This window comes from Lonchura striata, chromosome 1 (genome assembly GCF_046129695.1).
Source record: "Lonchura striata isolate bLonStr1 chromosome 1, bLonStr1.mat, whole genome shotgun sequence".
Taxonomy (NCBI): Eukaryota; Metazoa; Chordata; class Aves; order Passeriformes; family Estrildidae; genus Lonchura; species Lonchura striata.
The window spans coordinates 151,317,229-151,605,586 of NC_134603.1; the positions used below are offsets into that span (position 1 = coordinate 151,317,229).

The 288,358-nt window shown below is 43.7% G+C and overlaps 2 protein-coding genes and 1 long non-coding RNA gene across 3 annotated transcripts; 2 read left to right on the forward strand and 1 right to left on the reverse strand.

Annotated features, from left to right (window-relative positions):
• Nucleotides 1-82,739: 82,739 nt before the first annotated feature.
• On the reverse strand, nucleotides 82,740-86,042 carry LOC110484532 (uncharacterized). The gene is made up of 3 exons (XR_002467783.2): nucleotides 85,834-86,042; nucleotides 83,073-83,207; nucleotides 82,740-82,894 (listed from the first exon to the last, which is right to left on the reverse strand). It is a non-coding gene; the product is annotated as an uncharacterized LOC110484532 (long non-coding RNA).
• Nucleotides 86,043-86,136: 94 nt separating this feature from the next.
• On the forward strand, nucleotides 86,137-191,054 carry ACVR2B (activin A receptor type 2B). Its single transcript, XM_021555327.3, has 11 exons — nucleotides 86,137-86,601; nucleotides 163,479-163,686; nucleotides 167,655-167,764; nucleotides 170,009-170,160; nucleotides 171,478-171,621; nucleotides 172,708-172,851; nucleotides 173,692-173,840; nucleotides 177,430-177,544; nucleotides 179,166-179,304; nucleotides 181,669-181,799; nucleotides 184,392-191,054. The coding sequence occupies exons 1-11, from the start codon at nucleotides 86,550-86,552 to the stop codon at nucleotides 184,584-184,586; spliced, it is 1,539 nt and encodes a 512-aa protein (XP_021411002.1). The 5' UTR covers nucleotides 86,137-86,549; the 3' UTR covers nucleotides 184,587-191,054.
• A 4,382-nt stretch (nucleotides 191,055-195,436) lies between these two features.
• Nucleotides 195,437-214,859, forward strand: EXOG (exo/endonuclease G). Its single transcript, XM_021555284.2, has 6 exons — nucleotides 195,437-195,590; nucleotides 196,725-196,874; nucleotides 198,453-198,592; nucleotides 200,304-200,380; nucleotides 203,411-203,525; nucleotides 214,282-214,859. Exons 1-6 carry the CDS (start codon nucleotides 195,446-195,448, stop codon nucleotides 214,741-214,743), a joined length of 1,089 nt encoding a protein of 362 aa, XP_021410959.2. The 5' UTR covers nucleotides 195,437-195,445; the 3' UTR covers nucleotides 214,744-214,859.
• Nucleotides 214,860-288,358: the final 73,499 nt, after the last annotated feature.

The following is a 288,358-nucleotide window of genomic DNA, read 5'->3' on the forward strand; positions in this document are numbered from 1 at the left end:
AAATCATGAACATTATGACTCTTGTATCTTTCTTCTGAACTTCTATTTATCCAATTAATACCCTTTAATGACTTTTAAATCATCTGAAGCTATTAATGATGCAACTCCAAAACACCTTCTCCTGCTGTTGTTTCCCATATGGATTCCAGAAAGGGACCCATGAGCTTAAATGGTGTCTGGCTATGGAAAATCATTCCTACATCACTGCGAGCTCTTCTGTCTAGGAGAATGGGTGATGGATCAGGCTGGATGAACTTGTTACTCATATTTTTGGGCCATTCATGACAACAAAAACATTGAGGCAGTGGAGTGAGTCCAGAGAAGGGCAATGGAGCTGGTGAAGGGTCTGGAGCACAAGTCTGGTGAGAAGCAGCTGAGGGAGTGGTAGAGTCTGAGTCCCTGCTCAAGGAAGAGTCACTATTCCTAGAAGTATTCAAATAAATGTAGATTTATAAACATGGATATGGCAGGCTGGGGGGCACATAGCTGACCCCTGCAACTGTGGATTGTGAGGCTTTAGTGCACCCCATTAAAAATCAATTCACATCCTGCTACTTGGAAAGATTCTTGTCTGTTCAATAGGACAAATTCATTCTCTGCCTGATTTCAGTGAGTTTTATAGCAGCCCTGGATGTAACTCCCTGTGCTCAGCTGAGACAATCTGGGTAAAGCCAGCAGTGAGGAGAGCTGCTCTGTCATTTGCTTAAGGATCACTGCTACAAGCACAAAGCACCATCAGCAAAATGTCCCTAAATGTGAAATCCTATCACATGTTCTGCAGAATGATTACAGAAAATACCCCTGTGTCAGCTGAGATTCCAAGTACCCAAGATCCAGTGTCCTGAGTTCCAGGCCCTTGTGTGGTGCCCTGGAGATATTTTAGCCCAAAATAATCCACAATGGCTTCTGTGAGCCAGGAGCTCTCCTGTGTACAAAAAGCCTGTGCTAATCTGTGACATGGAGAATAAATTCAGCCCATGGCTTGAATGCAGTGTGCAGTCTCTGGGTTTCCTGAGCCTCTGTGAAATTAGGCAAAGCAAAGCTCTGACAGCCCCAGCACTCAGTGGTCACTCACCAACAAACTTATATGGCCCTTGATAGGCCCAAGATACAGAAAGGTCCCAAACCTTTTTGTCCCAGTCTCAGCAAGAGGAGAAATGAAGTTTAGAGCCTGCCTTCGCTCTCTCTAAATCTAGTTCTCTTGGCAAGATGGGTAAAATTCATCTCCACTATAAACATCTTCAAATATTTACATACAATAACAATTATGGGCATTTTGATTTAAATGATTAAAACACCAGGCTTGACTAGACACTAATTGCTATTGATTGTTTAATGATATTGTGGAATGGTAATGCAGGCTTCATATTGACAGTCAAAAGCAATTGACCGAAAAGTCATTATCCATTTTTAGCCTTACAAGTAAATTGCCTGAATTTTGATTGAAAAATATTGCACTAAAAGTAGAAGACTTCCTAAAGAAAAAGGATGAAAACTCTAACCTCCATATTATTGAAAGCATTTAAATTACTCTCCTGACCACACAGCAGGAATACAAGAAGAAATGTAACCTTCATTTCCAGAAGGAAGTTTTGACTACAGTCAGTGGTTAGAGCACTAATCTTTTGGTTCTGGGACTGGGATTTAAGCTCCTTCTCTGATTTTTATGTGCAGTATGTTTATGGCTTCATCTCACTCCTATAATTGGCATTGCATTTCATCACAAAACCATTATACATAATTTAGCTGTGCTCTTCATAGGTCAGATCTGAGTAGAAGGTCACATTGGAGCTACCTAAACCATATGCATTCTGAAGATAAACACTTAATCTTGATTTTCATTCTGTTCCCAATTCTTTTTCTTTTTTCTTCTCCTTTTGTTTTCTCTCTCTTTTTTTTTTTTTTTTTCATTTTATGGGAAGGGGGGAAGGGTGAATCCTGAAAAATGCTGTATTTTCTCAACAGCAGTATACTTTTAGTGTTCTCTGTGTATGTTGTTATGCATGCTGCTAACAACACAATATGGAAACCTGCTGGGTAAGGTTAAGGGTCCACAAATTCACTGTCTTTCTGATCATGGCCAGTATGGGAACTGTGATGATATTATTTGAGTCAATGTCCCTCAAGATGGATGTGAATTAAGGCAGAGTCAAAGCAGAGTCATGGACTCCAAGATGCTAAGCCTTTGGGAGGATCAGAGCTAAACAGCTCCAAAATAATCACCCTGATGTTGACCAAGCCCAAATTCTGCATCTCATCTCTCCCAATCAAGTAAATGTTGGTCCAGGTTTCAAATCAGATCCAGTTTCAAGAACCAGATTGATTGTCCCAGATAAGTGACTTCGATGAATTTCAGTTCAGTGGTGGAATTCTGCCCCTCCTGAAAACATAAAGTCAAAGTTGACATGTGAAACAGGAATGAACCTTGAATTAAAGGAAGGATTTGAGGAAATGAGGATTTGACCATTTCAATTGAAGGGTAGGCATCAGATAAAAGATCTGAACGTCCAGAAACCTTCAGAAATTCCCCACATAGGTGTTTGTCTGGATTTCTCTACAAAGTGGTCAAAACAGGGCTGGCTGAATTGCAGTGGTGAGGTTATTGGGCAGAGCCATACCAAAATCCAGCCATGCCTACAGCATGGAGCCTGGCATCCACAGGGACATATCCTGAGTATTTTTTGTCTTTCTTTGCACTGGGGTGAGCCATCTACCATGGCTTAGACTGTCCTGGTCAAATTCCATGGGGAAAACAGAACAGCTCCACCGGAACACTCAGAAGAGAGAAACACAATTTATGCACTTCAATTGGTTAAGAAAAACATGCCTTTTCTGTACCACTTATTGTGATACTCAGAAATCTCTTCCAAGGAACTGAAAACAGTCACTATTCTGAGAGTACACAGAAATCTCATCTTTTCTCCTTGTTCGAAGCACAAAGCTATTTCATTACAACTCTGAGAGTATGGGCTGCTAAATAGGATGCTTCAATCAATATTAAATCACAACTGCTTCTCAGGCTCTAAGAACAAAAATACACACTTTGATAATGCTGCTGTGACCCCATTATATGACAGGTATAAACCATGGCAACTAATGAGTTGTCACAAAATAATGTGAAAGGAACCAAATAAACATATAAATAACAATTTTGTTTTGAAACTATTCAGAATGTATTTTTTTTTTAATGAAATACTCAAAAATAGCTTTCAAATAGTGGTCTTCAGCAAATGTGGAAATATTTGCACATGCTACAATTTAGAATGGATATTAATATTAGAGGGTATTTACCTGCCCACCCAGCACAAATCATGACCATCCAATATAGGAATGCACTGAAGTTTGCTTCTATGTAAGACAAATATTTTCAAATGTTTGTTTTCACTGGCAGATACCTAAAATCTAAACATAATCAACTAAAATGTTTCTGATTTTTATAAGACCATTGAAATTTGAATGGCTGTAGAACCTGAGAATAAATTTTATTCATTTTTAAGGCCAGAAAACCTTTAGAACAGCTCATGAAAACAAAACTAAAAATCCCATGGTTACTCTACCAGTAGTATATCCTAGTGGTACATCCAGCTAAGTATTCTTTTCCTGAAAAAAATCTTTTTTCTGGGATAACAGCATCCATGGGGAATCTTCCTTTTTTCATGGTATTCTGCTAAAGTTTTACATTATTTGACTTTTAAGAAAGGAACATGGGCATTTTTCTGTTCAAAATAAATTGGACCTCCACATGCTGAATCTAGCAGACAAAATTTCTTTGCTTAAAAGCCCATTAGGACCTGGTGTTCTCTCAACATGAAGATGCTTGATGATGCATAATTACCATTGAGGTTGACCAATTTTAGGCTGAGTTCTGAGAACTTCAGTCCTTTCATGCAACCTGGCAGACACAATTGCCCTGTCTGGGAATTAAATGGGGAAACCAAACTCCCCTGGTGTTTGGGGGCACTGAGAAGCTGTAGGTTAGGGACTCTGCTCCCTGATTTTGAGTAACAGAAGAGGTAAGCCTAATCTGGCATGACAGCTTCCCTGATGTGTGCAGTTCTTCCCTGACACTGCATCCATTCCCTGTGCTGTTCCTGCATGAAGAGCACACATGAACCAGATGGGATTCTCATGTCTACTCTTGATATGGGAGTGGAAATCCACTGGCCAGGCTTCACTGCTTGATGTTTATTATGCTGTTTCATTGGAATCATAGCTGCCTCATCCTGGGGAAGAATGGAGGTGATCTTGCCCAGTTCTCCTAAGACACCTCAGCCCTGGGTGCCACTAGCCAGCTTTAACACATCCAGCCAGGAAGAACACCCTGGTCTCTAGGTTGTGCTCAGCAGGAGGGGCTTGGACCCCTTATGTATACCCCAATCAGTGCCCAACAGTGCTGGGACAATCTCTGCCTTCACTGCTCTCCTAGGGCTGCAGGACAGCCAGGACTGGCAGAGGGGAAGGAAAAATCTAACTTTAGCCTGACCGTAAGGACTCTGAGCTGGAGGGAGTGAGAGCTGGGCTCCAGGCCCGGCTTCCTGGCAATCCCCTGTCATTTTCCTCAAATCATCAAGGGAGGAACAGTGGAGAGGTCTGTAGCAGGGACCACAAGCCCAGCTGGTCTTTTCCCTTGACCACCACTCACTCCTTTCCCCAGTCTTTACCAGTCCTTGGGAAACATCCAAGACATCTTACTGAGGATGAGAATTTAATTGCTAGGAAAATTAGCACCACAAACACTGACAGATAGAATCCACCACTCCATACCACCATCTTTGCTGCAGCCCTGATTACATCTTTGTACCTTTAGTCAAATGAGAGGCAGCCATCCTGTATTAAATCAGGAATGTCTGGTGATGGCTGGGGACCACACCTATGCAGCCAGCAAGCTTTGAGGCTTAATGCCCTTAGACAGCTCCAGGGAAAGACAGTCTTGGTGTGTACAACACTTTTGATGAATTTCAAGTGTTTAGGTCTCATTTGAAGCAGGATTTGAGCTACCTAAATCCTTTTGCAAATAACTAAAAATTGTGTATATGATTGTGCCTTAATATATGGTCTCTTGATAGGATTCACAAGTATCGCTTTGCAAATTAAATATTTTTGAAATGTCAGGCTAAGAGAATGCAATGGCTTTATTTCAAGTCACAAAGACTTTTGCTGTTTACTTTAGGACACTCAGTCTTCACCTCTGTATACCTTGTGCACGCTGGAATTAGAGATGAAGTTTTATGTGTTTCTTTGTAAGATCTATTTTTTCTTAGGTGATGGGTCCTCTACCCTTAAACTTAAAAGTTTCTATTTGAAACTGTGAAGCTCCAGTTATGGGCAGTGCTGTCTTTTGCATATACATTCCATCTATCTTTATATCTGACCTTTCTGGTGTTAGCAAGAGACTTACTAAACTTCTAATAGGTAAAGCACCCTGGGGAAAAAGAAAACATATGGGCAGTTTCTCTACAGCTTTATTTGTATTGCAGGTTGAATATGCTGGAATGCAATACAGATATTAATTAAAATCCCTTTTGCTGTGCAATTAGAATAATATAGGAAGTACTTTCCACTCTCCTGGCAGTGACCCTGACCCAGCAAAGCACTTAAATGTAGGATTCTGTTCAAATGGACAGGGATTTTATAGGATATATCCAAGGGATTTTTTGGTATGTATCTGAGAGCATGTATTCATACACACACGTATTTCAGATTAATTTATTTTTCTTGTTAAATACCTAAAATAAAATTCTATATTTTCTGAATATTAAGGTCAGATCTAAAAGGAGGAAAATGCTGCTCTTCACTTCACAGCATTTACTTGAGGCATCTGTCTGTTTGGTAGTACTCCTACTAACCCACATGCAGCACCATGCCAAGGTGGCCATGTATGACCCTGGAGAAGAGCTGGCTCTTCCCAGGGATGAGTGGGAAGGAGTTGTTCGTCCATCCATGTAGACATACCCTTAGTCATGCCGAATGAATCACTTTTTAAAGAAAAAGAAATGAATTCCTAGATGAGAACATCCAGTTCTTTGGAACTTATGATAGTATAGTCTGAAGTTAGATCCAAAATTCATGGCTGACTCTTCCCGCCAACAATCCAAGCCAAAATTCTCGACAGGAATAAATATCCTGGAACTCTTGGAGAGTCTGAGATCCAGACCCAAATTCTGCAACTCGCATTCCTCTCCAAGGGATTGCAAGGTATTTTTTAATTGAATTGTTGTTTTCTTCAAATAATATAAGGCTTAGAATTTGTCCTTTCACCTTCAGCTCTGTTCTGTCACTTGTGAGCAATCCATACTAACATGTCCAGGTCAAGCGTCCAAGGTTTACAAACATGGATTTACATAACTCTCTCTCTTTCCTTGTCTCAAGAAAGGGCAAATCTCATGTGCACTTTATCAACAAGCAGAACTTTCATTCCTTTTTAAGTTTTCAGCTAAGAATGAAAAAAATAAAATTCTTGGTGCTTATAAATGTTAACCAACAAGGAAGGGCACAAGCACTGGTGATTAGGGGATCGGTGCTGTGGCTTCCTCCCTACATCTCTTCTGCTTAATTTTAAAGACATTCCTTTAGAGTCTTCAGGCCTCAATCCTCCAAAATTACATAGCTTTGCTTAACATTGCACACAGAAACCTGATATATGAGGAAATCTGCAGAGTCAGGCCCCCAATAAACAAGGCATTGACCAAGAGAAGTGCAGGGAAGGAACAGTTTGCTTATGGTCAAAATCACCTGGAAATAACACCAGAAACAAAATCCTGCTCTCCTTAGCATCAGCCCACCAAGCCCTCCTGAGTGGCTCCTTCAATGAAGAAGCTGTTGCTGTCCTCTCTGAAGGACACTTTGCAGTACTACTGCAGGTGGTTTTTCACTTGGGAATGTGCAAGCACAAGGCCTGAAGAGGTAGAGGCAGATAAAGAACATCTAGAGCTCGAGAGAGGCTGCAGCTGATGGAATGAGAATGCAGGAAAGCTGCTTTCTCACTTCTGCTGAAGAAAATCCTACAAGACCAGTTGGAGTCCCCTAATTCTATAACACCTGGCAAAGAGTTAAGTACTACAAAGGCTCCAGCCTAACAGCCACACTCTTTGTGAGTAGTTAGGAGCTCTCTGGCCCATTCTTCACTCTTTAGGAGGCCCCCTCAAAGCAAATATACGTCAATAGTTTAGAGGCAGAAACTATCAAATCATGCTGTGTTGCTCAGGAACAGAGAGAAGAAACTGGTATAATGGGAAAAAGAAATGATCTCACCTGCCTGGTGGTAGAGAGGCATTTCTCACAACACTTGATCTAAGAACCAGCTTTAGCTGCTGGCCATGTCTATCATTCATCATGACTTAATGAGAGAGGAATTGTCTCACATTGGGCGCAGAGCTGTGCAACAGCAACAACAGTAAATATTTTTGTGCTTGTAGTGGAGTACTCTTACCTTTCTTTTTTTTTTTTTTCCTTTTTTCCTTGCTTCTGACATATTCAGCACCACACAGCAGGGAATAGTTTGGCTTTCTTTAGAGCTGTACACTCACTTTGTGCTTTGCAAAGTAATGGATTGGTGTAGTAGCAGCAATGCAATGTGCCACTTGGGCTGTCAGCTCAGCAAGGGCTCACTGGTGGATGTGGAGCCTATAGAGGTGGTGTGATGGCCAGGGCATCACAGAGATCCTCCTCCTTCAAGATTTGCAGTGATCATTTGCCAGCAGGATAAAAATCTCCAAACGTCCCACTGGACCTTAATGATCCTTCGCATTTGAACACTGTTCCTGAGGCTGTGGTGCAATGAGCACACAACTGGATTTCCAAAAAGGTTGGTCAGACACTGGGTCCATTTTAGCTAGAGTGATACCAAGGTCCACACAGACCCATAAACACTTGCTTCTCCATCTTAGCTCTGTGGCACAGTGTCTGTGCAGGGTCCTGGTTTTTCTCTGCTTTACTCAGGAGAAGAAGTGAAATGTCATCTTTTGGCCACTTCTTGTTTTCCCTCTGCTTCCTGCTCATGTCAGGTGAACGTGGATGTGTCTCCTTTTGTTTGAGTGTACTTGACTTCCAAAATTTTCTCTCTGTCCAGCCACCATATCATAAAGGACAATATATGCTGTGTCCAGTTCTGGGCCCCTCTGTTTAGGAAGGATGTTGAGATGCTCGAGCGCGTCCAGAGGAGGCAATGAGGCTGGAGAGGGGAACACAAACCCTGTGAGGAACCCCTGAGGGAGCTGGGGGTGCTCAGCCTGGAGAAAAGGAGACTCAGAGGCAACCTTATCACTCTCCTCAGCTCCTGAAAGGTGGCTGTGCTCAGCTGGGGCTGGGCTCTTTCTCCAGGAACTGACAGAACCAGAGGACACAGCCTCGAGGTTCACCAAGGGAAATACAGGTTGGAGATTAGGAAAACATTTTTCATGCAAAAGGTGATAAAGTACTGGGATTGTCTGCCCGGGGAGGTGGTGGAGTCACCATCCCTGGATGTGTTTAAAAAAAGACTGGATGTGGCACTGGGTGCCAGGGTTTAGTTGAGGTGTCAGGGAACAGGTTGGACTTGATGATCTTAAAGGTCTCTTCCAACCTTGTGATTCTGTGATTCTGTGATATATTCAAGGCTGAGCCTACTGATGTGAAAATCTGGAAAGGCAACCCTAGCCAAGTTACCATGAAATTCTATGGAAAAATGTTTCCCACTTGTCCAGAGAACAAAAAATTGCTATCGAAATTTGATTTTAGATGTGTTATTTAGTGATGTCAAATGCAGCTCTCTAGAGATTTTGTTTTCTGGCAGATGAGTGCAATTAGAGGAATGACAGCCTCAGGTTTTGGTAGAAAAAAACACTTGGCAAAATAGTAAGAAAGTGAGTGTTTCTTAAAACATACAGCCCATTCTGGGAAGGGAAAGGCATTCAGAGGACTCATGGGCTCTTCAGGAAGATGGCTTTTCTTGCCTCTGCTGTCCCTCCAGGGCATGAGGATCACAGTGTTTGCCAGCTCTGTCATTCACCTAGACCAAAATACAAAGTGCCAGTTGAATGAACATAGTACAAAGTAAAAAATATTCTTTCTCTCCCAAAATCTACTCTCCTCAAGACAGAGATTGTAACAACATATCAAGAAACAATAGTACACTAAAAAATCACAGTGAATTATGGGCTGTAAAAGATGCTATGAAAAATTACACCCTTCCTCCCAAATATCAAGTCTCTCATCCTAAGGTAAAAGGTGATGGGATATTTGGGGGAAAAAAAAAAAAAAAAGGATAGTGATATTTAATAGTAGTAAGCTGGACTTTCACCCATTCTTTTTCCCCAAGAGTGTTATTAGAAAACCCTAGACTGCTTTTGATTAGATTGAAAAGAATCCACCTGAGGCAAACACTCAATGTGGAAAACCTTCTCTTATACAGCCAAAAATTTGCAGAGTTACAGGAAATGGAAAGCAGAACATTTTAATGAACATCATTGGTTTAGATTAGTAATAGGCAGTATTAGCTTCTGTTAAAACAGTATTGCTTATCCATGGATGAGATTACAAATAACCACATTTCTAAGAACAAATTATGGCATGTTCATAGGAGCTGCTTCAAAACCCCTTGAAGTCCACGCAAGCCTTTCCACCAATTTCACTGGATTTTCACTTGGATCAAGACCAAGGGCCTGAATTTGTTAAAACAGCTTAAGACAGGACTTTGAGCTAAAATTTGCAGCTAATTATAAAAATAGTTGGCCGTTGAAGTAATGTACAGGAAAACCACTGTTTGTTAATGAGAATAGCAATGAGCTTAATATGTCTACCTAGAGGTAATAAATAAATGAGTCTCAGATTTAAAGTCTGGGTAGTTACCTGAAGTCAGGGTGAAAGAAGCTGTAACATTCTTACATATGCTGTATAATAGGCAGTGAATTTGAAAGGATTTTGGAGATATGTCTAGTGAAAATGGGACTTTAGTGGTTGAGTGTTTTTTTTGTAAACCTTCTTCCACTAACACCAGCTACAGATACACTTGTGAACAAAATGTCAGATTTAAATAAGGACTTATGTCAAGATTCCAGTCTCATATTGCTTGATACAAAGCATCAAAACTCAGACCTTTGCATGTCCTGTTCCTATATGTCTTGTACATCCAATCCTTTTGAACTTTTAGGTGATTTTGATCCAATTCAAATAGCTTTCTTCCTTCATCCTATAAATTTCAGTCTGTTTGATCACACTAGTGGAATAGTACAGTTTTCTTCCAGCAGATAAAACAACTCCTTTAAATTCTTGTGGGTGTTAAATGTCTACTACCCCAGTGCTAGTTGTTATAAAAACTGATTCCAAGTTATGTTCCACCTGGAAATGCTTTCGTTGGAAATTTCTTCAAGTCTTTTTACAGTGAGCAGGTTATTTTAGAGTTTTTCCTTCTCATTGCCTGTATAAATTCATAGACTGTGAATCTAGTTCCTGTCTGAAGGCAGATACAGGTTTTGCTCTGAAGGTGCCTGGAACTGATTCTGTAGAGCATCAGCTAAGTCTTGGACTGGGGTTGCCAGAGGAAGTTCTACACTATAACCTATCCAGAGTCTGACTTCTCATGTACATTTTTTTAGACTTTAGAAAAAAATGAAGTTAAATAGTAGCCAGAACATTGAGCAGCTCTGGGTAACAGTTCAGTGCAGTGTGTGGTCGTGGACACTGGTGAGGACCTGGTCTGCATGTGTGAGTTAATTTGTGAATATTGGGGTGGAGAACAGAGGCTCACAGTTCTGTGCAGGTGTATTTGGGGTGGCCACTCAGGTGGCTGGATGCAGCAACCATGGCATCCCCAGCTCTCTCTTTGCTTGCTAGGCACAGCTGAAGAGTCTTTTTGGAGCATGCCACCATTTCAAGAGTGGTTGGGGTTTATAAGGTCACTGGTTCTTGGTCTGCGAGGGCAAGCAAGGCTGCTTGGAGCTAAGGCAGAGCACAGAAGGGACTCAGGACAGCCTGTTTTTCTGGAAAGCTAAGGGAAGCTCTGTGTATCCAACAGATGCTGCAGCCCTTGTCGTGAACAGGAGATTAATTGAGAGCTGCTTGGCCTCAGCTGAACCTGAAGGCAGCCCTCCTTCCTTCTCCTCTGTCAGTCTTGGCCCAAAAACAGCGAAATACTTGTGTCTTGGAGTTGTCCTTTCCACTTGCGAGCCCTACACACACCCCCACAGGCAGAAGTATGGGGAGTACTAAATCAGGAATGTTCTCTCTTTGTAGGTGGGAGAAAGAAATGGGAAGGGAGAAGATGTACCTGGAGACAGAGTGGGGAAAAGCTACAGGGCTAATTTAGGAAGGATGGCTTACTTAGCAAAACATACAAACACTCAAAGGGACAGTGTGCAGAAACACCCACCGTCCTGGGGTGGAAGAAAGAGCTCACACAAAAGAGCATTTGTAAGTGAGGACATGGAGATGTCCTTCTTCCTCTGCACCCAGAGTACTTCCCTTGCCGTCATCTTCCACCTTCACCTCCACTGGGGATTTTTTAGGGTAATGATTAAAGTGGGAAAAAAAAAAATGTAGCAGTTGGAATGGTTCAGAAAGTAAAAGATATCCCTTCTTTTCAGAGCAATAAGTCAACATTGAGAAGGGCTGAGGCTGGTGGTGGAAAGGGATGAAATTTTTGCATCTGCCCCAGGCCAGGGAGGTGGGAGGTGAGGCTCTTTGGGAGGGATCTTAAGGAAGTTTTTGGGCACAACTGATGAGGGGTGAAATAGAATTTAGTTGTAGGGATGGCAGCAAGGCAGGTGAGGCCCAGCTGCTGGGCAAGGAGACAGGCAAAGTGGTGGGCACAGAGAAGGATGGGAAGAATGGGCTTTCTCTGACTTCCCAGATGAGTCTGAAGGTGCATGCTTTAATAAGACTGCCTAATTAGAGGTGACAGACTGACCTTTGTGACTCAGCCAGTCTTTCCCATCCAAACTGGCCCATCCCACTGTATAGCTAGGATATTTGAATGGAAATAGGTGAAATCCACAGCTGCCAAGAGGATCTTGGCACAGCCCCACCAAGGGCAGCCTTGAAGCTTGTTGCAATCCTTCTTCCAAGGGAGCATGCTGCTGCTGAAACATCTGCAGCCTCTCTGATGGTCATCTGTTGGGAAAACAGCAAGCAAGTGGTAGACTGAGATTTGAAAATTAGAAGTCAGGAGAAAGACAACTTAGGAAGATGGGTCTGATCTGAATGCTGTTGAGTGAGGAGGCACCAGCACAGAGGATCTTTGAAGACCCAACTTTCCTCCTCCTCCTCCAAGCTACACGAGCATGGTTCACATGTGGAGCAGAGAGGAAACCCTTCCAGCTCCTGGTCTTGTTCACAGCAAAACAGAAATAATTTTGGCTTTCAGTGAGTATAATACTCTCAGACATCTTGAAAAAAAACAAACAAAAAGGGCTCTGGTAGCTGAGAAATGTGGGAACAAACCCTGAGTCTTTCTGTCATTTCAGTTTTCTTTATTAAAAAGTAAAAATACTAATGGCCAAAATGCCATGGGGGTGGGTTGTGTCATTCTGCTCCATCATTTCACCAAGGCTAAAAGGACACAATGAGGGACAGTGACACCATACAGCATCCAGCATACTCTGATATTATTAATATTACATTTTGAGAGGCCTTTATCAGCTAGATTGCAACGGCAGTAGTGATAGCACAAGAAAATTCATGTGCATTATAGTACAATAATAATTATATAATTGTGCCCCAGAATTATGCTGTCATTAAAGAGGGCTCTGAGATACAAAAAATCTCAGCATCTCAATTCAAAGGAAATTCATTTGGCCAAACTCCCTCTCACCAGTAACCTCTTTTTCTGCCCTCTTCCACTGAGGAAAGAGACTGATGATCTGCCTGCTCTGCTTGTTTAAGGATCCAAAATAATGTCCTTTATGAAAAATTTCAATCAGGTTTCAGACCTTATCATATTGCAGAGGCAGCTCATCTCAGGGTCAGGGACGATTTACATATGTATGATTTGCTGATCACAACTCACTGTCAGCTGCTTTATTTTTGGATTTCTCATCTACTTTTCACAGGACAGACCACACAGTCTTGAGCTCAGCCTGGGGAAAAGCGACTGTACGAGTTCCAGCATGGCTTTTGGTGAGTTCAGTCCCTACGTTACCACATCCACCAACTGATTTAGCAAACAAGATGTTTTTTTTTTTTTATCCTCCCACAGCTTTGCCTACCAGTTTCCTGAAGATCAGAGCTTTGGGTTCATGCTTTAGCAGAGATAATATCTTTTGTATTGGCAATTAAGCAGCATTAGAACTGAGCCATGTGTGTGCCTCACTGACACCAGGGCTAATCTGTCATTGAATTCCTCTCCTACCAAAAAAAAAGCAATATATTCCTTAAATAAGCCACATAACAGCAGAGAAATGGGTCTGAATTTTCCTTTTAACTTCTATTACTCCTCTCCTTTTCCTCCTTTGGCACTATGCAGCAGGAAGAATAGAATCACGACACTGAAGCTTGTGTTTGTGTTCAGGGAGTAATTTGTTTTTTTAAAATGCCATTAAATATAAATTTTGTAATCAGAATTGAAAGCAGAATAGGGCCCCAAAACACCTTAGCCCTTCCTAAGTGTCCAAATCAGGCTACAAAAGAAGCATTTCTTTTGGACTCATTGAACTTAAACTCCTGAAAAGTGGCCAATTTTAAGCCATTTTCCTGGGCCATGTGAACTTGTGTATTTCAGCACCTCATGTAGGGAAGGCTCTTCTCAGAGGTCTTAACCCCACTGCTGTTTCTGAGAGAAAATAGTTATAAACTGCCTTATTTTTGAGAATCTGGGTCTTGTTGAAATGAATTAGGAGTACTCAGACCTATGAACCAGGGCCAGGTATGTACCCAGCACAGAGCTTGTTGGCATGAGTGGGGTTGGGGCAGACATCTGATATTAAAATCTCTTTTTGGGGTCTGGTCTTTGCTTTCATTTGCATCATCTGCACTTCTTGAAGGTGAGATAATGACTTCAGGGCACTTCAGGGTCTGAGAAAGTCAAGAGCAATTGTTCTTTCTCTTCACTTAGAGGAAAAGAAAACTGATGGAGAATGAAAATGTTTTCCCTCAGAAAGGCTCATCTTTGTGACATCTTACAGTGATATCAAGCAAGACATGTCTTGTATCAACCAGAGTACACAACCTCTGATTAATCCCATTAACTTCAGCATCTTGCTCACGTTCTCAAGTCCATCCACGTATCTAAGCATTGTGCTAAACCAGGACCATGGTGCTCTGCTTCTCTGCTCATGAAGAAAAATTGGTTTAATGCAAAGTTCACCTGAACTTTTTGAATCCATTTGGAAAACAGCAGCCCACTCTGGAGCACTTTGCTTTTTATTTCCTATGTTTCTTTGAGTTGGGTAAGGAATCAGGCACAGAGAATTAGTGACCACGCAGGATCCAAGTGCAAGACATCAGACACTTTAACACTGTAATCAAAAACCTGCATGAACCTGGTTTGCCTGGTTTTTATTTTCTATTCTTAAACCCCAGTTTTCCTCTTGCTCCTCGTGTCTCATGACAGCACCTCAGGGCTTCAGTCATGACAGATGTCTCTCCTGCCTATACAAACGCTAAGAGAAGATTCCTGCCTTGAAAAGATTGTGATCTAATGGAAGATAATGCAGCAAAGATGCAGCAGAGAAAGAAGGAAAGGTAAAGAATCAACACTGAGAGCATGAGAAGAGCACACAGTGGCTTAGTTGGATGATTAGATGCTTTAAAAAGGCCATAACCAACAAATATAGATAGTGTAAGAGCTATTACATCTCATTTCTTTCAATATTTGTTCCCTTTAAAATATATTGAAGCCAGGTTTTGAGGATGTAATACACTAAGTTTTGTAATTTTTTGAAAAGCAGCATGTTGTTCTTTTTTTTTTACCCCTTCATCTTTTTAACACCCTTCCATGTGTCTAGAAATTCTGAAAAAATGAGTCAGTAGGACAGCAAATTCATCAGTGAAGCTCCCTTTGATCTCCTCAGAATAGATGTCTGCAGATATTCCCACAAGTCCCCTGTCCACTTCTTACTGACAGATTTGACTGCAACTAAACAGTAGGAGGCCAGAAACAATCTGTCAAAACTCCTTTTTATTTTTAATGTTTCAGTAAACACAGCTCTTTAGGGATAACATCTGCTTCCTGAAGAAGACTTCCACTTTGGCAGAAAAGCACTGGCATTTACACACAAATTTCCTTTTTCCTCCCTTTTCCCCCCTTGTCCTGCCTTGCCTTCTCTTCCCTTTATGAATTTTTCTCTAAAGCTGATTTTGTTGCCCATTACCTGTCAAGGTCAGGTTGGATGGGGCCCTGAGCAACCTGGGCTAGTGGAAGGTGTCTCTGCCCATGGCAAGGTGGTGGAACCAGGTATCTTTAAGGTTCCTTCCAGCCCAAACCACTCTACTATTCTCCAATTCTATAACACCATCCTTACACAAGAGTTACTTGCTAAGTGAAGCAATTCAGAGGAGGCTACAGCTCCAGATACTCTGACTACAAAGTAATAAAAGGGAGTGGAAGATGAAGTTGACTGGGATACAGTCCCTCAAATAGATACATAAGCAAAGTTTGGGAGCTATGACTCTTTGACTCTTCCCTTACTTTAAAATAGGCAAAATTTGCATTTAATCTAAAAGGCATGATTATAAGGTGGACTCTTATACCTTATGCATGTCAGACTAATTGCCTGGATTTGGCTGGTCACCCTCAGCTCTCGCTCTGGTCAGTGGAGGTCTAGCCCGGGGAGCCAATGATGCATTTCATCATAATTTAAAAGGCATTTAAAATGGATGAAAGAATCCTGCCTTAGCACTTGTTTGTCTCCATTGACTGTGAGGCAGCAATTTGCTGAGTGACCAGCTCACCTGTGACATCTGCTCACAAGCACCTGGAGGTGGTCAGGGCAGACTCTGCCTTCTCAGGCTGATTCCTCAAGTTCCATTTCAGTCTCTCTGCTTTTGTGCCTCTCCCTCCTTTGTTAGCTAATGAACCTAAATTCTGTCTTCAGATGCCATGAATTGGGCCTGGGAGGATTGGATTTAATTATCACAAAAGTTGCAAATATTTACATTTCTACTGTTGTATACTGGCAGGTGTGCCTTTTCTTGTGGAAATACATCACTGCATTTGTTTGATATAGACATCAAAAAATCTGTTTCATATCCAAGTGGGTTTATTTACACCAACTATTGAGAAAATAATAATTTACTAGAGAAATAGTTTCTATCAATATTCATTATCATATGCCTTGAAAACCCATACACAAAATGTAATCACAGCCTGTATTAGTTCTGTAATTTGTGCACCCGACATGCAATTGTCTAAGAGAAACTTTCCCCTTGCAATATTCTGTAGCATCCAGATGGGAAAGAAGAAATGCTGAAAAGATGTGTGCTATTTCAATTGCAGTCCAAAAGGGCAAGCCAGGTTGAGCTCCCTGTAAAAATGGAGAGTTTTAAAAGCTTAACATAGAAATTGGGCGAGGAAGAAGGTCCTGATGCAGTGCTGAGGTGTGTACACACCAAAGGGCTTCACTCAAACTGAGGAAGGGTTAGAAGATTTGGAGCTTGGAGTTTGGAAATTGAATTTGAAAAACAAACATCAAAATGTTTTTATTGTGCTTCAGTTGGAGATGGAGGAAAAGTGAAGTAAAACCTAACTCGAGCAACTGATTTAGTGCTATAGCACATTGGGAACTCAGCAGCAGACACAAAAAAAAAGAGGAACAAGACATAGGGGTGAGATTCATCTCTTCTAACTTCAGGGATAGGATCCATCTTGCAGAAATGTGGGTGTACAGAGAGTGATTCACTGACCAGACGTAGGAGTCTGCTTTACAGTGAGACAAATCGCTTCCTAGGCTCCGCCGACCACGTTAAGCAGATCCCTGGAGCTGGCAGTGGGAGTGCAGACTTCCAGCTCACATGTAGACTCTTGCATTACACCATCCCACACTGCCTCCTACCAGGCTGGCTTTGGGGACGGGATTTACTTCGTCTAATTTCAGACTTCTCCACAGCACACATCTACACCAAGCTGGTCACCCTGGGCTCCCTGCACAGTCAATGGAGAGACGCAGATATTTTTAGGGAGTGAGTCATGCCAATGCAGATCTGTCCCTCCCAACTGCTGGGCTACAAAGCCAAAGCCCCCCTTGCTTGATCTGTGAATCCTGTGTGCTCGTCTATATTTAAAAGGAGGAAAAGGAGAGGCTGTCACCTCAGACTCGTTGTAACCTATAGAACAGGGAGCTGCAGCCTCAGTTTTGCAGGAGGCTTGGAAGACAGGGTTTCCCTTTCCCCACTCCCTATCTGCAGATACTCTTCAGCTCATACCTGTGCCTACAGACAGCTCCAGGTCTTCATCCAGGGGACGGCATTGCTGTCACCTTGACCATGGCCCTGATTCAAGCATCAACATCTGCAGTTCAGTGCCATTCCAGACCTGTGGTGCTCCAGTCTGTGTGTGCAGAGCTTGATGTACCTCTGGCTTCTACCTAGGTGATGTTGAAGCCCAGCTCTGCACTGTCCACACCACGGCCAGGTAGCCAGAGGTGTCACCATCACCTCAGCCATGAGCACAGGTGCTCTCTCTGGGTCACAGGCTTGCAAACACTATTATTTCAGCAAGCCGTTTGCCAGGGGAAATTGGTTATGGCAAAATTCAGTGTGATTTTTCCTTTCTTTTCAGAGAGTTCTGAACTTGGGAAAATGCTGCTTTACATCTTGTCAGCTTCTAAGATCTTGTGCCACAGCTGCAAGACCAATAACAAAGGCAACAAAACCCATCACTTGCACATTTCTTCTCTCCTTTGCCCAGTTCCTCAGGTCCCAAGGAGCCTTTCAAACTGCACAGAGGAGACTTGCAGCCATGATTCAAAGGACAGTGAGTATCCAGCAGACAGCTGGGCTGTTCAACTGCTGTTTTGGACAGGAAAGGAAGAAAATCGCTAAATGGCAGGGAAAATGGAGGAAGAAATTTAGATAAGTGGGAATAATTACCTGAGCTGGGACAGAGCCAGGACATTGAAGCAAAATATCTTCATTGTTTGGGTTCCCCAGTGCCATTAAATCTTATGGAGCAGGACTTTGGTCTTTTGCTATGCATGACAGGGGTCAGTTCTCCCTGAGCGGTGGCACTGTTGGTGGGCTACACACTGAGCCAACAGTGTCAAAATGTTCCCCTGTAGGACTTTGTCCCTGCCATTTCCAAATTTACTTAGCTCTAAGAGATGTCTGGAATTGCTTCTTTGAAGCAGGCAACTGTTGATTTTGTAGTGAGCCACAGTTTTTCCAAGTGCAAAACACAAAATATAACGAGCAGCACATCTATCTCTGCATGGAGAGCTGCAGTCCAAATCCACTGGAGACAGGAAGAGCTAATTCAGCACTCTTGCTGAGCTCCATTAATCCACAAATTTAATACAAACACAACATTAGAACTAATTCAGGCTCTGATGTAGAAAGCAGATGTAAAGGGTTCATGTGTGTCAGAAAATCCAGCTTTTCAGATTACCCATCATTTGTGGTTTGGATGTTAATATGGTAGTCAAACCTCTTAGGATTATCTACCTGTCAAGAAGAGAAAAATAGTAGTATTTTCTGCTAAGCAAATGTTAAACCACATAAATGAAGTTAGTCCATTGCCAGCTGCCTTAGACGATTGTCTAAGGATCCACTGTGGTTATCCTGTTTCAGAACTAAAACTCATTTATCTAGCTAAGTGAATTTAATTATTTGGATTATGTATGGAGGGCAAGATCACCAAGGATGTCTCCATTCTCTCTACTTCAATGTCTGGGTGCTCAGCAAGGTTACACCAGAGGACAAAACTTGCAGCACACCCAGGAGCACTGCCCTGCTGGCCTCTCTAGAGGCTCAAATGCTCATGCAGGTAACCAAAAAAAAAAAAAAAAAAATTTTTCCTGAGACAAAGGCACTCAGAAATGTATAGGGCAAAGACTGGCAGTTAAAACCTATAAATTTCTTTCCCATCCTTGAGGATGTGACCTCCTGAATTCCTTTTGTGTCTTACCTGTCAGGTCCTTACTGTGACATATTCCAGTTTGCCCTCGAAAGGGAGATGTCTGCTGGGGGCAAGGCTGGGCTGGTGCGAGGAGCAGTCCAGAGGAGAGCAGATAAAAAATATTTAAAGGTGGCCACTGTGCAGTTTCGTGAAAATTCAGTGGAAAGGTTTCCTTTCCCCTGGGCAAAATCTGTGAAGCCCTCCTGGAGCAGAGGGAGCCCCCAGAGCAGAGCCTGGCTGGGGCAACAGAGGTGTCCCCGTGCTCTGGGGAAAGGCAGGGAAAACAAAGACCAACCTCACCATAAGGTAAAAACTCTTCGGTGGGGGAGGGATATTTAGTGCTGGTTCTTGTGATCTTTACCATCTGTAGAACAGATGGAGCTTCATTATGAGGAAGGGAACACCTTGAGAAGCATTATAATCTCACACCGGCCCGGGGAGAAGCAAAACCTGACTGCAGCCGGGATGTCTCTCAGGGAGGATTTCTGCTTGTGTTTGTGGAGGTTTAGGGAGCAGGGGAAAGAGACTAATGAGTGATTGGCTCAAAAAACCCACTGCCATTAATTTTGTTAGCATGTGAGATGAGAGGAGCAGGAGTGGCTTTATTTAGTTCTCAGTCTGAAATAGCAGAGTGTGCATTTATTAATCCTGGGAAGCAAGCTTGCACCTCAGAGTTTAAGTGAGCTGGGTGGCTTTTGCTCACAGGGTTTGGTGCAAATGGTTTTATTTCTGCTTGTTTAACCTTTGTGCCTTCACCCCCTGTTTGCCCTTTGGAGTGTCTCTGAATCTAGCATTCTTGCAAATCCCAAACTCTCAGCAGCAAATCTCAGCCTTACCCTCTGTGTTTTTTCTGCATTGGCATGCAAATACCAGGAAACTGTGAGATTCATCCAGTTTATGAGAGGTGGATGCAGCACTGATCCCCAAGAGGCTGTGCAGACATTCCTGCCTCACACACCCGGGGAGAGCTGGCTGCAGGGAGCTCTGGACTGGGGGAAAAGCAGATCTGAACCCCCTGGCAAGTCTGACCTGGCTTCTGCACCCTGGAGACATAAATCAGCATCAGCAGCCCCTGGGTTCCACCACCATCCTGACAAAACACAGCTGAGCTTCAAGTGTGAAACGAAATCCAGGTGAGTTGGAGAGCAGCAGAAACAACACCACGAAGCTTCAAATCTCATGGGGTGAAGGAGTGCAGCTTTGGGACAATATCCTTTGCTCTTGATGATGTCCTAAGATTCCCCTCTGCAAGTCCTCATGGTCAGGTATTCCTGATCTCAAAAACTGTAGCCATTAAGAAAACCTGGCATGTTCTTACCACTCTTGCAGTAACTGTGATGTTTGCCTGCAGGAGGTCTGAGAAGCTTTTTGGTGAAACATCTGGTCAGCTGGGTAGGGAGACCTGGGCAGCAAGACCTCAGCTACACTCTTTGTCCAGCTTCTTCTCACAGCTTTTATCTGTAGCTGCCTCGTGTCTCCCCTGTGTTTATGCAGTGCCTGGCACCGTGGGGCTGGGGGCTCAGCTTGCCTGCAGCAAGCAGCCCCATCCCACAATAAAGACATGCCTCTTTAGGACCTCCACCACCCTCCGTGAAGAGCTGCAAGTTTGGTTCTGATCCAAGCAACCTTATCCACAAAGTACAGAGAGAACCTGTCGTGGTGTGAAATCCTGAACTCTGCCTCTCTTTGGAGGAAAGCCATGATTTATCAAGCTGAACACCACAAGGAGCAGATCCGTCTGCCTACCTAAATCTTCCTTGCTAGTTAACAGCTAGGCAGGGAGTTTTGTCTTAAACACTTTTTTTTTTTGTTATTTTTTAAAACTCAGATCATTTATTCAAAGTGTAATGACGGCAGTAGATGGGGCTCATAACAGCTTCAAAATTAACATAATTATATTTGATAATAATCATAACATTTCATAATATTGATTGCTGGAGAGAACTGACAGTGAAAGAATGTACCAGCTGCCTGTACGTGCAACATCTCCCAGCTTTTTAACTTTTTGTCTCCTGATAGAAAGTGTCTAACAGAAGATTTGTTAATTTATTTATTTATTTATGTGGGGCTTGTTCCTTCATAGAGAGGGAACAGAGAGACAGCAGAAATACAAACTTTAAAGTCTCTTTTGAGAGAGACCTAAAATCCTTGATCTGGGCCCAGATGTACTTGCTGACCTCAACACCTCTTTTTTGACCATTTTGACCAACCACCTCTTGCTTGGCCATGCTTGAGCATTCCAAAGAGAACATCCTAATCCAGCAGCTCTGGACACCCAGTGGGATTCCCTGGGCTAGCCCATGCCCAAACCCATGGATGGTGGCTGTGGCTGAAGCTGCTCACAAGAAGGAACTGCTCCCTCACCTGAAGCCCGGAGCAGTGGCACATTTTATACCTCTATTTCTAAGCCCTCTTTCCCTCTTTTCTCCTTCCAGCCTCAGAGTGGCTGTGTCCAAACTGCTTCCTGCCCATGGCCAGGTGCACAAACCCCTGACAGGGACAGGGACAGAGAGCAGGAGCCAAGAAACACCCCAGGAACAGGGCAGCCATGTGGGTCACTGCAGGCCAGCCCAGGATGTGAAGCTGTGATTTTATTTATGGGTACACATGGAGCCTCAATGCTTTGCTGGTCCTAGTTCAATGGCACATTTAATCCTTTGCTGGGCAGAGCTCCTGTGGTGCTGGTGTGGCATTTCCAATGGCCAGATGCTTTGAGCTTCTTCATTTTTTACCCTAGAGGGTGCCTGCAGATGCCAGGCAGAGATTTAACTTCCCAGGTGCTTTCAAGCTCTGAAAATCTGTGTATGTCAAGAGGAACATTCAAAATCACAAGTCACATCAGCCAGCATTGTCTGGGGAAGTGAAGTGTTTCTCGAGAATATGCAAGTTTGAAGAAGAGAAATCAGCCTACCTCTCTCAAGCCTTATTCCAGCTCCTTAATTATAAAATCTTACAGTTTCTGAGCTTCTTTTGACCACTCAAAGGAGAATGAATTACTAAATTTGTACTGTGGGGAATTTGTATTGTGGGAAATTAGTACCACTCCTACCACAACTTTAGGGTATAAACTCTTCTCCATGCTAAGGAACAGCTCAGAGGATCTGTGCACTGGGATGTTTGTGTGTCTGAGATCTCCTTAGCTCCCTTCCCCAAGCTTTAACTCCTCTCCTACGTTATGGGATAAGTTATAATGCAACCCTGGAAATTTTTGGTGAGGAATTTGTTATGCACATAAAATATAACGAAGTGTAGGCAACATCTGTGGCAGGCATTTTCCATCATGCCATGGAGTTTAACAGTGAAATCAGGGCTGAGATCCATTATCTGAGAGAGAAGGAGGGAAGAAGTGAGGGAGGGAGAGTCTGTTGACTTAAGAATCCCTCCAAAGAGCATGGGATAAGGAAATAAGGAGACTGGTGGAACATTCAGTCCTTGTTTGGTTGGCTGACTGCAGATTGAACAGATCAAATATTTACTGGTGCTCCCAGTACAGAAGAATAGCTGGATCTCTGAGTGATTGGAAGCAAAGTGATACTGAGCCCTGTTAAAATATCATAATGCCTAATGCATAATGCAATTTTTCAGCCTCTATGCTGCTTTTCAGCTATGTCCCTGCTTGGGAAATCTGTTCATCGCTGCAATAATTTTCTCCTTAGAGGAAGGTGAGCTGGGGAAGAAAATACACATTAAGATTGGTGTAATGAGTGATTTTGTGAAGGGAAAAATGTGCCACTGGTATGAGTGGAAAGAAACCTTCCCAGGGAAGAACTCATCTGTTGCTGGCAATTCAGTGTGCAGTAGAGGATGGAGAGACCCATGTCTCCCATTCCTTGCTGTAATTCCAGCAGCTCCAGGGCTGCTCCTTTGCTCCTCCCTGAGACTCAGGCACCAGGCACAGGACCAGCCTACATGGAAACCTGCTTTTGGCAGATGGCACTGGAGAACTTTAACCTGGCTTTTGTTGATGGGTTGTCCAAGCCCATGAAAACAAAGGGTTCATGGGTGAGAGCACTCCCCAAATAATTGCACTGCCTTTAGGGACACCTGTTTTAGGATGGCAGCAGTGCCCAGGTCCCCGTCTGAGTGCTGGGAGATGTGCACAAGGCAGCAGTGAAGACCTCCTTTATAGCAATCAGGGAGGCAAAAGGAAAGAAGACATAACCTGAGTTTCAGAATTACTAAAATCCTTCAGTCTAATGACTTCAGCTGGGTTTACAAACACTTGGCACCCCTACAAGCTTTTCTTCTTGCAAGATTGGATGTAAAACAAGGGTGACTGCACTAAGTGTGGTAGGTGAAAGGAGAATAAGGCTCAAAAAACACATGTGCTTTAGCTTGGTGCTCTCCAGCCTTTTAAAGCCTCAGTAAAATCCTCAAGCTTTTACCTAATGTTGATTCATCCTTGCTCTAGGAAAACATTCTCTTGTTGCAGCAGAACAGTCGCCAGAGGAAATTCTTAAGGATTTGTCTGATAATGAAAAGATGATCGGAATGGCTGAGTAAAAAGCATAAAATGGTGAGAAAGTAGCAGCAGAGTGGTTTGAAAATAGCACGTTCACTTCTCTGTGTGTATAGCTCCATGAAATCTTTTGTGTAAACTCTCAGAATTCCTGGAAAAGAAAAATATCAACCAAAGGTGGCATTTTCCAGGAAAATCTTTCAAAAGAATCATCCTCATATTCATTCAGTAGACTCTGCCAATAAACTTGTGTGTGAAATTGTAAAGCCTTTTGAGATTTGAGTTGAATTCAAGTTTGCAGTTGTTGATTTGTAAAACAGAGGATTTCCCCAAATATATTGTGCTATAACGCTCTCCTCCTTTTATTCCTTGGTGCAAAAGTAATTTTAAGTAATTGGTTTGCCCAAAACAGTTTTTTCTAGTAATAAGAACTGAACTAATTCCTAAACATGAATAATGGAAACTTTTGAAGTGCTTAAAATGTTCAGCAATCATGTATCAAAGTTTAATGTAGTGATTCTTTCAACTGCTGAAATGTGAAAATCACTTTAATAAACATTTCCTGTGTTATTTATCTGTGGATCTGTGGATCGAATAATTGACCTGATGGTGGTAGAACACGAAAATGAAGGATTAAGGAGTGAGAATTAGTAGAAAGTGAGCAAACTGCTCAGTGCTTAAATTCCTGCAGGAAGTAATTTAGTCATGGTCTCTGCTAATGAGCTACAGCCCACAGTTTTTCATCCAGTGTGCTTTTAATTCCCATGTGTTTCACTTCTCTGGAGGGCCCATGGAAGAGCCAGGTGAGAAGTTCTGCTGCCATCCAGCCTGCATGCAGCTGCAGGCTTCAGTCTGAATTGACCCATGCAGGAGACACTGATTTATTGGAGAGGATTGAAAACATTAGAGATGGTCTGCTGGAGAGGAAAGAATGCACTGAAACACTGAGAGAATCCTCAGGGTCAGCCAGACTCAAAATGGAAATCACAGCTGATATTAGTTAATGAACTACTGGAAGAATGGCAGGAGAAAAGATGATTTTTGATCTTGCCACGCATGTCAGTTTGTTGGTAGGATGGCTGAAGTGCCTTAGATGCTCTCCATAAATGTCAGAGAGAAAAATGCACCCACTGGGGAAAAATCTGGGGTGGGTGAGATCAGAATGCCTTGTTGGGGAGAACTGACCCCCTCCTTTACAGAAGCAGCCTGAGGAGATTAAATTTCCAGCTTAGATTCCCCAATGATCTGCTCTGTGAGGAATCCTGGAATTGCCTCCCAGAGCTGCTTCTTGAGGAGGGTGGATTTAGATCCCTGCTTTTCTGTGGATGGCTCCCCAGGAGAAGGAGAATGGCTAAAGCCATACAAAGGAGAGGGAGGTTTAGAGCTCCTGAATGCATCCTGCTCTCTGCTTCTCATGCTAAGAAGCAATTGAAATATTAAAGGTAATAAAATGTGATTTAGTTCATGCTGTGAACTTCAGTTATTTACTTCAGTTCACGCTTTGCATTTTATCTGCTGGGCCCCAGACTGTCTGTGTTGATAAATCACCATGTTCCAAGTACAGAAGGGGGAAAGAACACTTTATTTCATAACTGTTCAATTATGAAAGCAGGGGAGGAGGGGAAAATGCATGGATCAATATCACTTTTTCCAGGGTTATCAATATCTCTAGAGTCACCATTGTTTTACCCTTTCTTAGCCAGGGATCCTCACCCCCATTTTAAAGGCAGGAATAGCCACTTGTCCAAGAAACCAGGGATAAAAATGAAGTTTGAAACAGAGGTTAACTTCATCCATTCTACAGAACTGCTGAGTAAGACAGTGCTATGATTAAAAAAACATTTCCTCCACCCAGGGAGCCTCTGGACCCAAATCTTAGCATGAGGAGGTTGTCAACAGCAGCACAGTGATGCTCAGAGAGGAACTGGTGTTTTAGCTTTAGGGGACGACCCTTAAAATTACTAATTGTGACACTAATTGACAGAGTCTCCCATAATTAAATGGAAGGTTGAAAATACTTTTTGTTTTCCCCCTTGCATTTCTATCCTTTTGCCACTCACAACGAAGGACAAAATGCCAGTCAGGCCATCAGAGTTTGTCACTTCATCTCAGTTTTAAATGTTATTTGAATGTTAGCTCTTTACGTTAGCTTTTCTTTATTTGATAAAAAAAGCCAAACTGATCATAATAGGCATAAAAGTATCATGAGAAGGTCATAAAATGCATATTGCTCAGTTAAATGAACAGGGCATCTCCCATCCTATCTCTCTGGTAAATAAGTGCTGAAGGAAGTTTCTCAACTTGCTGTTGTTTACACATTTTTAAGTGTACCCTGAATAATGTGCCAGATTGACAAGTCTGCTTGTTGCCAGAATAGTGACAGAATAGACTCCAGGCAGGGTGAGACACCATCATGCAAATATGTTCCAAGCCTTTTTTGGACCAGACTGGGATGAAAGAAAATGTTTGGGGTGAAAGATCCTGTGTGTGGCCCATAAAATCCTTTGTCTGTCTCTGTAGTCTAGCATAGATGGTAGTTGCATGTGTCAGAATACAAAAGAGGGGAAAAAAAAAGGCAAAAAGAAAATAAAATAGCATTAAAATATTTACTAAGCACAGACTTGGCCAAGATTCACAAATGCAGTGATTTCAGTGGGTTTTATGGCATTATTTGTGTGTATGCACATTAAAACACCTTAGAGAGGTGATTTTCAGAAATCACAGAGCACTTCTCTGTGAAAACTCTGCTTCTAAAACAGCAATCCTCTCCCTCAAAACCTAAACAATACTTCTGAGTCTCCAGCTGACATATAAACAGGAGATGAAAATGCCAATAGCTTGTGGCAAGTAGGAAGTTTCACTCTGTAAACTGCCTTTGGGTTCTACCCAACCAAGCATCCATTAAAATGGAATGAAATCCCCAGGCCCAGACATTGCAAGGAAGTCCTTTGTAAATGGGAATAATTACCTGGGACCTGTATGCATTCCCAGCCCAGGAGGTGAATAGGTGCTTTTCCTGATGATCCTGATTTTGTCAGACTGGGGGGGATTTAAAACTGTCCAGACCCTCATCACTTCCTGCTGATCCATTGTGTAACTCTGGCACAAAAATCAAGCCCAACCCGCTGAAACTGAAGGCTGCACAGCAAAGTGCATGCATGGATCTATAAAATATCTTCATCCCTACATTATAGCTACCAGTGGAAACAGAAATTTCCTTAAACTCTGTGCTCACTGGGGGAAGAAAAAGGACAAAATTGCTTTTCTTTAAACAGAGAGGTAGCACGGCTCATAGGAAAATTGTTGTTTAGAGGTTTGAATAGGATGTCCTCTTGAAATAGAAGGTGAGGTAAGATAAACCAATACTTCCATGTTTAAACCTGCAGGTGACACATCTGATGGACAAAGCAGCAACGAGGGTATTTTTCACCTTGCAGTTCAAAGGCAGTAGATGTCATGTCATATTTGGGGGTGTTTTGCAATAAACTCCAACCTGTGGCTGGAACACCTATAATTTATTGCCTCCACAAGAGCTGCTGCCAGGGCAGAAACATCTCAGCAGAGGTTGGTGTGGCCCAGGAGTTGGTGCTGGTGTGCTCCTGAGAGGTCTGTACACACCAACACAGCCACAGGGAGGGGAACCCAACTGTGCTGCTTCATCAGCTCTTGCAATTAATTGCATTTAATAGCAGGACCAAACAATAGCAATTGATGAATTAATGAGCTAGCAAGAGATGATTAAGAGAACATGATGTGACTTTCAGAGCCTTAGGACTGACACTGGGATGTGAAAGGGAAGGAAAAACAGGAATGAACAAATGTTTCCATCCACCCATTTTGCCTTCCTGTCCTCAGGAATGGGAAAGGCTCATGGGCAAAGAGCTCCTGGAAGAGCTAAGGCTCATCACAGGAAACAAACCTGGAACAGAAGACCCTGCAGTAGGTGAAGGAGCAGGGATGGATGGTATGGGAGAAGGGCAGAATCATTTTTGCCAGAGCACCCTGAATCCCCAGTTGGATGCATGAACTTGGAGTTCTCTGTGCAGGAAGCACACAGCAAAGCCTTGGACCAAACCCACAGCTCTGCATTTAGGACAACTCAAAGATGAGTGTTTAACTTTACACTTGGGCTAAAGCTCCCTCCAAAATGGTCAAGAGCTATCCAAGAACACAGAAACAGCAAATGTCTTTCTCTGCCTTTTCAAGGGCCACACCTCTTTTAGAAACTGATTTCAAGCCATTTTCAGCCCACTGGGCATTTTGCTTAAGTTCTTTCTTGGCCACTACTGACTGGCTGCTTTTACATCAGGAATGTTCTCCAGCTTACCCTGGACATCAACACAGCCCTGAATTGTGACCATGTGATCTTTATCATAAAATCTGATTAATTTCTGTCCTTTTCTTCTACATGTTACCCTTATTTCCCTTATTGCTAAGCTTACACTGCTGGGAATCACTCTGGCCTGGGACATTGAAGACATTTATATTGTGTTGTACATCTCCTTCCCTCTTTGTGATGCAAGGAGTCAGGGAAATTTGTAACCAAGCCTGAAACGAAAAGCAACCCATTGCCACTTCAATTTGGATGAGGAGCTGTAGGCAAAATTCTACCCTTTGAAAAGCTGTGAGCTTTTGAGACCCCACAAGGCTTTCTGTGCTGCAAACCACGTGTGTTTTGGGGAAAGGAAAGTTGGGGTGCCTTTCCTGGCACATGTCTGGGTGATTCCCGTTCAGATGTTGCGTTCGTACCCGATGGACTCTTAGCCAGGTTCAGCAAGCCAAGGAAGTGCTTGGCTGAGCAAAAGAGTTATTTGGGGCTTGAGTCATGGTGGAAATTAGCCTCCCTGAACATTGAGGCCCCAGCTAGGATTGTGAAATCACAGTGTGTCTGGAGATCTCTTCTGTGAATAACAGCTTTGCTCAGTTGACTTTTAGAATCCCTCTTTTTGGTCCTAATACTTCTACAACAACATCTTGGGGAAATTTTTCTTAATCCACAACATGTTTTGTTTCTGTTCGTCATAGCCTAAATTTAGGCAAAGAGAAAACTACAGTCCACTTACTTTCCCTGCTGAAAAAAGAAGCTGAGAGGGAGCTTTTACTATTTGCACAAGCTAATGGAGATACATCTCCTAATTCCCCCTTTGTCTCACAGATTTGAAGCTGCTTCTTGCTTGCTGTTAGGGCTGGTAACTGATAATAAAGGTAGCAATTATTTTTACATTGCAGGATGCTCAGTCGAGAGGCTATGCAGGAGTGTCATTACTAAACAGTATTTGATATTTATTCATGTATGTAAATTCCACTGGTTGAAATCTTGACACATTCACAGCATCACATATTTCATTCAGTTTATCCTCTGTAATTGTTCCCAACTGCTCAACAGCTCTGAACGATGAGTCCCATTGAGAGCAGGAGGTACAATGAGTGTAGTGGCTGTTGCTTCATAAATAATCTCAGAACCCTGAGGACTGCAAATGACCTTCTTGCATTTCAGATTGGAGAAAGGAGTGCACTGCTTAAAAGCTGTTTGGTGGTTTTGACTTTTACACTCTGAGTCACAGACGTGCTTCCTTACTCTGTCCTCTTGAGGAGAAGGTGGATGACACAAAGGGGTATAAGGAACATGGGGTGTGAGAGGTGTGTAGGAGTCATTGCTGTCTGCAAAGTTTATAATTTTACTCTGTTGTTTTTGTTTTTTTTTAGTGTTTATTTTATAGAATCAGATTGTGCAGTTGACAGGAGCTTCTTGTAACTAAGAAGCATTTTAGAAAAAGAAATTTTAAGGTGGATGCATGTAACAGCGAGTGGAGATGGAAGAGCAGAAGATTAGGATGCTATAGCTTTTTATTTAAATTTTTTCTTCTGATTTTTCATCTCTGTCTGGAAAGCATTTTGGCATGGCTGACTACATTCAGAAGGATTAGTTCACTGGAACTTCTGAACGTGACATAGTGGGCATGTGCAACACCCAGATTTTTTCCTAAAATTGCTCACACTGATGGCTCTGGCATCACTGGAAATGCTTGGGAGCTATTCCTGAACTACCTGGCATTTATACTGCAGAATCAGTAGTGCTTTTCAGTGGTCCAGCCAAAGATAAGCCTAAGAAAATGGAGTTCTGACATGTTATTTGGGCACTGCTTTGTTTACTTCTAGATACATCAATGCTGAAATTTCACTCTCTCCTTGCTGCTTATGCCCCAGGGTGCTGCCTGCCTCTGAAAGCATCAACTAGTTCAGCTGAGGGAAAGAGACCCCTCTGAGAGAGCTGAGCTTTAATAACACAGAGATTATGCTTCTCACCTTCACACAGGGCAATTTGGAAGACACTGCTAAACATGTTGAAAGACAAAATCAGGAGGTGAATATTTTCACAAAGCAAATCAACACCAGCATGGGGAAAGGAGGAGAACAAAACACCCAAGATTTTTTTAAGGTATCTGCATGTTGCTTGTTGCTTTAAGCAACACTTGAGCATTGAAATGAAGCCCAGAGAGGAGGTGGAAGAATACAAACATTATTACTATGTGTAAATGTGGATGTTTTTGAAGAAAGACTCGCCACAAATAATCACAGAGTAGAAACTTGCACCGGGGAACAAAAAAAGTGAATGGCTGGAGTCCCAAGCCCAGACAAGTGAAAGATAATCAGCAGGCTTGATCTTGCAGAAGGAAAATAGTGAGGAGACTTGAAGTCCCATTTAAAAACAAACAAAACTGATCTTGGCACAAAAACGATCTTGGTCTTATTATTACTGCCTAAAGTTTAAGAACTGCACAGTAGTGATTATCATCATAGATGGGGAGAGAAACTGCTCCAGGCTGAAATTACAGCATCTTGTCTTCCACAAACCACTCCTCTGCAGCTCCAGATCACTGCCTATGTGGCAAGAGGCTGTCACTAAACCCTTGGCACGGACACTGCGTGCTACAGACAAGGCACACTTGCTGAGCTGATGTTCACAGTCCTTTGACATTTGTCCATTTTATTGTTTTCTTTGAACTAGGTGATGTTAGACTGAAGGCATATGTTGGCTGCTTGTACAAAGAAAATCGTGACCAACCAGCACATATAAATTACAGCTGGTCTTGTTGCTTCTTATTAATAAGAACAAATTTGAGAGGATGTGGTTTATGCTCGCTCTGACAAGGATCTTACATCGTGTCTGTCTCCAGAGCAGACTTTGGAGATTCAGAGTTTTGTATTTCTGCTCTTCCATGATGTAACCTGGCCCATCTGCTAAGTTCAGGCTGCATCACAAGCTTAGCAGGAGTTACTGTGGAGAGAGCAGAGTATGAATGATGAAAAGAAGCCTTGACCAGCTAAGCTGCAAAGGCATTTGACAAAAAAAGTCTGTGTCACTGTCACAGTAATTAATACTGAAGAGCATTTTGGTGCCATGAATATTGTACTTAAGGAATTATATCAGCATGTTAAAAATGCATCATGAGAGGGCACATTTCATTTGACTCAGTTTCAAAAAGGAGCAAGTAATAATACAATTACATAAAACCATGCCAGCAGGGAAAATCATCCTTTCTTCTCTTAGATTGCTGTAACCACACTCTTTCAATTATTGAGATCCCAAGAATGTATGCATTTATTAAATTCAAGCTTATCAAGACTCCAGCAATACTGCCCAGTGTTGCCAACTACTTATCGGGTGGTCTCGACAGAAAAATGAAACCTTTCCAAAAATTGCATGCTGAACTAAAGGTGTGACCACATCATTTGTGCAGTGTGCAGCTTTGGTCCTCCAAGCCAGAAAAAATCCATTAGAACTACCAAAAAAAAAAAAAAAAATTAAAAAATGTTGCTAAAAAGGTGAGGAGGTTGCTTGCAAATATAAAAAGGCATTATTAGAAGAGGGCTATACCTGAGCTAGTAAATAAAATGGTCTGGGGCCCTGAGGACAGGTAGCCCAGCACAGCTTTCTTGTGCACAGCTAAAGCCTGCAACAAAACAGGTGGGTCTGCTGCCTCCTGGCAATCCCTGTTTGGATCTCTCCTGGGGAAGGTGTAGCATCTTCATTGCTGGAGAGTTTAGAGGTTAAAAAACATCAGGAATTGTTAAGCTCTACCTGAACCTGCCCTGAGACTGAGACTCGGTATCTTTTTTCCAGCACCAGTGCTTTCAGTTCTGTTGGTTTATAAATATAACACTTTTTGCCCTCAGACATGCTACAGCTTTTTGAGGCACTTTTCAAGCCTTACCTTTAACTCTCTTCTGAAGTGGCTGCAGGAGGTGGTGAAGTAATCCTTGTTCATAACAATCTTTGTATTGTCTGTCTGCACACAATGTCCCTTGGGATCCAGCCCCGGGATTGGATGTGTACTGGACGTGACTATTTTAGCTATCACCTTTCTCTTTAAGCTGTAGGATGCTGCTCTGCTCTTCCTTTCATTTGATGGCGTCATCTGTCCTATTCTTCATCCAGCTTTTTTGTTTGTTTTGTATTTGCAGAAAGTTCCTTGATTCTGAACTAAATAGAGAGGTCACTAATGGAAACCCCGAGTCTGAAACACTGGGAGGTGAGAGAAAAACTCTGTCCAGCTTTGAGGGACAGCTTCTGGGTATGTTATGAAATTTGCCTTCATTTTTGTGCCTGTGGCAGGGGACACTACCCTGGAAGCACAGAGACGTGGACTGCTCTGCATGGATCAGCTCCTGGCTCCATCTCCAGTGACCTGTACCCCGAGCAGTTGTTTGCACCAGGATGTGCTCGAGTTTTACATCCTCCCCCTGCAGTTATTGATCTTCAGGGGACAAAGAGCAGCAGGGAGATGGGAAGAGAGGACAAGTGACACCAGGGGACAAGGCTGCCATCTGGGGACTGAATTCCCAGGAGAATAAATGTTCCAGCTGAGCTTTGTGCTCTTCCCCACTAAGTGTTAGATGCCAAGTCTGATTAATTCAGCTTCTCTTGCTTTCTCATTGAAACCTTCTTCGCAGTCTAAATTAATGAAAAACATGTTTATTTTACCAACAAATTGATTTTATTTTCTTTGATTAATTATGAGTTATCATAAAAGAAGAAGTACTTTGTGTGCCTGGTGACAACTTCCTTTGAGGTAGAGCATATTAATCTACATCCTGCATTTACTTTGAAGTCAGAACAAAATCCTAAATCGTGATGTGTGTGCATGAAAAAGAGACAGACAGCAAGCTCAGTTCTGTTCTGCTACATCTGTGTAAATCTAGATCAATGCCAAGGCTTCAACAAGGATAAGAATCGGGTCCAGTATGTTATCTCCATGTATATCCCATGCTTGGCAGGAAGCAGGAGACAGGAAAGGGAGAAGTGAAAATTCCCCATTTTGCCCAAATGTCATCTCGCTGGTGAATGATGTGTTGACCGAAGGATGATCTTGCACATTAAAGGTAATATTGTGTATCTATATAGAACAGCATAAAGTGAACCAGTAATAAAAAAAGTCAAAGGAAGCAGTTATGGTGGTAAATATCAGGGTGGCACAGACAAAATAAGTCAAAATGTTTTTTACTGACACAGTGTCAGGAAGACATAGAGCTTGTTTCTCCACTTGTACCAGTTTTACAGCCACATAACTCACTGGATGGCAACAGAATAATCCTTGATTTGTGCTAGTTCAAGAGGGTCAAGCCATTACCCAAATTCTTAGGCCAGCATTCTCATTTGCTTCTGCCATAATACAACTTCTTCCTTCCAAATCTGTCCTTACGAAGCCTACGAGTCTCCTGCTCTGACACCTGCAGCACTGGGGGACTGGATATCTGCAGGAAGATCCTCCTGCCCTGTGTCAGCATCCCATTTGCAAAAACCTTATTCAAAGGTAATCTGCATAATGCTGAATGCAAGGCCTGTAGAAAAGTGAAGAAAGGGTTATGGTGCAAGGGAGATATTTTACCTTTTGTTCATCATTCATTCCTTCCTCTGGTTTCCTCTCTCTTGGAATAAGTATGGACCTCACTATCACCCTTGAATTTGGATATATGTATATTAATGTGGCTTAAGATTTATACTTCCCAGTTATGTCTAAACACACCTTGGTAAAGGAAAACCACTGGGTAGGAAGAGGTCAATACAGAGAGGGTAATGGATCAGGAAAAGAAATCACAGGCATCTGTGTTCAGATAACATGGGAATACCACAGAATAAAATAAAGAGGTAGTGAAATCACTGGAAAAGAGTGGTTTTATTGTCATCATTGTTGGAGTCTGCACCACAGCCTGTAACATCCAAAACCACAGAAGCAGCTGGTCCACTTCTAGTGAGAGAGAGCTCCCTGCTCTCATGAGGTGGGGATTGCTCTGCAAGGGCTGGGGGCAGTGCACCCCACTCAGAAAAGGGCCACTGGGGCAGGCTGCCCAGGACCTTCTCCAGCTGAGGTTTGGTATCTCTGGCACACAGTCTCTGGCAGCCTGTTTCAATGCTTGACCACCCTCACTGTAAAAAAGTTTCTATTTCGTTTAAATGGAGTTGTACATATTTCAGTGTATGCCCATTGCCTCTTGTCCTGTCCCTGGACATCACTGAGAAGAATCTGGTTCCATCTTCTGTACACCCCACATTAGATATTTGTCCCCCCTCTTCTTGTTCTTTAAGTGTTTGGAAAAGGCTTCCATGAAGATTTGCTCCATCATCATCCCAAGGATCAAGGCAGGGCTGACTGGACTGTGTTGAAGACCTTGGTGACATTTGTGTTCTTTAAATTCTCAGGAACCAGTCCCAGTTGCCATGACCTTCCAAAAATAATGTAGAGTGACATTTGTCCAGGTCCTTCAGTGCTCCTGGGTGCACACCACAAGGTTCTAAGGTTTTCTGTATTTTCAGATATTTCAAGTCTTCCCTAACCAGATCCTACTCTACTAAGGGCAATCCTCCTTGCTTCATGCTTTGCACAGAGTTCTGGGATTCCTAAAGGCAAGACTTATCAGTGAAGTCAAGAAAAACACAAATACAGCCACAAAATCCAAGGCAGCCTCTCATCTCTTTTACCTTGTAGATAATTGCAAGAAATGGTGTTTAAACTGAGATAAAATAATGTAGAATGTAGAGGCTAAGTAGTGTAGTGACTGAAGAGGACACTAATGCAGCCCAGTCCTTCCTACTGTTCATGTGATTGCCAAATAAATTTTTTTATTTTTTATTTGAATATCAGCCTCTTTGACCTATCAAGTATGTTACAACCACTAATGCCACAGTTTACTCTTGTGCATCTTCCTTATGAGTCTATAAATACTGCAGTCTTGCTTATAAATACCTTCTTAAATACACAACAGGCTTTTGGGGTCTTCAAATGGCTTCCCTTTAAACACACCTGGCTAAAGAATCTGATGTTCTTCTCAGTGGGTGATTTTTGGTGAGACAACCAGAAAGGAAAATATGCAATCTGGATGGGTTTGGATCCCTCTCAACAATTATTTTAGTGTGTGTTATATATGAAGGATCATTTGCATCTGTACAATCCTTGGCTTTTCTTAAAAAAAAAACAAACAAACAACTTTTTTTTGTTTGTTTGTTTTCTGTGAAGGCAGGGTGAAAGGGGAAAGAATTGTTTCTGAATCTTATCAAGAAATGAAATAACACAAAGTACATTTTACGAAAGAAGAGGCACACTGTGCCTTTTTTTTCCACTGGCCTACAGCCTAAGGGAAACATTCACTGGCAAATCTAAAACTTGTTCAAAACCCTTTGGAGAAGCAGACTATTATTAAATTATTTATTTTATCTTTGAAGTGTTTCCATTTTTATACTGTTAAGGATTTCTCTGTAAAAGCCAAGGTGCCTGAGAATATTTGGCCTGTAGTGATCTTTGAAACATAAGCCTCCTTTTTTTTCCTCTGTCTTTTCTTCTCCCCCACTCTCTCCGTCCCAGTTTCTTCCCAAAATGAATGAGGATCTGTCTATTGCAGAGAATCTGTACTCATTGGGGAAATTTAAGGAGATATTAGTAGCTGGAAAGAACTAGACCCTGGTTTGTGCTGTTTGCTCAAATTTATTTTAGGAGAAACAAACCTGGCAGAATCAGAAAGGGTGGGAGACATATCCAAATGCTCTCGAGCACTTATTAAAATGTTATGTAATTAAATGTTAAGATCATGCCTGTAGCAGTGTCTTTTAAAATAACTGTACTAGCTGGGCCTCCTGAAACCAGCACAGGAAAATAATTAATTTAAAATGTTATTGGCCATTGAGACATATGCCTTGAGGACCTAATTTGGTGGGAGAACTCCCGTTGCCTTGCATGGGCTTGGATAGATCCTGCTGTTATTTCCCAACACGATCCTTGCAAGGCTTGGAGGGCAGAGAAATGGAGGTGCCATATGAGAGCACAGAGCTGGGTGTGGGGGTGAGGGGCTGCTGTGACCCCGAGGGGGCTGGCAGCAGAGCTGGGGGGCTGAGCCTCCATGGGAGGTGGGTACAGGGAGCAGGAAGGATGCTCTGCTGGGGGCTGGAGGGAGCATGCTGCCAGCAGGAGCTGCACTACTTGAAGACACAGGGACCATCATTGTCTCTGCAGGATTCCTTACTGGATAGCAGAAAGGGGGAACACAATACACAGGCTGGCGTGTGAGCTTGGTGGAAATGTGCTTTTTAAAACAGCACGACAGGGCTTTCTTCTCAGTGTTGGTTTCCTGGTTATTCCAAGGAGGATGACTCTGTTCTCAGGGAATTGGAGTGGTCTGAGTGCTGGGGGAATGGATGTGGAGGTGCAGCCTGGGCACTGCGAGCACCCGTGTGTCAGCAGCTCCATCCCCCAGAGTGGGACATCCCACACTGAGAGGGTGAGCTGTGTGGAGCTGTGTGTGTGGAGGAATTAAACAGGAAAAAGGATGTGCTCTCCAATCAGTGGGGTGGGGACTGGATGTGTGAGGCAGAACTTCTGTGCAGCAGGGCTACAGCTGAGCTCAGCAGTGAGGAGTGGCAAGGGCAGGGCAGGTCCCACTGCCTGATGAGGCTGTTGATGCTCCTCCCCACCACTAAGTCCTAACACATAACACTCAATGACCATCGTGGGGAATTTCTAGCTCCCAAGACTGCTAGTAGAGAGAGGTTTTTCCCTTTTAGCCAGATCTCTGATTAAAGGGCACAGCTAAAATGCATTGAAAGCAGGTGCACAATGCTCCATTTGTGTTGTTGAATTTATTCCACAAGGGAGGTCTTCTGTGCTGGTCTGTTTTGTGTTGTGCAACCTCCTTTGCTGTTTTACCTGCATATGGTGACTGGGTAAATGAGTCTCTTCTTTCTGGGGAGTAATGGGCCTCTTTCTTTAGTGCAGTCTGAGTGGCAGTGGCTCATCTCACACTTTTATCACCCAGCATATTGCCTGTCATTAGAAATCTGCTCATCTTTCCTTCATTTCTAAGGCTGGTTAAGTGCACTTGGCTGCAAATGCCTTCAGGTGCTGCCCCTGCTCCCACACCTCTTCTTTTACAAAATATTTGAAACTTAACATGTTGGAAGGGCATCTTGTGAAGGGGAGCTCTGCTGCTGCAAATTCAAAATCATGCTTCCATGGTCTCTAGAGTCAGGTCTCTGCAAGGCCAGATCAGACACATCTACAGACCTGAGTCTGGGCAACCCCATACCTCCATGGACTTGCAGAAATGGGATAATTGTGGAAAGACTAACAACAGAACAATTCCTCATATAGGGTGAATCTCTGAATACTTCTGAACAGCTAATAAGCCCCTACCAAACAAATTCTCTCTGCCACGTGGTCTTTTAAATCCAGAACTTTGACCCCAAAGCCAAAAGCAGTGTGTCATCAATCCATTCCTTATGTTTGCTTCAGGATCCAGGTTATGATGGGAAAACATAATAAGTCTGATGCTAAGATGTCCACATTTTTTGTGAAGTAACTCAAGTGAATGCAAATAATGATTATAGGACCCAAAAGAAATATCAGAATACTAATAATTGAGAGGTAGGTGTTGTTCTGGGTAGCTGGGAAAATGGGTTGGCTTTTGGTTCCAGGTAAACCAGTGAAAGTCAGTGAACCAGCCACATTTCAAATGGGGGGTAAGTTTGGAAGAGCCCCACTCAAACAAGGAATTCTGTATGTCTGGGTGTGCCCCTGAGGCAGCTCTTCTGCCAGACTGAAGGATTTACTGAACAGGGTACAAGGAGAGAAGGAAAGACATTTTCCTTGTGTACAGCAGAAAAATCAGATCCGACAAACAACATTATTTTTATGTCCCCTGAACACACTGTGGGTTTTTTTTTTTCAGTTTTTTAACATTTTCATCTACTACTTGCAAAACCCTTCAGTCCGGCTTCTCTCTCAGCAGATGGAAATTGGAGGGGAAGAGAAAAAAAAAAAAAAAGGCTGCATGTGCTGACATATCCATATGGCATTCAAGTGAGAAATCACTTGGAACATGGGGCCTCCTGTGGGGTCACAGCCTCCATACGTTCTCTGACGGGTGCAAAGGGTCCTGAAACTTGTTGCTGCTGTAGCAGCAAGGGAATGGGGCTGGTGCAGCACAGGCTGAAAATTCCTGACAGAGACAGAGGGGAAGGCAAGAGAGATGAACATCCCCCAAGGTGTTTTGTTGCCTATCTGCTCCCAAAATCCCAGGCCCCACAGGGAAGCCAGGCTCCTGAGTGATTTGCAGCCTCTTGCTGTAAAACAATAATTGCAGCAGAGCAAATGCACACTTTGTCATATGTAATAAACTCCATCTGAGAGAAACCCTCTCCAGCACAGAGGATGCTGCAAGCCTTGTGGGGAGGGTTCCAGTGCTGCAGGAGGCTCGTGTGGGCTTTTCTGCCTCTCCAGGAGGACATGTGAGGGCTGCACGTGCTACAGCAGAGCACAGAGAGATGTTTGTGCATTGTTCTGAGAGGCTCAGTGCCTGCTTGAGCTGTCTGAGCAGACACTCTAATGAGCAGGGTCTTTTTCCTTACCCCTTCTGTTACCTGAACCTGTTCTGAAGTCATCTGGTACATCCATCCCTGGGTTCTCATTGATTTCAACAGGTTTGGCATCAGCCCTGTGTATTCCTGTGCCTGTCTGTGATTCTCCTCTCTGTTTACATATCTGTCTGATGTGTTTATTTTCCCTAGTACCCAACACTGCAGTATACAAGGCAGGAATCATCCTCCACAATGCCAGTTTCTTTTGGCTTCTTTCCTGTGCGTGTCTGGCTTTGCACTTTCCCTCTGAAGTTACTGCTGGGATTCTCAGTTCTTCTGCAGTGTAGCTCAGACTCTGCTGAGATGAAGGGTCTCCCACCAGCTTCACTGGGAGCAGACTCAGAGCAGGGCTGAGTTCTCCTGGATATCCTGCCTTATCCTGCAATAGAAACAGCCTGGAACTGCTGTGTATCCTCCAGCAAACAAAAGGTAGTTGACTGTGATTTTTCCAGAAAACCCAGAAGGGATTTGGACATTCTTTCTCCCTGTCCAGGCTTAAGAGTTAGTTGTTGCATCTCTAGTAAAGAGTTAAAATAGAAGAGATGGAAATAGTTTTTAAGAAAAGGATAACATATGCAAAAAGGAAACTAGCTGTATTCAAAACACATTCAGAATTATATATATAGATGTAGAATCAGAATCCTGTACATTTATATATATATATATATATATCTACACACATATACACACACATATATAAAATTATACAAATTCAGAATCAAAGCAATGTGTTCTTACAGCCTAGAAATCCAACTGTCTCCTCAAAAGAAGGGTGGCCAGCAGGTCGAGGGAGGTGATTCTCCTCATCTGCTCCACTCTCATGAGACCCCACCTGCAGTGCTGTGTTCAGCTCTGGGGCCTTCAACACAAGGAAGACGTGGACCTGTTGGAACTAACCAAGAAGAGTCCACAAAGATTATCAGAGGGATGGATATTCACCTCTCCTGTAGAGTCAGGCTGAGAAAATTGGGAAGAGAAGGCTCTGGGGAAACCTTGGAATCCCTTCCAATGCCTCAAGAGGCTCCAAGAGAGCTGGAGAGGGACTTTGGACAACGGCATGTAGTAATGGCACAAGGAGGAGTGGCTTTAAACTAAAAGAGGGTAGGTTTAGTTTAGATATTAGGAAGATTTTTCCCTGTGAGGGTGGTGAGGCACTGAAACAGGTTTTCCAGAGGATATCCAGGTGATCCAGGTGGATATCCCATCCCTGGGAGTGTTCAAGGCCAAGTTGGAAGGGGCTTGGAACAACCTGGGGTAGTGGAAGGTGTCCCTACCCACAGCAGGGGTTGGAAATGGGTGATCTTTAAGGTCCCTTCCAACCCAAACAATTCTAGGATTCTATGATTTTATCCCCCTAGCCCCAAACTTCCACGTGTGTAAGTAAGACAAGGGCACAATCCCCCTGTTCATATTCAGAGTGGCAAGAGGGGTCTGCAGAGAAGTCACAGGAGTGCAGCACTTTCAGTCTTCAGGGCCCTCTGAGGGCAGCTCTGGTTCAGCCTTTTGCCAGTTGATTGCTGTGATCCTTCCTGGGCTTTTTGCAGGGAAAACCAGACAAGAGATGCTCCAAAACTCACAGAAGTGATGGGAAGTCTTGGGCTGAAAACCAGCTCTGTGCAAGACCTTCATGTACCCAGTGTGCCTGATGCTGCTCCAGGCCAGCAAACAGAACTAGATTTGTGCCCCTTATAGCTCTTTACCAAAAAACCTGCCCATTTATGTGCCCTTATTTTATATTAAATATTAATCTTAGTTACAAGCTCTGAGATGGGCCCCTCATTAGTAACTATCTGTGAACTTCAACTGTTTCAGATCAAGTCAGTTTTTACTTCTAATTTTTCAAAAGAGTTTTGTGGCATTCCACCCTTCTCATAATTTCCTTACTTGTGCCTCAGGAGTCCTTGTAGGGCCTTATAAGAGGTGTGCACCCGTAAGAATGTATTCTTGTAGCAATAAAACAAAAGATAACCACATTTAAATGCAGCTAACACTCATTAATCTATTGTGGACTGGAAGTCCAAGAAGTCAGTCATTATGCATGGACAGTTTTATACCAGGCATGAGTATTGCTTGGCATGGGTCTTTCTTTAATTGCATTATACAAACATAACAGAAAATTGACCCAAAGGGGGAAAACAATTTTATCCTTAGAACACTCTTCTGACTAAGTACAGAGCTTTTAATTAAATTCCCTATACAAAGTGACTGCCTGTCTCTCATGTTGAGCCTAATTGATATCAAAGCCATCCTTAAAATCAATATTTTTTTTCTGGAAAAAAGAGCAAATACCTTCTCTAACCCAACAGAATTCAATAAATAATTTGATAGTACTTGACTCCTAACTGTAATCTTTGTTTCATTTGAGCAGAATATAAAGTGAAAATTTGTCCCCACTGCCCCCCAGCATCCCCATTGCATCACAAATCAGGCACCACAAAATGTCACTATTCCTCCTCAGCAGGTCTGCTGTTTCCATTTATTTTGGTGCACCACGCTGAGTAAGGGAGGAATGTGAAACCTTCAAGTTGCAACACATTTATGTGGCTTTTGTTACCTATTTTATATTTTTCACTTATTTACGATTATGGTTGCAATTGGATCCCATTAGAACTCTCAGGAAGATCAAAGGCTTGTTAGAGCAGGCAGTAGACAAACCCACACTCCTCCAAGGCTGCTAGGGAGGGTTTGCAGCTGCAAACCCCTAAGCAGGTGCCCAACTCTACCCCTAGAAAAACTGGTGTGAAAAATGGGACCTCACTTGGAGATGGCAAACACCCAAATCAAAGAGCAGGTTTGTTCCTCACCTTTGCTTTCTCCTCTCCTTCATCTGTCCTTCTTGCTTTGTGCAGGAACCTGTCAATCTATCTCGTCAGAGCTGGCAGGAGAGTTGGTTCCTTTTGCCAGGAGCAGTTTATAAAACTGATGGAAAAGAGCAAGAATATTAAGCTAAATAATAGGGCGGCTGGTTTGGGGGTTTTTATAATTATTCAGCCAGATTTAGTCGAGTGCAGAGTTGAAAGCCTGGCATTGATTATTGCCCCACCAAAAAAGATGGTCTAACCATAAGTCAAAACAGAGTCACCATGTGCAGTCCTTTTGCAATGTTTGTTCCTGATAAAAGCAGGAATAATCTCTGCAGAGCCCATTGCCTAGTAAGGGAGCACAGACTTGAAAGCTCAGCCCTGATCTCCAGTTTCTGCCTGTAATGTCTCTGTTGATACTGGCCCTTGGGGACTCTTGCTACAAGCACAATTTTCTTTCAAGAGCGTATGCTAATCGTGGCATTAGGGGTGTATTTATGATCTCTGGCTGACTGTGGCAGGTGAGATTGGGAGGGAAGTGATACTGAGTCTGCAGACTGATCACACTCATAAAGCATGATTTTCTGCTTCCTCTGCACTGTGACACCCTGAAGCACGGGGGATTAGCATAAAGAGAAACCCTCCTCAGTGTTATTGGAATAAAATTTCATCCACGACCCAGGCAACTGAGCCATCTCTGTAGACCTGGCAGCACGTTTGTGCATCAGAATAATGATCTGGGAGCTGGTTTTCCTAGGCAAATAGCAAGGCTGTCCTGTGGTTTGGAAAAGGAGCAAGGCTGGGGAAGACTGGTGGCATGGAAAGTTTATGTTCTTTTACTTCATTGTGCCCAGTCCTTTTTTTCCAAGAAAACATCATTCATTTAGTCCTGAAGTTTACTTTGCTCCCAAAGTGGTTTCATGCCCTTGCACCTTCCTGTAGTCCAAGTCAGAAGCAAAATCCGCTGGTTGCGAAAGGAGATAGGAGCCAGCTAGACCTGCTGAAACATCTCCTTTTGGGAGTGGGGGGGTTTCTCTTTTGGGATCTGCATCCCACAGCCCTTTTAAAGCTTTGCTGCTGTCTTTGGCAGGGGGTGAGGGTGTCTGTGCACCCCTGGGGCTGAGTGCACAGAAGGGCCTTGTGCACGGCGTGTGTTCAAACACAGCCCTCAGCCACACACAACATAAATAAAATATTTACCAGAGGCTGGCCGTACCTCTGAATGCCAGAGGAAAGTGAGGAGGGCTGGAAATAAATATTGACGTGGAGGTGTCGAGGCTCGCGGGAAGCCAGGTGGATGCGTCGCTGTTTTATGGGCTCTGCTAAATGGTCAGAGCCTGACTCTGCTCCCGGCTGCCATGGTGTAAATCTGAAATAACTCTGCCAGGGTTAGAGCTGCACCACCTCAAAACTGCTCTGCACGAGCCTCTGTCCAGTGGGGTTGAGTATTTCAATGCTGTCAGACCCCCCCCTTCCCATTAATATTTATGCAGTGGTCCTCAGGCATCTTCGGGAGAGCCACCATAAAATTTCTGTTGCTGTAGGGAGAGCCCTGAAAGAACAATTTGCAGGCAGTTATCATCATTACTAGACATGGTAATTGAATTAGTAGTTATTTAATTATTATTATTAGTGTAATAAATACTCCTCGCCCTCTTTGGTCCTTCAAAATGAAGCCTGAGGAAATCCCCAGTGAGTGGGAAGAGCTCCATTTGGAGACAGTTATTAGGAAAACACTGCTGTGAAGGAAGAACCAGAGGAAATACCCACAACCACCCAGAAGGTGATTTCTGTGCACTCTGAAATACCACAGAAGATGCCTTTTCCAGAGGTGTTTTTTTGATTAGGGGAGGAGTTACACTGGGATCCAAAACTGCTGATTTATATGTATGTATACATACTGGGCTTTGCTTCATCAGTGCATGGTATATATCTCCCCAGTGTAACCAGTTAACATTTTCAGGGACAAGTTGCTTGGAGTTAGGAGAAACATTTATTCCCTGATGGAGGCTGTGTGGTGACAACACAGCCTGTGAGGGAAAGTAGGTGGGAAGAAGGGTCCATCTTGGCCAGTCTTTACCCCAAGCCCAAGAGATAAGTGTTTGCAGTGCAGCATGCCAGAGCCATGCGGGGAGATTTGTCTCCTACCCAAGCTAATGATGGAGCAATGTCACCATATGTGTGGTTAGTTTCCAGCAGCTCCTCACTTTTCCAGCACGAATGGAGGGTGACAGATTGTATATTAGACAAATTACTCTTCTCCTGCAAGCAGCTGGCTCAGTGATATCCAAACGCCTTCTTCGCTCTCTCCTCACTGAACAATTTCTGCCCCATCATTCAGAGCTCTGTGCAATAAAAAGGTGGTTGGTGAGCAAGACTCACAGTGCTGCTCCTTACCTCCCAGACAGTGCTTCCCAAGGCTGTTCCTGGACCAGCAACCACAGCAGGCTGCCATCCATCCCTCCTCCCATCTCCCTGCCAAGTGGCAACCCTGCAGGGCCAACCCTCTTCTTCTGAAAAGAAAAGGAGGCCACATCCCAGCTGCCTGCTCAGAGCAGCCCTGCAGGCTCCAGCCAGGGATGGGGAGGACAGCACTGACATCTCCTGGAAGGGGTTTGAGCCAGGCTGTGGACCTGGGTCTAGCCTGGGATGGGTGATGGGGGGCATCTCCAGGCATTGCAGGTTGGATTGGTTTTCTCATCTTAGGGCTGCTCCCAGGAAAGTTTCCAAAGAAGCAGATCCATTAGCACTGTGGGAAGGTGATGGGGAATTGATATTCTCAAGGAGAGCCTTAGAGGTTGCCTGAGACAGCAAATTCAGTAGTTGCCCTGGGGGCAAAAACTGGAAGGCAAACAAGCTCCTTAAAAAAATCATATCCCTAGGAACACTTTGGTAGAGATGAGCATTCTTCACTTTTTTCAAATTTCAGAGGCAGGTGGTTGTTCCCCTTGCAAGCTCAAAATTTCAAGGCCTTTTAGATATTAAAGACTGATCTCCATTATCAGTTGAACTCCAAGTTCCCAGTGTTCATTCCTGTGAATGCTGCATGAGGGTCACCCAAATGTCCTGTGAAGAAGAGCCCAAGCTCCTCTTGGGCCACCCTCCTTTGAGGACACACCTGTAGGTCCCATCAGCCAAATGTTGTCAGGGTCTGACAGGGTGCTTCTTGTTAGCCTCTCTTCATCTGCGTTTGCTTTTGGCTCACATCTTCCAGGCACCACCCAAGCTCTCATTCTTGGATTTTCTCTTTACCTATCACTTCTGCCCCTCTCTGTCCCCTCCTGAAGCTCCTGCTGCTGCTCTGTCTCCAGGACATCACTGTGGATAGTGCATTGCCCTCTAATGGATGATTGCAAACTCCTCCATCCACCAGAACTTTTGGGAAAATCCTTATAGCAATTAATGAGACAGGAGGCTTGCTAGCCACATCCGATCCCTTTATATACCCTGATCCCTTGAATCAAAATAAAATACCTTTCTTTTATTTCTTTTCTTTTTTTTCTTTTTTTTTTTTTTTTAATAGCACAGACATCAGACTGGATCTTCCAGCTATTTTTATGAAGAGGCAGAGGAAATCTGTGCCAGTATGAAATCTGTTTCCTTCATGTCCATGAATGCTTTAATTGGCTTCAGAGTTAGGAATGCATTAACAAAGCTGATTCTGTGATTCCACACATCTGGATTTCAGGGTGGGTTTTGTTTCCTTTTTTTTTCTTCTGTTTGCCTAATCCTGCTTAAAGTCTTAAGATTTATTTGTATGTTTATAAGACACAGCTTTTCTCATTATATGTATGTTATAGTCACCATTAAAGTAATACAAACAAAAGAAAAACAGAATGGACTTGCAAGCAGCTGATAATTAATTACGGAGGACTTTTGAAAGGGTGGCTTAGCATCTTAAGCAATTCCTTTTGCTGCCAGATACATGAGCTTGTTTTATAAACTACAATCAATCTGCCATTGTGGGGGGAAACTGCAAAATGAACTTAGTCATCTGAGCTCATTTTCAGTTTTAAAACTGAAAGGCTTTGGAGTATAAAGTACCCTCTTCTTTTAATGTCAGTAAATAAGTTGATTTGTTTATATGGTTTTCAATACAAGTAAACTGCTTGCCATTTAAACAAGTTCAATCAACTGTGAAAATTGACATTTTTAACCATAAAATCAGACTTCATCCTACCATGATATTAAATATTAAGGAATCATTTAAAGGACAGTATACATTTCAGAAACCTGCCTGGAGAGATGAATGCCAATTTCTGCCATTCAGAAGTATGTACAAAAAAAAAAAAAAAAACAACGCCCCTTGGCTGGAGGCCTGCTGCTCTGTAAAAGCCACTTTACAGACTTATTCCAACATGGTAAATCATCACTGCTCTAAGGAGACATTCAAGCTTCACATTCAGCCCTTGCATGGCAAAAACACATCCTCAAAGAGGACAGATGGAATATGGGCATTGTGTGCTGATGCCATCCCTGATGGCATGTCCAGGGCTGTGGGAGGCTCAGGCAGGGCTCAGCATCCTCTGCTCCCTGGGGCCAGGGGTTTTGCAAGCGTGGGAGGCATCTGTGGAAGCGAGCACTGGGATTTCCATCTTCCCTTGCTCATCCATATGGCTGCATTTGCAAGTGGCACTTGGAAATGGGACATCCTTACTATTATCAAATCTTCGGAGTCTGTACATGCTATTCTGGACCCTGCATTCTTTTTTCCTCCCTGTTTCAATCAAATTCTGGGAACAAAAACACCCTGTGCTGGTTCTGACCGGGCTTACAACTGAGTTCTTCACAGCTCAACACCCCTGATGTCCTGCCTGTGCCAAAGGGGTCTCATTGTCTGAGGGGTTTCCTTCTGAATAGGACAAAGCACAACAGCAAAGCACTGGGATTACTGGGCTGCTGAAGGGAGACAATGGGGAAACAAAACTCAGGCCAGAGAGACATTTATTTTTTGGAGGGGCATGGCTGCCCTTACACAATCCCTTTTAAAGCTCTGGGAAGTTTCTCTAACACAATCCAGTCCTGCAGCCAGGCAGAAATCCAGAGCGTTCAAAACCTTTTCATTCCATCTTTAATATAAAAAACATGCACTCATTTACTACTGCAAACTGCAAGGGTATTTAAGGTACAGGAAGTTTTAACAGCAGGCTTTGGGGTGTCTCTGGGCATTTCTGGATGCTTCAAGCACAGAATGATGATGGCAGTCAGCTCTTTCCATGCTGACGAGCTACTGCAGAAATCCGAGTGGGTGCAGGCTTTGGTGCTCCGACTGAGCACATCTCTGACATTCCCAGTCCCATACCAGCTTGTTTTTGCCTTCCCACCTACATTTTGGCTCTTTTTCCCCCCAAACCACCTGAGGTTTTTCTGACTCGGGGCAAGGAGCAGGTACATCCCTCTCTTCCTGGCTGTGGTAGGGATTTGCATCCATGGTGGGGTGAAAAGGGGATGTTAATTCCGGTGCTGCTGATAGGGTCAGGGTTTGCTGCCTGTCGTGGATTCAGGCTGTGACTGTTTTTCCTTTGTTGACATTTTCTCTGGACTCCCCCCACCACCTCCAGTGCTGGAAGTTGACCTTGTACCCATCCAGCAGCACTGAAGGCTGTCTCACTTGTCACAAGGGTTGGGTATGAGCCCCCCAGATGACCCTGAGGGATTAATTTCCTCTTAGCTTCCTCATGCCAAGCTGTGACTCTCTCCCTGCCCTGGGCATAATGGGAAAAAAGCTGGAGAGAGAGCACTAACTCATCCCTAGGGGCTGCTTGCTATAGGGCTAGCTCTTGGCACTCCTTTGCTCCCCTACAAAGTCCTGTGGGATGGGGGGAAGCCAATCCCATAATAAGTAAACAAATGTGTTGAGTTAAATTTTTTAAATGGAGTCATAAATAAAGAACTATCACTGGAGAAATCCCTAAAGACGCTGTTTTTGCTAAGGTCTTTTTTTAATGTTGGCAGCTTCAGCAACTTTTGCAGAGATGTCAGAGTAAATAGCCTGCGATCCTACAGCATCTTATAAAAGTCTTTAACAACGAGATGTTTATGCTTTCATATTATATGTGTTCCTAATAGACATTCTGTTCATGTCTCCTCGTTTTATGTAGTGTAGGAAAAAAAAAAATAATCCCTGTCTGCAGCATATCTCAGAATGTACATCTTTAGCAATTTCTGACTTAAGAAAGAAAGAACTAAATGCCTTTTGGACTGAAGATAATCAGGGTTTTCTGGAATTTGGAACATCCCGTAGCTTCTGCACCAGCCATAAAAGGGGAGGGAGGGGGAAAGAGGTTTATTCTGTTTAACTTAGCAAACAGAAATTTACTTGAGACTTAATCACACTGTGCAGGTAAATTTCCTGATACAGTATTAGAAGACTATTTCATCTCACAGATTAAAGGCTACCAGGGGAAGCTGTTGTACAGTGAGGCAAAAGGTGCATCAACTCTCCTGGCAAGTACAAGGAGGCCCATTCCACTTGCAAAGTAGAGTAAATTTTCCTCATGAGTAGAATTACTACAAGCAGCATTAGTACCATGTACTATATATTTACAACTTCTATTTGGGATAGTGTTGTTTTCCCCCCAACAGCAGAGATCAAAACCATTATGAAATACAGTAGCTGAAAGTTGAATATCTCAAAATTCAACCTAAAAATGAGCATACACACATAACCATAAGAATTTTTAGCTCCTGGAACAACTTACCTAAATTCCCCATCATCTGACAGCTTTAAATCAAGTCTGGATGTGTTCCTAGAAAATACACTAAATTAGCTAAAAGTCAAGAGTCTGATTCGTGATTTCCATAGGGAGAGTCTGCAGTCTGTATTATGAGGGAGGTGAGACCAAATGGGCAGAATGGTCTTAGAGATGCCAAAGCCAAAGAACAATATGTTCCACACTGCTCTCAACCAACTGCATCTCACTGCAGAGGGAGTGACTTCATAAATCTCATTTATTTCCTCGTGTTATCAATCCCTTTTTCCAGAGATGAGTTCCTTCACCAAGGCTGGCAAGAAACTTTTGGGCTCAGGGTAAATAGAGGTTTTCTTGAACTGGTGATCCCATTTCCTGCACTGGTCTAGCTTGAGGGATAGGTGCTGCCAAAGGTGCCCACTGCCTTGGACCACATAACTGCAGGAGCTGTGCTGGCTGTATAGGACAACTCAAGCAGAGCTGCCTCCAGTCCTCTCTGAAAAGGGTCTTTCTCTTCCTTTCCATGTTTGCAAACTGTCACCAGAAGCTCAGTGTTTCCTTTAATGCTGTAAATTGTCAGACTGCTGCTCCCATGGCTGTGTTTGGCCTGTACAACATTTTCAACTTTTCTTTCATGGATATCTCTTGTCTTCATTTCAGGCCATTATCAAATCCTTGCAAACTCACAATGGAGGTACTTACAGCACTTTTCAATGAGGTAGGAATAATTCCAGCTGCAGCTGCATCTGGTTTTGCTGCAAAGGCATGTCCTTTATCCCACATAGATAGCCTTGGAGACATTGTTATGGCAGAGTAGAAGTTTGGAAAGAGTGCCTCTACCAAATCTGGAGCAGTGACTGCAAGTGAGATGGAGGCCTAATGAGGCCTAATGAGCTTGGGCAGATCTCCATGCTCCTGTGGGTTCTGGAGGCTTGATTCAAGCCAGGGCACCAATGTGGTGCTGCACAGTCCAGCCAGACCATTCGGAAGTAGATCTGGCATCTCTCATTACCCCACATGTCAATTTTATAGTGTTCATGAGACAGTCTAAAAAGGGCAAAGTCTGGGCCAAAGGAATGCCATCCTGGAAAGCCATAAAGATAATTTACTCACAAGGCGATCTCTTATGCTATGGAATGATTTCCAGTGGCAGCTCTATTGCTTGGGGCATTTAAATCTAGATCTGGAAGGAATAAAAATCAGCCATAGGATATGACCCTCCAAAAGACAACCTCCAGCTCCACTTCCATTGTCACCATGAAAGGAAAAATGATGCTGGATTTGCCATCCTGAGTAATTCTGAGGCCATTCCTGGCAGATGTCACTAGACCTGCCCTGCAAGACTCTACCCAGACACCACCCTCCCTATTCCACAGCTTCTGACTGCTACCAGCTACTGGGTGAGACACTTTTCTCAAGCAAGCTGAACAAAGTTCTTCAAATCTTCTGCTGGGCCACGAGGAAGCCATTGTTCCACCAGGATGTAACAAGGGATGATTTAGATTATCCTGTTCATATCTGTGCTGGCCATGCTAGTTTGGCATCCAAGGGCACTTAAGCATTAAGAGGGCTTTTTGCACAAAGAGCAGAGTAATATACAGGGGTATATTTAAAAAAAAAAAATCACTGCAGACAAATTTATATCTTTAGAGCACAGAGCTTCAGGAATTATCTTGGTGGTGATAATGTCTTTGAAGCGCAGAACATCCTGGATACCAAAAGCAAAAGGCAAGTACCAACTGGAAGTAGATGGAATTAGGGTGGCTTGGTTGTGTGGAGATGTGAAGCAAGGCTGGGTTCAGACAAGGACCTTCTTGTTGGATCATGAATTTCTTGTTTACACAGTTCTGCATTAGCACTTTCTGATCCAGCAAATCTGTTGCAGCTAAGGCACATATCTGCCTACTTTTAAAGGTTGGTGAAAAAGAATTAGGAGTTCAACAGTAACCAAAAGCACAGATTTGCTCATTCCCAGAACTGAGGAATATGCAACTGCAGCAATACACTGGGGACCCAAATTTACGTTCCCTGGACAACATAACTTTTGTATATCATAGTTCTAAAAGTTACAGTCGGCAGATCAAGAAAACTCCAGTGGGTCTATAAAATTCACAGAGCTTCTTAAAGGACCTTTGAAGACAACAAAAACAAATAGGTTGAATATGGATTGACTTCCTGATTTGTCTCATTTTTGTTTATCAGGACCCACGCCCTGTCTCATTCTCTTTATGCTCTTTATACATCAAATGGCTAAGCAGTTACTGTGAGTAAATCTGTCATTAAGACCTTACTTACCTTTTAGACCAACTTTCCTGTTGGATGCAATTTGTGGGATCCTAACTTTGCCAACCTAATGCAACTTGGGTGAATTGTGTTGATATGAACCAAAGCTTGTTCATTTTGAAGTGCTGCAATCAAATAATCCCATCTGTGTTTGGGAGCCTGCAGCAGGCTGACTTACTGCTGTCTTTTTGCAGTAATTATGGAAATGCCTTGGTATGGAACTGCATTTTGGCTGAGCTAAAGCTTAGTCCCCATAGCTTTCAGCTCCCTTGCAAGACAAGATTTATAAAACCATTGGAAAACTGCATTTTGCTTTTTAATGATTTCTAGGAAGACTGAACTCTTAGTGACAGCATCTCCTACTGTTTTCAAAACATCTCCAGTCCTCTATACTTCAATACTCCTGTAAGCTTCCAAGCTGATAGGAAGGTATTTTTATCTAGCTCTTCCCTGATTTTCAGGCATTTCAAGTTTTTTGTTAAACACAGGAAGACCAAGAGAAGGTTGCTGTCATCTTCCAGTTCAAGCTTTGCCCAAACTTGATAATGAAATGTGGCCTGGTTTCTTCCTGCCCAGCATTTAAGTGGGACACAAAGAAATCTTCATCAACATGAAAAATTAAAATTAATTTTCCCTGCTGCTTATTTGTGCTGTATTTTGAAGGTATAGGCAAAGATTTTTTTGCAAACTGGATTTTCAAGGATTTGGGTTTTAGATCTGAATACAGGTTAATAAAGGCTTTCTAAATGCTAGTTTCCTCTTCCTGTAACTGGTGAGGTTTTTGCTTAGTAGTTCTGAAAAATCAGATCCATTGCTGAAATGTGCTGCCAGACAGAATTTGATATCTATTGTTAAAGTTCATTAGACTGAAGCCAAAAAAAAAAAAAAAAATCCCTGTCTGGTTTGGTGCAAAGCTCTTTTTCCCCTGAGTGCCTTTGGCTATGAATTCTGCATATTCTAATTTTAAAGTATCATTCATTTTCTATTTGGTGATAAATGCTTTCCTGTGTAAGAGTCTTTTGATTGCTCTGCTAATTAAAGTGGATAGTTTCCTTTTATGTTAGGTGGCTGAGCTTCTGGGTAACTGCAGTTTGCAGGGAACAGCCAAGGTTACATGGCAATGTTTATTACCTTTACTCTCATCACCGATGAGTACATGTTCTGCAGCTCCAAATTCTCAGTGAGAAAATGAATTAAGAAAATGAGGAATTTGTCATTTTGGAAGCTTTTTGGTCTTCCTTTCCTAGAAATGGCTTTTTATCTCTTTGCTTTCCCAGCTTCATTACACTTTGAGAAAGTTTTGATGACTTAAATGGCACAGAGACAGAAGTGGGAACAGAACTTCCGTGATGTCTTTTTTTTTTTTTTTTTTTTTTTTTTTTTTCTTCTGTTCCCTCTGAGCCTATTTTGGCCAGCATAGATACTTGTGATAGTGGCACATGAAAGTGCTTGGGAACTCACTCTTTTTGTGAATGCTGTTTTAGTTGCCAAATGACACTGTGCCTTCTTTTCTGCACAAATTCCTTTCTCTTGATCTGAACTGCTCTGGCAAGAGCAGGGGACTTGATATGAAATATTAGAAAAACACCCAGAACAGGACAGAAAGTGAATATCTATGACCAGTCAAGGCAGTCTATTCAGAAGAAAACCTCTGTGGGTGGAGATCCAGCTACCATCCAGGTTATTCTTCCAGGCTGGATTTCCTCTGTGGTGGAAGGTGGCCTCAAAATAGCCCAGGTGAGTATCTGACAAAGGGCACTGTGATAATCAATGTATCAGCAAAACTCTTTCCAGTGAATGGGATTACTGAATGCACAACAAAGGATCAAGGGGAAGATGTGGAAGCTTTGGGGTCTTTCTGGAAGGATGTTACCCCTATTTTCAGGTGTGTGTTCCTGCAGGTCTGTAACTGTGATGGTGTGTCTGTGTTGAGTGGACACAGGATTGGGATCTTTAGCTGCTTTCACACTGCCAAGGTAACCAGAAGAGTATGGAAGGGTTTTTGGTGAGGGGGAAGGCTCCTGTTGGATTTAAAATCAATGGCAGCTGATCTTCAGGAATCACATGGTGCAGGAAGGGGTACATATCTTAAAGACCTTCTCCAGAGCCAGTGACTAACAGGATCACAGTCTCAATATTATCAAAATTTGGGTTTCATCTTGATGACAGCTTTTAAGGAAACTGCCAATTGTCTTCAAGAGAAATTTGGAGATATCTGGAGGCCTAGACTGCCCGCTCTTCTCTGCATGCTAATTATCCCTCTCAGACCCCAGTTTGTCCCATCCTGAGTAGTGGCAGAAATTGCCAACATTTCAGGTCACTTCAGCAAAGGAAAACCACCATGGATATCTGTGAATAGGGCAGCTTGTTCAGATAGACTCCTCAAGCAGCATGAGCCATAAACTGAAAACCCTGTCAGAGCATCCTTTTCAGACTGCATGGGAATAGAGAAAACTCAAACTGAAACTCTTTAAGCTTGAATACTTTGATCCTCACAGGCCTTCAGATAACCTGAGCTATCAACAATTAAATCACCCTCCCAAACTGAACAGGCTTTTGAGGTTAAGAGTTTGAAAGACAACGTGTGCTAATACCTCCATAACCATGTCTTCTGGTTATCATGTGAGGGGAAAAAATAAATCTAAAAATAATTTTGCCCTGTTATAGCTCTCTACCTGCCCAGGTTAAGGTTTCTGGGGTGGAAGGTGAGATCAGTCCTGTCCTACAAGCAACTTTCCCCTTTGTACCTGCAGCAGCAGACTGTGTGGCACGTTGCATTTGATATAAAGCTACACTACTTTGATTTGTCTACAGTAACCAGGATTTTCCTTTTAAAACTCAGACAGTACATATTGTCTATATGATTTCCCTAGAACCATCTCTCCTGTTCTCCCTGAGGCAGAGCCACTGTGTGAATCACCAGCAGATTAAAGAGGCTGCATCAGTCTTCATGTTCTTCACTTCTGCAGATGTGCCCCTTCCTTAGGAACAGAAACAAAGAGCTCAAACCTCAGGAACTGCACAGTGCAGCCTCCAGTCTTGTTTACACAGTGTTTCCCATTTCTAGGAGCTGAAAGGAAGCTATCACCTCCACCTTCAGGGGTGCCAGCACATTTAAACAGAAGGGGTCATGACTCTTACTCCATGTTTTGTATCTGCAATTGTAGGAACAGATGAATGTTGCTACATCTTCAAAGCCAGGACACTCTCAGGTGGGTGCCTTTGAAATTCCCCTCCTTACACACTGGGGACTGGAGCTCAGGACCATCCCTACCCGCCAGCTGTCATCACTGAACAGCGAGTCTGACTTTTTCTACCTTGTTCTGAAGCCTCCTTTGAAATATGGAGGCACCCAGGGGAAAAAACCACACTGCAACAGTCATGAGCCCAACACCCTTTTGCTCTGTCTGTAATGCCTCTAACAAGCTGCCATTCATTATCAGGCAGTCTTACATGGAAAACAAATGTTGTTCATTTTCCAGGTATCCTCTTGTGGGCAGGATGCTGTCTGCCCTGTGGAGGTTAATTTGCTATTTTAGAAGTGCCACTTCAGGGTAATACACTGCTAATGGGTAGCCAGCAGGTCCTGGAAACAAATATTCAACCAAATAATTCTAGAAAGCAGAATTTCTCTGGATATTATGGCATCTCCATGAATTCTCCTAATAATGCATTTTAAGCCTGGCTGTGCTGGTTCACTGCAGTCGTAATTCCAGAGCCCCTGTAGAGCTGATGTGGATCAGGGGAGTTGTTTAACAGATGGTTTCATTCAGAAGCTGGATAAGAAGAGCTGCTTGTTAGGCACAGGGCAAGCATCTGTGTGAGGATTTTTTTGAGTGTTCAGGTAGCCTTTCAGCTGAACACATCCCTGTCTGAGGCTGCAAGGTTAGGCATGGGAGAAGAGACTCAGGCCAGAACTCTGCCAGCAGCAGGTAGATGAGAGGCTCTTGCAGACCCTGGGGAGGGAGCTGCTCTCCAAGTCCTCAGCCAGGGTTAGAAGTCCCTTTCTGTGATTCCCTGATGACTCCTGTAAATCTAGGAGAAACATTTTATTGTTCCCTGTTTCTTTTTAGCATAGCCAAGAACTGCTTGGTATGTTTGTTCTGAATGACTGACTCCCAGGGTCATTGGGTAAAGCCATCACAATCACCTGCAGCTCTGCTCAAGCCAGAAAAGTTGGGTTTGCACAAACCAGCCTCAAGATTTCTTGGTCTTGTAATGAGTAAGTGAGAGGTCCCCATGGGAATTCCACCCTCCATCAGTGAGAATTTCCTCAGAGGTTGCATGAAAATTTTTGGCCTATTCCTGTCTTGGGAAGTCATAGGGTCATAAAAGGATTAGGTTGGGAGAGACCTTAAAGATCATCAAGTTTCAGCTCCTCTGGGGTGGGTAGGGACACCTTCCATTATCCCAGGTTACTCAGAGCCCTGTCCAGCCTGGCTTTAAACACTTCTAGGAATGGGATACACACGACTTCTCTGGGAAACCTCTGCCAGGTCCTCACCACCATCACAGGAAAGGGTTGAACTTACCTTCATACAGCTGTGCTCTTATCTCCTCTAGTTCTGGTAACCACTGGCAATGAAAGCCTTGTGCCATTGTGGGGATTTTGCCTCCTCTGTGAGAAGATGAACTCATGGTCAGACCCACAGCTGTGTGTTTGTGATCAAGGGGAAAGAGTTCTCATCAACTTTGATGAACATAGGATCGTGTTTCCTACCATGCAGCCCCAAGAGTTAAGAAGCAAGTTTTGGAAAAAGTGATATCACATCAGTAATTGTTCACTGTGGCATACAGAACAAAGTGAGCTGGATGATTTTCCCTTGATGTGGACAGTTTCTCTATAGGATTCTTGGTGACACCCTTGCTAAAGGTCAGACAGAGCCCTTAAATGCACAGCTAATGCTATGAGCAGCACCATGAGGAGCAGGTGAGTTTGCTGTGCCAGGAGTGCAACTGTAAAGAATTTCAAATCAATATAGGTCTAATCTGAGTTGAACTGAGCTTTAGGGATTAATTAAATCTTAATTACAGATCAAACCACACAGCCACAGTTATTTCTAAATTCAGAGGATGAGCATTGATGCGAGTGCTGGAAACTAAATATCACCTTTTTGCATTACTGTTATTAAACATTACACATTCATAACCTTTTCAGTTGTAAATTTTTAATGTGTGTAGTTATACTTTTAATTAAGACAAACTCTTAGGGACACATTCTACTACTGTTACCTACCTTGGGCCCTTTTCCATCAGGAGTTCTCTTAACATCAGTGGGCTGGTTTGTGTGATTAAGGCAGTATTAATTTATATTTATTTTTGGAAGAGTGTGTAGCACGTTAGACCATATATTCAACAAGGGAACGTTTGAATCCAAAATAACTCAAAATGTAGGACTGACAGGCAAGAAGACACAAACTAATAGAGAAGAAAGAGCGACACAGGAAAAGGATGGAAAACAAGGTGATAAAATTTATGGCTAACATCACTCCTGTGTCCACAATAGGTGATAAAGTATTTCTGAAGGTCATAACTGAAATAGGCAAGTGGACAGCGTGAAAGGACCTGACAAGTCAGTATTAGCAGCCTTATTTTGTGGGCTTAGCTGTGGATCAAGGTCTTACTTTGTTAGGCACCACATAAACCCATATCAAGGTGAGAGACCTTGCCCTGCTATCCTTCAGTTAAACCATTGCTGTTGAATGGAAAATAATCCATATACAAGGGGTAGCAAGGAATATGAGACTGCTTATCAGTTGCAGATGCAGCACTATCATAAGACTGCTGCAGTGATGGATGGCACCATGTCTCAGGGTAATTTAAAGGGACTTCAAAATGTTTACACAAACTTCGACCAATCACAAAGAATTTAATTAGGGGAAAAAACAAATCCTGAGTTATGTTAACTTATATTGGCTCAATACCTGTCCTCTATGGGGGCTAGTGAATGTTTATCTCTGCAGCTACTAATTACAGGTGCCTCCTCCATCCTGGAGGACCTGAACTGCTGGCAGCAGTGGGAGGCAGCTTGCAGCTTCCAATCTGGAGCATTGCACTGGAAATACGAGCTCAGAGGGGCAATGCCCTTGCAGAAAGCTTTAGAAACAATGAATTATCTTAGTAACAGCACTGACCAACAGGGAATATCTCTGAATCATTATTGCACCCTTCTCACTTAAGTTTTCAGCTCGGGTGCAGCTTCTGTCAAACAGGCAAACAAAAGGTTAGGATGTGTAAGAAATGGGATGGAGTAAATTTCAGTGTGGTATAAAACCAAGGCTTCTTTCTCATCTGGAATGCTATAAGTCACTGCCAAGGGAATTAAAGGATGTTCAGATAAGGATGACAAGAATAATTTGAGACTTGGGGGGGAAAAAAATCTTATATGGAGAGAGATTGAAAAGATAAGTGGTGTTTACGGTGGAAGGGAGCTAAATAGAAGGGCTGTGATAAAAGCTCCTGCTGTCAAGCCTGTGGCAAGGGAAAGAGGGGGAGTGGTAAGAGCAACCCAGGAGGTGTGAAAGTGCCTGAGCCTGCAGGCAGAGGGGCTGAGCCCACTGGGGAAGGCATCAGGCAGGGTGCTGGGAGAGCTGGGAGGGTCAGGAAGGAGCCAGAAATCCTGCTAGGCTGGAGGACACGAGGGCTCCAAAGGGAAGAGAGCTCATGTTTGGGTTTTGGGTTTGCCTTTTTTTTTTTTTTTTTTTTTTTTTTTTTTTTTTTTGTGTGTGTGTGTGTGTGTGTCTTTTTTTTTTTTTTTTTTTTTTTTTTTTTTTTCCCTTGTATAGCGCAAAATAAAAAGGAAAAGGCAGGAAATTCAAGATTAGATGTCACCATGGAAAATGTGGTGGGTCTGTGGAGCTCAGTTCCACCAGGTGCTGTAGTGTTCAAGGAGATTTAAGGAAGGACTGACCATTCCTGTGAGGAGTTAAAACCCAGTTCTGCCACAGTGAACATGAACAGACTATTTAGAGTATTTGGCCATCAATGAGTGCCACCAGCCTTACTCCAACCAAGAGTTAAGCATTTCCTCTCCATCTCATTCAGAAACCATTTCAACAGGAGGCCAAATTAAGTTTATCCAAAAGCATTTAATTTAGCTTCAGTAAGAGAGCTATCCTATATTAGATAAATACACACTGGATTTTAAGAGCATATTTATTTGAAGATTAACTGCAAGGCAGGGTTGTTTATCCAGTGGAACAACTGGATTAATGATGTGAAAACTGAAGTATCTATCCTATTCTTCTACAACTGATGACCAAGCTTAGATATTTCTGTTTTAATTTATCCTAAGACACTTTCCCTTGTACTTCTCCTGCTCCTCCTGTCCAAGCAAATCTGCTGACCTCAGTCTGTCCAGATTCAGAAGAAGGAACTCAGTTAGAAGTGGTCAGTAGGGTCAATTATGTTAAAGAATTCTTTGGGACCCAGTCTGGGGTCTTTGTTACCCTTCTTGCCCTGCTCCCAGCACCCATCTCTTCCTATTGTTCTGCATTACAGGATGCCTACAGACCTCAGATCTTTATTTTTCAGCTTCTTTCAAAACTCCATTCTTTGTTTTGCAGTGGGCTTGCACCCATTTGTCCAACAATGTTCCTCAAAGCTAGTTCATCCAGTTAGCCACAAGAAGCATGTTCAGTTCCCTGGAGATATCTGTCCAAAGCCACCAGAAATGGTCAAACTTCTCCCACTTGCTGCTGCAGAGGAGCACAAGTAGACTTTATATGGTACTGACTTGCCCCAAGTGTCCTGGATATCTCTACATCCATTTACTAACATAACTATTTTAACAAGCAAATAATGCATTTTTTGTGATTAATTAGATGCCTCCCCCTTCATTTTGGGATATAAGAAATAGAATTTGGGATGTGAAAGCATTATGGCTTTGAAACTTAGACTTTCAAAGCAGAGGAACCAAGTTTCAGGTCCTGTTGATTTTTCAGCATATTCTCTGAATTTGTTTGAAAATACCAGCCTTGTTCCTTGCAAGGCCACAAGTAGCAGAACTACTCAGAATCAACAGCATCCCAAACTAGCCATGATAGCCTTGCCTGAGCCAGCTCAAAGAGCTGCTTTAATCACAAGAGCAGCAAAATGTTCACCTCTACAAATCAGTGACAAGGAAATCAAAATCTCCAGCATGCCTCAAATCAGGGAAACATGAGAGGGTTTGTTGCTGTTTTCACAGAAAAGACAACAAATATTCAGATCAAAGGTGTGCAGCAGACTAGTCCTTGTGGGTGTTAGTAAAATGGATCTAATTTTAAATTTGGTGCTAGTTTGACTGGAGTTTTCATCATCATTCTCCATCCACCTCTCATTTTTTATGCAAGGACACATAAAGTGACTAGTTGGCAAAAACAAGAATTAAGCAGTAGGCTCTGAGAAGGGCAAGGAATTAGCCTGGGAAGATATGAATCAGTTGAGTGGAACAGTGGCTTCTTTAGGGGACAAAAGATACAGATAGAGCTTGGCACCAAAGGTAGAAGGGAGGGAAAGAAATGTGTTGGTGACACCAAGCTGAGAGGCATTATCACTCCTGAAGGGCTCCAGATATCCTACAGGAATGTCTCAATGACCTCACAGATTCAAATAGCAGAAAGGAGGTGAAACTGTAAACCCTGAATGCACTTTGCATTAATTCTGTGAGAATCCTTGGCTTCCCTCTGGCTGCCCTGGAAGGTCTGGGACCCTGGCAGGGGTCAGGAACCCCCCTGGACAGAGCCCCCAGAGACACTGTCTGTGATCTCTGTCCATGGAAAAGAGTTTTCAATCTTACAGGATGAATTACAGGCTCTGAGTGTTTGATATCAGTAATAATTAAGTGTGGCATGGGTGCAAAAGTAAAATTTTAGGATTCTAGATTAGGGGTCCAAAGGGGACAAGATGGAGGAAATTGGGTGTGTCTTGTCCTTTTTCTCCTTCTTCATGCCCTCCATGTCTCACTGTGGTGTTGGCATTTTTCTGTTGGTTCAGGCTGGGGACACACTGTCCAACGTAGGTGACAGATCTTGGCACGTTATTGTAAATCCAGCCCAGGGAGTTTCTGGTATTTAATGTTTGTCACATCCCACTGAGGGCAGAGCCCCACACGCTGCCCTGCAGGACAGAGCTGGGCAGGGCAGCAGAACATGTGAGAGATAAACAGAATAAACAACCTTGAAACCAGCACAGACCAATTATGGCTTCTTCTTTGGCAGCGGGGCTGACAGACAGAGACTTTCTACAATCTCAGAATCATCAATACCTCAGATTCTGACAAATTCCTCAGTCAATCAAAGATGCTGTGGGTTTGCTGGGATTGCAGACCCAGATGCGTGGGTTCATCACAAGATGTGTGAGTTACCAACATCACATCACATCACATCACATCACATCACATCACATCATGCCAGGCTAGCACGAGCCTGTGATGCATCAGGAGGCATTTCTAGCAAAGCTGCAGCTGCATTAATGCCACTGCACACGTGGCTGGTGCAGCCTCCTGTGCAACAGCATCTACAGTTCTCATCCCTGGTGCTCAAAACTGATGAATTCAGGTGCAGACAGGAAGGATCACTGAGCAGCATCGAACTGCAGATTACAGATGTGACCCCTCCTGCCTGGGAAAGACAGATGTACATAATGGTGGCATACAGACCTATCAGGAAGGTAAACATTAAGGGGGAGTAGATCTGTTAGCCTGAAGGACAACACTATCAGGAGAACAAACAAGAATGAATTGCCTATAAATTAAAGGTAGTAAGGAGGAAGAAGAGCTCAAGCAGCAGAAGAAAGTCTGTAGCAGCATCTTCTCTAAGTGATGGAGGGAAACCCCTGGCTAGGTATAATTTGGAGCATGATCATTTCTGAAAAGGAAAATATAGAATATCTGTTGCTGTAGGGACTTGTTTAAAAAAAGCAAAAAACAAAAACAAAGAACCCAAATAGAAGCACCTTTAAACCTTAAATAGCTTTCTTTCTTTCTTTTCATTCTCTTTTTTTCCAAGCCCACTGCCCACAATTATGTAGCATGGATGTGAAGGGGAAAGATAAGCAACCTTCTAAGCAGAACTCCAGAACCCACACCAAAAGTAAGTCCTTACTGACATGCAGTGTTGCTGTTGCTTATCTCTTCTTCATACACTGAACTCAAGAGATTCATTTCTCCACACATTCTACAGTGCATAAGTGCAGTCCCAGCTCCAAAATCTCACAGACTAAGGCAGGACCTTTTGTTTTGTTAAAAATGTTTTATGGTGTCTCAGAATACTTCCCACAGGGGGGCCAGAGCACTGAAATAAATTCAAAATATGCTTTTAGTGTTCAACTGATATATTAAACTGGATTATAGAGTTGTATCATAGGAAATTATCCTTGTGCTTTAGTTCCATTAGCCTACTTTAAACATCGGTATTAAAAGCAGATATTTACTTAAATACCAAACTGTGCCTGGGTTATAATCTGTTTCTCTGATATCATAGATCATTTGCAAGCCACAAAGCCCCTTTGATCTCGCAGAATGCTCAACTGAACTTAAAAGGAAATTAAATGCAGAGCTCAATTTTTCATTAAATTGTCACCCACTGTTTTAGAGTTATGACTCTTCAGATCTGTCTCTTCTAACAGGTGGACAAACAGAATGTTAATACTGTGGTATCTAAGGACTTATAAAGTCTGCACTGGCCAGGAGATTTTCTAATCATTATCACTTCTTTATTAGCAAGGCTAGAGCCTTATTCTTCATAACAGTCCCAGGACACCCTAAAACACGACTGAAAAATCAGGTCTTAAAAAAACTGGGGACAATTCTGTAACCTCTGATGGGTTAAGGCAATGAGAGATGAACACATTTTATAAAATTGGAGCTACAAAGATCAGGGCTTATGTGCAATTAAATAAGTCCTTAATGGGTGTTTTGCCTTCATAAAAAATGGTAACAGCTCCTTAAGACCTGCAGTACACTCGGCCTTTGACTGTAAACTCAAAACTGCAGCGTGAATTCTTCCAGTTGCTTTTGCTGAGGGACATTCACAGGTAAAGAACCAACCTGTCTGAGAATTCCCAGCTCTCTGTGTCTCACCCAGCAGGAATGCAGAAATTGTTTTGCACCCCAGGACTGCATCTCCAGCTCCCCAAAACGCTGGCTGGGTGACAGAAGCCATAGGTATGTGTTGCATGACTCCCTCGCTATCTCACCCTCAGAGAAAAGATCTATTGCAGCTCCACCAAGACAGCCTTTGCTGCCTTTAATCCAAACTGTGGCAGCTCCCCATTTTAGGCTTGAAAGCCTGTGGGCTTTGGCCAAGATTGTGGTGTAATAGATGGGCTCATCCAGCTGCCTATTAAGGGCACAGCGAGATGCTGCAGATGCAGCACAGAGCGGCTGGAGGGGAGAGGAGATTGGAGCTCTGCCTGTTGAATGCAGCCATTAGAAACATCCATCCTTTTGGATGACCAGGGTTAGGGTCAAGATGTGCTGAGAGCAAAGCAGAATTAAAAGCTGAGTTGGATCTGTGAATTGCCTCTTCTCCAAACTCCAGTTTTTACATTCCAGAAAGATGCTGGTGCAGGGGAATGACTGCAGTGAGTGAGGCTACTCTCTATAGCACTTTGTCTAAATTAGGCACACTTCTCTGCTTTTCATTTCTTTGTTTACAGTTGGACTTTCCTTCAAACTAAGATTTATATTTTTTAAATTTAGTTTCTAATTGCAGCAGTCTTTAAATTGGAGGAATTTGGGGTGGCTTCTGTCAGATCCAACAGGTCCTGTTCTTGGAAATCTGGGGTTTCACGACACAGTTTTTGATAAATCTCACTCAGAGATTTGAGAAAAAAACTTCTGTTTTGAGAACTTGGCTGAGCTTTTGTTTGTTCACACAGGCATCCCTCTCTCCCAGGAAATGGGTTCAGATCTAACATCTTCATCTGTGCACAGCCTGGCTGGCTCCTGGGCTGTCAGGAGCAGCACTCTTAGCTGTGTTTATTGCTTTTGTACCAGAACCATTAAGAAGTAAAGGGCAGGAGATGTTTTCAAACAGTGCAAGGAAAGAAATGGTGAGGATGTCTGGGCCTAGGTGGGGAGACAGACAACCCTTTTCATCCTGAATTTCAGTGAAACAGTGAAAGCACAGCTGTTATTTCCCAGAAGAAGACTTCGAAAATACCAGGTAGATGCTTTTATTATAGGAATACAGTCAGTGCTGGTACAATAAAAACTGAAGGCAACCATTTCCTCTGAGCCAAGGAGAAAGAAGAGCTCTTTGTGTGTCCTCTTTACACAGAGAGTGTGGCAGGAGCAGTATTTTTAGGATGCTTTGGTAAAATTAGGATGAAGGTGTATGAATTCCATGTCCAAGGCCTGTTGGGAAGGACTGTTAGTTTAGTATCACAAAAGATTGCAATTGAAGACTGCCAGCCCAGGCTACTTTTAGCTGAACTCTGGAGCAAGTAGAAAATTCAGCTGTAGCCTAGTGAAAGAAAACCTCATAAAGTTGCCTTTTCCAGATATCTATCTGCAAGATTGCAGCTGTACTGGAAAAAAAAATCCTAACCAAAGGTTTGTAAGTGGATCACCACTGAGAATTATCCTCTCTTGGCACAGGACACCTCCACATTTTTGACAGGATGAGAGGACATAGCATCAAGCAACAGCAGGGGAGATTCAGGTTGGATGTGAGGAGAAATTTCTGCTTGACAAGAAATGTTGCTAAGGACTGGAATGGGCTGCCCAGGGAAGTGGTGGGGGTGTTCCAGGAATAGCTGGACATGGCACTCAGTGCCATGGTGGAGTTGACAGAGTGCTGGTCAGTCAAAGGTTGCACCCAATGGTCGCAGAGGTTTTTTCCCAACCTGAGTGATGCTGTGATTCTGTGACACCTGAGTGAGGCCAATTCTACTGACATAGGTTTGGTTGATTCTGATGGATTTATTTGTGTGACTGGTTTGGAAATCTTTCCTTAATTAGTAAACTAGAGTTAAAGGAATAACTCTACATGCTTTCTACAGCTCCTGAAGGGAGGTTTAGACAGGTGGGGTCGATCTCTTCCACCAGGCAGCACTGACAGAACAAGAGGTCACAGTCTCAAGCTACGTCAGGGAAGGTTTAGGTTGGATATTAGGAAAAAAAATTTCACTGAAAGAATAATAAAATACTGGAATTGTCTTCCTAGGGAGGTGGTGGAATCACCATCTCTGGATATGTTTAAAAAAAGACTGGACTTGGCACTTGGTGCTATAGTCTAGTTGAGGTGTTAGGGCATAGGTTGGACTTGATGATCTTGGAGGTCTCTTCCAACCTCGTAATTCTGTGATTCTGTGATTCTGTGAATAGCTCCAAACCACTTTTGAGTTTCCTAGGACCTGGATCAGGCTCCAGGTGACATTATCCTCCAGCAGGGGTGAAGGTGTGGCAAGAGTTTCTGTTGAGGTCTTTCTCCTGACCACCCATTGAGCCTTATCAGGACATGCACTCACACAAAGAGAACATCCCTGGCTAGAAGGCAGCTTTAGGAGGAGGCTGAAAAAAACAACAGGTGGGTGCAAACATAGCAGAAGAGCATGAGGTAACAAGAAGATAGCCAGAACTAGCTTGAAAATACCTTGGACCTCCAGACCCCTGCCCTATCCCCACTGTGGTGGTTTAGATGTTGTGTGAAAACAAAGAGAAGAGAGGAGCAGCTTAAAAAATGGCTCTGCAGTCAAAGGACTTTAAAAAAATTCTTTATGCTTAGTCTCCATTAGTCTTGTAATGTTAATTAGGTCTCCTGGGAAGTAAATGTTCTTCCAGGACAGCCTTTTGCTGGGAGGCAGAGTATGGATGGGAGGGAAGATGATCATTCTTTGGGAACAGAAGGCTCAGAAATCTCCTCTGAAAATTGGCAGGTCTGGCTTACTCACAAATTTTCCAGGATAATACCTGTCTATCTGGGTGGGAGAACCAGAACCCAGGAAATCCTCTAGTAAGGGTTAAATCTTTCTTTTTGTGGTCATGATTTTTTAACTTCAAAAAATGATGTGCCCTTACAAACCAGCCCTAGTTGGAGAACTCTTTAGGGTTCTGACTAACATCAGTGATGTGTTTGATATGTTTAATGCTTAGGTTCAACTAGCTAACTGCCAATAATTAGCAGAAATAACCTAACTAGAAATACTTGGCCTCTGAAAGTGAGAGGAGATACTCATCACACAGAGATGCTGCAAGCTTCCAAGTGTGTCTCAGTCAAGTACTTCAAACCCTGTGACAGCAGGAAAGGCTCCACCCAAGGGGATCATCATTTGCACCGTGGTGCTTGGAGGGTCTTGATCCATTTAAACATTTCCAAGGAACAGTTTACTAACAAATCAAAAACTTTACACCATCTTCCAGGCTCAGGAGAGCAAAGCTACCAGTATATTATATGACTACACCACATAACCTCCAGACAGAGTACGTTATTAGGATTTATTAGGTTATAATCCTTTTTTGATTAAAAATTATAAATCAGCTCATGTTTGATGTTAACCCATAAATGCATAGCACATGTCAAGCAAAGCACAGTGTACATGGCCCCTGGGCATGCATGGAGGAGCCCACCCTGCTGCTTCCATCACTTTGTACAGAATAATGGACCCCATCAAAGGATTGTGGCCCTCGCTGTGTCGGGGCTGTGGCTTTCAAGAGGTTAACTCTCAGAGATGGAGCATGCTAAGCTGTTGTGTTTGATTTATTGTCCCTCCTTTGTTCTTGTTTCTCCTTGAAACATAAAAGCTTGCAGCCCACAGACTCTTGACATTTCTTTTAAATGCTCTTGTCATTCAGAAATTGCCACAGTCATCTCCTGCAACTTTGCACTGAGTGTTCCCAGCCTGTTTGGGGTTACTTGCAGAAGTTGAAAAGGAAATACAAATAGATTATAGGGCTCAATCCAGCAAGGTGGAGAGTGTCCTAGCCCTGAACCAATAACACACTTAACCATTTACTTAACTCCCAGGGTGGGAGTAGTCTGACAGAACTGTGTGGCCAATAACTGAATTACAACATTGAGAATGAGCTGCTGAAGAAGTCTGCAAAATAAACAGCTACTGGTGATGCTGTGTGGGATTCTTACAGGATCTTGTTGATTCAGGAGCACAATTTTGACTTGCATTGGAACCTGCCACTTCAATGCTTTTCTAAAAATCTCCCTCTCTGGGGTCTGAGGTCAGATCCCCGGGCACTTTGAATCCCCTGCTGCATAGCACAGCTGCTCTTCTGCCCATCCTGACCATTCCAGGCAGGTCTCCCTTTCTCTGGCAGGTCGTCATGAGGGATGAAGAGTCTTTCAATGTGCAAGACAGTTCAAAAAGCTTGGAACTTTTAATACCAGACCCAAACAATTCAATGGGAAACTCATTCTCCAGGATTTGTAGGGTTTTATTCTAGGGTTTTATACTTTGGGCTTTATTCTAGGGTTAAGAATAAAAGTTGAAGGCTAAGAATAAAAGTTAGGAAAGTCCTGAACTTTTTGGAAAGCACGTTTATTTGCTTCAAGGCAATGCAGGAATACCAGGCTGCCAGGTGGAGCTTTCATACCTTTATGAGCCATTGAACTAACAGCACATTTTTTAGCTCTATTAGCTACATATATAAACAGCGATGGAGCTAATCAACTTGTAAATGGCTCCACACTCAATATGAAAACAAGCATAATATCACCTTCAATATTGCCTTCTGAGAGACAACCAAAGAGAGGGAAAACACTTATCAGGACCTTCACCTATCTCCTGACCTGTGTGGTGCTGTTGATCCCAGCTGTTGGGTTTGGTTTCTCATCTGTTGTAAACCTTATCCTCCAAACATGCTCATGTCCAGGATAAATTCTCTGTGATCTAGTCCCTGTAAACACTTTCTTTTTCTTTTCTTTTCTTGGATATTTTCTTCCTTTGTCCTTTTTGGTGAAATCTTTACTTTTTTGACTTATGCTTCCAAAATCTTTACTTTCAGCCCTGAGCTACAGGGAGCTTGAATACCAGCCAGCTCTTCCAAGGACACATGAAACTTGGATTTCCTAGTTGAATCCTGATGGTTCACTGGGCAAGAAAGTTGGGGGTTTTTTGTCTCACACACACTTTAAATTGGAACAAAAATCTAAAGTTTTTCAAGTTGCTTGTGGCTGAATGTAGCAGTTGTTTCAATGAAAAAGTCATACAAGAAAAGCAGAATGGTGGAGATGGTAGTTTCAGGCATCCCCTGACAGGTGAAAGGAATGGACCCAAGTTCTCAACTTCTTGGGTAGGTGATTGAAGACAAGCTATCCATGGGAAATGTGGTCCCTTCTCTTTTCACTCTAGCCCGTCAAATGCAGTGCTGATGGAGTCCAGAGACCACCTTGCTTGTGGCTAGGGCATCCTGGACATTTTGGGCAGGCATTAGCATGGGTTTGGGACCTGGATGGGTCTGGTGAAGGCAGGGACATCCCCAGGCACAGGGGACAGCAAAACTTCAGAGAGACTCTTTGTCAGGGAAATGGAGACACAGCTTTGCAGGCACCTGAGTGGGATGGCTTTATTTTTTCTGCAGATCTCTCAGTTCAGCTGAGGTGTCTCTATTCTGTGACACTGCTGTTTTGAATGTTGCCCTTTGGGAGTTGCAAGATGAGGCCTCAGGTGGCTTCAGGAAGCTGCACTGAAGAGAAAGAGCTTTGTCTCAGAAATCCTGGGTAAGATAGCAGCGACAAGTGACATGAAAGGTGTGTTTTGCATGATGTACGTGGAAAAGCCAATTACATGTAATTAATGTTGGTTAAATGCTTTGAAGATGAAAAGCTTTTATAGAAGTGTGATTAACATCTCTTCTGTCAAAATGATTGTCTTTCTAATGTTTTAAGAAGCTTAATAGCATGCTTCAGCTTTTCAGTGTTTATCTCTGAGATGTGATGACCCCATGGAAAGCATTCACTGGAAAACTGTATAAGAAAGGCTTCAGTGGGAGTTGATGTTGGCCACAAACCAAGAGTAAAGACTGAGACATTGTGGGATAGAGATGATTTGTCTGCTGACAGCTCAGTATCTTACAAAAGTCCCTAAGCACCAAACCAGTTGAACAATACTAAAGTATTGCTTGATACAAGACTTTAATTGTGACTGCTCACTGCAGGATGACTCGTGGAGCCTATGGAAAGATGGTCTGTGTGTGCTGGATCCAGGTTTAGAAGGTGAATGGTAAAGTGTACCAGTTTAGGCTTAGCAGGAGCCCAGCACCTGGCACAGGACTGAACTGACACCTCCAAGTGGGAATTTTGCCACCAATTTCAATGAACGCAAGAAATTACCACATTTTAGCAGGCACGAAAATCAGCTGTTATTGACTGAAGGCTTATAGTAAATTGTCTTGCTCTGACATATTTTGCTTTCCAGTGTAAATAAAGTGGATTTGATTGTAAACCACTACAGGAGATGAGAAACAATAAGGGCCGGACACTGAACAATAGACGTTCTGAGAAAATAGTGATTTCATACATTGGCAGTTGTTGTTATTTTCTGAAAACAAGTGCAGATGTTTTAGTGTGCTGAAATCACTCAAGACTTTTATGGCAGAAAGAGGACACGGAGTAAATAAACTGGTGACAGGTATAATGAAAGACATTCCATTTATTTGCCTGTTCAGAGCTAGTTTATTCAAGGGAGCCCTGTTTTGCCTACCACAGGAAAATCCTTGAGACCATCTTCAAGAAGTATCTTCCTGGATAAAAAGAATTGTGCAAGATCATTTAGAAAGCCCAGGACTTCTGGATGACAATCAAATAGATTACTTAATTATTTGTAAGCAATTCCTAGAAAGCATCAGTTCTCAGAAAAGACATATATGAAGGCTCTGCTCTTTATTTGCTGGTGGGGAAACACAAGAGCTGTGCCTCCAGTAGTGAAGTGAATGTCATTTGTTCTAGATGGTGTTGCCAAGAAAAGTGTCCAGATATCACTGAACATCAGCCAGATAAAGGTCAGGAGGTTTGCAGGCCTATAGGAACAGCACAAACACTTTTCCTGTCAGTAAGTTATCTTCCTGTATCAGTCAATCCATGTGGGTTAGGATCAGCCCCTGCAGTTTTTCCCTGTTCAGTGAGGGTTGCCAGATAGCTCTGAGTTGCTGGGACCACCTTCTCCTCCAATGTCCAGCCAAGCTGGCAAAACCCTTCCCTGCACTGCCCTCCTGTCTGTGGTGGGTGACAGGGGGCTGGGGTCAGTATTGGGATCACTTGCAGCCCTACTTGCTCTTGAGCACCAGGACAGTGCCACTCTGAGCTGTCATCCTTCAGGACAACTCTCTTGAGGTCCAACAGATCCCTCAGAAGCACCAGTGATGGGAAGTGGGGGCATTTGGGATTCACAAGGTGCCATCTCTACCCAGTGCAAGGTCTGTGCTTACTTGTCAGTCTACACAAGGCAAACCAGGTGAGACAACTTCAGCTTCACTTGGACCTGCTAACACACAGGGAAGATAGATGAGGTCCTCAGGGCTTATCTCTGTCAGTTCACATTTATTAATACATTGTCTGCTTTGCCTTCACTGGGATTTTACCTCAGGTTAATTACTCTGTATTTGCTAATGCCGTGTAGGAACATGCATTTCTTTCCCCCGGTGAAGAGAAGCTGGATCCAGAGAAGAGCTCACTTTTCCTGCAGCTTGCTGGAGCACTGGCATCTTTGTCTTTCAGAAATGCATTTGGAAAAAATACTAAAACCATTCCCACGAGGCTGTTGCTGCAGGTGAGGATTTACACCCTTTCCCATCAGGCACCAAGCAATATTGCTGGAAATCAGCTTTGTACCTATCCCTGGTATTTATGGTGATCAGACTTTCAAATCCTAAACACCTATCCTAAACACAAGATGCCCAGAAAAAGAGTTTTAGAGAGAGAACTGCAAGACAACCTCTCGCTCAAAGGGAGGCATATGATAACTCCAGCTTTTGTTCTTGTGACCTGCCCTTGCAAGACTGAAAAGAGCTTTGAGCACACACCCAGGAGAGCAGGAAATCTCTCCTAGGGATCACTTGTAAAATAGCCTGGTTTGAAAAACATTCTGCAGAAAGAATGAAGCCTGACTGCAAAGGAGAGCTGTTTTTTTTTTTTTCACCCATGAATAGGATTTCGAACCGGCAGCCAAAGTGAATCATTATACATCCTTGCCATATGCCACTTTCAATCAATAAGGCCTTATGCTCTGCTAACAATCATCCTAAACTATACCTATTAACAAGAATGCACATTTTTGCAGTAATATTCCGTGCACGTCACCGCGCACAGACTGCAAACAGTCGCGAGCGCTCGCAGCCGAAGGGAGATGGCTTCAGAAACAACGTGTGGACACACACCACACTGTAGAGGCTGCCACTCTTACACGTGTGGGCTGCTTCTTTGCTTTTTGCTCCTACAGTCTGATGGGTTTTTTTCCTCTCTCTTTCAGGCGCACGCTTTCTTGATGACCCAGACGGTTTATTTCCTGATGGCCCAAGACTTCCTCAGAAGCAGCTGATGCTCTGAGGATAAGGAGCAGCAATAGCCACGGGGAATGAGATGTGGCTGCAGCAGGACCCCTTCAGTTTGGAGGGAGATGACAGCAGTCATCATGAACTAATCACCAGGATGATGAGTTCACACCTGAACGAATCTCTCAGTGAAGATATGAAAACCTGCTGTAAAAGAGACACAGGTTTTGAGGCGTGTGGTGCAGGAGCAGGAAGCACAGACTTCATTTCCTACTGAAAACAGGCCACCTCTGTTTCCCACCTGCTGTTTCTTTTATCTACTTAATGTTGCAAACTACTCCTGAGGGGTGTCGTTTCTCCAAAAATACTGAGCTTGCTGAAGCAGTTATTGACTGAAATGCCACAGTTTGAGCAGCCAAGTCCTACACCATGGGCACGAAGCTCTCGGCAGGTTCACCCCAATAAAGCAGAAATCTGCTCTTGGGCAGGTCACCTGTGGCTCACAAGGGAGAGAGTGGAGAGCCAGTCAATATTGCTGGTGGAGTCTACAGTGATTCATCTCTTCTTAAAGGAGATGCTTAAAACAGAGCAGATGAATGGCATAATAAACCCACTTATTTCTTCTTGCTGCCTGGAAAGCCCAGCCTGACAGCTCCCACTTAGAAGTCTACTCTGTGGATATCTGAAATGAGTTGAGCCTAATCCCACCAGCACCCTCACAACCTTCCCCTGCCCTGATGCTCTTAGTGCATCTCAGACATTTGGTGGTGCAGCTCTCCCTGCACCCCACAGTGCACAGAGATTTACAGCTGGAATTAAGGATGCCACAGCAGAAAGGGAGTCCCAAACTCAGGTAGCTGGAACATTCCAACAGCTCACAGCCCCTGTGTGCTCCTAAGACCCCAAGGCCCCAGTTCCATGCAGGGGCCAGGGCCACAGCACTGTGTGAGATGAGATTGCATCAGCCCTGGGTGTCTGGCAGTGCAGAGCTCCACACAGACTATACAAAGTCCTGGTGACTAAGGAGCCTGGATTAGTAGAGCATGTACAGCATGGCAAGTCCTAATACAATGCCCTCCAGATGCTACCACATCAAAACCCCTCCTATCTTCCTCTCAAAGAGTGAATTTAAGCCTTGCTTATTCCTGTTTTATATCTAAAGGCTGTTTCTGCAGCCCTTGTGTAGATAATTGCACATGGTCTATGTGACACTCTTCTTGAGTAATACTTGTGTGTTTTGCAAGGTTCAACATAAAAATTCATTGCTAATCAAAAGGCATTGCTGCTCAGATTCTGTGTTGCAAAACAACCCCCAGTCAATCAAAACTCCTTCAAACAAACCCTGTCTATGCTTTTTGCTTTGCAACCTTGTGGGCGAAGGTGGGAAAGGAGAACATGCTTACCTTTGAGCACAAAACTGTGCAACTTTGGGGGTTGGCGATACCTCCAAAATATAGCTGAGGTGCTGCAGTGCCCTTTTCCTGGCTTTCTGTGCAAGTCCATGTCCATTATAGCATCATCTCTCACAGAGATTTCACTTCGTTTCTTCCTCTCTGACACAGCGTGCACCCATTGAATTGAGAAATCCTTATTCCTCAGACAATTCTTCTTGCATTTGATGAAGATTTGCAATTCTGGAAGGACTGTGCAAAGTTAATGCTACTAATTTATCATACTTGGAGATATTAATGATGTACAAGCTACTGGATCTGGTACCAGAGAACTGGCCAAACTGCTGCAGTCTATTTTCTGTGTGAACTAAATATACATGATCAAAGGGTTACCTCTGGCTTGAAAAGGCACTAATACTACTCATATCAGCTGAAGTAATTAAACCACATGTTTTTGTTTAAGTGTTTAGTGCAGCTGTTGACCCTATGGCATCCTCTCCCTTCTTCTTAACATCCACAGACATTTTGACATTGGTGAGATCTTTAGGAATGAGAGTAGTCAAGGTGGGCAAAAAATAAGTTTTGTCATCACAAGAATGCTCAAGATCACGAGGGATGAAATCTCAAAATCACAGCCCCAGAAACAAATGCCCACAATGACAAATCCAGACAGTCCCATCCAGTTGCACATCTGGAAAACACAGACAAACACCTCCTAACACATTTGGCTGCTGTTTCTGGCCGATACAAGAGGCACCTGCTCCCAAAGCAGCCCTGCATCCCTGGGGATGCCGTGAATGCATGGATGGGGGTGTACCTTATGGTAAAGCTCATACCTTATGGTAAAGCTCACACCAAAATAGATGGCTTTAGCTGGGGCTGAGCAAACAAGGAGGTGGGTATTTCACATAGAAAGGTTCCTTTTACATGACTTCAAAGGGCTGTGGCTGGTTGAAAGATGGATTCTGCTTTGCCTGTGGCGATTTCTCCCTGTGGTGTCCCCAGGCAGGACACGTTGAGTATTTGGGACACAGGGCTGCTTTCTCACACGTGTCCTCTCTGACTTTGCAGGAAGGATGGCACCTATTGAGATAATTATTCCATTTCTCCACACTACACCCAGAAATGCAGCTCAGTCTCCTACATTAGTGTGTTTTTTCAGACACAGCCAGTGGGACTGACTCTGCATGGACTTGTTGGGCTGCATTTGGAGCAAACTCAACTCCCTGAGCTGCAGCTAATTAGAAGGTGCTTCCAGTGGGTGAGAGAAGAGCTTTAGCCAAACTGTGATCTCCAGCCACACTTCAAATCCACACCCCCAGTAACAGCACAAGTGTGTTTCCTACCCTGTGCAGACATTTATTAGTATTTTTGTGTTGTCAGTTTTTTCATTCCTCATTTCCCTTTACGTGGTTTTATTTTTCCCAGTCAATAAGAGTGATTTTATTGTTCTTAATTAGATTTCTTTAGGTTTCCCATAGTAATTAATGCACTTTTCTTCAGCAGTATAACCTATTACAGTAGTTAAAATATTAAATCATGACTCTTGCCAGATGTAAGGGAACAAGAAACATAGGTTTTTCAATAACCACTTTGTCTTCATCTTTTGGATTAGTTTGCAGCCTGCTTTACATTTTTGGGTAAGTAATAAGATTTGTTGATTTGAATGAAGAACAATATAAAAATAAATTGCATTGTACTTTTAATTACATAGTCTTAATTTTTTGTGGTGACACTCCAGGCTCTCATATAATGTTGTTTAATGTTTATATCTCTTTATTGATTTGATAATTTAGATACAGAAATGTGGTTTAATTTGCAAATTTCTACATTCATTGTCGGGGTGCTGTGCTCATTAAGGACTCAGGGGAATTGTGCATTTTCCCCCATCTCCTTCACACACACCCAGGGATGTATGTTCTGCATTTGCTTTTTCTTAGGCAGCAAATCTCAGCTACAGAGAGGTTTTTCTTCTGTGACCATGAACCTCCCTGTGCTCGACATTTCAAGCCAGGGGGCTCAGTGTGAAATGAGTGTTGCTCCAGGGAGCCCATTTTTGGGGATTTCTTGGAGGTGGTTGAAGATAGTGGTGGGCAGTGGACACATCAACCTTGGTGGGCTTTTTTCTTCACCTGGGGAATCAAATACCCTTGCAGAACTGAGAGGGGGTTGAGTCCACCCTCCCCACTGCATGGTGGAAGCAGATCTTGCAAAACTCCACAGGAAATGTGGGATGAGCCCCAGCATCTCTAACTCACCTCTTCCCTCACCTCAGCTCTCCTGGAATGGAGCCTCGGGCTTCTCTTCATCCTACCCCAGCACCAGCAGCCCCTTGGCTAAATTTCACTTCTACAAATTGTTTTTGAGGTGGTGGTAGTTTAAATCTAGTGTTCCAAGCATATTTCAGAGTTTCTATAAGTTAGGCAAAATTAAACTTTTCTTTCAAAAATCCATCACCACAAAACTGTTTTCCCCTCCTCTTCATTAATGATTTACTTTCTGTGGAATAAATGCACCAACTGAGGACAGAATCATTATTAAAATCTCAGTTAACAACACAATATTACTTTGGTCCTTTCATTTCCTCTGCTATTATAAAATTCAAGATTCATTTCACGTATTAATATTAGCAATCTATTTTTTTTTAATTTTGATCAGGCACAAATTAAAAGGGGAATGATATTATGGAACTGGAACTAGAACTTATTCCTTTTTATTCTTTTTTGTAAAATTTGCTTTTCCCCTTCCATCAGTTCTTTGCATCTAATACTGACTTCTTTTGCATTAATATTTTAGGTGACTTTATTTGATAGCTGGCATTACTCCCATGGAAGTAAACTGGAAAGGGCGAAGAGAATTTATTGGAAGGTAATTAAAATTAAGGGTCAATGAAGAGAAAGGCTGGCAAACGGGTTTGGGAGCAAGGGAGCTGGACTCTGGTCTGAGCCCTGCCATGAAATTGCTCTGTGACTCTGTGCAAGTCATTTTATTTCTCTGTTCTGCAGTTTCCATGTGTTTAAAATAGGAACAAGAGTGTTTGCTGCTCATTGTTCAAGTCTCCCAGCAAATAAAACGTGATGTATCAGGGCTAACTGAGCAGGCAGGCACAGACCCTTCTCTCAGGAAAGCTGAGCAGCAGCAGACAGTGAGGACAGGGCAGAACAGAGACACACTCTTTTTTGAGGGCTTATAAATTGTTCCTGTTCCCTTTATAACTGATCATTGTCATTGGGCTCTAATGAGATTTCCCTTGTGCCTCTGTAACACTAAATATAACCTGTGATATTCCTCACGTGAACATCTCCTTGTGAAAGAAAAGCTGGATTTTCAATCCTTTAGAATAACCAACTTCTCCAGTTATAGCACACGTACTTCTCAGCTTGATTCTGTGCCCCCACAATCCTGGGAGCTGCACATCAGCTCAATATGCATCTGATTGCTCTTGCAATCCTCTTGATTACAAACAGGGGATTGCTATTGTGGCAGGACTTCCCAAACGCTGAAGAAACGAATTCCAATTATTTCAGTGGCAACTGGAAGAAATAGGAAAAAACCCCAGATGGATAAATCCCTTTAAGAGGCTCCCAATAATCAACAACACCTCAACAATCCCTGCCAGAGCTTTGTCTAACAACTTCCTGCAGTGCCAATTCCACAAGAGTCTGTGGGAATATCCCTGAGCTGAACTATCCAAAACGATGGAAGATTTTTCCTGATCTTTTACCTTTGTTGCTCCTGCTGCAGCTGAAGCCCATTACTCACCCCACTTGCAGAAGGTACAAGGACACATTGTGCCACTCCTCTTTGCATCAGCCTTGCACGTGTTTGGCAACTTGTTCTGTCTCTGCTCAGCCCCTCTCCAGGCCACACACCTCTCTCTCAGCTTTACCTCCATGGCAAGTGTTCTGCACCTCCAGCCACTCCTTATGCACCTCTCTGACTTTTTCCAGCTAAGCCATTTGCTTCCTGAGGTGTGGAAACTGTGCTTCACCAAGACCATTGCCAAGTGAGATGAAGAGGCTGTCCCATGTCTTCTGCAATATGGCCCTGAGAACAGAACTGTTGGGTTTTTGCAGCACTGGGTTTGTGCTGTACTCCCAAGCATCACAGTCCTGCATCTTTTTCCCCATGGCAGAAGCCTGGCCAATTGCTCTTCATCTTGCATTTGAGAAATTGATTTTAACTCCCCTGCCAGGGAGTTCAACATTTTAATTACTTCTGTGGATAAAGTCTGTTGTTCCCATTCTGATCTGGACTTAAGAGATAAGTAAAGCAAAGCCTATCAGAAATTCTGCAGAATCTTGAGCTGGAACCCAGAATATCAGAATACCCCAACCAATACCTCTGCCATATGTCCTTCACCCTTCTCATCCTTGCCTCAAGCTATCCTTTTTTAAAAAAAAAAAAAAATATTCTTTCTCCTTCCATTTGTATTGAATTATTTTCTCACCTGGTATTAGTAGCCACTTGCAAGCATTTGAAAAAATGCAGGTGAGTAATTAAGGGTCTATGCACCATCCCACAGCATGGATAGGCCACAAGAATAGAAAACAGGTTGTTTGTGTACTGTATTACTGATAATTTCCCAGCAGCCAGTGCCTGTTTCTCAACACAAATGAGTGGCAAAAATAAAGGACAAGATCAGTGGCCTTTGGGAGCAAGAGAGGCCTGGGTGCATAAAGGCCCAGGAAAGTCAAGAAATATAATGCATTCTTCCTTCCGAAGGACCTAATCCTTATTTAGGGAGCACCAAGACACCTACAAATAGATAAAAACTTGAGGCTGGCTATAAAAATATTTCTGTTTCATTTGTCTGAAATCCACAGAGAGGCACTGCTGATGCCAAGAACCCATAATACCCTGGCATCACAACCTGCAGGGCTGTCTGCTCTCACTTGTGAATACATTTATCACTGATAATGTGCCAAAACATCCAAGAGCTGAAGACTGGCGAGCACTGGGAAAGAAAGCAAGTTCTCATAGGCATGATTGGGTGCAGCAGGAATTTTTCTACATCTGTACTGGCAATGTGTCACCCTTACATCCCTACAAAATGGATGGACCAGTTACTGGGATCTTAACAGAATACTTTTTACACTTCATATCTGCTATGACACATGGAATGTCCCATGCAGAAAGTGCACTGAGACAGCTTGGCAAGAAATAGCTGGTGGGCAGGTAAAGAGACAAGACCAAGGTGGGAGAACATGAAAGGCAGAAATGGCTTGGGTGAGTCCATCAGAGAGCTCTTCAGCATCCCAGTGACCTGCAATGCACTGGGAGGGATGAATCCAGAGGAATCCCCCAGAGCTGAGGAGAGGATGACAGAGATGTTGGCATGGGGAGCCCAGGACTTCAGCAAGGAAATCTTGCTCCTGAGATATGGGTAAGCAGCCAAGGGATGGAGTGAGGGTCACGCTGCACAACCAGAAATGCAAAGAAGGGACAAAAGAACTGGATTGTTTGGCTTTGGCAGGATGAAGAGAGACAATCTTCCCATGTGAAAAAGGAGGAATTGTTTCCCATGTGCTCAATAAGGACCAAATTACATCAAGAAAGGCTGAGGTTACACAGGAGGAAAAAAGTTCTGCAGGTAAAACTCTCAATGCCCTGGAGCACTGCAGGAAGAGCTGGATGAGCATTTACCAGAAATGCCATAGGCCAATTAACCACTGCCAAAGGGAGGAGGATGGATGGGATGATATGTGAAGATCCCTCCCAGGCTTAGCTCCCTGCTTGCACACTGCCAGGATGTGGGATGAACTTTGTCCAGGAGGGTTACACCAGCACTTCCACACAAGACAGGCACTTTACAGTGTAAAAGCCAACTCTGGTCCCAATAAAGAAAAAAAGGAAAACTACCTTGTTATAATGCCCAATTCATTACTCCATACCACGTAACACAATAATGTAGCACTTCCAATCTTAGTGCATCTGCCTTGCTCTATTTATACTGTGGTCTTGAGTGTTTATCATCTCCTGCTAATGGCAATAGAGGATTTGCCACAAAAACTTAATTATTTGCCTTCTCTGAGAGGGTATTTTTCCTGATTAAAGCCTTCCTGAGAGCAAGGCAGGAAGCACTCAGCCCCACCGGGCATTCTTATACCCTAACCACTGAAATCTGGGACAAAGGCCAATAATCTGGGACAAACTCTAAAAATACACCAAACACTCCAGGACATATTTTATTGGTCCTTCCACACATGCTTTGAGTGTGTCAGGAGGCACAAGGCCACAGGTAACAGTGAAAGTTAACCCTGCAGTGCAGTTCCAGCTGGCTGCAGCAGGGATATGGATGATTTTCTTCAGCAAAGCCATTTCAAAGGGACATGGCACCTCTGTAGGAACTTTCCTGTTGTTAAATCTTAATTGCAACCAGTTTAAAAACCCCGAATTGAGCTTTTAAAATAAAATAGTGTAATTTGAAAGATGTTCTTCTGCCAGCTAAACACCTGGGGAGAGAGGAAGGCGAGGCAGTGGGAGAGATGACAGGCTTTGGCTCTAGGCTGCTGTAGCCACCATATGTGCCTTAAAAGACCTGCATTGCATTTCTAGGTAAAACACCAACACCTGAACACGATGTGGGTGAGTAACTCCTATCCTCTTTCACAGGGGATGGTAACTTAAGCAGAAAAGGTTGAGGGGCACTCCAAGGGCTCTCCTAACTCTGCAGGTTCAAGGGTTGTTGTATTCCCAGGTTCTTTTTCAGGTGCTGCAAAACACCAGAGGTTCTGCTGGCAGCCACCCAAAGGCATTCAGCACTTCAGGCTGCCCTGACCTGGCCCAAACACTCTCCAAGCTCAGAGCAGGTTTCACACCTTGCCTTTGCCCCAGGGTGACCAGGGCAGCTCAGCAGCTCCATGCCTGCAGTGTCACATCTGGGCTGGCCTCCTGCCAACCATGGGGACATTCTCTTTAGCCCTTCTGCCTGTCCCTCTCACACAGAGGCTTTTGCAGACAGCAAGAATGCAAGCAAAATGATGGACCTGCATTTATTTACCTTCGGCTTTTAATGGAAGGAGGACAGGATGCTTTATGGCCACAGAGCAAGAGATTAATAGATTGCCATTACTGGAGGCTGTCAGTCAATAGGGCTGTCACCAAGAAGTGATTCCAGTGTTACTACACCAATTTGAGAACACATTTTCCTGCCAGGCAACCAGGCAGTCTTAAACAGAAGGAATTTTGCTGCCGTGGCACTTGGTAAACTGTTTGAATGGTCACGTACCACCAGCTGGTAGAAATACCTTCCTTCCACTGAATTTAACCTGCATTAACTCCAACTGGTTGCAACACATACTCTCAGAAGCTAGAAATATTTACTTTTTTATGAGCTACACCTCATCAGTGCTGTTATTTGTATTTTACAGGGAATCTGAGGCAGAGAGCTTAAAAGCCTGAGATGTCTAAAGTTTAGGATTGCAGTTTACATATATATATATATATATATATATATATATCTAAACTGTGCTTTTCCTGACTTCCTGACTCCTGGTCACTGACTTTGGAGCAGCCAGAGCTTTTGTACCTGAGGATGAGGGAAGGCCCTTTGTGAGCTGTGAAAGCAGCACAGCCTGGCGTTTCAGGGGAATTTGAATACTGGTTTCTCAATACTAAAAGGCAGAGTAGTGCTTGAAGGCATAAGACAAAGCTGGCAACCACAGTAGCCTTAAGAACAGTGCATCTCAATGAAGAAAATACCTGAAAGGAACCTCAAACATCAGGCAGTCCTTTGGCACTGTGACCTGGGTTAAAAAAGGATAGAAAATGCAGTCCTCCACCAATGAAACATATACTGTCATTGCAGAATTAGTCATGTGGTGTCCCTTACCCTCCTTGTCTGAGCCACAGGAGTCTCCAACTCCAGTGTGGGTGTGCTTTGGTACCCAGCAAGCTGGCATGACTTGGGGGTATGGATTAGAGCCTGGATTCTCCTTTTTGGGGGCAGGTAACACGCCAACAGCACAGTCACTACCCAGCATCAGCCATCCTCCAGAGCCTTCATGCAATTAAGTTCCCCACCCAAAAGGCCAGACAAGCTGTCCTGGATTTAAAAAGGAATAATTATACAACAACTGCTGGTTACAGTGGTAAAAATAATGAGCTATGCCTCAGAAGTCCTAACAAAATCCATGGACGAGTAAAATGACACTAAAGCTCTGACCTGAACAAAGCTTTGGCACGTGGCTCTGATGCCAGCTAACATGTGCCAGGGGCTGGTATTTACACTCTAATCAAAATAAAGCTGAAAACCAAGGGAAAACTTCAAATTCTGGGGGACAGCAAAACTGCTGGATTGTGGGCATTTCAGTAACAAATCCCTTTGCTCCGTATATTCCCTGCTAATTTGTCAGCATCTGATGCCTCTCTCTTTAGTCTGGAGCTAAGAAAAGCTATCAAAAAATATAGTTTAGGGCCCATTCTGTCTGCTGTATCACTTGCTATTTTTGCCAGCCCACTGAAGCCAGACTGCAAAGGGCAAATTTGTCAACATGGGTGGGCTTTTTTAGTGTGAAGCCCAAGGGCTCCTACAGACAGCAGCAAAGACTATCTGCAGCCACGTCTGGAAGTTCAGGCTCTGATTTCAAGCTGCTTCAAATATAGAAATTCCAGCAAAGTTAACTGTAGCTGCATTATGGAGAGGTGACAGCAGCGAGTCCTTAGAAAGCTGGAGAAGATCTAAATCTGCCTCAGTCGTGTTCCCTTTGGAGTTAGGCAAGTCCACTGGGAGCAGAGGCTATTACCCAGGCTGATACTGGGTAAAAACCCTACTGGGAAATTTGGCCAGTGAGATTTGATTTTGTTGACCACACAGCAGCAGCATTCGTTGACAAATAAGGACAAAGCTCTTAAGCAAACCCACCTTTTCTCCACATGTTGAGAACTGTGCAACACCACCCTGCTGTATCAACTGGTCTCTGCATTTAAAAGCTGCCTAATTCTGCTCACAGCTGAGAACTTGCCTTACAGCTCCATAGTGTGGGTTGGTTATTACGGGGAAGCGCTTAATTACAATAAAATGTGTAGTTAAAGTGACAATTTATTTACTCAGGGTTATGAATATAAATTGGTTTTTCTTACCCATGCATTTTAAAATGGGGGGAGGTAAGAGGCTGGGATCCCAGGAGTTTCTTTAGGCTGGGTGATTTTCTGCAAGAAGCTGTAGGGACCAATGTGGAAGTGAAGCCTGTGAACCAGTTTGCTGCCTCGAGGCCACAGCACACAGCTCCCACCTGTTGCAAGTAATGTGAATTTTGCTTAAGAAGTGTCTGGAAATGGGTCCCTTTAACTACACCAGAACTTCATAACCTGCAATGAACCAACACTGAGCTGAAAAACAAATCCCCGTTAGTGAACACTGGAAGAGATAAAGAAAATGCTGGGTCCTCTTCTCCCAGTATTTTCCATGTTTTATAACACCTCTGTCAGTATAAATTTCCATTCACTGAAGAAATTACACTTCATGAGCACTACAATAGGATTTTAAGATAAATGACATGCGAGCACTGCAGTTTTGTGCAGGCTTAAGTGATCCAAGTATCTTAATCACGTGCGCAGTATCAAAAAAAAATTGACTTGTTCCAAGAGTCACACGAGAAAGATTGAGTGTCATATGAGGCTGCAAAGCATAAACTACCTCAGCTAAAATTTATTTTAGCACAGGAGAGTTTTTTAACTGTTAAGTATAATTATTTAAAAGCAGTCTGAGCTGTGCAGCTCTAATGATAAGTGAAAATAAAAATCAGTTCCTGAAAGCATTGCTGGTAAGGGCACTTCTTGCAAGCACTGCCCGCTCTTAGCACTCACTGCCTTTATTCACCACTGTCAGAATCCGTGGTATTGATGATCCCAAGATTGTAAAAAGTCTCTGTCTTTCTGCCCCGTTTCCAAAGAAGTCATAATTGGTCTGTGCTGGTTTCCAGGTTGTTTATTCTGTTTATCTCTAACATGTTCTGCTGCCCTGCCCAGCTCTGTCCTGCAGGGCAGCGTGTGGGGCTCTGCCCTCAGTGGGATGTTACAAATATTAAATACCAGAAACTCCCTGGGCTGGATTTAGAATAACGTGCCAATATCTGTCACCTACGTTGGACAGTGTGTCCCCAGCCTGAACCAACAGAAAAATGCCAACACCACAGTGAAACATGGAGGGCATGAAGAAGGAGAAAAAGGACAAGACACACCCAATTTCCTCCATCTTGTCCCCTTTGAACCCCTAATCTAGAATCCTAAAATTTTATTTTTGCACCCATGCCACACTTAATTATTACTCATATCAAACACTCAGAGCTGGTAATTCATCCTGTAAGATTGAAAATTCTTTTCCATGGACAGAGATCACAGACAGTGTCTCTGGGAGCTCTGTCCAGGGGGGTTCCTGACCCCTGCCAGTGTCCCAGACCTGCCAGGGCAGCCAGAGGGAAGCTCTGGATTCCCACACACCACTATTTCCAAAATTCTTGGAAGGCTGATGAAGTTTTTAAGTGTCATCTTGTCAAGGCTGAAACATTATCTCCAGTGACAATACTAATTCCTGAGTTTTTGTGTTGCATGAAGAGAAAATGTTTTAGCTTTTCGGGTAAACGCCACAAACAAGACCGGAGGGAGTTCAATAAATGGAATTTCAGGTTGTCATAAACCCCTGGGCAAAAATCCCCGGGGGTGCAGCTCTGGTGGGTGGGTGGCTCTGCCTGTGCCACGCAGCAGGAGCTGCCCTGCTGCAGGAAGGCCGGGCTGTGCCCGTCCCACCGGGTGGCTTTAGGACAACATCCGAAAGGAGCTGGGCGCGTTTCCTCAAAAGCGACGACAGCCGCGTGACAAACGCGCTCGGGGTCCTGCCTGCAGAGCAGCCATCCAGGTGCTGGGGAATGGAGCTTTTCATAGCACGGCTGGATTAAAAATAGGAGCAGCTCTGAGCCCGGGCAGGGACGCAGCCCAAGCCATCCTGTGTTACTCACCCCGCCTGCTCCCGAAGGCTGATGTTTTCTTGGATCGAGCTAAATGCCTCGTCGTGGGGATGCTGGTACACTGAAACACCAGGTCGTATTTTATCACCCCACTTATTTCTCCATACTTCAGCCACGTGGTAGCTGTTTAACAACTTATTCTCCAAATGAAATAAGCAGAAATATTGACCCATCATTTGCTTTCAAATGAAATAAGCAGCTTTATAGGAAATATTGAACCATTATTTGTCATTTCTCTTAAGGCTCCAAATGCATCCTGAGCTGCTGCAGCTCACAGCCAGGACATTTACTTCTCCTTTGACAACTGTTTTCCATTCTCTTTTGCATCTTGCCTGGTCTTCGCAGTGATTTTTTGCCACAAGCAGGTGACAAACATTTTGGTGGCAAAAATTTTGGTGACAAATGTCACCTCACTGTGTGCAGATTAAGAAGCAACAAACCCAAACCCTACTTGTGTGTTCCTGAATAAATAGTGATCACCCCTGACCCATCCCTGTGACAGACACATCTCATTTTCTGGTCTTGGTTTCACCAGCTGTGTATCAATATCCACCTTGCTTTTTCTGTGCCACAGAACCAGCTCAGAACTAGATCTTTGCAGGCTTTTGCTTTAAAAATTATTTTCTTGAGCCTTTTATATAGTTTTACTAATTGCACTGCCCTTCAGTGCATGTGTTAGCAGTAACTTTTCCCCCCAAGAGTATCGTGTTTAAAGTCACAACCACTGTGTTCCTGCCAATGTATTCCTCTTAACTTACAGGAAACTTATGAATGAGGTATGATACCATGAATGATACTATTAATCACTTTATTGCAACTGCACCCTGGAATCCCATTCACTGTCGAGACCTTGTTACGCAAGTGCTGTACGTATATAAAAACAGTCTCCAGCTTCAAAGTGCTTACAAGCCTTTGTAAAAGCCTCCTGAAGTTTTCTGTGAACTTGTTACTGTAAGAAGAAGAAAAAAAAATTACATATTTCTTCTTGGAACAAAACGCTTTTCAAACTTTTAGAAGAATGATTCATGTTTACTCTTATCTCCCTCCAGAGGAAAAGGAAAATGAGAAAATGAGTTTAGGAATATTTTCAGCCTTAGTCCCCATCGGACGAATTTGAGGGAGCTGACCTGCGATTCACTGCTGTGCACAGCATCCGTCCATGCCACACTCCTTTCTCTGATGAGTCAGTGGACCTCACAGACCCAAAGTCTTGAGAATGACCCAACTTCAGCATTTCCCCCTTAAGATTCCTTTGGTGCTCCCTGTAGCCATATTATTTAGTTAGAATTAAAATAAATTGTGGAGAACGTTCAATTCCTGTAATTCTGCCAATGGAGAAACCTTATTAACCCTGAAATGGCCTAAAAATGGATTCTGCTGAGGTGTCCCTTCTCTCCTGGGGACCCTGGACACTGGTTCTGGGGCAGATCCCAGGGTCAAGGGGCTGTTGGGGTGCAGGGGGCTCCAGGACATGAGCAGGGAGCACACATTCCCGCTGCCTGGAAGAGGAGGATTGTTTTTTCTACAAGGACACCTTTTATTCCTCACCCTGGTGGGGCTGTGCTGTGCTCTCCACTGGAAAGGCAAGGGGCAGAGAATTTCTTCAAGACAATGAGATGGCTTTGCCCTGTGCCACCCCACCTCCACCCCATCCACAGCCCTGCCCTTCACCATTCCCTGACCCTAATACCACCCAGCCACTCCCTGCCCTTAAAACCTCCCCTGCCAGCCCCCTCTGCCACCCCCTGCCCCTGTTTGCACCTCCCACTCCCTGCTCCTAATGCCCCCAGTCATTCCCTGACCCTAAACCTTCTGCCCTGCCACCCCCTACCCCTAAACCTGCCCCCTGCAGCCTCCTGCCCCTAAATCTCACCACAGTCCCCTGTCCCTATCCACACACACCCTCTGCCACGCCCTGGCCTGATCCACTTCCCAAAATCTTGCTCCCCAGCTCCCTCCACCATTCCCTGTCCTATTTGCACTTCTCAGAATCCCTACCCCTAAATCCCCTAAGCCATCTCTGCCCCATAACCTGTCCCATCCACACACACCTTCCACCACCCTTTTCCCCTAACCTTCCACTGTCCCTAAAACTGCCCCCACCCCTAAACCTCCCTTCCACTCCTCCCTGCCCCAAAATCTCCCCCTTTCTCCTAAACCTCCCCCCTGCAGCCCCTTGCCCCAAAACCTGCTTCTACCCACACTGCCAAGTTCTGTCCCTAAATCTCCACCTTCCCCCACAGCACCCTGTCTGCAAACCTGCCCCTATCCACACATATCCTCCACTTTGCCCTGTCCCTAAATCTTCCACCCCCAAGCCTTCTGTCCCCAAATTTCTCCCACCAGCCTGCTCCACTACCCCCTGCCCTATTTGCATTTCCCCCAACCCCTGCCCCATAGTCTCTTCCTTCTGTCCACATGCCCCTAAACCTGCCCCTATCCACACACGCTCTCTGCCACCTTCTGCCCCTAAATCTCCACCCAGTCCCCTACCCCTAAACCTCCACCCCCTGCCCCTAAAACTGCAGCAATACACCAATCCCCTCAGCCACCTTCTGCCCCTAAACCTTCATCTCCCCACAACCCTCTGTTCCTAAACCTGCCCTTGTCCATAGAAACCCTCCACACACTTTCCCCCTAAACCTCTCCCTCCAGCTCTTGCCCCTACACCCTCTCCCAAACCTCCCTCCCGCCCCGGCAGTGCCCTGCCTGTACCCCCACACACCCTTCTGGCCCCATATGCCCCTAAATCTGCAGTTCCACCTTCTGCCCCTCTCCATACACCTCTGTCCCTAAATCTGCACTCCCACCTTCTGCCCCCTCCACACACACCTCTATGTCCCTAAATCTGCACTCCCACCTTCTGCCCCTCTCTGCACACACCTCTGTGCCCCTAAATCTGCACTCCCACCTTCTGCCCCTTTAGGCACACACCTCTGTGTCCCTAAATCTGCACTCCCACCTTCTGCCCCTCTCGGCACACACCTTTCTGCCTATTTATGCCCCTAAATCTGCACTCCCACCCTCTGCCCCTACACCTCTCCTCCGCAGGCCCATACCCCTAAACATCTCCATGTCCACACTCATCTCCTCAGCTCCCTTATGCCCCTAAACCTCTCATCCACAGCCTCTGCCTCTAAACTTGCCCATGTCCACACTCATCTCCTCTGCCCCCAAACCTCTCCTGTGAAGCCCCCTGCCCCTAAACCTGCCCATGTCCACACTCATCTCCTCTGCCCCCAAACCTTTCCTCCTCAGCCCCTGCCCCTAAACCTGCCCATGTCCACACTCATCTCCTCTGACCCCAAACCTCTCTGAAGCCCCCTGCCCCTAAACCTGTCCATATCCACTCATCTCCTCTGCCCCCTTATGCCCCCAAACCTCTCCTCCGCAGCCGCTGCCCCCAGACCTGCCCACCCACCCTGGGCAGCCCCCGGCCCCTCTCGGGCGCGGGGCGCGGCCGTGACGGGCAGCGCCGCTCCCCGCTCAGCGCCCGCGCAGCCCCCGCGCCGCACCGCCCCCTCCAGCCCCTTTGTATCCAACATCCGGGTTTCCCCGCTGGCTTCTCCCTTTTTTTAGAAGCCATTTTGGACGCGGTTCAGTTTTTTTTTTTTTTTTTTAATTATTAAAACAAAACCCCAAAACAACAACAACAACAACATCAAACCCCATCCAACCTCCCTTTCCCTCCCCCCTCCACGCTGTGGGATTTTTTAAAAAATTTTCCTCTCCCTCCTCCCCATCCCGCACATAGCACCTCCCGCCGCGCCCCCGCGCCCGCCGCCCCGCGCAGCCCCGCGATGCCGCGGCCCCCGCCGCTTCCTCCTCATCCTCCTCCTCCTCCTCCGGACCCCGCGGCCGCTCCGCGCCCCCTCCGCCGGCCCTTGCCTGCCGCTCCGCAGCCTCCCGCGATGCGGGGTCCGTACAAACCGCGCACGGTCGCGCTCCTGCCGCCGGCCGGGGAGGAGGAGGAGAAGGAGGAGGAGGAGGAGGAGGAGGATGAGGAGGAGGAGGAGGAAGAAGAAGGGGGGGGATGCGCGCGTGTGTGCGGGGGGAGCGCGCAACGCGCGCGCGGCTGCGCGGGCACTGCGCGGGAAGCGGCGGGGGAGGGGGCGGGTGCGCGCTCGCCCCTCGCTGCCGGGGGAGCCGGAGGGGCTGGGCTGGGAGGAGGAGGAGGAGGAGGAGGGGGAAGGGGAAGAGGAGGCGGAGGAGGAGGAGGGGGAGTCGGTGTGTGGTGCACGCCGCGCTCCCAGCACAAAAGCCCAGGGAAAGAAACTCTTGGAAAGCTGGGAGCGAGCGGTGGGGCCGGGCAGGAGCAGGTCGAACCGTCCGGGTCTGTTCGTCTCCACTGGATAAATTTTGCAGCTGCGAAGGAATTAAATCCTATTTTCTTCTTCTTGTTGTTGGTTTTTTTTTTTCCCAACCCCTGCCCCCAAGATTTTTTTCTTATTTTTCTTTTTTTTTTTCTTTTTGAGAGCGAGAGGGAAGGCAGAGCAGCGCTTCTCCCCCCGCTCATCTTTTCACGCGCTCGATCTTTTTATTTTTATTTTTGTTTCCCTTGGGGTAGAGGTGCACGCAAGGAAAAAAAAAAAAAGTAAAGGACTATGTTTGCTTCGTGGCTGACTTTCGCCGTGCTCTGGGGAACTTTCTGTGCAGGTAAGAACCTTTCGGCGTGTTTACCTCCCGCTCGGGCTCTCGGTCGCGTCTCCAAATGCAGAATTGAATGGGCCGTGCGGTTATTTGCAGCCACCCTCCAGCACCCTCCGAAGCAAAGCACCCGAGCTGGGGAATCCCCCCACCGCTGCATCGGCTTCATTTCCTTTATTATTATTCTTATTATTATTATGGTTTATTTTTCTTTTCACTCCCTCTCCCTCCCTCTCCGTTTTCTCCCTGCTCGCAGGACGAGCCTTCCCGTGCTGCTTTTTGTTCCCTCCAGGCAGCCTGTGGGAATTCATGGCAATGTAAACACGGCGCGATCTCGAGGAAACTTTGCAAAAATGGGCATTTACTTCTGGGAGGGGGCGTGGGGGAGAAGCCGAGGATGTTGCTGGGGGAGGGGGACAAGTTGGGAGCAGCGGGAGGAGCGCTGGGGTCCCTCCGGAATGGTGCGGGGTCTCTCAGGTAGTGGCCATGTGTGCGCTCCGCTCCTGCCGGGCTGCGGTTGTGTAACTCGGGGGGGTGTGCGGGACTCCCCCTCCACCACGAAGGTCCCCCCCGATTCCCCGTCTGTCCCCCGGGACCCGCGGTCCCGTAGGGATTAGCACGGACCGAGCCTATTGGGACTGGCTGGCTCCGCGGGGAGAAAGTTGGGAAAAAGGGGGTGTGTGCGGCGGGGGCTGCCTGGGGAGCATCCCTCCGGAGGAGGATTCTGCGGCGGAGGAGGGTGCTTATTTGTATCTTCTTCATCCCGTTTATTTTACGGACATGGACTACAAACTTCATCTCCAACCTGCGCGGTGCGCGTCGTGCCGAGGGACGCGGGTGGAAGTTCGCCCAAAGCCCGAGCACGGCCGGGGGAGTTGGAGGGGACACCCGGGCATAGCTCGGGGAGGTGGGCAGGGGTCTCCATGGGGTGCCCCATCCCGCAGCCCTCGAGGGGGCGGGAGCGGCCGGACCCGCCGTGCTGCCCCCAGCACCTGAAAACGCGGGCACGCTGGAAATCCCCGCGCTCCCCAATTTACCTCCTTGTTTTTATTATTCCTTATATTATTAGTATTATTTCCTCTATTCTGTCCTGTTATCGCTGCATTTTCCTCAGGAGAAGCCGGTGCGGCAGCAATTTTGCCTTCCCCTCTTGCCTGGTCACCACGATCCCCCCAGGGCTGAGCCCCCCGCCCCGGCTGCGGGCAGTGACTTGTTCCGATCCTTCCACCGCCCATCCCGGGAGCTGCGGGGACCAGGGAGGGGTACGGGGCGGGTGCTGGGGGGGCTGTTTGTGGCCGGGGGTTCCCGGGGGCAGCGTGCGGGAGGCAGCGATGCTGCGGCCGTGCCCGCTCCGCGCTGGGCAGCCGGGGAGTTCCCGGCGGCTTTGCCATCACCCATTGTGCGGGTGGGGGGCAGGGGGGGTTTCCCCGCGTGTGCGTGGCCGTGGCCGGGTCCCCGGGTGTCCGGGGAAGGCGCTGCCCGGCGGGGCCGCGGGGGGAGCCGGCCCCAGGGCGCTCCTGCAGCCGGGCTTCCTTTGTTCCGAGTGCCCATTAAATATGCGCTGCCACCGCCTGCCTCTGCCATTGCCGCCGGTGCCAGCGCTTCATTTATTTTTTTTTAAGTCACACCGAAAGTGCGTGCGAGCGGCAATTAAAAAAAAAAAAAAAAAAAAGGGAGCGGACAATAAAAATTAAATAATAAAAAAAAAAATGAATGTCTTAGTGAGCCAAGCCAGCTCGGGATTTTTTATCTGATGGCTGGGACACTTGTACGCAGCTTTGTTTGCATGTGTTGGGAAGGGGGTTGTGCGGGTTTGTATTTACATAGCAGTGCTGAGGAGAGCAGGTATTTTGGAAGGGGGGGCGGGGGGGTTGTGTGTGTGCCAGCAGCATTCCTGGTGCTCGGCGTTGCTATCATCACAACAGCTCTCCTGGCTGGAAAATTCTATTATGTGCATAAAGGAGATTTATGGTCAATGTATTTTCTTTCCATATATCTTGGAATCCTTTTATCTCGGGTGATTCAATAAAAGAGATGGCTTCCGGATTTAGTTTTTGGTTTTGTTTTTTGGGTATGGCGTTGGGTTTTTGTTAGGTTTGGTTTTGGTGTTTAACCTGATCCTATGTCTCTGTGCACAGAGTGGCTGAAATCTAAGTTGGAGAGAAAAAAAAGCAATTGCTTTTAAAAAAAAAGCACCCTGAAAGCTTCTTAATTGCATCATGTTATGAAAAAGATAATCTGACAGGGCATACCTGTGCTGAATTTTTCCTCACCCCCCCCCCCCCCCCCGCCCCCGAAAATACAATAAAGAAACTCCAGAAAATGAATATAATTCTGTTTATTTGGAAAGGTCCTTTTGAGTCACTAAATCAGTGCATGAGCCATTCTGTAAATCCCTCCCTCTCTTTTAAAGCCTTTCTGCCTTTCTTGTGATATTTATGAGTGTTTATCAACGTGATCTTCATTGTCCAGTTTTCCCTAAAGCTGTTCAGTAAAAAAAAAAAAAAAAAAAAGAAAAGAAAACAAGCTGAGATACCCAAAGTTGGAATGTGTTGCTGGGATTCAGAGCACTGGGCTTTGCTCAAAGTATGCCTTTTGTGTGTGTACATGTTAGGGCTCTGTGAAAGTGGTGGGCTTTTCGAAAATCACTTAACCTCCATTGTTGATGCTTCTCATCTCTACCTTGGCTGGCTGTAACAAAGCAAGCACGGGCTGCTGTTCTTTAAAAAAAATATATCTGTTATGCTTAGTTTTTTGGAATATTGAGGATTCATTGAGGAAAACATTATGTTTATTTTTAGCCCTTTGTTTGCAAATTCTCTGCAGCCCAAATGTTCAGAAATCATGTTTTAATCGATGAGCTTGAGAAAATACAGAAGGTGTAAAAGGATTTGTCTTACAGAATGCATTGCTAACATGTTTTCCAAGCCATTACATTACTTTTATTTCGATGCAAGTTTAAGTAATGCCATGCAACATTGAACTGTGCTGCAAATGGATCTGGTCTCCTCTTTCACTGTCTTGTATTTATCCTCTTGTGCTCGAGAAAGGGAATAAAACCGGCTTCATTAGCTTGCTAATTAAACACAATGAAGTGCGTGGCCCAAGGTTAATGGCAATGGCCTTTAAAAACACAAAACTCTTGAACAGGTGTTTAGGATATATATATTTTTTAATCTGCTATCAAATCTGGATGATTATACCACCAACATAACCACTGTCAGAGTTCTGTGGAGAAGAAAATGCTGTGTTAGAGATGCCAGTGATCAGTGCATTATTTTTAGTGCCATTATTTATAAACACCTCTCCAGGTCCTGCACAACCTGTGGTTTAGCTCCCCCCTTCTCCCCCCTCTCCATTTCGAAGCATCCTCCCTTTGGCTGCTGTGGACCAAGCAGCATTAAAAATCCTGGATCTCTGGAGCAGAGTGAGGGTCTAACCTGAGCCTGGGGAGTTAACTAAAGTATTTTCAGGCTGGAATTGCTGCCATTGCTGGTGCCTGTGAGCAGCCCGTGTGGCTGGATGCGGTGGGGAGGAGCGGCCAGTTAAAGCGGAGGGCTCGAGCTGTCACCAGCCTCCCGTCCGCTCTGCTCTCCATCAGCCAAAACGCGCTTGTCAGGCTTTTTTGTGCTCCATGTGACGCAACAGTTGTGGACCTCCCCTGCTGACACTGAATAGATGGTAGGAAAGAAAAAAGCAGGCCAACCTCGCTGTTTTTTTTTTTTTCCCCCTCCTTTTTTTTCTCTTTTTTTTTTTTCTTCTCTTTTCTGTTTTGTTGTTGTTTTTATTCTCCTCTCTCCCTCCCACCATTCTCCCCCTTCCCCATGCACACAGATCAGCCTAGGAGGGCTCCCTGGCTTCTCCAGTTCTGGGGCGCAGGACCAGTGCACAGGCTGAGGTGGAAGAGACCATCTTTTGAGATGTTTGGGATGGGATGATGGGACCGGCCCAGGAATGCTGCTGCTGTGATATCCATGGGGTGGGTCCTCCTGCAGAAGTGTTGCAGGTGTAAAAGGAAACAAGGGATGCTTATCTTTATTTATCAAGGGTAAAGGAGGTGGATGGCAGAGATTTTTTGAGGCTGGGCACCTGTCAGGGGTGTGTTTGTGCACCCTGCCCAAAGGCAAAGTTGCCTGTTCCTAGAAAGCCATGACACCTTTAAAATAAAATAAACAGAAGTCAAAGTTACTCCATGTCTGGGGCCTTGTAGCAGAAGGTATTTTGGCTGTCATGTTCCAGGACCTTTTAGAAACATTTCTAAAATTTAGTGTTATAGTAGTTGACCTTGCAGTGCTGCACTAGAATAATCAGAATCAAATGGGATTTTAGGAGCACAGGCTCTTTCGAGCCCCATGAAATGTAAATTGAAATGACCTTTCTATCAAACACATGCAGGACAGTTGTCTAAAAGTTGTGAAAGTCTCTTGCTAACCCCCTGCTCCTGGCTCTGCAGGGCCCAGGCAAGGAAGGACACTGATGCCCTAATCTCCTTACAGTGCTTCCCAGCCCTTGCCTGGAAATGTGTGTCCAGCCCTGTCAGCTGGCACTGGAGAAGTGTGGCTGAAATTTGGGAAGGGTGCAGGTAGGGGAGAGCACCTGCTAGTGTCCAGCTGTGATGTGAAAACCCTGATGGGTTCTTGCCCTCAGGCAACCAGAGAAGTGCTTGTACACTGAGAAAGTCTCATGGAGGCAGCTTGGAAAGTCAGGCCTGCTGCAGAATTGGCGTTTTCTTGCTGCTGGGCTGGAGGAGTGGTGTCACTGAGGCGGGTGGCCAAGTTTTCCAGGTCCCTTGGTGGGCAGGGAGGGATGCAGGGAGGTGGGCAGGGAGGGATGCAGGGAGGTGGGCAGTGAGGGATGCAGTGAGGGATGCAGTGAGATGGGCAGGGAGAGATGCAGGGAGATGGGCAGTGAGGGATGCAGTGAGGTGAGCAGGAGATGGGCAGGGAGGGATGCAGGGAGGGATGCAGTGAAGGATGCAGTGAGGGATGTAGGGAGGTGGGCAGGGAGGGATGCAGGGAGATGGGCAGTGAAGGATGCAGGGAGGTGGGCAGGAGATGGGCAGGGAGGGATGCAGTGAAGAATGCAGTGAGGGATGTAGGAAGGTGGGCAGGGAGGGATGCAGGGAGATGGGCAGTGAAGGATGCAGGGAGGTGGGCAGGGAGGTGCTATGCCTTGGCACCACTGCAGCTTCAGTGCTCTCCCTGCAACAAAACGTTGTGGGAACTCGGGAAATGGGAACCACAGAGTGTAATCTCTGCTTTAAAGAGGTGTTGTCTTTCTCTTTTATCCCTCCTTGGCCTTTGATTTTAAAACTAGCAGGGGAGTGTGATTTTCCTGCCTGGCCAATAGCACTGCCTGGGTCTGAATTATTCAGTGTAGCACTTGGCATTCTGCACCCTGTTCCCACTTAAGCTCTTTTTCGCCTGTTCCTTCATGTGGAGATTTTCACATCAGTGAAATTGGATGTGTTTAAGAGAGGTGTTTGTGGCCCAAGTATTCACCAGTATAAGCTCTACTCTTCCCCTTCCCTTTCCCCTCCGTTAACTATTGAGGATCAACTAATGTCTAATCTCTTCTCTTTATTATTACTTCATTCTGAAATAATTTTTTATCTCATTAGTCATTTATTCCTTTAAGGTATATTAGAAAAATATATATCACTGCCCCTCAGCCTTCTTTGTAAGGTTTCTTGGAGCTACTGAACTCAGCAGGGCAAAGAAGTAAATTAAAAATGAAACACCCTGTCTGTGTTCTGCAGACCCAGCACATTTTATGCTTAGATTTGAATATACCTGTTGGTCTTTTTCATCAGTTTCATGTTCTTTTCTCTTTGTCATCTTCCTCCTTTACTACGGTATAGCTTCAATTCAAACTAAAAGTTAAGAGCAGCAATTGTCAGTGTACACTATACACTAATAATATGCTTCCCTCCAGCACAAAAGTGCCTCTTATTTTGCCAGTATTTGAATCTTTTAGTCTGATTAGATTATTGCATGTGGCATTGGTCCATCATGCTACTTAAGAAAAAAAATCTGTTGCTGGTGTCTAGAAAAATACAGGTACCTCAGAAAAATACAGCTCCTCTTTTTGCAAAGTGCTGTTTGTGTAGAGAGAAGGTCCCTGCCCCAAAAGCCCTGAGCAGAGGGGCCAAGAGGGAGGAAATTCTGCCTGCAAGCACTCCCTGCTGCATCATGAAGTGGTTCAGCCAAGGTCACACCCAAAATTTTGTACCTGTAACTGAAATAAGAATATGATGAAGAACTGTTTCTGTAAGGGGTAAAATTTGGCTTCAACCTGAGTGTGCTCTGTCCACTTCATGGGATTTTTAAAATTTCTTTTCTTCTGATGACTGTGCTGGAGGTGGTTGGTGTATGTTTAATTTTGGAAAGATCATTTTCTCTTAGGTTGGGCTGCCTGCAAGCAGGGATCGGTTCATAGAGGTGTGCAAAAAGCAGAAGAGAGGAAGGAGCAGCTTGTTTGTGCCTGGCTGGAGGAGGATGTGAATGACCAGTGTGAATGATGTGTTCCTCATCAATAATTCCACAATTTCCACCTCGGTGTGGCCTTTCACCACGGATTGGGTTTCGGACTTTGGGGGAGCTCTGCTCAGAGGATTGCATGGCCCTGGCTGCAGAGCAAGAGGCAGTCTGGGCCTGGGGCATCCTTTTTTGCCTTCATGATGGGTTTGGGGTATATTAAGGAGCTGAAATAAACCTTTGAAAGTGTTTTTTCTAGAAGTGAAACTTCTATCTCTGGATGTTTAATCTGGGAACATAGCAAAAATTTACCAGTAATTCCCTGGTGGGAGTGCCTTCTCTGAGATCTTGAAGTCAGTGGCATTGCCCCCCATCCCCTTGGGTCCATGGCTGGTGCTCTGACCACCTCATTATCCTTTTTTGTCCACATGGAATTAAATTTGCTGGGGAAAATAGAATATTTTTGGTAATTTTATTAAACCAGAGGTATCATTTTGGGTTTTTTTCTCCTGTCTCAGTCATGAAGATAGTAATGTATAGTGTATGAGTGCCTCTTCTTTAAATAAAGAGAATAAAGCACATGAAAAGATGCAATCTGAGCTCCATTAATTTTCACAGAAGTGGGTACTCATGCAAATTTAGGTGTGGATTTTGAACTGGACTTCTTGTGTCTAATAAGTACTTCTGTGTGACAAAGGGAGAAGAAAAAGGTGCTCCTGGGAGCAGAGGGGGTGAGTTAATCCTCCTCCAGTAAAGCTGGAAATGGAATGTATTGCTGTCAGTTTTATAGAGAAATAAACAAAACCTGGGGGAAATGAGTGTGTCTGGCACTTTCTGGACCAACCCCAAATCCCAGACCTGTGCTGAATGAGTCCCAAACCACAGCAGCAAAGGCTGTAATTTTAAAAATTCCATACTAGCTGACACTCTAGGGTCTTAGGTGCTGTGACTGCCTCTGCCTTTTTTTAAAAAAAATTACTTATTTGTCTTATTTAAAGCTTTTTCCCATTATAGAACTTGCTTTCTTAGTGGTAGCAGAACTTTAAATTTTCTGTGTGGTGCCAGTAGTGCTAATGCAATGCTTCTTTCTAATTTATTTCTCTAAGGTGTGAGATGATAAGCCTTTGAGTGGATGAGAGGGATAAAGTTAGCTCCATTTGTGCTTGATCTATCAAATGGTCAATCTAGGTCACTAACTGTTCTTTTCTTCGACATTTAGCTATTTAAAAATGCCTTGTGTAATGGGTGCAACCTCTAAAATTTGGCTTTTAGGAATATTTTGCTTATACATAATTTACCTCTGCTGACTGCTTTGAATTCCTGGGGAGGGAGGAATGCAACCATGGGTCTGAAGCGAAGAAAAGTTCAATCAGAACTCGTCTCCTTGTTGTGACTTTTAAAAAGTATTTCAGAAAATGAGAATATTGCAGGTGTTTTAAGCCCTTTTAGTGGTTTTCTTATGTTTTGCAGTCTCTGGATTGCTTCTGCGGGCTGGTGGCTGTTGCTGCAGCTTGGCTGAGCTGTCTGCAAACTCCCCCCTCCAGCTGCTCTGTTTGCTACTGATACTTTCTTCTTCTGGGAAAAGAGGGAATTTGAGCTTTGCACAGTCCATGTCCAGGCCTTTCTCTGAGGCAGCAAGCTGAGCTTTACAATGGGGAAGGTGTGAGGAGGCTGTGGCAGTGGGTTTGGAAGAGCCAGTGGGCTTTGTAGGCACTCAAGTGTGAGAAGGCTTTGCTTCAGACCTGTGCATTGCCACATGGATTTGCAGGAGTCCCTTACTCAGCAGAGAGAAACTGCTTTTGACTTGGGATGCAGCTGCTCAGCAAAGTCCAGATTTGTGGTTATCCTGGTGGTAGCCTTGTCCTCACCCTTGGGACAACTGAGCCATGGCAATGCGACCTCCAGGCTCCCAGCTCTTTTCTTTCTCCAAGACTTTATGTTTGGGGGGTTTTATTTCCCCTCAGTATGGCAGCTGGAACAGTGGGATTTATATGGCCACTTTAGTTCCTGAGAGTAATTAGTGGGTTAAGAATGCTGATTTCCCCTGTATATTTGCAGGCTGAGAAATTCAGTTGTCCTTGGGTTTTTGTGGTGAGAGTATCCAGTTACAGCCCAGCAGCAGCTATTGGGCAGCTCTTGGGTGCACAAAAGTTTGAACTCATAATCCTTTTCTTTCACATGCACCCACAGCTTATCAGGCACTTTTAATTTTATAGGAAAGCTGTTAAAGCACATTCTTACACCTGGGGTAAGGCATTTTTCCAAATACCTATTGCAGTTGTGCTGGAAAACACTCACCTGTCTGGCTCCTAAAAAGTGAGTTTTTGTGATGGGCAACAGGCACTGGTGCTGACACACCTGGAACAGTTCCCTGCTATGAAATTCCTCTTTATGTGAGGAGCCTGGGATGCAGACAAAGCTTAGCACAACCTGAAGCAGGATGGTGTTTTTTGATGCTTTGTGCTGCTTTCCTGGGATGCTGCTGCCAGGTGTGGTGTGGGACTGAGTGCCCAGGAGATGCTGTCATGGGGTGTGCCCTGCCACTGAGCTGTCTCAGCCCTGCTCCTGGCCTTCCTTTGAAATATTTCAAAGACAAATGTTTTTTTAAAAAAACCAAACCAAAACACGAATCGCAACTTCCTCCTCCCAAAAAAGCAAACCTCAGAAAAAAGCTGAAGAATCCCCCAAACAACCCAGAACTCATGGAAATGAATGTTTTGATCTGATTGCTGTTGTTTTATTACCATAGGCTCTTCCTCAAGCTCCTTGAGCATAGTTGTAAAGTGAAATCGTGAAGCTGGGCCCTGTGGAAGGGCTCAGAAATAGCAATAAGTTCCCGTGTAGGTTTTAATCACCTTTTACAGTCTTTGAAACAACACAGGGTCCCTCCAGTCCCAATTTCCAGGCTTCTTTGGGAATGTGGTAAAGACCAGCAATGCCTGGTGGAGCCTTCTGATGAGCACACTTGCTGTCCCTGGGTGTTTCCTCTCCTGGGTACAGCTTGGTGGCACAAAGCTCATTCAGCCTGGATTTTTCTGGATGCAAAAAAAAAAAAAAAAAAAAGAAAAAAAGGAAAGGAAAAAAACCCCACCCATTGAATGTGCTGTCCCCAGGGCTGCTGTCTCCTGATGCCCTGAACACTCTGCCTGTTCACATTTGCTGGAGATTGGCTGCCATTCCTGGAGGGTATTTTAACATTTATATCATGCCTTAGATAACTATGGAAGTCTTTTACAGCTTCTGTCATCATCTAATGGGACAGAGTTAGTGTTGCTAAAAGCAAACACGAAAAACTTTTTTTTTTTTTTTTTTTTTCTTAATTGGCAATATAATTTCCTTTCCCATGCAATCGCGTAGGGATCGACTGCTTATTCTGTAGCAGCTAAAAAGAAGCCCTCCAAGGTAACTGTGAGCCTGGGAGGTAAATGAGATGGAAGTGTATCTGTCTGGGTAACTGTGTCTCTAGGCTCCTTCTTAATGAATCCCTGGTGAAAGAAGAGACCCTGGGCGAGGGCCGTGCCCTTCTCCTGCCCCCCTGAGCCCCGCTGACGTCCCCGATGCTTTTTGTACCTGGAAATGATTTTGAACGAGCTAACATGCACAGCTTTGAAGCGTGGTGCCACGAAATAAAGCTGGCTAAAAATAGGTCTGAGTATGAGAGACAGGCAAAAAGTGGGAGAGGGGGGAGCTGAGAGTCGTTTTACAGGCATTGTTGATAGAATTTCAGGGTCCCGAGGAGGGAAGATGAATGTCTTTCTGTTATAGTAACAGCTGCTCTCTGTCCATCGGGATCCAGTGTTTGCCTTTCCAACTCATAATAATTAAACAAAAGAGTTATTTCATAGCAGCCTTGGTGGAGGATTTATGTTGGAATTTTATCTTTTTCGGTTTATACTTTTCTTCGTCTAATTCAGGAAAATATAAAGTTAACCTCTCACCTGGGCTGGGGCTCACCCCTCATCAGATCTGTTACAGCTGAGGGGAAGCTCTCTGGTGACTGGGCCATTCGGAGCTATATTAATTAAACAAACCAAAAAGGAAAAAAAAAAAAAACATTAAGCTTCTCTATTGCACTTGTTCTGTGTGAGCTTACTGTGTCCTGAATGTGCAATTCAGGTGTTAGTAGCTCCCTAGTATGGCCACTCAATGCAATATGCAGATTTTTTTTTTTCTTCTTTCTTTTTACTTTTTAGTGATTTTCACTCCCCTCCCCATCTTGAGAGCTAGGAGGTCTCTTGTCTCAGAGGAGAAACACAAAGAAGTCTAAGATGCAAAGTAACAGCATTTTGGGAACTGATCTGCATTTTGGGAATGGATCTACCTTGTGTGGCTTTATTCTGATGCATTAACTCTGCAAAACCCCTTGGTGTGGTCAGTCTTGGAGGCAGAGAGGTGCAGAGTGAGGCAGAGCTTCCTTCCTTGGTACCTTCTCATGTATTCAGCCACAACTTTTAACACAATTTGGGGTTAAAAGCCTCCTTTTTGCAGAACTCTCCCACCGTGTTCTGTCACCTGCCTCCATGGAGGGTTTCCAGAAGATTGCACCTGGGAAAAGCTGGTTTGTCACTTCTTTCCATCACAGTGGCACAGCTTTTTTAAAAGGCACGCTGAAGCTACCATTCCTTGAAGTTGACAGGCTAGAATTTATCCACTGTTGAAGCTCCACAAGCAGCTCCCTGACGTCCAGGGCTCCTATCACAGGATCCTTTCCCAAGCCTTAATGGAATCCATGCCTCCATGTAGCTGCCTTCTGAACCCTGCCTCTTAATTTAATACCATTTACCTCTCTCCAGAGGAGAGTAGACCTAGTTGGATGGTAAGGTTAAAACCTGAGCTGTGCTATGTTTATATTTATAATTTCTGCTGGTGAAATATGGACCTGAGACTTTGCGAATTCATTTAAACCTCATAGTTAATAGGCAATAGTGGAAATGTACCATGTGCATGATTGTTGCAGTGACCTGATTTCACATGCATATCTTATCTAACTTCTGATAAAAATAAAAAAAGAATTATATATGAAATTGATTTTGGGAGCCCTGTGAAGGAGAAGGAAACCATTTATTTCAACCCCCAAATTCCTCTGAGCTGTAGAAACATTGTCAAAGTAATTGTAGCCTTTTCAATTTTTTTTCTACGTAGATTTCTTTCTGTGTAGTCTCAGAAAAACTGTGCTCTGTTGATGGATGTCACTGTTTTTTTACTTGAGACAAATATCTCCCAAGGTATTGTTTGAGTGATGTAGAATTGGTTCATGTGTAAAATTCTAGCTTTTCATGAATATGTGCATGCCAGGTTTTTCTGGATTAAGGTGTTATACCTTTAGAGGTTTGCTGTGGGATATCATCTTAATCATTTTTGCTGTAATTTAATCATCTTAATTAAAACTGCATTGAATTGTGGAAAGTAATTTGGGTCTGGAGAGCAGTGGGGTTCGTATTTGTATTTTTTTTGTCTTGTTGGATGATGGTCTTGGCAAGTTTCTGCTAAAAATTAGCACAGTGTATAAAAACTCATGTTGCCAAGTTAGTCCAGTATTTCTCCAGCTAATTGTGGCCTTGAAGGGTATAAAATAAAAGGTCATCTTTGTTAGTGAACTGCAGGCTTCTCCTGCGAGACAGAAATCCATGTCCTTATCAAGGATGAAATCTTGGCTCCTTGGTTACCCAATTGAGCTTTGCTATAATTTGGACATCATTAGGCTCTTTATTAAAGCAGAGGAGCACTCTAATCAATCTTGGTGCTTTGCTTTCTTAAATGTACTTTTGTATCTGCATTCATGTTATGGCTTCCCTTTCTTTTCCTGCTCCATGTACCCCAGGAAGGAAAAGGGTCTGAAAAATGGCATGGCATGAAAAGTTGCTGGTTTCCTCTTTTTGGGGTGTTTCTTTCCCAGAAAGCTTCTGATTGTGACAAGGGTTATGAGAGCGTGATGTTCAACCTCCTCATCTTGTGTTGAGAAGTGTGAGAAGACATTCTGGAAAGATACCACTCAGTTTGGTTTGTGCTCTTAAACAATAAAAAAAAAACCCCATAAAACTCCACAAAACCAAAATTTATTAGTGGCTGGCATTACTTTTGTTTAAACACAAACAAAAGGGATTTAATTGTTTTTTTGGTGGGAATAAAAGCCTTCTACCCAAGCCAGATTTCTGTTTCTGTGGCACACAGTCACGGGGCAGAACTGTGGGGGAAAGAAAGAGGTTTGTATTGTGCTTTTATCCTTTTTTTTGTATTCTGGGATTTGTTTTCATTGAGTTGTTGGCACTCCCAGGAACGTGTTTCTGTGGCTCTGACTTGTGCATTGTAAAACATAGCCAACGCTTGCCATTTCTTTGTTCAACTGCCGTTTCTTTCTTTAACCAGCAGATATTTTTCTAGTTGGATAGACAAATGGATTTTTCCCAGCCACTGGCAGTTAGATCTGACTTTGCACAGCTATAATAGTTAGATCTGTGCTTCAGCAGAGCTTCCTTCTCAAGGTTTTGGATAGTCTAGAATTTGGTGGCTTCCATCACCTCTGTTTGGATGGATGATGTGACAAACGCTGAATAGTTTTGCAGTCCATGTATGTGCTCAGATAACACATTACACTTCTAAAAACAAGCAAAACTGGAAAAGAGACTGTGTTGTGCTTGCAGGTGGAGAAAGCTCTATCCAGAGACTTTGGTATCTAGCAACTTCTGTTCAGGAGTCCTCCTTTCCCCTGGATCTGCTTGCAGGGGCTCCCAGCCCAGCTGGTCACAGCTGCATGCTGTGTTCTGCATGCTGAGGTGCTGAGTGGCATCAGGAATGGGCTGTGCACCACCTCATTTACAACCCCCTGGCTGCTGCTTCCCCAGCTCCTGCCTAATGCATCCACGTGCTCTTCAGGAGCTCTCCCCTGCACTCCCTGGTTGGTACAAAGATTTGCTCTTGGAGTCATTAGAACCCAATGTTTCTGCTCTGGAGGGGTGAGCTTCCTTGGGCTGTGAGTTTTTAATGAAAACTTTAGGTTATGAGTGTGTCATCATCTCATTACTGTTCCTTACTGCGTGGCATCCTGTTGGGCTGAGGTAGTTTAACTGTCTCCAGCCTAAATTGAGTGCTGCTTTTGGTGTTTATAAACTCTACAACTGTTAAACCAAGCCAAAGCCCCGTTTCAGCCATGGCAGAGGGGTTGAAGACAAGGAATAAAGTCTATTATAGGTTGGATATAAATCAACCTCTGACTTGTGGGTGTTGGGAGGAAAATTTCCTTGGGGACTAGTAATCCAGAATCAGCCTCCTATAAATCTGCTCAGATCTCCTGAAGTGTGCGGAGGTGCTGGAGAGCTGATTATGGATGTAGACCATGGATCTGGGAGTGTGAAATACTGCTGCTTGTCCCCTTCCATCACCACGCTGGACAGACAGGTCCGAGGAGCAGATTGTTTTTGGTGTGGTAGAAGTGATGAGTTCATTGTTCTGTTCCCTCCCTCCCTCCCTCCCAGTAAAATCTGCAGACTTGGATATTGGGACTTGAAAGCAGACAGCAACAAATATAACAAAGCTGGTTTTGTTTTCTGGGGTTTCAGGTGCAAGAATGCACTTTAATCATGTTTTCTTTTCTGTATTTCTTTTCCCCTTAATTGAGGGTAGAAAATATATTCCTTTAAATGAAAAGCAATGTTTTACATCTTCTAAATGACCCTGAGGGATGTAGGAGCAAAAATCCAGCTCCTCATGGGGTAGTGAGAAAGCCTAGGAAGGAAGAATAGGGCATGAAGCGATGCTACCATATCTGCAGGGACAGGTTGGCTCTTGTCAGCTGGACAGAGGCAGTGTTTGCCTGTCATTGCTTGCTTTCTTCAAACAAAGAGTGTTTTTGTTGTTTTATGGTACCACTCTGTTGCCAGCAGCTCTCTTGGTGCTGCAGGATCAGGCACCTCCTTTAAGATGTTGAACTTCCCCTGCCTCATGTTGGTCACCTCCTTTTCATACCTGTGTCCATCCTGGTTTGCTCAGTGCTCAGATGCAGTGTTTACAGGAGGCTTCTCCTAATGGGAAACAAGGCCAGTAGCAAGTGATACATCAGCTTGGTTTGTGAGTCTTTATTAACCTTTTTCTTTTATCACTTCTCCAGCAACTTGCCTACTTCTCTCATTATTTGGGTTGTTTTGCTTTTTGTTTGTGTCCTCTCCACCTCTCTTTCTCTTTACAAGAAGTTGTCTGTTCCAGCTTCAGTAATTGTTTCCTCGCTTACCAGAACAAAAGAAGCTGAGCCTGGTGGATTTTTTTGCTTGTATGTGTGTGCAGGGATTTTGCCAGGGTATTTTTATGGACACTGCTGCTGAGCTCATCAGCAGTGCTGGGCAGGAAAGCCAGACTCTGGTAAAGATTATCTTTACAGATTTTTATCTCCAGTTTGCGGGGAAGGATATCCTGAAGTGGATCTTCACAGTTCAGAGGAGGAGAGGAGTGGTGGGGGCTGTGGGCAGGGACCCTCTTGCAGCATCTCCATCACTGGAGAGATCATCCTGCTGTGATGGTCCTGTCAATCCTTCTGTGATTGCAATGAATTCTTCCCTTCCTCTCCCCAAGTGCGTCCTCACAGCTGGAGGAACCCACCTAGAACTGGAAAACCTGTCCCTGCTCATCTTCCCCACTGAGGGTGTAAATCTTCTCCATTACCCAGAGAAGCTGTGGCTGCCCCTGGATCCCTGGAAGTGCCCAAGGCCAGGCTGGACAGGGTTTGGAGCAGCCTGGGACAGTGGAAGGTGTCCCTGCCCATGGCAAGGGGTTGGAATGAGGTGCCCTATAAGGGTCCTTTCAGCTCAAACCATTTGGGCATCTTCTGGCTCTCCCACTGGGCTGCTGGTGACAATTTGCAATTGGTCTGTTCTCCTTAAACCATATCTGATAAAGCTTATTTATCTATCTTCTAAGTAGGTGTTTGTGGGTGGATGCTTGCAATGCTTTTTGCTTATTTCTTTTCCTACTCCTTGTCTTCCAAGAGCCCTGGAGGGGAGCTGAATCAAACCTTCTGGCTGGAGCATCCTCTGTCCCGAGCTCATCTCCACTTCCCAGCAAGACCATGCTTGCCACTTTTTTTTTTTTTTTTTTTTTTTTTTTTTTTTTTTTCTGTACCTGCTGTGATTAGATCCATTTTGGCTGCATTTTATAGACATTGCAAGGTCCTCTTGTGTGACACTCATCCCTCCCCCATCCCCTGGGTATCTGGGACACTGTTATCTTGTTTGGAGCTCTTGTTTGGTGGAGGATGAGCTGTCAGGAGTTAGATCCCAAACAGGCAGCAGGTAGCTGGACTGAATTAAACTAGGAATGCCCTACTAACCTCCTCGTGTCTTTGGAAATGTCTTTTATCTGGACTGTAAATTAAATTGTTGTTGTTGATGTGGCTTCAAAGAAGCAGCAAGAATGAGTTGATGGGAGCTCCTGAGAGAGGTCTTCCACAAAAGCCTCCTCTTAGTAAAATATTCTGGCATCTTTTTTCCTTTCTTCCCTAATTTTTTCTAAGTTAGAATGGAAATAATAATTCAGTGTTTTCAACTTTCATGGTGCATTTATAGATAAATAAAAGTCCTATAAATGTCTGAAATATTATCTCTTCTTGCAGGCTTCATTGTAAAAATATTTATTGAGGTTTCATGGGCTTAAAGTGTTGTGGTCAGCACCATAAATGTAATGGTTTTGTTTTAGGTATTTCTTCTTCAATAGCACTTTAAAAAAAGCCCCCAAACCAAAACAAAGCAAGAAAACCCTCATAGCTTGTTTCACTGGCTTTCTGCTATTTATTTACCACAGATTAATCTGAAAAGGAAAAGCAGCATTTCCTTTCTCTTGTCAGAACTGATCTAGCACCAGAAAATAAGTGTTTAAAAGAACACTTCAGTTTAGTGGCATACAAAGTTTGTTTAAAAAGATAAGGTATAAAATGAATAGTTTTGTGAAGGATATTTTTTTTGCTTTGTTATTTGTAGGGGTTTTTTTGGAGCGGGGAGGAAGTGTTGGTTTTTATTCGTGTTTTTGTTTGGTTGGTTTTGTTTGGGTTATCACAGTTTTGGAGCTTTAGAGGGTCCAGTTCCCAGGCAAGAGAAGGAAGGGGAACATGGAGCATTAACACGATTTAGAGAGGAAGGAATGGAGTGATGGGAAGATTTGCAGGAAGAGAGACAAGGCAACCTGTCAGTGCTTCATTATTTTTTGTTTGTCCTCTTCTGCCTCCGGATCTTGATATCATGTGGCTTAACAGTGAGAGATGGAGCATTGATGTTGAAGGATGGAGCACTTCTCCTATGGGGAAAGGCTGAGAGAACTGGGACTGTTCAGCCTGGAAAAGAGAAGCCCTTGGTGTGACCTTATGGTACCTCAAGGAGGGCTGCAAGGGAGCTGGAGAGGGACTTTTGGGGAGGGCATGGTGGGATTGGACAAGGGATAATGGCTTCAAACTGAAAGAGAGGAAATTTAGATTAGATAATAGGAACAAATTATTCACTGTGAGGGTGGTAAGGCCCTGGCACAGGTTTTCCAGAGAAGCTCTGTGGATCCCACCTCTGGAAATGTTCAAGGCCAGGCTGGATGTGATTTAGAGCAACTGGGTTTAGCGGAAGGGGGAGGCTGGAACTACATGGTTTTTAAGGTCCTTTCCAACCCAAACTGCATCTTGTCTGCATCTTGTACATGTCTGTTTATCCTTCTGCTAAAGCCTTCCTGTTGAAATGTTGGCTTTCACCCCTTGGGGCTAGACAAGGGTGCAGGGAGGTGGTGGCTCACACTGGGGTGTGGACATGCCAGGAGGTTATTGCAGCTTCCCTGGGATGTGAATTAGTGATTATAAAGTAACAGGGAGGTGTTCCTGAACATCCTCAGCACTGATGCCCCTTTGAATTTCCCTGGAGATGTTGATGTTTCTTGTCAGACGTGTAGCTGAGAACATGCACGGGGCATTTGTGGGTACCAGAGCAGACCTGGAAATCCTCTGGAAATACAGGGGGGAAAAGCAGCTTGGAAGTTATGTAAGTGTCTCAGGCTGATATCCTTTTATGAGATGTAGCTACCTAAATTTTTCTTACTATTTTCTTCTGTGTAAAGGCATGAGGTTCAACTCTCTTGTGAGCTGTGGTGGCATTTAGCCAGGCCTGGATGCTGGGGCTGATGCAGATCAGATTTTGGTGCAAGAGAGAAACTTTCTGGAAGTGACTGATGAACTAATTCCCCTCATTTGTCAGTAAAAGTACAAACTTTGGAAATCTTGCCTCTGCGTTGGCCAAGAAAAGACAAAACCCAGTTGTGGAGAGTTTCTGTAACAAGGATATTGCTCCAAAACCCAGCAGTTGTTTCTTGTTTCTTGCCTCTCCAGAGCACATTGCAACTTCTCCTCCTCAAGTGGTTGTGGTGGCTGACATAAATATTTTTCAAGTAAAAAAAATAATCTTTCCTGCAAAACATGGAGGTGACTGTGTGTGTGTGCAAACCTTCCATCTGCAAAGGGAATAACGTAACCTGTGTCCTTCCAGGCTTCACCTCAGCTGATCTGCAGCACATGTCCTTCAAGGTAAGCTGGGTAAGTGGCTCCCAGTCAGAGCAGGGGAAGAGAAATCCCATTTGAGGCTGACCTGATGCCATCTGACATTTTGCTTATTTGAAAGGAGGAGGTTTGAAATGGAAGTGGCAGGGCTGGTTCGGAGTTGTACTTAAGGCCCTTACAAAATATTAATCTTCAGGTTGAATTACAGACATGTAAAATGAGGGTTTTTTCACTGTGTGGTGAAGACTTATTCTTCCATGGGTCTCCTAAGTTTGTTTTGGTCCTTGACATGTTTGGTGCCTCACTTGAACCATGTTGGGATGGTGTTGTGTACTTAAACTTGTGCATCCATTCTGTCAAACAAAAACCTCCTTAATGACCCGTCTGCTTAGGTTTTATGGATGATGTGGGGCATGTTCCCATGTAAGTGGGCCCAATAGATTCTTGCTCCCATTTTAGCCCTCTGTCGTGGAGGAGCTGCAAGTTTGCAGTGTGCTTCCAAGAGGAGGGAGATACCAGTGCATCCTGCCTTGTGCTCCAGCAGTCTCTCCCCTAGGAAGCATTCAGCCAGAGGTCATAGAAAATAAAGCACTTCTCCATACTGTAATTTTTTTTCAATAGGGTCTAGTATTTTTAAGCCTGGGTAGGACTTTGCAACTGCTGCTCTGCTTGGGTTTTTTGGTCTTTGTGTAACCACGTTGGCTTTGAGGCTTAAGTGGTGATACTTCTGTTGATTTTGTGCCAGGGTGAGGATTTCTTGAGCCTGCCACCCAGCTTTCCATGACTGTATAGCCTGGGCATGCCATCAGCAGGCAGCAGATCCGAGCGGCCCCACCTTGGTGTGGGAGCCATGGGATGCCCCGCCCTTATTCCAGCTCCTGGTGCTTGGACTGGCAGAAAAGGTGCAGAGATGTTTGAAGCAATGAAATGCCTGCCATTGGGAGCAGAAGTTGCTGAAAGATCATGTTTTTCTCAGTTTTCATTGGCACGTGTGGTGTCTCCAGGAGGAAAGGCAGCAACTTGTCAGTTCACTGCGCTTCCCAAAATCCAGCATCTGGCTGGTGAGCTGGCTGCTCCTCTGTCCCATCCACATCCCCTGGGCTGGGCTTGCATTTCTCATTGTGCTCTCTGCTGTGTGCAGCCACAGTGGGAAGAGCCAGAAGAGAGATCTGATGGTCCCTGTCCCACGAGGATGCAGGGAGGGGAGCTGTGCAGCCACGAGCGAGTTCTCTGGGTGCTCTGCTGTGACTTTCTGCCCACAGCCCCTTCCACAGTTGCATCTGGTCCAACATTCTTGTCCCAGCACTCACGTCCCTGATTCCCTTCTGGGTGCCCTTTGAGCCACGCTGTAATCCAGACCTTGGCTCCGTGTGGTCTGCAGGCACCAGCCAGGCTGTGGACAGGAGCCACTCTCCATGGCACCACTGTGGCCTTAGGGACACCCGCACAGCCATCCCTCACAGATGGACACCAGGATGGGCCAAAGGGCTGTGGGGAGCAGCAGGAAGGTGAAGAACATTGGGAATCTTCAGGAGGGTCATCCCAGGGAAGCAAGGAGGCTTGCATGCATTAGGGGGATGAACATGGTGGCTCTCCTGTAACCCTTGTTTCCAGGCACTGGTGTGTATTTAGGAGAGGCAGTCAGGATTTCCCTTCTAAGAAATAACTGCTTTGAGTAAAAAAATCCCTGTGTGGAAAAGCTGCTGCTGCCCTGGTAGAATCACGTTTGAGAGTGCCGTCTAATGTGAAATCACAGCTGAATCAAGATTTGCATCTCTCTTTTTTTCTTTTTTTCTTTTTTTCTTCTTTTTTTTTTTTTTTTTTGGTTTTGTTTGCATTCCTAAAAAACATCCAGACATTTTCTCCTCTTTAAAAGCAGCAGTGCTCAAACCTCTCCAGCTGCCGTTATGAAATGAGTGAGTTATTCTAGCTAAATTGAGTAGATTGGACTGGAAACACTTCTGGAAATACCATGCAGGTTGTGGACCAGCTGTTGGCAAAACCAGCCAGGGTTTCATACACATAGTGGGTCGCTAAAAAAGAAACAGTATTTTGCCATAGTGATTTCCCCTCGCTATTTATTCTGCTACGAGCACAATCCTGCATTTCTTAATTAAAATATTTGAGCTGTGTCAGCACCAGGAGAGGGCTGTAAGTCTGCAGCATGAAAGGGCAGTGATTTCCTTTGTGGTGGCTGGTTCTTGTGCCTCCATCAGGTGACCTGAGACAATGGTGTGTGAGAGGGCACCGAGTGGAGAGAGCTGCTTTTCCTCTGATAGAAGAGTTCTCCTTGTTTTTCCACCCTCCTGGTGAGGTGACTCTCCCTCTGCTGTGCTCAACTGGTGGCCCAGCAGCAGAGGGAATAGAGGAAAAGTTTTCAGTCATTGAGATAACTCAGCAGAACATCCAGCGGGGAGCAGGAGGGGTCCACTGGGGACAGGTACACCCGTACTGATCCTAATGCATCTTGGCACTTGTGAACATTTCTGTTTCCCCTAGTGGTCTCTCCACATCTGCTTCAGTCTAATGCTCTCAGGCCCAATCCAGTGTCTTGGAGATTTTCTGCCTTCCCAAGAGTTTATCTGAACCCTTAATTGAGGGCAGTGGTTGTGCACTGGGGGCTCGCCATCCTCCTTCCCTGCCCGAGCATCTGTGGTGGTGGGCTGGATGGGGGCTGAGCACAGGACAGCCACGGAGGTTTCTGAGTTACTCTTCTCTTGGATGTGTTGTCAAAAATTCTCCCAGCAGCACCTCCTGTGGAGTTTTATCTTCTTTTTGCTAGGGTTGGGATTAAATGTGTGAGATGGTATTTCTTCTTTGGACTTTGATGTTTATTAGTTTTTATCTATATTACGTTCATCTGTATTACATTCTCACTGGGAAGAATATTATCATCAAGAAAAATGGAGAGAGCCAAATTCTTGTTTGTGAAGCATATGTCCTTTTTGACTCCTTAAATATTTCTTCTTTCCAGTTTGAGTCGCGTCTTAATCCATCAGGTTTTCAATCAGGCACACACAGATAGGGATTTTGTTCTTGTTTTCTTGCTGCACTTGCTTGTTTTCTGCTGTCAGGTACTCACCCAGTTCAGCTGGAGGCAGACACTCTGCCCAGGAGCAGCAAAGTCCAGTCACAGCCTTGCCACCACTGCTGGGGTGATCTACTGAATGAATCCAGCTTGAATGCTGTGCTCTCAGGGATGTTTAGCTGTTTGGGTAGGGCCACAAAGATGATTGAAGGGATGGAACACCTCCTCTCTGAGGGAATTCTGAGAAATTTGGGATTATTCAGCCTGCAGAAGGCTCTGGCATGACCTTCGGTACCTGAAGGTGGCCCTCAAGAAATCTGGAGAGGGTCTTTTGATGTGTAATGATAGGAGAAAGGCACATGGTTTCAAAATGAAAGAGAACAGATTTAGGTTGGATATTGGGAAGAAATTCTTCACTGTGTGGGTGATGAGGCACTGGAACAAGCTGCCCAGAGAAGGCCAAGTTGGATGGGGATTTGAGCAGCCTGATCTAGTGGCAGGGAGGATTGGAAATAGATCATCTTTGAGGTCCCTTCCAACCCAAACCATTCTAGGATTTCTATGATCTTTGAACATAAGGGGAACCTTTCCCCCAGGTTCTTGTAAAGGGAAAATCTCCAAATGCCTTAAAGTTGTGTTCCAGAGTCTGTAACTTCCTACACCAGTTGACCAAGAGGGTAACAGAGCTGGGGAAGTGCTGCTGGTTGCATCCCACCTGCTGAGTTCCTAAAGAACTTCTGAGTCCTTAGAACCACTTTGAAACCGTCTCTGCAGATTGAGAGGTTCCTGTCTGTGCTGAACATGGCATTTAAAACCAAAAGAAGAGGTAGATGCTGGCTCCTCTATCATTCCACAGAAAACCTTGGAAGTGCTACAGGTCCTTGCAGTCTTGGCCAAAGACTTCCATTTTGATGCACTTTAGCAGAATTGGGATACCAGGACAGCTGGCAGCTCATTTCTTGTTGCGGAGTGGCAGCTGTATGGGGCAGGCTCCCAGAGCTGACCCTGCAGCATCAAACTAAGGTTTTGAAGTGTTGCTCGTGGTATAACAACACGTGGCTTTCAACAACATCTTTAAACTAGGCCATACTCTGATTTTGGAGAAGGCCAGGTGATGGAGAGCTGTGACAGCATCCAAGTAGGCGTGTTGTGCTGGGAAGGCAAGAAACTGCATCTTCCTTCCTGTGCTGTGAAGTTTCCTGGAGATAAGACGCACACAGTGTTCCTGGTGACACGGTTAGGTGACCTCCCTGTGGGTGAGAACCCCCCTGCTTTGCCTCTCCGGTGATTTCAAAGGGGTAGAGCTATCATGCAATTGTTATATTGCAGTTAAAAAAAAAAAAAAAATTGGGGAAATTTTACTCTTTAACTGCTTTACCTTAGTTTATTTTGTGGTTTGAATGAAAACACCCTGTTTCATTCTGCTGTGCATGGGGTCAGAGACCCTGCATTCCTTGTGTGGAACCCAAAGGCACTCAGGAAGCTCCCAGGAGAGCTTTTCTTGGGTGTGCTTGGGACTGTGGCATGCCGATACCCTGCTTCAAAATGCCATGTGCACTGGGGCTGGGGATTTTTGCTGGGGACTCCACGTGCTTTGGAAAGCACTGCTCTGCTCTAGGCAGGAAAACAAGGGCCTGAGAGGGCTCAAATTGCTGTGATCGACCTCGGAAATCCTCTGCCTGGCTGTGTTGAGTGAAAGCCTTGCTCTTGGCATCGGTGGGGAGGGATTTCACCCTTTGGAAATGTTTCAGAAGCATGAAATGCTGTCCCTCCCTGGGCTGAATTTCTTCCCCCCTGCCCCCTCTCACCAGGGGAACTTTTACACCTGCTAAAATTTTCCCCTTGTGTTTTTCAAATCTGCATCATCAGCACGAATTGCTTTCTCTTCTCTCTCTCAGGTGTAAAAAACCCATTTTGAGTGGCCGGTCTTGCTTTCCAAGGAGTTATTTAAGCCCAGTAGGTCATCAATGTATCGCACATATTACGGCCATGCCTTGGCATTTGTTGTGCGTTTGTAATCCAACACCCAGCTGCTTCGGCCTCAGACTCCAGGCAGCTATTTAGTGCTTCAGCTTGTGCTGAGGAATGCATTGTGGTGCTGTTTACTTCATTACGTGCAAGGCTCAGATGGAGTACAGTGAGCTTCGGCTAAAAAAAAAAAACCAACAAACCTGACACGACAACCAAAGCTGAAAAACGAGGGTAGAAAGCTTAATATAGATGTTAAGTCAGGGTAGAGGGACCCAACAGAGAAAATTTGGGTACATTCTGCAGTCATTGCAAGCATTCTTGCTGATGAAAGCAGAGATTACTTACAGTGCAATAGGGAACTGGACCAAAAAAAAAAAAAACAAACCAAAAACCAAACCCATCTACTCCTCTGCTGCAGCTGTTCTGTTGCTTCTCCATCTCTGGCGGAGCAAAAAGAACTGGAAAACCCTCCTCCAAGCAGTAAATTGGGCTTTCCTCTGGGATTACTCAGGTTTTGCTGGTCTTGATTTAGGTTAACGTTCCAGTTGCAGATTTTGGATGGCTTCAGCCAGCATTGATGGGGTCAGTCGCCCAGCTCCCTAGCTTGTATCTAGTGAAAGTGTGTGAAGCCAAGGCGAGTTGAATTCATTACGTTTAGCTGGATAATTAGGATGCTGCTGGTTACGTAAGGGGTGGTAGTAAGCAAAGCTTTTGATCAGCTGATGAGGATTTTGCAGGTATTCCTGCTGAGGCTCTCTAAGTCTCCCCGGGGGTGAGGAGCACCGGTGGCCCTTAAGCGGATCTAGGCTACGGAAACCTTGGTGCCATGGGAGAAGGGGGAGAGGGCAGAGCTCCTCCTGCTCTTCAGCAGGTGAAGATTGTCACTGTGGGGTTCTCTTGGTTGCAGAGTAACTTCTCATGGCAGAAGAATTTGTTCTCTCTGAAACGAGGAGTGATTGATGGGGGGCTATTCCCGTCCCCGTGCTGCAGCAGCTGGCATTGGAGGAGAGGTCAGAGGATACAGAAAAATTCAGGAGGCTGAGCTCCTGTCCCTGACTGTCACTCTCATGGATGAATTTGGTGGTTAGCTGGACTCTCAGCTTAGGCAGACCACAGCAGGGGTATATACTGGTGTTGCAACATAAATAAGTGCTTTTCTGGGCTGGAGGCTCAGCAAATACATGTGTAAGCTCTTGGAAGAGCCTCTGCACTTCACTGACACCTCCAAATGCTCCAGCTGACAGGGCAGGATGCTCAGCCATCGAGCTTTGGTGGTCCAAAGAGGTTGAGTCACTTCATGGTTTTACTGGAAGTGAGTGATAACCTCCTCCTCATGCTTTATAAAGCATTGAAGTGCGATTTCTTTAAAAAATAATGGATGGCCTGAAAAGAAAAAATGTGTGATTAGGATACAAATCTCACAACAGCTTGACTGTGTGAACAGTGGTTTTTTAGATATTGGTGCCAGAGAACAGTAATTCATGTTTTAGGCTTGGTCTGGTTTTGATTTGTTTTTATTTCCCTTGTTTGATTTACCCATTTACCACTGGGCTTTATAAAGATGAGATCATCTCCAACTTAAACCAGTCTCTGACTGTGTTTTAGCTTCTCACTCTTTTTGTGGTCAAGAAACAAGTGACATTCAGTGTGATGGTAGAGGAATATATCCAGGTAGGCCTGGAGTGCTGGATGGACACAGTTATCCAACAGAGCAGGTTTAAAATGCATTTGGCTTTATATCAGCAAAATGTCCCTTGACATATATAGCTGCCTCTGGCTTGGCATTTGTTTTTTGGGTTGAGAGATCTGCTTTAAGGCTCAGGTGTCACACATTTTTGAGGGATGCCATTATATCCAGTAAGCAAACCATGCTGGGCTCTGGGAAGGATTTAATGAGTAAAGGTTGGATCAGTGACCTTTTCCATGTGTATTGTTTTGGATGTGATCCTGCTGTAGAGCCTGGTGTCTGAATGTCCTGCATTTGTTCCCAGAGTCAGGGCTTTATCAGTTGAACCCAGCCTTGCTTATCAAATCCCAAGGCAGGAGTTCAGTTTCATTGCTAAAAGGCAGTTTTCTTTTTTTCCCTTTTATTTTTTTCCTTTTTTCTCCTTTTTTTCCCCCTCCATCTCTTCTTTTTCCCTTTCCCCTTCTTCCCCTTTTTTCTTTTTCTTCATAGGCACCTTCCTTTAGAAACTATCTCTGCACTGTGTTCCCATGTTGAAAAGAGAGGAGAGAAAGGAAAGAAATCTAAGCCTACTTATAACAAGGCAAATAAAAAGAACCAGTATTTCATTGAGAAGAGACTAAGACATCCCTTAATTCCAATAAGCTCTTTGTCCTTTGCAGTAGCAGTAAAGAAGGATCTCCTGCCTCAAAGCTGATGCTTCTAGAAGGGTTTCCTTCTGTCTTTAGATTCGGAGAGGTGTTGGCTCCTGCAAACGTCTCGAGCTGTGAAATTGTTATTATCCAGCTATTTCTGTAGCGGAGGGCAGGTAGAAGTGGCTGTGTGGATTTTCTTTGCCTGTTTTCCCTGTCAGGGTATGTTCAGTATCTTACACTCTGCAGTGGCTTTCATTAAGGTGGTTTCCAAGCAATAGCACTTCAGTGGTTTTGTTTTCTTTCTTTCTCTCCCTACTTTTCTGTCGGCACATCTCAGGTTTGAGAAGAGTTGAAGAAAGCTAGACACATTTTCTGTGTTTTCTCACCTAACCTGCCAATCTTTCCCTGCAACCTGAGACCAACTCCTACCTGTGCCCCATTTTTCCAGACTCCCAAACCTTTGCAGTACCAGGCTTAAAAAAAAATCCCCTAGCTGATGCTTTCTTATATGTTATGGGATAGTCTAAAAATAGTGCTCTGCCCTTTTTAACAGAACTATGTATTATTAAAGAAGGAATGAATAGGCGATGGAACCAGAATAAAATCTCCCTTCTTCTCACTGAATAGAAGCTTTAAAAACCTCTAAGTGAAAATATTTGACCCTTTTGAAAACCAGACCTTCTCCTTGGGGACTGCAGTGTAAACTTTGAATTTCTGAGCTTGTGGCCAGGTGCTTGTTTACTGTCGCAAATTCAGTACCAGGTGATGGGTTGAATTTTTTTTTTTAATTTTTTCCACCAAGAGGAGCAGCAGCAATGATGGAACTGGAACAACCCTCACTTCCCTACCTCTGTGCCCTTGTGCTTCTGCCAGGTGCTCGTAGGTGGTTTATATATAGTGATAATGGGGCCAATTGAATTTATCTTGGGATGCAGCCGTATGAAACACTCCTAAATCGGGCTGGTGGCACCTGACACTGCAGAGTCACTCACGGGGGTGCTGCGGTGTAAAACAACACCGTGCTGCTGGATTGGATTGGCTGCTGGCACAGATGGAAGTGAACAAGATGCCCTGTGCCTGTTCTTGCCTGAATGACCGGTTGGGACAAATTATTGCAGGGTGTTTCTAAGCAGCAGACTCTTCTCCTTGGCTCGGTTTTCTCTGTGTGGTGCTGGTTGAATAACAGTGTGTGTAATAAGCAATTAATGTCTATACATTTAATTTTAGAGGACACTGTAAATAACAGGTTTTACTTCCCTCCCTCCCCCAACTGTTGCATTGAATTTCATTCTCTTTAATTATACTAACAAATGTGGGGAAAATTATAAATATTTATAGTGGAATGAGTGGCTTTATTCCATGAGTGAGTGAATGTCCCAAGGTTGATTATAATCTTCCATTCAGTCACAAATCAAAAGTATCTATTATACAACTTCAAGAATGAAACCCCAAACTTCTGCCAAAGGCAGAATGAAGCAACTTCAGATGTCGGGAATGTTGTTAATATGAACCATGGTGTGACTGGCCAATACATTTTGTTATCCTTCTTTCTTAGCAGCTAAAGAGTGAATTATATGGCTGTAATTCTGGTGTGACAGTGCATTTTAGATGCTGCCAATAACTAATTTTTGAAAAACAAATGTCAGGCATTGTGCTTTGACATTGACTTTGATTCAGCGCGTCTCTTTTAATTTGTTAAAGGATATTTAGCCAGGCATATGAAATGATGGGAACACCAGTATTTTTCCCACGTTTTTTTGTGTTTATTGTAAAACCCCTTCTTTCAATATCGCATTTATTTCCCAGGTTTCTCTTTGGCAATCTGGGTTTCCTCCTGCATCCTTTACATACATGCTGGTCACAGGAGAAGCCATCCTCCTGGCAGACCAGGGTATTTCTGGAAATGCTGTTTATCCATTCATCTCAAAGAGTAATTATTAGCAGCATAACCCTTTGTATCTCCTCAAAATTTTTTAAACTTTTTTTTTTTTTTGCTTTTTTTTTCTCATTTAAGAAGTGCTGTGCCATTACAGGGATAGTCTTGCTGCAATAAGAATAGTTTCAAGTGGAGGTGTGGATGAGTGGAAATTGATTGCCTGTTGGAAAATAAGAGCTAAAAGTTTGGCATAGTTTAAAACTAGTTAGTTTGCATCAGCATGTTCCTGCTTTTGTTTTATGACTCTATGGCTGAGAAGAAAGGAAGAACATCTCAGCTTTTGCTACTGAATGTTTGATTGTCACTTCAGTGTTAGTGCTGTGAGCAGCTCTTGGTGGATGAATTCCTCAGACTGTGTTCTACATCTCTGCTAAACTGCTGGGACTGCTTCTGTGGGCTCTGCTTGTCTATTTACATCAAGCTGCTCCGAAAAGGACCTGCCAGAGCTTTTTACAAATGAAGGAAAAAAAAAAATATATATATCTATATGTGCATGTGTATGTCTATATATATACTTATATAAAAATATAAAAAAAGCATTGCAGCTATAACCACTGAGTAATAGTCTGTTTGATTAAAGTATTCCACAAAAAGAAATATAGAGAAGACTTTCAAACCTTCTTTCAAATCTTTATTAGCTATTCTTCTTTGTATCATCCAACTGCTGTAAGAGAGCCAGGTAGATTTTTAATGGTGTGGATTGTATTTTATAAAGAGCCCAGCATAATAGAGTCCTAACTGGAGCCTGTAATAGAGACAGTGATCATTATTGGCAATAAAAAGTGGCAAATTTGCTGGAGGTGTCTTGTGATTTTATAACTTCAGATGTCTGTCTTAACACTGTGCTTAACTAAACGGGTCTCAAATTAGGAATTTTAAGTTAGCCTAATATTCCCACAGGTTTTGTGATTTGTTTTCACTTTGAAGAGCTGAAATAAATTCTCTTTGGTTTATCACTCTTCTACTTTATTATTGAAGCAGACAGAAGTGGCAGTATTTTCTAAGTGGTCAGGTGAAAAATTGGTTGTGTAACTTTTTTAATAGGTGCCTTCAGCTACAAATAACAGGTTTGAGTTGAAGCTTGAGTAGAAGATGTCAGGCATAAATTTCTACCCTTTTTATTGTTTTTTCCTAGTTTTTAGTTTTTATAGTTAGTTTTAGTGATGGACAAATGGTGTATACTCCCTGATGTCAAGGCTCCTGGCATCTGCTCCTTTGGCCTTTCTTCTCCACCCACAAACACTCCAGCCATCCCTCACTTCTTGGAACATCCCCCAACCTTTCCTTTTCCCCTCCAACATTGTCCTCCATCTCCAGTATCACACAATCTGTTTTTAAACTCCTTTTCCTCATCTTTCAAGCTCCATCCAAGGTCACTTAGGTGAATGTGTACTTTGTCATGTCACTTGGATGATTCTGGCCTTAATCATCCATTTACCTGGCTCTTCTGTGGGTGTCCACAGCAGCTCTTTCATGTGCTCCTTCAATGGGTCCATGGAGATGCTTTTCTTGCTTCTAATTCTTCTTTAGGACTCCAAGGACCCTACAGAGGGTTGGTATTCACACACACTGGGAAAAAGGCCCTTTAGATCTATTCAGAGAATCCTGGAGATAAAATTCCACAGGATGATAAGGGATCTTTCCAAACCCGATAAAATCGGTAAAATCACATTATCTGTTTGTCTCCTGGATTTCTGTTCTTATCTCTATTGCTCTCCCTTTCCATTGTTTCTTCTCAAATTAAATTGCAAATGACAAGGTAGCAGAGCTGAGATGGGGGAAGAGCAGGAACCCTTCATGGGATCATGGGATCAGGAGGAAAGGCTGGAAAATAGCTTCAAGATCATCGAGTCCGACCATTAACTCAGTATTGGCAGGCCCACCATGTCCCTAAGCACCACATCAACACATTTTTTGATGGTCCCTACCAGTTTGAGAGCTTTGTCCTGTTTCAGACCTTTGGATATGTCTTTAATTCCATAACATAACCAATCCCTGGCACCTCCCTGGGACCACTTGGTGCTCCCTGCATGGGCAGGCAATTTCATGTATTTTATAAGGACCACAAGGACTTTGTGATACTCAGCAAGAACTTCCTTCTTTCCTAAAACTAGAGTAAGTTACTCATGGGGAATAATTGCTGGTAAGGCCCCTGCTAGCCCAGCTCCATAAGTCAAACAAAATATTGACTGTGAAGTGCTTCCCTTGAATTTTCACCTCGCGTTGTGTCACACTGGGTCTCGACGGCCGCGCCATTGGGAAGAGGACGTGTGCTCACCACAACGGGAAGACTCGGCGTGCTCTTCTGCGGGCCTTTGTCGTGTTTAATAAAGGTGATGTTTACTGATTGGTAGCACACACTGTCCCATTCCTCAGTAGTGCTGATTTGCACTTCCCTCTCCAGGAGGCACCCAAGTGTGTGCCGAGGTGAGAGCCGTCGAAGCTAACCCGGAGCCAACTGCAAGAAGGAGTGGGGGACAAGCAAGGTCCTAATTTTTCTAAAGGAAAGCATGGCTGAACACCTGCTGTTCTCCAACAGAATAATATGAATTTGCATGAAAAAAGGGTCTCAATCAGTTGTGCTGGCTGCTTTTGAGGAGAGCAGTTGTGTCTGGGGGCATTCTGTTGGGGGAGATGTCTTCCAGTGAAAGCATTTTCCACACAAGGGCTGTGGGGCCCACCCCGCGCGGGCTGGCATTTACAGAGGGGTAGAAATGCTATTTAAATTTCAAATGGCCTCAAGTTTTCACAGTTGCCATGTCAATAGATCAAGTTCCTTGAAATACATTTTAAGCGGAGTTTACACAGAGCCGCGGGAGCCCGCATTGACTCCAAGGGCTGCCTTTTATTGTGCCTCCAGCAGCGGTAAGTCAATATGGCACATTGAAAGCAGCCCTGCTCTGCCACTGAGTGAAAGTTAGCAAATTCCCTCGTCTCCTTCCAACTCTTTTTTTTTGGGTAGCAGCATGTTTAACTAGCTGAAATAGTCTTTTTCTTCCCCCCTTCTTTCTTCTTTCTGACTCGTTTTGGGAAGGCAGTAATTAGATCAGGCTACTGAACTCATCACGTCTTCCAAATGCATGTCCAGGCATGGCTGGAAAACTGGAGTGATACAAGGAAAGGTAACAGGAAAACAAGTGGCACCAGGACAGTGCTGATAAGGGCAGGCAGTTGCTTAGCACAGAACAATAGAAAATAAAACTTGGAAAACAAGACAGGCCAGAAGAGTGGTCGTATTTCATTGTAGGAGGTGATGAAGGTTACAAAGCTGTTGTTCCAGAACAACATCCTCTGGGAGTGACCTGATCTGACCCTTCCTCCAACTGTTACCCATGCCTAATTGTAATTCTCACTCATTTATCTTCCCTTCCTATTCAAAATAGCTCCAAGCAGGTTTGGGTCTTGCAGAAGATGTGAGTTATGGGCAAAGACTGCTGTAGATGAGGCTGCCTCCAAAGAGAGGTGGGATGGATGTGGCTGCTCCTGGGAAAGGTTTGGGATGTTGCCATTAACTTCCCTAGCTGATCCATCAGGGTATGAGTGTACCTGACACAATTACTGTGGGTTAAAGCTGCTGGATTTTTTCTGGAGGGATGGTGTGTGGAGCAATGCACTGTGCTTCTGCACTGCTGCTGTTCATGGCTGATGCTGGAATCCAATTTTCTCACTGGTCTTCATTTGGAACATGCAGAGAGTTATAACAGGGAATAAAGACTGGAAACTGTCTTCTTTGATTTCTACAAGGCACGTTTGACACACTTCTGGAGATGCTGTGTTTGCTTCATCATCCACTCATGCATGAAAAAGTGTCATTTCTCCTTGGTGTGACCACCATACAGGCTGTCCCTTGTAAAATGCTCTTTAATTATTTCTCCCTATGCCTTCCCAATGGATAGGTGGATCTGGACATCCCCATCTGTGGTGAGCACATCTCAGCACATCCTGATTTTGAGTTTGGCCTGCTTTGATATTTTACTGTCTGCAGTCTTCCCCCTCGTGCTGGAGTAGCCAGTGAGAAAGCTGCAGCAGTCTGGAAGCTGGAGTGTAGACTTTGAATTTTAAATGATGTATGAGCTGTTTTGTTTCTGTTTGGATTGTGCCTACCACTTCTATCCCCTCGTCCTCCCCTGCCAGGATAAATCACTCCTGAGGTGACCACGCATTTCCTGGGGAATGCCATTAACTTGAGCAAGCAAAGGGATGACCTGGCATGGCACCATGTGGTGTTGGGTGCTGATGATTGATCCTTTCATTCTGCAACCCAGGGAATGTTCCTCTCCCTTTTCCAGGGCTCTGATAAAGCTCTGTCATTATGGTGCCCAAAAAAGGATGGTTAGATTTACATTCTACCAAAAATAGAGGGTAGCATGGCAGAAACATATGTCTTGATGCTTAAATGGGAAAAAAGAAAATATTTAGGAAGGAAAAGTGGTTCTGTGACTAATTATTTTTAATTGTTGTCTTTTTTTTAAAAAAAAGATCAAGATTGTTAGAGTGCTTCTTTCCCTCCAGAACATCTACAAGTGATCAGGCTACCAAACACACTAATTAGATGTCAAATAGACTTCAGTTCTTAAATTGGTTTAGTTACACAATGCAAAACATCACATTGGGAAGCAGATGGCGTGTCATTTCTAATATGTCTTGTAACTTGCCTGAAACCACTTCAAAGTTTCCTTAAAGAAAATATTGTTACTACTGACCAAAAGAGATGCTACTGAGTATCTCTCAGCATAACAAGAAGCTTTTGGGTCAGTGTTGCAAGTATTGTCAGTGCCCTCAGTGGCTGAAAAATAGAGATATCAATTTAAAAGGGTTTATATTCAGTGGATACAGAGCTGGTGCTGTCTTAGAAAGTCAGGACCCTTTAATTGGGACCCACAGAAAAAATGAAGGCTATGATATAATTACTTTTGAAAAATTCTTTCCCTGTGCCCAGACTGTATAGTTCAATTGGCAAATCTGTAGTGCCTTCCTTAGGAATGCCTTTGTTGCCCTGGAATCTAAATGATCCATTGAATAGGAATATGGGGAACAAGAAGCCCTGCAGCAGTGGGGGGAGCCCTTACCCTCATTTGCAAAAATATGAAAATCGCTCAATATCTTGTAACTGGAGTCATTACAGCATTAATAAAAACAGCATTAAGTGCTGCCAGGCTGTTCCATTACAACCTTAATTACAGAAAGAATAGGAAATGAGTGTTTGGGTGAAAAACAGCTTTAGGATTTTGATGGGGATTAAGCAATACCAAATTGGAGGGAGAGCTGTGCTCAAGTGATCAAAGCTGGGAGATAACCTCGGCTATATTTCAAATCCATCCCCAAAGCTATAATTCAGTGGCTTTGGAAGGGTTTTTTGTCAAATGGGTAGAAAGGTCTGTGAGATACCAACAATAGTGATGAAAACAAAGCCAGTAGTGTGTAGAAGGATGAGATTTTTTTATAAGCTCTGATATATATGAAAGGTCAGTTCAAGTGTCCTCAGATGATTTAATGCTTGAAGAAACACTTCTTTCCATTATAGATTTCACTAAATATTGTTAGAGGAGTATTGGTTTGGGTTGGGGTGAAAAACAGGAAATAGATCAGTGTAGGCAAAATAAGGTGGAGAGTTTAATTTTTCTCTAATGTTCTTTTTATACACAGTTATTAGTTTCTTCTTAGTTACTTAAAATCCCATTTTCTAAAGGAAAGTGATAAATGCAAAGAATTAGTTTGAAATTAGTATCTTAACGAGTTGTGCAGACTTTGGAAATATCTTCTTCTAGCACAAAATAATAATAAAAACTAATAAAAAAAAGAGGAATTTCTTCCCTCCCTTCCATCCCAAGTTCTTAAATGGCAGGAGGAGCAGGGTAAGCTTTGCCACGGGGCATCCTCATATCAAGGATGCTTAATTGCCTCAGAGTCTACTAATCTAATATATGAACAAATACCAAACCCATTAATTGTGTTGATTTAAAACCCATTTCCCCTCTTTTCTTTCTGCTTCCCCCTCCCCAAATCTCTTTATATATCCATCCTGTTGGTGACAGATCATTCATTACTTGTGAAATTGGGTGATGTATTGACCTTTTTTGGGGTTGTGAGGTTCTGTCTTGCAGGGCTAGGGCTGCTTTAGGAGGAGTTTGGATGCCTTGGTGGTGGGGGATGCTATTGGATGTGGGACTTTTGGTCGTCCTCATGTGGAAAGAGGAAAACCAGGCTGGATAACACCTTCCCTGGGAAGGGAAGAGGGGAGATGGCCCTTTTGAGTTATTTTCACACCCTTTAGTCTTCCTGCTGGTAACACAGTTTTTAATTAACCTCATTAATAGGGGTATACAGGGCCTCAATCAATCTCTGGGTGAGGGCTCCCGAGGATGTCTCGCTTAGGGACTCTCTGATAAGTGCCTTTGGCACCAGAACTGTGCTGAAGATCTTTGTCTGTGATGCTAATTGCTTGTGTCATCCCTCTCCCTGCTGCCAGCTAAGCAAGGTTCTGGAAGTTTTCCTGAGCAGCAGAGAGTTTCTTTGGAATGAAAACAAACCTTGACTGTACTTTGGATTGTTTTACGTGGCAGCGCTTGGAGGAAGCGGCAGAAGTTTGGAGAGGAAGCACATGGGGACTTAGTGGGGAGCTGGGGAGTTTGGAAGGTACTTGTATCTTTTGGGTTCCTTAGAAAAGTCTGTTTCTGAAAGAAATAAAACAAGCAAACCCAAGATGTAACTCAAAAGGAGCAATGAGCAGGATTGCTTGACTTGGTTCTTTGTGGCTTCCCCAAAATGACAACATGGAGCTGCATCAAGGTCATGAAATTTTGCAGAATAACAGCCAGGTGGAAGAGAAGGCAAAAGTGAAGCAAAAATACTGGAATTAGTTTTTGGTGGAAAATGCCCATCCATGGTGTTTTTCTTGCACTCTCCTTTCTGTTGAGTGCAAATCACATCATAACATTTTATTAATCTTTTAGAATTACTTTGTTTTTTAGTGCCTGATTGGTTTCATCCAGCGTGGCTTTTTGGGCCCATCCACATTTTTACTAAGGATTTACAGATCTTGGGGAGCACTTTGTAATAATATTGGCAATAGATCAATAGACTTGTTTTTATTTGCTGCTTCCCTAGACCCTTCATAGACAGTCTGTGCACCAATACCTTCAAAATCGTCGTCCCTTGATTTATGGTTTGGAGAATTTGGATCAAATAGATTTTGATCCATTCTGTTCTCTTTTTTTAAGAGCAGAGCAAAAGTGGGAACTTTATTTTTTTACAAAGGGGTTGCAGAAACTTTCAGCACAATCATGGTTTTTTACCTCACTCTGGGAGTAAAGATGCCAGAGCACTTAAGAGAAATTGAGGAGGGAGAAGCATGTGGGTTCTGGGGGCCTTTGCTGATGGATGTGGGTGTTTTCTCACTTTCCTGGTGGTATTGGATTATTGGCTTTGTGTGATTCTGGAATGGGAAACGTTGTTTGGAGAGGATGCAAGGGGCATCTCTATTGCCCATCTCAAATGTTGTACCCTACCCTGCTTGTTATTCTCATTACAGATGTTTTACTTTGCTGTTTGTTTGCATGGGACTACTCTCACAGTAGCCTCTTGACCATACTCTCAAATGAACAAGAATCACCCCAAAAATCTTTAATTTGCCAATATTTTCAATAACTAATTTTTGTTTATGCCATATCCAAAAGAATCCACCCTTTTAGCAGCCTCTCTTGGTGGCCTGCAGAAAAATGGGAAGGTCCCCTAACCCCCATTTTATATTCCATGAAATGCAAGAATTTTGAACAGAAAACTGACAAGTTGTTTCCGATCATGCATTGTAATTATCTGTTATAATAGGGAATAAAGGATTAATTAGTTTTCAAGCTGCAGATATGATTTAATTAGTTTTCAGGCTGTATCTGAAACACCTGTCTTGGCAAAATCAAAGTGTTTTCATTTGGGGAGGAGGAAAAAATAGGGGAGTGGGAGGGAAGGAGGGGTCTCTGATGTTTGCTGACCTGTGGGGTTGCTCCCCCATTTTCCACCCTTATTGAGGTGTGATGTGTGTTTTTAATGGCAAATTTATAATGTGTTCAATTGTTCTCATGTGCACACACTTGCTCAGTACACATCATTGCTAGTTCCTGCCACTCTTCCCCAAAATCAAAGAAATTTTGAGTGTTCTCTATACAATGCATGTTCTGTCTCCAGGGATGTCACAACAGAGAAGAAAAGAGAAGCTGCTCTGCCTCAGAGTGAAACTGCAGCCTCTCTACTGCCTTTCCTTTCCAAAACAATAATAATAGTAGTAATAATAATAGCAACAACAACAACATCAACCACAACAATAACAATAATAAAGGATATATTGTAATATGTAGTGTATATTGCATCTATGTGATATATTTTATATAGTGTTTTTAATTACTGCTTTTATTAATATTATAATCATAATTATCATCAATATCTGCAAGAAACTAATCTGGTTCTTCCTCTGTCCCACCACAAAATCATATTTTAGAGTCACTCTCTCCTCTGACAAAACCACATTTCTATCACTCTTTCCGAAGAGGTGTGCAAAGAAATGAGAATTTTCCTTTTTGGAAGTGAGAAAAACGGACCATTTCTGAAGGAAAAAAACAAAAGCTGCTTTTTTTTTTTGTTGTTGTTTTGGTTTTTTTTTGTTGTTGTTGTTGTTTTTTTTAATTCAGTATCTGTTTTCCCCTCCTCCTCCCCACTTTTCGTTGGAAGCCTTGCCTGGTGGAGCAGCTCTCCCTCCGCAGGCAGGCGCAGGGTGCAGCGTGCTTCCCTCCTGTAGTAGTAGTAAAGGTCACGCTTCCCTGCCGTGGCTTTTTTGGCTGGGTTATTTTCAACTCGGATCAGCCCATCCGAGCTTCTCCCTCTCCCTTGCACCATTCTCACACACTTCAGCATCTGCAGGAGCAGCACAGCGAGCTGGCTCCACTTCAGTTTATTTTCTCGTTGTTGTGTTGTTGTTAATATTATTATTATTATTATTATTTCTAAATTATTTTTTTTTTGGGTTCTTCTTTTTTCCTCTCTCTTTTTTTTTTTTTTTTTTTTTCCTTTCTGGAACCGCTGGAGCTCTGCGGTTGGGTTGTGCCTGGGTGCTCGCCAGCAGCTATAAATAGCCTTGTGTACAAGCAAGAAGTGCCTGAATGAGGTTGAGCGGCAGGAAAGGAAAAGCCCCTTTTGGCTTCCAGCTGGCCGCCGGCCAAGCAGCGCATTGCTTCAGCAGATGAGTGTTTTGAGGTGGCGTGGGAAGGAGAGAGCAGTGAGTAAGATGGTCTTTCTCTGGTTAGAGGTGTGTGTGGATGTCTGGCTGTGTGTGCCTTTTGTTGGGCTCTGATTTTATGAATGGCTGCCTGCAGATGGGGTGGCTGCTGATGCTCGGGGCAGCTTTGGTCCCTGGAGCCTCGGGAAGCACGTGAGGATGTGAGGATGCTCTGGAGGATCGCCCGTGAATGATGATGGGCTGGGAGTCAGGTAGGTTTTGGGAGGATTTTACACCTGCTTCTGGCATCACTCCAGTTTCTTCTGCCTTTTAATCTGGTCTGGAAATGCTGTGTTTGAGCTGGGGCGTTGGGTGTCCCAGCTCCAGGGCTTCTCAGGACAGCTCAAGATCCTGATGGGCTTGGACTCCCAAATTCAGGAATTGGGAATGGTCCCTCTGCAGCAGAAGTGATGGGACTGTCATTGCTCTCTTCTCCCCCATCATCTCTGGGGCTGAGCTGCTGGTTGACTATCCCAAAAAGCACCCACAACCCCAAATCTGCTCCTGAGGATCGTCGTACCCAGGGGTTGGTGGTGATTTCTTGGATTACACCCTGGTGCCTGATTGGTTTCATCCAATGTGGCTTTTTGGGCCCATCCACATTTTTACTAAGGATTTACAGATCTTGGGGGGCACTTTTTAATAATATTGGCAATAGATCAATAGACTTGTTTTTATTTGCTGCTTCCCTAGACCCTTCATAGACAGTCTGTGCACCAATACCTTCAAAATCCTCGTCCCTTGAATTATGGTTTTGAGAATTTGGATCCAATAGATTTTGATCCATTCTGTTCTCTTTTTTTAAGGGCAGAGCAAAACTGGGAACTTTATTTTTTTTTCAAAGGGGTTGTGCAAATACTCAAAATCAATGCTTCAGAACTACATTTTTACCCTCAGTGCATAGATAACTTATTTTTAATCATATTTTTTTTTTAAATAAGACTTTTATCTCTTTTTCTCTTATATATATATTAAAGAAGCAAGTAAAAAGTGCCCTTAAGTGCTGTATAGAAGCATGGATTAAATGGCAGTTACTATTGAATTAAATGAGTTTTTATCAGAACACTTAGAGGTGCTTTTTCAATAAAGACTGAATTGGAATGGGAGAACTTGTGTTCCTTCTGTCCAGTTCTTTCAGCTCCACTGAAAGGCTTTCTAGGGAAAGCCACCACTCAGCCTGGAGAGCCTGCCAGGTTTGTGGGAAGGAAAGAGGATGAGGAGAGTTTGGGGTCTTTGTCTTTCAGGATATAAATAAATAAACCAATAAAACCACCACAAAATTTCCTCTTTTGAATTTGCTGAATTTTAGTCTGAAGCTTGGGTATTTCAATGAGTTATGAAATACTAAACCAGGTGAGAAAAGTAGAAATTAAGGAATTTTTTTTGCTTTTCCCTCTCCTTATGATAGTTTGTTTGCAAACTCAGCAAGAAAAAAAATTATGCTAAAGCAATACAGTGTTTAAGAAGTACAGTTAATGATTTACTCAAGTGGGTAAGATTTCCTTAAATTTTTCTACCTCATGAATTAGCACTGCAAAAAAATGAGCAGGATATTAGGGATCTTCTGATGGTGGCTGCAGTGGATTTTAATAGTGATGATAATGAGGCAATGATTGCTTGTGTGCAGGACAATAGAATCAGATGTTTGTGGTCCCCTGTGCTGTGTCCTGATATGATTTAGCAGTTATTGTCACCAGAATAGACTCAGATCTTCCCCAGTGTGCCTCAGAAAAGCCATACACGGTGGGGTTTGCTCTCTTAAATATTTTGGGGACTTGCTTTCCACCTCCCCTTTTTTATTGGAAGCTTCCTGCTAATTGTGTTGACCATCCTGCAATGCGGGTAATGCAGTGTTAATTTAAAAAAAATAAATCAATCTCCCTCTTTCTGGTTTCATAGCTGTTCAAATGCTATAACTGCATTGTATTGCTGGATCATTTTATCATTTTTTCTTTTCCTTCTGTAATTGAATAGTCTCAAAATGCAGGAATGACACTATTTATTTGAACTGTTTAGAGGAAAATTAATAGGGCTATTTTTATGATTGGTCTTTTGTGTCATGGTCTTATTTTTCACTATCTGATTTATGTGGCTAGAGTAAAAGGACAAAAAAAAAATCAGCCTCATTTGAATTGCTGATATTTCTTTTATAGAATTTTAGGCTGGGATTTTTTAATTTCTGCTTTTGCAGCAGGACACAGAGAGCTCCAAGCAGGAGGACATGAAACATGAAGTTTTCTTTTGTGCTGTTGTGATGTCAGGGCTGCTTTGATCTCCCACGGTGAAATGTAAGATGCTGCAAAATGCAGGATGGCTTGAGAGACCCAGGGATGCTTTTCCACCCCCATTAAATTCTTCAGGTGGCTGGATCAGAGTGAGACCCTCAGCAGGGAATGGAATAGGGTGGGAGCTGCTGGCTGGAAATGCCATTAGGGGAATTTGAGCAGAGAAGGTCACCGGAGCCCTTTCTTAAACTCAAGTGAAGGTTGTGACCCCCAAGTCCTGGTGGGGCAACATCTCTGTGAGGCTCCAGGATGGAACCCAGACGTGCAGGGCTGGCTTTCCACTTTGGAGAAGGGAACAATTTGTTTTGCACGGCCGTGTTTGCTCACCCTGGTCAGAGATCAAACGTCAGGCTGAGCCGGGAGTTTGCAAGGGACAGTTTGGAGAGTCTGTAAAGAAGTGGCCATGGGGACACCGCCTTCCCGACCAGGTCTGATCCCTTTCCTGGGCTGTGCCTTCTCCCTGATGCTGCTGTGGGGCTGGGGGAGCTATTTCAGAGGTGCTGCTGCATTCATTTGTGCAGAGGGTTTGGGTGGGGGGAGTGCACTGGTAGATGGAAATTTGTGATTGCCTGGCCAAATGTGTCTGTGCCAAGACAACGGGGTGCTGGGACCCCAGGAATGGCACAGGGGGCTGGATGTCCCTGGCACTGCTCAGGGGTGGGAGATCCTCAAACCCAGCCCTGCACCTGGCTTATCTTCTCATCCCCTTCTCTCAGCAGAGGAGTAAAGCATGAAGTGCCACTGTTTGTTTTTCCTGTGGTGAGCAGCTCTGCTTCGATAGAATTTAAAATGCTGGAAGTTCCTTTTTTTCACCCCTTCGCCTTAGAGATAATTTAAAGCAGATAGATATGATTAGCTTGTGGTTCTGTCCTTTCCTCCCCTTTCCTGGTGTGAAGGTCTGTGAGGACAGAGGGACCGGCCACCCCTCCAGGGGCTCCTCACCTTTTCTGGCAACAAGAACTTCCTATCCAGAGGGACATTGTTATCTCCGTGATAAAATGCTATTTATGTGGGGGGTTTTATTGTTGTTTTTGGTTGGTTGGTTGGGGTTTGTTTGTTTTGTTTTGGGTTTTTTGGAGATTTTGTTTGTTTGTTTTGACAACTAGCCTTATTGTAGTCTCAGCTCTGGAAGAGTTAAATCATCCAGCTTTAGGGAGCCTGAGCCAAGCAAGGCTTTTTGCTGCCTGGTCCCTGGGAACTCCCTCTGCTCAGGGTGGCCTTGGCTGGTTTGTGGCAGCGTGGCTGATAGGGAAGTGTTGTCCTCTAATAAAGCAGAGATAGTGACTAAGGAGATGTTAGGAGCAGAAGGTGCCACATGAGAAACAAACACCCACAGCACTTTGGGGGCTGCTGGCAATGATTGCCTTCCCGTGTGGACTTTGCTTCATTCCTGGGTTGCACAGTTCATGGAGCACATCAGGGATTAGGAAGTTACTGTTGTTTCTGGGGCCAAAGCCTTCTTTTGCTAATTATGGCACAATGCCTCTGCATTTTATATTTTACACTGATTTTTTTTTTAACTGTACTGAGGTGCTTTAAGTTAAAACCTGACATCATAAGAGTTTTTATTTTTTCTCTAAGCACCTAATGCTCATAGTTAGGAGCTGAAAACCTTCTGCTTAAGGTGAGGCAATGCACCCAAGTTTCACCACCCTAGAAGGAGTTCACATCTCCTGCTGCAGCTCGGAAGGTGGTGCATCAATGGTGAGAGACTGAATCCACACTGCTCCTTTTAGTCACAGGCAGAACAAAGCATGAGACTTCATGTTTAGCTCCTCTGCTAAGCCAGAAAAAAAAGGGGCATGAAAAAAAAAATTTGTTCCTCTTAGAAGACCCCATGCCCACATTGGTTTTATAGATGTTATAGCTATAGTTGGTGGCCACTTTTGCTTCATCCTGTTGATGACAAGAAGGATGAAGCATTCATCAGACATGCTGGACATGTGGAAATACCTGGGTTGATTCCCTGCTGTCTTGCTCATTATCTCTTGGGTCATCCATAAGTCACTTTTTCTTCCAGTACCCCAACCCTGTGCCTGTAAGCACAAAAAACACTTTGCAGCTGCACTGGGAGGCTGGAAGTGATGTATTAGTGTTTGCAGGGTACTCAAATAATAGAAATAATAATTAAAAACTAATGCATTATTAATGGTTTATAAATAATAAATAACAAACATGAATGAATAATTATAAGAAAAATAAACACACAAATAAACTTAATAGTTTAAACAGCAGTTATGTACTCACCCAGCATGTGTCTTATGAAATTGTCTCCTGGTTATACACAGGATAAATTGCCACTGTGATAATCCTACATGAATATAAGGTGTCTTAGGAGGTGAGGTTGACTGAGTTCAGGTTGGATTGAAGGATTTCAAATGAGTTCAGTATGCAAAGAACAAGATGCATCATCCCCAACAAAAAGATCTTTTCTTTATTGCTACTTTATTTATTGTTATGCACTTCTTATGTTTTCTTATGTGTCTGTGCATGGAAATTATGGAGAGGGGTTAGTGGTGTCATTTCAGCAGCAAAAGCATCACTGGATACTTCCTCTGTTTGAACTTTGGAGTGTGGGATTGCATCTCAAAAACACAGCTCTGTACAAAGGAGCATATTGGTGTGTACAATGTAATTAGAAGTGTAATTTGCCTTCTAATTAACAAAAGTCTTGATTTTGACATCCAGAATCGTGTACTGGTGGTAAGGAAGAATACCTGTTGCTGTGACAGGGCTGCACAGTGTCCCTGGGGCTCACTGGGAGCTGCTGGTCCCAGGGAGCTCTGGCAGAGCTGCCAGAGGGATCCCAGTGAAATATGAAATATGTAGGGCAGGGACATGTGCTATTAGGAGAATGATGTAGGCACAGTGCCACGGAGGTAGAGGTTAAATCATTGTGGCCTAATGCAGATTGGCACTAAACCTTGCCAAATTAAATGTTTAACCTTTTCTCTGTCAGGGGTTGCATTAACCACTGGTGTAATTAAGAAAAACCCAGTAATTTTACTCGGAGAGAGAGTTCTGAGAGGTCTCGTGCCTTGAGTTGCAAGACTGAAGAGTGCAAATGTCTGTAAAATTCAAGTGTTCACACTAACAGGTTTCTACCAAAAATGAGCCAGCAGGGAGAATGAATTCTAATGCCAAGCAGAAGCTCCTGCTGCAAAATGCCATGGAAATTGAGAAGAATGGAGGGTTGAAAGGAAAGGTAAAAACACTCTTTTGGTTAGTGAGGTGTTAATGATAATGAGCTGCTTGATGGTTGCTTTAGCTGCACCTGATGGGCTTAGAGCCCACCCTTTTCTGGTTTTCCCCATCAGAGAACATCCTTGAGATCACAGGTTTAGTACTGGGACTTGCCTTTATTCTGCCTGCCTCTTTCCAGCAGTTTGGAGCACTGCTAGTTGTAAACTTGGTTCTAAATTAGCTAGTCTTTAACTTTGGGGCATGTTTTTCTGTTTTCTCCACTGAAGGAGGAGATGCCCTTCCCTAACTCTGCATTTAAATCAAGTGTAATGCAGGTCTCCTCTTAGCAGAGGTAGTAATGAATTGGAGGAGAAGAAAAATCAAACACCTGCTTCCTCTTCCCTGTTTCTCTCCTTCTTTAACATGGAGGCAACTGGAAGTCTTGATTGCTCGTGGTGAAAATGATTTTAAGCAGTTCAGCCATTTAAACTAGCTTTATTTTTTGTCTTGTCTTCTGGCATCATCGTTCATTCACGTGGAGTTTACTGGTGACCAGTGTAGCCTCCTGGTCTGGAGAGGCCTGAGCTCTGCAGGGGCAGTCATGTTGCTATGGTGGCCCAGACCTTCATCAGGTTTTGTGTTCCTCGTGATGGTGCTATTTTTTATCTTCTGGAAGCTCCTTTCTGCTGTAGCTATTTGGTGTCATCTCAGCACACTGTGTAAAACTGATCACTTTGGCTGCGATGACTCTGCAGTGCTGGAAAGAAATGGTTTGGTGTTGGAACTCAAAATGTCCCTCAGACATTTTTGGAGGTTCCAGGCCCTGGTCAGAAGCATTTGAGACCCTGGCAGGCAGCTGGAAACAGCTGTGATTTTGAGTTTGAGCCATGGAATGATTTACCAACCTTACAGGAAGAACAAGAAGTCACAAAAGTTTAAATATTATAGTAGAAGTAGTCACAAAGTAGAGGGAAGAATTTTTGAGTGCTATACAAGAGAGTTTTAAGTCTTGTACGGGGGGGGGGGTTTAGTTTTGTACATAAGAATCAGAAGTTTTAAGATAGAGGGATCTGGGCCTATCCTGTCCTCCCTCTTTCTTCTTCCTTACCTCCATGTTCTTACTGATGTTGGCACTCACAGATTACTTTAAAGTAGAAAAGCACCATTTAATATAAGTAGTAAATATTAGAGATAAACTATAAACATATAACACCTAATATACCATATAAAAGATAACAACAGCCCAGGGGCAGAGGGAGAGAAAAAGAAGATGAGAAACAAGGAAGATGTCAAGGGTGTTGCTGAGCAAACCGCAGCAGCCCGAAAAGACAATCTTTTAGATAGCCTTCAATAAACTACCTTAAAACCAAACAAGAGAAACTACTGAACCTTTCTTTAGAAGCACAAGTTAAAAAAGAAATTTTTCCACCACACAAAGCCACCCCATAAGCTAAAGTAGTCTTCAACAGTTTGGTTTTTGTGTTGGGATGAGGCACTGAGTTCTTGATGCTCTCTCTGCCTGGACCAAACAGAGCTGTCCCACTGCAGCTGCTCCTTTCCATGGTGGAACCCATACAAATGTGTGTGTGAGGATATGGAGGAGAGCATCCTCTCTCTTGGGATGGAGGACCTGTTTCAGTGGGAGAAAACCCCTTTTCCTGAGCTGGAGGGTCAGTGCACTCATCAGAGGTGACAATCAGCCAATCTGCAAGACATCTTCAAGTGGAGCAAGTCTCCCAGGAGCCACTTAGAGTCACTGATGATCAAGCCCAGGCTCAGCAGCTGTGCTGAGCTTTTATTTTTATCTTCTGGAAGCCATTTGAACCATTATTCTATGGTTCAAACCCAAAATCACAGCTGTTTCCAGCTGCCTGCCAGGGTCTCAAATGCTTCTGACCTGGGCCCGGAACCTCCAAAAATGTTTGAGGGACATTTTGAGTTCCAACACCAAACTCATCATTTCCAAGATGACCTGAGTGCTGTCACAGTACTTGAGGTACCATGAAAAATTCCAAATTTAATGGCTGCAGCATCAACCCCAGCTCTGCCAGGAACAGCCCCTGTGGGTGTTGTTTGACTTGACAGATGGAAGGTGCTCCTTCAATTAATGCTGCATCATGGTTCTCTTTCAATAAGGCAGGAGGTGTCAGCAGCTCTGTTTACAAGCCTCCTGCTCCCTGATTTAAGTTGTTCCTGACAAAAAGAAGTTTAAATGCTTGCATTGATTCCTGGCTCCGCAGTGCAAAATATCCACACGTGGCAAATACGTGGAAATTTTTCAAAGCAGCCTAAAGGATTTAAAGTGCTTTTAACAGCTCACAGGCCTTGGACCACTGCTTTTAAGCATCCATGAGTCACAAATAGATTTAGAAGATAAAATGCTGGGTGCTGCTAGTTCACTCAGCGCATCCTTTGCTTATTTATTTTATTTTTGAAGAAAGCATGCCGACTAAATTTACCCTTTGCAACGTTTAGAGATTCATATTCACATATTTGGTCTTTCTAAAAAAACATGTTGGCTTTTGTAAAGAATGAGATGGCTTAGAAGTAAGATTTCTGGAGGCTGTCATAAGTCTTTTCCCTGTCACTGAAAAAACTACCCAAAAATATAGTCCTTAACAATTTAATATGTGACATATGTAAGAAACCAAGATGCTTTCTAGTTTTCAAGTAAAAGCTTGAAAATAGCAAGGTGGGTTGTGGTTTTGATTTGTGGTTTGGGTTGGGTTGTTTTTTTTGTTTTTTTGTAGAAACCCAAGTTTTTAAGAGAGGTTGTTAACTCCACTTTTCTGTGGACTTAAAAATGTTTCACCCCTGGATGCTTGCTTTGCATTTTTTTTAAAAAGGCTAATTTTGTGTTTCATTCAGCCTGTTATATATTAAGAAGGCCGAGCACTGGAGGAAGAATGGAACGAGGAAAAAAAAAAACACACAGAATTTCAGTGTGAAACTATTGTACATGTCAGATATGCTGGAGTTAATTGGCTTTTGTATGGTGTTCATCTGCAGTGGATCTACCAAAATAGCCTAGATGAGTGCTCTGCTCCATCTGGTTATTATCTTGCCTGCTGTAATATCCCTGTGCCATGCTGTTGTGGCCAGCCAGGGCTGGGAAAAAACTCGCTCGAGATTCCCAAAGATCTGCTCTGTGATACGTTACCAACTTGTCAGGGGCTCACTTGACAAATTGAAAATTAGCCAAATGCTTTTTCCAAGCCAAAAGTAGCCTGAGATGATGTCTATGCATCATACCAAAGAGCTCTTTTGAGTTCCTTAAGGTGCCTGACTCCAAATACTCCTCAGATTATTAATAGTGCCCTAATAAACCTGGAGAGTGATCCTATAAATTTCACCATGTTCGGAGGTCAAACAGTGAAGTCAATATTAATTAATAGTCAAAAGCAGTGTTTTATTTCATGTAATCAGCCTCCTGACAGTCTGAGCAGTCTTGGAGGTTAGTTATGCTCAAAGAGTGGGAGCAATGCCAGGGCGTCCCGTGCTCTGTGGCTATAAAATACCAAATAATCTGGAGCTGCTGCATGTAATAGCTGAATTTTTAATGAATTTCCTAAAATGCTCTGTGCTCTGTGCTCCTTCATGAGGGGTTGTAGGAGTGATGTGCTGGTGGACCTCGAGGTGATTTCTTTTCACCCTCTCAAAAACAGCAACAAAGAAGTTGGCTTTATGATGAGGGCAGAAGAGAGGTACAGAAACCCAGGGGTTGGGGGAACCTCAGGTGGGGGGAAGCTTCAGTGGCTTCGTGGTGGCAGCTCCAAATTAGAAGTTTGCAGGGGGAAAGGAAGGAGCTCTGCACTCGTAGCACAGATGGGAAAGGAGAGAACTCCATTGGAAGGGAAGGTGTAGATGTGGTGCTTGGAGATGCAGCTCATGGGTGGCCCTGGCAGTGCTGGCTTCATGGTTGGACTGATCTTAGAGGTCCTTCCCAACCTTAATAATTCTGTGATTCTAAGTGGATGTCCCTGATGCCAGCTCTAGTATCAATTAAAGGACTTCAAGTTTGTTTAACATGCACTACTGAGAATCTTTAAAGGTGTAATATTCTGTTTTGAGGGAGCTGTCAGATCACTGTGCTCAAAAGCCATTCCATTAATTCAATTAATTTGTAGGAGTGATTTATAGATTATTCTGCCTTCAATAGCTGACCTGCTGCTCCTGGATATTCCTCATAAGTTCTTCTCCTTTGCCTGCCTGGTAGTTGACATCTCACTTGATTTTGGCTGTGGTGTAGAGTTGCCTTTGGTGGAAAAGAGTGTGTGATCCCAAGAAGATAACAGAAAACCCATCTTGCCCAGAAATTCTGCCTTTACTTGTTTTGATGCTACCTTGAAACTACAACATGCTGCAAATGCTACCCTCCACCCCCCAAAAAAGGACTGAGGGGGTAAGAGAAAAGCAAAAGAATATTTGCCAGGCAGATGCACAGATCCCTCTTAGCTGAAGTGCAAAGATGGATGCTTCACCCAGGTGTTTGTATTTTCTCTCCAATCCGTTATTAAAGTGAATTAAGATACCTTTTGGCTACCATCTCTCCTCCAAGCGACAGGCTTCTCATAAGTTATTTATGTGGGATGTGTCACCTGATTAATTATATTCCCATATAACCTGACGAGGCTGATGCAAAGCGTTCCCTGGTGTGAGGGTTCACGTGTGATGGAGCTCATCTCCAGACCTGCACCATTCTTTGTTCTTTAAGAAAAAAAAAATATTAAAAATTTGCAGAGATTTGTGGCCAGCTAACCCAGGCAATGCTTCATTTTTGTGGAAGAAAAAAAAAAAAAAAGATTTGTGGCCAGTGAAAGGTTTACTGTTGAATTTTTTAAATATCACGTATACACACATGCACCCGTAAATAGAATACATGAATATAAAATAAACATATATTCACTGCCAGTGCTAGTTATGGTACATTAGTGTTTTAATTCAATTTAAATTCATTTTGCCTGCCATCCCTTGCAGCTGGAGTTTCAGTCTCCAGGTTGCAGAGTGCAGTGGTGTCCCTCACCATGGGGCAGCTGGGTGCAGGGTAGAGTTGAGCATGTTGATTCTTCTAAGGCAAAGCTTCCCTCTCTTTTCATTTATTCTACTGTTGAAACTGCTCAATTCACTCCAAGAACATGAAATTTTGACTGAAGCCATCCTATGTCCCAGTTTTGGTTCCTGTTTGGTGGAGCACATCTTGTTATTTTGTTATTTTGTTGCAGCATATATTAATTTCTAGAAGGCCTTTGCTGAAAGAGGTGGAGTAAAGCATGTGGTCTGAATGCTGTGGATTGTTTTTATTTTTTTTTTCAATGACATTAACCAGATGTTAGGCAGTCTTTTGTTGGGTTGGAAACGTGTAAATGGAATGTAGCAGTGACATGCTCTTTGTCATCCACATTTTTATATCCTGATGAAATAAGTGTTCCAGGTTTCAGCTATTTTTCAAAAAAATGGTCTAAGTCCTTTGCCATTTGTACTTTGCCAATATCTCGAGCTTTCCTTCCATGAGTTCTTCTTATCCCAAGTGTTTCCTAAAGGAGATGTTTGGTGATGGCACTGCATCTCTGCCCCCTCTGTTTTCCTGCTCAGCCTTTTGACATAGGTGCTATCAAAATAGATGGAATTTTTGAAGGCTGTGTGTTCCTGCTGCTGGCTTTGTCATTCTGGCCACACATGGTTTTTAGCCTAAAATATCTGAGTTTTGAGTGTGTACTGTCAAGCACATCTCCAGGCTTATTGGTCAGCAAAGCATGTGTGCACTGAGCACTGAATGGCCCAGCATCACAGTGGGGCTTTTTTAATGCCAACTAATCAAAATTATTTAACTTGATCCCTTCTTTCTACACTGGTATAAAAGCAGGAGCAATAACCAGAGGTCAAGTAGTTTATTGAGAGATGGGCTTTTAGGGTGTGGTTTTTTTTTCTTTTAATCCAAGGGGTCAAAGATTAGTCTTGGCTTCAGTGGGGATGAAGTGTGTTCCTGTGTATCTTCTTCTGAGAAAACTGGGTGCCTCCTCTCCCCTGTAGTGTTTCTTGCTCCGTTTTTGTTGTTGTTTGGTTGGTTTTTTTTTAAATCTGTGCCTTCACAAAATCATAGAATGGTTTGGGTTGGAAGGGATTTAAAAGATCATCTATTTCCAGCACCCCTGCCATGGATAGAGACACTTCTCACTAGACCAGGTTGCTTCCACAAAGCCTAGAAGCCTGAGCATATTTTACTTTCAGTTTAAACAAGTGCTTATGTGCTCACTTGGCTAGGGGAGGATTAAGTCCTGAGCTGCCACTTTCCCTGAGAATTTGTCTAAAAGAATTGTCACAAACCTCCTGCTTTTTTCAGCTACACCTGTGACATGAGTAAATAAAGAGGTCAGTGCTTTTGTAAAGGAACAATTACATTCCAAAACTATATCCAATAACCCTTGTTGATCAGACAGGGGTATTTGGGTGAGACCATCCACCCGTCTGGTATTTTTTTCACTAATATCACTGTGCCTGTTCTTGAGCTTTTATTGCTCTGGTTACTTCAGCCAGGGATGGTTCAGCCACAATGCTGGGGGAAGCAGTGAGTGAGTAAATATCTGCTTTTCAAGCAAATTCCTCTCTTTTGGGATAGGTCTGAATGGATGGAGCTTGATTAATGCCCACAGCTGAGTTTGGGCATTCATGCCTGAACTCCAAGTGTGATTTTCATGATAGGGAGAGGCCAAAAATCTGGTTTAACTGGTGAAGTGTTGGTGTTGAGTGAGAGGAAGGGCATGATGGGTGAGACTCTGGGGTGCCTACCTTGGCTGTGCTTTGTTCTCCAAGCTTGGCAAAGATCTTGTAGGTCTCAGCCATAAAATAATAATACTTAAGTACCTTGATATCTGTTTTTTAAAGGATGTTGGACCCTTTGTGAGATTGTTTGGTTTAGGTGATACCTGCCCAGGCACATCCAAGCTTGCCAGCAGGTGCTGGAGTTTGGTCTTCCATCTTCATCCTGAGTGCTGAGAGGCTTTGAGTGGGATGCTGAGATACTTTTTCTCCAAATGGGTTCCTCCTGTGTTTCTAGGGGAGGTTTAGTGCATGAGCAGAGAGAGGATTTAATGCCAGTGCATCCTCCATCAATATTTGTATTGAATGGACACAGGGCTCACTGAAGTCCCCTAATCCCTGGTTTATGTGGCCTACTTTAGAGAGAGGAAGGGGATGTGTAAAGGGAAGCAGGAGCTGGAGTTGCTAGGGAAACATGAGCAGGGATGCTTGCATGGCTCTCACCTGATCCCTGCCACAGCAGCTCCTCAGCACAGGTTCCCTGTCTTGGTTTGAGAAGACAGGAGTCTGTGAAGGAAGGCAAGAGCCTCCTGTGAAATGGAAAAGGTAAACCCCCTCCCTCCGAATTACCACAATTTCAAAATTAAAATGCTCTCAGGTAAAGATATGGGAATGGGAATAACAGTTCTTTCTAGGAAAAAAGTAAATAATAATTTAAAAAAATGTAATTAGTACAAACGAAACTAGTGATGGAGTCAGAAACCTGACACTCTGAGGAGTCAGGGTGTTGGGAATAGTCCAGTTAAATGGTGGCTGCTCCTCCTGGAGTGGCAGATGAAATGCTGCTGAAGTGGAGATCTGAAGAAGGGTGGAGTTTTCTCTGAATGTTTGGTGATGGAGTAGATGGGCCTGGTCTTCCTCTGGAGATCCAGCAGAGAAGAAGCTGCTCCTCTGGGAATCCAGCAAAGGGCTGCCCTGGTGTCCCAAAAAATGCTGATTTTATGCAGGTAGGAATGCTTGGCTCCTCCCTCTGGGTGGAGCATCTCACCATGGGCTGATGGAACTTTACCAGTCATGCAGTGAGACATTCAATGTCCCATTAACAGAAGATATCTCCCCAGAGGGAGACATTGTTCTTGGAACAGATAAGAAAACTGCCCCACCTCCAACAAATGGCAAATAGAATCCATGCTTATCTTACAAGCCAGGACATTCCCTTTCATACAAGTGTCACAAAAAGCTTCTGGAATTGTCCCAAGGTTCAAAGGGCAGCAGTGATGCCCAGCAGGAATCCCCCAAAGAGTTGGGAAACACCGGATCAGACTCATGAGTGCTCTGGGGACGTGCTGCCCATTGGCATCACAGCTGGTCCCTGAGGGTTGTTCTGGGGAATGAGGCAAATGGGGATTTGCTCCTTCTGGGATCACTTTTGAGGAATTGCCCCAATTCTCCTTCACTGAGAAGGAATGCAACAGGTTCAGTGATTTCCTCACTTATGCCCATACTGTGGGAGGTGGAGATGATGCTGGACCCTTTTGGGATGTCCCCATTTTCATCATTTTTACCATTGTTGTTCCCATTTGTCCCTCTGGCTTTCGAGTCCTGGAGTACTTTGCTATATGAATAATTAGTGCCAGGCCATGTACCCTGTGCTTAGCACACCTCATGGAAAGATGACTTCCATAAAATTTATGATTATGCAGGTATTTTATTCCTTGCAAAATGTTTTATTTATTGCAATGGTTATTGATAGCTGCACATACCAATTCTGTTGAGGCAAAACAACCTTCTACAACTGCTTTTTCTATTTGTGCATCTGGAATAAAAAATCAATCCAGGCAAAAATTTGAACGTCTGGATTCCTCTTGACTTCCCCACCTGGTAAAATTTAATAATAGCTTGTAAATGTTTTCATCAGCTGCTCCTCTGTTCTTTAATTGAGTGCAGATGAATCCTGAATAAGCAGTTTTTGTATGACTGGGTGATATTTTCATGTTTAAGGAGCAATCCTGTTCTGTTTAAGCAGCGAGCACTTTTGGGACATGGATGCAGGACTGTTTGCAGTGTGATTATTTTCTAAAGTTTGGAATTAAACAGTTGAGAAGGAAAGAATTGAAACTTTTCCTGTGCTGGTGGGTTCCTGGAAAGCAGCTGGTACCATGCAGGAGTTAGAAGCAGCTGGCTTTGCTTTATAACAAATCAAGGGAGTGATTATCTTGTGATAATCTTGCCCCCTGCATCTCTTATTGCACAAGTGAACACAACTTGAGCTTGTAAACTTTGGGTTTGGCCTTCCACTTTTGCTACAAGAGATGAAAATTCAGGCGTGCCAGGATGTGCTGCCCCTCCATCAGCTCTGCCTGGCATCATCTCTGTCACCCTGGGATGCTGCAAGAAGGGGATGAGCTGGGTTGGCTGTGCCAAGAGCAGTGATGGAGCCCAGTGCCAGCTCATGGATGAGCTGTTCCTGACTCAGAGAGCAGGGACCACGTTTCACAGCCAAAAAGCCACGTGGGGAGAAGGTGGGTGCTGCAGGGCTCCAGCTGTGCTCCATGAACTGTTCTTTCTGTGACATCTGGCTGCTTGGAGCTTTAAACAGAAGAAAGGGACCAAATAAGAGATTAAAAGGCCCTTGCTAACAGGTGAGGGTGGGGCTTGCACTGTGGTGCCAAGGAGTCAATGCCTCGAGTTCAGCAGGGTGAGATGAGCTCGGATTAGCAGAACTCCTGTCCTTAAGAGCCTTGGTTACATCTGAACTCACAGTGTGTTTGAGAGGCAGCTGGCACGCACGATGGGCTCCAGGGCCAAGCCTCAAATCCCTCTTGGCCAGCTCACCTGAGTGCTGCCAGCAGGTTGGCATTGCCCCTTCTATGGATCCCAGCACCTCAGGCTGGGCTTTGCCTTTCCAGGCTGCTCTTTACCCTGTTTAAAAGGCAGGAGAAGGCATGTCTAAACAGAAGACTCCTCATTCATGTCCATTTTATTCCTTGCCCTTCCCCTGCAGTATTTTCCTGCTGGGAAGGTGAAACCATGAGCTGGAGGGATCTGGCTCCCGGCTTGTCAGCGGCGCCGGCGTGGCCGCTGTGCTGGCCTGGGGGTGGGGGACACTCGGTGTCAGCTCCTCTTCAAAATACATTTGGTTTCTAAATTGAGACAGGGATTCTGCACAAACACTTGGCACAGGTGAGCTGGAAAAAGGTTTTAAGGGTAAGCAGGTTATTTATACTCTGCCTTGCGTGTCCAGCCTGTGTTTGTGCTGCGAAGTCGTTGGTGTTTATTTTATAGAGAAAGACCTGTGCCATAAATACTGCTCTAACCAGCAGTCAGCAGCAAGAGCAGGGTGCCACAGGATGCAGTGGCCAGCTTGGATGGAGGAATATGGTTGGGAAGGGGGGTTTAAATAGGATTTACTCCCTTCATGGTACCCAGTATGGTATCCTAGCATGGTATCCTGGCACGGTATCCAGTTTGGATGGAGGAGTCTGGCTGGGGAGGGGAGTTTAAATGGGGTTTAATCCCTTCCCAAGGACCACAGCCTGCACCTTACAGCAACTGAGAGGTAATTGAGGGTAACTAGCTGAGGGTGATTGCCCTAGGGTGATGTTATGGTCACCCTCTGTTCTCCATCCCTGGGCAGCTTAATTTTTAACACTGGAAATATTTTCAGGTGCCTTGGGCTGGGAGCAATCACAGGGCCATGCATATGATAATTTTTTAGCAGGTGCTAAAAAATTTTAGCCCTGCTTATACGGCAGTGATCCCACTTGTGAAGTCTCTGGGAAGTACTGTGTAATATACATTTTCCTCCTCGTGCACTCAGATGAGCAAAAGGGGTTTGGAGATGCCTCTTGGCTTGGGGTGGGAAAAAGGGTTTTAAATCTTGTGGGATATCAAAGAAAATCCCTGTCGTCCCATGTTGGTAGTGCACTTATCCTCACTTTTGTCTCACAGGCCCTTTAGTGTGAAAGAGTTCAATGTCTTGTCACATGTGTTCATTGCCACAGCCTGGAGGAGATTTCTTGTCTTCAAGAAATAAACGTAGCACGTGTTCAGCTAAAAATATTGCAGGAGGAATCCTTCCTTGGCCACAGCCCCGATATAGGAGAGCAGCTGTGAGTCACAGGGATTTTGTTTGTTTTTAAACCTCATCTCTCTTCAAAGTGATGCTGTTCTGGGGTGTTAGAAGAGCCAAGGTCCCTGTTGACCTTTGTGTGCATCCTCTGATGGCCATGGAGTAGGACTTCTTGGCAGCTGTTTGCAAGATGGGTTGGAGGGGCTGTTGGCTTTGCTTGTGCTTACCTGCAAAAGCAGAAAACCTGGGGGTTACTGAGATGAGTTGGACTTCCAGAGCTGCAGGGTGGATGCTCCTCAGTGTGACAATCTGCTGCTGCACAGAGGTGGAGGGTGAGGAGAATGGTCTCAGCCTAGCTTTTTACAGGAATCACTCTGTGACACCAAAACTTCCTCTTTGAGCGAGGTGCCCAGTTTGCTGTGTTAATGAGCAAAATGAATATTGACCCTGAGAATTTGCTGTCTTCCTTTGGCTGTGTGTGCCTTTGATCAGTTCACTGCTCTTGAAAAGTCAAACTGCTCCCCTGTGTGCCTCAGTGGGGTGGGATTTCTTAAATTTGGCTTAACCTTCTGCTTTAGGGCCTTTTACCCCTGCAGGTAATTTCAGTTTAGAGTTTCTGTTGTTAAACTCTCATAGCGTGGGGTCACTGCTTCTTTGATAAATGGGTGGTGTGGGATGGGGCTTCCTGGCCAGCTGGGATGTCTCTGCAGGTGGATGCTGCTGCTCATTAACACCAAAGGTGCTGGGAAGCTGCACTCCAGGACTGGCATACCCTGTGATAGCTGTTCCCACTCCCAGACAGCTCATTTTAAATGATGCTCCACTTTGCATTGTAAAAGCAACCCTCCCTCTTCTTTTCTTTTTCTTTATCTCTTTTTGTTTTTCTTTTTTCCTTTTTATTTTTTTTTTGCATTGCTGTCCAGTCATTTGCCCACCACCCCAAATCCCAATTGAGACCTGATGCTGAGGGCCAGATGAAGCAGTGAATGTATTCAGCCCAATGATTTCCACATGAGCAGGGCTCTGCTGGTGAAAGAAGTGAACTCATTGCAGAAACCTCCCAAGAACAAAGCTTTGGAGAAAGGATCAACCTTATTAGCACACTCAAGGAGAAAAGGGGGTTTGTCACTGTATCAGTTTATGCTTCAGCACATTAGTGTTGTAAATCTCTTTGTGGAAAGTTGGTTAAAATACTGTATTTGCTTTCCCCTGTTAAAAACCCAGGAAAAAAAAAAAAATCAAATCTCCAGCACACTAGTTTGCTGTAAATCTTTTAACAGAAGTTTATGGGGTTTGATGGTTTGAAGCCTCCCTCAATTAAAATGATTTTTTTTTCCCCAAGCAATCTTTTGGTTTCCCAAGTATTCTTCTGGCCTTTTCACTTGAAAAGGAAAGGCAAACTTTCATGAATTGAGCAGGGGCACTCTTTGAATGAAGTGAGGGTCAGTGCTTCTCCAGGCTTTTCTTCCCATTGTTTGAAGAATGCACTGAGGATAGTGGGAGCAGATGTGCTGCTTCTATTTGGGCTTATTTTGGCCCTAGTATGGATATATAGGAGCTGCCATTGCATTAATTCCTCCCATGGCTGCTGTGGCTTAGTCTGTGTTCCTTTGTAAATACTGATAAAGACTTGGTGCTTTACATTGACACCATCCTGTTAAAAAAAACCCAAAAAACCAAAAAAAAAACAACCAAACAAAAAAAACCCAAACAAAACAAAACAGCAACAACAACAAAAAAACCCCAAACAGTAGAAAAGATGAAAAATATTGGTGGAAGGAAAAATCAGTGGAAAATCTGTTCTGTGATTTATGTTGTGGGACAGACACCCTGCACACCACAGAGGTGTGTCTGCCACAGAGCTGGGATGGACAAACCTGGCCAGCTGTGTTAGTGATTGAGGGTGGGCATGCATCATCCAGACATTGATTGCTGATTGTGACTTGTTTCTAACTTCACCTGCCACAGGGGGAAAAAAAAAAAATTGAAATAAGTGAAAGTTGAAGATCACACTTAAAAAAACCTGCTTGTGATCTGTCTGTATTTCACACTATACAGGAAGATTAGCCATGCTTTGAACACTAGACTGCTAATTTTGTTTGGCCAGTGACTCTCAATATAACTATGCTATAAATGAGATGGAGAATGGACACTTATGGGCGTGAATGTTTTAATGTTAACAAAAGAAAAAGCTCTGTTGTGTGTTAGGGTAAAAGGGTGAGCAGTTTGGCTTTGGAACAGAGATGCTGCAGTAATTAAAAGCATCCAGAAACCTGGCAGATCTTTTGCTTTTGGGGGGAAATCCTTCAAACAGAGGCTTGATTCTGCCAACAAAAACAAATAAGAAAATCTCTGCCTTAGTTACAGAAGTGTCACCCTCAGATGGTCTCTGACCCTATAATGGAAGTACTGTTACATCACTGTATATTATAGCTGGAATCCTGCTTTTAAGGGAGGTGTTTTCTCATGGGCACACATCATTGCAATCACTGCTTCAAGGACAGTATCTCTTTCATGAGGACCACATCTCTTTCACCTTCTGAATATCTCATCCTCTTGAAACAGAGCAATTGCTCAGTGGGGAATGTAAAGTATGCACTCATCCCACCAGTAACAATGGAGGTGGTTTGTTTTGGTTGAGAAAAAATACATATAATACATAAAATACATATAATTGCTCAACTACTCATCTCCCTTTCTGTCCCCTTATCTTGCCTTGTTCACACAGGAGTGTGGGGTGTGGTTTACCCAGGGGAGAGGGCAGAGGTGGGCTCAGATCTCTGCCACAGGAGGCAGCTGTAGGAAATCCCTCTTGAAGGAGGCTCCAAGGAGGCAGATCATGGCCTGATGGATCCTGTGTGACAGTCAAGGAATGCTCTTTTACCCCATGAAATGCCCATGTGGAAAATCAGTGACGTGTCCCTCTTCTCCATAGTGGGATAGACTGGAAAGAAATCCTGCTCTGCTCTGCTGGAGCTGCCTTTGCTTCACCCCTCCTAACTCATCCTCCTCACTAGGAAATTACTGCTTTGCACCTGATGCATTATCAATAAATATCCACTTGCAACGAGGCTGGATTAACCATGACATTTTACATGGCCAGCTGGGAAAAATGCTTTGTGATTAAGTGAAGCTCGTTTCTAATGAACGCCGAGATTTACTTTCCAAAATATCTCATTTTTGGAGGGTGGGATGTGTATTTCTCACTTTCTTTTCAACTAGCACATTTTAAAAGCAGGACTAAACTGCAACCAGTCAAACCTATTCCATTTCCCTGGTCAAACAGAGCTGGAGAGATGCTATCTTCAGCAGGATTTGTGATGTATCTGTGTGCTTGGAATTTGCTGTGGGATACTCAGCCACAGGCTGACCATTCAGGGAAGAGTTGAGATGACAAAAGGAATTACCCAGCAGAAATTTAGTGTGATGGGCTTGAGATTTTGCAGATGTTAAGGTTGTTTAAGAGGATTCTGATACACTGATTTAACCTTCTACATAGTATGGACAGAGGAACTTGATCTTCTGATAGCCACAACCTGTCTTTTTTGTGCTGGATGTTTAAAATCCATTCCAAGATAAGAGGCTACTTAAGCCCTTAAGATTGCTTAGCAGTAGAGCTGGAAACAGCACAGTCAGATGAGGAGCAAAATTATATTGGGTAAATCAATTCCAGATCCTGAGGGGATGCCCATGATGTGACAGAGAGCTCTGCTGAAGGAATAGGACCAAGAAACCTAATGCATCATGGAGTTTGAGTTGAAAACCATCTGCTTGAGCTCTCCTGCTAGTCCAGCATGAGAAGATTGTCTGGGAAGAGGTTGCGTCATTCCTCTCTAAGTGGAAGATGGAAGTAAGAATCAAGGCATAGAAATCTTTCATCCTGTGATAATGAAGAAATCTGCCATCCTAGGATAATGAGATAAGGTAATATAGTATTGGAGAAAATACCTGGAATACACATTTGGCTGATGGAGATGATTCCTCTGAAAATAGAGGAAAAAAAAAAAAAAAAAGTCCTTCCTTAATGTCTTACTGAGGATGCCCTGAGTTTGGGATTCCTGTTGTGCCCCAGAAAACATCTTGCAGATTCACTGGACTTCCCCAAGTGCTAAAAAGCATGAGAAAGTTGCTGGCTTCCTAACACTGCTGCAATGAGCTCTGTCCTTGCCACCCCTTAGGCGGATGGTTTGCAAGGAGGGATTTCCCAAAAGCACACGATATTGACTCAGCCCTGCTTCCAGAATCCAATGGAAATATCTGCTGAGGCACTTGGAAACTCCTCCTGGAGTTGCTCAGGTCAGTGGGGACTTCCACATGTGCTTTGATCTTTTTGTCTGAAGCTTTTTGCAGCAAAGGTTTTGTGGAGAGCAGATAGTCAGCATTCCTGAAGACTTTTAATTTCTGTTCTGCAGCAGGTCTCAGCATGTTCTACCTCATGGTAATCATTGTTAGAAGTGAAGACCCAGATTCAGCACAGGGAGACACAGAGGACATTCCCAGAACTATGTGAGAGATTTCCAGCACAGATAAAATCAGGGCAGTGACTTTCTGGTTTGCAAAATCTCCTTGATGATGAGCAAGACAATGCTTTGCAGAAGGGGACGGGTCAGGAATATGGGAATTTGGATTCAACCACAAAATATTCAATGTGGAAGGTGTCCCTGTCCTGAGTGCTGTGCTGCTAGAGTTCTTGAGTGCCTCTGAATTTCTGGGAAGGTGGGCTGCCAGTGAAATCACCAGAGAAATCCTATCCACGTGAGGCTTTCCTCCAGTGACACAAACCTGCCTTGGGTGCTGCACTGGGCAGAGCTCTTTGGACCACTGTTGTAATGCTCTGGCTCAGCACACCCCGTGTTTGCCTACCTGGTTTAAAGAGTTACTAATTCCTGAATGGAGAAACTATCTGCAGGAGCTCAACAGCTTCCCTGCTTTTCAGCACTGCAGCTTTTAGGAAGTGGCTGCTGCAGATGTGGTCAGATGAGCTGTTGAAATTAAAACATGATATGGATTTAATGTGAAATAGCTGCTCCCAAATGGCTGCATCCATCCAGATATTCCTAATCTGGAGGGGAGATTAATTTTTAATCTGTTTTGTTTCACTGCAATATATCCACGAGGCTAAATTGAGACAAAAACAGTATTATTCCAGGATAAACATGCTGTCCTGTGGGCATTGAGAAGGAACAGGAGCCCGAGCAGCTCTGCTGGAGCAGCTTCATGTGTGCACATCCACAGACCCATTGCAGGCTGCTGCAGTTGTAAGAGGCAGCCTGTGATGTGGAAAATCCCTTGCAGATGATATGTCAGTCATACCTAAGGATCAGCCAGGAGGGAGGGATAACAAACAACACTTTTGCTTCCTAGTTGAAGGTGTGCAGCTTGTAAAAAACTTGAGTAAATCTGGAAATAAGATGCTGGGATTTACTGGGGAATTGCAGTGAGGGGAGCAAGCGGTTTTAATGTTGAAGAATAAGAAGTAAAAACAGTTGAAAAAATAGAAATGGGAGCTGGTGCTCCTGATCTTGATCAGTGTTTAAGAGGCAGCAAGATAAATCAAAATTCCTTGCAAAGCTGCATGTTCTGGGGTGCTGGCACGAGTACTGCAGGACTCGCACTGAGGGTCGTGTGAGGAGATGAGGAATTTTTCAAAGTGGTTCTGGGAACTCATTAGGCTAAAAAACCCACATAAATCTATGGTGGGTGTAAGTCATTGCTGTACTTTCCCCTTTTGACGTGCCAAAGCTGGGCTGCCTCACCCCTCCATCACCCCCTCCTCTCTTGGTGCTTGTCTGCCCATGTGGACATGCCAGACCAGAAACGCCCCTCCCTGACCCCTTTGGGCAGGCTCTGGGGTAGGGAGAGCAGTTCCCAGCTCCCAGGGGTTGAGGGGCACTCAGGGTGCCTTCACAGCAGCAGAAGCTTCCACACCAGGCTGCCTCCTCATCCTCTCCCTGCCTTTGCAGCTGTGATCCTGGGCAGGCTGGTTGTCCCCGATGTCCTCACACCCAGAACTGTTGTTATTTTAGACTCCTGGGTCCTCTGTTTGCAAGCAGTGCAGGATGCCACATTTTCTCCTTGATAGAGTTAAATAATTATGTTTTTATTTTTTTTTTTTTTCCTTTTATTTTCTTTCTTTCCTTCTCTTTTCATGGGGGGGTTGTGATGCTTTTTCTGCTTTGGGTATTTATATATCCAGAAAACCTTGACTGCTGGTGCTGGTCCCTGTTTCAGCACAGAGTAGCTCCTTCCTTTGAGGTTGCTTTCACCTTTATTCTGTGATAAAATGAGCTCATCTTCACTCTGGTGCTGCCTTTAGGGCTGTGAGTTAACTGAGTTAAGAGCTCTGGTGTTTTTCTCTTGGTCATTTAGAGGTGCTCAAAGCCCTGGTGCCAAAGAGCTGATCCAAGTTCCAGCTGCCCAGGGTCAAGGACTCATGTGGAAACTGGGTGAAATACTCCTTGGCTTTTAGGGCTTTTGTATAAATTGGCTTTTGCAAAGTGGAAGAAGCTCTCAAAACTCATTTCTCTATTTTGTTGCTTAAGAAATCAAAAATCCATTGTTTCAAAAGACTGAAGAGAAGAGGTACAGGGCTGAAGCTGAAAGTGCCAAGCAGTAAAATGCTGTAGGATCCTGGACTCATCACACCCCTGTGGCATCTTCTTGCCGTAGGGGAACACTCGATTTCATCTCACTTAAACCCAGTGAGTGGTTTGGGATGACAGCAGTGACACTCCAGGCAGATTCCTTGTATTTCATAATGTGCTGCTTCACCTCTGGTAGAAATGGGATGCCTTTCATCCAGCCCCAGCATCATCTGTGCTAAAGTGGTTGATGGTTGATGTGATTTTTTTTCCCCCATAAATTCAGGGAAATCTCAGCAGAAGGGTGGAGCAGAGCAGGATGGAACAGCAAACATCATCTCTCCCTCATGGGGAAAGATCCTCCTCCTTCCCTATTAGAAGATTAACAATAATGAAATAATTATTTTATATTCACAGCTGGTCAGAATACCCTTGCCTGTCTCAAGACTTTCCTCATGTGTTTGCTGGGAGTTTTTACCCCAGGATCAGGGGGCTCTCTTTTTTCTACTTCACATCCTTAGAAGTAATCAAGACCAGGCTGGACTGTGCTCTGAGCAACCTTGTCTGGTGAAAAATGTCTCTGCCCATGGCAGGGGACTGGAATGAGAATATTTTTAAGGTCCCTTCCAGCCCAAACCATTCCATGATTCAAGAAAATTGCATCCTTGCTGGGAGCAATGCTGTAATAACATGTTGATGGGGAAGTGATCCAGGCACTTTGGCTGTCTCTCAATTAAACCTTACAGCAGTTTTACCTGCTGGAATCAGGAGGATTTAAAATGAAAATGGAGACATTCAAATGAGGGTGGCTCACAGAGTCTGATGGTGGTGGAAAATGGCTGTGAAACATTAGGGATGGCAGTCTGAAATCTCAGTCAGAAGGCAAATGAAGAGTAAAGATAAAAAGTTCCTTAGAGGTGTTTGCTTCAAAAATAAAAAAAAATTAAAATAAAAATACTGATGCACACCTGAAAGATTTAGCAATTCAAAGAAAGAATTCAAAAAAAGGAAATAAAATTCCATGTATTGTTTGAAAGGCAAGAGACTGCTGCCTTAGAAGTGCCATTGGCATGTGTGGCATGTTCTGAAATTGCTTGGGAGAGTATATTGGATTGGGGTGGGGAAGGGAGGGAGAGACTAATTATATATAATCTTAAAATGAATTAGGTGATATAAATGTAATGAAAGCAAATCCTGTTCCTGGAGAGACTTTTCAGTTTGCATTTTGATATCCTAGGGCAATGGCATGTTGCTCTCTGACAGACAACCATTTGATTTAGAAATATGTGAATAATTGGGAAGTAAAACCTCTTTGAATTTGTTCCTTTCCCCTCTAGCGTTTGAAGGACTAATTATAGGAAGAGATGCAGAATGCCCTGTGCGGGCACGGATGCAGCCAAGTTTCTACTTTGCTGGTTGCATGAGTCACTGTGCTGCATCCTGTGCTCTTTGATATGTGTCCTTGCTTCGAAAATTATATATTTAATTTACAGATGGAGAGGTAAGTGTGTTATGCTCCACGTCAGCGAGCCCTTGCTGGAGACACCTGTGCCAAAAGGATGCTCAGCAGTGGGTTCTGGAGGCTGGGAAGGGCTGGGAGGTGCGGGTGGTTGGGTAGGAGTAAACACCCATGTGAGGAGTGAAAGCTTCAGCATCTTGGCAGGGCTGCTGCTGCTGGCTCGACTGAGAGGCAGCGCCCTATTTTAGGATGGTTTTAAAATGGGCCTGAGGATCCTCCTGTCTGCAGTTCTCTGCTTACCAGCAGACAGATGCTGACCCTCTTCCCTGTTCCATCTCCCCACTGCCAGTCCCCTGGATGGCACAAGCAAAATTGATGTGTCCAACCTGAGCTCTCTGAGAAGAGAGGATTAATCAGCCTCATGGCTGGCCTGAGGCACTTGGTCTCATTTATCATCTCTGCCTCTGCTCAGCCCCAAGATGGTGGGTGTGCCAAGGGAATTAGGGCCAGCATTGGGGCGGGAGACACTGAAAGCATGAATAAAAATACTCCTCAGTCTAGAAAAAAAAGCAGGATTTCACTCTCTGGAAGGGCTCACAGATCCTAAATAATAATCCTGTACAAAAAGTATGAATGTCTTAAAAATATATGAAGTCCTCTCCCACTGGAGGTGACATGCATGATGGAACAAAACTTGTGGGAATCCAGGGCTTCCCTCTGGCTGCCCTGGAAGGTCTGGGACCCTGGCAGGGGTCAGGAACCCCCCTGGACAGAGCTCCCAGAGACACTGTCTGTGATCTCTGTCCATGGAAAAGAGTTTTCAATCTTACAGGATGAATTACCAGCTCTGAGTGTTTGATATAAGTAATAATTCAGTGTGGCATGGGTGCAAAAGTAAAATTTTAGGATTCTAGATTAGGGGTCCAAAGGGGACAAGATGCAGGAAATTGGGTGTGTCTTGTCCTTTTTCTCCTTCTTCATGCCCTCCATGTTTCACTGTGGTGTTGGCATTTTTCTGTTGGTTCAGGCTGGGGACACACTGTCCAACGTAGGTGACAGATATTGGCACGTTATTGTAAATGCAGCCCAGGGAGTTTCTGGTATTTAATGTTTGTCACATCCCACTGAGGGCAGAGCCCCACACGCTGCCCTGCAGGACAGAGCTGGGCAGGGCAGCAGAACATGTTAGAGATAAACAGAATAAACAACCTGGAAACCAGCACAGACCAATTATGGCTTCTGCTTTGGCAGCGGGGCTGACAGACAGAGACTTTCTACAATCTCAGAATCATCAATACCTCAGATTCTGACAAAAGCTGCTGCTGGGCTGGGCTGTGTGGGGGAAGAGAGGGAAGCACAGCACGGTGATGGATAAAAAGCTCCCAGCTTGTGTGTGAGATCTGTAGTTCCCAAACTGTGCTCAGCAGACCCGTTATAGTGTCTTCCCTTAGGATTTTGTTGTTTAGGTAACATGGAAATCTTGGGATCTCCTGACATGGATGAGTCAAATATTCCTGGTGGCTCGTTCCTGACTCAATGTATAACCTTGAGCTTGGAGTTGTGCCTCCTCCTCTGGCTCTCCCCATCTGAGATAACTGGGATGGTGACATTTGCTGCTGTTTGTAAAGCAGAGCTGGCATGGAGACCTGCAGAGTGAAACGGAGTAGGATGCAGGATGCTCCACTCACTGTTCTGGCCGAGAGCCGACACATGAGGTTGCTCAAAATGCAGCACATCCTTTGTCTCACCATCTTTAGGCAATATGGTGTTTGGGAAGAATCTTAACACAGTGCGGACCAGATGTATGTAAAGCCCTTGGGGCCATATTGAAATGCAAATGGAAATGAAATAGTGCATTACCTCCAAGAGTGGTGTAAAGATGAAAATGCCGTGTTGGGAGATTGCATGGAAAGCGGATAGCTGGGTGTGAGCCCTGACAATGCTGTATCCTGTTGGGAAACCTGCATGCAATGCAGTGTTGTGTTTGGGGTTTTGAGGTCATTGTTACACAGATTATTTAAGCCTGGATGCGTTTTTAGCTGGACTTTGTCTAAAGAATAAACATAGCCAGGGCTGTTTTCCAGTCATCAGCTAAATGGCCAGATCAAGGGCTTGAGTCAGCGATTCCTGCAAAACATTACTGACTGTCTTCAAAAATATTTCCTAACACTTCTTGCTTTTGAAAATGTAATCATGCATAAAGTGATGTACGTTAGTTTTGCTTTGCAAATGATTCTGGTGCCTGGGTTCTGTGTGTCTGTTGGCTCTGCTTCTCACTTGCTTGTATGGTGCTCTGCTTCCTACATGCATGCCTGAAACAAAACCCAAAGATGGGATTCGTTCCCTTCCAGGAATAAAAGAGCTACATTACCTCCTTCTGCAAAACCAGGGCTTATATTTTTGCTGCATTAGGGATGTGTGGCTTGTATGAGCAAAACTAACCTGCATATCCCACTTAAACAGCTGCTGCAAACAAAGGGCTCCAGCTCTTGCTGCAAGGCTTGTAGCTGTGCCTTGGATTTTGATTCAATCTGTAGAACTGCTTTTCAGTAGAAACACCAATATTCTTCATATTTCATGGTGAGACAGCTACTCTCTAGTTGTTCTGTCTAGAAATTGTAATTTGTATAAGAAGGGAGACAAAATGTTAATTTTGCACTATGCTGAGATGAAAGGGGGTTGTGAGAGACCAGCTTGGACCAAACACTATGGTGACTTCTCCTCTCCAGTTATATTTTTCAAAACTGTATATTGACTTGTGGATACTTAATCTGAGATGTTTTAAACAGCTTTTGTTCTCTCAAGAATGAGGCATCTTTTCAAGATAGCTTAGGCTGGCAATCCTGCATGAAAATATTTACTCCCTTTGAAACTCCTGGCCCTTCCAGAATACAGCCAGACAGGCACGTGGCTTCCTCTGCTTCAGTGTAAAGGTCACTTATGATGTGTTTTTAATGAATAATTACTACTGTATGCTTCCCTCTTTAAATGGCAGGGCCATCCTTGCTACATAAAACATTAAAAACTTGTTGAGAAGGAAAATAGCAGCAAAGAGATAAAAAAACCTGTGTAAAATCTCTGTCTATTGGGAAATGGTTGCAAGGGTATCAGGGAAGGACTCTGGAAGGAAGAGGGCTTTGTGTTGTTTTCTCAGCAGCTGTCAGCTCCAAATGGCACTTCTGGGCTCAGGGCAGTTGTTCAGGGGGATTGGGTTTCTCAAATCCCAACATGAAAAGAAATGCAGGCTGTCTGGATGGGTGGGGATGGAAATCAAGAGCCAAGTTGCATCAATGACATAGTGCATTTGGTTGGTCAGTAGCTGATTGGGTCTTTCAACATTTGAATTATTTTTAAATGATGTTTTTAGGTCGATGACATTTAGTGTAGGAGCTGGACAATGGCCAGACTAGGCCAGAACAGGAGCTCACTCAGCCTGGTGGTCTGACCCCACCTTTTGCTGAAAGATGACAGGAGGGGAACAGCAGAACAAGCAAATGCATGTGGCTCTTCTTAAAACATTATGGGGAATCTTCTGAGATGGGGTTCCCCACATCAGCTGCCCTTTGGGTGAGGAACTGCCTTCTCCAGGTGTGCTTTGAGCCTGATCCCACCAGCTGTGAACGGTTCACCCTCCATCACTTGTTGTTTGCCACGTGTTTCATCCTTCATCACTTGTTTCACTCTTCAGCAGTTGCCTCACTCTTGCAAAGCAGGAGCCATCTAGAGATGGAGGAGGTTGGTCAGCAGTTTTATTCTCTGGTTTTCATTCAGCAACATTCAGAAGAAGAGTGCATCTCTCAGTGCTCACCAGAGCTCCCAGGGTATAGCTAGAACAGTAGGTTATGTTTTCCTGGGCTTATTGTATTAAAGAAAGTGAATCCTGTACTAAAGTATTTATGTTGAAAACCTTGAACTGTGACATGATGCCCACAGAAAAGATGTGCAAGCAGCTTGGGCTGACACTTTCCTATGGTCTTTTCTTTGTTCCCAAAAAAGATACAAAGGTGGAGGGATTCCCCTCTGTGTTACTGCCTTGCCTGGGGCACGTGTGTTCATCTACTTGTTGGTGTGGAAACAGCTGGTCCTGCACCCTCCAAAAAGTTATCAAAAGTTTTGTTTGCTCTTCCCAGATGGCTGCAACGCCTTACCAAAGTTCAGGGAAATTGGCTGAAGAGCACTGGGATCCATGTGCCCCAGCCTAGGGAGAGATTAGTGGTTTTATTGCTCAACAGGCTGCTGTCAACCTGAAGCTTTTCACGTTGCATTGGAATTTTTTATTTTCTTCAGTGAAAAATGGCATTTTCTGGTGGCATGTCTTCCATTTCTGTTCCTGCTGATTAGATTAGCAGGAGTGTACAGTAATGTCACAGAAAGTACCTTTTCTTAGAGTTTGAATGCCCTGTGTCCCCAGGTAAATCTGAGCAAGGGGAGGCAGTGAAAAGATGTGTTCAGGGTTGTAGTTTGCTCATCTGTGCCAGTCCTCTGTGTGTAATTCCTGCAGGCACCTCTCCCATCTTTCAACTCAAGCACATGGACCAAAACAAGTCCTTATTGCTTCTTGCTGATCAAGCTCTTGAGGCAAAAGAAAAAGGTTTGACTGCAGCCTAAAATGATCTTGTTACAGGTTATGGATGAGCATTTGAAATATTTGGGTTGGAAGGGACCTTTAAATATCCTTTTGTTCCAAACCCCTCCTGTCATAGGCAGGGACACCTTCCATTGACTGGGCTGTTCACACTCCATCCAAACTGGTCTCGAACACCTTCAGGGATGGGGCATCCACATTTTCTCTGGGCAACCTGTTGCAGTGCCTCACCACCCACACAGGAAAGAATTTCTTCCTAATCTATACTTAACATCTTTAATTTAAAACCATTTCTCCTTGTCCTATGACTACAGGCCTCGGTAAGAAGTCTTCTCTCACCTTTCTTGTAAACCTCCTTTGTACATTGAAAGGCTGCAGTAAGATCTCCCTGGAGTCTTCTCTTGTCTTGGATTCTTATTGTATTTCCAGTGACAAATCCCTCTAAATATTCATGGTGTCTCTGAAAGTGCCCAGACAAGGGCAGCCTCATCTTCTTTTCCACATGCATCAGAATCTAAATATGTGGGAGCAGCATCAGAGATGGTGGAGATCCCCACATATCCGAGGTCAGGAAATTGGGAGTACTGGGCTGAATCTTAGAATATTACTTTATGCACTTTTATGTAATACTGGATCCTGGTCACCATGGGAACTAAATGGCATCCAAATAAAAGTTGAACTGGGAGAGAATGTACCCAGTACCCAGTTTCTGGGCTGGAGCTGTTGAGCTCAGGTCATCCAGAAAGCTTGGATGTGGATTCACTCCATGCACACTGTGGTCCAAAGTGTTTTATTCTTCCTCTGGTGTGAGAAAAACCAGGAAGGAAAAGACCTGTCCCACAGCACACAGTTATTTTATTGCTTCCCATCCGTGAAGCAGGCAGGATTTCAACTTCCTGGGACAATCTGCTCAAAGCCATTTTTATTTCAAAGTGAGATCTGGATGCTGCTTAATGCATGCAATCAAAATGAAAGCTAATAGGTGACTTTATTTTCCCCCATGCCCTTTTACATAGAATCTCTTCAGCATCTATTTTATAACTTGTCTTTGGAGAATCATTGCAGTTATCCAGACATTTCTTCCGTGCCTTTCATTATTGTAACAGAAACAATCACTGGAAGTTGCATGATGGTATTGGGTTGTGCTGCATTCCTTCCTCAGGTCGTCTGACAGCAGCTTTTTTCAGTAGACCCAAAGGAGAAAGGTACATTTCTGTAAACATGAGACAAGTCCTAGATGTGCTGTAGCCACATGGGAGAAAATTCCATTGTAAAAGAGGCTCTTAAAATTGCTCATGTGGGATTTGGCATTAAGAGCATAAAGACTGGAGAAATGGACTTCTGATTTGGCTGGCAACTTGCTTCTCATCCTCAAAGAATTTTAGGAATGTCTTTACTTCCTTTTGGAGGGCTTAAGGCTAGTTTGTGATTGCAAGGGCCAGAGACTTGCTTTTTTCCTGCCTCCCTTCTCTTTTAGAGCTGGCTTCTGCTAGCTTGTTAACTCTTGAAATACCAGTGTACACTGGGGAAAGAGCATTTTAAAAATCAGTGGTTTCTTCTGAAAACCTTGAATGTTCTGAAGGCCTAGAGCATAATGCAAAAGATGTTGCTTGCACCAAGGAGTTATCAAGTATTTGCACATGCACTGCTATGGACTGGATGGAGGAATCTCTGCTTGGGCTGTGGTAATGGATGCTTGTCCTTCATCAGTGTAAGACTGGCTATAAACTGTTTTTTTTTTTTGTGCACTGCACTTCCATCACGTTCTTACCCTTTGAGCTGAAACGCACCAGGGTGTCAGACCATCAGTGATTGCTCACGTACTGGGGGAATGCAGTCAGACTGGCAGCTAAAATGTGCATGTTTTATTCTCTAGAACATGAAGAAATATGGGGATTTCTGTCACAGTGTGTTTTGTATAGCCTATGAATGGTCTTTGCCCAAAAGGGCTTGATTTCCCATCAATACAGTGAACCCTTGAGCTTTGCTGCACCTCAGGGCTCTGCAAAGAGCTGGGCAAGCATCCCCTGCGTGCTCCTGCACCAATTCTTGTCACTGAAGCCCTTGGTTCCTCTGAAACAGAAGTCTGGTTTTCTCTGGTCAGAAAAGAAGAGATCTGCCAACAACCATCCATCACCATGCTGGGTCTGAGGTTTGAACTTGGACATCTCTAAGATTTTCTCTCTGTCACTCTCCCCCCTTCAACTGGCTGGCAAAGAGAAGCTGTGATGTAGCAGAAATCTTAGAAACCTGATTTCTAGGTAGAGATAATCTTATTCTACTGAGAGCATTTTCAAATTAATTCTTCCTTGAGTTTCCCACTTGCTCATGTAATCTGCTGATTAAGTGACTCATCTCTATGGTTTATTTGGATTCTGGTCAGTGATGGAGTTTAAAACAGAGATTTTTGAACCGGTTCCATGGTTTAGAGTGGTTGTGGTTTTTTATTGCCTTTCTTCCTTCATCCTACTGAGAAAACTGCTCAGCCCTAAGCTTTGATTATTCAAGTAGAAGAGGGTGACAGAAACACAAACAAGGATCATTTAGTTCTTGGGGACACGTTTTCTTGATGCTTGACCTTTTGGACTTCCCACATCTTCTTGTCCATTTACATGCATTACAGTTTTTCCAATTACCAGTGAATTAAATTTGGAATTGTGGTATTTGGAAATGTCAAGCAGAATCAATAGAAAAGCACTTGGGGCCCAGTCTTAGTAGACTCAGCACATTTTAAAGCATATTTGAAATGTCCCTGCTGACAAATCTCAGAGGGCCCTGTGTAGATTATGAATTGAGGTGCTGCTGTTCTGGTACCAAAGCTCTCAGTGGCTTGCCAGGTGTGCTGTGCTGTGTTGGACACACATCACCCTCTCTCTGGAGAAGACCTTAAAAATCAGGAGCTCTGAAAAGCATTTCTGCTGGTGGCAGTGCCACAGGATGATGAGGACAGTGGGATGGAGCAGATGCACGTGAAAAAGCTGGGAAAGGCATCATCACATGATTATTGCTGTTCCTTAAACCTCTGCACTCTACAAGGAGATGCTCCCATACCCTTATTCCTCTGCCTGGAAGGAAATTAATTTTCCAGGCTTGCTTTGAAAACTTTTCAGAACTTCACTGTGTGTGGGGAAAATATTTATGAACGTACGTGATTTCACTTCCTCCTCCCATGCTCTTTGGAGACCCCATGCTGGCTCCCGAGGAGAATGGGAGAGAACAAATGATTGTGTTCTAAATGTCATTTCAGAACTTGCTGCATATTTTACTTAGTGATTTGTGGAATCTGGTCAAGACTTGCTCCATATTTGATTTTCAGGAGTGCAGTTGGAAATACCTTAATCTTGCAATTAAGCTCTAATATTTTCCGTTGCAGAGGCTGCAAAGTTTGGCTGCTGAGACACCTTCCTGGTGGCTTGTGTGCAGAGTGCTCAGCCCACAAGGGGCCATTTTTCATGCCAAAGAGTAGTCATTGCTGTTACAAGCTAAATAAATGGCCTGCTTAATGCTTTTATAAATGCACACCTCATACTCAAGGAAAAAAAAATAAAAAGAAAAATTGTAATAACTTTATGCCTGTTTGGAGACTTGTGGTCTGGGGTAGAAAACACAACCTCTCCTTATGGAATTACTCTGTGGAGCAAGGCATTTTCTTGGTGTGGCTGTGCAAAGGAATCCTGGAGATTTCTTTTAGTGAACTGGGGGAAGGAGGAGCATCATTTCAGAGATGCTGCCCAGGGTGGCATCCTCAGGGCTGGTCACACATGGACAGGGAGCAGCTCAGCAGCTCTGGGAGTTTGGATGGGATCTGCAGCTTCTTGTGCTCTCCTCCAGCTTGTTTGGACTGGCTTGAGTTTGATTTCATTCTCTTGGGTGTAGCTGAGGAGTATGTATCTGTAAAAAAAAAAAAAAAAAACAAACAAAAAAGAAAAATAAATTAGGAATTAGGCCCTTTTTGTGTGTTACTACTAATCTGGTTTGAGCTCTGCTGTCCAAATTGCCTCGTTTGTGACCCAAAGTGCATTTAAACATGAACTGCAGAAGCGCCACGGCATTAAATGCTTTTGATTGATCTCCCTGATGGTTTTATTAAAGAACTAAAACCTTTCTGGGGGAGACAGATACAGTTAGTGATGTGAGGGGAGAAATGTAATTACATTTTTGGCTTTGTCCTTAACTGAAATGATACAAAATAGGATTTTTCTAATGGATAACTAAAATGATCTCTTCTTTAAATAAAATATAGAAGTGACCCTCTGAGTTCAAGTCAAAAATGCTCTGCTTCCAAAAATTGATTAACTGGCAATGTTTCTGTCCTGCTGCACACCAGGCCAGCCAGCGACCTGGCCAAACCTCCTTGGATCACTCTGCCTGGCCAGAGGAATGATTTACTAAGCCTTTTCCTGAGTGATCCTCCCCTTTGGGCCAGGAGATTACTCTCCTCAGCTCTGTGTGCATGTCTGTGTGTGTGGACACTCAATATTTCACTCAGCTGAGTATTGCTGTCATCTCACTTGGCTCTGTCTCCCCTCTGCAGGGTCTGCCTGGTTCTGTGGCCTTGTGAGGAGCTGGGGAGCTCCATGTCCTTCTCCAGGTCCTTCTCCTACCCAGGCTGTTTGACTTAAAATACCAGGGAAATTATTCAGAAGGATGAAACTATTACAACATCCTTTCCCTGAGCTGGTAGTAATAAGTCCTAAAACACACTCCTTACATTTTATAAAACAGGTTTTGCAGTCTGTTTGGGGGAAAATTCTAATGAAGATCTAATTATTTGGAATAATTTTCTTGTTATCATTGACTGACTTAAACCCAAGTTAAAAAAGAGATATATGGGGTGGGGGGGGGGTTAGTACACAGATGTCCGTGGAAGCTGTGAAATGTGAGTCATGGTGTGAATATAGAAGCCCTGAGTTGTCATCCCTGGTGAGCAGGGGGGATGTATTTCTTAATATTAAAGTTCCTTTTTTAATTTTAAAAGAAAATGTCTTAAAGCCTCCTGTCCTTTTGAGAGTAGTTGTCAATGGCATCATTGCAGGTTACCATGGCAATATATGCTGAGATAATAGATTAACAGCCATTGATTGACTTGAAAACTTGGAGCTCTTTTACTGTGGGATAAACCAAATCTATTGACAGAAAACAAAATTCCAACTAATATCTTCCCTTGGCATTACACCTTTGCTTTCTCGGTGCTGCCTGTGCCCAGATTTACCTGATCTGGCTTAAGAACCAAAACATTTTGCAGTAATAGATCCTTCTAATTAGCCATCCCTGCATCCAGCTGGTTGGATGGGGCATCTCTGCCTGGACAAACCCTGGTCATTGAGGTCCCCAGAGGTGGGGTGAAGTTTTGGCTTGAGAAAGAGGTTCTGCAGAGTCACAGGAGCTTGTTTCTGCTCTGTTGTTTAAAGACTTTAGTGAAAGAACAGGGGATAAAAGCAACAAGTCTCCAAATCCTCATGTGCAGTTACGTGCTTAACCACAGATGTCATCACGAGTTTGATGCGTTGCCTAAAAATGTATTTAGCCCCTATTATGTAAGTACAGCAGGAATGAAATCACCCCACTTGGGGAATAAGTTCTGGAGCAATGCTTAGAAATCTCACATTCATTTTGGAGAGATGCAACTGGGTGGTCTCTCCAGAGCAACATTTTCCAAATGTTCCCAGTTGCAAGCCTTCTTCAATCTGGCTTGATTTTGAATTTCTAGCAACAACTATTTGAAATTCTTTAATTTTGCAGTCCTGCACATGATTTCTGGGCAGGTGTCTGGCAAGAGGGAGAGCTGGCAGGCAGCAGCAGCCCTCTTTCCCTGCCTTTCCCTCCCCACCAGCGCTCCACACACACTTAGATTGTGGTCCCCCACTGCAGGGTGTGCCAAAATGCAGCTGTGGGTTTGGAGGCAGCTGGTTTAGCATCCCCTGGGAAGGAGGGGGTGAAGTGGCTCATCCCAGCAGATGCTGCACTGCAAGGTGAGCACCCTGCAGCCCCTGATTTCCCAGCTCTGCCACGGTTTGAGGGAGAGCTCTTGAAAGCAAACCCGAAGCTCAAACAAAGGGCCCGACTTCCATAATCACACGTGCAAGAATGCATCCGCAGTTGCTTAATTGCTGCATGCAATTACCCTCCAAATTAGAGGGCAATTACCCCAATTCAATGTACAATCTCTGCCGTTTTATATTATAAATTTACATGCACAAATAGCTATATAGGGACATAACGAAGTGTTTGCAAATAACTTCAGTTGCATACACTGTTTCATATATAAAGCCCGGTGGTTTTGACAGTCAGGCAAACAGACTGTCTGGTAAATCACTCAGTGTTTATGCAGACTATTTTGACACATCCCATCTTTTCGTATATACTTTCATTTTAGGTTTTCAAAAGGGGACAGGCAGAGATAAAGAGCTGAGATTTATAGCAGCCTTCAGCCTTGGGGAAGATATTCCCTATGTATCTAATTATGAGTTAGGAGCCTGGCAACTGCTAACACCTAGACCTGGAGTTGCTACACTGGATCTTGGCTATAATTTAGAAGCTGTTGGATAATGATACAGCCTCAGTGATCTGTCAGCGACTCCAAATTAGGAGAGCAGGGTTTAGTCTCAGATCAGCAGCAAGGTCCCATGTCTCAGCAGGCTGAAGTCCTTCAGTTCACGAGGATCTTTTTTTAATGAGCTCCCTCTGTGCCTTGTAACTCCCAAGTAGAGGCGTGAGGTCTTCCCAATGTCGCATGGTGCTTCGACTGCTCTTCCCATCATTATGTGCCTCAGATGGGTGCTGGGGGTCTTGGGGTCTTGCTTGGCAAAAACCTAGTGATACTTCAGTCATTTGGAGCAGAAAATTGACCCAGGGGAATCAGCATAATGACAGTTCCTCGGGACTGAGGTCAAAAAGTTGATTTCCACCCCAAAAATGGGTGATGGTGGGTAGCCTCCCTCTGCCTGTGTGATGTATGGGAGTTATCTGGGCTTGGTATTTTGTGCAAAGGTATTTCTGTGCAGCTTTTGTTTGAGGACAAGCCACACTGCGTCATCCCTGAAGCGCTGGGTGGATGCAGTGGGATGCCAGAAACCCATCTGCTCCTGCAAAGCCTGATTCTTCCTTTGACTTTGATTTCAAACAGGACTTCAGGCTTTATTGCTTAAATGACTATTTGTGGATTGTGATATTAAAAAGTTGATTGTTTTTGCCTGGCTGCTGGCACGAGGCTCTTTTCCATAGAGAGAGCTGGGGCTGAGAGTGTGATGCAGTGCTGGGTATGCTGTGCTCCTGCCCCATGGCCATGCTCCTGACCCACATATATGTTTCTGCTTTGCAACTTTTTTTTCCCCAAATTTTGCATTGTGGCTGGTTGGAATATGCTTAGGCAGGAGAGAAATGGGGACCCAGTGAATGAGACCAGGTTCCAACAGCGATCTTCAAATACTTGCTTAGTGAAGTTGCCTAGCTTGTTCAGCCAAGTCCCATTGATTTTCTGCCAAAAGTTGAGCATTTCTCTGGGGTGTTTATTTGCCTTCCCACCAGAGCAGGATGCTACCAGGCAGTGCCACCGAATGAAGGCACTCAGGAGCTTTCCTGTGTACCAATGCTGCTATGAGGGAGGTGACAAGAGTGATGAGGGGGAGAGCAGGACTGTGGGGACACAACCCCTTTAATCTGTCTCAAGCTGTGGTTTGTGACTGTGCTGAAAGCCTTTTGTTTCAGGAAAGGCCCTTTTGGCCAAAATTAATGGTGTCACTCTTGTTAGATGCTCAAGTTTGGTAAAACACTTCTCTTGAGCCAGGTTGTACTGCTGGGGGCACAGGGGAGCCCATTCAAATCCTTGTTGTGCTGATGCATCAGCTGTGTCCAGTGAAGGGAGACAAGTGCCTCCTGCACATATCTTGGGGGAACACCTTCTGATTCTTCTTGCAGCTTGAAATGAGAATCAGGACACAGTTATCCATGCCTTTGTCACTTGGCAGAATCAGAATAGTTTGGGCTGGCAGGGATCTTTAAAGGGCATCTAGACCAACTCCCCTGCAGTGAGCAGGGGCATCTTCAACTACATCAGGATGCTCAGAGCTCTGTCCAACCTGACCATGAATGTTTCCAGAGATGAGGCATCTACCATCTCCCTAGGCAATCTGTTCCAGTGTTTTATCACCCTCATTGAGAAAAATATTTCATCTTTATATCAAATCTAAATCTTTTTTTAGTTTGAAACCTTTACCTAATGTCTAGCTCAGTGTTTCTTACAGACCTGCAGTGGCCTTGGGGGTATCCATTGCTCAGTGGGGGAAGAAGAAGTAGGAAAATCTACACAGCTCCTTGGGGATGGATGAGCAAAGCTCAGATTTTTTTCTCTTAGTCACCACTTTTCTCTCTCAAAGGGACAAGCCCCTGTTTTGACTCCCCCTCCCTCTGTTCAGTGAGGGTTTTACTGCAGTGAGTGCAGAACAGGCAGTTAGCTGCAAACTTTGGTCTCTGCGTGATCCATTACAGAGCAAGGTGTGAGTGTTTCTTGATGAGCTAAAGCAGCAGGTAAATTAATACCCAGACCTGGAGCTGTGCCCCTTCCTGCTGAGACCATCTTGGGTACAAACAGAAGGGTTTATTGCAGTCGTGAGCACCCAGCGGGGCGAGGATCCTACCAAATGGCTTTTAAAGAGATCTGAAAGCAGGCAACAAACACACAGGTTTTTAAAGTGTCTTCTTAATGCAAGCATCCTTAGGAGCTGTTATAAAGAAAGCATACATCTATTTAGTCATCTAAAACTTTATGCATGCTTTTATTCAAATAATCTAAACTTTAACAGCGGGGGGGGAAAACTGGGAAAGGCCTTTTTCCTGGCGTGGCCGCTGTTTGCAGAATTGGGTTTGCGTGTTTGCAAGCAGCTCTTACTCTTCAGCTGAAACTTGTTCCAGAAAAGACAACTGTCTTGGGGGAAGGGAGCCTGGGCTCAATACAGGATTTAGCAGCCTTGGTTTGCTGGTCCCAGAGCTGATACAGCTCCTGCTTCACATCTTTTCAGCGTTCCCTTTCCAAAGCACAGTGGAAATATCAAATCTCAGCGCAGCTCTGTGCATTGCATTGGCTGCCGTTTATGGTGGGGGAAACAGAGGCGACACAATATTGCCTGAGGTTGCAGATGATGGTGACTGAGCTAGGATTAGATTTTGGGGCTGTTTTCCAGTTAAATGGTTAATTAAACCTTCCAGCTTTCTGGGAGATGGAGTTGGGGAGGGATCTGTCTTGATCAAAAGTGATATTCAGTTTGGGATGATAAAAATGGTATTACAAAGTGTATTTCCAGGAGTGGAGAAGATGATAAGTGAGGATTAGGTGTCAGGTACCAGCTGGAAGCCATGTGACATATTACAATGAGGGTGGTGAAACTCTAGTCCGGGTTGTCCACAGAGGTGGTGGCTCTAGAAGTATTCAAAAGTCAGGTTGGATGGGGCTTTGAGCAGCCTGTTGTAGTTGAAGATGGCCCTGCTCATTGCAGGTATATAGGACTAGATGACCTTTAAAAATCCTTTCCAACCCAAACTATTCTATGATTCTATGCAGTTAAGATATTTATTATTTCCTTTATAAGTAAAAAGATATCACCCTCCACCCCCCCACACAAGAGAAAGCTCTTTTGCTTTCCTGCTGATTTAGCCAGTATTTAGCAAAAATGCTTAATCTGCCCTAAAGAAGCACAGTCTAAGTATCAAGAGAACAAATATCAAGGCTTTAACAAGGAGTGTCAATATTGACATTGTTCTGTGTTGAGGGATATTGGTAGGTTGTTTTCATTATTGTAAGCAACTTGTCAGAGGAAAACTCTGATGGAGCTTTGCAAGAGCTGATAAAACCTGCAGGTGCTATTGAAATTGAGCTCTTGTTCGTGTGTGCTTTGAATATAATTTCCAGTTTCAGAAGTCAGCTTTATGACATTCTCATACCCCTATTCCCTTGCAGTCTCTCCCACGATGCAGATCAAGCAGTCTTCCTAAAAAGTGTTATTGAAGGATTGAACGCCTCAGCAGCTTGCAGAGGGATCTTCCTAGTGAGATGAGTTTGCTCCATGCCATGAAAATTACCCATTGCTGAGTCCAGGAGCTGGGAATGGGAGAAGGTTGGACCCATCACCCCTAGTTTATTCAGAACTGTGGTTTTCTAGCTAGAAATGCATTTCTAGGCTTCACAGAAGTCTGGATATTTTGGGAGCACAACACTTTTGTTTTACCATCCTGTGGGACCTATTTGTGTTTTCTACACAGTTGTCAACACACTTTATTGAGATACCTACATTTTCCATGATTGCAATCCATCAAAATAATGGCCAGGCCTGACCTTGCCTTAGGTTGGGTAATCCCAAGGAGAGATGGCTGCAGGGCATTTCAGGATTTACAGAATCATCATGACAGGGCTCATGATATCTTTTGTGTTTGTCTGCTTACAAGACATGCGTTTGTTTCATTCTTTGTTTTGTTTTATACTAATCCTCAAAATGCCACAAAGCAGAGTATTTCCAGATGAAGAAAAGATTTCTAAATTTTAGGGCAGAACGGGTCACCTGCAAATATCAGTGTTCCCTTATTTGACTCTGGTTTTAATGGATGTGTCTGCAATTGTATTTCAGTTCTGCCACATGGTGGCTATGGGGGAATTGTTTCCTGGTGTCAGTAGGAGCTCCACTTTAGTGGACTAAAGCTCCTGCTTTAGTCCTTTGGTACAAGGCTCTAAAGCACGGAAGACCCACAGGCTATGGAGACTCCTTTGTTTGTGGTGGCCAAGCATCCATTTGGGGTGGCCAGCATTGTTTGGGGAATTTTCTGTTGCTGGAGGTCTTGCTTGGGTGCAGATGCACGGTGAGCTGTGTCAAATGCAGCTAAAACAATGGCATTTATCATATGGAGTCTTATCCAAGTAAGCCTGAACCAGGATCTAAGTGAGTAATGGCCACTAGTCTGGCCCTGCTCTGCAGGATGAATATTATCTGTTCTCAGTTACATCCATGGAAGAAACTGTGTATATTTATGTTGTGTTTCCCAAAGTAGTGGTGCAGAGGGGGAGTAACTCCAGTGCATGGAATCCCAGCAAGCATCCAGTAGCACCCTGGCAGGTTGTCTTTGCTAAACAAGGTTTCTGTGGTTAGACATTACTGGGTATGTGCTGCCTTGTGCATCCCCTGCTTTAGGGTCCTAAGGTTGAAGCATTGTCCAGAGGAGATCTGGGAAGGTCTCAGCTGGGCTCTTGACTTCACCATGAGCTCCTGTGTGAGCTTAGGCAAACCTGACCTCTCCATTCCCCAGCTCACCCTAGAGGAGAAGAATAATCTCCACACTGTGCTGAAGCTCACGCTGCTGAGCCGCTCAGCTCCTAGGGAATCAAACGAACTCATCACCTAAAAGAGAGCCATACAATTCCCAGGATCTATTTCTGATTTTACCTTAATGTCCTTGGGGCTTGATTTTTTGTTTTCAGGGCCAGGCCATGGGGAGGCTGAGACGAGGGAGTGCATCTACTACAATGCCAACTGGGAGCTGGAGAAGACCAACCAGAGCGGCGTGGAGCGCTGCGAGGGGGAGAAGGACAAGCGGCTCCACTGCTACGCCTCCTGGAGAAACAACTCGGGCTCCATCGAGCTGGTGAAGAAAGGCTGCTGGTTAGATGACTTCAACTGCTATGACAGGTAATAGCCCAGCTGGTTTATCTAAATACAGGTTTACTCAATCCTCTAAGTGTAAAAACTCGTGGGTTTTTTGCGTAGAGGAAAAGAAGGAAAGTCCAAGTATATCGGCAAAAGCATCCCCTGGAATTACTTCTGTTGCTAATGCAGCTATCAGAATTGTCACTTACCTGCTTTGACTTTCTAAATAGAAGCTGCAAAAATCACTTTTAGGGGTTTTATGTTGTGTTTTGTTTTGTTTGTTTATTCCCTAGCAAAGCTTTGATAATTCTGGCATTCATTGAAAAACCTGTCCTGTACCATCAAATGAAGAACAATATGTTCTTCCAGGAGCATTTGGTGATAGAAGTGAAAGCTTGGAATCATTTAGAGCTGTCTAGAAAAGCACAGATATCTGGGGGTGGTTAGGGGTTGAGATATTCTGATGTTTGTGATGTTGCAAAAAGTTCCACTGTTCTTTGGCTGAGTGAAGAGGAGGGCCAGGAGAAAGAGTGGGGAACAAAAGCAATGTGAGTTTGTGTGTCACTGCCTGTAGCAAGCTGAAAAGGAGTGAGATTTTGTAGCATGAAGGCTCCAGCCTCATTAAATAGCTGGGAAAATTAACTAGTCTTTTCTCACTTCCCTTGATGCAATTCTACAAAGGGGAAAAGAATTACGGCTAAAGAAAACAGCCCTATGAAGTTTCCCAGTTAAAAAGGACAATGTTGAGTAGCTCTGAGCTCAGGGTTTTTGTTAAAAAAAACTCAAACCAATGACCAAACAACCAAGCCAAGCCCAGCCCTTTCAATAAGGATTAGCAACATAAAATTCAAGGATTTCCTTTGATATAACACCGATGTAGGTCGATCTCAACTTTGTGCAATTCTCAATTGTGCATCTTTGTAGTGGCTTGTTCTGAAAGTTTTAGGAAGATCAGGTGCTAAGCTGTGGGGTTAAGCTGGAACTAGATTTGTCCCATGGCTGCAGTGTTTTCTCCCTTTGGTGCTGTACACTTCCCCTGCTTTTGTGCCTGTTGTCTTGGTTTATCTCGACTGTAAGTTGTTCCTCCTCTTTGTTCTATTATTAGCTCCAGAGTTACTTTCCTACCACACCTATTCCCTTGCCAATTGAGTAGCCAGGCTCTATATATAGTTAAATTTTTATTCTTTCCCAATAAATCAATCCTCCTTGGCCCATTAGTCATCTTAATGCCGATTCTTCTGAGAATAGAAGGTCACTGTAGTTTCCTACTTCCAAGCAGAAGTGTTTACTGTAAACAGATTTCTCCTTTCAGTGCCTGCTCTCATATCCAGTGACACTTGTATTGTCACTGAGTGTCTCTGCAGGGATGTAGTGTTTCTTAAACTCTGTCATAATGTGTTGCTCTGTTACGATGGTAATAAGTTTCCAGGGCTCCTCACCAGCCTTTTGCAGCCCTAGAATTGAGCATCCAGTATTCCATTGCCTGGCTTTTCAAAGCCACAAGTTCCAGGGCAAAGCTGAAAGACCTTCTGAGAATGGAAAAACAGTACAAATATCAAAAGCAACATTTGAAATAAAGGTTAGCTTTAATTATATAAAGGAATAAACCCTCTTTAAGTGCAGTCCTTTTCATTTTTTCTTTTCCCTTGAGTGCCCTTGGCAGACTTCCATGCAGGCAGTAGTGCATCCCAAGGTGGCAAAAATGGCTAGGAAGATGATTTTTTTTCGATCAGCAGTGCTGTGCTGATGCCCTTTGTATCTCTGGCACCTTTGTATGCTGAGTTTCTGGGAGCAGCCTTGGCAGATGCACCTGTATTCTGTGTCCCTGGATGCAGGGCATGGTCCTGGTTTGGCTGCTGCAGCTGCTTTTGGAGCAGCACGTGCTGGGATGTGCCAAGCACTGCCTCCTTTGTTGCAGCAGAATGTGGAAAAATTTTGGAGTTCAAGGGTTGGGATGTTGAGGGTGATGGCTCCTTACTCTGCTCTTTATCTTGAGAAAACAAGAACGTGGCACATGTACATTTAAGGTTATAGGGAAAAAGGTAGTGTTTAAAAATCCACTTGTATGCTCTGGTTTATTTACACAGCCCTGCCGGAGAGGTCATGTTCACATTCCCCTGCATAGCACGTGAAACGCTCCGAAACCTGCCCTCCCTGCCACAGAAAAATGTGTCATTCTCTCCCTCCGTCTCAGCTGTAATATTTGCTAAGTGTAACATGTCATACATACCTGGATGGCTTCACTCAGAGACAGGGATAATGAACTGCAGATGTGGAGCAGGCTGTTTTCACTCATTAGCTTGATTTTTTAACCAACAGATTTAGCAAAGGATGTGTTTTCTATTGAAGGCTCCAACACTGATGCTGTTGAATCCAAAGGGCTTGTTATCTGATTTCACAAAAAAAGCATCTGGAAACACTGTTTAACTTGTTGAAACATCTTTGTTCATTTGAATAAGTCAAATGGCTGCTTTTTTGCTTTGAAGTTGAAACAAATGAGAGCCTGAAAAACAAACCAAGTGCTTCCCAGCTGAGACCTTGGAGGAGACAGTTTGGCTATAGCCATTTTTTCCCCCCAAAGGGAGTAAAGCACTGAAAACTACCCAGTGCTAGGATTGAAGAGAGCCCTTTCCATTATTCTCGTGGCAGTATGTCAGTGATAACACAGAAAGGGAGGCTTGGCATGGGTTCAGAAATGAGTAATAATGTCAAACGCATATGATTGTTTTGCTACTTCCTCCAAGTGGTCGAGGGAAGGAAGTTATGCATATAATTTAGCTGGGCTTCAGGAAATAGTTTGATACAGTTCTCTGTGGAGAGCAGCTCTGCAAGCCTAATAACTAAAACCAGAGCATAGCAGAGCAAAAGGTGGCAGGGAAGGGAAGCAGCATTTAAGAAACAGAAAGAAATGACAGCTAAAGTACTGCAAAAAATCACTGCACATCTCTTTTGGCATTGATCTGTGGGGAGAGGGAGGATGTGTGGAAGTGGAGTTGGTTTGATCCATGGAAGTCCCCTAAGGCCTTGCACAATGTGGAAGGAAATCTCAGTGCTGGGAAGGCTGCAGAAGTACCTGGATAAGAGGCAAAGGCAGAAAATGAGAGCTGCAACCTGATTTTCTTAAAGGTTTTTGTGCAGAAATAAGCTTTTTATGGAGGAGACAGCACTTGAAAATTAGTCTTTAAAACTCTAGAAACAAAATGAGAATCATAGGAGCCTCAAATGGTTAGGGTAGAAAGGGACTTTTAAAGATCATCCAGTTCTAGTCCCCTGCCATGGAAGGGGTACATTCCACAGGCCCAAGGATGATCCAAGTCCCATCCAACCTAACCTGGTAACAGTTCCAGGGGTGAGACATCCACAGCTTCTCTGAACAACCTGCTCCAATGCCTCACCACCCTCACAGTAAAGAACTTGTGCCTAATATCCAACCTAAACCTGCCCTCTTTCAGTTTAAAGCATTACCTCGAGCTCTCACTGCATGCCCTCAGACCTGCAGCTCTCTCCTGCTGCAGCAGGGCTGTGGCTGCTCCTCTCTGGTGCCCTTCGAGTGTGCAGAGCTGGTGATGCTCAAGGCTGTGGGAGCAGCCTTAGCTCAGCCCTCGTCGTGTGTGCTTTATGGCACAATCTTTAATTGCATCATCAAATACCTCTCTGCCCTGGCAGCGCTCATCTGGGCTGTGGGAAAGTCACTGTTCAGGGACTGAGGCGTCTCTCTGTTGTTTTTCTCCTTCTCATTCCGTTAGCAGCAGCGGCTGTTATTTATTACTCACCATCTAATGCCCTCAGTACATATGGAAGCATTTGTTTCCTTTGCAGTCTTTTAGAGGGTCTTTGCTATCTACTGGGGTGTTTGAGTGCCAAGTTGTTCTCTGTAAGTGGAGCCTGCTGATCTGTGCAGTGCAGGGAAGACAATTTGGGGCAGGTTGGCTCCCAAAGACAAGAGGCAGGATTTGGCTGACAATGTTTTTCTCTCCCCTTCATTCCGTGTCTGTCCCTCCCTGGTGCAGGCAGGAGTGTGTAGCCACAGAAGAAAACCCTCAGGTGTTTTTCTGCTGCTGCGAGGGCAACTATTGCAATGAGAAATTTACCCATTTGCCTGAAGTCACCGGCCCAGAAGGTGAGTGACTGGGGGAGTTGGGGTCTCTTCCTCTAGACCCAGTTTCCAAGGACATTATGAGAACATAGGATATCCTGTGTTGGGAGGGACCCATGAGGATCATTGAGTCCAGCTCCTGGCCCTGCATAAGAAACTCACAAGATTCACACCCTGTGCCTGTGGGTGTTGTCCAAATGCTCCCTGGGCTCTGAGCTTGGTGCTGTCACCACTTCTGTGGGGAGCCTGTTCTAGTGCCCAACCACCCTCTGGGTGAAAAACCTCCTCCTAATATTTGTCCTAAATCTCCCCTGATTCAACTTCATGTCACCATTGAGTTGTTGGATGTTTTGGTTACGAAGTCAGAAATCCTTTGGCTACAGTTCTTTAAGAATAGGTTGTTTCACTCTATGGCTAAAGCTGTACCAACACTTGGGATGCCATCAATAAGGGTTAAGTTTTCTTTATGGTGGACAGTTCACTGTGGGATGTTTCAAAACAAAATCCCCACACAAGGGGAAGAGGGCAGAGTGATTTATATAGCATGGATTGAGCCTTAAGCTCTTAAAAGGTGTTTAACACCTGCCTCGTTAAATTCACAGAGTTTCCAAATACCTTGAGCATCTGGGATTTTGCATTTGGTTCTGTTTTGTTGATCTGGTGATTGAAAGGGAAAGAGTGTGTGTGAGCTTTCAGAGTCTGTGGATATGCATCAAGGAAGAAAAGTAATAGCAGGACCTTCTTAAGAGGCTAATAGAAAAACAATGATTCTTTTAGTTGTATAATTTTTAAAATATCATTCAATACAAACTATTAAAACAGGAGAATCTTTTCCTTAGGTTGGTTTGAACTACCTGCATTTACTGAGATGTTCCAGTAGACCTTTATCAGATTTTCCTGGCCTGTCCTGATAGGTTTTTAATTGTTTACATGGGTTATATTATCTCCTGTTATTAATGTACCCGTAGCAACCTAGTAGCAAATATTCTTTCTCTCACAGTTTTTTATTTAATTTGGCAAGTCTTGCTATTTTTTCCTTCCCTGTCTCCAACATAGCAACATGGCTCCATTTAGTATTCCCATTGTTTGTGTCTCAACTGCACTGATGTAATTTGGAACAAGAACTACTGTGGGAATAGTGCATTTGATTGTGGCTCCAGCAGCATTTTACTAAAAACTGACAACTTGTCAATCACTGTGAAAGGCAAAGCAATGCTGCAAGGGATTTCGTGCTGTCTTAATACATTTGGAAGGGTTAAGAGGAGGAAATGTTCTGCTTTTGTGTATCCCAACAAGAAATATCTATCTTAAATAAAGGTCAGATGGAAGCTCAGCTTGCAAAGTGTGGTTTGGGCCATTGTAACTCCATTACTAACATTACTTCTGTGGAGAAGAGAAAACCATGGAGCCTTATGAATACTGTTGCTTTACATACAAGAAGTGTAAACATGTAATGTTTATGTCTTTTTGTTTTGTTTGCCCTCAGCAATGCACTTTTGCCCATTGATCAGCCAAAAACCAATGTTTGGGTAACCTTAGCCAATGCATCAGGCTTAGATACCATATGTTTAACTCATTAAGCTCTGAACATTTTCAAATTGTTTGGTCGGTTTGCCAGTAGATACTTGGCCAATACCAAAAGCCATTCCTCTGAATCTGTTATAATTCAATATAAATCCTTCTAGTGGATGGGGTGTTTGGACCAAATTCCTTCCTGAAGCAGCCTTTGAACCCCAAGAATTAGAAATTCTTGGTTCTGTAAAAATGGATTTTTGGATCAAATTTGGTATTTTTGGGCTTGAACGAAACAGAGACAAAACTTCAGATGTCACTCCCTATCACCTTGTGTATAAAGATGCAGATTCTTGGTGTAATTATACCTCAGTTATGTTTTTGGCACCTAGTCCTACTCCTTTACAATTACCATGGGGAATGTTTTTCATCTGTGGAGACAGAGCTTGATCAGCCATCCCATCAAACACCAAAGGTGGTCCATGTAGCATTGGAAGGCTTGCTTTGCTGACACCCAGTGTAAATATGATTAAAGACCATAAACACCAAGGAAAAAGGTTTGTCCATCAGTATAAATCAGACTACAGAGATGATTTTGAACCTTGGGGCTGTCATCACTGGGCCATGCCATCCAGCACTGTCAGCTTTGGGAGCGGAGGGACAGATGGGGTTTGGTTGCCACTGGATGTGCAGCTGACAGTGCTGCTGCATTCCTGAAAGTTCTTTTCCCTCTCTTACCCTGCTCTTTTCTCACAGTCATTTACGAGCCACCGCCACCAACGCCCTCCCTGCTGAACATCCTGGTGTACTCCCTGCTGCCCATCGCCGTGCTGTCCGTGGCCATCCTGCTGGCCTTCTGGATGTACCGCCACCGGAAGCCTCCCTACGGCCACGTGGACATCATTGAGGTCAGGCAGTCGCTCCCCTTGCTTTGGGCCTTGCAAAAGGCACGGGGGCTGCTCAGTGTGTGTTCACACCCATGTCTGCTTCACTCTTTTGGGGTGGCCTAATTCTTCTTCTCTGCTTTTTGAAGTTGGTAGCACGGTTGGCCTCTATGGAAGTGTCAGACTGATGGGTTTAGTTTGGGTTACCATGATGTCTGAGATAGCTGAGGGAGGGAATTAGCCCTGCTTGGTGGCTGCCCTTCCTCCCAAACTCTCAAACCCGTTGCCTGCTTTGAGCCAAACTGTAGAGCATCAGAGATCTAAGAGGTGGTAAAGTTCCTGCCCAGCCTTATGAGAGGAGGGAAGATGCTTTCCCTGATGAAGCTCAGTTTTATGAACCCTCAGATAATGGATCTAGGAGCCTTTGGGGTGACCTAATTGCAGCCTTTCAGTACTTGAAGGGGGCCCACAAGAAGGAAGGAGGGGGCCTTTTTACAAGAGAATGTGGCAACAGGACAAGTGGAAATGGGTTCCAATTGAAAGAGAACAAGTTTAGATTAGATATTAGGAAAACATTCTCCCCTGTGAAGGTGACGAGGCACTGGCACAGGGTGCCCAGAGAAGTGTTCAAGGCTGGGTTGGATGGGGCTCTGAGCACCTTGGTCTAGTGGAAGGTGTCCCTGCCCATGGTAGGGGGGTTGGAACTGGGTGATCTTTAAGGTTCCCTTCTAACCCAAACCATTCTGTGATACTGTGAACTTTTCCCATCCGAAAGCAGACAGGACAGAGCTCCAACCCCACATGTCCTACAGGGTCACATTGTTGTCCTGGACAAATGCAGAGTTTAAACAGATGTGATCTGTATGATGCTGACAGACCTGTTCACTGCTCATGGCTGGGGTGACATGGAACATGCTAAAGTAGTGAAGAGCAGTGGGGGGTTTTAGATATAGTTGGCTGTCTGGTCACAAAGACCTAAAGTTTCCCACTTCCAGCAGGAGGTAGCCTTGAGGACATCAGTGCTTTACAGCCCAAAATAACTTCTGCTTTGAAAACACAGGAGAGTTCAGGTTTTGCCCAGAGCATGGCAGCCAGTAGTGTCACAGTGTCACAGTGGAGGTGCAGATTGTTATACATGTTCTATACCAAAACCCTACAGAGCAAGTGAGACAGTGAATTTCAGGCTGTTCTTGCTGCAAACGGTGCACCTAAATAATTTGTATTAAATAAATGTATGTTACTTCTTCACACGTCTTTCCTCATGTGCAGTTTCTCGATTCCTCCCCTCACTTTTTTACAGTCCAGCTTCAGCTGGTGACAGTGTTTTTTTCTCTTATGCAGGATCCTGGCCCACCACCCCCTTCTCCCCTGGTTGGCCTAAAGCCCCTACAGCTCTTGGAGATCAAGGCAAGGGGACGCTTTGGCTGCGTGTGGAAGGCTCAGCTGATGAACGACTACGTAGCAGTGAAAATCTTCCCTATTCAGGTGAGAGGGACACTGCACCAGGTTCTTACTTGCCACGGCTCCCTCACCAGTACTGAGATACTCTTAAGTGCCTATGGAGATTATGGTTTTTGAGACATAACAAAGATGCATTTGGGCTCTTCTGCTGGGGGAAAAAGTTCAAGGACCCTTCCTTCCTACACTTCTCCCTGCATTATCTCATTACCAAATGCTTCCTGTAGTAGTGCTTGTTGCAAGAAGGGCAAAACCAAGCACATTCTGAAATCTACAGGGTATGTTAACTTCCCTGCAAATGCCTGTGTTGTTTAAATCCAGCAAGGCAGGGCACAGCTGCAGTGCCCAGAGTGCACACAAAGGGCCAGAGCCTTGGCTTTGTGTGTCCTGCCTGGGTGGATTGTAAATCTGGATCCAAACCTAGTGAGCAGTTTACAGCCTCCAAAGGCAGAGCCCTGGTGCTGTGAGAGCTAATTGTGCAACAGCGTTCCTGTCAGCTCCTGTCTTCTGCTCCAGGAAGCCTTTGAACACTCCTGACTTGATTCTCTAGGAATTGCAGATGAAAAGAGTAAAGCAATCAAAAATCAAGTGAAGGAAAAATGACTAAAACATCTTTGTGCTCCTCTGCTGTCTCCATTACTTTTTCACCTCATATTTGTTGTCATACATTGCTAAAGGAGATCTGCACATCTTCTGTCCAAACCAGCTGTGACCTACTAGTAAATACTCAATAGAGCCTAGATTAGATTTTGCAATTGCAGCAATTACCCTACAAGGCTGATCCTGGGTGCTGTATGCACATGCTTTCTTCCTGCAAGTATCCTTAGGAAATCTTGAAAAATATTATTTCTCAGCAAGGTTGAGTTTGGCTTCCTCTCCGCTCCCCACACATGTCCTTTAGGAACAGCTGAGGATAATTTTGGAGAGGGGAGATTGAGGACAGCAACTTGTTTTTCTTCTTTAGGGAAAACAGCCTCCTTTTGAAGGGATGCATCACATCCTAACACAGGAGCATGATTTTTAGAGTAGTGTGAGCAGTTCTGACTGAACTGAAGGAGCTGTTTGCTTTAAAGGGAAGTGTGATCTTTGATGGTGCATTTCTCCCTGCTTCAGGATAAGCAATCTTGGCAGAGTGAGAGGGAGATTTTCAACACTCCTGGCATGAAGCATGAAAACCTTTTGCAATTTATCGCAGCAGAGAAAAGGGGGACAAACCTGGAGACAGAGCTCTGGCTGATCACAGCTTTCCATGACAAGGTAATGTATCATTGCACAGACATTTTGGGAAGGCAGAGAGGGAGCTGGTTGTGATACAGCAGGATTTTAACCCCTGTAATCCCTCCAGTCTGTGGTGGGCCATGACTGTGGTAGCAAAGTGCTCCTGCTCCCCTGCTTCAAATGCTCTTTCTTTAGTTTTCAGTGCTTTCCTACACAAACAAAAGATTAATAAAAGTGGGATTTAGGAAGGGAGAGAGGCACGAAAGGCCACAGCTCACATCTGTAGTGATCACCAGCTCTTGATGTGCATAGATGAGCGTTGTGGGAGACAGATTTTGCAGACCCAACTTGCCCATTGCAGATGGGCTCCATTTTGCTTTTGAGGCTTGGGGCCCATCTCCCACTTCATGGATTGCTTTAATTATAAACCATGACTAACACTTAAAACAAATGTGCAAATCTGGGGTTGAGCCAGCAGTGTTATCCCCCTGGTAAATCCAAGGTCTGCTTGAGTCAATCATTGCCACAACCAGCTGATGCAATGCTTCATCTTGCATGGAAGGCTTTCCCCTTGCTGAGGTTGGATGAATTGCTCTGGTAAAGATGATTTTTTCCCTTCCTTACCTCCCTTCCCTTCTTTGGCAGATAAGTAGACATCAGGAGGTCTGCGCTGTCAAGGGCTGAAAACTCATGGACGCTTCTGATTTTTATTTCTCCTTTTTGCTTCCCCAGTGATTTCCCCCCCACCCCCTACCACCCCAGTAAATAAAGGCTCAGATTTTTCAAGAACTCTCTAAACCATTCTCTAAACTGATGACTTAGCACATCTGTCACATAGAGGGGTCTATGATTAAGAACTGACAATGTCCTGTTCTGCAGGGATCTCTGACAGATTACCTGAAGGGCAACATTATCAGCTGGAATGAGCTCTGCCATGTTGCAGAAACAATGGCCCGTGGCTTGTCCTACCTTCATGAAGATGTCCCCTGGTGCAAAGGTGAAGGACACAAACCTGCTATAGCACACAGGTAAAGGCTCTTTTGTTGACACTGTATTTGAAATTATGCTGTTGAATGGAGAAAAAAGTTGTGCTTTTAGGAAGTAAAGGACTTTTAACCCAGCAAATCCCGTGCCAAGAGAAGAATTTTTTTCAACCACATATAAAATGGTGAGGGGCAAGTAAGTGTCTTGCCTGTGGAATAGCACAGTTGGTAGTGGCTGATGGTAAATGTCCAAAGAGTAGGGGCTTCTCTCTTCCACCTACTCTTCCCTTGTGGTGGAAAGGGAATCCTGCTGCTGTAGAAGCACTCTTTGAAAGGACTTGGCTTGACAATATCATTGCATTATGATCTGTGTCTTTCTATGGCTGTACCAGGAGCTGGACCCTATTTTTCCCTGATTTGGACTGATAACTCCACTGCGTGTCTTCCCACAGAGCCTTTGATCATTAAATAAAAAATGGAGAAACTGTGCAAAGGCAGAAAATGGCTGCTAGTTACTTTTCCCTGTAGTTTTATAAGGCCCAAATCGTGCCAGTGTGCTTAAGAGAGACACCACAGCAGGTGCCACCCTGCGCCTGACACCTGGCACACGCTTCAACCCGCCTGGGTGGCAGTGCAGAGGGGACAGCTAGAAAGAAGTTGGGTTCAACCATCCTCATGCTTTAGCCCTTCTCCAAAGTCCCACACTGCTTGCCCTACATTAAAGCACTCTTCTGAGTGGATTGCTGGTGGCAGGGCAGGATGGGGGAGATTTCCAGAAGGGATTTACAGGCTGTAATCCGTGGCCATACTCGCCCCGCCACCCACTGCATTTCATCTAGGAGGGACTTAACCCCCCACGTCCAGCTGCAGCAATTTGTACCTGATCTAGCAGGCCTGGCTTCATGTATGGCAAGATAATCCCTGTTTTTGCAAGGGTATCCCTGCCCCCAAAACATCCCACCTCCTCAAACCTGGAAGTTTTGGAGAGATGGGGGCTTTTGAAAGAACCTGCAGCTGCCTTTGTGCTGCTCCTGGAGCTGACCCCTGTATCCCTGACATTTGTCCCTGTAGAATAAAGGCAGTGGTTTATAGATGAGAATTCCTGAGGGTGGGGAACAGAGGAAGGCTATAGAAAGGCTTTAAAGCAACAGATCGTGCTCATTAGTGTCCCTGTCCATTTAGCAAGTGATAAAAGCTGTAGAATGCATTTGTGTGTAGCATTTGTGTGAATTTAGCACATATCTAGTGGAGGAGGGGTTTCAGGACACAAGGGATTTCTCTCGGATTACCCCATTCCTTTTAATTTTATTTTTGAAAGAAAACACTAAATGCATTTTAATCCAGGGAGGGAGGTGTGGGGGGTGTTTTTGAATGGCTTCCCACAGTGCACATGGCTGGAAATGCTGGGATTGCCAGGTGGAGCTCCCCAGTCGCTGCTGGGCAGGGCTTCAACCAACTCCTCTCTGGCCCCCGGCGCTACAAGGAGGATTAAGGTGATGGAATCACTTGTTGGTGCAAAAGTGCCCCCACGTGGAAGCTGCAAATAAAATCTCCAGTGTCTCAATCGAATTAACTCACCCATTACTCATAGTCTGCTTGTTCTGTATTCCCTTGTTTGAAGCGCTATCTGAAAAAAAAAATAAAATTCTTTTCACACCACTTTTCTTCGGCAGTGACCATTTTAGGATGGTCTAATGCATATGATGTTATGGGAAATCTACTTGGCACGGCTTGAATTAAGTTCTTCTCCCTGGCCTGGATACATTTGCATTGTAGCTCAGACTTGCCAGTTCAGGGTGGTTTGTGAAAGGAAGGAAGGAAAGCGTGGAAAAATGGGGAAATGTATGGAAATGGGGGGGAAAATGGAATTGTAAAGGGAAATCCCTGCATCGTGTATCAAGATGTAGGAGTTAACTGTTGCATGCCTGAAGGGCACTGCAGGTTAGGAGCAGCAACACATGCTCTACAGTAATGCTGGTTTACATCTTATTTCACCTTGGAACCACATCATTCAGGCAGATTGTCTGATAATTTCTGTGTGGTCCTCATCGAGCCACTGCTTTGCAAAAATCTCATGCACAATCTGGACCATCCTGAGGGCATAATCCCCTAAAGCTGAACGAGCAAAGGCGTTTATCCATGTCATTAGATGATGGCTGTTTCCTAAGCCTGTGGGGAAACTGCTATAGCATGGAAGCAGGCAGTCTCTGGGATGACAGACAGTGGGAAAGGCAGTTCTTCTGTGTGATGGAGGGGTACCAATGTTTTGGAGGCTCTGCAAAGCTGTACTGAGTCCCTAGAGCTGATGGAGGCTGGTTTCTGCTGGGGTTCACTGGCTGCATGGTGCCCTCCAACTTCACACCCACTTCCCCCATCTTAATCCTCAAGCCAGAAATGCCCATCGCGCTGTGTTTAGCTTAGAGAGGATAAATCCTCTCTTCTGATATTTTAAGCTCAGAATCAGGGGCTGGGTGATTTTTGCTTGCAGTGCTTTGAGCCGATGCTCTGGCATCTGAGGCTGCAGGGAGCAGCCCCTTCTCTATGGTCCAGCAGTTTCTCTCTTCACAAAGAATTTTGACAGGTCTCTCTAGTGCAGAACAATCGTATCTGCCCTCATTAATTATTTTGTGCAGGCCTGCAATGTCCTGCAATCAGCAGGGTCACCGAGTGAATTGATGATAGGGAAGTTATAATGCTGAGCATACAGGACAATTGCCATCTGCTGTCTAAGGTCTGTAATTTAATTAGATTGCCAAACATTCCTTTTCAGATGAAAATGCAGGAAGCCCAGGGAACAGGGCTTGACTGGTTCGGCATCTCAGTGTGATCTTCCTCCAGCCCCCACCCTTCCCAGCCCCTGCAGATTTACCTGAGCTGCCCTGAAATGATCCTGCTGCAGCACAGGGCTGACACAAATGTCCTCTTCAAGCACAGAGCCACCATCTCTACTGCAAATTCTTACACCTGCCTGTCAGCTGCCTGCTCTGACCCTGACAGAGTGTCTGTGTGGCCTCACCCCCTTCCCTGCTTGCTTTCCAACCCTCTGAATTCTCCAGGGAAGATCAATCCAGCAATTACAACAGAAGGCTGATAGATGACTATGGCAAAAGTCTGTTGAAGCATGTAGTCAGGGTGGAGAGAGTCTCACCAGCATCTGCTGATTTCCAGAAAGATCTAATTTTGTAGATAGGAGCAAACATCCTTACTAGGATAAAGAGTAATATACTCCCTTAACCTGCCTTAGTTTTCTTCTTGGGAATGAGAAGGGCCCAGAAGATGGGGGTCCAGAACTGGTGCTTGGAGCAAGAAATGCTGCCTTATATACAGCTTGATCTAATTAAAAGAGCCCCTTCAGATCAGATTTTACTTTGAGATTATTTCACTGTAGAGTTTGGCTGACTCTATGCTGGTCAGCTCAGGGCTGCTTGGTCGTGTTTTGGCGACAAGGGCAGTGAGGAGCAGCCGAGTTTGCAGCACTGGCCATGCTGGGACTCTGGGGAAGAAAGGAAGAATGAAAGGAAGAAAGGAGTTGATTTAGTGGGAGCTGCTGAACCTATAGACAATGTGTGTGCTGCAGTGTGATTTAGACACACACCATGATAAACCCTTCCCTTACTTCTTGCCTTGTCCATAGGGACTTCAAGAGTAAAAATGTCTTGCTGAAGAATGACTTGACAGCTGTGCTAGCTGATTTTGGACTGGCTGTACGGTTTGAACCTGGAAAACCTCCAGGGGACACTCATGGACAGGTAATCATTACCTTTAACTTTTTAAAAAGTTGGCCCTGCCATAGCTTCTCTGGAATGGGGGGCTGGTTTGTGTAGATGCATTTAATTCACTTGGAGATATGTATTTTTTCCATAAAAACTTGTGCTTAGACATAAATTCTGGGAGCTGCTTTAATCTGGGTCAGTGGGGAGGGTGCTCAAGCTTTCTGACTGCTGTGCAGGTGAGGTCCCCCCAGCTCTGGGGTCAGGTGGCTTCCTCCTTCAAGCAGAGGGCTCATTGTCTCTTTATGGTTTCGGTATAAATATCCACAGAATCATAGAATCACAGAATACCATGATGGGAGGGACTCAAGGACCAATCTTTCTTGACCAAAGCAAGGCAAGAAAGTCCAGCTGAATCTTAAAAATGTCTAGTTATGGAGTCTGCTGCACATACCACTTCTATAGGCCATAACACAAATATTAAAGCTCCTAAATATTAATACTGATACCACAATACAAATATTAATAATCCTAAAATTAGTGATTTAATTTTAAGAATTCAGCCAGGCTGGCTGCTTGGGTGACCTTTGGCACAGCTGGCTGTGCACTGTGTAAACAATATACTACAGTTTTATGGGTTCTTAATTTTCTGCCTTTGTGTTGCAGCAAGCAGCCCCTCTTTCTGCTCTCATGCCAGGACAGCAAGTCCATCATCCCCTCCTTGTGCCTCCAATGCTTCCTGAATTTCCATCTCCAATGTAGTCTTCCTTTTTTTTTATCTCAGAAGGAATTAACATTCTTCTGGGTTAGCCTTACTCAGTTTTCTTCATTTTCATAATTTTTTTTTACTTTTCTAGTATTTTGCACATCTTTCCATATCCTGGCTTCACTCTGTCCCCACTACCTCAGCTAACAGCAAGAAGAGATGAGAATTTCCTTAAAGGAAATTATTAAAAGTGTTTCAATTCCCAAGAAAGGTTCTTTTCCCCTTGCTGTTCTGTCTACTCTCCTACATTATGAACGGTACTAAACATAACAATGGAGGCACTATAATGCCTATTCCCTCAAAACAAGGGGAGGTCTTTTCCAAACCATGGCAAGCCAGGGTTCATGTTTTACTACTTCTGTGGATGCAGGAGACTTGTTTTATTTAGGGTTGTCAAACCAACACCTTTTCCTACCATTTCAGGATATATAATTTTTTCTCTTTTCTGGTTTTTTTTGGTTCTGTTTTTGTTTATCCAGGGGGTTGGAGTTTTTTGTTGGTTTTTTAGGGGGGTTTTTGAGTGAAAGAGGATTGAACTTTCAACAGTTAGTATAACCAAGCCAGACTTGACCTCAGGGTGTTCTGTGTGTCTCCAAAGGCAGCATTTCCTCATGCAGGGTGTGCTGCTGGAGCAACATGCAGCGGGATGCAGACCTGCAGTGTATGCAAGACCAGCCTTGCACTTTGGCTTCCTCTTTTATGTTGCTCATCTGGACTCAAGTGATCTTAAGGAGAATCTGTGTCAGAAGAAACAGCTCCCCTTTGCTTGTTTCTCAAGCAAGGTGCACTTTTAGCAGCAGTGGCCTCCAGGCTCATGAAACCAGCTTAACTCACCTCCAACCAGCAGAAGCTGAGGGGGCCAAATGTAACTGGAGCTGTGTTTTTGCTCTGTAGGTGGGAACAAGGAGGTACATGGCTCCTGAAGTGCTGGAGGGAGCAATCAACTTCCAACGAGACGCCTTCCTGAGAATAGACATGTATGCAATGGGACTGGTGCTGTGGGAGCTAGTCTCCAGATGTAGAGCAGTTGATGGTAAGAATAAAGATCCTCTTTTCCCTGAGGAAGGTTTTGTTTCAGTGTGGTTTAGTTGTCCAAAGAATGGATCTGTCTCTGTTAAAAAAAAAATAAATAAATGGCATATTTTTATTAAAAGCAGATAACCTCTTTTTCCTTTTTTTTAACATAAGGTGTTACTCTCTGTATATAATAACCTTTGTAAGTGCCCAAGTCTCAAAGTACTTTTTACTATGTTGGTTACCTTGCAGATTGCTGAGGAATCAGAGGGAGAAGATGATCCCTACAGGATGGGTGTTCTTTACTCTCAGCCTGCTCTGTGCTGCTCTCAGTGGCACTCCACATTTCTGTCTGTGACCAGGGCATGCCTTTGGCTCCTGAGAAGAGCCACACAGCCAGCTTGGTTATCACCTCACTTATGCAGGGCAGTGGGGTAGCCTGAATGGAAAGCAGCTTAGTGAAATAGCAGGAACATAGGGCTGGAAGGATCTTCCTGGGTCAGCAAGCCTGTTTCCCTGCTATCATAAGTCATTAGTTATTGATCTTTGACTTTTTCTGGTCAAGCTCTCTTCTCAGCAGTAGGCTAGGTTTGTTGTTTCATTTACAACTTTGGAAGATCTCACTTTCTCCTGAAGGATCTAAAAGTATGAACTTCATGGTGTCTTCTTTATTCTCTTTTTTTTTAATCCTAAAACGATGCTGTGAAGTGGGGCATCTTTTCTGTCCAATCAGCACACCTGTCCTTTAGTGACCCTTGCCATTTGCAGGACAGAAAAGCAGTCACATGTTATTGTACCTCCAAGGCTGCTGCCTCCAGCTTTTTTCTTCTTGTATAGATTTGAGATAGATATGTATAGTTCAGAGCTTGTATAGCTCTGAACTGAATATCAAGTTCATAAAACAACAGCACCTCACCTAGACTTGAAATCTTTTTGTTAGCATTGCAGTAGGACTGAGGAGCGTGATTATAATTAAAATGCCTCCCAGAAGTGTGTGGTAACAGAAGGTCTCATCTTCAGAAATGTACGGTCTAATGAGATAAAATGCTGGAGGAGCAGGGAGCTGAGAGCACAGTAGGGTAAAACAGTGGTACACAGATAATTCATGTAGGAATTGCCCTTCTCTGTTGAGGTGCCCCAAATATTCACTTTCATGTTTCCTGTCATTTTTGTGATCTCTTGCCAATTCAAGCAACTGAGATACCCCAGGTGCCACACACAGCACCACTGAGTCAGAGAGAAAACTTCCTTTTGGATGACAGGGAGTTACACTGAGCCTCATCTGCACTTCAGCTCAGAAGTGATGTTGTGTAAACAGCACATTTAGCTTGCAGGTCACCAGTGCAGCTCTTCACAGCCTGGGTTCCTCTTGGAGGAAAAGCAAAGTCACAAGTGACCCTGATTGGAGCAAGTGTTTCAGCTTGGTTTAGTGACTGTCACTGAGTAAACAAGAATAATGATAAGCCACTTTAGTGATTGTGATTTCATTCTTTAGAGTAAACATTGTGCTGTTGGTATCACAATTCATGACCAGGTGAAGTGGTCAGCTCCTTTATTTTAGTCTGGAAAGACCCTTTTGCGGTATCTCTGCTCTGAAAACAGGTAATTTTTTGCTACTGAGAAACCGTAAGTGGTGCCATGGAACACCCTGAGAAGCCCATCAGTTAGGCTGGGCTGCTCTTCTGAGAGAGCATCTACACATTGCCAAAAGCCAAATGATGTTTCAATAAGCAGAAGTTACTGCTATCATCCAGCATCTGCACTGATACTCATAACAGTTGTCTCATTCCCGTGGCCCTGGGCAGTTCACAGCCATAACTGGTATAACTAAAGCATTCAGAAATCATTTTCTGCTTAGGAGCCAGTACTTGGGACAAAGTGCATCTGGCTCCAGTGTGTCAGGGCTGACTCAAACCTATGAACAAACCAGATCACAAAGGAAGAAAATAGAAGTGTTGTATACGCTTAACCTTGTTAGTCAGTGCTAAAATGGAATTATGCTCATGCTGAAATCTTTCTTTAGCTTATTGTGTGTTGAATTGTTGTGTTAAATTGTGGGGAGGACGAGTTGATCTGCTCTTTATATTAAAATAAATCACGGATTACCTGGCAAATTTCCTCAAGGAAATGGTGGGATCCAGAGGCCCAGCTGAGGGTTCGGATTCATAACTCAGCGAGGTGGAAAATGCATGGCCAGACAAGCAGCAGGGACAGCAAAGACCATTGTGCAGGAGGAATGTAAATCACATTTGTCTGCAGTGACGTGTGAACGTCAGGCTTTGTTGCAGTGGGTTGAGGTTGCTCCGGAGCTGCAGCTCATTCGTGCGTGGGGCTCTGCAGAGGCCATTCCTGCCCCTAACCTGATTCTCTGTGTGCACCACAGGTCCAGTGGATGAATACATGCTGCCTTTCGAAGAAGAAATAGGTCAGCACCCATCCCTTGAGGACCTGCAAGAAGTGGTGGTTCACAAGAAGATGCGCCCCGTGTTCAAGGATCACTGGCTAAAACATCCCGTACGTCCCTCCTGGTTAACAGTGGGAAATATTTTCCTTTGTGATGGGAATGAAGGATGTGGTTATGTGTTCCCAGTGTTAGGCAGAGTCAGCTCTGGGGAATGAAGGATTGCTCAACACCTTTATGTTCCCTTTTCTTTTTATCTCTCATTTTTTATAGACTAAACAAGCTGAATAATGTGGAGTGTGTGGTGCTTTAGTAGGACTCCTTTAATATGGTGAAAGAATGGAAAATAAAGTCCTTTCATAAAGAAAAAGAAAACTATCCATACCATTGGAGACACACTCCTCAGAAGCTAGATACCATGCAAGACTTGGAGCAGTTTATGGAGGAAAAATTAATTAGATGTGAAAGCAAGCAGACAATGAAGCAAAATGCAGTGTGGGTTTCCCAGAGGTAGTTCATTTCAGGCTCATGTTTTTAATAAAAGAGCTGATTTTCCTTACATCGGGAAGATAAGAGATGATGATATCTCACTGGGCTTCACTAAGAAGTCAAATGCCTCTATTTTGCCCAAACTGCTACAGATTTGGCTAGACTCAGGTGTATTAACTCATTTCCCAGAAGTTAGGGACAGCTGTGGATTGTAAAAGAAGATGAGTGTACTACTTCAAATGAGGGTTCAAATAAAAGCTGTATTCTTCAAGCACTGTTGAATTCAGGTTTTTGGGGAATATCAAGAGAAGTGATTGCAAACAAAGCAAATGGTTTCATAGTAACTGATACAGTGCTGCCAGCTCTCACACTTTCATCATGGGAATCTTAATACTTGCTGTCTTTTAAAGCTTCAACTGTTGAACCTTGGGATTTATTTTGATATTAAAAAAAGCACTTTTGGGGTGGAATGCGACCAAGCCTTAGAAAGCACATGCTTAAAACAAACCATGAAAACACATATTTAAAGTAATTTTTGAAGCTTATCTCATGGTAATTGGCATACTGTGGAAAAAATACTTGTAGGGGTTTTTTAGAGCATTGGCTGTGTTGAATGGACCTCTCCACCCTCTGACATGGTGGTGCCCATGATGCCTTAAAGATATAGAGACAAAACAACACACTTCTGAGACAATATTAGCATAGGAGGTAATATAAAAACCCTTTGATTGGAGGCCTCCAGGGGCAGATATGGAAAAATGCCCACCCCACACAGGGAAAATACAGCTTTCTAAATTTAGCAGATTAGCATAATTAACAAGAATCCCCAATTAGAAACACAGGTGGTGAGGTAATTCCCCTTCTTGGTTCAATGTCTTCTGGAGCCCCCACATTGGTAACAGCTGTACTTATATGAAAAAGTGTCTTGGGTGGGTAGCTCATCCTTGGTTCCCAAGAAAATAGGATAGGAGCCTTTGGAATTTTCTTTGTCTTTCTGCATACCAGGGTACGAAAAGTGCTGGAGTTAGCTAGGAGCTCTATAATTGTACAACAATAGTCTACAGAGCTATGAACATGTATGAAGGAAATACAAAAGCAAAAAGCACTTTGGCATCCTGCAGGTTGTGACTTCAATCCTCATACAGGGCACCACTAGTGTTGATTCTTTGGGGTTTTTTTGTTAAGGTTGGGATTAAATTGTGAGATGGTATTTTTATTTGGATTTAGATGTTTATTAGTTTTTATTTATATTATAGTTTTGCAAGTTGTGAGTTTTATAGTATTTACTAATAAGGTAAAAAAATTGAGATGTATTTCTTTTTTATTGGGTTTCTAATGGGTAAACTGTTTAATTAAGAAATGATACTTAAATTATTTTTATTTTTAACTTAATATCTAATTACTTGTGTTTTGTAATGTTGATCTTTTTATTTAATTACAAAATATTACTTATGAAGAAGAAGGTGAAAAAGAAGGTAAAGAAGGACTAGTTTCTGTTTTAAAAGCTCTATTTTGTTTTATATGTATTATTATATTTTAAAACTCTAAGCTTTAAGCTTATTATTATGTGATGTTATACATTTTTATTTAAACTACACACTTATAATCTTAGTTCTATCATTTAATTTTGGAAATTTTTTTATGGCTTTATGTTAAAAGCAGTGCTTTCCTAGGGCATTGGCATTTGTTCGTACAGAAAGTTTAAAATTTTTGGTGACTAGGGTTCCAACAGCCTCCCCCAGGGCAGGTGACATTACTGAAGGTGTTTTATTATGTGATGTTACACATTTTTATTTATTTAAAGTACACACTTATAATCTTAGTTCTATCATTTAATTATGGAACTGTTTTTATGGCTTTATGTTAAAAGCAGTGTTTTCTTAGGGAGTTAGCATTTGCTCATACAGAAAGTTTAAAATTTTCACTGACTACAGAAAGTTTAAAAATTTCAGTGACTAGGATTCCAACATCCTCTTCCAGGGCAGGTGATTTTGCTGAAGGTGTTTTATTATGTGATGTTACACATTTTTACTTGAACTACGCACTTATTTAATGATGGAATTTTTTTTATGGCTTTAAGTTAAATGCAATGTTTCCTTAGGGGGCTAGCGTTTGTTAGTAGAGAAAGTTTCAAATTTTCGGTGCCTGGGGTTCCAACAGCCCCCCCAGGGCAGGTGACGTTGCTGAAGGTGTTTTCTCCTCGTTGCTGTCCGCAGGGCCTGGCGCAGCTCTGCGTGACCATCGAAGAGTGCTGGGACCACGACGCCGAGGCGCGGCTCTCGGCCGGCTGCGTCGAGGAGCGCATCGCGCAGATCCGCAAATCCGTCAACGGCACTACCTCGGACTGCCTCGTCTCCATCGTGACGTCCGTCACCAACGTGGACTTGCCACCCAAAGAGTCTAGTATCTGAGTCCTGGGGCCTGGTTCGCTTTTGTCTTTCCAGACTCAGCGGATTTGAAACAAACAAAAAAAAGCGACAAGGAAAAGAGTTTAAAGAAAAAAAAAAGTACAAAAAAAATTCACAAAAATTCAACAAACCCATGAATGCAGCTGCTATTTTATCTTGACTTTTTATTATTATTGTTATTATTATTATTATTGTTATTTTTTTGGATTGGATCAATTTTACCAGCACATTGCTCTACTGTATTAAAAAAAAATGGACATTTCAGCAAGCATTCAGGTGCCGACTAATGAATGCAGAAAAGGTGCAGGTACCTCAGAACCTCAACAAACTCACTTCAGTTGTTTTTATTTTATTCAGTTTTCTGGGTTTCTCTTTATCAGTTTGTCTTCTGAGCGGAGCATCTGTGACATAAAGCTTATGTGACATAAAGGAAAACCACCTACCACCTTTGAAAACGCAATGCTGCAAACTGTGGAGGAAACTTAAGACTGTTATGTAAAGAACACACCTTCCTCAAAAGCATTTTTTCCCCATGTTGGTTTTGGGTTCAGTTTCTTTTTTATTTTTTTTTTAGTTTTTTTTTGGAAGTGAGCTTCAGAAAAAAACAGCAGATGTGTCTTTTACGGATCTAACGGGTGTCATTGTAACATGGGAAAAAAAAAAGTAACTGGGCAGAGAATGTTAATTCTTGATGGTATAATTGAAGGGGGGAGCGTAGAATAGGGGTGGGGAGAGTGACGTTGGACTTGGCAGCATTTGGGGAAACATCATTTGCTATGGAGCTACTTCTCAGGTAACCATTAGAGGAGGGAAAGGACATTTCTGGGCAGAGTATTTACGGCTGCAGCGTATGGAGAAAGCGGAGTTAAAGAGGCAGTGGTTGGAAGACAGGCACTTGTTTCTTCCTCCAGATTCTGGGGTTGGGTGGTAAAAGAACAAACCAGGACTATTAACTTTTATTTTTCATTTCCAGGTAGTAGCAGGAAGGATGCTTTCAATGTCATCAGGACAGGTGGGGAAGTGTGATTTCAGAAGCACTTTGGTAAAATACTGGAAGATGAGAAAATTTTTGCATCTCATTTTAAGTATGAATCAGTTGAGACAATTTAGCCTTCGACTGATTATCTTTCAGCCCAAGCTAACGGTGCAGACAGTGGAAAGAGGAAAAGGGTGAAAACTTGGGTATATACATTTTTTTCCTTATTAATTTGAGACTGGGGGAGTGAATGGTGGCAGCTGGCTCCTGCAGCTCCTGAGAAGCCTGAGAGCTGCCTGGCTGCAGGGAGCTGAGGCAGCTCAGCAGCAGCAGTGATTCCCACAGCACCTCTCCCACTGGTTTCTTTGACGCTGCTTTCTCCTTACTCTGTGATGAAACTCTTTCGTCTTAAAGTGGTGCATATTTGAAAATACCGTTACTCTTATTATGCCATAAACTCGCTCTAGTCAGTGAATGTTCCTAATGCTGCTGATTCAACATGAAATATTTTTTTAATTTGCAAAACATGCAATGTTTAAAAAAAGAAAAAACTTAAAAAAAAAAAAAAACCAAACACAAAACATACACACACACACACACGTTACGTGGCTTCCGAGGTTTAAACTGAAAAAAAATATTAAAAACTTCATGACCACAGACCACCTCAAACCAGAAATACCTCAGAATTTTCTACTTGTATGAGTTTTATTATATATTTTGTTAGTTGTGTTGTCTTGTAGTAAGTATATTTTAATGTAAGTTGGCTTTTATGACAAGGGAGTTTTAAAAAAATTAAAAAAAGAAAAAAAGTTCCAAAATCTTTTAGGAAGTGCTACCATTTTTTTGTTGTTTTGTTTAATAAAGCACCATTGTAAATAACTGTATACAGTTGTGGAATAACTGCCTATATAAGGTACCTGGGCATTATTCACTCTTATTTGTGAAGGATGTTTCCATTCTGTGTTTTTTTTTGTTTTGGTTTTTTTTTCCTTTGGTCTGTTTTAGTGAAATGACAGTACATCTTTTTTTTTCTTTTTCTTTTCTTTTTTAAATTTTTTCTTTTTTTTTTTTTTTTTTTACTTTGAATATAACATGAGTTCTGTGTCTTGCTAGACTGACAAAGTTATGTCCATTGGATGGCCAGATCTTCTAAATTTTTCTTTGTGTTAAGCCAAAATGCAGTCTTAAACTAATCACCCTGTAATGGAAATGTAAAAAGTCTGTATTATATATAAAGGAATTGGACTTCTCTCCACTGCCAAATTATCAGTGTGCACTCTTGCACAGATATAATTTATTAAGCAAACAAAACTGCTAATTGGAGAAAATATAAAAAAAAAATTGAAATATATTTCTTGAAAAGTATAGCTTTAAAACCTAGAGGTCACAAATGAGGACATGGTCCTTTATCTTGAAGAGACATTAAGAGAATTGCCTTAATTTGTCTATCTGAATAAAGTCTTAACCTATTCTTTCAAGTTACTGAATGTATATTGCATATTAGTGTGTACACACATGTAACTGTGTTTCCGTGCGTAGGTTTGAAAGTTTCTGTTTCTTGATGTGCTTCTGTTGAGAAAACCTTGACAAAACCAGACAGAATGATACCATTTTGACCCAGCCAATGTCCCTGGTGGCCATTGGCACCTTTGGGCCTGATGCTGCAACGTACCTATGCTTAGCATTGAGGGTGTAGGTAGCTCTTCTGGTGTCATGACATTAGGCACTCACTTAATGTTAAGTGTGGTTGTAAATGTTTGCAGGATCAGTATTTTTCATGTTTAATACATTTCTGCACTGAGATTTATATGAAAATGTGACTATGTCTTAGAAGTGAAGTGATGTAAGGGTTGGGGTGGAGCGTAGAGCAGTTAATTTAAGACTGAGTGAATACTTGTTTCGAGGTGGGCTCACTCCCTTTTCCCAGGGAATGGGAGCCAGTTCCTATTGCTGCAGAAAGAAAAAAAGCTGTACTGTCTTTGAACTGTTAATATCTGTTTGCTCTTCTGGATTTTTTTCCTTCAGCATTACGTATTATAGCTAAAACAGGCTCATTACAGCAGTTGCTTTTTTATCCTGATTTCTTTAAGAAGCTTTAAAGTATTTATTGAAAGTGCCATATTATTTTAATAGCCTATTAAACAGTGTCTGAAACCTTCTCTTTTGAGAAAGCATAAACACAAATTCTCACATGTAGCTTATTTACTGCGGGGAACTGCACGACCATACAAACCTTGACCGAATGTTGATTGTAAAGTGTTACATCTTCCTGGTGTAATGGTTCCTTATAGATCATCTTGTCAGCAGGACTCAGAAACTGATTGGAAAAAGAATTTCCAAATTGGGTGTGTGCTGGGTAACAAGTTTTATATGTATGTAGGTACGTGTGTCTTGCTATTGCAGCATAGAAGGAAATCCTGATCTTATAATGTGTACCAATTTGGATAAAGCTGTTTTTTAAACTGGTATTTATTTATTTTGTTAACAAAGACAAGCTCTGATTAACTTGATGGTCTTTCAACAGTTGAGCTGTCAAGCAAGTAGTTTCCTCACCTCTAATCCATTTGAACTCTCATTGACAACATGATTTTAGTTCTGTTTGGTACTGCAGAGGCTTTTCCAAGTCAGGAATTGGGCACATCCATAGGTGTAGATGTCATAAGCAACTGCAGCTCTTTTCCTTTTAACACTCCCTTGAATAAGACGGTGACAACACCTCTTACATTGCTTCCCAAGCACTGAATTTCACTTCCCATTCAGACTTAGAGGAAGCAGCTGTTCAAAAATTTGTCTGGAGAATTTAATTGGTCACCTCCCTCTCTCATATGGAAGTTCTTAGGTGAATATTAACACTGAATATCCTGAGTAAAAATTCTCCTTGACTTTAGGAGCCAGGATTCCACATCCCTCTGGTGGAACTCCCTTTTATGTATTTATTGGACTGGCTGGACTGGTTTTCTAGGTGCAGAAAATTTGACTTCATGTTTTTAAACTGGAAATACCACAGGAACTAAAACCGGGTGTTTTTTTGAGGTGGTAGAGCTGTGACTTGCTGATGAAACTGCATTAATACAGCAAGGCTGGAAATTGTATATGGCTTATATTGAAATATACATGCATTTTATAAGAGGTGGCTATAAACCAGCCTAACTATCAATTAAGTAATACCAGGCCTATTCATTAAGGATTTTAGCTGGTTCTGATCATTAAGAAATCTCTATTTAAGACAAAAATAACCCACTTTCTATTCTTCAACTGAAATTCTCTTTATGTGCTAGACAGTTACACCTATGGAAGTGCAGAGGTCTTTGTTTTGAAGAGAAGGTCTGTGTGTGCCCCCCAGCAACTCCCCTGTGTTTTCCTTGGGTCTCCTGACTCCCTGCTGTTCCCACTTGAAGTCAGTGGTTTCAGTGGAAGCAGACATTTCCAGGCTGGCTGGGTCAGGCCTGGCTGTTAGGAATCCTGATTCCCCCTTAACATCGCAGCACTGAAACGTTTTATTCCTCTTGTACCACTTCCTAGGCAGAGTGTCAAAGCTTGCCCTGCTTTGCAGGGAAAAGGTCTGGTTTCACTTAGCATGGAAGGAACTCGTAGTGCAGAGGAAGGTGCTGGGTGATAAAATGAGACAGTGCTGTTGTTGCAGTCCTCTTCAAGCCACACTCCTCTTGGGAAGTTGCTAAGCAGGAAGCGTCCCACAAACTTTTGTCACTTTTACATACAGGATATTGTTTGGTAACATTGTAAATAAAATAGACTATATAATAGAGGAAAATAAGGACATTTTGACTTTTTTACTTTTGGAAATATATATATATTTTAGTTACATATACAAACAAAAATTCTACATTGTGTGAGAATTCTTTTATACCACAAATTATTTTTGTAATGTCTAATATGTTTCTGCAGGGAAAAGGGAGAAAGGTCTGTGTATGCACAGCAAATAAATAAAGAAATATATATATAATGTTTAAATTAAGTGTGCACTACATCAAAGTCTAGAGGATAGAACAAGTGTAGCCTGGAAACAGTTTGAGGAGCAAGGTGGATGTACTTGGACATGCTTTGAGGACAGCACTGAGTATATGTTTAGGTTATCTTGCATGCCACATCCCTTCTGCTAAAGATGCTTATTGCTTTTGTATAGCCATCTTCAGTTAACCTGGGAGGAATTTTTCACGTGTTCATGCAAGTAGCCATGTGTGGGCAGTGTGTCTTTTGGCATATGCTGTGGTGCTGCAGTGAGTTGTGAAGTCAGGGTGTTAAGAATTTACCGAGGCCAAATAGCCGGGCTGATCTTGCTCGCTGCCGTATCCGCTCACAGCAGCTGTGTCTGCTGCACTGACAATATGATCTGTAAGGAGCTGTTGCCAGTGGAATCCTGATAAAACCAGTTCCTAGAAATTCCTTCTCTCTGAAGTGACACGACTAATCAGGCTTCACCAGAACACACAGCTATGTCCTCTGTGTTCCCAAAATCAGATTTAATAGTCTGTGTCGGAGGCACTAAAGAAAAAGAGCACTGTCATGTCCAAAGTCCTGCTAAGAGAAAGAACTTCCCAAATCTATGTAAGCAATCCAAGGTATTCTAAAAGTATTCAAGAAAAGAATTGGGGGGGGAGGTGTAACCTAATTTTCAATTGTACTTAAAATTCACTGCAGTCTTTTTAGTCCTCTCAGACATGATAGTACAGAGTCAGTGGGTGAGAGGTACTGGAAAAAGCTTTAAACCAAACAACACATGGCACTGCCTTGGAGCTGGTTTGACAGTGTGCCTTTTGCAATTAGTGCTCACTAATTCAAGCAGACTCCTGCAATTACCGAGTCCCTCAGCTGTGTTCGGGTGAAGTCCTAGCCCTGTGGAAACCAGGAGGAGAGTTTCCATCCAATCCTGTGTGACCACAAGAGTGTGTGTGTTTCCTGGAACACTTTCTAAGCACACCTGGTCCCTTATTTACATGGGACTTCCTTTTTTATGACTCATTTTAGGGTGACACTCAGTTCCCTGACTGAAGTAGTAGCCTATGGAATGAGCAGCAATGCTTTTTGTCAGGACACTTCCACAGAAAGAGATCATACTTGTGTTATGTCCATCCAGCTGTTCTGAAATGTAATGCTATTCTGTTGTGCCTTTATTTTTCCATGTAAAAGCAACTGCTGTAAGCTTTCTTTTTCTTTTACTAGTTTTATTTTTTTATCTCTGTCTGAAAAAAACCACACTTTTCATTGCCCAGCTGTCATTTCTGGATGCAGTCTGTGATCCAGGTATTTCAAGAACCAATTACCTCAAACCTCATGTTAAACAGTGTTGCTATCTGGATTCGCCTTGATACTACAATATTGTAACATACACAAACAGGAACCTTGCTCTATATAGGTGTTTATATGTATGTATCATATACATATATATATATATACATGTATATATATGATACATATATGTAAATGGAAAGTGATCCCCAAGGACTGAAGGAAAAAAACAAAACTTATTTTGTATTCCAACACTGAAACCAAAAGGGCTTTTCTGAAGCTCTATAATGGCATTGTGCTGGGTCTCTACAAAGAAAAAGTGTTTTCTAAAAAGTGCTTCCTTTATTAGCCTTTTATTTCAGTATTTTAATGGGGCAGATGATATGACTAAAACACCACTTCTGCAATTTTTTGGCCCATTTTGAAGCAGAAGTCTTAGTCTTTCCAGTTGTTAAAATAAACAAAAACTCAGTTTATAACATTCCAATAAGGTTGGTATTGCAAAACAAACATGTTCTAGTAAAATTCCATAGCTTCTGTTTTTGTGAAAAGGAAGGCCATATTTCACTCAATATTCCAGTGTTTTGAGGAACTGAAGTTTAACCAGTAACCATCCTAGTCAATTAAAATCCTAATTCAGTAGTCACTGCCATCTCTGCATTGCCACATGTGTTAAAACACCAAAATAAATTCCAAAAAACAATCAAGACCAAAAATCTAGCCATGACAGAAGAGGAGGGGATCGGAGCATCTCATAGCTTTGGAAAGTGGACTTAGCAACTTTATGGATAGCAAAAAATCTGTTGGCAAGACTGAAAACTTTTCTGGCCCTTTCCTTTTCCAAATACCTACTCCCAAGAACCAACTTATAAAATCAGACCTTCAACTACAGCAACTTCTTAATGGTACTTTGCTGAAGAGAATTATGTTCAGGCTATATTTTGGGGGGAAAAATAAAAGTGGGACCATTTTTAAAATTACCATTTTATTTTATGTGTTGCCTTCCCAAATGTCTGTTTTTTTAAAAAAATGTATCCATGTAGTTGCTGCAACATTAGTCTGTATTTTACTTGGACGTCATTGTAGCTTTCCTGTAGCTTTCCAAATACTAATGAATTTACCATTGCTAGTAATTCATTTAATTACTGGTAATGAATGGATAGTAATTAATTTACGATTACTAAAGGAAGAGAACACGATATTCCCTTTCCTCATATTTTTTTTTCCTTGACTGCCTAATGTTTCTATGGCTATTGATGATTATTATCTCTGGTAAATCAAAGTACTAAAATCTCCCAGGAGGTGATATTTTGCAATGCTGCTGGCCTTCCAATGGAATAACTATGATGCAAAAATCAATCTCGTAGTGGGTGAGGATTGAAGGAGGTGGTTACTGCAAACTAAGTAACATTTTTGGCCTCAATTCTATGCCATAAGCCTGCACAATGCCATTGTCAATCTGTTCAAACTATCTGCTTATGAATTCTGCATGATCCTCATGATAGAGTTGAAAGCCTGATCTTTCACCTGTTAATATTTTCACATTCGTCCTTAAGTTTGACAAATTTTGTACTGTAAAGTTGACATAAGTACAGTTTGATGTCAATTCTTGTGGAAAGAGCTTTCTGCATGTAACATTAGATGCATACAGTTAAACAACACAGCATAGTACAAAAACTCACAAGAAAATGTTTTGGCACCAGCAGGAAGAAATCTCACCCTAACCATTTGTCATTTTATAACCATCCTATTGTAAGTTTTACCAGCTACTTCTAAATTTGTGCTTTATTTAAAGAGAAAAGAAAATCCTAAGACTTGTCTAGCGTAGTGAAATATGTGTATATCAGTTTTAGGATAAATAGCTAAGTCTTATTACGCTGTGTTACTTAACTTGTATATATAGAGTATACATAAGAGTTTGCAGTAACCTGTTTCTCCAGGATTTCCAGTTGGAATGGATTTAAACTCAAACTATGAGATTAAATGATTTAGAAGATTGCAGAATAGGCTGAGTGTAAATTACAGGAAGCTCTATCAGATGGTGAAATAATTTTTAAAGAGTCTTTTGGTCCTTGGCTCAAATTCACTAAGTACTGTTTGTATACCAAGATATGTGAAATGTAAATGTTGTAGGTTATATTTCACTCTTGTAGCTATAAAAATGTAGAACAGAGATAGCTTGTACTACTGAGTTAACAAAAGTTATACTAAAGTATCCTGTTAAAGAAAAAAGTATAGAGAGTTAAGCTCGTTGCTGTAACCCCTTTTGGATTGAAGTGTGCTGATTTTTATATATGTACATTTTATATATATATATTCTGCAGAAGTATACATATATAAAATGTGTGTATAAAATGGCCTAATGCAGACATCCATTGTATTGCAGTTATGAAATGAAGACATTTTGGAAAGAACATTGTATCATAGTTCATGAATTTGCAGTGGATCTTTGTTCCTTTTTACTGTGGTATTTTAGAAAGAGTCTCAAGTTTGAAATTAGATCTGCCAAGTTGGAGTTTTGCTGCTTCAGCTTTGCACTGGGTGTCCGAATAAACCAGTATGAATGTAGTATTTGCCCTGTGTGAAGCAGCTACACCCCAACAAATAGGAGGAAAAAAAAACCTAGAAAGAACTATTTCAAGTTTATCTTTTTGTATATGAAAATAAACAGTAAATTACAAATAACTGTTTCCCTCGTTGGTGTGACATTAAAACTCATTGTTATTTTATTGTCTTTGGCATCTAGCTGGAGGATTTCCTTCTGTGTAGTTGAGTGTTTTTAGTGTTTCAATGGTATTTCTGCTACCTAAAATCCCTAAAAAGTCCCTGCAGAGGCATTGCTGAGGCCTGCCTCTACCACCCATCACTTATGAACAGTTCCAAAGAGAAGTGGGAGTTATCTCAAATTCACAGAATCATAGCATGGTTTGGGTTGGAAGAGACTTTAAAGATCATCCAGTTCCAACTCCCCTGCTAAGGGGCACCTTCCACTAGACCAGGTTGCTCAAAGCCCCATCCAATCTGACCTTGAACACCTCCAGAGATGACATCCATAACATCTCTGGGCAACCTCTGTCCTATTATTATTATTATTATTAGTAGTAGTAGTAGTAGTAGTATTTAGTTTCCCTTTTGAGTGTGTTGCCTCTTGTAACACTGTGGTGACGCTCCTTATCACTCCTAGCAAAGACCTGTTCACACAGGGCAATATGTGCATGTGAAGCTGTATCATGACAGTCCAGCAATGTAGCTGCAACTGCCAGAAGCAAAGGCATGGGAACTTAACCAAGAAAAATATATTAAAAAAAAAAAAAAAAAAAAAGCCTGAGTTCCCTGTACTCATAGCACCACACTGAGGTCTGTAATCCCCACATGAGGTATGATGATGCCCTCAGCCACACTGAAGCATGGCCAGACCTGTCCAGGAAAGCTGCCTGCAGTTAAGTGATGATGTGGCCATGAAATCCTTATTTTCTGGTGTTTTCCATTGCTAAACTGATCCTTTTTGTTTTCAGAAAAACATTGCCTCTGGCTTGGTGCTGGGTTGAAAATGCGTAGTTTGGATGGATATGAAGCAAATATGAACATTATCAGACATTTGGGAAGGAAAAATGGTAATCAGGCTGGTGGTTTTCTTGAATAGAAGCCCAATGTAACATCACCCTATACTGACTAAAGCCAACCCCATAGCACAATCTTCCTGTTTAGTAAGGAGAGATCTTCCGGTGACCTTCCAGTTCCTAAAGGGGACTTGTAAGGAAGATGAGGACAATCATCCTGTTGTGATAGGACAAGGAGGAATGGTTTTAAACCAAAAGAGGGTTGATTTAAAGTATATATAAGGAAGAAATGTTTTACAGTGAGGGTGGTGAGGTACAGGCACAGGCTGCTCAGAGAGGTGGTGGATTCCCCATTCTTGGAAGCATTCAAGGTCAGCTTGGATGGAGCTCTGAGCAGCCTGGTCTGGTTGAAAATGTCCCTGGTCATTGCTGAGGGGCTGGGCTGTCACAGGGTCACTGAATTGTTTGGGATGGAAGGATCCTCTGCACATCACCCAGGCAGCATCACCTGGAGCAGCTGACACAGGAATGTGTCCAGGTGGGTTTGGAATGTCTCCAGAGAGGGAAAACTGTGACCTCCCTGTTCCAGTGCTCTGCCACTGTCGATGTAAAGTTCTTCCTCACGCTGAGGTGAAACTTCTTTTACTTGTGGCCATTGCTCCTCATCCAGTCGCTGGGCATCACTGAAGAGTCCTCTGGGTACCCACCTTTGAGATATTTAAATGTATTAATGAGCTCTTCTCTCAGTCTTCTCTAGACTGACCAGACCCAGCTCCTGCAGTCTCTCCTCATAAGAGAAGTGATCTTTTCTCTCCAGCTAAAGACTTTAAAGCTCCTTTCTTACCCAAACCATTCTATGGCCCTATGATTCAGTGATCCTTTGCGCTGGTCGCGCATACAGTTTAACCACTAGAGTCCGTGAGGGAACTCCCTTTATTTTGCCACAGCTGCCGGGCAAAGCTCCGGGCTCATCCCCCTCACGCGGCGCCCCCGCTGCGAGGCGGCGCCGCCATGGCGCCCTCGGTGCCGCGCGGGGGCGCTGCGGGGCCGCGCCCGCCCCTTCCCCTCCCGCCGCCGCCATGGCGGCCTTGCCCCGCCACCGCCGCTTCCTCGGCGGCTTCATCTGCGGCGCCGCTGCCGGGGCCGCCGCGTCCTGCTGGGCTGCGTGGCGGCTCCTCCGCGGCCAGAGCCAGCCGGAGCCGTCCGGGCGGGCCCCGGCGCAGGGTAAGAGCGGCGGGCAGTGGGGACCCGGTGAGGCGGGAGCGGCCGGCTCAGCGCGGTCCCGGCCCCGCAGCCGCTTCTGTCCCCTAAACTCTCTCCTTCCCCTCAGAAACGCCTTTTCCCTCCTTCCCCCATTCCCGGAATGCCCAAATAGTGCCGGGAGATGCGGGGTACCTTCGTGCCTGTGGCGGGCTGAGTGGGGAGGAGGTTGTTTGGGGATGCTGAATGCAGCTGGTCACGAACAGCGCTTCCCTTCGCACCTGCTGACGGCAGAGTGTTGCTGCAGGAGAGGAATGGGTTTTAATATTTTAATATTTAATATTTTAGTTTTAAATTTAAAACTAAAATTTCAGTTTTCGGGTCAGACCATTAAATTTCAGCTGTTGCTGCCCTGGATGAGCCGAGGCTCGTTTGTCATTCTGGGGTCTGGTGGGGTTCAGGTGTGGGAAGAGATGCTTGGGGCACCTGAGGGAGTGAATGGTTTTCTCCACAGCCTCAAGGCTTTAAAAGTACCGGATTGTTGGAAAGCAGAGGAAGAATGGCTCTAAAAGCATGAGTTGCTGTTGGACAGATGGCTGGAGAATGAACAAGACAGTAAGATGGATGTAAATATTGCTCCATGAGGAAAAAATTATTGCTTGCAAAAATAATGAAAATTCAGAGATGCTTTCATTCATTGAGCAGAGTGTAAGCATTCCCAGGGAGGCCAGGACTTCCTTGTGTCCAACTTGTAAATCTCAGTTTTTGAGGAATTTGATTTCCAGCTCCAAGGGGTGAAATTTGTGTGTTGTAACTCCTTGTTGGCAGATTTGTCCCTACACATCTGAGAGCTTTTCTTCTGTAGAAAGAAAATGTCTCATGGCTTTTCTTCTGCCTTCTGTAGGCATTAGAGGAGGTAGAAGACTTAGTCCTAGAGCTGAGATCCTCATGTTAAAACATGATGAGAACCACAACTATTTTGGCAGATGAGAGTTTCACTGGAGAGCTCTCTTAATATATTTTAGGTCTTAATTGTAGCTGTAACCTCAAGTAATTCCCTATACAGTAGGCTTACACCCACTGAGATTTTTTTTTTTACTGTCCCATTTATGATCACATTTCATATTTAGATGGTTTTCTGTTTATTTTTTTCCTTAGAACCAGTAGAAGAGGCTCTGCTGGAAAGATATGGATTTCCTGAGGCTGGAACAGAGACCAGATGTTACACAAATCATGCACTGTCTTATGACCAGGCAAAACGGGTACCTAGATGGGTGATTGAACACATTTCAAAACAAAAGATGCTGGGTATGTAGGTGTTTATTTGTTGCAGTAATAAGCAAACAGGACTCAGTTTCTTCATGCAGAAAGGCCAATCTTTAATGTTACAGCCCATTTTTGTACAGTTTTTAAGACCTCATGTATAACTTCTGATTGGTTCATAACATTCTTGCCACTCGGTTCATTGATTAGTAAATGTCATTTTACATGCCCATCAAATTTCTCTATTCCTGCATAGTTTACATATTTTGTTCACTGATTCCTATGGGATAGACTATGTTTTTGCAGGTGTGAAGGGTTCTGTTACCAGAATAGATCATTGTGCTAACTGACTTTCATTCTTATATTTTTTTCACGTGGGAAGTTACAAGCTAACTGCTAGCTTAGCTAGAGTAGCAAGGCCTAAACTATATTTTATAAGGGCTTTTTTTTATAATATCTCTACCTGCATGCAACATTTATCTCCTTACATTTGTGATGCTCTGAATGGGCTTTGCTGCTCACAGAAGGTGCACCCTGGAACAGTCAGGGAGAAAAGTCCTATAGTGATCTCAGGGAGGGGAAGCTCAACTTGGGTTTTTATAACAGGAATGGAGAGAAGATGAAACAATTAAAATTAACCTTTCCTTACTTGATTTGGATCTGCAAAGCTGCTGGAGTGCATAAAAATGGCTCCTGCTTCCTTAGCAGTGGAGTTAGTTCAGAAGTCCAGTTTCTGTCAATAATTTTAATGTACAGATCTTAGAGATTTGCTCAGAATGGGAGGAGAATGTCCATTTGTGAGATAAAAACTGAGCAAAGGGCATCAGCAATTGTTCAGAGCTAGACAGGGCATTACCTCCTCACTGCAGCCATTATTTACTCTGATACAGTTCTCATACTCTCTCCCCTGTTCTTTATGCAAGACAGAGGCTCAGTGATTTTTTGCTGTCAGTGGTGAATGAAATATGAGTGGTATACAGTCATTGTAAATTAAGTTTATAGCATTAGTTCAGTTTTTATAAGGCAGATTATTAGTAATGGAGGTAACCATGCAATTGTAAAATGCTTTGTGAAAGCAATGGCCCTTTAAATGTATCTAAATCACTGTCTTCAAATTACCTTTCAAAATTAAAAGCAAGATCTTGAAAACATTATGAGCAACCCCTAAGTAGCATCATTGATCCCCCTGCTTTCTGAGGAGAAAACATTAAATTCAGGCTTACTTTAAAGTGGGCTTTAACAGCTGAGTTGTTAAAATGTCTTCCAGATAATCAGATACAAGTAACTTGTAAGTTGAAATTAAGCATCTTGAGGCATTCAGTTCTGATTTATGTCTGTAGCTACTCAAATTGAGATTTGAGACAGACCTGTTTTGTGTGGGGAAGCCTGAAAAGTCATGGTGCAAAATCCTGTGTATTTTATTGTTAAGTAAGAACTTAAATATTTAAAACACATGGCAGAAAGAAATTAGCGTTACCTGTATATGGGATGTACAGAATTCAGATGAGCGTACTGAATCCTTAAGTATGGGTCATCTGGCAAGATTTGACAGAATTAGATCTTTTTGTCTTGTGATTATGATGGTTTCATGTTAATCTGACCATTTAGTGTGTTGTTCTTCAGGTGATGCAGATCGAAAGCACTGTAAGTTCAAACCAGACCCTAACATCCCTCTGATGTTCAGTGCTGTCAATGAAGACTACCTTGGCAGTGGATGGTCACAAGGACACATGGCACCAGCAGGAGATAACAAATTTTCAACAGTAGGACTTTTTTCTCCCATTTTTTAATTTGTGCTTATTGGCTGGAAAGGGTCAGAAGACCCTTAGAAGTAATGTGCAATGTTCCTTTTGCAGTTTGTTTTGAGGTGGAGCGTGATGTCATTATTGATGCACAGAGCTGGATATGGAGTTACAAGGTCTATTCCTGACTGAGCAGTGTAGGATGCTCTCACAGTCTGCTTCAGGCATCTAAATCAGGTGCATGCTCTGATGACATACCTCTCTTCATTAAATCACACCTACATCACCTTGTTTGGCACAGATGATGTCTTGAACAGTGTGGTGTTAAGCAAGTTTTCTCAGCCTCTTGCATGGCACATTGTCTACCAGTAACATGCAGATGATAACTTTCAACAAGAAAACCCTGCAAGTCTTCAAAGCCCTGTTAAAGGGAGACAGGGACAATGATGTCATTGTGGCCAACAGCTGCTGAGATATTTAAGGCTAGATTGGTCAAAGCAAAGATGCTGTTAAGTACTGTTCTGTATTGACAAGGGGATTGCCTGGATGATTTAAAAGGCTTTTTTCTCCCTTGCAATGTGTATGAGGTAAATTAGACCCTTTTGCCATAGTTCTTTCAGTCTATAAAATCTCTTCACCTGCCATTTATTCAAGCTGTAAGAGAAGCATGCCTTAATGCCTTGGCTGACTTACAAAGCAGCCTTGAATTTATTGGATCCTCTTGCGAAATGTGCCTAATGCAGCAATTTGTTAATTAAGAAGCAGTTTGAATTTGTATTTCTCCATGCAGATAGTCTTCAGTGGGGTAGAGTGACAGCACAGTGGCATGTGGTAAATGAAAAAATCAGTAGTTTTATTTCTATTGGAAATGTCTTTGCTGTTATTTATTTATGCTATCTGGGGTATTTTTGCTGTGAGCTCCCTGTGCACAGAAATCCTGGACCTGGTTTGAAATGAGATGATACAGTCTTTCAAATATAGGATTATAAAAATTAAATTTCAATATCTAATTAGTGGAGGTAGTGTTTGCTCATTATCCTAAAGAGTTCTGTCAGTCCCATCACCTTGCAATAGTAGTATGTGAAAAATATTGACGAATACAAGACCTGTGAAAATTCTGGATTAAGATCTTGGAATTTTTCTCTCTGTATTTTCCTGTGTATGTCTAGTGATTTATCACCAGGTCCTTCACCTCTGGAGGTATGTAAGCTTCTGTTCAGAGATGTTTATGACACTTCTACAAGATGAAATTAAGCAGATATATGGATGTTTGACCATTATGGTCTCATAAATCATTTCATTGCCTGTATGTTATGTATGTAAAATATTGATGAATATATCTAATAAAACCTTTTCTTGGAAAGAAAAAATCAGCCATTAAGCAGTCAAATAAATGAAAAGCATGCTTGAAAGTGTCCTTCCCATTCAAAATGAAAAATGACTAGTTGCTTTCAAAGACATTACCAAACTGACACTGATAGTGTGATAGTAATTCCTGTGCCTCCAGGGTTGGACGTTCTCATGCTGTTTATAGATAACTTTGCAAGGTTTCACCTCAATTGTGCACCTCTTAATCCTAAATATTTTTGTAGGTGTTCTGACTTAAGTTTTTATGATTTTCTGTGTTAATAGATGTTAAACGAAACTAGAAATGGGATTCTGATCCACAAACTGCTAAAATGTGTTGTATGAATGTTTCAGTGAAATTACAGTATTTTCTTTCTCTATACAGAGAGCTATGGCTGAAACGTTTTATCTGTCCAACATTGTGCCTCAGAATTATGAAAATAATGCTGGGTTTTGGAACAGGTGAGAAATTACTTGTAAGTAAACTAAGTGACGAATACCAGACAGCAGCATAAATCAAAAATGCTTTGTTTTTAAAAGTTCTTCACATCCAGGTATTTTAGAGCAGTATATCTGTAGAGATCATAGGAGCTTTCTCTGAAATGAAAGGCATCTCAGTCCTCTCAGTGAAAGAACAGTATAGTGACTACTTTAGTTCTTCATTCAGTCAAACTGTCAAGGACATTTATTTAAAATAGACAAAATTATTTCTTCTGGCTGATGTGGAGTAAAAATACCAGGCTGTGCTTAAGAAAGTTTCAGCAGAAGCAGGGAGTGGGTTTAGATCTTCCTCAAAGAATCACTTGCAGTATGAGTATTCCCATGTCTGTGTGTGGATGTTGGTTCCCTTTGAATTGGAGAACTGAGCGCTCCCCACTGAGCCATCACTTTTCAGGTCTGAGGTGTTCCTTCAGGTCCTGGCTCCCAAGGAGCAGTCAGGCAGGGTCTCTGTCACTTGTGAGTGCTGACTGGATTGACTTAGAGGTGGAGTGGTTGATAAATTTAAACATGGTTCATGTAAGATTTTGTTCTTCTCTTCCTTTGAGCAGAGAACATAGTAAAAGGAGCATTCATCCTGTTCTTCGTGCATAGGACTTAGAGAATGTGAAGGCTCAGAAACGGGAGGGGAAAATGATAGATCTCTCAAGGTTCACTCAAGGGAAGGTCAGCAAAATTATATACAGTGTTGTAATAAAAGTCCATCAAAACTGCGTCATCATTCATCTGCACACTACTTTCCTGTTTTACAAGAATTTGTATTAAATCAGAAGAGCCATTCAGTAAGGTTATACTGTTTTATAGACAAATAAAATGCTGTAACATTTTAAGAGGGTTTTTTTCTTTTTTTAATAACTCAAGTGTTTGAGCATAAATTTTCTTTTTACCAAACCTAGGCATTTGTATCTATTCAAGGTAGGGAAACCCTCTTTGTTTCCCTTAAGCAGAATCTCTGCCTAATCAGGAAATCATGGGGAGCATTTGAAAATTTCCTCTGGCACTATCAACCCTGCAATTTAAGCAATTATTGCCACTTTTTCCCAACCCCAGCACCCTGTTCCCAGATATTAAATGCATGAAAAAGGCTGCGATGCCACTTTTTTATGTCAGTGATTTCTTTAATAATAAATATTTTTAAGGATACCGTATTTCACATATGTTGCATCCTTTCCTAGCTTCAATATTCTCTTCCTTTCTCTTGTTTTAGTTACTTGCTTCTTGACTTGTCTTCTGAGGTGCAGGCAGACAATGCAGCTTAGTCAGTAAAGTGTCTGTTGTTTTCTAAAGTGGTGTTTGCCCTCCTGCCTTGTGTTTCTGCTGGTTTCCCAGTTCCAGCTTTGGTAGTAGCCTGACTGTGGTGAGTCAGTTTCATTTGCCAGCCCAGTTAAAAACTGATTCTCATTTTGATTTGCTTGGTTATGTTTCTGCCATATTGGAAAAGTGGATCAGCTCATGAGGTGAGTTCTAGAACCAGCATGGAAGATGGATTAGGAGTGGTCAGATGGGACAGACAAGGGGAGCAGTAGAAAAGGGGAGAGCAGGACTGTAATCATCCTGCAAATTGTTAATAGTAATTGCTGGACTGGCTCCGTGGTGTACTCTAACTCCATCTTAGTGTTCCTCATTCTCTTCCAACTGATATTTAACTGTTTCTGTCTTGTTTTGAGTGTCATGGTTTTGATTTCATGATCACTGTAATCTGACTTCTGTCCCTCCTGCCACCAAAAGCAGTTTGCTCCCTAGCTGCATTTATTCCCATTCTTTCCAGGTGGTCTTTGTATTTCCCTGCCATGAGACAGCCTGAGGAGCTGGGCTGCTTGGAAGCAAAGCTGGTGACAGTAGGAAAAGAATTCACTTGTAATCAATGCTTTGATGTTATCACATGAAGAAAGGGCTCATTTTTGCTCATTCTCATTTGTGTGGCTCATTCTTAGTGATTTAACTTACCCAACACAAAAGAAAAAAAATACTGGTTTTGTTCAGGGTTGTTGACAGATAAAGAATATTCAAGTGGCCCAAGGGAAAAGTGTGAGGAACATGAATTAGAGAAGTAGGTGAATCCTCCCCCTTTCAGAGGCAGCCAGATTAGCTGGGATAATTGGTTTTATACTCTATATGTCCTTTTTTGTGAAGTGCAACTGTTACCTTTGTAGAGGACCAATTGTATTTTATTTGGTTTCATTGTTTTGATTTCTGTAACAGTTGGGCTGTTAGATCAAAGATGCATAGAATTATTTGGATTAGAAGGAGCTTTAAATTGGAATTTTAAACCTAGTTCCAACCCCCTGCCATGGACAGAGACACCTTCCCCTAGATCAGATTGCTCAAAACCCCATCCAGCCTGGCTTTGTTAATCTTTTGTTTTCTGTAAAATAGGTGTGATAGAGGAATCTTCTTATTTGAGAAATATTATGTGCTATAAACTGAATCAGTGTAAAAAGAAAAAAATATGGTAGTATTCCTGGAGTTACTATTTTATTTTTTAACAGTTTTATTTCTATTAAAGAAACAGTAGAGGTAGTGGAAATGGCAAACAGAAACTGGAGCTACAGAAAGAGCTGTGTTGCAGGACTTTGATTCCTTGGGAATAAACCCACAAATTCAGTAATATAAAACCTTTCAAAGTAAAAATGCTTCAATTTGCTGCTTAGAACAATTCTATTTTTCTAATCCCAAGTGACCACCAACAGTATATTTCTAGTGTCAAGTGTGGGAGTAAGTAGAGAACTGAGCTATTCAGACATGTGCTAAGATTGCAGAAACCATTTTCAGATGTGTGCAGCAACACATGTCTATCTGTAAATAAATGAACCTTATTTACACAGGACAAATGGGAAGCAGGACTTGGGCCTACATTTTGCCTTCTTTGGCTTGTGAATCACTCAGATGAATCTGGAAAAATGCTCCCTGTCAGTAGTTCACCCTTCCCTTCATAGTGTCTCAAAGATTAAATCTTCCCAGCTGACTTCTCCCTATCTGACAAATATGTTCCAGAATGGAAATGTACTGTCGGGAATTGACTGAGAGATTTGAAGATGTTTGGGTTGTTTCTGGACCTCTTACCTTGCCTCAAACAGATGGTGATGGAAAGAAGAGTGTTACTTATCAGGTATGTATATATGTTGCTGGGATAATGGTGCAGTAGTAATTATTTATTTAAAATAGATACCATAACTTGATAAAACAAAAGTTGAGCATCTTAGTACAGGCAAAATGTATAAAATGTGCAATACTTGTTGGAACAAGATTAGCAGAAGTGTTACATCTTGCCTATACATGAAAAAGCATAATTTTAAAATAATTTGTTTATTTACAGAGATCTATTTCATGTCCACAGTCAGCAGTAGAACTGTTTATCCAGTCAGAGTCAGTGGGATTTGTTAATGCACAGGCATCTCTTTGATCACTTTCTTCATGAGCTTTAGAAAGAGTGGAATGCAAAGGTAGGATAGATAGGTCTCTCAAAACTCTACAAGACATTGGAGTGTCAGTGCTCTGTTAATTTCACAAGCAGTTTGCTGCTGCTCCATAGGCATCTCTTGGAGGCCTTGCAGCTGAGATTCTGAGCATGCCAGAGTCACTTGGAAGACTTCACTCAAGTGCAGTATCAATGGTACTGATACTTCCCTTCTTTTAGCCCCCTTTATTTTATTACCTGCTTAAAATACTCTAGATATTCACCATGCACAGTCTGTAGAAACTATCACTGACAGACAGATGGGACAGGCTATGAAGTTGAGAAGTGAATTTATTGTTGCTTACCCAGACTTACTCTTAGTAGGCATGTGTTTAGACATCTGTAAGGTTTGAGCATGGTAAGTTATTCAAGGGAGTGTTACCTTCTGCCCCCGCTGCAATGCGATATTATTGCTATTTGCAGTTGCAGATGAAAGCTGGCATAATACAAATAATAAATGCTGCATTTTACACCTCTTGAAAAAAACCACTTTTCCTTGAATATAAGTAGTTGAATCAACTGCAGCTTCAGCTTGTGAGCAATTCAGCTTCCAAGCAGTTCTCTGAGGGGCAATGGATGAGCTTGCTGAGACAACCCAGTATTTCACAGGGATGTGAGAGGCACAAAAGGGAGAGATCTTTAGCTCTCAACACTGGCTTGTTTAGAAGTAAGAATTAGGCACTGTTTCTCCTTTATAAACATACAGCTGATTTCCTTTTGATTGAACTTGGAACTTGGTCATGACAGAATATGATTTTTCCTGTTAACATTACGATAATGTTGACGTTATCATAATGATAAAAGTAACATTACAATAATGTTACTTTTTTACTTCTTGAGAAACTGCCCCTTACGTCTCCAGCCACACATGTCAGACCTTGACTGTCACAAAATCACAGTTTTGGATTTGGATTTGTTATTTTTGGGGGGAGTTATGCATATGAAAATGCTGTAGTAATAAGTTACCTTCTTCATGTTCAGTGGCAGTTCCAAACTTCAGCTCTCACCTCATCTTTGTGAGGGAGGTGTAGACTGTGCTTATTTTTCAAGTGGATAAATAAGCCATGGTTAAGGGGTATGACCAATGCCAGATGATAAATTAGTGGCAAAGCCAGTTTTAGATTGGCAATCATCCTATGCCACCCACAGGTGCTCACTTCAGCATTGCCCTTTCTACTTTCCAGGCCTTTCTCTGCCTTTCTTTTGTCTGCCGGCACTGATGACTGTAAGATCCTTCCAGAAAATGCTTAATTTTGTGCAGTAGCAAACCATCCATACTGGGTTTACTGGGCTAGTTTTGTTCTACTGTAGAAAGATTGAGGCAGCACACAGAGTAGTCCAGTGCTTCCTGGTGACAGAATAAGATCTGTCCCAAAGCACACAGCTGGGAGCAGGAGGGAGATGTTCCCTCTCAACAATCTTCAGCTGAGCCTTTGGCTTCCTGTCACTCAGAATGCTACAGAGCTCTCCAGGCTTACACTCCAGGCTTGCTGGGATTTGCTGCCTTGTAGCTGTCAGGATATTGCATTTATTTTTCATTTTCAACTTAAAAAATATATTCATCTTACATAGCAAAGAATTAAAAATCTTGAGCTGACTTGAACATTTTATAAGTGGAAATCATTTCCAGGGAGAAGTTAAATCATCTATCAACTGAAGCTATCAATGGCTTCACTTTAATCTTGCTCTGAACGAGTCTTTCTCTCATTCTTTAGAGAAGGTGTTTACTTAGAAGAGGAAGATTGCATTTTCTGAAAAATGATTGTCATTCTCAGTCTTGGTTTTGAAATGTAAATTTTAGTATTCCGCAGATAAAAATCAGAGCAGACACTGCATCTTACTGGCTTTGTTCAAAATAACTTGATACCTGCATACAATGGTGACATAATAGTGGCACAAAATGCCCACGTTGTTGTGCTTGTGATCTCATTTAGTTCTTGTCTTTTGTCTTCATCATCTTTGGGTTTGATGACAGCGCAGATCTTTTAGGAATGTTTACCACTTTTGGTCTTACTATGAAGTAAAGTTCAGTGTGGGATTGAAAATGGTGAAGTGATGGTGTTCCTGTTTGTTTGTCACCACTTTTTCACATTCATAAATCCTTTTACTCAGCTTCCTATAGTAAGATTCATTATGTAAATTGATTTTTACTTAAGTACAGATAATGGTATCTCCAGGTGGGAAAAGTAAAATAATGATTCTGTGGGGTTTTTGTATGTTTGTTTGTTTAAAATATTAAATGGTTTGATTTGAGTCCTCTAAATAAATACAGGCAGAGAATGTTTGGGTTCTTTTATTTTGAAATTTGTTCATAGCTTACGTTTTTGTGCTTTGCATTGCACTTGTACTTTGAGGAGGGAGACTTCAGAATAGAGGGGTGTGTTGGGTTTGTTTGTTTGTTTTTTCTTTTATGAACACATACACTTAGAGGAGGAAACACAATGTGTCAAAGTACTGAAGAGAAGTTCTTTTCAAATACACACCTTGGATGTAATTGCAGTCATTGCCATTGATTTTGGTAGTCTGGGATTCTGCCTTTAAAGGAAGGACACTAATGGTTGTGAAGGGAAGGAATCTCTTAGCTGTCTTTCAGAGTGAACTCAGCAGACTTCACACAAATGACTTCAGACTGAAAGGGGTTTTAGTCCTCATTGTTTGGGCATGAGAAGCTGATGTGAGAAGATGTCCTTTCCTTTGTCCCTGCTGTTCAAGGAGAAGTGCTGCAGTATACACCAGAGTGCTGAAACTCACAACCTGTAATCTGCCAATGCCACTGTTAAGGCTCAGCTCCTCTCTAATGTTTTTGCTCTCTCAGACAGAGCTGTGAAAAGGAAAGAAGGAAAACAGTGAAGTGCTACAGTGAATGTGTCTGCACTGATTTGTTTCAGATAGTCTCTTCAATCTTAAAGTTTCCTTGTTTTTGGCTAAAGTAGTGGTGAAATATGTCTCCATGGTTTTACATGCTAGTGTTTTTCTCATCAAACATCCAAAAAGGTTATTTTTAGATCACTATAGAGGAGAAGCAGAGCATCAGTCATGGCTTTGTTCCCAGTTCCTGCTTGGACTCTGGTACCATTTGCTCTTTAATTCCAGAAAGGGAATTAACCTTGAACTTCTTGGATGCCAGCATTGTTCTGTCTATTGGCTGAACTTGTGATATCCTCAGATATGTTCTGTCATTTCATCTGTCTCCAGCGGAGATTTTTATTGCAGAGAGTGGATTGATGATCGTGCTTGGTATCTGAAAAACGTATTTTGAGAGTATACGTAGAATAGAATGCCAACAGGAAAATCTGTTCTGTATCATTGGAGAGGCAGATGCAGGTTTTTCATCTTTGTCCAGATCAAATCAAAATGACATTGTCTTGTTTTATACATTACTGCTATCCACTGTCTGTCACTTTAGTGATTTTCCTCTATCAGCAGATTTGGAGTTTCAAATACAAATTTTGCAATAATTAACTACATCATGCTCAGTGCTCCACCCTCCCATTCCCAAGCCATCCAAGTGAATGCTAATTTAAGAAGAATTAGCTGTGGCTGGCGAATGAAAATACAGTTTAGATGATGTTTTGTTTGTTGTTTGAAAAAGACATTTGAATGTACTTTTTACTGATACATGAGATTCATACTGGAATTATGTTTGCTGTTTAATTTTCTAAATTTAATCACCAGGCTGGGCCAGAGAGGCACAATAACCATTCCAGAAGGTACAGTTGTCATCTCTTTCTGTGACAAATAACTGGGAAACAAATGGCACTCTCAAATATGAGATGGTCCTTTATGGTTTTACCCAGTTAATTTTCAGAACTAGTAGAGGTTGTCTCCTAGTAAGATGCTATAGGGGAATGAATGCTTGTTAAAGGAGGAAATAAACCTGAGAATTATTCCTTGTTTGTTGGCTGCTCCAAGTGGTTCCAAGAGATTCCTACTGGATGTAGGTCCATTATAGGTGTCCCATAAACATTATGGAAAGGGTTCAGTCTTAGATCAGCTGGTGTAAACCAGCAGAGCTCTGTCAGGCCTAAATTTAGATGTGAGGTACAAATGAATGGAATAGACTCTGGGTTATAGTGGGAGGAGAAGAAGAGACACTGAAGGTGCAGGAGAGATTAATTGGCACTGTGTTTTATTTAGCACTGTACCCATCCTGAAAATTATGCTGTTATAGGAAGAGGGGTGTTAAGGACTGTGGTGGATTCTTGTTTAAGCTAATCTAAGTGAATTCTGTGGAAACAGTAGTCTGTCATCATCACAGTTTATTACATACGTTATATATATATTCATACCCTCTTTATTAAAGAAAAATAAAAAGGGGTTGGGACATCTATCTTTAAATGTCATAACTCTGTATTCAGGAGCAGGGTTTTTTTTTTTTGCCATCTCATTTCTTTTTTTCCTTCCCTTTTTAGAATTGCCAAATGATTTGGCAATAACAATCAGACCAGCCATAACAAATTAAATTTTCCTGAAGTACATACATTTGCATTTTGGAGTGTTTGGCTGTGCAGATTGTTACTATGATTTTTATCTGTAGTGTTTTGTGGTTTGTGTGTTGCTAGGTCTGCCTTCACACCCCTCAGTTCTTCTCAGTGCCATCTGACAGAGCTCTCTCAAATATTGGGGGAAAACACTTGGCAGAATCAGTGCTGCCCAACAAAGCCAGAAGGAACTTGAGTGGAGGCAGTTAATGCTGTCACAATGATCGAGTAAATAAAGTTACAGTGATAGTAAATGGAATATTTTGTACTGCCAGAAAGTCTGTTTCTATACAGAATTCAGTAACAAATTATAACAAAGCTCTGGGTTGTCAAACGTGGGGTCACATCAGCAGGAATGATGTTATATCTACAGTGAAAGGCCTGATAGACCTGGTCAGTATCATGCTTGGGGGACAGGACTGATTCCTTGAATTCTGTCCCCCAAGAAGTGTGATGGAAGTGTTAATTTTGCTACTGCCAGGTGGAGGGGGAAGGATTCTGTCACAGGAGCTGGGTGTGCTTCTTTTCAGACAGTTCTGTTTGAAGTTCTGCCTCAGTTTTAAACTCGGGTTAGAATTTCACAGAGAGTGAAGAAACAGCTATGTGAGTGTCAAGGGAATTTCTGGAGCTGACATTTTTAAGTATTTGATGGTGGTACCATCTGAGGGAAGGACTGTGCAGTGGATGCTGGTGGTTAAGACATGATTGAGAGTGATTTCTGTTTGCCAGGTTCTGAGGGAGTCACGGGTAATTGACAATCCAGAGCTGGCTCTGGCTGATGAAGGGCTCCTTAGTCCCTTCTGCTGATTCTGTGCACGGTGGATTTTCACTTTCTGGTCACTAGGTGGCAAAATTCCACTTTTGGATTCATGAGCCTTTTCTTTTAAAAATGATCCATACCCTTGCAGAGGAAGATAATTTTTTTGCAGTCTGGGAAGCTGTAACAAGTCCAGTGTAAAATTAAAATTTGATAACATTAGTTTGTGTTCAGAATTTCCATGCTGTAACACTCTGTTTTCATCTCATATAATCTCAACTGTTCTGCAATTATACTTCTTATGTTCCTTTTCACTTGTTCATGGAGTTTTCTATCTCATAAACTCCAAACTGACATTTTTAAGGACTGCCTTGTAATTTATCTGATTACCACTATGAAGGTGGCATTAGTTAATGCCAGATACTTAAGCTTACTGTTGATGCCATTAGCAAATGTCTTCATTAATTATTTTGATATTTAAGGACTCCACAGGTATTATCAGATTTGCTTCCTTGTTTTTAAAATCTGCAGTCAAGAACAGGATTTGGCCAAAACTGGGAGGAGAGCCAAGCTTAAGACAAATCCTCATCCAATGATTTGGCTGTGAGACTGAATTTTTCAAAGCTCTCTGAATTTTCTCAGGTTTAAGAAATGTTCTGCCCTCATCTGTCCCTGTGAGCTCTTTAGGTTTCTTTTACAACTGCTTACCAACACATTTGTTGTTTTAGTGATATGTAAACATTTCTGAATGTCAGGAATTGCACACATTTTAGTGCTCTGCCCTCATGACAGCTGTCTATGTTTAATTTGGCTTTGAGAAGAATAAACAAATTCACACACACTTGAGGAATGTCAGTAACAATGTCAGTAATGATAGAAAAATAATAAACATTGCCCTGAAAATGACATTATGATAATGTTACATTATTAGGAGATATGAGTTCAGTTAAAGAAACAAAACAAAAATTAAAGGGATAAGTAGCTGCAGAAATTTAGGGCAATGCACATTTTTACATTGAACTGATAGAGACAGCTAAGCATCTGAAATTTCATGTTGGTTTCCCAAATGATGATGGGAAAGAGATATATTTAATGCTATAAAAAGAAGGCTTTTAGCTTGAGTGCCTTTTTTTTTATGTTTCATGAGCCTGTTGAAAATTTGGAAGATTAAGCAAAATTTTATAGCAATAGCAAAATGGGGATTTTCAAAGGATTGCACAAAAATTTGCCTTGTGGGCTGTTACCAACATGGTGTGAAAGCATGTGGGACAGCAGTGATTTCAACAGGCAATTTCTGTATTTTCTTGCTTGTATTGGAGCACAAAATTCCTTTTAGAATCACAGATACTCTTAAAAAACTGCTCTTTCTCTCCAGCTGGGACAGAGAGCTGTTTCAGGCCTTGATTTCTGAAAGATCATCTGCTGCCTGTGGATAGACAGGCACAAATCAAAGTCAACATCTGTGCATGGATAATGTTGAACCATTTTCCATCCTGTTACAATAGGAGCATATGCTCTCTGCCTCTGCCAGGCAAAGCACTGAGATAAATGGGATGGTGCAGATCTGGATAGTGACTGAGGCTGCTGAAGTTTAGGAGGAAAATCCTCTAGGTGGCAATAGGAAATGGAATTGTGGAGTTTGTTTTTTCTGCCTCTTTCTTCTATTCCAAATTTCACTTTTGCAGTGTCACACTTCTTTATCTGGCAGTTGAGCTGGTGGGGGGGCAACTCTATGGAAACAATTCTCTGCAGCTTCTCTATTCACTCCCATAAAACTACAAAGTGTGGGATATTACAGGGAGTAATGATGGAGATACTTTGTACTTTGCTGTGCTCCAGAACTGCTTTTCCTTTTTTAACAGAAATCATTGGGTCACACTGCAGAAATTACTGGTGATGCATCCTGTGCATGGTGCATGTAAGTGTTAAACTGCAGAAAAAGACATTTATTCTTAGTCATGCATATTTACTCTGTCAGAGAAATCAGGCACTGCCCACTGCCCTTTGATGGTGCTCTCCAGCAGAATTAGCTGGGGATAGAACTTTTATATCCTGCTTTTAGTAAGGAAGGGACACCTGTGGACACTGACAGTTTGGGCACCTGAAGATGGTTTTATCTGCTTTAACACTATGAACACTCAGTGAAGTTATTGCAGTAGTAGTTTGCTGCTGTTCAGAGAAATTGGTATGAAGCCTGTGCACTGCTTAAATTTCATTTAAATTCTCAAAAGAGAGTTTACATAGAACTGAAATGGTAGATAAATTACATACCTGACCATTACATGTAGGGAATTGAATTTAGATCTACATTTCTCAAAAGGCCACCCTTGCTTCATTTTGAACTAGTCTTCTCTGTTTCTTCTCTCTCTTCTTAGGTGCCCATACTATGCATAAATGTGCATTATTTTGCATAGAATATATATATTTGCATAATATTACATAAGCACCGGCTCTGTTTTCCCTTAACACCCACTTGAGGCATTCAGCATTTCCATCTCATACCTAACTGTTTTGTGTGCAGCTCTATTCATTCCCCAGCCTCTTTATCCACCCACTCAGCCCTCAGCCTCAATCCCCAGTTCCCTCAGCTCGCTCCACATGCGTTCACCTGTTTGTTTTACATATTCCATGTACCCCCACTCATTGGAGATCCTTGTGCAGCTCCATCTGTGTGCTCGCCCTTCCTTGGGTCTTTTGTGCAGCACAGCGAGGATGCCGGGATGTGGATGTGAGTGGGAGGTGTGGAGAAAAGGAGGGAGCTGAGCTAAGGAGGACCTGGTACATATCCATGGATTTGTAGTGGGAAAAGTGTGCAAAGAGGCCTGGAAAAGGCCACACTGCACAGGAATGCTGCAGGTCAGGGGATTGTTGGCCCAGGGAGACACTGAGGACTGGGCTTTAGCCTCACTTCTCTCAGGAGGCTACAGCATCTTCCTCCTCTTCCTCACCTTCCTTCTTGCCCTAGGAGTGTGCAGGAGGTGGGATTTCAGTGCAGGCTCTGCAAGCTCCCTGCTCCAGGGGAGAAAAGGAGCCCCAACCTATTGCCTTTGGCAGTGTCATCACTGGGTGTCCTTGGGTGAATATGGAAATATGAACTCCTTACTCTCCCCTTCAGGGATTTTCTTGGCTCCCTCCCTCTCACCCCCAGTATTTTGCAGGTACTCCCCAGCTCGAGTGCCACTGATCTCAAATAGGTTAAAGCTCCCAGCAACATTCATTTTGTAATTCAGTGTTAACTCAGCAGATACAGCAGTGTGTTGCTGCACTGCTTTTAGTACATTTGAGCACTACATGTGCATCAATCAGTTTTGATTATTTGTGGTATTGGTCCTGGGGAGGTGTAGCTCTGGTTTCACATCCACAGAATGCTAAATGCAAAGTGCTTTGACACTCAGGAGCTCTCATTTCCCTGTCAACACATCTGTCATCATTGAAAGGGAGAGAAGATTTGGCATAAGGCATTCCTTTCTTAACCAATTTCAGGGACTGATTGATGTCCAGGCAGAATATTACTTGGGAGAATGCTGGTGGCATAACCATGACAATTTTTGTAATAAAACAAAAACCAAATAATCCAACCACCTCTCAAAAAAAACAAAACTCAACCCAACCAAACAAGAAAACCCAGAACAAGAACAAACCCACACAAAACCCCACATCCTGAAGAAACCCAAACAATCAAAAAATCTTAAACTATAGCAAAACTATTAGATAGCCTCATTTAGGGCAAGGGAGGAAAGTATTTTAGAACACAGTAAAGAAATCTACGAGCATGTGTTTTCCAGAAACAGGAGTAATGTCTCTACTATGTTATTGCACAAAACATGAAAAAAAAATTATCAGGATTTTCCCTTTCTCCTGAAGGTACTTTCTCTGGTTTTGGTCTAATCGGTAAGGCTTTAGGACCAATCATTTAAATAACTGGCAACAGAAGTAAAGGACACAAATCACTGAAAGAATTTGTAACTCAAATTTAATTAATATTGGAATAGACCAACATGAATCTTGGTTCAATAGCCACAGGCAAAATTTAATTTTAAAAATGTATTTTCATTTGCAGAAGGGCTGAATAATCAGAAAAAAAAGTGTGCATAGGAAGTGTTTATTATGTGATTGAGTTATACTCAATATATGAGTGGACAAGGCATGTCTGAACTGTTGACACTTTCAATTAATGTGATAAATACCTGCTTTCCCTGAAATGGTATTTTAACTGTATCTACAAAAGCTGTCCAAAAAAATCAAAACAGTCAGTCCTTGATTTTGTAGGTGTTGCAAATCCTGGAAACAGCACCAAATTACTGGATTTTATATACAGTATAAAATGCCTTTGTAGTTTTTATAAGGGATCTGCATCTTCTTCTTCCATTGCAATTAGAATAAAAGCATGGCTTTGAGAAGGGTACTTACAGAAGAGTTATGCAAAACTGAGATTTTCCATGTGTGAGCCTGTTACACTCTCTGAAAATGACAGATTCAGTTCAGCAATAGCAAAGAAACAAAAAACCCTAATTTAGTGCATGCATGAGCATAACTTCTGAGTCCTGGAGAGATTACATTTGCCATCAATAGGTGTATTCCCTTGGAGATATCCCTGGCACAGGGTGGGGTGAGACTTTAACAGTCCTGATCCTCCACTCTTGGGGCTCCCCTTAAATCCTTGGATCCTGGTCTGAGTGGCACAGGAGGAAACTCAACATGTATGAGCACTGAAGTTGGATTGTAGGGAATTTATGGAAGAAATAGGTGCATTTTTTTTGGATAGGCTTCTCTTCCAAGAAGATACTGAATCACTGACTGTACTGTATATCTGGATCTCTTGCAAAAAATGCTTATTTAGGTAAAGTAGCTTTTAAATGCTACCTGGGTGTGGGTAATAGAGATAAAAATAAATGACAGATGGTAACTTAGAGTTGATTTGAAATGTATATTAAAACCTCTATGATTTGGAACTGCGAGGTTAGGAACTTTTATTGTATATTATAAGTTATTGTAATTACACAAAGGAGAGGAGCTCCAGAGAGAGGGAACATGAAGTTGTGGTGCTTAGGGACATGGTATATTGTTGGTCTTGGCAGTGCTGGATTGCACTTGGTAATCTTAAAGATCTTTTCCAAGCAAAACAATGCTGTGATTTTTTTTATCTGTACCAGTCCTTTCCTTTTGGCAGGTGATTGGAAAGGATGAAGTGGCTGTACCATCCCACCTGTACAAGGTGATCCTCGCCAGGCGGAGCAGAACATCCTCAGAGCCCCTGGTGCTGGGGGCCTTCGTGGTGCCAAACAATCCCATCGGCTTCAGCCACCAGCTCACCGACTTCCAAGTCAGCCTTGAAGACCTGGAAAGAAAGTCAGGTTTAGTTTTCTTCCCCCAGGTGGACAAGACCAAAGATGTTAAAAATATCTGTGAGGTGGATACGTGCAAGCTGATGGGCTTCAAGGAGTTCACTCTGTACATCACTGCCCGCAAAGTGCAGAGCGCCCGGACGCTGCGCCGGCTGGAGAAAGCCATGGAGGAGTTACAGGAGGCAGGAATTGAGCCTGATGAGTATCTCCTAAAGCTGTACAAGAAGAAGGAGGAAGAACTGCTGCAGGAAAAACCAGTAGCAGCTAGAGAGGGGAGAGCTGGCTGAGCATTCAGGGAGTTGTTTGGGTTTTTGGAAAGGGGAACTGAAGGCAAACACGAAAACGAGGGCTCCTTGAATCATCTTTGAGTTGTGAAAACAATAAAGAAATATTTGGAAGCTGATGGGCTTGGAATAATGCTCATTCTTGTGTAACACGATGCAAACACGTGGTTTGCTGCACTACTTAGACATGGGAACTGTAAATGATCCCTTTCTGGCCTGAGTAGATCACTGGACCTCCAGGAAAGGCTTTGTGCTATTTTCCACCTGGCATGTCAGACTTAGGGTTTGTGTGGAATCCTTTCTAGGAAAATCACAAAAATAGAGAGTAGACACCTTGGGAGTACAGCTGGAACGGGTTTAAATGGAATTCTGCCTGCAAGTCTTCTCACTGCAGTGCTGTAGAAGCAATTGTACTTTCTGGAATATTTTGAAAATTAATTTAAAAATATTTAATGTAACACTCTTTTGTTAGAGACATGTAAGACAATGTGGTCTTCCCTTAGTTGTATTAACCAAAACCTCTCCTCATCTTGTGTGCTTTGCATGCTTCAGCATGTCAGGAGCTCACAAACGTTATCATTTGCAGCAAACTTACTTCATCATGTAAGATTCTGTGATTTTTTGGTAAGAAAACCCCAATAAAACTAAATTTTAATCAAGTGCCTACCAGTATAGTAATAATGTAAGCTTAATATTTAATTTTCACCACTAAGTTTGGATAAACATGTTTTTTTGAATATTGTTTTATTTCAGAGGTGAGCATGACTTTCTTTTTGGTTGTCATAGTCACAGGCTTTGTTCTCAACATCTGCCTTTGGACTATAAATTGTGCAACAAAACTTGAATATTGACTGAAAATGCACTTCCTGTTCTTTTTCAGTAGCAACTGATGTTTATCAGATTTGCATCTACTTGGGAGACTAAGGGATTTTTTTTTTTTTCATTAGTTTCATACTTTATTTCTGCAACTTCTTGTCACTTGTATCCTCTGACATCTTACATCTGGAAAGGAAGAATAAAATCTGGAAATATTTAGAAGTTTTTTTGATGGTGAGGATTGATAGACATTTGGAGTTTGTGCTGTAAAAACACCTTCACAGTTTTCACATGAAAGAAGGGTCATGTAGTGCCTGGCTGAATGGGGCTGTTTTCATAGAGGATGAATCAGGAGCATTATTTGGATGCTGTGAATCATCAGCTGGAGGTTCTAAGAACTCTGTAGTTTCCCTCTTCTCTGCTCATTTGCAGCATCCCAAGGCAGATCACTTCATAAAGCAAGCCATGGTTCCCATGACACTTTAGTGTTTGCCAAGAACATGTACTCAAAATCCAGACATTTAAATCCAGGGAAATGTCACTAGCTAAGGACATCATAGAAGCCTACTGCTTACATGAATTAGAGAGAAATTGTGTGAATTCCTGACAAAATGTTTGCTCATTTCAATTTTAGCCCAGAACTGTGGTTGTAAATCCTGTCAGATGTAACAAAAGTAGCAAATTGCAAAACAAGAAGCCACATTTCCCTTTGAAGAATGTGGGAGATGTTGGGAACAGGGGGGTTGCCTGGAGTAACAAAATGCCAAATCCTTCACATGCCTCTTGGTGGTCCAGTGAGTGTTTCACTGGAGCCCAAGCAGCCTTTGGGCACTGCCATGGTGTCACCCTTTGAAACAGGTTCATTGCCCTTTGCATTCTCTTTTCCCCTGTTATTTGAATTATTTCAGCCTTTCACCTTCCTCTTCACCCTTCAGCTGAGAGGTTACAGATCTCCCCTGTGCTGCTCACACGCCCACGGGTGGCTGAAGCAGATCTCAGTGCTGCAGTTCTGTGTCCATCCATAGCAAAACCTGCCTTGGGACAGTGCCAGATGTGTGTGAGGAGCTCCAGATATGTGTGAGGAGCTCCAGATGTGTGTGAGGAGCTCCAGGGGTATGTGAGGAGCCCCAGATATGTGTGAGGAGCTCCAGATGTGCGTGAGGAGCCCCAGATACGTGTGAGAAGCTCCAGAGATACGTGAGGAGCTCCAGGGGAATGTGAGGAGCTCCAGATATGTGTGAGGAGCTCCAGATGTGCATGAGGAGCCCCAGATACGTGTGAGGAGCTCCAGATATATGTGAGGAGCTCCAGGGCTATGTGAGGAGCTCCAGATGTGTGTGAGAAGCTCCAGAGATACGTGAGGAGCTCCAGGGGTATGTGAGGAGCTCCAGATGTGTGTGAGAAGCTCCAGAGATACGTGAGGAGCTCCAGGGGTATGTGAGGAGCTCCAGATGTGTGTGAGGAGCTCCAGGTACCATCCCTTGCTGCTGACAGCTCACCACTTCGACAGCAGCAGACGCACTGAGTGCATTCCTGTGGAGTCCTGCTATGGAGACAGCTGCTCCCTAAGAGAATCTCTTCAGGCCTTACATGCCCCCTTGGATTCCTGTGAGCCCCAATTACCATAATTTCCATGCCTTGAGGCTTACAGCATGGCCTGGACTCCCGGGATCATTTTCAGCCCCGCCTGAGCATGGTTGGTGTTCCTCAGCTCCCCTCGGAGGGCAGCAGCAGGTGGTGAACCGTGAAACTTCTTCCAGAGCTGCTCCGTGCCAAAGGGAACATTCACCTGCTCCCCTCCTGCTGCTTTCCTGATCTCAATTAACTGTGGAGTCTGGCATGGAGCAAAAAAAAAAAAAAAAGTATTTTCTTTACAGTAGGAAATACAAGATGAGTAATAGCAAAGGGGTGAGGCTTTACACACTTGTTAGAGCCACCTCTGTGAGTAATTGATTGAGTGTCCATGAGAACGGTGCTGGTGTCCGTGTCCATCTGTCATTCCTGTGGCACAATTGATCATGTGCATCTGTAGTGACAGTGGGAACCTCTGTGCTGCACCTAAACAGCAGGAGTCCTGGAAATGGAGACGTTTGTTCTTTGTACTTCCACTGTTCTAGTGTGTTTGTTTTAGAAGATAAATAACTAAATCACAGGGGAAAGTTGACAGCTAGGCTGTCCGCAGACCGATAACAGTGATTTTCTGATATTTTCCTGGCTGGCTGCTCTTGATTGTGTTTGCTGGGCTGGAATCAGGGTGAAAGTGGTGGGAGGTTCGAGGCAGATGGGAAGGGGATGCCAGGAGGAGGGAATGGAAGGGGATGTGGGCTCGTGGACTTTGGGCTGTGCTCGGTGCACTTTAATGTTTGGCCTTTTGAGGGCAGACTCCTTCCACAGCCTCAGCCCCGGCAGAAGAAAATGATGGGGGACATGGCTCGATTGTCTCTGGCCCATAATAACTGTATTTCTCTTTGTGATACTGAAATACCTGTTTAAAATGAGCTGTTTCAAGCATTATATTGAAGCATTATATCAAGTGTAGTATGAAGCTAATGATTTTTCCTAGGTAAGGGCTTTGACAGTAATGTCTGGAAGCGCATTCACATTGACCACCCAAGTTGTGTATCTGCTAAAAAAACAATTTTGTCTCCAGCTTCTTCATGAATTTCATTCTAGGTGGGGATTTAACTGAGGATTTAACTCTCCACTGAGTCTTGCAGTGCTTTGATTTACAACTATAAACACAGTTGGGTGGGGAGAGAGGGGTGGAATTAAAAGTTCTCCTTTTAATTTTTGTGTGGTTGGTTTATTTCTGAGCAATTTTCAATTTGTCCTGTGGTTTTAAAGATGAATCTTTGCTGATGGAGAAACAGTTTCTTGCTTGATAAGGTGATGTGTATTGGATATACCAGGAAACAATTGGAAGGGCAGAAGATACACCGAGATAACCAGAAACCTGAGGATTTCTTTCCTCAGCAATTTTATGATTCCATGCTGCTTCCAGTACACCACCTGGTTTAATGAGGTGTCCAAGCAGATGTGCTTTACAGCCTTGTTTGGGGGCAGCTTGCAGAGCAGTGGCACCTCTGGTACTGTAGTACCTGGGTCTCTTTAAGTGTTTAACCTTTGCCAGCCTGGTGAAATGTGGAATTCCAAGGCAAGGGAATATTTCTCTGTCTGCCCTGAGGGGTTTTGACTCCCAGGGAATCACTGACTTTCAATCTCATTCATGGAGAAGGCCTTCAAAGCCTCAAAATAAAATAAAGACAGCAAAAGTGTGAAATAGATTACAGAGAGTAGTATAGTATGTCACTTGGGTGAGAAATTTAGGTTTTAGGATTTTTAGTATGTTGTAGATGGGGACAAGATATATAGGGTGTTGTCTTGTGTTCCTTTTTCTTCCCTGTTCTTCATGAGTTTGAGTGATATCTTGTAATTGGATAGAAAAATCTGCATTGTGTGTCTTTAGGGGTCAGTTATTAGGTTAGAAGGGAAAATAATCTGTGTCATTTCTTAATTGGGCAACTTAGTTTTTGATTAGGCTTAAAAGGCCTTGTAACACGAAATTGTTAGCCATTTTTATGCTGTTTTCATACATGCAAGACCTAGTGCAGACAGCATACTGAAGTTTTGATAAGATAACAATAAAACAAGAAGCTAAAGACCATAAAAGCCCTGTGTGTCTCCTTTTCCTAACACAAAACTGCTCCAAGAGGGTTTCTCCTGTCAGGGTAGCCCCCAGAGAGAGACCCAACTTGGGGCCAACAAAGCCATAGTGAAGGAAACCCCAAAGCCTCCTGTGCCCATCCTGGTGCCCATGTGTTTGTTCCCAGCAATGAGGCTGGGGAGGAATTACAAGTAACTTGGCTCAGTGGGGAAATGAGGAACAATTTTGCTGTTATTTTTGAATTGTCTTCTGCAGCCACATGGGAGAAGCTTTTCTCACCATACAGCAAAGGAAATGTAGGAAATGGTTCAATATTTTTTTTTTTTTTTTGTTATTTTTTGATACATCTAATCAGCTCCACCCACGCAGTGGTGGTGCAGCCAGATCTCACACGCTTCCTAATAACCATCTGCCCATGCAATTAATGGCTTTTCTGCTTTTGCTGTAGTGTGGAGGAAAAGACTGAACCAGAGCTTTGAGTATTTGCTTCAAATAACTGAAGTGTGTGTGTGTGTGTGTGTGTGGATGGAACTTGGTGCTGAGCACCCCCCACTTTGCCATGCTGTAAATTATCATGGTCTTGTAAATTTAACTGGTCTTTCCCACGGTGCCATTCAAACAGGGCAGGTTCCCCACCTGCTGTGTGAAAAATTAACAGCTGTGGCTATGTAGTATTCCCAAAATACTCACTCCCAAGAGCTGGACACAAGGCTGACAATGTTGGTTTGAGGAGCACGGTGGCTGCCATCCCGGTGTCCCCATCAGGAGTGGGTGGGGAGGGGGCAGGAAACAGTTCTGGAAGGAAATGCTTCCAACTCTGCTTAAGAAACAGAGCAGAGATATTTAGCAAATATCTAGCAAAGTAAATTTGCCTTGTGTCAATAAATGAATGAATGAATAAATATTTCCCAAGACATCAGATAAAAACCCATGCAAGTTTTCCCTAGAAGCTCTCTGATGGGGCAGGGCTCAGCCTCGAGCAGGCTGGAGCCAGGATAGAATGGGAGCACAGGCTGAGCTGCAGGTGCTCACAGCCCCAGGTCCTGTCCAGCCAGAGCAATCCTAGTTCAGGGTGGCTCTGTGTGGTGGAAAAGTCTCTCCTCCAACCCGTGCTTCCAAAGAAAGGCTCAGCAGTCTCTTGTTGTTTGGTCTCAAGGCAGTTTATTGCAAGTTATCTAAAAGATTTTCTCCTTGGGCTGCTGTGGTTTGCTCACAGCTCAGGCAGAGGCACACACACACCCTGACATCCTCTCTGACTCCCGACTGCTTCTTCTCTCCCACCCAGGGCTGCTGCTGTCTTTTATATGGTACGTTACGTGTGACATGGTTACAGTTTTCCCCAATGCCCATTACCTATATTAAATGGTGCTTTTCTATCTTTTATATGGTACATTACGTGTGACATGGTTACAGTTTTCCCCAATGCCCATTACCTATATTAAATGGTGCTTTTCTATCTTTTATATGGTACATTACGTGTTACATGTTTACAGTTTTTCCCCAATGTCTATTGCCTATATTAAATGGTGCTTTTCTACTCTAAACCAATCTGTGAGTACCAACATCATCAGGAACATGGAGGTAAGGAAGGAGAAAGAAGGACAGGACAGGCCTAAATCCTTCCATCTTAAAACTTCTAACCCCCATGCACAAAACTAAAACCCCTGTACAGCACTCAAAAATTCTTCCCTCTACTTTGTGACTACTTCTACTATAAAATTTAAACTTTTGTGACTTCTTCCTGAAAAGTTGGTAAATCATTCCATGGCTCAAACCCAAAATCACAGCTGTTTCCAGCTGCCTGCCAGGGTCTCAAATGCTTCTGACCTGGGCCCAGAACCTCCAAAAATATTTGAGGGACATTTTGAGTTCTGACACTGTCCCATCTTTCCTTGGATACATCCACTTGGGGAAAAACCATCCCATCTCCCTGCCAGCTCCTTTTTCTTCCCTATATTAGGAAAAATAGCATTCCTGTCTACATGACTCTGTTGCTGCAGTGCCTCCAAAAGCGATCCATGCCCATCTCCTGGGGAGCCACAGTGGGACACAAAGGATTAGCCCAATAAAACTGGGCTAAAGCTTGGATTTGGTTACAGAGTGTTGTAAGGTGTAAGGTAAGCTAAAACTGGAAGATCTGAAAGTAGGTGAGAGAGCTGACCTGATGGCATTGCTAGAGGAAAGGATGCCAAACTGTGCCCCTCAGCATGTCCCTTGGACTGAACCTGAGCTGCTTCAATGGGAACTGCAGGACTGGGGAGCATCACCCTCACATCAGCCATCAGCTCAGCTCAAGCTCTGATGTGCTGGAGCTCCAGATAAAGATTTATCAGCACCTTGAAGACATCTGTATTGCTAGTCCTACCGTATTTTTGTATTATTAATACATCACACTGACTTTCCAGCTGAGGGAAATGTAATCATAGAATCCAGTAGTGCTCACTGAGAGTTCAGGACCTCACTGGTGAGTGGCATGCTGGTGACAGGGCTGCCTTTCCCCACCGCCCCCCACTGCCTGTGGGGATCTTTGGAGCCCTGCAAATTCTGCCAGGGTTAAAAAGCAAATGCAGAGATTGCTTGCTGTGTGTGTTACCCTGGGACACAATGTTGCCCTGATTTGTAAAAGTGTTAAGTTTGCTTTTATAGTTCTTTTGAAAGTTTTAAAGTTCTTTTAAAAGCTTTCTATGCCTTCTGATGTTTACATGTTTCTTCTGGAGTTCTCATGCACTGTAAATAATTATTGTTTTGCATTCTTCTTTGTGGGAAGAGAGAATTTATGGACTGTTGGTTTAACAAGTATGGTTAGAGAGGTGGCAATTTCATCCTCCAATCCACCGTCACTTTTAGATTTCTACATATTGTGAGGCCAAAAATAAAATTAGCTCTTTTTCTCTTTTGAACTTATCCAGCTTCTGTGTACTCATTTCATGTCCAACAACAACACAACACCTTACTCGTTCCTTGTCCTGTGTCACAGGCATCCTGGAATATCAAGCAAGTTTAAAAGAAAGAAACTGCACAGGGAGAAGCTGTGCAGGAGCAGCAAAAATCTGCATGGAAATTTCCCCATCTTCTCCTGCCTCTGCTCCAGTCTCCAGGTGTTGCACAGTGTGGAGAGCTTCCCGTGGGCGGGAATGTAAAATGAGTTTGTGTGGAGCTGGGATCGGTGTGTGGCTGTGTGGGAGAGGAGTTTTGGCTCCGGGGTTGTGTTTTTGTTATGTGAGATCTGTGCTGTGGCGTGGGAGAAATTTCAGGAAAGAAGTTGCTGTTGCTGCCATCGAGGTAAGTTCCACCGGGAGCAGAGCAATTTTCACTTCTTCTGGGCTTGCCCTGAGCCCTTGCCAGATGTGGGTCTCAGATTCAGTCAAAGAAAGAAACTGAGAGTTTCTAGCCAGGCTAAAAGCCTGGGAAAGTGCTGGGAAAGAATGTAAATAATTCTTTATCTCTCTTGTTTTTCACTTTGTTTATAGTTAAGTTCTATCACTGTGCGTCCAGCACTCTGCACCAGTGCTGTGGGTTGTTTTCACTTCAGAAGCAATGGATTTGGTCCTTGTGGAGCTCTGTATAAAAGAGCAGTGTATTTTGAATAAATCAGAGTTTTACTCTCACAGCCTTCTGAGTCAAAGTCTCTTCATTCCTGTCCTGCCTCAGCAGCGACAGCCAGATGTTTGGTGTTCAGGGCAGGCCATGCTCTTCTCCAGAGTCATACAAAAAGCAGACACACACATTGGAAATGCTGGAGACCAATATTCAGCCACCCTTGTGCCTGATTTGCACTGGGGATTTAAACTCCACATTCCCACTTTCAGGGGGACATGTCCTTAGTGGGGATGTCAGAAAAAGAGGAACTCTCCTGCTAAAGTGCATCTACTGTCCCTGAACTGCTCAGAATGTCTGGATACCACTGGGCCAGCAAGGGGGGATGCAGTATTCTCTGCAGAGCTTGTGGGTGCTGCAAGGTGCGAGGCTGTGCCCCACGGAGGCTGTAAGTGATGAGAGGAGGTGGGTGAGGCTGTGCAGGGGCACTTTTGGGGTGTCCTTCACAGCAGCACCCCCAGTGCTGCCCACATGAACAGCAGAACCCCGGGAGAGCTGGGATTTCCCATGGCCTTAGGAGTCCTGAGTTAGAGATGCTCCTGTGCTGAGATTTCAGGGACTTGAAGATTAAACCAGGTGATATTTTTTTAACAAGCACGTGTTGCAAGAAGATGTGAAGTCCAGGAATTGCACACTCTTTTTCATGCTGAACTCTCCCTGGAGCATGACCTTCCTCACCCCCATGGTCCTCTCAGCTCCTCATCCCCACCTACTCTTTCAAAGCACAGTTTCACTTTGCTCCTGCCCCTTTGTCCTCCTCCTCTGTTGGAAGCTGCCATCCTGTTGCTCTTACTAATAGCAAGGTAATCAATTTGAGTCACTGTATACATTAGTAATGGCCGTGTAATTCTAGTGCAAATTAGGTTTGGGCAGGCTGTGAAGCCTGAGATGTCTCGTCTTCCTGAGCAGAGCTTGGATTTACTGTCCTCTGGGGAAGGCCACAGTGAAACACCCCTCTGCCCCCCTCACAAATCCTCCCTTGATTGGATACAGTATGGTCGTCTGATTAAAATTGTGCAGTGGTTCAGAAAATGATTTTCAGCCAGTGCTTCACAGTAAATTACTTTTTTTTTTTTTCTTTCCACCAAGACAACAAATTTTTACCTCAAGTACAGCTGTACTGTAATACTGAAATGACAAGTATTGAGAAAAGCAAGATGGCAGTGAGGCAAAGATGGAGAGGGGCTGGGAAGCACCTGGAGTGGTGGCACCCTGCCAGGAGACATCCCTGCTGCAGCTCCCATGAGCCCAAAACCTGGCGCCTGCTCCCAGGATGATGCTGCCACTCCCACCCAGATCCCTTCTCCCACTGAGTCAGCTTTGCCTGTGCCATGGTCAGCGTCCTGTGGGCAAATATCTGATGCTTGAAGATTTTAGCTTTTATATTTTCATTTATTTGTAGTCCTGTAATTCTTTAGTGTACAACTTTATCTCCATATCCAGTATTAACTGCTGCTTTCACATTTTGGTCAGACAAAACAATTCCTCTCTAGGCCTGGGAATCAAGGACACCTCAACTGCCCCAGACCCCAAGAAATGCAAACAAAATTAAATTTTGGGGGAGAAAATTTGGGGTAAATTACTTCATTACCTGAAGCTTAACCCCCAATATGCAAATACACCAAACTTATAAAAATATAAAACCACTTTATTAAAAAAATATAAATATAAAAAAGGCACTTCAATAAATATAACCACTTTTTATTCTTTTAATTTGTCTGGTCTTCGTTTTTTAGTAGCCCAAGAAGGCACCATATCCCAGTACTCTTTGGTGATGGCAACACTTTCCCAATTTTGGCATGTTCAAGCCTTGAGGGGTCTGAGTTAAGCTCTCATGGAGCTTGTGCCCAGGTAATCAGTGCTGAGCCCGTGCTGGGTCTCCAGGCACTGGGAACCCTGGGCTGAGCACCCTGGACTTGCTCCCACACCTCCCACCCTGTGGCAGAGGCTGGGCCTGTGAAAGGGGGCAGGATAAGGAAGAAAACCAGAAAAAATAATCCATGCAGCAAATGTGTGCCTGAGAGGGCGTGCTTGGTGGTGAGGAAAGGGGAGATGAGATTTATTTTTTTAATTAGAGACAGATAATTTATTGTTTGTGCGCTCCTGTGTCTATGTGTCATTTGAAGTGCCTTTCAGCTAGTGCTATTCCATTGCATTTCTGTGGGTTGACACTGAGGTGAAGGTCTGAATCTACCATAATTTTTTGGCTTTCCTGCAGGAACTGTGACAGCCTGGGGGAGTGGGCAACAGGCAGTAAAGCAGCTTTATGTGTGGTGCATTTAAGATATATGTTTGTATCCAAATAAATGTGAAACAGATTTCCTCCCTTTTGAGATAAAAAAAGAATTAAATGCTAACTGCAAGTCTGTCAATGGCAATGATCCACCTGCCTCTTTAACAGTCTGGAATCAGGAAATAATCTGCATATGGCACAAACAAGTGGAGGAACTTTCCCACAACCAAAAAGGAACTTGCCCAGAACCAGCTTTCCACCTTTGCTGCAACACAGGCTCTCCCCACTTTGGATTTGCTTCCTGAGCAGTGGGTAGTGTGAGGGAGGGAAGGCCTGTTTATTAAATTAAGAAAATATATTCCACAGCACGTTGGCACTGAGCTGGAAAGGAGCAGCTCCGTTGCCCACTCCCTCTCCTGATCCCCACAGGACCATTCCTCACCAGGGATGATTTGTGCCTTCATCCATCCAGTTTGAAATGCCACATTTCCTGCTGCAATTAAAAGGCTCTTTTACTCACAGGATATATGTGTGTGCATCTGAGGGGGTGTTTTTGTGCCCTTCAGGTAAATGTTTTATTAAGCAGTGTCCAACACATAGCATGAAGGTCTGGGACCCTGGCAGGGGGTCAGGAACCCCCCTGGACAGAGCCCCCAGAGACACTGTCTGTGATCTCTGTCCATGGAAAAGAATTTTCAATCTTACAGCATGAATTACAAGGTTTGAGTGTTTGAGATAAGTAAAAATTAAGTGTGGCACGGGTGCAAAAGTAAAATTTTAGGATTCTAGATGAGGGGTCCAAAGGGGACAAGATGGAGGAAATTGGGTGTGTCTTGTCCTTTTTCTCCTTCTTCATGCCCTCCATGTCTCACTGTGGTGTTGGCATTTTTCTGTTGGTTCAGGCTGGGGACACACTGTCCAACGTAGGTGACAGATATTGGCACGTTCTTGTAAATGCAGCCCAGGGAGTTTCTGGTATTTAATGTTTGTCACATCCCACTGAGGGCAGAGCCCCACACGCTGCCCTGCGGGACAGAGCTGGGCAGGGCAGCAGAACATGTGAGAGATAAACAGAATAAACAACCTTGAAACCAGCACAGACCAATTATGGCTTCTGCTTTGGCAGCGGGGCTGACAGACAGAGACTTTCTACAATCTTGGGATCATCAATACCTCAGATTCTGACAAGAAATCTGGATAAAAGCAGCCAGTCTGGGGGGAAGAAAGTGACAGAGTAATTAATGCAAGCCATTCTGTAGTCACACTAATTTACTTGTACAGGCATACCTGACCATGCCTTAAAGCCACAAAAGGACAGGCCTGCTTGAGGAGTTCACCCTAAACATGGAATCCCTCTGATTCTGACCTTGTATCCACAAAAACAGGATGAGATTTGCAGTTCCAGTAGCTGTTGAATAGATCCACTCTTTATAATGGAGCAAAGAACAGATCCAACATGGTCTTGACTATGACATGTAATTCAACAGGAATTATGTGTTTATTTCCTGCACCTGTGTATGCATAAGACAATGAGGTTCCTACCCAAATGGCTTAAACGTTTTCAGGTGTGATCCTACAAACCCTTATTCACACAAGTATTCTCAATTATTTCCAAGGGCTCTTCATAAAAAGGAAAATTTTTTCTTTAGAGGTAGAGCAATGTTGCCACTTCACTTTTGGGGTGACTTTGCATAGGTACTGGAAAATGGCCCAAGATGTTTGTGGCTTACAGATAGTCCCTCATTCATTTTTCCATCTATCTTACTGTTTTCATGTACTTTCCCTTTTTTTTTTTTTTTTTTTTTTTTTTTTGTTCTTATTTTACCTGTTCTTCCCTAGTTCCTTGGTGTTCTGGCACTGCCTTCACCATGCAGTTCACAAGGTGTTTTCCACTTCAGACAGGGCTGATCAGCAGGAAAAAAATGCCAAATTTTGAATGTAGAAAAGGAAAAGCATGAAGCCAGACCTTAGTATGGGGAAGTTTTAGTTACCCAGCCATGATTGCATTAGTCCAGCCCAGAGGAAATATGACTAATGCCATGTCTGTGCTTCTGGCATATGACTGCTGTCACATCCAGTGAGGACCTATGAAATATTACAGAGGTGTGACTATGACTAAAGAAAATGGTGAACAGAATGTGGAAATGGGCAGACACAGTCTTATTCTGTGTGCCAGGAATTTCTAATCTGGGACAGTTGGAAATGTCTATGTAGGAAAAGCAGGACTAAATTGGGTGTTTTGTCATCAAAGAAAATCAAAGTTAGGCGTCAGGGAAAGCCATCCTAACTATGAAGTGACGTGTGACACTGGCTCAGGTGATCCTTGGGTGCTGCTGAGTGTTCTCTCAGGGTGCTGATCCCTGCTTTAAGCATGGCTTATTCCCTTTGGAGGGGACAGTCACTGACTGACAAACTCAGGAACGGTCCTGTGAGGAGAGGCCAGAGAGCAGCTCTGTCCTCCTGTGTGTGGCTACAGAGTGGTGGTCTAATTTTCTCTCTCTCTGGCCTGGCAGTGGTCCACCTTGGCCATTCCAGCTCCAGAGCTGCATATGGAGAAAGCCCAAGTCTTGGCACAGCCACAGCCTGTGGGAGGAGGGAATTGAGGAGCTGCAGGTTGGACGCTGTCCTTGCTGCTTAGAAACTCAAGCTCCCATCTGACAACCCCCTCAGGATGCTCAGCCCCTCAAAGTGGCTGAAGATGCTTGATGGGAGACCCAAGCTCCAGGAAAGGCAGTTCAGTGACCCATCTCTGCCTGGTGCCTTCTATTCTGCTGGTTCAGCTTCCTGCCTTCAACCTTCAGAGATCTCCTCCTGCTGAAAGAGGAGGGATTTAGGAACGAGGAATTTAGGCAGGCTGGATCATCCCAATGAAGCAGGACATGATTTAGGCAGTTTGGATCACCGTGATGTAGTGTACACACAGTATTTTTGCTGTCCCTGTGCACACATCAATCCCCTCAGCGGATCACCCAAATGGTGTTTGCAGCCTCCAGTGTCAAACCCTTCTGAGATGCACTTTTATTCAGGAGTCAGCATCAAGGACTGCTCTGCAGAGCCAGGGCCTGCCATGAAACGTGCAATTATCTCCCGGGAGAGGTGTAATTGTGGAGGCAGACTTGCTGCTGATAGAAAAGCTGTGTGGTGACCCTGATGGGACAAGGCCAGCCCCTGCCAGTGGCCATGTGGCCGTGTGCCCCATCCTCCCCGTGTGTGCCCTCAAATTCCAGCCTCTGTCTTCAGAACAAACACAGAGATGACAATCTCGTTCAGTTTTCCTGCATTAAACAATTAGAACAGCAAACACAGAGATTTTCCATCACTTCTCCTCTCAATACCTACCATCAGTGTCTTCTTCCTCCCAAATGAGTCTTTAACAGCTGTGTTGTTTCCAGCACCATTAGCAGCTTCCCATAATGAGTGTATTACCTTTAAGCAGAGCATTACAGTGCTGAGCACCATTTCCTTCAGGGATGCAATTAGGCAGGTGATGGGGCGTGATGCCTGCTCAGGTAATTGATCCAGGGCTGGTCAGCTGCTGCCCCGGATCAGCAGATCCATGGTGGTGATAAAAGTTTGCTAAAAGACATGGAAATGAGGGAACAGCGGGTGCTTGTGTGGTTTCACTGGTTCTGAACTCAGTTTGTGAAGGGCACTGAGTACCACTCATCTGCTCCTTGAATGTGTGAGTCCAGGGCTTCCCTCTGGCTGCCCTGGAAGGTCTGGGACCCTGGCAGGGCTCAGGAACTCCCCTGGACAGAGCCCCCAGAGACACTGTCTGTGATCTCTGTCCATGGAAAAGAGTTTTCAATCTTACAGCATGAATTACAAGCTCTGAGTGTTTGATATCAGTAATAATTACGTGTGGCACGGGTGCAAAAGTAAAATTTTAGGATTCTAGATTAGGGGTCCAAAGGGGACAAGATGGAGGAAATTGGGTGTGTCTTGTCCTTTTTCTCCTTCTTCATGCCCTCCATGTTTCACTGTGGTGTTGGCATTTTTCTGTTGGTTCAGGCTGGGGACACACTGTCCAACGTAGGTGACAGATATTGGCACGTTCTTGTAAATGCAGCCCAGGGAGTTTCTGGTATTTAATGTTTGTCACATCCCACTGAGGGCAGAGCCCCACACGCTGCCCTGCAGGACAGAGCTGGGCAGGGCAGCAGAACATGTGAGAGATAAACAGAATAAACAGCCTGGAAACCAGCACAGACCAATTATGGCTTCTGCTTTGGCAGTGGGGCTGACAGACAGAGACTTTCTACAATCTCAGAATCATCAATACCTCAGATTCTGACACTTGAGGACTTCCTCAGCAGGACTGGGAGCTTGCAGCACATCTGTAATGCTCATCTGTAATGCAGCTTATCATCTTGAAGATGAATGAACAGATGGACAGGGCTGCCTCCAGATCAGACGTGGAGTCAGAGAAACCCAGAAGCCCTCGCCACGTTTTGCAGGCTGAGCCACTTGATTAAGTTACTGCACTGATTTTTTTCCCTTTTTTCCTGTTGTAATGCTATTACTGCCTTCTTAATAAACTGCACTTATTAATGGCCCATAGCAACATTCTGGAGAAGTAAAATTAATTGGGAATTTCCATCTCTTGAAACTAACTGAAAATCCAAAAGAAAAACATTAAACCCAAACATTTTGGCATAAGCCAAACTCTAAAAGCTGAAGCTCAGCTGCTCCCTTATTTGTAGGTGCCCCAAGGGTCTAAGTTGCTTTTGGTCTACATTTATTCCCTCATTTTGAGTTTATATTAAACAAGATATATCCCTGTACTCTGCAAAGAAACCAAACCAACCAACAAAAAAAAAATACCCGACCAAATAAAACCTCAAAACAAGCTATGTATGAAAATATTTTATTTTAGAGGATTTTATGCACAGCAACACAATTGATCTGGAACTGCTCTCATCAACATATGGATGACTGAGGTATGAAGAAACCCGTCATGTCACACTTTGATTGTATCATCAGTCCTGATCAGTGAAGTTCACATCAGAAAAGCCCAGTGGTGGGCTATAAAGATATTGAAAAAGATCAAAGGATCAGAAAAAAAAAGGAAAAAAATATTTAAACTAAAACCAGGTAATGCATTATACCCTTCTATAAGGATTAAGGGCATTTTCTGAATCATTAATATCACAGTGTCCGCAGTGGGACTCTGATTTTAGATATTAAACTTTTCTGCCAACCATAATGTGTAAGCAAGCAGGAGAAAGGGAGAGCAAGAACAAAAACCTCAGCTGTGGAAAGTATTTCCTTGCCTGGCAGCAACTGTGTTTCTGTGACATTGCATGTGTTTGGCTGAATTTTATTTTATTTGGCTTGTTTTCAGAGGTCTTTTTCAACCTTAATGATTCTATGATTCTGTGAAAAGAGGTGAATCAGGCATATGTAGAAGGAGGAAAAAGAAAACTATATTAAGCCACGGCTGGAATTTGTGGCTGAGTCATGGGAACAGTTTACAGATCAGCAAGGCAAATTTCAGAGGTACAAGAGGCATTCATCCAAATCCTGTGCTTCCCTCTTAAAGTGTCCTACTCACAACCATTATAAATGGAATTATTCCTGGTCAGGAAAAAAAATGGGATGACCTCTTCCCATCTTACCCATCTTGTCCAATTTGTGAGACATTTGAGCCTAACTCCTGTTTGTGATTGTCTTGTGCTTCTTGTGTGGAACCAACCACAGCTTCACACCCAAGCAGCTGTGGTTTCTGGAAGATTTTGGTAAAACTTTTGCAGGAGCATTCCCACAACAGAGCAAAGGACAAAGATGTGCTGGGCTTTTCCAGCTGGGGCCTGGTCCAGTGCATGAGTATGGAGGCAGCCTGGAACTACTTTTCTTTCTCTTGCTTTTTGTTTCTGTTTTCCAGAGTTTTCATGCTTATCTACATGTTTGTGTGCACAGTCACTTGTCAAGCAAAGAGACTCTTGCTGTGTAGTTTTTACAGCAGTTTTTAGGGACTTTCTTTGGTGCCCCTTTGGATGGCACAGGAAAACTACTGGTTCAAACCCCTCCCAGTGAAATATGAGGTGAAAGGGTCAGAACCCTGCATCTTTCCAGCTCATAAATGCCTCCTGACAAGCCACTTTTTGGGCTGACCCCCCCTTCAGACATCAGTTGATTGTCCTTCTCCTGACTTGAGGAGCAGCCTGAGAAGGGAAGAGAGGTTTCTGAAGTGAAAAGTGCCCTGTGATGAGATAGGGGAGCCAAAGGGACACAAACTGCTCCTGGACTCCCAGCCTGTGGATAAGAAACTCCAGCTGACACTTATGAGTGAGAGGGGAAAAAATGCCTTAAACCCATGTGACACTTATATAACTTCAGGCCTGGGATGTTTTTCTCACAAAGGAAGGACGAGTTTTGCCAGGGGCAGCTTTCATGATAAGAGCAAGCCAGTAACCTCTGAAAACAGAGTTCCCAAAAAACAAGCCTTCAGGAGAAGACAGAATGTTCCACGTCAGACTCGTGCCCCTCTTGACTGCAGCAGGGTGCAGAGGCTGCTGGTGGCTCCCAAAACTGGTGTAAGTCAAACAACTGAGACAAACGAGTCTTTGAGTGAAGCAAGGAGGATTTTTGATGTGGAGGATGCTAAAGATTGGGAACACACAAGAAGAAGGGCAGGGAAGTGTTGAGAATGGGGTCTCTTTGGAGACCTGACTTTGATGAGGTGGGCTCAAGGCAGTCCTTTTTCTGGGAACTTCCTAAACCCAGCAGTTCCTCCTTATTCCTTAAAAGCCTTTAATTTTTCTCCAAGAAACAGAGTGGGAGAGCACAGAGGGACTGGAGCAGGTCCTGTCCAATCTGAGTTTCCCTCTGAACCATTTGGGATGGTGTAAAGATGTAGGTGTTTAAGAGAAACCATTTAATACTGCACATTTGTAGATACAAAATATGTGACACAGGCAGGAAAGGGAGGTGTGGAGGGTGATCACCATGGGTTAAATGTAGACCTGGACCTGTACAAGTCTTTGCTCAGGGCATCTTCAAAAAGCTGCTCTTTGGTGGCCCATATTAGCTGGTGATGGTAAAAGTGACATGCTGCACTCAGGAGGTGACTGCCAGGCTGAACCCAACCTTGTCCAAACGCATTTTGGCAATTTTGGACAAGTACTGACAATAGAGAGAGTTCAGACTGACTGACCACCTACTTTAGATGTTTGCTCCCTTGCTGGTTTTGCGAGAGCAGGAGGTACCTCCAGAGGGGTGGGTTGGCAACCTTACCCAGGTGTCAGAGGGTTCCTGCCCTGGTGCTTGTCTCCCCTCAGAGCTTTGCCTTCCCCCCCTCTCAAAGCACAAAAATCACCCCCACATTTGATTTCTGCATCCTTCAAACCATGTGCTGAAGCCCCTTCTGCTTCCCCAGCAGTGATGGGTCCACAATCCCTCTGGAAGTCCAGCACAGGGACTGGTCTGGACTGGCCTTCAAACTCCCCTGCCTGACTGCTTGGGTGTTAAATCACTATTTCTGTGCCCTAGAGAGGTGTATGGATCTCAGGGGTCTGTGGTCAAGATGTCCCTGAGATTGTAAAAAGTCATTTTCTCCCAGGCCATGTTGCCAAAGAAGAAGTTGGAATGAGTAGGGTCGGTTTCTCAAGATTGTTTATTTTCCCTTATCTATAAGATGCTTTCTCAAGGAGCTGAGCTCTGTCTAGCAGCTCAGTCTGTGACAGACTCCCACCCCCTTGGGGAGGTGTTACCATTTTATACTAAAAACTACCTGTACTCTGTTTACAATAACGTGCCAGTATCTATCATTTATGTTAGACAGTGTGTCTTTACCTTAAACCAATAGAAAAGTGCCACCATCACACCAAGACATGGAGGGCAAGAAGAAGAAGAAGGTCAGGACACACCCAAATCTCTCCATGTTTTCCCCTTGAAGCCCTTATTTTAAAACCCCAAAATTCTACTTTTTCACCCTGTGTTAATTCAGCTACCACACTACTCAAACCCTTGTGGCTTGTAATTCCTCATACAAAGTGGGCAGCTTTTTCCACAGGCTAAAATTGAAGCCACAGGTGTTTTTGATTTCATGCCAAGGTCTTCAAGCCCCCTGCCAGGGTCTCGAGACAGCAGGGCAGCCAGAGGGATGTCCTGGGTTCCCACATTTGGAGGCAACACAGGTAGCTGGCAGGAGGTATCAGAGGTTAAAAAGGGATGGACCTTTGTGCTTTCAGAGAATTTGGTGTGTCTCCCACAGATACTTCTCTGTTCTCCCTTCTACTGATGTTTAACCTTAGTGTGTCCCAGCTTGTCCTGGGCAGAAAAGACACCCCAGGGCAAGAGGCTCAGCAGGGTAAGTCTCATACCAGGGGTAGGTCTGGCCTCACAGACACATTTCAGTCTCAATGCTCTTGTTCTGCCTTGCAGTGGCTTCCCTGCCCTATCCCTATCCCTGCTAATGGATGCCAGGCAGCAGGAAAGCAGAAATCAGGGGATCTGTGCAGTGACAGCTCTTCCTCTGTGAGCTGCTCCTCGTCAAGCTAAACTCTCCTGACCCTTGTGTGTGCTTGAATCACTCTCCTGTTCCTCCTCTAAATCCCCACCTGAGGTCAAGCTTTGAAAGAAAGGTCAGATCCATTCGAAGGCTGTCCAGAGAGGGATTGAATCACTCAATCATGAGTCATTGAAAATTAAATTGATGCAAATGTCCATTTGACAAACTGTAAGTCTGGAGAGAGTTCCAGCCTGACCACAGGCTTTGTGCCAATGCAGCTGGGCTTCCCCTGGCTTGGAGGAGGATTTTGCAGCAGGTAAACAAGGGGTGGGAGAGCCCTTGAAACACCAGAATTATCTTTTCTTCCCAAAGCCTGACTCATGGCAGGAGGGGAATCTCTGCAGAGAGCCTGTGTCATCACTGTGTCACCATCTGGCAGCACTCCTGATTAGTGACCCTGATTCTGGGCTGTTGGATTTTTTGTTATCAGCATCAGAGGTGCTGGGCACAGTGATGCTGGCTGGCTTGAAGAGCAGCTGAACATTCCCAGCTCTCCTAATAAATCATTAACTACTCCAGAACCATCGCTGAAGTGTACAAGGCAATAAGCAATTACCTCCTGCCCTAGAGGAGCAGATCCTGTCCAGAACTAGAAAGTGTCTGGGGATAACAATGTAACCAAAATAATTAGAGGCTCTTTTGTGTTTGTTAAATTCAGGATTAAAGTCATAGTTTTACTCCCCCTTCCTAAAAGTAGAGGGTTATTAACTTTGAGGTAACATTACTGACATTGACTTGTGTGAGCACAGCTGTGACATTTTGCACTGGCTTTGCATGGGTCTGAATGGCCAGAGCAAGAGTAAGGAAAAGGAGAAATAGGATCTGTATTTCACAGAATCACAGAATCATTTAGGTTTGAAAAGACTTCTAAGATCATCAAGTCCAATGTTTGACCGCTCACCACTGTGTCAACAGGACCAAAGCCCAAAGTGCTGAGTCCAACCATTCCCTGGATACCTCGAGGGATGCTGATTCCATCACCTCCCTGGGCAGCCCATTCCAGTGCCTGGCCACCCCTTCTGTGAAGAATTTTTTTCCTGGTGTCCAACCTGAACCTCCCCTGGCTCAGCTGGAGGCTGTGTCCCCTGATCCTGTCACCTGTGTCCCAGGAGCAGAGCCTGACCCTCACCTGGCCGCACCCTCCTGGCAGGAGCTGTAGGGAGTGAGAAATTCTCCCCTGAGCCTCCTTTTCTCCAGGCTGAGCCCCCCTGAGCCTCCTCAGATGCTCCTCACAGGGCTCACCCCCCAGACCTTTCTCCAGCTCTGTTGCCCTTCTCTGGACATGCTCCAGCCCCTCAAAGTCTTTCTTGAAGTGAATATTTGCCACATTCAGACAATGGGCTTGAGGCTGGGCAGTCCAGCTCAGACAAGTGGAAAAAGGCCAGAATTGAGGTTATCTCTGTGGTGCTGCAGCAGAGCATCGAAAGGATGCTGAATCCTGTACAAACTTTAAAGAGAAATCTAGCTAAAGGTAGGTTTCTTAGCAAAATACAGCCATGTCAGAGAGCTACATCATTGTGACATTTGAAATGCCCTTTATTTTCAGGTTATGATTTAATGCAGACATAGGATGACTTGTTTTGTCAAAAGTAGTGTCCACTCAGAAAGCCTGAACTCCTCCTTTCTTTAGGAGTGACCACCTTGGGACTTTTCTTTGCCCTTTATCTAAAGAACAATTCTGGCCGGATACATTTTGAGTTGCATTTTTCATTGCTTTTTAATTTTTAATTGCCTCCCGGCTCAGGAGGCAGTCAGAACATACCTTCAAATAAGATTTAATGTAGTACTTGTATACCTAATCAGACAATTGCTATGTTTATCTTAATAATGTATATTTATTCATTTATTTCAACACAGGTTCCCTTTGAATATAATTTCAAAGCATCATGACAAGTCTCCAGTAAGCAAACAAGAGCTTAAAAGAACTTTTATGGATGTTTTTTGTAATTAAATATTAAACGAAGCACAGACCTCTCTTATTTAAAGATGGTAAACCCTTATCTTCTTTATATTTGTAAAGTTTGTCTTTATACATATAAATAAACAAATAAGTGTAGAGGCTTCATAAAAGCTCTGTGGGTTTCTTATCCCCACGTTTTCCACATTTTCTGACAGCTTTGGACTGTATCTAACTCTGTGGTTATTTCATTTGGGAACAGATAAATCACTGCAAGTCAAACAGAAGCAGTTCTAAACTTTGGCCCAAGAGGTGAATGATATTTTAGAGGGAAGACTTTCCTGCCACTTTTCTTTGTGCAAGCAGATTTATTGGCTTTGGAACAGGCTGCACTCACAGCATTTCCTGGCTGGAGTGGAAGTCCTGGGATTCCCACAGGGGATATTGAACTCAAAATGCTTTCAAGACAAAAATTGTTCAAGACAAATAATTTGGACAAAGCTGGGAAGAAGTACTAAATAGAACTGAAATCTCTGATAATCAGCCAAGGGTAGGGGAAGTGTAAAATACCAAGGGATGAGTTGTGCTTTTTTATTCAGCATCATTTCTCTGCAAATAGCACAAGTAACATTCCTGCAGGGCAAGCATGCTGGAGATGACTAAAATTTAAAGTGTTTAGTTTGCTTAGGCAGGAAAATAGGAAAGAACAAAGTTTCTCAGTGTAAACAGAAATTTCACATCTGTCACACTGATTTTGTCCCAGAGAAAAAACTCGATCAGACAAACAGAACCTATGGGATAAAATGTGAAAGCCAGAGAAGTAAAAATTTCCAGGCTCAGCCAGTTTATTGATTTTCTTTCAGCAGCACAGAGATCACTTGCCACATTACCAGCTACTACAGATTTACTTCACATTGCAAAATAACTTGATGATTGACTTGGGGCTCCAGCAGGGCAGAGCTGAGTCTGACTTTCACTGCAAGGTCTCAGCCCAGATAAAGCCCAGTTGCTGTGGCAGAGGTGAAATATGCACAAGTCCATCTCTCCTGAAACCTAAATTGTCATCAACCAAGGAACAAAAAAACCTAAAGAGAAATTCTAAAAGGAAAAAAATTAAGTGCACACAGTCTCAGCCACGAGATCTTGGTTCTTCAGGCGCTCCTCAGTGAGGATGGGGTGGATATTGGTGCTGGCACAGGGAGTATCAGCCCTTGGAAGGGGATTGAGGGAATGTATGAGTGCTAAGAGCAGTCTGCATCACCCCAAATTTCCCTGGCAGTGACCTTGCACCCCCCTGGATTTGTTCATACAGATAAAGGCTTGGCTGGCTTGTGTGGGCTGAGGATGAAGATGAAGGAAAGGTCAATGGCAGTGGGCAGCACTGCCACACTCACAAGACTCCTGTGGTCCTTGGAGGGGCTTGGGGGGGGCACCACTGCCCCCCAGGGATGCAGCACAGTCAGAGTCATGCAAAGCATCCAGCATCCAGCTCTGCCCTCACTTGTTTGTTATTGTCATTGCCATTTCTCTCTTTTTGAAAAGGACAGGAGGTATTTATTTTATTTTATTTTATTTTATTTTATTTTATTATTTTATTTTATTTTATTTTATTTTATTTTATTTTATTTTATTTTATTTTATTTTATTTTATTTTAATCTCCCTGAGCCTTTGGAAGGGAAATGTATATGGGAGGAGAGAGGGAGAGGTTGTGGCATGGCTGTTACTAGAGACAGGGCTAATGGCCGGGACATTTGATAAATAATTCTGTTTAATTTAAGCCTCAGGAGCTTCTAATCATACTGCATCACCTGTGGTTCTGCTGCTTTTCCCCAGGCTGGATAGAAGGAATAAAAAAAAGCTGACAGAAAACCCTGACCTTTGCTGGAGCCAGCTGTGAATGGAGAATTTGCAAGCCTGAGTGAGCCAGGGGAGGTTGAAGGGAAGCATTTTCTCTCTACCAGCCCCTTTCCTGGAGAGTCAAGGCATGGATGCTGGGCCAGGGCACTGTCTGGAGGAGCCTGGGCAGCTGCTGGGTTATCATGGGTACCAAGCCAGCCAAGCACCAGAGGAGATGTGGAGAGGCAGCTTGGCCTTGCTCAGTGACAAAGCCAGTGGCATACAGTCCCCTGTCACCCTGATTCTTAAGATTTTCTAAAGCCTTCTGAGTTTACATTCTGTTGGAGAACTTTCCCACACATTTTCTATAAACAACATATTGTTTTGCATTACTTCGTGGGGGTGGAGGAAGTTGATGAACTGGTGGTTTGTCCAATGTCTTTGGAGAGGTGGCCCATCCACTCTCCAATCCACTGTCACCTTTGGAAAAGTATAAAAGTTGGGGTCAGAAAAGAAACCTTCTTTTTTTTGCCTTGCTATCTCAGTGGCTCGTGTTGTGCTTTCTTGAGTCCTATAGCGACAGTCCCCCAAAAAGCTCACCCCAAAATCAAACACCAGCTTTTGCATTTCCCTCCATCAGCTCATGGGCAACAGAAGCCTGAGGGTGAAAGAAAAAAAATTGCTTTGATGCTGCTGAGCTTGATGTGCTGTAATGTGAGTAGAGCAATAGTAGCCCATCCCGGAGCTATGAGGGCTACAGAACATCTGATTTGAATAGTTACTGCTCTTTTAAAGGGAAAAGCAGAATTTTCAACTGGAAAAAAAAAAGGAAAAAAAATTAAAGGTTTTCTTCATTATATTGGTTAAACTGGCATCAATGCCCCCAAAACTGCAACTGCCTTACTGCAATATTTTGAAAATACCTGGGATCTCAGGCTGGGAAAACAAAGTTTAGAAAGCAATGGTTGGAGAAGGCTGTGATGACCTGGAAGATGGCTGATATTCATCCTCACTGGCAGTAAATCTGATAGGGATAACTGCATTTTGACCTTGGTATGAATTCTTTCGTTTGCAGCCCCACAAGCCCAGGGTCAGATTTCTGCTGTGCAGACAGATCTGGGCACACACCTTTTTTAGCTCTGAGTCATCCATGCAGGCTCTGCTCAGGTGAGAAGGGGCAGGGGAGATGTGGAGTGGCCCCAGGAGCAGATGCTGCTGCACAGCAGCCCTTGTCTCTCCTGCTCACGCTGCACAGAATTCTTCTGTCTCTGTTACTACTGGGAAGTGGCTCGGATATAGCTGGGAGCAAAGAGGGATGCAGACATTATGAGTTAACCAGAAAAAGACATCCTTATTTTGGGTAAAGAGAAAAAAAAATAAAAGAGAAATCTGGAGAGGGATTTAACTGTAGAGTGCTCACACAGCTTAAAAATGTCCCTGTTAGAGCCAGAGCTTCAAAATTTGGTAAGTCTGGACACAGTGAAGGGAATGATGTGGGGAAGGCAAAGGGGATGTGTAGGAAAAAGGAACAGATTTGCAGAGGTGCATCAGAGGGGCCAGGAAACCCAGCAAAGGGCCAAGAGCATGCATAGGAAAGGAAATTCAGTTTTTGTCGGGGGAACAACATGATGTGTCCCTTTTGGGGCTCAGGAAGGAAAACCAGAAGGAATTCACACAGCACACACTCAGAACGAGCCCTGTGGCCCAAGGCAGGGAATTACTGAGAAGGGACAGAGGAAGGGGCATGGGTTATAAAAAATGTGAGAACAGAGCCCTGTAGCTGCAGATGCCACTGTGAATCACCTGCAGAAGCTGAGCTGGGAATATCCATCCCATCCATGGAGGGGAGATGGAGCAGATGAATTTCTGGTGGGTCATCCAAGTTGTGCTGGGACCCCACCACCATGAAACTACTGCTTAGGTCACCCCTCCTGCCAGGGAGGACTGAAACTGGGAGACCAAGGGTGCCTGGAGCCAAGTGTGAGGCACAGCTCTGAGTGTGGATGGGTGAAGCTGGGGCTGAACCAGCCGAGGGCTCACATCAAATCCCTTCAGACTCATTTTGAAGGATATTTTTTTCTGTTTAGACCAAAGACCAAGCCAGCCCTTAAAGACAGCCCCATCCCAAGCAGATCCAAGCTGGCTGTCTCCTGCAATCAGATCAGGGAGGCAAAAGCCCATCCAAACTGCAGTGCCTGGGTTTTTGGAGGAGCCCTTGCCTTTGGGAGCCAATCACGGGGTGAGGAACAGGGTGACTTTTGTTTTAGCAAGGACAGAAACAAGAAGACACCACAGTGATCATCTGATTTGCCTTTCTGCATGGTGAGGGAAGGTCATGAGGATGTGCTCAGCAATTCCTGCAGCATCCCCAGGCTTTTTGGGTGAGGTGATGGGCACCAGCTGCAACATTTTTGATTCCCTGACTGCTCCCCAAGTGTGTGCTTACCCATAGCCCAAGGAAACTAGAGCTGAATGCAGATTTCAGAAGAATATTATGATAATGATAATTGCACTAGAGCTGCCCTGCTCACATGGATGTGTTTGGGGAGTGCATCCCATCTTTTGGGAGGATGGAGCACATGCTCAGGCAACACTGACCTGTCATTTCCATGCCATTGATTTTTTCAGAGGAAACATTCAATTATAATCCCATTTAGTCTGGCCAAGCAGAGGCCTGTATTATTCAACTGATAAAGAGAAAATAAGGCTTCAGAAGCTTCACACTTTTTACAGGACTAACTGCTGAAATTTGTGCTACAACATAAATCCACCTGGAAACTTGGCTCACTTGGATTAAATGCTACAATATTCAGCCTGACTTTTTATTTTTCAGCCATCTCATGGAAGCTGTAGCCTTGAGCTGGGCATGAGGGAGTTGCACACAGAATCTGGAGAGGTTTGGTGCCTTAGTGTAAGACCAGGAGGGTTGAATGGCAGAAGGTTCCCTGGGCTGTCTTACAGGAGCATGAAAAAAAGTGCCACGTCTTCAATTCTGCCCTTTGCCAAAAATTACAGGTCTTCCAGTGGGAGTTCCTGCACACTCAGGCTTTGTAAAGTATAATTAAGGAACTGCTGAGTAGCAATTTTAAATAAGCACATTTTCAATGTAGCTCTTGGAATTAGGAATTAGTCCTAATTCTTGTGTAGATTTAAGCATTTATAAAAATGTCATGCCCTCTGCATAAGGAAGCCCTGGATCTGAATTTTTTCAAGTGCTTGGACCTACATTATTAGAGGATCTTCAGGATGGACTATCACAAGCACTGATCAATTATTTTGGTGTCTGTACACAATCTCTTTAAAAATGCAATCCTAGTCATACCTGCATAAATTCCCCAAAAATAATCTGCTGATAAATATCCCCTGAAGTCAAAAATGCCAAATTTACACAGCCTTCAATTCAAAGCTGAATTTACTTTCTTTTCTTGTATGCCAGACTACATGAATTACTGAAACAATAATGGAGCTGGATTATTGCAACATTTACATCCATATTTTAGTTGCAATTAAACTTTCCAAAGCAAAGCCCCCAATTTAATGAAATCAAACACTTTGTTTCTTAAAAAAAAAAAAAGGCTGTGCAAATACAATCATTATAATCCAATTCCATAAGAACTAAGAAAAAGATCAATCCAGAATTCGTTAAATACCTTATCTGTCAAGATGACCTTTAAGGTTTGCTGGTAATCTACATTTTCAAATTTTTAAGCCTTTTTTATTTTTTTTTTCAGACTCTCGGAGTGAACAAAGCAGCACTAATCATATTTATTGCCTAGAAAATGGGGGATTTTCTGATAATTTTACATCTACATATTTTTTTGTGCATCAGGGTAACAGTTCTGGGCTTCAGACTACAAGAGACATAAGGTGCCCTGGAAATGCAGCTTTTTTGAGCTCTTTTTCCACTAAAGTGGAGGAGAAAGAGTTGTTTCAAAGAAAGCATCAGGGATGCATGTGCCACCCAACCCGCTTGATGGAACACACCTTTCTCATCCTTACACCCAGAGAGAAAGAATTTTTCTGACCAGAGAAGTAACTTGCCCCAAATCTGGAATCATCCCCAGGGGTTTCCCGAAATCTGGCATCATCCTCAGGGTTGCTCCTGGATGGAGTTAGGTCCCATGCTGTCTTTCCCCTGAAAACAAAACCATTTTGAAAACAATTTGCGTTTACTGGGGAGAATTCTTCACCAACTTGTTACATTCTGGTGTCTCCCAGGATAGGAAATTATTGCAAAATTGGGTATTTCAGGTAATTGAATTCTATATTAAATGCAGAAGCCCAAGTTAGGGAGACAAACCAAGGACAGGATTGGCAGAAACAAGGCTGTTGCATGGGAAGCCACCCATCCAGAGAGAGAAAATGGCCTTGACCTGCCTTGGTCTGAATGAAAGCTCTGAAACTGCTGATACTGGTGACCAAAGTGCTGGCTTGTGACCTGGTGTCTCCTGTGACATGTGACACCCAGCCCAAAGCAGAAGTTGCTGCTACATTTCATGCCTGCTGGAAGAACTGGAAGTCTAGTTATTCTGGGAAGATCTTCTCTACTCCAAAGCATGTCCCATATCTGCATTTTTAGGGGTAAGAAAATCAGATTCTGCCCATACAGCTGAGAAGTCATGAGGAAGGGGCATTAAGCATGACCCAAAGCTCCTGGGCTTCTTTGAAAACCATCTCCCTCAGGATTCCCATGTGCCTCATCAGACAATGCTTGGCCACAAGAGAAAGAGAGAAAATAATTAATAATCGTTTGCTTATGTGGGATGGAAAATGGGATGGCAGGGGGAGGCTTTGCCTATAGTTCCACATAAAGGCTGGGGCAGAGCAGGACACACATCCAGCCACTGCCATTGTACTTTTCCTGCAGCAGAGACCTTTTCTGCTGCAGAGACAGGGCCTGATTGACAGCACCAAGGGGCAAGACTTTGCTGTCCCCTGCAAAGCAGGTACATCCCTTTTGTGAAAGGACCACCTGCCAAATCCTCAGCCTCTCTGTATGGCTATTAATAATCACTTCCCGTGGTTTCCACAGCTTTCTGATGCAGCTACTTGACCTCTGGGGCTGTCCAGATCCCCCACTCATGTTACAGGGGATATCCAGCAGCCGTGGGGCTGGGCAGGGCTGGAGCTCTCTGCTCCTCGCCGTCCCTCCCTGGAGCCCGGGTGCCGCTGGCCCCACTTTCATCTCCGCCGCCGCTCCTCTCCTCGCTGCTCTGGCTGCTCTCCCCTGGCCCTGAGCAGATTTAAACACCAGGCTGCACCTGTTGGTTGAGCTGTTGATGGGGAGGAACCCCAGTGGAAAGTGAGGCTGCGCTCCGGCCGAGCCGTCCCTCTGCGCTAATGGAGCGGCGCTAAAGCCACCAGCCTGCTGCTCCAGGCTCTCTGTATCCCTGTGTTCCTCCTATTGACTGCCTCCTTGGAGAAGAATTCTCTGGCTTAACTGATTGTAACATTTCTTCCATTCTTTTTTTTTTCCTTCCTTCCCTTTTCTGCCAGTCCAGCAGCCTCAGGACTCGATTTCGCCCATTTATTTGGTCACTGCTGTGCAGCAGGAGGTGATTTTAGGACAGTAGCCAGCACATCCTCGTTCCTCCACACCATATGTTAGGCAGCTTGATGTTGTCCCAGCACAGTGTCTTTCTTCAATGAAAAACAAGTGGGATTTATTCAACTCTGGCTTTCCAGGACCATTCTATTCACCTTTGTACTCTGTTTTGCACAAAGACTTGCATTTTGCCAAGTAGTTTCCAAATTTTATGGCTTCATATGTGTCTATGGGTGGGCTCTGGGAATGGGGGCTTCACAATGTGAAGGATGGGAAAAAAACATCGGCTGGGGACCTTCACTCAAGGACCAGAATCACAGAATAAGCTGAGTTGGAATCACTGAGTTCAACTCAAGAATCATTGAGTTCAGTTCCTGGCCCTGACAGAAAACCCAAATATTCACACCATGTGCCTTGAGAGCATTTTTCAAATACTTCTTGAGCTCTGTCAGGTTTTGTGCTGTGACCACTGTCCTGGGGAGCCTGTTCCAGTGCCCAACCACCCTCCGGGTGAACATTTTCCTAATATCCAACCTAATCTCCCCCTGACACAACTTCATGCTGATGCCTTGGGTCCCTTCACTGGTCATAGAGAGCTGAGATCTGTGCCTGCCCCTCTATTTCCCCTCGTGAAGAAGCTGCAGACCATAATGAGATCTCCCCTCAGTCTCCCCTTCTCCAGGCTGAACAAACCAGCCTGCAAGAATCCCTAAAAATGTCATATCAACACAGCAAGCTGAGTTGTCCCTGGTGAGAATATCCACCAACCAGGAGTACCAAAAATCTGTGACTTTGTGGCAGCCCAGAAGTCACCCTGGGGGGAAGTAGGGACAATGTATTTTCCTTTCTGCTGTTAAAAACTCTGAAAGTCACATGTTAAACACACCCTCAGTCACCCTGTGGCAGCCTGTATCTGGATACCTCACAACAGGCCATAAGGAGCTTTCAGAGGTCCCTCAAACAAGCCTCTTCCTATCTCCCATCAGCCAGCACCTTCTCAGGGTGGCTCAGCTCTGATAAGAGATGTCCTCATTCTCTTCGGGTTCGCAGTGTGACAAATGTATTCCCTCCAGTGCTGCTGAGGAGGGATGATACCATGGGTATTAGGCAACAAGGAGAGTGGAGAGAGAGGGCAAAACAGCCTGACAGCTCCTTCTCAAGTAGACCATCAGCATCTATCTGCTAGGAAATTTAAAATAAATCAGGGAATAGTTCTTTTCTACAACTTTCCGTCATTTTTCCACTGGCTAGCAGGCAGGCTTTTGCATCCAGCAAAATAACAGGCATTTCCCTGAGCTGTTTATTTGACAGGGTATTAGAGGAAGGTGAATGATTAGGTCCTGGGGGGTGTTAATGGGGCCATTTCATGCTGTGGTGATTGGTGGACTGATAGAATGGATTATGTGCCTATAATGATCATTTTTTGCTGCTGGGTGGTCACAATTTCCCATTGAAAATCTGCTTGTCAGGGCACCAAGACATTTTTCCGTGGGCGTTCCTTATTGTTATTTAAAGGTAACGAAATACTTTCAAAAGCACAAATTAAGCTTGGTTGCCAACAGGAAACAGATAAAGTTGGGGGAAAAAAAAAAAAAACAACAAAAAATGAAAAGCCATTGGGAATCTGACAGCCCTCCCCACATGCAGCCGTACTCCTGTGGGATGGGGGGATGCGTGGGCTGTCACTAGCCCCCACACTCTGCTTTGACGTGGAGAGCTGGGAATCAATCACTTTGATGTCTTATCTTATCCCTGAAGATAGATAGCCTGGCTTGCTCGGTGGCTGCAGCAGCGATGCTCCAAGAGCCCCTTTTGAAGTGCTGGAGCACGGAAAAGCTGACACCAGCCCTGCCTTGGGACACGGCCACCGGGGACGTGGGGAAGGGATGTCTCTGTGCTGGTGCCATCTCTCCTTGTCACCCACGGGGGTCACAGTGGGGACTGGCAGTGGGTGGTTTTGGGCAAACATCTCCCACCCGTGGGCGCCTCTGCCCCCGGGTGCGTTGGCAGCTCTGCAGGCTTTGGTTCCACAGATGCACTTGCTGGGTGTGGAGATGGCAGAAAAAGGCAGGGAAGTGTTCCAATGGGTTCCTCTGATTCTCGGGGCTGAGCTGTCTCACTGGCATTTGGGCATCCAAACTCAGCTGCTGACTCCATCCCTGGCAAATCTCTGCAGACAGCATGAACTGGGTTCCTATCAATGCCCTTTATAAGGATCTTCTTCTACCCCTCCAGTCTCTCCCTGCACAGGTTGTTGTTCTTTCTGGTTTGTTCTTCCTACCATCCAGCAGACACAACCTCTCCTATGCTCCTACAGACCTAGAAGGCAAAAGTTTGCTCCAAATTTACATTATTCAAATTTACGGCAGCATTTTCTCTGGTCTTGGACAAGCAGAGTCCTACTCTGCATTTCTCCATCCCTTTGTATTGGCTGGCACACCTTTCTGCTTTTAACTTTCCCCTGCTTTGCCTTCCTATTGCGTCAGGCAGAGCAGTCAGACTGTGTTTTCAAGACCTCTTGTTTCTTTCTGCCTCTAATTCCCAGCTCTAACCTGCCCCACACCTTCCCCTTGTCACTCATACAATTTTTGAACAAGCAACTTTGTGTTTGCCTACAGACACCTGGAAATATCTGTAAAGTGCCCTCATTGCCCTCCTTTGAACTTGCCTTGCTGCAAGAGAGCCCTGGGTAGTAATTAAGTGTTTGATGGATGAGTATCATGGCCACGATGCTGACAGATACCACTTCATCATTTCCCCGTAATCCATTGCACCTGTTATTAAATGTTTTCCTTCCTTCAGCCTGGAAACTCTTGTGAGGGTTTTTTAGACCCTGGAACAAAGATATCCTGGACTTTCTCAAGTGCTATAGGAACTTAAGTACCAAATAAAAGACTAGTCATTTAGAGCCGACCTCTTCTATGTAGTTCAGAGCTGAGGATAAAAATTGATTGAGTTGCTTTCAAAATTTTCTCCTTTATGCATCATTTGAATGGAATCCAAAGGCTCTTTTCTTTGTCAGCTTGACTAGTTTGCTTGCAGTGCCACTGTGAAAATTCCTTCCTTCTGATGGGTTTTTTTGGTGGTTTTTGTTTGTTTGTTTGCTTGCTTTGTTGTTGTTTTTCATTTGCTTGATTGCTTTTGTTGGGTTTTGTTTGTTTGTTTGCTTTTGTTTCCTTTTAAATTTTTTTTCCAAATAATTGAATCCTTGAGGTTTTAACAAAAATCTTTTCCCTGCCTGCCCCCCACATCATTGCTTGGTGCATCACAGTCCCTGTGTTGCCATGCAGATCCTGCAAACTGAATATTGAGACATGACCAAGCCTGATTCACAAAGTATAAACTGCTGCCATCCATCACCAGAAACCTCCTGAGTAACATTTTTTTCCTTGCTTTTCAATCCAAATGGAAAGCACAAAGCCATGGAAAGCAGACACTCCTTGGTTTAAAGATAATAAAGTGGTGGGCCGAACCCCTGACAGACAATTGCTGAATGAATTTCACAGGAGGGCCCCATCAGCCCGACACCCAGATGAGATTCCAGCTGCTTTTTGCAGAGCTGATCCATTACTGTGTCTTGGTGCTGACACAAACTCTTTGCACCAGGAGGAGCCATTCCTAGGTCTTGTCCTATTTCATAGAATAATAAAGTTGGAAAAGTCCTCTGAGGTCAAGTCCAGCCATTAAACCAGCCCAGCCAGGTCCACCACAAAACCCCATTCCCAGGCATCACACCTGCACATTTTCTGAACATTTCCAGGGATGATGATTCCACCATTTCCCTTTCAATGAAGAAAGATTTCAACATTCTCCTTCCTCATCCACAAACCCCAACATTTCTTGCATGCCCTGGTGAATCACATTGTCCATTTATCCAGCCCAGGCCTCTTTTATGAGCTTCATCTCTGGTGATCAGCAGCAACAGCTGTCCAAGGGTCATGATGAATTAAATGTCTGCCTCCACTACCCCTGCTGGCAGTATGAAGTCCAAATTATAAATCTGAAGGCAATATCAGGGGAGTGTCTCCTCAAAGCTTTCTCTGTTGGCCCGGCTAAACCTCATTTTCTCTTCATCAGTCTGAGTCATTTTAAAATGTCACATTTTCTTGGCCTTAAATGAGAATACTCATAGCATTTTATCCTGTATTTTTTCCATTTTTAATCCTGTGGATTCTGAAAGTGAAATTGTTTCATTAAAGGAGTCCAGTTCTTGAATTTATATAGCCAAATATTAGAATATAACATTTTGAGACAAAGTCACCCAGATCCCAGTTTTCACCTGGCAAGAGAATTTGCTAGCAAATCATGGCTGAAAGTGGTTGTTTTAAGTTATTTTTACACTATGGAGAAAAAGTGACTTGGTGGCAGGGTTCCTTCAGAGGCCTGGGCAAAACTGATTGTATTTTTTACTAAATTACTGTTTACCAGTCCAAAGATGTTCTTTGCTATTTGCTGGCATGTGAAAAGACACACTAAATGGCACTTGGGGGTTAATTTTCATGACCCTGACTCTACCTCTCAACAAGATAAATTACATTTTCAATTCTATTCCTTGGTGTATAAGAGAGAATCATTTTGTAGAAAATGAGAATTGATCCAAATCTTCACCCTAAAGTCAAAATGCAGTTTTATTGACCAGAAAGGAAAAAAAAAAAAAAAAAAAAAAAAGGATGCATTCTTTAGAGGAGAGTTCCCTGTGATATCCTCCATAACAAAACAACATGAAATGGGAGCAGAGCTGCCCCCTCAGTGGAGAAACCAAAGGGTGGGGAAGGACAGGCCATGGCTGGGAGATCCAGCTCTTATGGGCTGGTTTGTGAGCAGTTTGAGTGCAACCTCCGTGCATTTTCTTCTCTTCACAGTATTCGGTTTGCTGTCTCCCTGCCCTCTGTGCCTCTTCCAGCCTGACACTCTCAGGGGCCATACATGGTGCAGATAAAAGGCCAAGGGGCTTTCCCAAAATGTGACAGGAGCCAGGCAACCCCTTCTGCTGGAAGTCCCTGGGAGGTTCTGTCTGTGTTGCCCTTCATGGGGTGAAGGGAAGCGGTGATTTTTGGGTGATGGGTACCCCACAAGAGGTGCAGGGGCATCAACAATGGGACACAGCTCATGTACCCTCCTGGGGCCAGCTGAAAACAGCCTGCAAGCCAAGCAGGCTTGGGGGCTTCATCTGTGCTCCAGACAGAAGCACAGATTTGACTTCTGGACATGCCCTGGGCCAGCTGTCACTTTGAGAAACATCATTTCATTGCTCTGCTCCCACATTCCCTTGCTCAACTTCGGCTTTGCTGTGCTTATCTACACTGCTGGTCCTCCAGGAATGTTCTGGGAATCAGAGCCAGGTGTGTCTGGTTGGGTATTTAGGTCTGATGGCATTTTATTTTTCCCCTTACCTTGAGAGATTCAACTTAGTTAAAACAAACGAAAATGTTCCTAAACTTTCCCCTAGGAGAAAAATGCAGGAAAAGATGACCCTAAAGGATGAAACAAACCAAATTTTTTCCCTTTCATAAGACAGATAAGAAAATCTCCAGGTTTTCCTTATTGTAGGGCTGAAGAATTTGACAGCCCACTCACCACATGGCTCTGAGTATTTGGGCTGGCACTCCCAGTGCCAAGCTGGGCACACTGATATTTTGCTCTCAACATTTTGTATGCTGGCATGCAGCCAGGCTGGAGGAATCTCTGCAATCATAGGAGATGAAAATTAAAAATCTGATGATCCCCAACCCAACAATAAAGCCTTTCTGCAGGAGGCAGAGGGCAGTGTTTGCACACACATAATCATGAGCAGCACGAGCAGGTCAAGTTCATCCCTGGTGTTCTCCCCATGATTCTCTTTGGGGTGAGGGTGGTGGGGTTCTCTTTGGGGTGAAGGATGTGGGGTTCTCATTGGGGTGATAGTGGTGGGGTTATCTTTGGGGTGATGGTGGTGGGGTTCTCTTTCAGGTGAGGAAGGTGGGGGTCTCTTTGGGGTGAGGGTGGTGGTGTTCTCTTTGGGTTGATGGTGGTGGGGTTATCTTTGGGGTGATGGTGTTGTGGTTCTCTTTGGGATGATGATGGTGGTCCACCGTGGATTCAGTGAGATAAAGGTCAGCTTGGAGATGTCTGGGGAATGTTGTAGGGGTGGTTGTAGTGCTCACCTGGTGTGAAAAAATGCCACAAGTCCCCATGGATCCTCCTGAGAGTGATGGTCACAGCTCCTCCTGTGCGACACTTGCATCAGGGAGCCCCTGTGGGGTTTTTTCCCCCATCTGGGGGAATTGCCCTGCACTGAGCAGTCAGAAGCTGAGTCACAAATGTTGCAGGCTTGACAGGAAGCAGTTGCTCACAGGTTCAGCTCTTTGGTGCTATCCCTGGGGCAGACCTGGATCTGAAGAGGGGAAAAGCGCCCACTGCGTTCTCCCGCTGGTTGCATTTAGTGAGGCTCTCTTAATGTTAGCCCGATGCAGGCAGCTGATCCTGGAGAGGCAGGAGGGGGGCAATGTGCCTGTGTACATGCCTAGGAGGCTAATTTGATCTCCTCCCTGCCTCCCCCCTGCTCGCCACCTCAAAACAAACCTACAGCGTGGCAATGTGCCTCGCGGATTAGCAAGGGGAGACCGCGGCATGGCCTCGCTTCTGGGAAATGACAGCGGCTCATGGCATGACAGGGCACTCGCAGCCTCCCTTTGGCAGGAGTCTGAAAGTCTGAAATCAATACCCCAGTGCTTCCTGTGCCCCCTGCTCCTGCTCGACCCCTCCTGAGCCGAGCTTTGCCAGGGTCACCGCTCAGATCCGCCTCATCCGGATGCTCCCTGTGACAAAACGCTCTCTAAGGCTAAACGTGTTGGCAAATGGAAGGAGAACTTTTCCCAAGGTAAAACTCTGTGTTTACAAACTGGGCTGCTTTAGGAAACCCATGAACGTCACGTTTTCCTGCTGGTAGCATCAGGGGAAAAATATCACTGCTCTGAAGCGTTGTTCCTACAAAAGGAGTTCGTGTGTGCCTACAGAGACCATTGCAGTTTGTATCCATCTGAACAGGGAGTACATAAATCTTTGTATTTATGTACATCTCTTTGTACATAAAGAGATGTACATCTCTTTGTTGTTACCTGAAAGGGGCAGCTTTCCCTCTCCAGCACCATTTCACATTATAATAAAAACAGCAACGGGAGACCTTTCTGCCACTCCATATGAACCATCCTGTGATTAAATCCATCCTTGCTTTAGCTTCACTGTGCCACTGAGTCAAGGTTTAATTTATCCCACATAGTTTATGAGGTCCTCATGAGGTTTCAGCAGAGGAGAAATGCACTCCCTGATTGACCATCCCAGCTCTGAGCTGAGCAGGATCTGGGAGGAGAACCCTGCAGCAGGCGCTGTGTAAAGGGATGTGTGACACAGCCACAGGCCTGAGAAATGCAAAACTATCTCTGAAGCAGCCTTTCCTACCCATCAGAATCATGGCCCTGCTCTCATTGAAGGGTGGGAATTGCTGCTCCCCAGTTTGAGCCAAGAAGTTACTGAATGCTGAGGGGTCCACAGGCTGCTTCCAGGAGGGATGGGAACTGCATCTAATCTTGCACATATTTGGTGCCTCAGTGCTTCAGGGACCAAATAAGACCACACGTCTCCTCTTCCAGGTTGTCTCCTCTGGTCAGTGCCTCAACCTTTCTCTATGATTTTTCCTAATTTTTTCTAATTATTTTAGACAACAAATAATAAAAATATAAATGAATAAATAATATATTATGATGTATAATTGTATATCATACACCAATATGCAAATATAATTAACCATATATTATTCTTATATTATCACTAATATTTAATTATATATAATATATATAATAAATAATAAATTTAATAATAATTCTTTCCTCCTGATTTTTTCTAAGCACAAGCACTCTTCCAGCACCAGTGCACAAGTTTCTACTCTGGATCCAGTCCTAAATCCAGATTCTTTTTGCATTATATAATTCTTATCAGCCTCACATATTCCTCTGATCTTGCAACTCAGCTCTTTTCATTGTAAAAAGCTTTTTTGCCACCTCCATCTCTCCTGAATAAAGAATGATCATCACACCTTCATGGAGCACAGCTGGGACCAGATCCCAACCTCTTAAACACTCAGGTGTCTCCACAGGGGGAGAACGTTGCACTCTTAGGTTCACCCCACATGGCTTGTGTTTTGTTAGATATTTAAAGAGTTTTAGGAAAGCAATTAATTTTATAGAGCATTTCTCTTGGGGCATTTTGAAACACAGGCTGGTTTTGGTCCTATCTAGAACTCATCAGCCACTCCATGTCCCTGCACAAGCCCCCTGCTGCCCTAGTGCTGGATAATGGCTTCCTGGAGCTCCAGCCTCCTTGTTCAAGTCTTTGTATGGAAAATCCCACTTTGAAAAGTCAGTGTTCACACAGGAGACAGAGGAGTCCTATTACTTTATTTGAATAAAGGGGACATTGTCCACTGGGGCACATACCCATGAGGTTTTCTCTCTTGGGTTTCAGAGGGGTCGATTTCTCTCAGGGTTCTGAAGGTCAGGGTGACCCCAAGAGATTGAAAAGAGTCTTTGCTTCCCTTTGCCCAAACACAGCCAAAGAAGGAGCTGGAATGCTTCTGATTGTGCTTTCAAGGTTGTTTATTTCTTTTTATCTAAATGTTCTTTCTCTGACCTGCTGAGCTCTGCCTAGCAAGGAGGCCATAACATTTCTGACCTGAGCCCTGGGCAGCTCCCACATTGTATACTCAAAACTACATGTCTGTGTTTACAATATATTACCAATACCTATCATTTATGTTAGACAGTGTGTCCCTATCCTAAACCAATAGAAAACTGTCACTATCACACCAAGACATGGAGGACAAGAAGAAGGAGAAGAAGGTCAGGACACGCCCAAATTCCTCCATTTTGTACCCCCTTCAACCCCATTCTAAAAGTCCTAAAATTCTACTTTTCCACCCTGTCTTAGATCAGATATCACACTACTAAAACCCTTGTGGCTTGTAATTCCTCATACAAAGTCGGCAGTTTTTTCCACCAGCTAAAATCAAAGCCACAGGTGTTTTTGACTTTGTGCCAGGATCTTTGAGCCCCCTGCCAGGGTCTTGAGACAGCCAGGGCAGCCAGAGGGATGTCCTGGACTCTGACAGGTGCAGCCTCCTTTTATCTCAAACTCCCAGCCACACATTGCTCTCTTCCTTTCCCCATTGCTGAGGTTCCAGGAAAGCACAGCCTTCCACATATTCCCCCCTTTAAACATGTCCTTTTCCTCCAGAGTTCAGAAACTCGGGCTTGTACTGACCCTTTGTCAAACTGCCAGTGCTCTGTAGCAGCCCTCTGGCTTGAAGTTGGTAGAGACATTAAGAACCATTTCAAAGATATCAATACCCATCCCCTCACCCATGGAGTTGTTTGTTCCCATCACCCTCACACACACCTCTGCCTTTGCCATCCTAATTACCTTTCTAGATTTGGAGATGTCCACCATGAAATCCTGTCCAAAACCTCCCCCCCTTCATGCCTCTTTGGTTTTTTTGTAGGGAAAACTTCACAGGCAGATCTGAGCCCAGTGGCCTCCTGTACAGAAATGAACTTTTTCAGTGAATCCATCTCAGAATTTCTAGTTTGCCTTTCTTCAGTGTTGTGTAAGTCAAAGCAGTCTCAAGTTTTAAGCATTTCACAATTTAAACTCATTCCCTCTCGAAAATGAACTAAACCCTTTTGCCTATGGAGTTATTTTAGCAAAACTTCTGTCTCTCAAAATCCCTGGAGTAGTCAGCATGAATTCAGAGTGATGATGGTTGGGAGAGACTTGTGGGGCTTGGCTGCAGGGTGGGGAGGGGTCAGTGGTACTTTCCTGGGTCAAATTGTTTTCCCTTCCTTGGGGAAAACACTGGGACAGTGGGAGCATGGAGGCCAGTGGGAAGTGAGGATGGTGGACGACTGTACAGGCAAGATCCAAGCAAAGAATAAGTCCCAGACTCCTCTGACAAGCCCAGGGACAAACCCTCTTCCTTGTGAAGTGCTTACTTTAATTAGGTCAACATTTGTGGTCAGTCAAGCTTGCACTTCAGATGTTCTTCAAAAATTCAGCAAAGCTTCAGGCAGGGGAATTCTAACATTTGTAGCACAACCTCTGTGTTGTTGGGGCTGCCATGGTTGCTTGCAGCAGCTCAAACTGTTGGACACTGCTGGTCACACCTGGCTCCAGGAGTGCTCAAATCACCTCAGGAAATAACTTTGAAAAACACAGCATTTTCGAGGGTAAGGTATTTCTCGCTTCTACATGTTGGTGAAAAAAAAAAGGAAAATATCTCCACTGGAGTGACTTCACCCAATCTGATACTCAGAGCTGGAGATAAGCCCAGGGGAGTGATGGGCCCCATGGCTGAGGATGTGTGGGAGCTCATAAGAGCTGCCTGCCCAGCAATGCCTCAGCAGCACTTTGAGCACCAGCCTGGCAAGAGAGATGCTTCACCAATGTGTGGGCTTCAGAAAAACTGGATCCCCTTCAGTTCATGGAGGAGCATGTCTTCAGAGCTCTCAAATCCACCTTTTAAGATTGTATTTTATTTTTTCTTTTCCCCCCAAGAGAGGCTCCTGCTCTGCTGTCAGCACTCCGACGCCAGCTCGGCGTGGCTCTCCTTCATGGGACACTGGGCAGGGAGGGCTCTGCAGCACTGGGATGTGACAGCTGGAGGGGAGCTGCAGCTGCCTGGTGGCAGAGCCTCGGGGCAGGACCAGGCTAAACTTCTACGTGGCAGGAGACACCTCTGCCTACGTGCTCTGGGACTCCAGGCGACGTGCTGCCCTCAGGCACTGAGCAGCAGGAGCAGCAAGTGTGGCTATGGCATGTTGCTGCTGTAGAGATTGAAGTTGGCACTGCATTTCTCTCCTCACAGAAAAAGCCTCTTCTAGTGCACACTCAGAACTTGTATACAAATGTTTGTTTCTTAGGGAAAAACCCCCAAAAAACCAAAAAGCAAGCAACTGCTAAGAATCTGTACCCGAAAGTCCCAAAGGGCAACTCTCTTGTTTGTTTAGGAGGTGTCCCGCTGTCAAAGAGCACTCTTCAGCTAGCAGGAGTGCTGCACAGGTTATCACAAAAAAGCTTTGTGGAAAGTCAGATCTGGGAAGAGCACAATCCTCTACTTAGTTTTGCCCAAGTTTCCAACATCTGTCTCAGTGCTCAAACCAGGCCACATCCCCTTTGAACTACTCTGTCTCCAAAGATGGTGTTGGAGCACCCTGGGTGCCTGACCCCTGTTCCTCCAGGGATGCTCCACGCCAACATATGCATTGCATAGATTGGCATATTCTCAGCCAAGACAATAGATTTAATCCTTGGTGACAGCTGTAAATGAAACAGATTTTAACATCTGGTCTTCTGTTTTTGAAACACAATGGCACTTCGTAAATAATACAACACTGTAACTCCCAGAAGGCTCTAACAAGTATTTTATTAGGTGTCACGTCAGTGCCCCATTTTGCAGCAACTGCCCAGAACTAGATGTGCTATAATTCAGTTACGCTGTAAGTAGCTACTAATGAGGCACATTATTATAAAGAGCCAATGCCGTGCAGCTAGACTGCAGTAAATCTGGAGTAATTCCAGTGAAATCAGTGCTAAAGTATGGATATGCCTTTATGACATGAAAAACAAAGGCTTGCTAAAAAAAAAAAAAAGAAAAAAAAAAGAAAGTTTTGAAGAACTGTGACATTTTAAAGAGGGGTTTGTGGAAAGCTAATTTGTATTTTTTTTGCCCTTCCCTCTTTCCCACTCCATTCTCATCTGTCACTCATGTATTGAGTATCCTGACAAGTCTGCCTGAAGATTAATGCTCCTGTTTTGTGGGTTTGCATAGTGCCTCATGAGTACTTAGCAGGTCTTAGAGAGTTCAGTTCACTAAGCTCTCAGCTTGTCTGGCAGTCCCAATGGCTTAATAATGCAAAATCATAAACCACACTGCAACTGATTCAACTTTTCCTGTCCATTCTTTTATCAGGAGCTGCTACGTGGGATCTGGAAGACAGCAGCATAATTAGATGTGTGCTGGCTGGGATTTCCCTCCAGCAAGCACAGTTCTGACCTCCAGCTCCACATATAAGCAGGGATTTTGGGGAGATGGATTTTCTGGGGATAATAATGCTTTCTTTGCTGTAGGATGGAGAAGTTCATAAAGCAGATTTCTGGGTATAGAAAGATTTCTGTCCTCTTTCCTGAGATTGCTCGCTCAAATATGGTCTTAAAGCAGAGCTGAAATTGCTGTATGCTCTCATGGTATATCAAATGGGATGCAACATAACTGCATGATGTAACCTAAAAATTACATCACCCTCCTTAAAACCAGTCTTATTCATCCAGTTTCCAGCTGATAGATTTATTTTTAGCCCTGAATGGCATTACCTCCCATAGCAGACTAAGAGGCTGGTTTCTGATCTCTGCCTAATTAACAGGGAGTGTGTCTGCAGAGCCCAGCCCTGGTGTGTGTGTGAGGACAGGTCACTCCGTGGGCATGTGCGTGGGTCTGACAGCACACCCATCACACCCATCCTGCAGGAGGTCACAATCCAATTTGCTGCTTCCTTTCGATCCCACGTCATTACCTCCTGCTAATGTGGTTAGGAGGGAGCAGGAGATGCTCTGGGATGCTGGCTGCTGGTGGTGAAGCAGCACGAGAGCACGTGTGCAAACCCTGGGCTATGAGGGCAGTTGCAGCTTGAAGGGCACAGGGATGCTGACCATAAAATCAGGGATCCTGACCACAAAATTGGAATAATGCTCCAACTGGGGCACTGAAGCATGTCCTGTGATGAGATTGTTCTGAGCAGTGTTAGGCAGCAGCGTGACACTCTTGTAAAATTACTTTTCTGTCGTGATTTCTGCAGTTTAAGACAAATCAACTCTGATTCAGCAAAAAATAAACCTATGTGAAGCTTGAGCTGGGCTTCCCTAGACTGTCCATGAGCTCCTGATGGGCAGAAGCTCCCAAGGACCCTCCAGAAACAGGAGAGGTAGACATCCATTGGTCTTGCAATTCTTCTCTTCCATGCTGGGACACCAAACTCACAACAAAGCTGGACAAAACCAAAACTTTTTCCTTATTAAGCAGTAAATATTAAGTGGGCTGGAAGTCTGCTACCCTTCTTCCTAGGGGAGCACCCTAATCATAAAGCTATAGAATCACACTTCTCCTTTCCTGCCAGCCCAGCCCAGTTATAATGTAATTATTTCAAAGACCAACATTGCGTCAACACCAGAGGATGAAGCACACATCACCCCTTCAGCATCCTCTATGATTCTGTGGCCATGGAGCCCAGGAAATTGGTTCTTATATAATGGTTTGGGTTAGAAGGGACCTTATAGAACATTTAGTTCCGACCCCTTTCCTGTTGTTGGAGGCTGAACCATGATTTAGTCTTCCATAAAATAATCAGCTTCCTCAGCTGTGGATCTTCAGGAGGAGCATGAGAAACTGTTGAATTCTGGGGATCTTGCAAGCACCTTCAAAGAACATCTGCAGCCCAAACTGCACCTGGTGGCTCCTAATTTTGCCCTATGATCAACCTGAGGAATGAGCAAGGTGCTGGGATATTTGGTTCTCCCAAGATGGGTGAGTTGGGAAGTGTTATTGTCAGACCCTGAAGTACCTGGAAATGCTAATTTCAAAAACAGCTCTCTGCTTGAGAGCCTTCTGAGCCCTGCCTCTGCAGAACAAGGGGTTTTCACCTTGCAGCCCCAAGCAGCTGGTGAGGCCATGGGGACTTCAGTGCAGAGGAAGGGATGTGCACTTTCATCTGCAGAAGGGATGTGATCAGGTGAAAAATGTTACTGTGAAGGGCTTGGCTCTTTTGACAGTAGGAGCAGATGAATAATGCAGACAAGCAGAAATACGAAAAGTGTTTGCACTGTGCTCCAGCACAGAGAAAGAATAAAAACTAGATATTTGCTGTCCCTGAGTCTGGGTATTAAATCAGACTCCTTTCCCTTTGGTGCAAAGGTGAACTTAATTTCCACTTGTTCTATATAAGAGTTTGCTACTCTTGTGTTTTAAAAGCCCCATCATGTTTTCTCATGTGTCTTTGTTACATAGCTGATATTTTACTCTCTGAATAAAACAGATTTTTTTTTTCTCAGCTATCTCATGCAAGGTCTATTTTTTACCCGTTTCCTCTGGCTTGGCACAGTGAATCACTGTTCACACAATGCTGAATGAAGCCACTAATTAAATATGTGATTTTTTTTTTATTAGACTGTAGACAGGCTATACTTACAAGACGGTGCAGTAAATGACTTGTTTGTACTATTCTTTAACTTATCTCCTGCCCCTACCCAACTGCTTTGAGTGCAAACATGTCTACGCTCACAAGGTATGATGACAAATTCTCTCTGGATTCATGCTTTTGTAATCAGATCCACATTCTTAAGTAAGGAAGCCCAGAAAAGTAATTATATGGCTGCTTGTGACTCATTTGGTTACCCTGGAGTAGCTCTGAGGCTTGAAAGGGCTCTCCATGCTGGCTGTTTGCTGACTTAGCAAGGAGTTCACTGAAGTGAATACCTGCTCTGGCACTCACACAGGTCAGTCACAAAAAAAATCAGGGTGGAAACATGCCCAGAGGCACAGTCTTATGCAGGTCTGAATCACAGAATCACAGAATGGTTTGGGTTGGAAGGGATTTAAAGGTCATCTCATTCCAACTCCCCTGCCATGGGCAGGGCAACTTCTACTATCCCACGTTGCTCCAAGCTCCATCCAACCTGGCCTTAGACACTTCCAGGGATGAGACAGCCCCAGCTTCCATGGATAACCTGTTCCAGTGCCTCACCACCCTCACTGTAAAGAATTTCTTCCTAATTTTTCATCTAAATTTCACCTTCTTTCAGTTCAAAGCCATTTCCCCTTGTCCCATCACTCCACAGCCTTGTCCAAAGTCCCTCCCCAGCTCTCTTGGAGCCACTTTAGGCACTGGAAAGGGCTCTAAAGTCTCCCTGGAGCCTTCTCTTCTCCAGGATGAACAGCTCCTGCTCTCTCAAGCCTTTCCTCACAGGAGAGTGCCCCAGCCCCCTGACCACCTTCGTGTCCCTCCTCTGGACCACGCTGAGGAGGTTCTCAGCATCGCTTCTTTCGCTGAAGCAGGAGCAAGCTGGCAGATTTCTGGCAAAGCTCTGGTTAATAATAAATCACCTTCCTCTGCTGGCCCTGCTCACATCTGTGAGACAGCCCAGCCACCCCTCCTTTGTGCTCTGCACTGCCAATGTCCCACTTCAGACACGGAGCTGAGCAGTAGCTCAGGGCACCCAGTGTCTTAGCTACCATAGTAAAAATTAATTTATCATGACACCTCAAGGGGTCTGCACAGCAGGTGAAAAATGAGTGGAAGTAGGCAAAGAAATACATCACTTTACAGTCAATCTTTCTGTGATGGACCAGATTAAAAGCAACTATGCAGGAAAATAGCATTCCTAAATCCCAGCAAAAAATAAAAAATAGAGCCTTACAAAGATAAGAAATATGATGTTTGGGGAAAAAAAAGAAGCTTCCCTTCTGTTTCTCAGACAAACAGTCTTTTGTAGTGAGGATGTGTGCTATTTTCTTATGGCTTTTAAATTGGTTTCTTGATTCGTTTCTTTATCTGTTCCCCGAGACTTTCCTGATTAGTTGAGATTTCTGCACTCACTAGTTGATTAAATAATGAATACATTTGTTTGATTTGCAGTTGCTTACTTAATTAAAATTTCTTTTCAGTGCCCCAATTTCCATTATGATTTCAATTTTGCATTTAATCACTCTGTTGTTCTTTGCTGCCACCTCTCTTAATAGAGGTCTACTCTCCTCTCAGCCTTATTGCAAAACCTGTCTCAGCTGCTCATGGGCAGAGAGAAAACTCCATTTGTGCAGTTGATTTAGACAGGAACTTGAAGCCTGGAGGGAGAGAGGGGAGGTTGAATTTGCAGGAATATCCAAAGAGTATAGATGTGGTTTAGTCTAGGAAATCAATGAAAACTATTTCTATCGTTGCCTGGTCAAGGAGCATCACATTTGCCCGTGGAAAAATATCAGATTTTATATTTAATGTCCTGTAGGCCAAGGGTAAAGGAAGGTTTCTCCATCTCATAATGCAGACAGAGTGATCACCACTGTTGGCCAGTGGTTTTTAGCAGTGGAAGAATGTGTCCTTCACCAGAAAATGTGTGGTGAGGCATGAGCTCAAGGTTTTAGTTTCAATCCACTTGAGGATTCTGCATTTTCTTGTCTTCTTTATTCTCCTTTCTCTTTATTCTCACTTTCCCCTTTCACCTGGATCTGCTCTTTTTTTTTTCTATATTTGCTTTCTTGCAGCAAACACGAAATTTCTCTCCTGAACTTGTTTCTCAGTCTGAACTTTTTTCTATTCTCTGCTGGGATCACACACAAGATGGTTAATGCTGTGCCATCACCAAAGTTTAATGCCAACATCACAGTCTGATTATTGAGAGAGTGAAGGGAATCCCCCTTTTGATGGTGTGGGGCTGCAGACCTGGGCACATTCCTCTGCATCAGTTCACAGCCACAGGGTCCCTGAGTCAGGCATGTAATGTTGGTATTTCAGAAGGAATGGCATCTGTCATCCCATGCACAGCAAGCTCAGCAATTTTTTTTAACAGCCAGGCAAGGCAGAAACAGGGCATGACAAACCCCTCCCCAGGCACATGATAATGCTCTTATGATGGGGTTCTTAGAAAATAAAATATTTATTATATATTTTTGCCATCTGCACAAGTATTGCAGTGAGAGTCATCAAAATGTGTAGCTGGAAAAACTGATCAGAGGTGAAGAGGGTACAGCACAGAGGGGTTCAAGGAGACAGGCACTGAGGACAACTGATACTTTGGGAAGCTGGGAGGAGGGAATGACCAGGGTTAATGGCTTAAATCCTTATCCACCCAGGAAATCCCTTTCACTCCACTGAAGTGAATATATGTCAGCTTAGAAATCACAAGAACATCTGGTTTATGTATTTGAAGAAGTAGGATTGGTTAAGGACTCAAATTTTTCTGTGCTTCCACATCTGCAGTTATTAAGTCAGCAAGAAATACAAACATATCCTTTAAAGCTGTCCACAAATAACTGACTGTTCTGGAGTTAGGAATTATTTTTGCTAACACCAAAAGCAGTAGGAACAGATCTTGCAATCTTGACAACTGTGTGTGATAAGTCTATGACAAATGTGCCTTTTCATAGAAAGTAGGAATCAGCTATTCATAAAAAAAATCAGAAAACAAGCAAGTAAACAAAACAAACAAAAAAAAACCCATAAAAAAAACAAAAACAAAGCTGAAAGAAACCTTGAAAATTTATCTTTTCTGAGCATAAGACTTCTGGGAGCCAGAATCAGAGCAAAAGCCTTTCTTCCCCTAAAAGCTGTCTTGTTTTTAGAGAAACACACACAGAATAAATGAGTGAAAGAAAGGTCTCATCCATCATCTGTTTGAGGAGGGACTAAAGTGTCCTGAGGGAAGCAATCCCATGAAGGAATGTAGTGGACCTTAAAAATAAATACATGACACCATGTGCATTAATCTAATTTGAACACTTATTCTGGACATTTCAGCAGCTCTCTTGCTCAAGGAGCAGCCACCCAAAACCTTCCTGCTCTGGTCTGTGATTTGGATCCCTCCCAGTCACTAGTGGTAATGACTGTGAAAGTGGGTCACATGTGATTAAACATCTTACACTGCTGGAAACACCCATGTATGAATTATTTATCTGCTTTTCTTATAGACAGTGGAGTTTGGGAGTTAGAAGAGTGCGTGGGTTTCGGAGCACAATCCACCTTTCCCTCTAAAGCTGGTCAGATGAATGATGTCCACAAAGTGAATGTTTCTCTGCACTGATGCCTGATGCCATGTAGGAGCCTGGATGGCAGATGCCTGAAGTTAAAGGGCATTAATCTTGCATGTCATGTGCCTCTGTAGTATTTCTGTTCTCTGCATTGATGGAGCAGACAATATAGACCCAGGTCTTATCACTGGGAGGAAAATATATATGTGTGCAGCAGGGAAAACAGGAGCAAAGTCTGCTCACACAAACTGAACAAGAGATTATCTCCTGTCTCAACTGGCCATTCCAAATAGCATTTCCTTTGATATAATTTCTCCCAAGGTTAGGTATGAAAAGGTTCATTTGAAGTCTCTGATGAGACACAGGTGCCTCACAAAGGACAATTATTCCCCTCTTAAATTAGATAGGTAAGTGGGATGAATCAGTCTCTGGAGGAATTTATCCCTGTCCACCAACTATTTATTCAGTTCAATTAATAACGTAGAGCTTGGCATTTGCTGAGCAGTAGCAATAGCAGCAAACTTGCTTTTGCCATTCAAATCTTCAAGTTAATTTGCATGGAGGTACCTGGTTAAAACTGCCTCCATGAATTGGAGAGCTAAAATGTAAAGGAAGAAAATCAGCCCCATGCGGAATTTTATTGTTTTTCTTATTTCTCTCACAATTCAACAGCTTCCCCATTGCAGTCTTTTGCAGCTCATACTGGTTTAACTTGTGGATTAACCACCTCTAAAAGGATAAATCCCATTTTGCCAATGAGAGGCTTGTCCCACTATAAAACGTGCCTGCGGAGCTGTTGAGCATCTCTTGATGCCAACATCCCTGGGGAAGGCTTTTGACTTGGTATTAATCACAATCTGAAGCACCATCAGCCTTAACATTTCAAATTCAATTAGCTCTTCCTCACACAGTTCATAATTCAGATGGTTTTGTTGTAAATCAACCACAACATAATAACCTGAGTCACTTTTAAGCACTCAGTGGACAAGTGTGTGTTCAGTTCTTCAATAAGTATTGATAGCAGGTTCAAGTCACAGAACAAAGATTCAATTATACCCAGGACTAGCAATGTCTTGAGTATTTCTGATCAAGGAATTCATTACAGAGCGAGCACTGGAGAAGTTCATAATTGAATCATTTAAATTAAAAGGGGATGCTGTCATCCTCTAGGATGGTGAGTGAAAATAAAATGGGGATTTTGGCATGGCAGCATCCCTGTATCATGTGGAAGGACCATAGTCCAAACTTCACTGAAGGCACAACCCATTCACACAAGGTTTGAGTCAACCTGGAATTAAGGGAAATACTGGGGCGTCTGGAGATGTTTAACAAATGCCTGACTGATGTAATTTGGACCCTTGGCTGTACAGACTGTCTTGAAACAATCCTGGTCAATCCTGGCCTGTTCCCTGCACTGCATCATGATGGAGAGCAGCTCTGGGAGAAAGCTGATGGCTTCTGGTGGTGTTTTGTGAGGAGGTGGATTGAGAAAATGAAGTATTTTCATAGAGAAGCTGTTACGGAGGGCTGAAATGTGGAGCAACGTGGAGGGAAAGCCCAAATGCTGTGAAGGAGAGAAAAAACAGCTCGTGGCAAGAACAGACATCTAGGAAGTGCTTGAAAATTACGTGTGACTGAGCATTAGAATCCTTTAAATGAACATTTGGGCTTATGTTTACCCACGAAGGTTAACAATAAAGGAAACAGAGACAAGCACTCTAATGAGCTCTCATTCCCTGAGGCATGTGTTGCCTTTTTTTTCAGGTAGCAGCACCCTTTCCAGTGCTAATGATTTTCTTCTTTGTTGCAAGGCAGATTTTCTTTTGCCATTTGCCCTCCACCTATTCACGACAGATGGTGTGATGTGCAGTTTTGGGAGCTAGTCTAGGGTGCATGAGCTGATATGCATTAGGCTCACAAATTCAATTGTGTCTTACCTGTCTGACCGAGGAATCAATCTACTAGAATAAGTGATAAGTAAAGAGCCAGAGAAAGGCAGCAGCTTATGTTTGTTTATTGTGGGTTTTTTGTTGTTGTTGTTGTTGTTTTTTTTTTTTTTTTTGTGGGGGTGGGGGGTCAGGGGGAAGAAGTAGTTTTGCCTTTCTGCCAGAACTTTAAATCACATTTCAACAGAATATATCGGGGGCTTAAGGTCATCCTCTTATGAAAGCACAGGCAGAGGGTCTGGGAAGTTTCAAGCTGAAATAAAGGTTTCTGGTCCAGATAAATTCAAGGCATGCAGCAAGATGCTTTGCTCTCATGGATTTAGGTCCTAAGCCTGCAAACTCTGAAGTGCTTAACTCACATGAGTAGATCAGTTGAAGAAGCCTTTGTATCCATTTCTGGGAGACAGGATAAGCATGTGCATAATTAGCAATAAATCAGGTAAGAATCGATGTTTTCCACCCTCTTTGGAGGGCTGTGCCTGCTCATTCAGTCATGATAATGATAATTCTAGCTGGTGCCCATCCTCCCCAGTTTTACCTCTGTTGTAGGAGGTATGGCTGAGGCTCAGGGCAATTTGTGTTCACCCACACATGACCCACTGCTGACTTAGAGACTGATTAAAGCAGAATTGTGGGGCTCAGTTTAACGTGATCCTTAAAAGGCACAAATATAGTAAAATAAGAGTATTAATCACCAGAAGAGAATTTGCCACGTGCAAAAGTTTTTTCCCCCAGATCAGGGGGAGCTGTATTGACAAGAAGTTCACACTGTTTATGCCCTGGACAGATCTGTGCTCCTGGGGGATTACTCCTTTCCTCTTGCTGGACTGGAAGAAGAGTGTGTAGGGACAGTGTTGAGATGAGGTGGGTCCCTAAAGAGTAGACTGTAACAACCTGAGCTACACCCAGGTTTGGTACAGAACTAAACCAGACCATTTTGCCAAAGCAGGGAGCCAGGTGAGGACAGTCTGACCTCTTAGGCCAGAAAAATATTGCAGAATTATTTGCACTGGGTTAATAGAAATTGCATTATGGCTGCTTACACCCTCAGAAATACTGCCACAATGGTTCTGTGCCAGACCAATCAGCATAAGAGATGTGGACCAAGCCCTGGCTTTTGAGGGAATTAAACAATCTGAAGATATTGAAGCGTGACTTTGTTTAAAGCTCTCTACTGGAGCATCATTTTCCCTGGTGATTAATAGTGTTCCTGAGACTCAAACCCTTGGTGATGTCAAGATCTGTCCATGTCCATCCCAGTTACCAGAAATGTAATGCAAAAGGAGGGTTAAGCCCAGAATTTCATGGAAAAGGTCTGAGCACAAGGTTTAATACATTAATCACAACAGTGTAAAGGATTGAGGTTGTGTGGAACAGAAATTTGTCTTAAGAAAGGGCACCATAGTGATGTCCAGATGATTTCTCTCTTATTGACCTTTTGAGGGAGCCTCATGCCCTACTCTAGAGACCAGACCACACATATTGATACTTTCCTGATCAACACTTGCACTGGGGTCATTCTGCATACAGCATTTCTTCAATTCCCTTCTCAAATCTGTGTCAAAATGGATGGAAAGATTTGGTACACCTTGAAGATGCTCCTTTGAACATGACTGACCTTGCACTTGGACCATGCCTTCCTCAGTGCTAGTGCAGGACTCAGCATTCCCCCAAATCCCAATCCTTTTATTTTATCACACTGAGGAAGGTGGCACTTACCAAGAGTTCACCAGAGAAAATGCACAATTGCAATAATTAACATTCTGGCCTTTTCTGCCTTCTCTCATCTGATATGACAGCAGAAGTCTAAGATGGACAACCTTTTTGATTTCCCCCCATCCTTCAGTATTTTGATATTCCTACTCTTTTTCTTTGGGAACATGAAGGTCTTTACTTGCTTTCACCCATGGGAAAAAACACATTGGAATTAGGTGCTGGAATTTTGGCTGGGGAGGTAAAACTTGGCCTTTTAGCAGACGTGGGTCCACGCTGCAGGGTGACTGGGACCAGGCACTGGATGGAGGTGCAGCCCTTTTCATCCCCTTTGCATGGAGTGGTGCTGGAGAGACCCTGGCTCACAGGGAGAGGGGTGAGCACAGGAAAAGCAGGCCAATGCCAATTCTGGGAAAGTGGATTCTCTACAACATCTACTTTTCCTTATTGCACATCTTAACTAGTTTACTTATCACATAGTCTTGTGGGAATAGGCCTGTAATTCAAGCCATATTTGTTTTAATTGCCTCTGGCTTTCCTTGCCACTTGGCACATGTACAAAATGAGGAAAGAAAAGCTTTTATGGGAGTAAAATTCTATGAAGAATCACTCATATACAAAACAGACCACATACTCGGGGGGGGGGGATGTGAAAGTTGCTTTGACCATTGTTTGTTTTGTGCCATTAACTCATTATTATGCATCCCAGGAATGGGTGGAAAACCTTTTTGCTTCACAAAGTCTCTCATTTGCTGTGCTACATCAATCTTACCTAATGCTACTGCATCTTAGTACTTACTAAGGAGATTAGGCAGTGCATTTGCCACAAATAAAATTAATCATAGCAGTTTCATGACAACAAAACTGACCACACTTTCCTGGATGCTGGCACAAAGTTTGGGTGCTGACTTCTCCCAGGGATGACACGTTCCAGAGCTGATTTCATACCCTGCACCAGCATTTGGGCATCACCTACCCAACACTAAAGATCATTATCTAACCAAAGTAGCCAATTTCGAAAGAACTTTCACAGGGAGGGTCTGGAGGGTGGCAATCACAGGGAGAACAAGCTCCCATGCCAACTGCTGCAGCCCTGTCAGCATGGGGGGGTTTGGGGCTGGAGCCAAGCCCTCGCAGGCACACAGTCCTTTCGCCACTCCAAGGCACGAGCAGATGGAGGAGCACAGCCCTTTCCCAGCCCCTTATATGGAGCAGATTTCAGTAAAGGAGATAATCCAGCCCGAAGGGGTTGTGCAGATAATACCCAACAGGCAGGATGGAGACACGCTCTGTGAAATGCCTTATATGGCAGAGCTGGGTAGGCTCAGATCTCCCAAATATGTGGTGCACAAGGCAGCTCTGTAAGGGCTCCGAGAGCAGGCAGAAAGCCCCAGGGCAGTGACAGAGCTCCTCTTCCAACCACTCCCTTTAAAAGCTGGTCCCAGAGCAGTGCAGCGTCCCTGCCTCCTGTAACCACCTTTGGGAGGGGAATAATCTCATTTCAGTTAAGGTATCTGCCATGCAGGCACCTGCAGAAATGCTGCAAACTCCCACTGAGGTCACTGTAGAGACAGGAACACTTCTAGCACTGTTTTTCTGCCCTGGTTGGAGCCAGACCATGGAGATCATGAAGTGTTTTACTCCTCTCTGGTTGTACCAGTTGGTGCCCCCACCAGACCCAGACATTCTCACTTAGACAAACAAACCCATCAGTTGCATGTGAAACCTAGAACATCTTTAGATACCTTTTTCCCCACCTCCACTTGGAAAATAACTTCTCAGTCTTTTTTGTTGTTTGTTTTAATAAATGCATTCTTTCATCTTCAAATAGATGAAAAGCACTTCATGTAAGTACTCCAGAACAAAATGACATATTGTTAAGGCAGTTCATGAATGTTGTTTGTATCCAGAAAACTAAGCTTCTTGAAAGATTTTTTTAATAAATATGAACTATTCTTTCCAAGTCAAGAACTTGTAAATTTGTGACAAAATTCCAGCCTTGTCAGACTCAACTCAAAACAGCTATTTTGCATTTGAAAGCAAAAAAGAAAAAAAATTAAGTGCCTGGTTGCTACATTTTCTGACATACATCTCTTTTTGAACTTTATTATTGTCACCATGCAGCTGAAGAACAGCTCTGGATTTATCCAGCTTCATAAAGCCCATGGTGCTCCACCAAAGGAGCCAGACTCAGAGTGACAATTTCCCAGTGGAAAATTCTCCTCTTCCCAGGAGAGGAATGCACCTTTCTCCATGATCCCTGTTCCTTCATGGCTATAATCTCTACCTTGTTGCTCATTCATCAACATGAAATATGTCAGAGGGTGCTGTGGAAGGATGTCATAGCAACTGGTAACTTTTGGAATGGAATCAGGATTAGTATGGTCAGTTTTACAAAAAAAAACAGGTGTCAGGACATCAGGCTGGGATATTGGTAAACCAAAGTTTCTTCTGACAGTAGAGACAATGTCCACTTGAGCCTCTGGAAAGTTTATGCCAGTGTGAAATATTTTATCCCCTTAATTGTTAATTACAAGTATGGTGTTCTTTGTAAAATGAATTACCTGAAATGCTCTGAAGTTTCTCAATTTCCCAAGCTGAAGTTTTCTTCTGGAGAGTGTCCTATAATAGCAAAGGAGTCCCTTGTGTCTCTGCTCCATAGGGGAGAGTAGGAGGAAACCTGGGTACCAACTTGTTCCTGCCTGAAATCTCTGGAAGGGAAAAGAATACTGAAAACTTTCAGAACAACTTCATAAGCAGTTTGCCTTATTCCTCTCCTAATTGCATAATTTTCTGCTCACAAAATGTGTGGTTTGCACACGCTTGCAGGAGTAGGGTTTACCCTGCTGCAGCTCGTGCTCCTTGAGCTGTTTATTTGTCCTTGCTCGCCTCTCTGCCATGGCTGCCTAGCAACTCCGTGGGATGAACCAGCTCCATTTCATTTAGGTGTTAAATAATCTGAAGTGCAGTGATTTTTTTTCCTTGCACAAACATCAGAGGACTTAATAACAGCAGCAAGCAAACACAGCACCGGAGTAATGATGATGATGTCCTCATAGAATGGAACAAACTGATACCTGGTGGTTTTGAAACTCCAGTTTGAGAAGTTTCTTAAAAAGTACATATCCAGAAAAATAAGTAAATTATTTTATGAGCCTTGCATTGGTAAATGTGGATAGGTAAAGTAGTGATCTGTTCACTGTACACATTCCAGGTGTGCTCATCTAGGGCTTCATGAACTGCCCAATGAAATGTAAATGTTTAAGTTTGGCAGATCTGAAGCTTCCCCTTACTGTTTTGTCCCATTCCTGTGTGGAAGGGAAAACCCAAGAAGGGTGGAGGTTTGTGGTTGAAAAAGAATGGCAAAAGCCAAAATGGTCCCAAAACAAAGCTCACAGAGTTTTATTAGCAAACTGAACACTCAGCATGGATAATGGTAAATTTTGCTCCTACCCTCTATTAATAAGAGTAATAAAAGTATAAAAGAAAAGAGGGAAGAAAAAGTGAAAGGGAGATCAAGTAGGAGAAGAAAGGAGATCACAAGTGCTGGTTCCAACATTGATGCTGCCAACAGGCTGTCCAGGGTCCTGTGAGCACTGCCCAGGTTTCATGGGGATACCTTCTCACAGGTAAGGTTTCTCTAATCTGGGATTAAGCTTCTCACTTCTCATACAAATGCAAATGAAAATGCAAATGAAAATGCAAATGCAGTCCATTCCCCTGGATCCTCCTGAAAATGGGTCAGAGGGCTTTGAGGGTCTTTAATAGCCTTAATGCCCCTCTACTTGTCTTTCCCATTCCTCAGTCCCATTCCTGTGCTTGTGCAGTTCTGTGCTGTGTGGTCTCCATGGACCAGCAAATGGAAGCTGGTCCCAAGGGAAATGCTCTCCTATCTGCTCACAGGCCCCTTCTCCAGCTCTCAGAGTTTGGACATGGCAGTGCATTCACTCCTTGTTCTCCAGGTTTATACACTTAAACCAGCAATTCTTGCTGCAAAGTGTTTGGCTTTGACATGTTAGAATTTGACTTGAGGTTGTTAATTTTAATTTGAAATCAGAATATAAACACATTTTGGGGGAGAAAAAATGAAAAAAAATACCCAACAGTGTTCCTGCAGGGGAGGTGTTTGTGCTGCGCACTCCTACCTGGGATGGACAGAATCTGTCAGGTAGAGAGGAGGGACAGGAATGAATGAAAATGGTATAGAAAGATTAAATCCACTGTGGTGCACGAGCATTTCATACTCCTGAATAGTGCAGTAATGGTTCAGATGGTGCAGGGAAGGAGTCAAGACTGAACCTTTCTGTAATATTTTCTGATGAAGACAGGAAACTCTCATCTTGTGAGGCTCGTGGGTGGCTGCTTCTGCTCACACTGAGAAGAGCAACAATTTGCTTAAAGGTCATGGCTGTGCCAGGCAGTGGGAATGCAGGCTAAGGTGGATGCTATCCTGGGACCTAATCAGTTCAATTCAGCTTGAAATTAATGAAGTTGCTACAGCAACCTGAGATGGCGACCGTGTTCAGGTGGATTGTAATGGGCAAGTTATTTCAGAGGTGTGGAGAGCCAGGAGTGCTGTGGGAAAAATGACAGTTCTCAGTGTCAAGGTTCAACCCCAGTGGGCAGCTCAGCCCCACACAATTAATCCTTCATCCAGTGTTTGGTACAGCTGTAGTGCATCCAAGTGACTCCTCCTCAAGAAATGCACGATTGTTAACAAAACTGTTCACTTTTCCAGTGAAATTGCAGTAGACTAATACTGATGAGAAAATAAAACTAAACAAAGCACAGCATGGCTTTGATTTGAAGAAGCATGAAAAGTAGTTTTTCTTTAATATTCTGCTTCCCCCTCTAACTTTTCTCCTTTGTCAGTTCAGAGCAAAACCAATTAGTCACACAGACCTGTTGGATACCAAGAGGTCAAGCACATCTGTATAATTTCATAATAAGGCATTTAAACTTCAAGAGGCAGAATCTACCTCAGAGCAGTGGTGCAGATCTCAGACTCTGCTCATCATGGAAAGCAAAAAAGCAAACATTTTACAGGTCAGCATCTGTGTGAGAGATGGATTTTTCCACAGCAGTTTTAGACATAAATGTTTTTCTCAAAGAACAAGCCTGCCTGAAAAACTGCTCTGTAGATGGAGGTCTTTGTGACAAACTCCTAGTTAATCCTTTTTCCTTCTAAATATGTTGGCAGAGAATGCCAGTCCATTAGGACTCAATTTAATATTTGCAAATCCCTATTTATCTATAAATGACCTTCCATCTTTTTATCCATTGTTCTGTCATTGCCTGGATTTCTGCTCCTTGCATAACATGCCATGGTGGAATATGGTTTGGTTTGGGAGAACCTGCTGCTCTGGCTTTTTGCAGGGTCCCTACAACAGTTTTTATTACTTTAAAAGTGTGTTAAAGAACCGTGTTGTTTCAGTTAAGCTTCTGCTTTTCCAAAGGAAATCCATTTAGCTTTAACATATTTCCTACCAAATGGAAGCCCGAATGGTGTAGCTGAGCAAAGCCTCCTTTGGGGACAGTCCTTGCCTTTCCTTTTCACTTGCTACTGAAATGACAGCAAAATCTGCTGGCCAGGCCCCCCTTTCCCTTTTATCAGAGGCAAAATTAACTTGTCCCTGATGTGTTTTGGATTCCAGTCTAAATCTGGATGCTGGGAGTTTTGGAGTTGATGCTGACCTTGAAGCAGACACGTGGGTGTCTCTGAGCTCACCTGGCCGCAGCCGAGAGCCCTTCAGGAGCAGAAGTGTCACCCCCAGCCTGTTTCACTTCCACTTGTCTCACCCGTCAAGTCCCTGTTCCTTTTGTCTGAGAGATCTTTCTGTTCTGGTTTCTACCCCAATAAAATCCAAATCAGAGGTTTTGAGACCCCATCAGGTCTGTTTTGGGGGAAATTCAGGTCGAGGTGACTTCACATTGAGTTTACCCCTGCCCTGGGCTCCTGTTGTAAGTAAATCCTCCACTGAACATTTTGCAGGCTGTATTTATAAGGCCTGTTACAAGGGCACCCTGCTGTTGGGTAGGCAGGAGAGTGGTTGCCATTCAGGTGATGAGATTTTTTTTAATAATATTGCTCATAAGTGGTGAGATAGGCAGCAAAATCCATACAGGGAGCAAGGGAGAGGCAGAGACCACATCTTGGCAATGTCTGTCTTGCCTGGCTCCAACCAGAAGCTTTTATCCCCTTTCTTTTACCTCTTCTTCTGTCCTCTCTAACAGCCCATAAATTATCTGTTAAAAAAAAAAAAAAAAAAGCTTTTTTTCCCCTGCAGTGCTTTGTCTCCCCCTCAAATTCCTACCACATGTTGGGACTCTTACCCTTTCTGCAGTGAGAGCTGGTGATATCAGAGGCAGAGGACTGTGACCTTTAAGTGTGAAAAAGTCATAGGAGGAGATAAGTTATAAGAAGGTTCCTGCATGAAATAATTCAGTGACAAGGTGTTTTGCGAGACAAAATAACTACTAATGTCCAGGCTGTAATTCCACAGCTGAGGGGAAACCCTAAGTGATCTCCAAATAAAATGATAAACTAAAAAAAATAGCTTTAAGACTCAAAGATTTATTTTGCTATCTGAGTGCTGTGCTCTCCCAGTGTACACAGGGATATAAGGGCCTGAAACAATCCTGAATTAGAAGCAATGATGGCATTGCAATGTTTGAAAGGTCTGTTTTATGGAAAAGTGAAAATACAGCCAGTGAAGGAGTGAGGATAGATGGTATACAGAAATAATATATTGTAAATGAGACTAAAGTAATTTGTTTAGTTGCATTTTGCCTATGCTAAAAGCAGTGCATTATATCCCTCCAAATTTCACAAACACTGAAGAAACACGTGGATCTGCACATGACCAGGTCTCCAGCGAGCCAGAAGACTAAGACAATCCTGTGGATAACTTTGGGTTTGGAATTCTATCAGCTCTTCTGGCTACATCCTCTGTCCAGACTTCAGAGCCAGATTCTTCACGCTGGCAACCTGGATCAAAGGCAGAGAGAATGTTTCAAATTTACATGGGCTTAGGTGGGAGGAAGATCAGAGCAGACTCGTGACATGGCCAGTGATAGGACGTGAGGACATGGAATGAAGCTGTGCCAGGGTGAGTTCAGTTTGGACATTAGGACAAGGTTCCTCACTGAGAACGTGTTCAGGGAAGTGGTCACAGCACCAAATCTGCCCCAATTCACAGAATGGTGCTCTTAGTCATGGGGTTAATTTTAGGTGGTCCTGCAAGGAGCAGGGAGTTGGAAATAGTGATCCTTATGGATCCCTCCCAGCTTGAGGTGTTCCATGATTCTCCATTTTAGAAATCCATCAAAATGGAGCTGTAAAACAAAGAGAGAAAGTAGTCTGATCACCACGGAGGGGAATGGTGTCCTCTGGTTTTGGGGGTTATTTTAGAAGGTGCAGAGCCAGGCAGCACATCAGTATGGATTTGTAATGTCTTCATAATGATGAAGGATGAGCTTTGATTTAATCACAAAATCGAAAGGAGGAGAAGCTTTTGTGTTTAGGAGGAAATAGGAAGGAAAAAATCAGTGTTGACTTCCTGCATTTGCTCAGGTTTTGTGACCAAACCTCTTTTCAGAAAGTCTTGGAAAGAAAATATGGAAATGACATGGGCTGGTCATGTGCTGGAAGCTCCTTATATGTCTGGGTGGGAACCATCACAGAAAAGGTTTTCCAGAACAGGCAGATCTCAGCCTGAATGCTGTGTCTTGGGCTGAGTCCTGGTGTGTTAAAACAGAGCTGTTGTCTGCAGATGCTAACAGGAAACTGATAATTTTTGACAAATTAATGCCAGATAACAGAAACACAGAAATACCTGTGCTGTGCCAAGCCAGAGCTCAGTCTTGCCCAGTGTCACCTTGAACAAGGGCAGGGTGGGCAGACAGGAGCAGTGCCCTGTGACATCCCAGCAAATGCTCAGTGCTTGGCAATTCCTGGAGGATCTTTCATTCATTGTCACATTTTGAAACCACAAAAAGCCCCCAGAATATCTAGAGCATCCCCTGGTCCAAGCACCAAAGCTGCAGTGCACAGACAGTGCAGAATATCTCATTTTATTTCCATCCCACATGCCATTTGCTGTCCTTGGATCAGAGGAGCCAGAATCTTCTTCTCTATTCATTTTTTTTCCAGGTCAGTCATGACTTTATCTGCCCTCTGTTAAATCCATCTCCACACAAGAGCTGTTCCATACCTTTGATCCTGCCTGTCATCCTTCTCTGCACCACCTCAACACCATCTTTTGGGCAAGGGGGAGATGAAAACCTGGTGAACTCACCCCACATTTATGGAGCAGCAATGCCTAAAAGCTGTTTTGCTGCTCAAGACCACCCATTCAGCTGATATTTTCTTAGAATCCCTGTTTCACCTCCCAGATTTCTCTCCTACATTGCAGCTATTTCTCCAAAATAGAGAGGTTTTGCCTACCTTTGTCTGGAATTGGCTGTGTGGTGGTGGCACAAGCCAGATTCCCAGCTCAACTGGGAAGAAGATTAGAGACTTCAAAACTTCAAGTCACACAAAGCAGTGCACATGGGTGGAAATCAATGTCTCTGTGTTTGCTCTGGATACAAAAAGCATGTAAATAGCTGATTAAAACCAGCCCTGCTAACAGACATCAGGGATGTGGATGAGAAAAAAGCAAATAACTCCAAGTAGACCTTTACTCCAGAGCTGTGTAGGTGGGAACTAGGCGTGATGGGCCCTGGTTGCTGCCCTCCTGCCAAAAAACTTGGGGCATTTATTGTTATTTTTAGCTTGTTTGATGAGGAGGACTTCCAGAAATAGTGCCTAACTCCAGAGTCTTCACAGGGTTTCTCTAGTGCAACTCCTGCCTGGAATTCAAACTGTAGGGGGAAGCCCCAGTGCCAAACACGTTTCACCACCCTGCAGATTGTGCAGGATTGAAAAAAAAACAACTTCTCAGAGAAAATTACTTACCATGGGACATAGGTCACCAGAAACCTCCAGGACTGCCAGCAGTTGGTGGCTGGAGCAGCTGAAGTCTTCTCTGAGTTTTTTGCAAGCTCTGTAAGAATTATAAAATCCTTAAGTTATGTAAATAAATCTCTTCCCTATATGTTGCTTGAACTTAATTGGGTGATGAAAATATTGTAAGCTTGTGCTTCTACAGCATCTTTCATGCAAAGATATCAGAAGTGCTTCATAAACATTCACTAATTAAGCCATTAAACCATACAAAAACCCCCACTGAGTCTGGAAGGATTTATAGGGATGTGTACAGTAAGAAGATTAAGTTTTACTCCTAGTAGTTGGGGAGGGATTTTGACTGAAAAATGGAAAAATAAATCCAGAAACTATTTTTCTGTAGAAATGACTCAAACATCTAATATATTGGGATAATGTCAGCCAATCAGAGACAGGCAGGTTGTGGGTGGGGAGCCTTGGGACCACACTGGGAGGTTTCTCCACATTTTTCCTATCCTGCACATTGAAAGAAAGTAGGCACAGCTCGATGTCCATCCCCTCAAGTTTAAAACAGCCCCTGCCCACTGGCACTGCAAAGTGCCTATGCTTTGAAAAACAGAGGTGCCCACATAGAAGGCCTCTGGCACCTTTCCCACATCCAGCACATTAAAAACATCTGTGCTGGAGAAATATATATATATATATATATATATATACATATATATATATATATATATATACTCAATGTACTCATAAGTGTTGGAACTCAAAATGTCTCTCAGACATTTTTAGAGGTTTTAGGCCATGGTCAGAAGTATTTTAGACCCTGGCAGGCAGCTGGAAACAGCTGTGATTTTGAATTTGAACCATGGAATGAGTTACTAGCTTTGGAGGTGGAACAAGCAGTCACAAAGGGTTAGATAGCATAGTAAAAGTAGTTACAAAACAGAGGGGAAATTTTTTAGTATTGTACAGGGGGGTTTTAGCACCTGTACAGGGGGGTTTTTACTTTGTACATGGGGGTCAGAAGTTCTAAGATGGAGGAAGGTGGGCTGATCCTGTTCTTCCTCCTTCTTCTTCCTTGCCTCCATGTTCTTAGTGATGTTGGCACTCACAGATTGGTTTAGAGTAGAAAAGCACCTTGTAATATAGTAGCTATTGGGGGAAAATTATAAACATGTAATACATAATATATCTTATAAAAGATAGCAGCAACCCTGGGTGGGGGGAGAGAAGAAGAAAACAGCAGACAGGGAGGATGTCAGGGGGTGTGTGTGCCTCTGCCTGAGCTGCTGAGCAAACTGCAGTAGCCAGAGAAGAAAATCTTTTAGATAACTCACAATAAACAGCATTGAGACTGAACAGCAAAAGCCTGCGGAGTTTTTCTTTGGAATCACGGGTTGGAGGAGAAATTTCACCACCACATGGGACCCCAGAGCAAGGCTGGGGTTCTCACACATAAGCTGATGGTGATGCATACATTCACCCCTAACTTGGATCTGACAGCCTGGATGGGAGCAGAAGGGAGGATGGAGCTGTCACCTCCTGACTACTGCTCCAGGAGGATGAGGAGTGCCGGGGTCTGGGGAGGGGATGGATCCCCCACTTTCCCACAGGATGCCACAAGAGCAGCAGTGCTGGGTATCAACAGTGTCAGCAGAGCCCACTCAACAGCTCAGGCTGAGCTTTTGGGTTCTCAGCCACTTTGGTATCGCCCCATGGCACGAAAGCTGTTGGGTATCGCCTCTGCCTGTCATCTGCTCTGAGCCAGGGTGTCGGGGCTGATGGCCGGGGGACTTTGGAAACTTTTTCAACTCACAGATAAACAGCAGCAAACGTTCTCAGGATAACACATTCTGCAGCCCCAATCTTATCAGGGCACTTAGGACGCAGCTGTATACACGTTTCAGGCCAGACAGTCAGAGTGCACAAACAGCCACCAAGAGCACGTTGGAGGCTGCAGGTTTTTCTTGCTGCTTCTTTCTTTGTCTTGCCATCCTGCTCTGACAGGGAATGCTCTGCAGGGCTGTCAGAAGAGTGCTGAATAAAGCCAGCTTTGCATTGATTGATGCCAAACCTTGTATTGCTGAGTGCTTTTCCAGCAAAAAATCTCAGCCAGTTGTCTCACGGGGGTGGTAGTAGAGAAAAGCAACTCAGGTCATCCACTCAAATTGTGAGGGGGGGATGTGAGACAGTTTTGAGTCCTGTGCTCCCTGCACACAGCTTAAAGGGTGCATTGCATGACATCTGGGGAAGGAATTTGTTGCACTGCTGGTGTGCAGCCCCCATTCTTTGCATTGCCCAGAAGAGGGTAAACCAGGCTGGCAGTGCAAGTGTGGGCATGGGGCTTCTCTTATAGTTTGATCCAGCTTTGTCAAAGCAAGCTCAAACCTGCCTGCACTGAATATTATAAACTTAGCCTCAGTCCTTGCTGTACATTTATGAGTGGTTGTGCAGTTTGTAAAAAATCATCCCATTGCTGTGAATCGGAGAGCTCAGAAACACCAGAGACAAAAATAAGCTCTTATTAAAAAAAAAAAAATATATATATATATATATATTTCATCGAGTCTCTTCTCATGGCTTTTGTTTGAGTACAGTCAGGGAGTTAAAACTGAAATACAAGCATTGCAATTTGGGCTTGGGAGAATCAATATGTTTCACACCTACATGTATGGTGTTACCTAAAACTCCTCCTCCTCCTCCTTCCTGTCTCTGCCTGGAGTCTTTGCTGCTGCTCAGTTCCTGCTGGCAGATCCCTGTGATCTTCCTCCACCAAAACAAGCTCCCCCATGGAATTCCTTCCAGCCAAGGGCTGTGATGGATGTGAGCCCACGCATCAGCTCCAGCTTCACGTTAAAGTCAGATGTGAACTGCAGGTGAACTCCCACATATGGTGGGAGATGCTGCCTGACATCAGATTCCTGCTTGCCACACTCTCTTCTGGTCTGTTTAATTATGCCCCAACCTCCTCTGCTGGTTCAAGACAGAGATGTGGTCAAGATCAGACTGGGCAAGGAGCATTATTGGCCTTTGGCAGCGACCAACCTTGAAAATAGAGACCAAGGCTACTTGTGTGCAAGCAGAGGGGACAAGATTGCGAGGGGTAAAGGGTTCATCTTCCCATTGCTTCTCAGACCTTCTTTCCAGCAGTGTTTCCCCTAAATGCAGGTGTAATTTTTGGTGAATGTTTGTAATTTTGGCGCTGCAAACACTTTCTCTGAGCCTGCTTTGCTGCTGCTTGCAACCAGTGTTTGCCAAGCTCTTCTTGGGGCATCTGTGTGATATGGTGAAGTGGCTGAATGGAAGCTGAAAAATGAATGGTCTGAAGAGTCACGAGAGTTAAAATATTGCACTTTGGGTTGATTTTTGTGTTATTCTGCTGGATTTGGAGTGGGGCATGATGGCACAGTCCCTCCAGCAGTGCTGTGATGCTCCTGGGTATCAAAGGTGTTGCTGGGGATGTGTCACTGTAACCAGAAAACCAAGCATAAAACATCATTAATTTTGTCATCAGTTTAGTTTATCTATGATTTTCTCTTTTCTTTCCTTTATCACTTATATTATGGCATTTTAAAATTTCCAGGTCCTTTTATCCTAACTGAGGCAATCTCCATTCCTACCAGCCACTACAAGCCAAGAATCAGGTTCTGCCAAAACCTGTTCCTCAGTTCCTGACATGAGGTTAGACATGGGTACAAAAGAACACAACAGAACTCACTTTTCCTTACACTTGCTTAGTCTCTTCACAGCACACCTGTATAAACCTGTATTGTCCCCTTACATAAATCAGTTTAATCCTGGTGTAATTTTAGCCCTTCTGTCTCCTACTTTTTCATACTTCCCTGTCCATCACCTACCCTCTCTTCTGACTACTGAATGTTTGCAGAAATCCATACATGCCAGGAAGTCCCCAAAGTCACAAGGGCTCTCTTTTGCTATGGCCAAGGACACTTCTGGGGGTCCTGTGGCCCACAGCCTCCTCTGACTGGGGGTGGAAGGAAAATCTGAGGCTTATCTGGGCTCTCATTATGTTCACAAACAGCAAGAGAACAATACAGGGATTTGAAACTTTTCCTTCTGTTAAAAATTTGTTTAAACAAGCAATTGCTGAGGGAGGTGGGGTTGGTTGGCCTGGAGAAAAAGAGGTTCAGGGGGGACCTAATCATGCCCTAAACCTCCCTGAAAGAAGATATAGTGAGATGGTTGTGTGTCTCTTCCCTCATCCAGTTAAAGAGTGACACGATGAGAGAAAACAGCCTCAAGTTGCACCAGGGGATGTTTAGATTAGACATAAGGAATTTTTTTCTTTTTACAAAAAGAATTGTAAATCATTGGTACAGATTCCCCAGGGGAGTGCTGGAGTCACCATCCCTGGAAGTGATCAAAAGTGTGTAGATACAGCATTTGAGGACATGGTTTAATGGTGAACTTGATGGTTGGACTTGATGGCCTTAAAGGTAATTTCTGATATTAACAATTGTAATATTCTATGGTTCTAAGAGGTCACAGTTTTCTTTCCTCACCAGAGAGATGGATATGCTCTTGTAGTGGGTTTTTCACATTGTTTTGTATTGCTTAATTTTGGTTTTTATCTTACCAAGGATCTTGCACCAGGATCAGAGAGCTGAACACCCACACTGAGGCTTTTTTTTATAAGGTCATTTGACATCTTCATTCCAAACCTCTGGTATTATCTTGTATGAGAATGCACTTAAGATAAACATCTGTCTGAGGCTTATCTGGGCTCAGATTATGTTCACAGACAAGAGAAGAATACAAGGATTTAAAACTTTTCCTTCTGTTAAAAATTTGTTTAAACTTTACATAATCTGAAAAAGCAGAACGACAAACTTAATTCAACATCCAATGAAATTGTTTAAGAAATGTTTTCCTAGGGTATGAGCCGACCTTTTCCCAAATAACAGAATGCCAGTGGCTTCTGTCACAGGCCCTCTTGAAAATGCCAGTGAGGTGTTCTTCTGCCATCTCTCCCCACAACTCCTATAGGAGCTGGTTTTCTCAAGGCCTGACTGTGCTTGTCCTTGCAAAAAGCCTGAAGGGAGCAGAGATGAAAACGTTCCTGCTTTACCTGCTGTGAGCTGAGGCCTGGAAGAATAAATCTGGAATTTTGAAGCCCCAGTGGAGCAGTTTAGCTGGGCAGATAAACTCTGGGCATGAAGTACACAGGTGTAGACCCTCCTGGTTTTGGACATGACCACATGGACAGGCTGTCCTTGTGGTGACTGGTGAATTGTCACCTCAAGGACGAGGAGCAGACATTGAGGCTGTGGCTGTGGCTTCTCTAAGAGCACAACAGGGTGGACAGAGCCAGGGTGAGACTCTTCTGCCAAGGGACCTCATCTGAACTATTGCTCCAGGCTGTCTTTAAGTTAATGGAGAGAAATAGGTGTCTCAGGAGAGTGATCCATCTTCTGATACAGCTGTCCATGGGGAACTGCTCTCTGAAATTGCCTGGTTCTATCGACTTCCAGTGGAGCTGAGAGATTCTGTCTCTGAGTGAAACCTCATTTTAAGTGAGAAAGTCAGAGAGAGGAACTGACCTGGATTCTGCCAGTGACAACCACCCCCTGGAGCAACCTTTCACATGGCTTTGCAGTAAAGCAGCTGGTTAAAATTGAGTATTCTACAAACCAACTCCATGGCTAAACCAAATTATATTCCACAGGGGAGACACTGAGCAGATCTACAAAAGGTTTACCTGCCTTCCAGAGGGTTTCCTCCTACCATTACTCCTTGTTGCCAAGTAAACTGGCAGAGTTAGAGGCAAAACTGTCCTATATCAAATATTCTGGGTTTATATTTACATGAATCTCAATCACAAATAAACCACCAAAGGAGAAGAGGCTACATTGCAGTGACATAACCCATGAGCCATGAGCATCCCTGAAGGCAAGCACTCAGCTATTCAGCCTTAAAAAGAGCAGTAAAGAGAAACAAGACCCATGTGTGAATTCTCTAATTCCTTTAAGATTTTCCACCACTTAATATCATGAAGGCAGTTAAGGGTTTTCCAGCAGGCATTGCAACAAGAGGGTAAAAAACTTCCAGATTACAAATACTGGCACAAAGTTTAATAGTAGGATTAAATTTAAAAAAAATGTCCCATACTTCATGAGCACAGCTGCACTCCCTGTTCTACATCCAGGAATGAGCATTACATTGGCAGAACTTATTTCACCCCATTCCTGTGCAGTAGCCCTGCACATCACAAACACAACCAAAGCAAGAGGTGCCTCACCCAGCGTGGCCTCACTTGCATAGTTAACCCTTCCCTCAGGACATCCCAGCTGGAGAATGGACTGCTGTGTGCAGCTGCTGCATGGAGCATCTGCAAGAGAGATGTCACAGGGGCAGCTGCAGAGGAGCTGCTGGGTCACCCTGTGCCACCCACTCCCTGCTGAGAGCAGCTTGTCCAGGCACCAAGAGCATCTCTGGGTTGAAAAGACTCATTCTCCCTGGCTCAGGGGTGAGAGGTGCAGCACAGCTGGGAGCTGGGGGCACATCCCTGGGGCTGGGGAAGGGAAGATGGGAAGAGCTGGCAACCCACACAGGAATGAACCCTCCCTTTGCAGCTGTCGTCTAGCCAGGCTCCTCCAGACCAAATGGCATTGAGAGATACCATGCCCCCATCTCCTCAGCATCCAGTGGGTGTTTGTAATACTTGCTCATGCTAATTAAGATCTATATCGCTTTTCCCATAATTATGGGCTCTGCAAGAGGCAATTCTCATGTCTTGTGAGGTGGTCTGAATTCCAGACACCCTATTTTATCCACAAGCATTTAAATGCAGCTCTGAAGACAGGATATGGAGAGGGCACACAAGATGTTTTTGCCTGTGTCTACTTTTCTATTACCAACATGGAAAAGATTGTTATAATAGTCCCAAATAGCAGCTCTTTTGAGTACACATAACTGTCCAAGTAATATTACTCTGCAGTACCTTTTTCTTGTGCTATCACCTCTGCTCTCTTAATTATTCCTAGCTGCAAAAATGGACATGCATTTGAAACGAGCCAGCCAGAACACCCTGCCTGATGTGACAGCCCAAATAAATGAGCAGTGGTTGTGAGAGGGATGACATGAATGGGATGGGAAATCCTTTGCCGGAGCTCACCCTGGGTCGGGGGTGGCTCTGTGTGGTGGAAAAGTCTCTCCTTCAACCCGTGCTTCCAAAGAAGCAGAAGTATTCTTTTGTTGTTCAGTCTCAAGGCAGTTTATTGCAAGTTATCTAAAAGATTTTCTTCTCGGGCTGCTGTGGTTTGCTCACAGCTCAAGCAGAGGCACACACACACCCTGACATCCTCTCTGACTCCCGACTGCTTCTTCTCTCCCCACCCAGGGCTGCTGCTGTCTTTTATATGGTACATTACGTGTTACATGTTTACAGTTTTTCCCCAATGCCTATTACCTATATTAAATGGTGATTTTCTATCTTTTATATGGTACATTACGTGTTACATGTTTACAGTTTTTCCCCAATGCCTATTACCTATATTAAATGGTGATTTTCTATCTTTTATATGGTACATTACGTGTTACACATTTACAGTTTTCCCCAAAGCCTATTGCCTATATTAAATGGTGCTTTTCTACTCTAAACCAATCTGTGAGTGCCAACATCACCAAGAACGTGGAGGTAAGGAAGAAGAAAGAGGGAGGACAGGGCAGGCCCAAATCCCTCCATCTTAAAACCTCTGACCCCATGTACAAAACAAAAACCCTCCTGTATAGCACTCAAAAATTCTTCCCTTTACTTTGTGACTACTTCTATTATATCTAAACTGTTGTGACTTCTTGTTCTTCCTGCAAGGTTGGTAAATCATTCCATGGCTCAAACCCAAAATCACAGCTGTTTCCAGCTGTGCCAGGGTCTCAAATGCTTCTGACCTGGGCCTGGAACCTCCAAAAATGTCTGAGGGACATTTTGAGTTCTGACAATCCTTCACCTTTTTTGACTGGAGCACAAGGAAGGTTTTTAGATGGAGAAAGCCTGCCCTGCCCCTTGCAGCCATGCAGGGAGATTTCTCCCACTGAGTGGCTAACAGCTTCCTCATGTCTGCTGGGCAGGACACCTCCCCTAACCCCGCGACCTTTCATTCTGCCAAACACAACAAATATGGGTCAATGGCTTTTGGAGAGGGAAAAACTCCAGAGCAATCCTCTACTGACGCTGAAATAATTCCAGTGCTTGAAAAGTGAGAGCAGCTGTGGCTGCTTCCACATCCACAAGCAATGCAGCTTGCTCGTTGCCAGCAATCTTTAATCCTCTTTGAACTCCTGACTTTACATATCGGATGGTTGCTCCATGGAGTAATATCTGTGTATTACTGCCCATTCACTGTAAGTATTTTACAAGGCAGTACAGAGACAAGAAATATATTCTCAGGAGGCCCAGGCACAAAGGTTACTGGATGCAAATCATATTTGTGTCGGCACTGGCACATGTTTGCAAAACCAGGAGCAGGGTATCGAGTGTTAAAATGGGAAAAATTCCCTCTGCATCCTGTTGAAATGCTGGCAGCCCAAGGGCAGAGAGTGCCCGCGGGTGTGGTCATGCTGTACAGGCACTGCATGCTAAAAGTAATCATTTCAGACACCAAATAAAGGGATAAAACCATTTCAGTGAGGAAAAAGAGCTCTGTCCTAGTTTGGGGAGAGGTGATAAAAACCTTTAGGTCTGTGTGAGAGCCACGGATGAAGGAGGACACTCTGTTAGTGCTTGGTCTTAAATTTACTTATTTTGCTGCAGCCTGTGTTTTCCTTAAAGTCCTGGCTTTGGGAATGTAGTGATGAGGTGTTTAAAACCTCATTTTAATCAATTTAACCTCATGTTAATTTCCTCTGGAAGGATTTTGAAAAAGCAAGTATTTTGTCCTACAGGGGAGAAAATACTATTCATGTTGTAGCCTGAAAATGTGACCTGCAGATGCTGAAATGTCAGAAACAAAAAGAAAAAAAACACCAACAGATAAACAACAGATAATTTGAACCTTTTATCTTTTTTTCCTTTATTTTTTCTTTTTTTTTTTTTTTTTTTTTTTTTTTTCATTTAATACTGTCTTCTTTTCTCACTGTGCTGTTGGGGAAAGGAAGGGAGAAAAAAGGGGGAACCAGTCATGATTTAGGAACATTTGTAGATGTAATTCCAGCAGCCAAGGGGAATATGATCCCATGGAGATGGATGCTCCCCTGGACTGGAGTAACTCATGGCTGGGCAGAAGAGTATTCTTAAACATATAGAATAGTTTTGATTTTCCCCAAAAAATATTTACTGGGTTTTTTTTTTTTTTTCCTTTTCAAAAAATTGGTTTGATTTGGTTTGATTTCTGGTGTTTGACTTACTTTGTTTTGCTTGGTTTTGTTTTAATAAAATGACTTGGTTTCCTGACAAGAATGAAACTTGTTAATCACAAGCAAACACTTCTCAGAACAGATGGCTTCACTGCAGAGTAAATTTCTCAGTGAAAGGGGATTTTGATGGACAGACAGTGCTCAGCTTTCCTTTTCCCTAAACTCTCCCTTTTCTACAGTGGCACTGGCACGAGGGTTACATGGTCAGAAATGTTTCAGCTGCATCCCAAGGCAAACCTGTCTTGGAGTGGATACTGGGTTTGGGTGCAAGCTGATTTTAGTCCATTGAATATATCTACAGCAAAATCCATGCTCATTCTTTAGGTTGCCAGTGCTTTCAGGGGTGCTGAGCTGTCCAAATAATATTACTTGGGTCTCTGTAGGGATCTGTAAGGTCTCCATCAGGATCCAAATTCCAGGTGATGTCTCCATGAGCCCTTCTTCACCCCTGCCTGCAGTGCTCTGCAGCTTTGACTGCAGAAGGAAGGTCACTGATCAACAGCTTTCCTGTGGAAAGACTTTTACCCAGTTTATTAATATTTCATAGAATCATCACAGACTCACAGAATGGTTTGGGTTTGGAAGGGACCTTAAAGATCATCTATTTCCAACCCCCACCTTCCACTGGACCAGGTTGCTCCAGGCTTCCTCCAAACTATCTTTGAACACTTCTAGAGATGGGGAATCCACAGCTTCCTTCTCTTTGGGTCAGCCTGAAGAGCAACATCAAGGCTGAGTCTTCCAGCCCTATCCTGTCAAGCCTGTCCTAGGGAAAAGACTGGAAAGAAAGAAGAAAGTCTGTTGCTGCCCAAATCTGCTGCAGAAAGCAAAACCTGAAGCAAGAATGAAGAAGGGTTAGGAGATGTGAGACCCTGTCCCGTCAGCTGAGTAATTTATCATTGCCAAAATCTTTCCACAGCCCTATTGCTAACTGTGGGTCTCAGATTCAGTCAAAGGAAGAAACTGAGAGTTTCTAGCCAGGCAGAGGCCTGGGAAAGTGCTGGGAAAGAATGTAAATAATTCTTTATCTCTCTTGTTTTTCACATTGTTTATAGTTAAGTTCTATCACTGTGTGTCAAGCACTCTGCACCAATGTTGTGAGTTGTTTTCACTTCAGAACCAATGGATTTGATCCTTGTGGAGCTCTGTATAAAAGAGCAGTGTATTTTGAATAAACCAGAGTTTTTACTCTCAGCCTTCTGAGTCAATCTTCTCATTCCTGTCCTGCCTCGACAGTGACAGTTAACAACTCTTGAATTAGGTGCATGCACCATTAGCATCCAAAATCTTCTCTGATCACACCAAGGAGCTGCTCCACATCCCCACCTCACAGGGGGACTGGCTCTAACAAGCCCAGTGGGGTGAGTGGGGACAGGACTGTGCCCTGCAGCCCTCCCACGGCAGCTGGATTTGGACTGGAACGGAGATGACCCCAGGACCAAGAGGCAGAACAAGCTTTGCCCTCAGCTGCATGTGAGAAATCCAAAAGTAGGACATTTCCCTATCAAATACTGGCGGTGCTTTGGAAGAAGCAACCTGAAGGACTTGGATAAATCTTATTGATGGATGACAAACGACAGGGATTTCACTAGCTAGGTACCAAGAATATGCCAGAACACAATCCTGGTACTGCCACACAGATTTAGAAATACTATTTTGCTCTGAACTTCACTCCCTCTTATTTTTTTTTTTCTGGATAATATGAAAATATAAGGTTTACAAAGGGATAAGGCAGTTTTCCAGAATCCATCAGCTTCTGTTCTCATTTTCTATGCAGCCAATGTGTCAGTCATTGAACAAAATCTGAAGGCAGGTGTGATCACAACAGCAAGAAAAATTATAATTTTTTTTTTTAAAAGTCCATTTCTGAAGCTTACAATCCATTCTGAGCCAAGAGGCAAATCAAAATGTGAATTTACTATTCAGACCCAGGGATATTCCTTCAGCTCAACACAAGTTAAATATCAAAAGGGGTGCAATAAAGGGATTCAAAGCCAGAAACAGTGAAACTATAACTCATTAACATCATTATTCACTATCAGCTTATCCGATGTCCTTGCAGAATAGGTCACACACACACAGTAGAAGGATTTTTCTGATTAATGAAACATGTTAAAAAGTGAAAAGATGCTGTAACTGCCAGGGCTGTAACTTGAGGCTGCCTCATGCTGTGATACACCCCAGGGATACTCATAGTTGTGGAACAAGGGATTCCTTTCTGTCTTTGTAAGAGCTTGTGTATGTCTCAGCACAGGACAGTGGCAGGAAAATCATTAATAATAACATACACGGAGAAGGGACTCACTTGGAAAACATAGAAACACAGAATCATCATATAGTTAAGGTTGGAAGGGACTTTAAAGATCATCTTGTTCCAGCTCCTCTGCCATGGGCTGGGACAGCTTTCCCTAGGTCAGAATGCTCAGCACCTCATCCAGCCTGGCCTTGGACACTTCCAGGGATGGGGCAGTCACAGCTTCTCTGGGGAACCTGTTCCAATGTTTCACTTCCCTCAACGTTAAAAAAAAAGAAAATATTCTTCCTCATATCTAACCTAAAGTATAGGCTTCAGGCTAAAGGATAAATAATGGGTTTGGGCATCTCCTTCTGTGTGGGTTCTCTGACAGGGCTGACATTTAATTATGGCCTGTGCTGTGTGGTAGCTCTTCCCAGTCATTCCTAATGTGCTGGGCTGGAAGGGTAGGGAGAAGCTGTCAGTGGTGGTGTGCAGCAGCACAACCCAGATCTCTGGCTGCCAGCCAGCATGGATAATTTACATTCACTCAGGGCGTTCCTCTGACAGACCCCAGAGAACCTTCCCAGAGAATTTGTGGCCCTGGAGTTCGCACCACTCCCGCTGTACACAGGTGCTGCCAACCTCTTTTGCAACACCCTGCTGCCACCTCACCCTGGAGGACAGAATTCCAGGTGTCCCACAGTGTGCAGTGGACTTCTCCTCTCCTCCAGCATCCACTCACGTGCCCCTTGTTTGAAGATGTGGACTCCAGCCAGAGCACGGATGAGTTTCCCTGGAAGTGTGGATTTACTGCTTGAACTATCTGTATGCCAAACCCTTCTGCAGCTCAGAGACATTGTGCAAAAGGACTAAACCTTGTCTCTTTGGTGAATTTCTTCTGGAAAATTTAGTGGGTAGTAGGTTATAGCACATCTTGTCTGCAGGGATGGCTCCTGCCCAGGGGAAAATCCCTTTTGCACAGCATCCCTAGGGAGCACCAAATCACACCAAGCTCTCAGTCCTTATCTCCAAGACACCAGCAGGTCCCTACTCCTCTCAGAAGTCCGAGGGTTGGATGTTGACAGCTCTGCTCTGGAAGCATTGCAGAGCTGCCTGTGATAAGGGTGAAGCTCACAAGACCACAAGGAAGAGCTGCAGCGGAGGCCAAGCCCAAGTTCAGCAGGGATGTAACCCAGGAGCTGATGGCCACCTCAAATCTCAATGCCTTCTGCTCAGAGCAGGGCATGCTTCCTTCTCCTTGCTTATCCACAGCAGCAGGTGCCCAAACCCACATTTGGTGTCCTCAAAACACAGCTGAGAAAAGCCAGAGCTGGTGTTGTGGTGCTGCCGTGCTGATAAGGGATCACGAGTTTGCAGGGTACCCTGAGCATGACAGCAGCACGTGCAGCCCATCCCAGGGACGTTCCCCAGCCACCCAGACTTGGCAGAATTGTTAATCCTGAAGCATGAGTGATCTGAGAAGGAAACTGGAGGAGACACAGGCTGCTGCTTGGACAGAATTGTGGGGGGTGGCTCCCATTCCCACCCTCAAACTAAAACTCAAATACAGGAGCCATGGAGGCTCTAAGTGCAGAAAACTTGGGTGGAGGAACTACAAACACTGAACCTGCTGCTCAGGCAGATCCAAGAGAAGGTTTCATGAAGAAAAGGAATGGTCCAGAGAGGTGGGATTGATGCCTCAGGTTTTAGCTTTTATATTTTTCAGATTCTGTGCTGCCTTAGTGTGTGGGTCTGGGATTCATATCAGGGGATGCTGAGCTCTCTGCACAGAGCAGGGAGAGAAAAAAATTCCTTCTCTAGCTGGGGAGCAAGGAGAAATGATCCAAATCTCAGGCTCAAAAGCACAAACAACGTGGGCTGGAGAGAGAAAAACAAGCAGGATGGGACTTCATGGGCTAAAGCTGGAATAGGACAATTAACTCCAATATGCAAATAGACCAAAAATTATAAAAGTGTGAGACCCTGTGGGCGGTTGTGCATTTTTGTGGCCTTTTTGTGTTGTGCTGCCCAAGGTGGATCCATTGAGGCCTCTCAATAAATCCCTACTTTGTTTTTTAGCTCCATCTAGCCTCTGTTCTAGGTCAGCCTCCTCAAGGCATCCTGATGTCCAGGGAATGTCCAGACATGCCCAGACCCAAAGGTTAGGGAAGGCAGATTTGGATGCTGGTCATGGTTGGCATCTTGACCACAGGTCCTGATACCTTCTGCTGTTCCATGCCACAGCCTGCAGTCCCAAAAGCAGCTGAAATGCCAACATCAAAATGCCCAACCTCTCCTCCAACATCCCCAGCTCTGTTTCTGCATGTTGGTGATTGCACTAGACACCACCACCAAGTTTTGGATTCTTCTTCAACACTTCCCTGTCAGGGAGCTGACACGTGGAGATGTCAGATGCCTGTTCCCACAGAAACATTGCTGAAGCAGCCTCATCCCTGAGCCACTCCAGCAGGTGCCATGGTAAGTAGTATCATGTTCCAGAGCTGACACAGATGACAAGTCAGGCCAGCATATAATGTTCAAATTAATGGATTTGATCCTCAAGACACCCCTAATAGATCATGGTGCAAAGCCTTTGCTGCAATCCAAAATATTCCCAGTGTACTCCTTAGGTAAAGCCTAACACTTTAGGGGATGCCTGCATGGTGTGGCTCTACCACAGCTTTCAGTTTCCCCAGGTGTGATAACTATTTGATAATTTATTTTCTGAAAAGCCTCAATCATTTCAAAATAACTAGGCTTTTTATTTCTTTTTTTTTCTCTTTTCTATGGATAATTAAACTTTGCTCTATTCAAAGAGTTTCAAAGAACAGCTGACAGAAAATAAACCCTCAAACTCCAAGAAAAGAAGGAAGGGGTTGCTTTTACAGAGTAATCTAAATTACCTACACTTCAAAAGCAGAGCACAAAGAAGGCATTTAAATAAGGGTCCTTTGTTCTGTAGTTGCTGTTACTGGACAATGCTACAAAGCCCTTTTTTAACTCAATATAAACAGCCTTTTAAAATCCAAAGAAGTCTTTAAAAGGCCATCAGATTAGGGTTTGAGAAAAATTGTTGCCAGATTACATTGAAAGTTACTCTACGAGCCAGGGGGAATGTGTCATGGGTTTGAGTCTATTTGCTTTTATGATCCTCACTCTTCATTTCTGGCTCCAAGTCAGTCAGGGAGGGTTTGCTGGTCCTTCCAGGCTTCTTCTGCAAAGAAACAAATGGGAAGGGCTTCCCCTCCAGCACAGTGCCTTGGGGATACCTTGCTATCCTGCTATGTAAAAAGCAACATCACCATTTTCATCCAGTTCCTACATTTTTTAAAACCCTGGTTGTGTTCACATCAGGCTGGAGGAATAGGAGGAGGATTATACACAGGCTTTTTTTTTTTTTTTGCATAAAGGAAACCCCAACCTCGTGAGCCTCTGACCTTTTCAATAGTTGTGTCCCCCACATGACTCATTAGTGCAGGTAA

What these genes read in the sequence shown, in the direction of transcription:
- ACVR2B (XM_021555327.3), top strand. Translation starts at nt 86,550, where the DNA reads ATGTTTGCTTCGTGGCTGACTTTCGCCGTGCTCTGGGGAACTTTCTGT. An exon ending in CAGGGGACACTCATGGACAG is followed by an intron (nt 177,545 to 179,165) that starts GTAATCATTACC and finishes TTTGCTCTGTAG; the next exon opens with GTGGGAACAAGGAGGTACAT. An exon ending in CAGATGTAGAGCAGTTGATG is followed by an intron (nt 179,305 to 181,668) that starts GTAAGAATAAAG and finishes TGTGCACCACAG; the next exon opens with GTCCAGTGGATGAATACATG.
- EXOG (XM_021555284.2), top strand. Translation starts at nt 195,446, where the DNA reads ATGGCGGCCTTGCCCCGCCACCGCCGCTTCCTCGGCGGCTTCATCTGC. An exon ending in GAGATAACAAATTTTCAACA is followed by an intron (nt 198,593 to 200,303) that starts GTAGGACTTTTT and finishes TTCTCTATACAG; the next exon opens with AGAGCTATGGCTGAAACGTT. An exon ending in AGAAGAGTGTTACTTATCAG is followed by an intron (nt 203,526 to 214,281) that starts GTATGTATATAT and finishes TCCTTTTGGCAG; the next exon opens with GTGATTGGAAAGGATGAAGT.